The sequence below is a fragment of the Melopsittacus undulatus genome, chromosome 4 (assembly GCF_012275295.1).
Source record: "Melopsittacus undulatus isolate bMelUnd1 chromosome 4, bMelUnd1.mat.Z, whole genome shotgun sequence".
In the NCBI taxonomy this organism is placed as follows: domain Eukaryota; kingdom Metazoa; phylum Chordata; class Aves; order Psittaciformes; family Psittaculidae; genus Melopsittacus; species Melopsittacus undulatus.
In genome coordinates this window covers 83705076-83931073 of record NC_047530.1, presented here as the reverse complement: position 1 = coordinate 83931073, position 225998 = coordinate 83705076, and the positions used below count along the sequence as shown (strand labels likewise).

Sequence of the window (225998 nt, the reverse complement as noted above, 5' to 3'; positions counted from 1 at the left end):
TCTTAGTGGCCTGCTATTTTGTATTCAATGTCCGGGCTAATATCTAGGGAAAAGAATTAGTCTTGTTTGTGAATTGTCAGATTTTGCTAGGAAATAACTTTTCAGCCCCTGGAAAATGTATAGACCCCTTTCACACTGCTTCATGGAATACTGACATGTGTATGAGATATGTAAGAAGAGAAAAAGAAAGGTGAGGAGTGAGGTGTAGAAAAGAATGCAGCCTTCTTGAAGGAAATGTATGTGTGTGTTACTTGGATTGATTTTTAGCTATATCAAAGCTAGCAGAGAACTCAGTGATGATGGTTTCCTTTACAGGCATTGTGATTACTTAACATTCACTGTGGATTCCTTAATACATTGATAGTCTCTTTATCAAAGGATTGAGGAACATCTGTTTAGGGATATTACCTTTCAGCCTCCTCCCTTTCATTCCCCATTTCCCCTGCAGCTGCTATGGTATGACTGGTTTTTGCTTTCACGGTTTGTATTGAAAAAAAGCAGCCCGTCAACATTTGCAAAGACTAAACACATGCTATTTTGAATCAGCTTCTTGTCAGAATAAGTAGCATTCTAGATATGTTATAGCTTCCAGAAATCCACACATTCTGAATGTTGTTAGTGTAAAGGGATGTTTTACAGGAGAGGTCTTCCCACATGGGAGGTAAGTGGTAAGAAGGGTAGCAGCAGGGAGACTCCTTCAATGGCAGTTGCAGCCCTGTGTTGATGAGAGTCCAGCTGATCTCTCAACAGGGGTCAGAGGAACCCTGGAGAATCTGGCTACTTGTGCAGTTCTCATCAAAGCTGGTCTGATATTCCAGGTACTGTTTATTTTAGCAAGGTCAGATTGTCTCTCCGTGTCTATACCATCTTCTTTCACTTAACAGAATTGTGGTTCATCAGTTTTATCACTTAACAGAATTATGGTTCATCAGTTTTATTGATGAAATTGGTTGCTAATAAATTTGATGGAGCACTTTTGGCAATTGCTGCACCCACATTTTCTATCTTGACTTCACAGAGCTATCAAAAAGTTGTTCTGACTTCTTAGAGCATTTAAAGAGTCTGTTTTCCCAGATAACCTTTCTTCATCAGAGGCAAAGCCTCATGAGACAGGTAGATGGCAAGTACCTGTTCAGAAGGTTTTAAGATCTGCTTAGCAGGGGCTGCATAGGTGCTGTGCAGCTACCTGCCTCTGATACAGCATGGGTGTCCTGCTCAGGTTGCATCAGGGGCATGTGAGTGATGCTGTAGGATTATCCTGCTAACCTGTACACTGAGCAACATGCTCTAGTTACCAAGCACCACACAAAACTTGACAGCAAATGAGCATGTACTCCATCTCTTGTATTGGAGCTGCTCTAGAAATACCATGAGAAGGGAGGGCAAGGGAGAAGGACATTATCAGCTGTGTGTTTCTGTGCCTAGTCGGGAGCGTTGTGCCTGCTTTCCACATCAAACATGACATTAAATAATTCCAGACCCAGCTCTAATCTGTCTTCCTCTTGCCCTTTTCAGGACACAAACTGCATCTTTATAGTTCTACAGGCAACCTGAGGTGAGCCCCGTTTCCTAGCAAGAAAGATGTGTGTAGCAACAAGATGACACTCCATAGGTCTCCTGGTGTTCTCTCCCTGTTCCCCAGACATGGCTTTGCCAGGATGCTGTGCTGTGCCTCTTACTGAGCAGCTGAAAAGGAAAGGTAGGATGTCCATTAGCCTGTATTTCATTTCAGACTGAATTGCAGAGGTTAACTTGAAGGACAGGAGAGGTCCAAGCATACCTGAGTGGTGAAAGCAGGAGACTCCTGCTCTTAGCCCCTCAGTAAAGGCAGGAGTGGAAACTATTGCTCTTGATGGCACAGCAGGGTTGCTGATAATTGTTTTGTCTGGGCTTTGGTTGTTGTGAACTCAGGGTTGTGTGACCAGCACAAGATTGTTGTGAACTCAAGGTTCACAATGCCAGCTTTGGCCTTTATGGCTCCTGTTGGAACTTGGGCTTCAGCACACGAGAAGGGATTTGCCATTAGGTGGGGAGGCCTCATCTGGAGCCTTTTGGGGGCACCCTTGTAGCCAGGACCAGCAGCAGCAGCGTGTATGGTAGGGTCCTGTGTTGTTGCACTAACTGCTGTGCTGCTGGGGAGGGTGATGGGTGTTAGATGATGGCACACACAGCCTGGGTTGATTATTTTTTGCTTGTCTATAGTTGGATTTGATGGTTTGTGTATAATCAGTTACTTTGGAAGGAGTGGCTGCCCTTAGGCTGAGACATGCGCTCCCTTTCCCCTGTGATGGAAGGGGTTTTGTTGTCTCAGCCTGAGCCTGTGACACTGCTCAGCAATCATGGCAGCTGGGCTAAAACTGCACAAGTCTGTTCCAGTAGATGGCAATAATTATTTGCAGGTGAAATTCTGTGTTTAAAGAAAAGATCTCAGCCCAGCTGCTTACAGGGGAAGCTCACTCGCTCTGACTGTTCTCCTGTGGAGCTTTTTATTCCAATGGTACCTGTGCTGTGCCAGCATTGCCTCTGAGCTTGTCAACACTGGGTTCTCACCATGCTGTAATTCTCACCTAGCACCCACCACTTCCTTACCGCTTTTCTTGGCATCGGCTTTCAGTGGGAGCTGTGGAGTATGGGGTTGGCACCAGCAGTGCAGCCTTGTTGCCATCGCTGCAAGCCAAATGCTAGGGTGGAGCAGGGCGGGTGGGGACTGTGGACTGCTCCAGGGCAGAAATTGGAAAGTAGAGCCTTGCTTTATAGACAAGCTGCCTGTCTGTCACATGGCAGGAAAACGGTGCTGCTGCTGTCTCCCATCCCATCAGTGCTCTCAGTCCTGACCCAGCCTGCCCAGGTGCTCTGGCTTTGTCAACTGAAAATCGTGGGACCAAATGGATCAAGAGAGTGTCATCTGAGGGTCTTCAGCTTAAAACAGCTGATCTGCCCTTTTTCAGGCTGCATCCCAACATGTCTCTCCTAAACTTCAAACTTGAAGTGATGGTGCCCTGAGGAGCAGTCAGAAAGGTTAACAGAATGAATATACCTGCTCCATGGCATAGGTTTTGGCCAGATGTTGGTGCCCATGTGTGTTGTGTAAAGCACAGACAGCAAGACTGGGGATATTGGCAGTGCAGGGAACACATGTAAGAAATCTAGTGCATCCCAAATGTATCATTTTATTATGTGCAGGCAGATACGTGAAGCAGCCAGCTTTGTGTTGGAGAGAAGTGGCTGAACACCTTAAAATTCACCAGAATGCTTTCTGGACAGGAAAAATGCATTTAGGGAAAATCGTTCAGCCTATCAGTGTGTGCAGCAACTTAAATGGGAGAGCAGAGCATCGGAGGCTACTGGCTTCCTTCCCCTGGTAATACCCATCTCCAGATAGTTTCAAAAATTGCTTGTATCAGATAATGTCCTAAATTGCATGATTATATAAGATAATATATAAAGTATTAAATAGTTCTTCACCATCTTTCTTAGCCTGATACTTGAAGTATTTCATGGCTTTTTGTTAATGCAGCTATTTTCTCAGTACACTTACAAGCTCTTATCTGGCAGGAGGGGTTTTATAAGTAAGTAAGTAATTTGCTTCCTAGTTGCCTATGCAAAGTCTTCTCAACCAGATAAGTCAGTTGACAGCTGCAGCTTATTGTTTGTCAGTTATACTTCAGGCTTCTGTTAATAGATAGTATTACATGTAGCATTTACTTTTACCTATAAAGACTGGAAATGTTGCATGGCAAGCAGAGCCACCACCTTCCAGGTGTCCTTGAGAGAGCGAGTACTGAGGTACCTGGGGAATTTTTTGGCAAAGGTGGTGTATTTTTATAAACTACACACAATTTTTAATTATTTTTTTTTAAATAGGACATAGACACAGAATAATTTAAGCTGTTCAGTTGTACCAGTGCATTTACCCACAGTGCCATGAGGCTTTGTCAGCTCTGCTGAGGCTACCCTTTCAGGGCAAGTGGGTGGACAAGAGGGTACCCGGGGGATGCTCGGGGTGCAGCCAAGACCTTTCTGCTCTCTGTACTGGATACTACATAGCACCAGTGTGGTCAAACAGCCACCCGTTGATGCTGGTCAAGAAAGGGATGTTTCTCTTTGCAGATTCAGTATCATCTGCACACAGCTTACATATGATATCTTCACTAGCCCGGTGCAGCTAAAATAAAACAGAGACACTTTACCAGTGAAACAGTGTTTAATATAGTTAAATTACTTAAATAGATTTCAATTTCCATGGGAAATCATAACTGTATCCATTTTTGCAAGATCCAGAGTAAAGAGTGTGTGAATACCCCTTGAAATGATCATGACACACTGTCAACAATCACAGCTAGAGATACGGGGGACTTGAAATTTCATTGACAACACAACTTCATAAGATGAATCAAAAGTTAAGAAGACCGCAGACTTTCATAAAGCAGAAAGCAAACCTAAACCCAAGTTTATGGCATGAAGGTAATGAATCTGGGTGAGGGGGCAAAAAGGGATGGAAGGTGGAGAGGGGAAGAAAGGTATAACAGTGTGATGCAACATAAATATTTTGCAAACCAGGGAAGATGTAAAGGAGCAAAAGTATAGTACAAGGGCAGACTTGGCAGTTTTACAGAAGTCAATATACTATACTTTTCAGAGATGTTTCCTAGTGGAAGGGAGAAGGAAAGGGGCGATGCCATTTAAGCTCACGTTTAAATGGCTTAATGCTTAGGTTATGCTCAGCAATATAGCAAATTAATCAAGACAGGCCCATGGATTTTCACTTATTCTTGTCGAGTAGGAAAAAATAAATCACCACCACCATAGTGCAATCATTAAGCTGTTAGTACTACAGTAATTCTGCCCTGAGAAGAGTGGAAAAGAACTTTATTAAACGTCAAAAGATTGGAGTAATTTTTAGTGCTAGCCAAATTCAATATCAAAACTCTCCCATCATAGAATATAAAAAATATAGCATTTTTAAAATTCTTTTTTTTTAATAAAATATCAAGGGATTTTTCTTTAATAGTTAAAAAAGGTACATAAATGATAACAGTGAACTATTCATAAAGCCCCTACTAGTGATAAAGATGTCCAATACAATATCAATGGCACTGCATTTTAAGGTTGACCACCTCGTATGTATACACTTGCCATCATAACCTTTTTTGAAGATCACCTAATTCCTGAAAATTGAAAATCTGTGACTCAGTTTAAATAAGTGCCTACTACAAGAAAGTCAACTTGATGCTGCAGGACATGGTTCCTTGTAATGTCAAATGGCAGTTACAATATCAGACAACTCTCGTATCAGCAGGATTCTGTTAAGACCATCTATGAAAAATCATTTTTTTTAAACAAAAAGTTCAAATGAGCTAATTTTTCTTCTTATGAGAGCTCACGTTAGCAATAGTTAGAAGATTTGCTTAGAGCTCTTTCTGACATGTTTGACATGATACCGCCTCAGTAGCTAAAACTCAAAGGTCCTGTTTCCATTTGTTAAGATGCCGCCTTCTGCTTGAATGCTGCATGGAACAGCTGTGTGACTACCGTGTTTGGGTTTTTCCTCTTCTTTGGGGTTGTAGAGTTTTCTGGATTTTCATTTAAAAATGCATCTCATTCAGCCTGGAAACTCACCTGTTTGTTGTTGGTTGATTGTATAGTGATAATCTGAAAACTGCCAAGTCTGTGTTCAGAGTATTATGCAGAAGAAAATTACACAAAAGTCTACAGGTTATATACACCTCCCACCACACCTTGGTGTGGCCAGCCTGCCTGCTAATTTCTATATAATTTACAAAATATAGAATTTGGTATATCTGTTAGAGCTCCATGTTTTCAATATTACAAAATAAAAAATACAAAAAAACCCACAACAAATTTCAGGGGAGTTCCCCCCACAAAGTGTCTCTTGTTTACATCTAGTCTTTCCCATGTAAACTGATATATACCAAAGAAGAGCACAGAAGACTTTTTAATAAATATGGTTGTAGAGCCATCGTTCTTTATCTTGATCTTCCCCTTCATCAGATGTGCCAGGCTGACTCAGAAGAGCAGTCATTTAGCCATGTAAAAGAAGGGAAAAGAAGGGGCCAGGGCTAGGATATCTTTTCACACTAAACCATTACTGATGCCCTGTTAAAAGGCCTTTTTGTGTGCTGCAACAGTGGGTGTCAGTTTTGAAAGCCATTCAAAACAGCTAATAAAAGCACAGTGGTACACTTCAAATAGCTGGCAGTATGGGATGGAAACATTATGGGAGTGCAAATCCATTCCAGAATAATGCTTTGTAGTGAATCATACATTCCTTCAACCAAGTAAATGTTGTGTTGCATCAATAAATACTTAAATAGCTTCCTAGATCATTCTGTGGTAGCAGCCTTTTTAAAAAACTCCAAATTTATGTCTTATCTGTGAATTCTGTAGTACACATCTTTGGTCGACTTAGCACTCAGCCAGGAACAACTCCAAGGTGGTTTCTTTCAATTGCCATTTGTGATGGGTGTCCAAAGAGTTTGCTGATACCAGCTCTAGAGTCATGGTGTGAAATTTCAACTGTGGTGCGTTTTCAGCTTCACTGCCAAAAAGTGATTCTTCTCCAAATCACAATCTCATGTAATGCAAATTCCATCTTTGAGTGATGCTTCAATCAGTGCTAACTAATTGGAGGCCCTTCATTTAGAAAGTAGGTGGTCATTTCTCCTTTGCCTTTGACCTTAATGATGCCTCGATATTCCAGCTGATAGTTGTTGGCTACTAAAACCTGGTACATGTCTGTGGTTACCTGCAGAATAAACAAGAGTAAGCAGATGCTTGTCATGCCTTCCACACAGTGTTTTAATTTGCTTTTGGAGTAATCCATGCATAAAATTAAGTAGGATCAACTATTTTGTTTCTAAGTCAGTAGACTTTTCCAAATCAATCAGTAACTAAAAGGTTGGCACAAACTGCAGAACAAATGCAACCTTTGGAAACAGAAGCTACGTAAGTCACACATGATACACAACTGGGGAGGTAAAGGGGGAGGAATACATTTTTTGAGGCAGTCAAAGGATAAAAAGAAACGAATGAGTCACATTTTTAAAAACACAGCTGGCACTTCAGTCAGATGCATTCGTTATATCACTGGAGTGGTAGTAGGAAAACATTAAATGTATTAAAAATCATAAAAAAGTTACTTAGAAATTGCACAGTGGGTGTGCAGTTTAGAAGGGGTCATTCAGAGGGTTTTCTTTTTTATGAAAGAGAAGGAAGCAGGCAGTGAGAAAGACTGAACAAATGAGATACAGATAACCTAGCCAGCATCCAAATTCTGTCTGCGGGCACCACTCAAAAATAATCACTTATGCTGCAGCATAACAGAAGTTTGAAGACCAGATTGCCTAAGATTATTTATTTATTGCAGTGTATTTTCTCACCCCTTTTCAGCTGGCTTTAAGTATTTCCACGTCTGGCTTCCTGTGGCTGTAACATTGCCACTGGAACAAAAACTGTTCACAGACCATCTCAAAGGAAAGTTTAAAGAGTGTTGGATAAATATTGATCCAGTTAACTGACAGCTTAATTGAAAAGAAGCATGGCTTCTCCTCTTAGGTTTTACATCAGTTTAACTATTTTTATAACCCTTCAGTACTTTCCCAAGGAATGATAGTCTCTTACTGTGGACATTTGCTTAGCCAACGTGGAACAGTGGAATTGAATCACTGGAAAGGTCTCTGTCTGAAGGCCAAGGGTTACAAGATTACAAGATAGTGTCCATTAATCCCGAAACCATCCTCTTTCTCTAGTTACATATCCCCATCCCACTGATGCCTGGAGCCCTGCTAGCCTCAGAACACATACAGAATACAGAGAAGCGAATTACAGAAACACATATCTGAGTCATGTCCTTGAAAAATAAAGCAGCCTACGGCTGCATGCAACTGAACGGCAAAGGTGGCAGCATGAGTGAGTAAGCATCACAGCAGGACTGTTCTCATAGGGTCAATGAGGCATATGGGGAAGGCAGCTCAGCTCAACACTTCCACCCCAAAACTGCAAGTTTTCTACTAGAGGTTGCGAAGTTGGTCAAGATTAAAAGGCAAAACATGATGGTACCACTGGCATTCCTCAGCTGGCTTTTCCTTCAGTACTATGTATGTATGTTAACTGTATAACATGAAATAAAATGAAACCAAAATTCCAATTCAGATTATGTTTCAAAACCTGTAATGTAAGTAAGTGACACAGGGCTGGCAATGTAAGTAAGTTATCCAGTGAATTTCTTACCTGAATCCTGTCAGGCACACCTGTACTGTCCATTCGGCTGGCTACATTCACCGTGTTGCCCCATATGTCATACTGGGGTTTGCGTGCTCCTATCACCCCAGCTACAACAGGACCAATATTGAGGCCTGGAAGGAGAGGAGAAATCCCACAGCTCTCAGATCCACATGAAGCTTGAGGCAAGTAATTTTTCAGACACAATAACAACCTAAGGTTCATTTGTTCTAACTGTGCTTTATCTGACATCTAAAGCTATAGCCAGAATGTGTGGAAAGAAACTCCCAAGTTTCTTTAAGAAGCTTCTTTGATCCACTATGCCTGTCTGACTGGCAGAATGGGCTGATGTGCTCAATCCGAAGTTATTCTCCAGCACCAGATAACAGGGTAAGGTTTATTTGCTATCTGGCTGCCAAGCAAAGTGCAAACTTGGAAGTCAGCACACAGCTGCTGCGATGCTGGGTGCCTGTGACACAGCAGTCCAGCAGCTTTCTAGAACAAATACCACACTCAACATCATCACATTTCTTCTCATTCTCCTGTTCTGTCTCTTTTCATTCCCTGACTGAAAAGACAATTTAATGTCCAAGTTCAGATGCCATTTGAGACCATGCTGTGAATTTGTTCCCCAACTGCTCCTAATTCTCCAGGGAGCCTCAGTAATAATGCCGCTACCTTAACAAAGCTGCTCTGACGTTTCATAGAAGCCAGAGTGGTCACCAGACACAAGCCAATTAACATCACTGTACAGCTAAGGTAGCATCTATGGTTTTTACTCTCCATAAAATCCCCAGCTCAGAATACCTATACTGAATCCCTTAAACACGGTGACATTACCTATCTTCATCTGGAAGTTGTTGAATGAATGTTCATTAATGTATTTCATTTGGTCCATTAACCTCATGGCAAAATCAGCCAGGGCTTTGATATGTGTCTTCCCTTCCTTGTCATATGTGGAATCATTGAGGCCTGATGCAGCCATATATGTACTGCCGATAGTCTTGATCTTTTCCAGCTGCCGGAATTGGTCTTCACTTATTATCTGTTTCACAAGAGCAAAAGAAGTGAATAAACCTTGATAAACACATACATGCTGGTAATGTCCTTGCCGCGTGTCGTTCCTTGGTACAAGTACTACATAGTACTTGGCAGAGCCTCCAGTACTCAAAATATAGGAAGAAAAGGACTTACTTAGATATTCAAAGGAGCAACAAGGAAATGGAAGGGATTTTAATATGAAAAAAAGAGTAAAATTAAAGGACTTTTAGAGTGAGGAGAAATGAACTGTGGCATAAGGATTTCAATAAGCCACCTTCCTCCAGGAGCTCAGCAAAGCCCAACTAAACTCATTGATGCAGTTAGCTCTGTCCACCCAGATTTTCTGAGACTTACTTCATCAAAATCAGCAATGATCTCGTTGAGCAGTCTCAGACACTCCACTCCTTCGTTGTTGGCCTCCAGCTCCACGTAAAACTCTGAGAAGTTGCTTATGGAGGCGAACATGACAGCCACACACTCGCAGGACTGGTAGTACAGTTCATCATTTCGCCGCTCCTGAGCCAGGAAATGGGCTGCCACGTCCTTCGGCAAAATGTTGTGGAGGAGGCGTCTGTTATAGGCCTGCAGCTCCTCCATTTCTTCTTTCTCTTCAGTGGCCTAGTTTAAGAGGGAGAGACAGTGATGTGCTTACTCTTTTGGTAACTGCTCTGGGGAGGGAAAAGCTGGGAATGAATTTGCAGGGAGTGCAGAAACAGAAAAAAGGGGGAAACTGCAAAGGGGGGCAGAACCAGAGATACACAGAAACTTGTGTTTTGCAGTGGAAGAGTGTCCATCTCTCTGTGCACACATGTATGTAAAAGGAGGCACAGAATAACACCGAAATCCGATGTTATTGTATTTCTGGGCTCTGAATTGAGTAACCTCTACAAGGTCTGTTCCTTCTGGGGAGCTCCACTGCCATCCTGCCATTCAGAAAGACACACATTTGGCTTTCCCAGTCAAGCACAACAGGCTTCAGGAGGAGAAAGACCATTGCTAAAATCTGATTGCATGAGTGGCATTAAATTATAATCCTCTCCCTGCACCCCCTAAATGCTCATGTAGCTGTACTTTCCAGGCCTCATCTGATGAAGGAGAACAGATAACCCCACATCCCTTAAGTACATGTTGGCACAAGCAATAGTGACTTTGTGCTTGTGAATTTGCTTGTAGATGTTGGTTTCTGAAACAGGACATCTGAAACTGGAAATAAAGTTAAGCGGGAAAGGACCCTTTAGAAAGTGGTATGTCTGGACAGAAGAAGGAAAATGTTTGGCTCTGCCTAGGGACACAAATGCTTTGACCAGAAGAGCTCAAACCTGGATCAGGCAAGTCGGCTTATCCCTCCAATTGTAAATGAGGATAACAATGTTTATCTGCCTCCCAAGGAGCTTTAATTAATTGGTGTTTCCTCAATGCCTCCTACTCAAACCACTGAGGCCTGTTATTAGAATGATGTCCTGCCATCCAGAAGGTAAAATAATCTATATAAAACCTGCAGTCCTGCAGTCACCCAGCTATGAGTCCTGGGCAAAGCTGAGACCTGTCCTGCTTGCTTGGGAATAACATACAATGCCCCAGTATCACTTGTGGACACAAGCAGTGAGAACATTAACACTGCACCACAGGAGCACAGTGTGGCACTATCTGTAGTATGCTGGTTATCCAGTGCTGCTGCCTAGGGGCTAATGAAGGCTGGATATCAGGCCAGTTCCCACTGCTTAACAAGAAAGTGAATGAAAATGCAAATGTGAATCTTTCACAGCCCTGAACACAGCAAACTAAAGCTCGCTGAACTCTGGGAAACAATTCAGAAGTGAATATGAGCCTCTTACATTTATAGATTGTGTTCTTGCAACAGTGACAGGCTCAGTCACCTGTCGCCCAAAGTAATTACCCTCGATCTTCAGATCTATAACCCATTACTGTGGGGATCATTGAAAGTACATTTACAACAAACAAGGGGTTAAAGTAAATAACCAGGATAAGGAGCACTGAGTATGCAAAGGACCACAGAAGAGGAGAGCCCAGGTATCTGCGAGGTCCAGATTAAATTCAAAGGCATTTTATAATGCTCCTCAACTTGATAGTGAGTAGCTCAGTATTTTATATTAATGCCGATGTTTCCTCCAACACAGCAAACACCACTAACCTGGAGTTTCCAGAGAAAATCAAGCCTTGCAGTGGATTCCACTTGCTGAGCATGCAGGTACAGTGCCAGGACAAAGACAGTAATGACGACAGGGGTCACAATCTTCAGCGCGACTCGTGTCACTGCTGGAGAGCTGCAGCCAACAGAACAGCAGAATCTCCCAGTTAGTGTCAAGAGTGGAGGAGCACAGCTTAGGCACGCTCTGCAGTTCCCACTTCAAGGCTAACCAACCTCTGAAGAGATGTCTTTTTCTTTCCCCTCCGAGCATGTGTTTGGTAAAGAGACAAACAATACCTGCAAAAAGCTGAGGGCTTGGCTCATAGGTGCTGATTTCTAAAGGAGGGCTTTGAAACTGGAAATGTAATCCAACTTCTTTAGAAGGGCTAGCAGCAGTATAAAAGCCATTTTTTTAGAAAATGGCCACACATGCTCAGCCACCACCACGCTTGGCAAAACCAGAATGCTGACAGCTCTTCAGACTGTAGTCAATGTGTCTCCTGCACTGGCTGCCGGAGCCTCCTAAGTCTAGAACGGTTCTACACTTACTGTTTCTGTAATTAGTCACTTCTTAATGGCCTTTGTTTTGTAAGTGTTCTGTAAGTAAGTTCAAAAAACCATTAAGACACATTTCCATTTCTTCTGACAAGCAGGCAAATAAAACCTGTTAAATCTGAATTATGGTTCTACAGAATGAAAATACTGTTTTGATAAAACCTTTGACTTGTAATTACAAGTAAGCTGTATGAGGTTGTCTGTAGAGCAAGTTGACACAAGTCCCACAGGAAAGAGGAAGCTCTGAGAGTAATTATATGTGCAAAAGGGCAATACCCGGTCCACGCACGACATTTGCGCTGTTGCACCAGGTCACAGCCATGCATAGTGACATACCAGACACTGCTGGTGAGCCAGCATGCTGATATTGCACCTTGTGAACAGAAAATGCCTATCAACAAAATCCCGTAAAAATATTTCATGCCAAAGTGACTCACCACAACGTTCCGTTTGCAGATACGCTGAAAAAAACCACAAACACAAGGTTAGACGAGTGTTCGGCTCCCTCCATCACTCCTCCTGTAACAGCACCTTTGCAATGTGCCACCTCTAACACTATGTGGGGCTATAGCCCTTTACAAGCAGAAAACTGCAAAACTATGCGGGGGGGGGGGGGGGGGGGGGGGGGGGAAAGGAAGATCTGAGCTGCCCTCAAAAACCCAGAGTGGCAGTGCAACATGGTTAATGCGGTTAGAATATATGAGAAGTATCAAAAGTCAGAGAATCATTTGGGATTTTAATGTCAGTGTAGGATGTAGTAGCAGTTAGGAGGATGCTTGGTACCTGTCACAACTTCATCAGGTCAAGCTGGAAAATTTGACCTAAAGAAGGAAGCTTTGGGCTAATAGCTTATTGAGGGATAGCTCCTCTCTGTCCCATTTATTGTAGTGTGGAGATATGTTTAATTTCTTTAACTAGCACTACTCCCTTCTTCTGCAAGTTACTCATCTCCAGTTTTGTGCCTAGCTGTGGGTAGCAGACGAGTGCACTGAAGAAAACCCTTATGTGGCTTGCTATTACTACTTACAATACTGTAAAGTACTTGTATGAACCAGAGGTGCTGAAGAAGATGGAGGATGTGCTTTTCATACAGTGAGAGGATGGAAAGGAGCTTTCTGGTACATAATAGCTGTCTGAGTTCCTGACTGCTTAATGCTGCTGAGTTTCTTCTGAAGTGTGGGTGACTGAGAACCATGTACATGGATCTCATAAAATACTAGTCAAGTGGAAAGAAAGAAATCAGTTGTAAAATTACTGTAGTGTCATTGATGCAATTACAGCTTTGCAGGCTACTAACGTGATACATCTTTAGCCCAAGAATCTCACAGCTGTCTCGAGAGCTTCAGGCCGTAGTTCTCTGGGGCTGAAGGAACCTCTCGCTATAGAATCAGACATACAAATCATCAAAATTGAAACAGCTGAGGGAGCCTAACTGGGCATAAAATTAAAAAGTAAAAGCACAGTGACTCTCTGACCTTGTTTGTTCAGAGACATTTTCTACAGCTCCAAACATAGCATTTCTTCTGACATGGATTTTGCAACCCACCACTGTCTTGTATACAATCCCTTGCATGGTCTCTCCAGCACAAAGCATGTAAGTTTGGACATGGACCCAGTTTGGGAACCCTGGTGACAGTGACTCCCACACTAAAGGCTGGAACTAGTTGGAGATGCTTCCCATGTGCAGCATGATTCCCCTGCTCCCTTATATCCCTACCTGGCCAAGAACAGCTGACAGTGCCCCAAAATCACTCTGTGCCTTATGATGGGAGCCTGACAGACCTGACCCTCTGCACTGAGGCTGCTGCTTACTGTGGGTGTTACATGCTCTAAAATCTTCAGTAGAGATTATGGAGTGCATCAAGCACAGTATTTACAGTAATGCTTTGGTAAGTAAAAATGCCCAATGCAAGCAGTAATGGTGTTACATTGGTTGCTCCCCCATGGGACAGACATTTCCAGCAGCAGATGGCTCCTTAATTACTGGAAGGCAACACAGAGACAAGCTCAGCAAATACACTCCTGCTCATTAAGTGTACATTTTTAGCAGGAAAGGTGATTGATTCTGGGGACAGCTCCCATAGGACAGAGCATCTCCCTTCTTACAGCCACAATGCCAGGGGACAGCCCTCTAAATTACAAATCGCTGGGCAAAGCTCTTTGAGCTTTGGAGGAACTCAACTTGGAAGATCACATCAGTCCATCACATCTTTAAACCCAACTCATTAGTTTTATGTTCTGCATAGAGTAAAGGTAGTATGGTAGCTCTGTGCATCTAGTTATACTTCATGTGTCACCATGCTGCTGTGTAGCTGCAGTGAAGTCTAGCAATTCCCAACATACTATACTCAGCTTCTCCGTTGCTTGAATATTGGGTTGGTTTGTATATAGAAGTGTGAAGTGACATCTGCATTGCTTCTAATTAGTCAGTGTACCGTAATGGCTGCAGAGCAGACAGTAATTATGTAGCTGCAATAGGCACCAAATTGAAGTAGTATGAGGACATGTCAGTTTGTTTGTTTGGGTTTTTTTTAATATCAGCTGGACAATAAGGTACAACTTTGAACTATGTGCTACATGCTGAGCTTCCATTTCCCACAACACACAAATGGACTGCCAGACACTGGGACAAAAAATAGCTGTCCCTGGAGCTCTCCAGACAAAACAAACTGTCCTGCTTCAGACGGGATAGGGCTAACTTTCTTTCTAGAAGCTGATAGAGTGCTGTGTTTAGGATTTAGTGTGGGAATAATGTTGATAACACGCTGATGTTTTTAGTTATCATTTGTTGCTAAGTAGCATTTATAGGAAGTCAAGGACTTCTCAGCTTCTTGTGCCCTGCCAGTGAGAAGGCTGGAGGGGCACAAGGAGTTGGGAAGGGACACAGCCAGGACAGCTGAACCCAACTGACCAAAGGGGTATTCCATGCCATATGATGTCATGCTGTGGGGAAACCTGGCTGGGGGACACTGCTCAGGGACTGGCTGGGCATTGGTTGACGAGTGGTGAGCAATTGCATTGTGAGTCACTTGTTTTGTATGTTCTATTATTACTATTAACATTATCATTATTTTCTTTATTTTCTGCCCCATTACACTGTCTTTACCTCAACCCAGGAGTTTTCTCTCTTTTACTCTTCCAGTTCTCTCCCTCATCCCATTGGAGCTGGGGGAGTGAGCGAGAAGATGCGTGGGGCTTAGTTGCCGGCTGGGGTTAAACCATCACACAAATGTAATTTGTGAGAGATGATACAGTATCACAGAAAGCTATTTCTGGGAAAACATGCTAACCTTCTGCACTTTATTACTGACATTTGGATTGTGCAGTGACGTAAATTATACTTCTAAGTGCTGTAATTTCGCTTAGTGCTTGACTTACAAGAATGAAATTATATTTGGGATATAAAATGCTTTTATTTCACTAATTGTGTTAGAAAATGCTAAATAGCTTCTGCTGTTGGAATACATAACATCTACACATAAAAGTAAGGAAACCTCATTCTCTTCATACCTCCTCAGGAAGCTCCATGGGGTTGAGTTAATTCACTTGAGTTAACAAAATGATTCAGGTGATTACTGCCAGTAGCAATAAAAGCCACACCTCCATTAATTAGTAATGGGCGCACAGGAATGCTAACATCATGGAATACTTACGTGAAGGACAGAAGTGACCAGGTACATCTGGTTTGAATGTGTTAATGGCCATCAAAAAATTGAGCAACTACACAAGCTATTTCATAACATACAAGATAGCACTGGGAAGATCCATGGGAATCTTCTCAGCCACCCTCCTGTCTAAGATAGGAGCAACCACAGCTGTCATCCTTGACAAATTATTTAATCTAAATTGGTGCTTTCTAGATCTCTGGTGGTTCTTTGCTGCTCTGGACTTTCCATTATTGTGAACTGCCTTCTTGTTCTAAACTGGAAAATGTATTCCAGGTTAGGCCTTCCCACTCCCAAGTAAAACAATGGCCTACTTGTGCCTTACTGGCAACTCTCATTATATATCTTAGCACTATGCTCATCTTTAGACAGCACCGTGATTCTACTGACTCACGTTCAAGTACAAGTGTTACCTACAAGGGGAAATCATCAAAACAAGTACTTAGCACAACAATGCAACTCCCAGTGAGAAAGGAAACTTCTGGAAGAGGGCAGGTTTGTGGATGTGCCAACTTTCCCTCCCTAGCGTGACCTTCAGGAGAGAGGTAATCATGTCAGTGGAAGAAGGCTGCCAGCATGATTAATAAGTGATCTGGTGATGACAAACTACCTTTTGTAAGCAAAAGGACAACTGTCAATTCCCGGTTAGCCCAGGCCCTTCTGTTGGGAATTGTGCTGAGACCAGCTATGATACTGACTTTTCAAATGTGGACATGTGTCCAACAGCAAGTGTCAGGTGATTGCTAGCCAAACAACAAACACCACCATTCCATCACCCCATCTGGGTTTGCTATACCAGATGTCTGAACATCTCGGTGGTTCATTATCACATCCCTGAGCCAGCTCAGGTTTGTTAGAGGTTTGCTGGCTTTTGTCTTTTTTTTTTTTTTTTAATTTTATGAGAAATGTCTTTTCAATATTGGGAGTGTATTAGCAGGAGAATGACTAACTGCTTCCCATTTCTGGAAGAAAAAGAAATACAGATCCACTTGGATGCCAGTTATATTTTCTTATTAGTAGATAGCTCATTAGTCGAGTTCCACATTAAAGACACCTTAAAGGGAATGGTGTTTTACTACTCTTCAGGGGTGTAGAGCAGCACAAAGACTTTAGTTTACAGCCATGCCTTCTCTGGTATCATGCACTTCCCATTCTTGCACCACTGCCTCAGCATTCCTATCCACCTAATGGCACACTGAAATCATTGTGTTAAAGAAATGATGTGAAGATTTTGGAAGTGAAAGGCACTTACTAGGTGTTAGCTGTAACCAGGAGATCTGCATTGTCAAAAAGGTTGACCCCTGGCACTTCCACAATGAGAACATATATAAATTCAATGATTAACATAAGGATCAGTTTTCCAATACAGCTGATCTGAAGGAACACAGAGCAGGCCAGGAGACTCAATAAGACACTGTAGGTAAAGTACTGCATAAAGACAAAAAGGGGAAAAAAAAGAGAGATGAACATCAACTGGATAAATCAAACTGAAAACAAAGGAAACTAAACAGAGGGATAGAAAGGGATTGCGAGTTATGTAGTTGAGCTGACTGAACATGTAAATCTGGGGCTGCCTGTGGAATTCTCCCACATTACAAAAGACGTAAGTATTAAAACTGAACTGATGGAGAGGAAGACTTGCATTCTTCATCAGGTGCTATTTGTTTAAGAGGCATAGGGCTCACAAGGTATACCCAAGGGTGTGATATAGGTTTGTCCTTGACATAGATGCTGAATTAGCAGAAAGCATCATCCAGTGATGCTGGAATACTTTGTCCAGTTCTAGACATGAATTCAAACATCTGCACAATATAGAGGACTATGGCTATTAGCAATTCACACCACCAGAACAGATACCCGCTTGATGCCAGTTGGAATACTGACCCTGCTGATGTGACATCAGCAATTCATCGGCAGGACACAAGCTGGACAAACTTTTACCAATGCCCAACCCCATGACTATTTTTCTCCCAGCAGGTGCACATGCGGCAGTGGAGCTGTGGCAGCAGCTTCTGCCAATCTGAAAGCTGCATGCTTAGCATGACAGTTCTTTCAAATGAGACTGCATGTGCCATTTATGGCTCCTGCGAAACCTAGCATGGATGCAAAATGAGCAGAGCCACGTTATTCAGCTCATCACCTTCCTGCTGTCAAATTTGTGATGATTTAAGCTTGTACTCTGTCTGGACAGGCCTATTTCTGGCAAAAAAAAATGTATCAGGTGCCTGAGGCAATCCATCCTTTCAGTTAGAAGCAAGCCCCAGCTGAAGTAGAAATACGATTATGTTCTGAGCTCATTTATTAATAGTTCATCGCAGATATATTAAATCAGAGAAAATAACTTGCGCAGTTTGTAACTTGATTCTTTAGTTTCTAGAAAATGGGTGGGTGTTCCCTGTGTCTGAGGGGTAGCATCCCACCATTTGGGAACAACAGACAATGCCTGTACCAGGTCCAATATCTGCCCTGCAGAGCACACGGGAGGGACTCCTCACTTAACCCACTGACCAGCAGGACCTGGTTCAAGGCTGCCATAGCACCCTCATCATGCAAAATGGTTGTTCCTTATTTGCTTAAAATCCCTCTGCCCTGAACCAGCGTTCCTGGCAACCTCATGGTGGGCATAGACTGTTTCTAGCTCTCTATTGCACCAGGTTTTGGTCCTGGGTGTTTCTGCAGACATACTTCGTCTTTGCAGGATTGAAAGTCAAAGTAATGGTGTTCTCAGAAGTCTCACTGAATCAGATAGGGACCATATTCCTTTAGGTTAAATGGAAATGGGTTCAGTGGGATACCAGGACTTGAGGCAGCACCTTCAACACCTGGATAACAGATCAGCCATAAATCTGTCAGGTCCCCATAAACCCAGATGACCTTGACATAAGTTCTGATTCCAATCTAGGTGGACTTCTTAGTTTTTCAGTTTCCAGTAGACAACACATAGTGTCTATTCAGAGAAAAGTCTTGAATAGCTATGTAACAACTGTTTTTTTACGAACAATTTGCTCTGAAGAGGTAGGATTTGTATTTGTGAATTGAAGCAGACCACTATCAGGGCTGCTAACCTGCTGACAACAGAACCTACTATACCCATAGGAAAAACAAATGAAGCATTTAATCAGGATGTAAAACAATGGAGGGGAGGGTTAAATCTATGACTAGACATTGTTTTTTAGTGAAGTGGTTTTCAAGTAACACTAAGCACCCACAAACTCCATTGAAATGACTTGCAGTTCTGCATGCCATTAAGGACTTCATGGAGAAAGGCTATTTCTCTGGCTGCAGGCAGGATCTAGCAATTATAAAGCCTACTGATTATTCAGCCCTGAAGGAACTTAAACATTAATGTGGTCTCATGATAATAACTTCAAACACTTAAGTTTGTGCGCAGTAGCTTGTGTCATTCTATAACATCAGTCAGGAACAACCTTGCTTTCCTCTGACTCACTGAGATTCGTCACACAGGTTTTATAGCCCCTTCTCAGATCAAGCTCTACAATTCATTTTTTTCAAGCAGTACCTCTGGAAAGTTGCAGTTGGGCAAAGGACTGTCACAGAATCCCTGCAAGGTACCCAGGCTGTAATTGGAAGTCATGTTGCTGATAAGGCATATGTCCACCTGGTCCGGAGTGATGTTGTATTCCGCAGCCATGCAGCTGGTAAGATCCACAGTACTACACATGAACTGAAGAAAAAGATTGTATTAAACACAAAGGCACAGACAAAGAGAAGAAAACAAAATAGTTCACATCAACTTAAAAGCCCCTTGGAAAATGTCGGTAGCAAAGTGCAAAATATGCAAAATTTAATCACCAGCTTCTGTTTTACTGCATGTGCAATGGCAATGGATTTATGTGCCAAAATATTAATTAATGAAATCCAGGCAGAAAGCTAGTTTCGGGCTTGACTTTACGTACAACTTCACAGGCAGAGGTGCTGTAGATATTATACATACAAATATATCCTGCTGTGTGTGAAAGGGTCCTGGTGTTGCTCTATTTCTGATGATGGGAATTTCTGAGCTGATAACTTTCCCCTGCCATCACTGAAGCTTCTGCTGTGGGTCCTTCTATGGGGAAGACTTTTGCAGTAAGGCTGGAAGGCTGATGCGTTGTGTTATGCTGAGGAAGCAGCAGAGGCCCATTCTGATCTCCTCCACATGCTGTTCCATTTGTCCATTCTGCTAATTTTCACACTAAGTAGTTCATGACTGCAAATAATCACACATTACGCAGAAAAACAAAGCTCTAATTTCTGCGTGGTGCTCAGCAACCCACACCAGCTCTTTGCAGGTGACTATGGGGGAAGGTGGTGGGGTGTCAATGCTACTGAGCTAGTACCTCACATTCAAGTACTTCAGTTGTTTCCTAAATATTGACTATCTGTACAGGGAAGCTGAGGCAAGAGCAAGTTGTAGTCTGATTTGGAGCATTGTGTGCAATTCTGGTGTCCTCAACAGAAAAAGGACATGGAACTGTTGGAACAAGTCCAGAGGAGGGCCACGAGGATGACCAGGGGACTAGAGCACCTCCCATATGAAGACAGGCTGAGAAAGTTGGGGCTGTTCAGCCTGGAGAAGAGAAGGCTGCATGGAGACCTCATAGCAGCCTTCCAGTATCTGAAGGGGGGCTACAGGGATGCTGGAGAGGGACTCTTCATTAGGGAATGTAGTAATAGGACAAGGGGTAATGGGTTGAAACTTAAACAGCAGAGGTTTAGTTTGGATATAAGGAAGAAATTCTTTACTGTAAGGGTGGTGAGGTACTGGAATGGGTTGCCCAGGGAAGTTGTGAATGCTCCATGCCTGGCAGTGTTCAAGGCCAGGTTCAGTGAAGCCTTGGGTGATATGGTTTAGTGTGAGGTGTCCCTGCCCATGGCAGGGGGGTTGGAACTGGATGATCTTAAGGTCCTTTCCAACACTAACTATTCTATGATTCTATGATTTTTAGATGTTTAGGCCTCTCCGTGCTGGTGCAAGGCAGTGCTGCCTCAGCTGAGGCCATAGCCAAGGAGCAGAAGGCCATGTGAAGTCTTCGTAGTTACCTCCAAGCTCAGGGCTTTAACCCCAGGCCCATCTCTCCCCTTCCCCTCCCCTGCCCTTAAAAAAATCAAATAGATGTGTGCAGGGTAGAGACTATTGAAGTGGTTTCTTTAAAACACATTCTGCCTTCGAGCCATTGGTACAAGTCAGAAACCAGCAGCTGCAGGGTTTTAGAGAACAGCCCATCTCTCTCAAGTCTGAAATCAGCAGCACTGTTTGAATGCAAAGTCCTGAAAGTTCAATTCAAGGCAAAGTCTTCACGGTCCCTATTAGGTGATTACCGTGCTCAGAGCAGGACACAGCACTGTGCAGAAGGCTGGCACAAAGCCTGTGCAATACTAAAGTGCCACTCAATACCGTGGGTGTTAAATGACACATCAGCCTCATGCTGGCCCTTCATGCAGGGGTACACTTCAGGCTTGGCTTATGTACTCAGAGCAGAAGGATTTAAAAAAAAGAATATGGGCACAAGTTGGTGCCAGGCATATAATAAGCTACAGGGATGTGGCTTTTGGGCTCTGATTTCTTTTCTATGGCCAAAAAGCAAAAGGCAACTGATCTCAGATGCTGTAAGCATTAGGCAAGATTACATTAAACCCAGGGGTTGTAATGAGGAACCATGCTGCTGAGCACCAATAAGAAAACCATGCAGAACCCAAAAGAAATAATGCACATACCATGTTGACAAAGGCAGATAGAAAAACCAGGATAATGGCAAAGACTCCAACTAAGGTACTATTGGTCCTGGACTGTACAATCTTCTTAGAAAGAGTCTGGAGAGGAGCTGGGAAAAGCTGCATGTGAGATAAAAAAAAAAAAGGATTAAGTACATGTGAAGAATCATTGCTTGTTTTATAGATTACAACCTGCATTTGAGCTGCCCACATCCTTAGCACAGTGTCTGAGTGGATGCTCCACAACGGTTAGAGAATGATGATGGGGGATGGCAGCTCCGGGACAAGGGTGAGCAGGAACATGACCGCCTCATGGCAGCAGGCCCAGCTGGCTCACCAAGTCTGCTCAGTCCTTCCTAATGGGAATGATGGCTCCTGAGCCGAGATAGCATGTCTCGCAGGGCTGTGCTCATCCTGTCGTGAGAAACAAATCACAAGCCATCTGCAACTGAAACAGCCAGGAGCTTGAGCCTGTGAATTACTGGATCAAAAACTTAAAAAAGCAGCAATGAAATAATCCATGTCATATCCTTTTGATCACAGGAGTGTATCATAGCACTTTCTGGTGCCATTGCAGAAGCAGGCTGCTAAAAAGTCAGCTAGTCCTGTGATCTGTCAGACCCTCAGTAAAGGGGCTGGAGAAATCAACTGGCCTCGTCTGGTCTATGGCACTCAGCACCACAGACACATGAGACTAAAAATAACCACTGGTAAGCACAGTCACTGAGCTCCCTAGACAGACGGTCCCAGTGATTCACTACTACCAGAGCTAGTAGCCTTCTAATTGCTTTCTGACTGCAGGCCACCAGCGTGCTTTGCTTTAGGTGCTCCACTGTATTCTGGGTAGAAACAATCCCTGTTTCTGAGACTAATCAGGCGCCCCCTGTGACAAGGGTGACCCCTCAGCACCACATCAGGCCTCTTTCCATTATATTAGGTACAAGAGAAGTCCAGAAGACAATGAGCACATCACTGCTGCCCCAGCACAAGCTCAGGGCTGGAGCAACAGGGGATGGAAGCCAGGCAGCTCCTGTGCACCAACACATTTCCTCTGGAGAGCATTGGCCCCGCAGTGCCTCTCCCATCCACACCACCATGCCGGGGCAGAGGGGCTCTGCTGAACACGGGCAAAGTGTTTTTCAGAACCCAAGTCCCCTTTCCCTCCCACCATGTTGCACGAATAACTAAGCCACTAGAGGGTATTTTTAGACACAAAGAAGCTAGCAGTGCAGCGGCACCGCACTGCAATTTAACTATGACTAATGTTGCTATTAAAAGTCTTGCTTTTCCCTTTTATCCTTCACTCTTACATCTTCAGAGATGCAACATTTTGTCAGCGCATAGCTTCCCACACAGCAGTCCTACAGTGTAATTACAAAGTGTTTGAGCGGCCAAAGCACTGACTAGCTGGTGACTTTTATAAAAGGGAGAGAGAGGTTGTGGCAAGAGCTTTTAAAGAGCTGCTTTCACCTGCTACCAGAACACACACAAAAACCAGCTCATTCCAGGTGAGAGGAGAGGGCAAGGCTCTGTGGGGCACGGGAGGAAAGGAGAAATATATGGCGTATTTGTACTGAGGATTGATTGAAATTCAGTGGAAAGCCATGCAATCCTTCAGGCTCATGCAGCCACTGTAAAACAAATCAAAACACCTCTCTCAGAAACAAACCTTGCTAATGTAGAAATCCTTTGTTGATGAACCATTAACCGAGCTATCTCCTTGCCCTACCATGACCAGCTACATCCACATGGCCATCAGCTAGCAGATCCCTGTCAGCAGAGGGATGTGGGAAATGACCTTGAGCTTTCTTCTGCCCTAACCTTTACAGGATTTGGAGGGAGAAGGAGGATTTGTATTGCATGTAGACAGTTTTCTCACTAGATTAAGAGAATGACAAATTTTCCTGACATCCCTTTGTTTTAGCCTCAAGGCCAAGCTCCACAACGGTATGCATGGACCTAACCTCCTTCTGTAATCTCCAGAAAATCAGGCACCTAAATAAAATTTGGGAGTGCTTAGTTGTGGATCTTGGCTCAAGCTCCTCCTGCCAATGATCCCAAAAAAGCCTGACTTTGCATCAGGCCTGAGATATCAAGCAAAGCTATCAGTGAAAGACACTTTAATTCTAATGAAAACAGGTTTTCTTTGCATTAATCTAGGTTCTCATTACTTTGCAAACTCGGGAAAATTTTAGGTCAGTAAACAAGTACTACTGGAAAAAGTCCTGAAGAGGAAACAAATGCCGAAAAAACATCGGAGGTCAGGATTGCAATAGAGTGCAAGAGCACAGGCATGCCATTCTTCTGAGGAACCTCTGCCTTGTGAACGACATTCATGGAGGCTCTGTAACACCTAAGTAATGCTCTCCCCATACCACAGGGGCAGATAGGGGCCAGGAATACTTGCAGCTTGGAGGACCTTGATGCTAGAAATTGGTGACCTGTCTCAGCTCTGATAATTCAGCTCCACTCTAGCACCTCCATAAAAAAATATCCAGAAGTCGGGGATATAACAAAAAAGAAGGAAAAAGAAAAGCAGACCTTTCCCCCTCCTATTCTACAATAAAATAAAATCCCTTCAGTCCTAGGAAAAGGAGCAGAACACCAGGGCGTTATAGTACAGTGAAAAGCCATGCACTGTTGCTGGTTAGCCCATTGGTTTGTGCTGTCAAACACAAATTATCCCTCTTAATAGAACTAAAATCTTGCCTGAGTGAAGAACTGCACAAGGGAAGGTCTGATAAAGTGGCAACTATAAGCCTGCATGTGCACTACTGAGAGCAGAGCTGAAAGAAAGGAGGTGATCCATTTGGGCAGCTGAGATTCAATTTTGGATTGCCGCACAAGCTTGAGGTCACTCGTATAAAGAGAAATAACCACAATAGGGGAAGGGAAATTGGATTGTACAGTCAATTCCAGTTCATTCTGCATTGAAATGCAAAAATGCTCCTGGAAGACATTATCTCTCAGAACTGAGAGACTCTGAAAGCATGGAGGTACCAATGAATATTGAAGAGGAAGGTAGGGTGCTGTTGTACAGGTGAAAGTCCTAATTAAAAAAGTGATTCAACAAGTACTAATGTTACACTGAAAATAATGCACAACCTCCAGCCATTTGCATGACAAAAATACACTAAATAAAACCTCTGCTTTGCAATAAGAGCTGATCACAGACAGAAGAGTAATATTTCTCCTTTTTGGCTTCTTACCGTATATTATGGACATGGAAAATTGCTTAGATAATTGCTGTTGTCTTGTGAGATGAAAAAAACCTATGAGGTCTTAAAGTTCTGATTTTTCAATTTGTAATAAAAGCCTTTGTATCATTTTGAGGTACATTAAGATGCTTCTGAAGTAAAAGACAACATCTTCAGGCAACTTTATGTTGTGAGCCCATTTATGTAACATTTCAGTGATTTATTAGTCTATTAAAAAAGTACAGTTTCCAGAGGTAATTTTTCCTCCACTTGAGAAAAAACCCAAACACTTGGGAACATCTAGATCGGTTTTGAAGAAGGCTAGGAAACAGGTAAGCAAGCCGCACATATGTAGAGCTGCAGAAGAACTTCTTTTCTTTGTAAGAGTAACTTGAGATTTCTCTCATATGTTCTCTCAGGAACCTGCAAGACGTTGAATTCCACACAGCAGTGTAGATACCAGAAGTTAAGGATCTTAAGAAGAAACATAAACTTGGTAAGTTAGTAGAAAACAGATGTCTGTCAGTGGAGTACTTGCGACAGGACCCTGGTTCCCATGACCTTATATTCTATTGGGAAGGAACACCATCTCGCACTGGCCAAGTCTTCATGGAGCATCAAAGTGAAGAATTGGAACTCTTGTTTATTACAGCTGAAGAAACTTGGAAAGCCAAGCTGGCTGCATTGGCAGTTCCAGGATCAACTTCTAGTCCATGGAGAATTTTATTGTGGAAGATAATAATGACAGCAAAAGAAAATAAAACATGATCAAGCTGCTCAGAAAGAGCCTGCTGGCCACTGTCAAAGTCAGAGATGGAGAGGCCAAAACAGGGAAGGAAAATCTCACATGAAAAGAGGAAGAAAAAAGAGTCACTTATCATGTAACAGCACATCAAATGAGCAAAAGTCATGTTTATGCTGATATCCTGGGGTGAACACCTGCTTTCCAGCTTTGTGTGTAATGAACCACTGGTATGTAAAACATGTGCTCTCCTACCCCACATCCAAGTGGGAAACAAAATGAACAATGTTGACATCCCCGTGTCTTAAAATTTCATCTCAAGGATCTGCAAAAGCGCCCTGCTTGTGCGTAAGTGTAAAAGTGCTTCCTGGAGCGAAGTGTGTACAGAAATAAGGTAACAACCACTAACCACGGGCTGGGTAAACCCATTGCTTAAAAAACTCTGACTTGAAACACCAGAATCTTCAATGGCAGAAGTAGGCTGCAGCTACTGGGAGCTGCTGGCATCAAACAGGTAGCTGACAAGAAAGAAGTACTTGTCCCCTAACCAGCCCATCTCATAATTAGATGTTGTCAGCAGGAGCTAATTTGGAACATTAAAAAAGGGGTAATCAGAAAGGTACTGTCAGTATGTGGAAGCAACCTAAGCCTGTAAAAGCCAGTGGGTGACAAACAGCTGTGTGCCTTGAAATCTATCTGGTTGCAAGTCAGCCAGCTCAAACACTTCAGAGGTCTGGGTCTGCCATAGCTATGCCCCAGTATTTGCATAGTGCCAGCAGAGCTGGTGTGTTGGTGGCACTCTGCACAGCTGGCAGTGCGCTGAGATGTTGCTGCTGGTGCCCAGCAGCATAAACAGGCTCCAGCACAGCTCTTCACCTTGTTTCCAAGTCCTTTATGGCTATGACCAAAAGCTTTCACCATTTGTTGTTAATTAACTGCCAATCACATTAACTGCTGATACCAATTTACAAACTAATGACACTCAGAAGCATTCTCACATACAATGGGCTCACCAAGTATAACCAGGCATCTTTGGGTACCATTTCCCTGTTCAAGGAACCCAAGCCTTGCTATTACTACTGTTATTTCTGGCTTGTAATTCTCATTGCTGATAATCAGGCCAGACCAATGAGATGTTGTGCTTATGAACTAAGCTCCCTCTGAAATTGTCATAAGCTCAAGGGAAGCCCTGTGATTGAGTTGTTCAAATATAACCTCAAGCTTCTTTCACTGGGAACAGTTTGTCACTCTTATTAAAGCTTAATTCTCCAAGCTTAATTTTCAAAACTCAAAAAGACATGAAAGGTGCAAGTCTGTCAAGAGCACCCACATTCAACTGTTAAAAATGGTACAGAAAAGATCATTAAAGTGAGGCAAATCATCTGCCTGACATAATCCATTACCCCACTGTTTCTTCTGCAGGAAACATAGTGCTACTGAAGTATTTCATTCCAGGCTCTGAGGAACAAAGCTGGGTTTGGGCTCAGGAGCCTGAATCTGAACATATTCTACAATCAGACACTGCTAGACTGGAAGGATCCCCAAAACTACAAATACAATCAACTAACATCAACATTTTAATAGGAATACCTGTGAGTGAAAAAGATGAGCACATCACCTTTCCCAAAGTGCTGACTGCCAATTTACTGCAGACTGCCAAGAAGAATTAATGTCTTTGGGTTTCACACAATGTATTTCTTTGCTGATCAAAACCAGTTACAATAAAGAGCTCACCGAATGTTGGAAGCTCTGTACACTCATCTGAGAAAGGTACTGATAAAATTCTATATATTTATGGTTTTTACTTCCTCCCCAGGACATTTTGCCTCAGTGATATTCTGCTTCTGATTATCTGCCTACCCAAACATGCATATGCAGCAGGGGCCAGTACAGAGGCAACTCCACAGGAAGCTTACAGGGAGGAAACGAACGGTCAGTGTTTCATTCCACATTGGAAAATGTGTTCTTATTATATCAATATGAGAGTGCCTGCAGGGGACTTAATAGACATGCAGATCCACAGAATGATTACTTCTCACTGAGCTAAAGAGATGCCAATCCTAACATCTGTTTGCAGTTCATTCTGTCTTATCAAAGGTTTTTCTGTAACTCTTATCACATAGTGTGGAAAGGATGGATAACAAAACATGCTCTGTTAGTTGAAGCAACACGCTGCTGATAGAGTTATCTTAGGTGAAGAAGCCACAGTACTTACCTTTACACAGGAGTAAATGACTGAAACAAACACCACTGTGGTCAGGATCAGGAAACAGGTCAGGTAAAAACCCAGCATAAATGTAGAGCTGAAATCAAGGAGATTATTATTATATTTTTTAATAAATGCACATCACATAGAATAGCTACAGCTCTGCTCTCCAGAACATGACATTTGTACAAGACATGACACACTGTACGGGCTTTCCAATTAGGACAGCAGTAGGAGATGCGAGGTGCCTTGAATACCAACAGATACTCTGTCCTATTTAGAATTACTCACGCAGGCAGCAGAGCAGAGAATACTGCATCTTTTATAGCAATCAACTTCCTGCCGAGCTGACAGCAGAGGGACTGAGAAATATTTAATGTGCTCGAAGAGCTGATAGAACAACTTGTTATGGCAGGTCAGCCGCTGGCTGGCTGTGGGCAGACTATGGGCAGGAGACCCCTGGGAAGGAAAGTGTGCCAAGTGTAGCCAAGTGGGAATAGTCTGAATGGGAATAGCTCCCTGTCCTTGCCATGCACAGGAAATGTCTGTGCTGCCTCATCCTCCATTCTCTGTCTTGCATATGGGATAGGAGTAAGCATGGCATAAGGACAGTCAGGGAAAATAGACTTAGCATGGCCAGCTTGAGAGGCTTCTGTTCCTCCTGACTTTGAAGTACAAACAGGACCCTAGGGGCAACTTTGTACTATGCATTTTCATCTGTTTTGATCATGAAGATACTCAACAACAACTTCCCAGTGATTGGTCTCAGTGTGAGAGGACAGGCCCCCTCCCAGGCATTAGCCTTGTTCATAATTTAAAGGAAGTATTCCTGCAAGATGACAATGAAGCCAACCACACCAAAGCCAGCTGGTCTCTGTGTTCTCTCATGACTACTAAGGCAATTGTACTTGCTAATTCACTATTTGAGCCTTTGTGAAATTCATTGAAGCTATTCCTCTTTATCATCATAAATTATCACTGCCATTTTGTCTTTAGTTTCAGGTTCAATTTCCATGGTGTGTTTTTCATGAAGCTCTGATGGTGACACATATTCACCTGTGGTTTCAGTTGCTGCTTTACTGATACCTTCAATAAAAGACCCAACTGATGCAACTGAAATTTAATGAAAAACAAACCAAAAGGTGAAGGAAAGTATACCTGACCTGAAGTTAAAACACAGAATTTTATGTACTCTTGAACCAAATCATCTTTCAGATAGGCCAGGTCGCCTAAGGACACTTCAGAAGTTACCAAAACCCCACCCTTAATGGGTGGTGTGGAAAGAGACAGCAGCATGACATTTACACCACACTGCCTTAAGTGATTGACTCCTTCGTAATACAAAGGAGTCAGCCATATGGTTGCCAGAGATCAGAAATCGTCAAGTTGTCATTTAAATGTTAAACTGGGTTTTATACAGACAGCTTAGTGGCTGCTTAGGGAGTTTGATGAGCAACATAAAGGCTGGTAGAGGGCCTCTGCACATGCAAGGTCACAACAGCAGTATCCAGAGATCCAAAGTGTAAGCTCTTGCTAAATCAGTTACTCTTGGAGAACATTTTTGGATGCAATTAACAATACATTAATTGTTGTGACTGATCTAGTTTCAACTTTGAGCTTCAGTTAGTTTCCCAAAGTGGATCTGTCTGTTTACACAGTGCATTTGTACTAGTGTTATTTCATTGATTCAATCTTTCTGTGAGCAGAAGTGAATGACCTTTTACCTAGGACAGTGAATAACCTCAAACATCAGACTATGAGTAGTTTCTGTGACCTTCTGAATATCTCATTTGAACACTACAAATCAATCTCTATTCTGAAAAGATCTGTGGTGTGAACAGAAGTAGAAAGCAGTTGTAATGGCATAAAATAGTGTTGGAGCTCTTTTTAAACATTCTTTCTCTTCCTGTAATGAAGATGCATTTGGAGCATTTTCAGAGCTTCTGTGATCTTTTTCTCCAGATTTAAAATTACTAACTCTGTATTTATTTCCAGCACAGCAGTGCTTAGTGAATGATATATTATTGCTACTGAAGCAGAGCACAGGAAATACCAACATGCTTTAATTTTAAGGGATTTTTTATAAACTTTTTGAGAAGAAATACTACGTCTGCAGAGCTCACTGCTGGAAAAGATCTAGTGGGCTACTCCCTGTCTTCCAAACAAAGGGTTTCACTGGAGTGGTCCAAGAGTACTGTGCCTAACAGTCCTGAGGAGCTTACACTACTCTTGCCTGGGGAAAAAAATGATTGCAACCCTTAAACCTGGAGTGAGCTACTCAAAGCTTAGGCATGTGCAGCTTGATTCCCTCTCTACCTTTTTTCTTGCATTGCTGCTCTAAGTCCAGAAGAATGAATGTATGAATGGTTATGCCTCATTTGTTAAGCAGACTCTGAGACCTCAGTACTCTGAGCAGCAAGGCTGTGATGGAGTTTACACCTCCCTGTCCCACTGCATACAGATGAGAGGGCAGCCTAGCCTCATGTTGTGAACACCTACTATGCTTTAGTAGGCAATCCTTCCTACTTACGGATATTTGTTTTCCACAGGCTTATAAATGTGCTGAACTGAATTTCCTAAGATGGAGGTGAATGATAAGAGAAATCACACTGGGAAAAGAAAAATCCTCACATGCTAGTGAGGAGGTTTTAATCTGCACTAGAAACAAGTGAAAACAATAAGCACCATGCATCACTTGAGCATGAATTATTAAAGGATTTTTCTCTTCCCCTTGGTGCTCTAAATTCTCAAGAAAAAAAAACAACAAACAAAGAAAAGTAGGCCAGAATAGAGGAGGAGAGCAGATGGGAGAAAAGGGATGAAAAAGTACTCACTGTGGCACAATTATGATTTGAACAAAGCAGATGAAGAGGAAGACTAGGGAGGCACAAGCCACGTAGGCTCCAAACCTGTCATCCACCTGCTTGGAGTACTGCAAAAAATGCAAACAGGTTATGTTAGTGGGAAATTTGGCTGGCTGTCTTTTCTTCACAAAAACTTCTTGCTTGGCTTCTGTTTAGGTCCTTGGAAAGAGTGCTGGAAAGAAACAGCTAACAATACAAACTTCCCGTCTCCCTGGGTAGGTTATAATGGCTTGAACAGACCCAAAGACCAGGGAACAAACCCACACAGCTGGGTGGTGAGAGGAGTCACTATGTGCCCCTCGCACAAGAGGAATAGAAATGTATTAGCTGCCAACAGCATTCTAGGTCACCACTGTCAGACCTAAACTTCTTCCATGGGAAGTTTCCTCCAGCAGGAATGAATATTGCTAATGAGAAAACCTCGTATTTGTGCAGACAGCTTGGCTTGTTCTAATGATAGTGCGAGGATGCTGTGGTTTTCGCACAGTTACTGCTTCCAACTACTTGTCAACATATTGGTCACATGGGAGCTGCATCCGATTCCCAAAGATGCTTTATTTAGCCTGGAGCATGGTTCTCAGTACAGATGGTCTCAATGTTTGAACCACAAAATAAAAGGTGATTAGAACAGGTGAACCACTAATTTCCCTAGCAGTTTTCAGCTATAAAATTGAAGGGAAGGAGTGAGGGGAAATTATATTCTTCAGCTTTTATCCAGACCCGTTATTGCTTAAAATGGGCTCCCAAAAATGACCAGAGTACAGATTGCATCCTAATGAGCCCTAGCAGTACCTGGGAGACAAAGGGCTGGGAAAAGCCCCTCCAGAAGTGATTTGGAGCTCAGGAAAGCTGAAGCAGGCTTCTCCAGTGATTTGAGGAAAACAAGGGTTGACTGCAATCTCAATTTCAGATACCTCAAAGTCAGAGAAACAAATACAGCTTATTCTGGATTCTCTTTACAGCTCATCACTGCATATTCATGTGTGTCTGACAGAAACGGCTTGGGTTTCCTGCCCAGTGCTTCCTTCAGATGACTGTGACTTTCTAGGGACATGTACATTAAGGTTCCTGTGAAGATGCACAGATTTTCTAAGACCACAAGCCCACCTCTAACACTTAAAACCTAGCTTTACTTATAGATATATAAGCATGACCTTATGCAGGAGACTAAAAACTCATAACAAGACTGAATGAGTTTTAGACAGCGTTACCTTTTTCTCCAAGTCAGGCTCCCTGAATGTTAAGAGGAACTTGCGCACATGCTCAGAGCGTAACCGATCAATACTTCTGGCATCGATGGCACGGCCCAGAAACTCATCCACTTCATCTTCTGGGTTCATACTTTCCTGTGTATTCCTGAAGATGTCACAAAAAGGGAGCATAAGAGGACAAGATAATTTCCCCCTCTTCACCATATGTTATCATTTCACTGTATAACAAGCTGGAGGTTAGTGGCATTTTGCTCATGACAGCTTCAAGTTAGAAAACAGATTATGAGCTAAGGGGAAAATTACATCTGCTCTACAGCTCATTGCCAGTCCTGAGACCACTAGTGAAAGGATTTGATTTATTTCCCCTTCTTCTGTACTACATCCTTTTTCTTGCCTTGCAGTCTCTTTACTCTCAATTCTCTAAAACCATAGTCTCCTTCTATGAATCCTCTAACTTATTCTTCTCCACACCTGCTCTGCTGTTACAGCTGTTAGTACCTGATCTGGCAAAATGATTTACACAACCAGTCATATTTCTTGCTTCCCAATAGCATTTTCTGTGAAAATTTCTGAACTTTAGGAATGATCCATTTTTGAGAAAAAAATTTTACAGAACAAACCTGCAGGAAAAAACCGTGGCTTGACTCCCCACTGCCTCCCTTTCATGCAGTTATGCATGCGTATAAAGCATAAACCAGGCAAAATTTTCTGTTTACAAGATATTTATATTTACTTAAGGAAAGGCTGAAAAAGGTAGCAAAATGAAAAAAAAATACAAATTGGATCCTGCTTTCTGAAACTGTGGAACGAGATTTCTGTATTGCTTAACACCTTCAGCATCAGTGCATTTCTGATGCTCAGCTACAGCTTCAGGAGAATGAGGCTGTTTTTCAAAAACTGTTGAAAAAAAATGACACTGAAAACTTAATCACCCTGAGGTATTTTGCGCTGAGGATGAGGAAACCTGAAGCACCTCCCTAAACTCTTCAGCTATTTTAAATCTAGCAGGATTTTTGTGACATGATGCTGTTACTTCAATGGCCTGCCTTACAACTAGCTATAGGCAGAAATGAAAAGCTAATCTTGTCTGCTTTGCTTGTATGATTGCCAAGGTTATCCACAGGATATGCCAATAGTTATCCACTGGAATACAGCCCTCACTTGTGGCATATGCCAGTGAATAACTATTTCTATGCACTAACCTCATGATGGCAGAGCAACATATGGCTCATGCTGTGTGGCCTTCACTTTAGGCATTCTGGCGAAAAAATCCCAAGGTCTGACAAGCGGGATGAAAAGCTACACTGCTTTAGTTTCTCGGTTTTATCTGTACTGCGGAACAGTGCATAATGCACACTGTCTTGCAGCCAGTGGGCCCCTACAAGTATGACTGTGCTGCAAGCGAAGATTGCTTAATACAGCTTACAAACCAGAATGTGACTTTGTTTGAAAAGTTAAAGGTCCATTTCCAAAAGAAAGGCTCTTCCAAAGCTTTCTACAAAATTGCACCAGATTTTCAGGAGCCTTCTGTACCCCAGAGCTACCATGCACCTCTTGCCAAAGGAAAAATAAATCAGATCCACCTACTCATTTCCATTCCACCTCCCTTTGTCCCAGCCAGTGAGCTGAATGTGTCTATAATGTGTCTATACCTCAACTGGGTCATGATGGCACAGCAGCAGTACCTATTTAGTGACCCTATGGCAATGGCAAACCTAGTTTGTCTCAAGTTCTTATCTATATTTTAGCCAATCTTAATATTTCAGTGGGGTTGGGCAAAATATTTTTTTATTTGGGGGCTCTAGAATTATTTAATTTCTTCAACTTCAGTATTCTACTTTGAAATTGAAAGTCATTTTGTCCCTAAAAGGACAGGACATTCAAATCAGTTCTAGATGCTTTCTTAGAGGAAGCACATCTGCTTGAGCACTCAAGATGCTGCTGCTTATTTTCATTCAGTCCTCACAATGTTTTCTGGACTCATAAAAATGAGCAAGGAAATCATTAGGCTTCCTATTTACAGAATGCCTTCCAAGATCCTGTGAGTTATTTACACATTTGGGTCATTCACATTTATTTAGTCATTACATACCATGTACAAGAGATGCAATACATTTTCCAGTAGAACTGAAGCAAGAGTTGGCCCATCATCTTGGTGAACCTTAGTTAAATTTCAAGTTCCAGTCTAAAAGCGTCACCCAGGAAGCCACAGAGGAGACTGCCTGTTCAGGCTTTGATCTCAGCTGTCTCCAGTGTTATAATAGGTCATCATACTGCTGAGGGTATCTCTAATACTACAACAGCTTCTGTAATTGCAGATTATGTAGAAATACCTCTGCAGGTTTTAAATTGCTTTGCTGGGTATTTGCAGTGAGGCATCCACCTTCATGCAGACTGCACTAAAGCTTAGTCACCTTGCATATACCTAGCTGCTCAGGTGACTTTTGCAGTCTGTTGTACCCAATCTAAAGTACTGTAGTAATTTATTTTTGTAAGTTTAGGTATATTTGCATAAGTATGATTTTAAATTGAAATACAAAATTTCCCCATGCCTGTAAGTCAGAGCAAGGATTTCAGGCCACCCTGAAATTCCAAAACCACCTCTTAAATGCACTGCTGAGATTTCTCCAAATGCAGCCACACAAAATTGTTGTAAGGGACAGGAACATCGTGAAGAAAGCTTGGAGCAACTTTAGCACTCTGCCTGCAAATGTGAAAGCTAGCAGTTAACCCAGAGGTGCTGGCTTCAGAGTAATCCAAAAATGTTCTGCTGATTTAATTACTTTCTACAAATGAAGAGTGCGACCACTGCCAAAACTACATGCATGCCATAATTTTAAATGCTTTGTGCCTAGATTCGATAGCTAAATCTGCATTTAGGCATGGAAGTGTCAGGTCTTGTTTTCAGATGTGTGTGGTGCCTACATCTTCCTTTGAAAGAAGTATTGATGCTCTGTGTTTCTGCATGTGAAGGCACTGGGTTGAGCACTTGACATGGTTTAGGTATCTGATTTTAACCAATATCAACATGAACACTTTCTGCCAGAGACGTTTGACTTTTTTTTGCCAAATCTTTGTTCTTAAGTTAAACAGATTTCTGGATCGAGGGAGTCTGAGGCAATTAGCAGCTTCTTTTGGTGCTGAACAGATATCCAAAAATCCTGCAAACTGTTTAATATGATAGCATCACACTGAATCAGCACTGTAAATACACAGCTTTTAGCCAGAACAGCTCAAACGGCAGGACAGAGAAGAGACATTCAAACCTATACAAGGGAAGTTCAGATTAGATATAAGGAAGAAGTTCTTTACTGTAAGGGTGGTGAGGCACTGAAATGGGTTGCCCAAAGAAACTGTGAATGCTCCATCCTTGGCCGTGTTCAAGGCCAGGTTGGACAGAGCCTTGGGTGACATGGTTTAGTGTGAGGTGCCCTTGCTCACTGAAGGGGGGTTGGAACTGGATGAACTTAAGGTCCTTTGCAACCTAAACTATTCTATGATTCTATGATCACAGTCCTTGGAGCAATAGTGGAGATGCAGCTCCTTGACAGCTGGGTAACTGTTATGGACCTGTACTAAGGCAGTTGAAATTATGTTTTCTTCCACAGACAATGAGGAGGGATGCTATTTCATGAGGGATACCTACAATTTATGTATTTCTAAGAATTATTTTGCTGTAATCTGTTATCTCTCTTCTGTTCAAAGTATAACTAACATCAACTGAGTTCCCAGCAGCCATGGATGCAACAGGAAACCCTGGTGACTCTCCCTAGACACCTTGTTGCTCACAAGAAACATCCCAGGGTGCACAGAGCTAAATGTTAACAAAATGGAGTTTGCATTAAAGGGCAGGGGAAGAAGAGAAGGAGTCTTAATATAGCCATGTTCAAACTTATCATTTCCCTTTACTTTTAGGGAGTTCTTCTCAATGCGCAACCACCATAATGTGAATTTTCCCAAAGCTGGATACTTAGGGTTCACAGAAGCATTTAGCTGTCCCAGCTCACAGAAGTCCACTTTGTCCTGACCAACAGCCTGAGAAAGGAGCTGATAAGAAGCAATAGAAACTGAGTTTATGTGTCAGTCTCCTCTACTGTCACCTATCTTGTTTTAAGCAAGCTTACAATTAATGCCAGTCAGTAAGGCTGAATGTGAAATTATTCTAAACACCTTCAGTACAGGAAATGTTTTTGCTGTTTCCAGCAGTAGAAGTTAAAAAGTGAACAGGGTTTGGGCTTTTCCTCCAAAAGCAATTTTTCAAAATATCACTCTTGTTAAATTGTTAGACATTTTTTTAAGTGCTATATAAAAAAAATGAAAATGTTGTTTTAATGTGGCTGCATTTTAGAGTATGAAAGTTTGATCTGACATTTTCGAATGAGCTGTAATTTCTGAGTTCATTTTTATATATAGAAATTAGCAATATGTAACAATGATTAATATAAAATACATACAAATAAACTCAGAAACTCTATGTATTTGAATACATACTTATCAGAGATGTTCAAATCTTAGACATACTTTACAGGAAGATTTTGGTCTTGGGATATTTTCCAAGCAGCAAATAGCAAAGAATATTGGGGACAAGGGGAAGAGCAGCAAAAGTAAATTAGTTACGAAAGCAAGTTAGAACCACACAAATACAAGTTTTGAGGGCAGTGGCAGTTCTGAGCACACATCACTCAATCCCGTGCCCTCAACTGGCTGTCCCTCCTGAAGAAACCTCTGGGGAGCCCAGGCATTATTTTTGGCTGCTGGGCATTAATTTTTGTCTTTTTTTTAATATGAAAAAACCCTTCAAATGTGCAAACATAACAGTGTATGACAGAAGTAAATTTGCTTACTTGTCCTTGGGGTCCTCAAAGCCCTGAAAGAAAGGAAAAGGTACAAGGGTTAGGAAACAGGCTGACGTTGAGAATACAAGTATCCTGAGAATGGCATTTCACAGAGGACTTTTCAGGGCACTCATCTGTTAGGTGTGGATGCATAGCCTTATCCACCCACAGCAATGTTTTGTGCTGCCATGTCATCAGGCAGATGGAGCAGCTTTAGAAAAACACGTACTTTCAGATATAAATTTGTGGAAGTGAAGATAAGGGAGATAGTTCAGCTGACTGCTGGCACACTGTATTTCAGGTGCCTTCTTTCATGCAGTCTTCAATACAAATGATACAGTAGAAATTATGCTGATATAACTGAGGTTGTATTTTACTTGCAGTGAAACTCAGAATGATAACATAAGTCAATTAGTGTAGTCCCCAAGGTTGCACCTCTAAGTTGGGACTTGGCTAAAGAAGCTAGATGCATTTTGGTTTTCATCTTTTCAGGTGGAACCTCAAGGGGTCTCCTTTCTCCCTTCACTGCATGCACACAAAAAACATGTTTCCTTGAATAAAATTTCAGAAATTATTTATAATATTTGTAATACCCAAAATGTTTGCAATTCCTTCAGGGCCATTGAAGTGAGTAGTGTATGTATCCATGGCTCATCCATAGTTTAACGGCTAGAAGGCCTCAGAGAAAAATATGTACAGAGGCATATTTTATATGTTCAGCATTTACATACCTACTAGACCAAACTGCATCAAAATGGCCATTTTGCATGGGCTGAGACAAAATCTGCCCTCTGACATCTTGGCTTAAATTTAACTGTCAGGAAAAGTTGTACGTTTGACAAGCAGGGTCAAATACCCAAGCACAGAGTTTGTACCCTGTGTTCCAAAACATAAATGTAGCTGGCAGATAGGAAGAGTTCCTTTTGTTTTTCTCCCAGGGACCTCAGGCCAAAACTGCTCAGAGCAGTTTGAGGATATTCCAGCTGCTGGATCTGCAGCTGCTACCAGGCTGGGGGCAGTAAACTGAGATCTATCCTGACTGTAAGAAAGCAAAAATCTTTGGACAAACGTCTTCTACAGCTGCATTGTTCAACACCATCAGAAACAAGAATATTGACCAAATACTAAACAAGAACAGATTTTCCTCTTGCAGCTAGTTAGCAATGTGGTAATATGGTGAGAAGCAGAGGTAAAGCCAGCAAAGTCTCCCTGAACAGCATCAGCTTTGCAAGAGGGAAAAAGTGGGTTTTGTTACTCAGGCCAACAGCCAGGACTGTGACTCACTGACAGAGCAACTTCCATTCTTACATACTCTGTTTCAGACTAAAACCACAGTTCTAAATAGAAATTGCAAGTCCAACTTTACCCACCAGAAATACAGATCAAGGAAATCTCTCAGTCCCATGTAACAACCACCAGCAGATCCAGTGGGAAGAAGGAAATGCTAATGTTGTTTTCAAAGTTAGCATGCTCAGTTATCCAAGCCAAGAAACCCATGTACTTTTTGATTTCACATTAAGCAGTGATGAAGCGATCATTCAACTTTTGTTGTGTGGCTTTACTTCTTTTTTTTTTTTACCCTTAATCATTTTACAGTTGTCAGGAACATCGGATTGATTTATTTATTTATCCTCTAAGCAATCCTACAACACAGTGCCAAAACTGAACGCTCACTGACTAATCATGGAGACAAAATGCTCAGTAATTTGTCTGGTGTCATAGTCAGTTAGGCTGAGAAAAAAAAGATAATCAGCTGAACATAAATAGGTACCAGCCAAAAAATAAGGGGAAGGAATGGATGAGAAAACATCCAGTACTTACTTATTAGACATCAAGTTCACATTTTCAAGCATACTCACATGGGAATGGGATGGCTGACTGCAGAGGGAAAATCCCCTAAAATAGTCTGTTTTTCATGGACAACATTCATCCCACCAAAACCCTGTAACTAGACACATATCTCATACTCCTGCCGTCCAGGTGCACAAGTTTGAAGATAGATGTAAACCAGGTCAAGTTACCAAACCACCTTAGCAAGCATATCCTTAAACAAATTCCCCAATAATCAAATTTGGAAAAATACATAGGCTGCATATTTCACTGGTCATTTATATGGGCATCCCTGGATTAACATGGAATTTGATTCTCCCCTGCTTCTCTCCCCCAGCAAAACTGTTATAAGGAAAGTTTCTAAAATAATACAGAATTAATTGACCTAGCTGTTCAGTTTAAAAATCTAGTTTGTGCTCGAAGCCCTGGAAATAATTAATGCTTGTAGCTCGAATTAAATTGGTGTTTCAAAGCTAAAACACAAAAAAGGCACATTTCAGGTAAAGCAAAAAAAGGAAAAGATGATTAAATTTTCTTTCCTGGATCTTCATTTAACAAGGCTAAATATTTAAGAGTGACTTGAACTTTAATTAGAGAGAATCAGCTTAAAATTAAATGTAGTAGGAACCTGTTTAAGTTAAGCAAATTAAATGATTCACTTCAAACACTCCTATTTAATATAAAAGGTTCTTCAAGCAGAATAGCCAAAAATGGAGTTGTTATGGAGAAAGGTTTGCAGGATTATTTTAGGAAAAAAAAAAAACAAACCTCAAAAACAGCTTCTTAAATGCCGGTCATTTATTACAGGAGATCTTTCTTATTTGCACTGTCTTTGCCAGGATACAGAGGAAATATACCTCTAGGATCTGACTGTGATTGGAGATTTTCTTCCCTATCTACTAAATCATCCATGTTTCAATCACATACCAAGAAACCTTTTAAATGGAGGAGATGACCGCACACACAGGGCCATGTAGCCCACCCTATTTTGGGTTGGGAGGGAATTTTTCCCCTGGGTTTTAGTTAATATGTTTTCACCTCCTCCTACTTTGTGGACATGCTTGGTCCACTGAAAAATCCATGCTTCAATGATTTCCTTCCCCTTGCATGAGGCACTAAAGATACGTTGGTCTTTTTTTACCCCCACAGCTGGCAAACAGTTAAGTTCCTTTAGGACTCAGATGCTTTCCTCCAATTCAAGCCTTTTGGCTCAGCATAAGGCTGCTCTCATGAATTGCAATGGCCTGTGTTACACACAGGATAAACACTAAACACAATCAATCCTGCAGAAATGTGATCTACATGGATTTGCCTTCATTCCTAAAGGACTAACACACTCATGTTGTAACAGACATCCCAGCTCGAGCAGGAAAGTGAAATAGCGGGAACTGATGCTGTGACTGTGTCTATAAAGTCACTCTCCATCATCCCCAGGCAGCTGGGCTGGGGCTGTACCCAGCCTGTTTGGGTATAAAGAAGATTTAGAGCTGTACAAAGATATGTCAAGACTGGAATTTCTGCACACACATCTAAAGAAATGCCAGAAAAAAAACAGCTGATAAAAATGAGTTGACTGTTTTTTAGGAGAGCGGGATGAAGAAGGTAGGAAGAGAAACAGCCAGTTCCTGGAGTTAAGTATATAAATCCCTTTTGATTATTTATGGATTTGGGTCCATCAGACTGAAGCAGTACCAATGGCTTTCTAGGGTGCTAGGGTGTTATGAAGAAAAGGCTAGGAATTGTCATCAGGGATGAAAATGGCAAAAGTGGTGATGGCTTCCAGAATCATACAGATTCATAGGAGTTCAAGAATAGCTCCATAATCATGATGACAAAGCAGCTCTTGTTAAGGCCAAAATTCCTTTTCTGTAGAAGGGAACATAAAGCATGAGATAGGTCTTTTGGCAGTGCAGTTCTAATGGACTGCTGCATATGTGACCTCCTGCAATTTTTATTCAGTCTCATTTTAAATATCCCTGATACTGGAGTTTTCTCCCTTCCCCCAGGAGGCTGCATTATTCTGCCATCAGATTGCAAATGTAAAGGTAATAGCATTTAATAATTGCTCTGAGACTAAGACAGTTCCCTCTCTGATTTCAGGAGTATTAACCCAAACTTAGCTGAATCAACTCCCTTTATGGCACGAATGCCAAAGAACAGTCCTACTCTTTCTTCTTTTCTACATGAGATTCTTAAAACCCCATAATTTTTATGACAGGTCAGGTGGCTCTGAATTTACAAGCATTTACTTTTAATGACTATCCTCAGTGGGAGTAGACATGTGCAGGAGGAAAAAAGAGGGAATTTTATATTACTGCATCTGTCCCTAAGGCTTACTATTTTATGGGGGATATTTTATGAATATCTATTGTGCTAAAAGCTCATATGACTGCCATTTCTCTGCTTGACTTCTAAATTAACTAAGCTCTTTTCTTTGAAGATTAAAACTGATTCCTTAAATAGAATGATAAAGTGTTTGTCAAAGCCATGACAAGCTGACTGTTACACCATAATGCTTCAAATCAAGATCCATTAGAAATAATAATTCTAACTTTGAGAACATTAGCTGCAATTATTAACATATTGTAAATATGCAAAGAAAAGTGGAAAGTGGAATAAATTTTACATCCTTTTAACTTTTAATTTAGTTCCAAAAATAAGATAGTAGAGGAGCTGATGAGCTCTGTGACCTTCTTAATGGCAACGTGGCTGGAAGCATGGATTCCACCTGAAAAACTTCACTGATAACTCCAGTAAAGACTATAAGAGCAAAACTCATAGAGAAACTATTTTTCTTGCCCTTTTTCCATCTTCAGAAGAAGGCTGAAATCAGACTTACATCATGTTAAAGCAGAAATTGAGAGAACTTTAGACTTAGGGACGAAATGAGCTTTGTAAGAGGTCAGGCCAGCTTGAAAAGCAAAAGTGCTTCACAGAGACAGTGACCATGGGAAACAGAAAAGGAGAGTGACAGGCTGAGTGTGGATGTAGTTAAAAACCAACCTGGCTTGGCTTTACCACAAAACTAATTATTCACATCTGTTTTCAGCAGTGTTATACATTCTGCCTTTGTCCCTGTAGTCAATGAGACAAGGCTACAAAGATAGATACTGTCAGGTGTAAAAGCCGAAACAAAACTGCAGGACTTCAAAACACTCAAGCCAGAAATAATGTTATTTTTATACCACTGTCCAGAAAGAACTGGCACAGAAAATACTAAGCCTGATAGGAAGGATATTTAACAAGCATCTAAGTGCAGAACAACAAACTGGCAGAAAAACACTTTATGAAACAGATTATATGATGAGTGTGCCTTCTATAGCTGGAGCACAGACTAATAAGCTCCAAAAAGGAAAGCTGAAGTGCTTCCTTTCTGCAGCCCACCCCACTTGATAAATACACTTTCATTCCTCTGCACTGCTCACAGATGGTAAAACCCTCTACTTCGTTCTACTCAGAATGATTTTGTACACAGCCCCCAGCTGGTATACTGGACCTGGCCAAACATATTAATTTATTTGGCCCATCAGATTTATATCTATGGAACATAAGTGGTTGATTTTGAAATAGGTTTTCCCCTTTACTTTTCACTAACTTCTGGCCCTGAACTCACACCTCTGAGAAGTGCAGGTTGCTCACAGTTCCCTGTTTTCTGTTAACTCTGAATTCAAATTACTTCAGTTCAAATGTCATTTTTTCAAGTGAAATCATAAAATCATAGACTAATAGAATAGTTAGGGTTGGAAAGGACCTTAAGATCATCTAGTTACAACCCCCCTGCCATGGGCAGGGACACCTCACACTAAACCATATCACCCAAGGCTCCATCCAACCTAGCCTTGAACACTGCCAGGGATGGAGCATTCACAACTTCCCTGGGCAACCCATTCCAGTACCTCACCACCCTCACAGGAAAGAATTTCTTCCTTATATCCAAACTAAACCTCTGCTGTTTAAGTTTCAACCCATTACCCCTTGTCCTATTACTACATTCCCTAATGAAGAGTCCCTCTCCAGCATCCCTGTAGGCCCCCTTCAGATACTGGAAGGCTGCTATGAGGTCTCCATGCATCCTTCCCTTCTCCAGGCTGAACAGCCCCAACTTTCTCAGCCTGTCTTCATATGGGAGGTGCTCCAGTCCCCTGATCATCCTCGTGGCCCTCCTCTGGACTTGTTCTAACAGTTCCGTGTCCTTTTTCTGTTGAGGACACCAGAACTGCACACAATACTCCAGGTGAGGTCTCATGAGAGCAGAGTAGAGGGGCAGGATCACCTCCTTCGACCTGCTGGTCACGCTCCTTTTGATGCAGCCCAGGATACGGTTGGCTTTCTGGGCTGTTGAGTGCACACTGAAGCTGTCTCATGTTCATTTTCTCATCAACCAACACCCCCAAGTCCTTCTCCACAGGGATGCACTGAATTTCCTTTTTGCTCAACCTGTAGCTGTGCCTGGGATTGCTCCGATCCAGGTGTAGGACCTTGCACTTGGCATGGTTAAACTTCATGAGGTTGGCACCAGCCCAACTCACAAGCGTGTCAAGGTCCCTCTGAATGGCAATAGTTATCAGAATATACAAAACAGAAAAAGACATACAAATAAGTAGTACTAGAAATACTCAGATTTGGTTCCTGGCTCCCTAATCTCTGTCCTTTCATCTGTACACTCTGCATGATGATGTTCACAACAAACTTGTACAGAAACTACTGTCAAATAGCCTTCTAATAAGATGCAGGCAGATTGAATCCAAGCCTAACCAGCCTTAACTGAAATCATCCACTGGTGCTGACCAGAGCTACTCATCCTCCTGAAAGCCAGACCCAAACCTGCTGACTGCAATCTTTCGTCATTAAAGCTTTATGTCTTCTTTAGGAAGCTTTAGAAATTGTTCTGGTCAGTGGCACAACTCCACCAGTGCAACACTGCTATGAACATGAGAGGAAATGTTTCTGTGAATGAAGGGGAATTGGTATCTTTATTTCTTCAGGCTTAACTTTTTAATTTTTTTTTTTCAGTGGAAAAACAATCAGTGCAAGACTTCCAAGGAAGTATTAAACTCCACTTTAGTTTCACAAAAGCATCTGCAGATTAGCTGTTGTATCTTTCTGACTCTTATCCTTCTTTTAAAGAATTTAATCAAGAATGACTGCAAGCCCTGATCAACTAGAATAAAAGCGTGCACATGAGAATAAAAAACTGTCTGAAGCCTCTGACAATTTGAGCAATGCACAATGTTTTATATGGCTCCCACTCTCTTATATGAGATGACACGGAACATGTGAATCAGGCAAATCCTCTTTTCAGAAGCACCAAAGCAATTATATAGCATAACTGCAGGATAGGATTCCTCCCCTTGCTGTTTATGAGATATCTAAACCAAATTGGCGACATAAATCCCAGACTAGACTAACAATTTCCTCCCAGGTCTATAGAAATATGTCGAGTTTACAGCAGGAAAGATTGCTCGAAGGTTTCTCCCTGCATGATTATGAGTTCAGGACATTCTGCATGCTACAATAGCAGCAAAAAAAAAAAATAGTGGGACAAATTCTTCTCCATTGGGTGCCCCTGTCCAGCTCTGCTGACGTCAGTGTTGCCGTTACCAGATTTAGCAGATGATTGCTGGAAAAGAGGATAACAATGACCTTAAGTTAAATGAAACCTTTAGAAGGATGGCAAACCCTTGGTGTCTCATTCATGGCCTCAAATTCACTTCTCTCTGATAGGGCTGCACTATTGACTGACAAAAACCTGCTATACTGAGTTTAACTTTTTAATCACTTCTAATGTTTAAGCAGCAGAGTTGGCACAGAACCAGCTATAGTGTGCATTCCTCTGTTGCACCTGTTCCCTGACACTGATGTTAGAGTAACAAGAACATCTATTGTAAGGGCAGCTTGGAGACAAAGGGAGGAAATGAGCTGTATTTGCAATGCAACACGCAGAGAATGGTTTGATTTAGGACCTTCCAGTATCTGAAGGGGCCTACAGGGATGCTGGTGAGGGGCTATTCATTAGGGACTGTAGTGATAGGACAAGGGGTGACGAGTTGAAACTAAAACAGCAGAGGTTTAGATTGGATATAAGGAATAAATTCTTTCCTGTGAGGGTGGTGAGGTACTGGAATGGGTTGCCCAGGGAGGTTGTGAATGCTCCATCCCTGGCAGTGTTCAAGGCCAGGTTGGATGAAGCCTTGGGTGATATGGTTTAGTGTGAGGTGTCCCTGCCCATGGCAGGGGGGTTGGAACCAGATGATCTTAAGGTCCTTTCCAACCCTAACTATTCTATGATAAAGAATTATATTCTATGGTTGAATGATCAGACTTGTAGTTGAGTGTTTTTTCATTAGAAAGCAAACACCAAGCAATAAATATTATGTAGAAGACTGCAGAGCTCTGAGCAGCTCCACAAGGAATCAGGCAGTGCCTACCTGAAAGAAAAGCTTGTTCTTTATTGCAGTAGCCATATCCCAGATGCATTTTTTAAACCTTCTCTCACATATTTAACATCTGCATGCAGTCATATTTCCTACACATGTATAATCCTATTTGATTTTATTTTGGTTTTTACTTTGTAACTAATATGGACTTCATACACAATTTCATTGCAAATTAAAAGCTTCATTAGTTGTACTCAGACTCATGACAGAAGGAAGCATGGTCAGACTGAAATTGGTATTACAGATCTTCAGGGTTTCCTCTTTCTGTTCCTAAACTTCCTAATGCTAAACCTTTCCAGCAGCTGAAAAAATAAAAGGAAATCTGCCAGGCATCTACAACTGGGCTCAGCAGTTACATTAGCTGCTCTGCTCACATTTGATTATAAAGCCTCAGAAGTACCTGCTTCTGACCATCTAAACCTTCCCCCAAATATGTATCTCTGTAACAAGCAAAGCTGCTCAGTCCCACTAGCCAGTGTAAAATAAATATAGTGTATGACAGCCTTAAGATGCAACAGCAGGGCTTTCCACAGCTGAGCAGATCTCATGACACAACTAATGCTGTTTTTTTTCGCTGGGCAGCATTAGGCTGTGCCAACAAACATCTTCTGAGCAGCACTAATAAAGCCCCAGTAGGAGTTCTGGGTTTGGCGCAGGCACCAATGATGAAAGATAAGTTTTCATCATCTTACTGATGATATGTCAAGTGCTCAGAGGGGAACAAGAATAACCACCGGGCTTGAAAGCACCAGCTAGGGGACAAACTTGATGAGGGAATCAGACCTTTGCAGAGACATGATAATAGTCCCCAAATACAGAGAAGATAACTGTAAAGGAGAGAAAATTAAACTGTCCTCTATCTACTATGAATAGCTCATGCATCACTGTGTTTTAAAACTGAAGTGAGGGAATGTGAAATGAAACATCAACAAAAATAAACTGCTGAAAAGGATGTCCAGCAAGACTGTGGGATTTCCAGCCTTTGAGTTTTTTAAACAAGGGCAAATGCAGGTATAGCTGGCTCCCTTACAATGGGTGAGATCGAGGCTTCAAAGTTCTGTGCAACCCAGATTAGAAACTTCGCAAAATCTTCATCTATCTCATATTATTATATTCTTAATTTCCTATAAATTTTCCTAATACAGACTTTTTTATACATTACTGTTTCTATATTTGCAAAGGATTTTGTGATGTTTCTCCAGACTGTAAAGCTCTGAATAAAATAAATAAAATGTTTTCAGGAAAATTAGGAATTTCACAAGCTGCTTATACAGCCTATTCCTTGCATCTGAGCTTTTTCTTTACTTTAATCTTCTTTGCTGCAAATTAAGATGATTATTTTTAATCCTGCCATTTGCTGCCAGGGAGGATGATTTATTACTATTTCTTGTCCCTACAAGCCTTCATGTATTTGAAGACTTTTGTTTCTAACCAGTCATCTCCCTTCTAGACTAAATGAATCAATTATTTCAACACTTCTTCACAGGTCACACTATTGAAATTCTCCTAATTTGCAGTTTTCCCCACTGGACTATGTTCAATTCATCCACATTCTCCTGAAAGATTGTATTCACAAACTGTATGTGGTTTTCCAGCTATAACCTTAATAACGCTGAGCAGGGTGAAAGATGCAAGAGAATCATTTGTCATCTAGAACATACCTGTAACTTTCATAGAATCATAGAATAGTTAGGGTTGGAAAGGACCTTAAGATCATCTGGTTCCAACCCCCCTGCCATGGGCAGGGACACCTCACACTAAACCATATCACCCAAGGCTCCGTCCAACCTAGCCTTGAACACTGCCAGGGATGGAGCATTCACAACTTCCCTGGGCAACCCATTCCAGTATCTCACCACTCTAACAGTAAAGAATTTCTTCCTTATGTCCAATCTAAACTTCCCCTCTTTAAGTTTCAACTCATTACCCCTTGTCCTGTCACTACAGTCCCTAATGAAGAGTCCGTCCCCAGCATCCCTGTAGGCCCCCTTCAGATACTGGAAGGCTGCTATGAGGTCTCCCCGCAGCCTTCTCTTCTCCAGGCTGAACAGCCCCAACTTTCTCAGCCTGTCTTCATATGGGAGGTGCTCCAGTCCCCTGATCATCCTCATGGCCCTCCTCTGGACTTGTTCCAACAGTTTCATGTCCTTTTTCTATTGAGAACACCAGAACTGCACGTAATACTCCAGGTGAGGTCTCACAAGAGCTTGGATGGTATCAACATTTGCCTTTTTATCACTTTTTACAACAAACCTCTTTCAGTCTGCAGTCAATTACAAACCCAAAATTGTGTTTCTTAATAGTAGTTTGGTTTTGCAAATAAAAACTGGCACATGAGTATTATTTCCAGAAGTCTAAAATCCATCAATAATTATAAAAGCACTCTGAAATCTATACTGGGAAAAGCAAAGGAATTTTTAGTGGTGTATAAATATTTTTATAGCTATAAATATACCTGTACTCTCAAATGCTTTCAAGTCCATTTATTTTTGAATTCTTCAATTCTTGTTGCAATTAAAAACTGGACCAGAGAGACAGTGGGGAAGACAAGGTTGGCATACGGAGACTTGGTGGATGCTACTCCTTTGCATATATCATGAGCAGTACAAAAGTCTGCATTTCCAAAGAGATAAGTTAATGGTCCTAGACTGACAACTTTTGTTCGAGAAACAAGAAGACATGCTGTAAAAAGCAATGAAACCAGAAAGCATCTGTGCTGCTGCTCTGCCATTCTTTGGCTCTTTTCAGACCCTGTATACAGCTACAAACCTGATCCTATCTAGGATTCGCTGCTTGCCTTGGTTGGGCAAGGCAACCCTCCACTCGATTCCATGCTGGCAGCATCACCCAGCCCAACAAGGCTGGCTCCCAAGGTCAAGGCTCCAAGCAGAGCTGCCAGCTCACAGCAAGGCTCTTTGCTCTCCCAGTCCACTCGTACCTGAAAATGTACCACCTTTTTAGGGGCATCCACTGCATCCACTGCAGCCCAACTCAATACAGTCCCCAGGACTGGCTTTTTACAGGCAGCAGCTCCACCAGCTAATGGAGTTCAGGGTCAGCAATGCGCAACTTCAGTGTCTTCTGGTTGCTGCCTCCCTGTGGAGGCTGTGCAAGGCAAGAAAGGCTACTGCAAAGCAATGAGAGGGGAAAAAGAAGGATTAGGTATGGTCTGAAAAGCAGACTGGTGTATGAAGGAGATGGAGAGGCTGTTGGCACGATGGGATGAGCTGGCACAGTTGAAATCCCAGCTAGGGGACCCAGTTAACTAGGGTAGGAGTAGGAAAATAACTCCAATTTTCCAGGACATTTCAGATTACTGCTGCATGGACACATGTAAGTTCTGTCTTATTTATGTGTAAGTGCAAGTACTTGAAAAAAAACCTGTGTGCCCAGGGGACCAGCTTGGGCTAGTAGCATCATGGAAAGGTAGCTGGACCCAGCCCCAAGCCACAACGTAGAGAGAAGCAAGGACCAAAGACCTCTCTATGCTGCATGCCAGGCTGCCCTCCTACACAAATGCTGCCGAACACCCTGCTGACGTGCTCAGATACAGCAGCATGTTGAAATGCCATTAAAAAAGAGGCAGATGGGGGAAAAGACTATATGGCTACTTTTGATATTAATCCATGTCATCCAGGACTACTGCTCATATATCTAAGAACAGAGACAGCTACAAGAACCAGTGTTCAAAGGAAAGAGAAATGGACAAAAATTCTGTTTTCTATAACAGTTCCCTTCCAAAAATGCAATTCAGGGAACTTTTATATTCTCTTTGGGGGAAGCACCACAAAAAAAAAAAAGTCCTTCTTTTATTTTCTGGAAATATTGTTGTCTTCATAATGCAAAATGTTTTAAGTTTATGACAAAAACCTGTGTCCCTTATAAATATCCATATTACTCCCTGCCCACAAATGTTTTCATATCTACATATTAATATAATGTAACTGCACATCACTGCAACATTATCTGGTTCCTGCATGAGGGCTATCTCACAATTACCCTTGTTAACACTTGCTTTGAAATTATAAGGCTAAGTTGCTTCAGGTTTTAACAGGAAAGGCAATGTTGCAATGCCTGCCTTTGGCATCCTACTTTGACTAATCCAACCTTACATATTCAAAGTTTCCAAGAAAAAGGCTACATATAATTATGTGCAAAAGGTCTGGGGGAAAGGTAGGTGATGTGGAACAAAGAGTACATTATCAGGAGCTTTGAAAGCTAGTGCAGCTTACCAAGATCAATGACACGTTGTCCCAGAGGAGCACTGAAAAAAGCCTTTGTAGTTCTGCTCCCCTTCTGTGTTCTGTATCTCTAAGCAGGCAGTCTGCAGACAGTGTGCATGTGCATGCAGCCAACACACACTGTGTGCGTTTAAACATACACAGCATCCATGTAACACGTTAGAGATCACAGACAAATAAAGTACTGTGCAAAGCCAGGTGAACAAAGTAATTAATATTTAAATTAGAAGTTAACACAAAGAAAGAGTTGAGACAGGAGATGAAGGAATTGTTCTTATGATCTAATCAATAAAACGCCCCTCTAGGAGACGGTAAAATGGAGATGGAGGTCACGGAGAGCAGTGTGTTTTCATTTTGACTAATGCATCTCAAACATAAACCAGTGGGAAATACTGTATATATCAGATTTTAAAAAACAGTCACAAAAACAACAAAAAGTCTAGCTGAAAATAATACATCTGAATCAGGTTTAAATTGGCTTTCAAGGAACAGCCTGATGCATGCAACATCAGCCTCTCAAAAAAGAGCTTAATACAAGAGGCAGTACAGAAGACTATTGAGTGGAAAAGATTTTCCTGAGCTCCTGGATTTATAAAAGATAAATTCCATTACAAGAAAAGGTTCGAGATAAGGAGAGAAAAAAAAATAAAAGCCAGGAGAGAAGCTTTTCCTCCTACAAGTGAGGGGCAGTGAAGTTTTTAGGACTCAGCTTGGTATTTCAATAAATAATTATGTTTTTCCAACTGAACAACCAGCTAGACATGGCAAACTGTAATTAACACCAAGAAGCATAATATCATTTGGCATGCTTACACCTTGTTTCTGAACAGGAGGCTGCAAGAACCCCTTAAAAGCTATTCAAAGAAACTTATAATTATAATTATGTGCTAGTGTGATTAGGCTCTTCTAATAATGTCATGCCTATTGAGTGCACTCTATTGAAAAGCCTACATAAAAAATGCACAGTTCCACTGATCTGTACGCTTATGTCAGAAGCCCTCATTTGGAGATCTGAGAAATGAAAGAAACATTACTATGGAGATTAAGAAATTTGGTTTAGCACTGTGAAATAATATTATGATTGAATAATATTAGCACCAACTGTTAATAAATGTGCCAGCATTTCCCATTAGAAGGCACCATATGCAGTTGCTTATAGTTATGCCAAAATTTTTAAGCTGTGGGAGTGAATCTCATGTTAAAAAGTTTTTTGAATACTTTAAGGCTTTGGTGACCAGGAGTAGAGCTTTGACTATGGGCAACAAAGTGGGTAACAAATACACACTCTTACTGTGCACAAAGGGTCAAAAGAGCATTAGTAAGGTCATAAAGCAAACTAATTATGCACGCAGCTGTAGAGGTGCTAAATATTTTTATTATCACAAATACCCATTATAATAGAAACTCTCTCTGCTTCTTTATTGCATGATATCATATACAACTTCATGTAAAATAAGCCTCTTGGTCCAATTGCATTAGTAACTAGCTTTTGTTCATTTTAATTTAGGACTGAAAGGTATAGCAAGGAATTAAGGTGCTTGCTACCTTAGGCCAATTAATCCATGTACTTGAAAATGTATTCTCAAGAGTTAAACACAGTGGTGTGTTTCCTGGCAATCCATCAGTAGGTATAGGCACATAGCTCATGGAAGGGGAACAGCATCTGGCAAACTGTTCTTGCAAGCAAGAAACCTTTGCAGGTGCTGAAGTCTGTAATGATCTAGTACAAATGTATGTCAGCTGCTGTTTGAATGCTTGGGTTACTTAGCAATTTTTGCAGCTAATCACGTTTTCTCACACAGCCTGGACGAGTTTTCAGAACGTGGGACAAATCAGACAAAAGAGCCTTCTTTGTGCTATTCAGCCTCCCTTCTCCTCTCAAACAGCTCTGCACCTCATCTCATGATCACTCACCTCCAGATGTACCAATCATTATTATTTCTGAAGTCAAAGCAGAACTTACCACCCCCATTTGGAAAACGCCCTCAGGGCTGCAAAACCCATCAGACAAAATAGGAAGAGATATATAATGATATACCAAATAGAAAATAAATTAATGTCCATAAAGCAAGCCATTACCATTCTCTTCATCTCCTTGGAGACCTGGTGAGGTCCAAGGTGGTTATAAAAGGGCCGGTCAACACCCCAGTGTGGTGGGTTGTGGCTGATGGAATTAGCACGCTGACGGTTCATCTTGGCTATCGTGGCTTTCTCGTCTTTCTGAAATACAAACAAGAGAGAAATGCAGAATAAATTTGGAAGTGTTTACATGGCAGTCATTCTCCAACTATCTCTCACCTCTGTTCTCTCACTCCAGAAGTTGGCTCTGTGCCTTGAACTTTATGAAGTGGCTGCTGATCAGAAGCAGTCCCTATCAACCACTTCTTTTTCTTCCAGTTTTTAGAACACTTGCCCCTAAGCAGTGCCCACCATTTTACTTCTTTGCTTGTTCTGAAGAACTACCATAAGCTGTGCAAATACAAGGAGCATTCCAAAATGGAGACATCTGTTTTCTTTTTTAGTAAACTGAGTGAAACTGAATAATTTCAGATAGGAAACAACAGTTCCAAGCTGAGGTACTAACTAGAGGGTCCTCAAAAAAACAACACAGCAGGCTGGTGTGTCTGCAAGAGAAACGTCACATAGAGTGATCTGGTTGGAAAACAGGGGCCTTGGAGCTCCTTGAAGCTATGGGAATGAATGAAACCTTTCCCTGTGAGTACAGGCAAATGATTTTCAGCACTTGGAAGAGCACCTATCTAGGCATGCTAATGAAAGCACGCAAATCCTGCAAACAACTGAACTATGTGTTTGTAAAGGGTAGTGGTATTGCAGAGTGTGACAAAATGGTCTCCTGTACTCTAATGCTAGCTGCAAATTTTTATTGCCACTAACATTCCTGAAGTTTGGACAAAGTCTTTGGCTTTGCTATTAGAGCTGGTTTTGAATCTTGGTTGTAACTGGAGTGTACTGCAAAGTTTGCACAGGATCTGTTGGAAAGATTTAATTCAAACTCAATGCCAGTTACAAGAGCACAGAAATGCAGCATGTAGCTAGGTTAAACAACAGGCTGGTTAGTGCCTTATTTTGAATATATTCTCTAGCTTAAAAGACAGGCAGGTTCCCACGTGGAATGTGTTGTGTGGAAAGACAGGAGTTTATTGCACAAGATCAAACCCTATAAAATCTTCTTCAGCAAGGACTGCAAGTGGAGACATGCTCAGTGAGGACTGTGAGATTTATCTGTACTGACTGGGAAGACAGAGGGGTGGCAATTATTACATCCTTGCCTAGAAGAGAAACTGGCGAGGCTGGAAATTCAGACAGTAGGAATAGCTACAACTTGGCTGTTTATTACTTGAGATTAATTTTTTTTTCCAAAAAATTGCTGCTTACAGGAGATTACTAAAAAAAAATAGATGTAATAGTTAATTTTGCATTTCAGAAAGTATCCAGAGAACTGAATAATTTAAAAAGAAAGCACCAATTGTTTTAAACTCCAGAATTTTGGTTCAAATCTTTTATGACTACACAGGTAGGTCCGCATCTTTTATTGCCTGCAGTTTGTTTTCCCTACCTATTTATTTTGATTCCTCACTATTCATTGTAAGTTGTGCCTGTCAGGGGTTTGCACAATCGCTGGTGTTATTTCCATGGTAACCAGAGAGTTAAATGTCAAGTGCAATGCTGCCTTAAATTATTTTTTTTAAAGAATTTTTAAAAAGCTTGCTAAGATTCAGTGCTGGGAAAGCTGCCTGATTGACAAGCATGGGAAATCATCATCTCTTGTCTTGCAAAAAAGGAGACAGCTATGATGACAACATTTCCCATGAGACCATGAGCTTACCATGCAGGCACCAAACGTTGCTGGGTATGTAATGCTGCGGGCTGCATGGCCACTTTTTGGGGACACTTACAGTGCCACTTGCAACAGAAGCCCTGTGCTGGACACCTGACTGGCCCTGTGACAGTAAGTAGCAGTGGTCACCACAGCTCTGGGTTGCCAGCAAAGATCTTTCTCCACTCCACTGGGATGACAAGTATAGGATCTCAAGGAAACTCAGTGGGAGCAAACCTAAGGGAGCTGTCAGCTCCCCAGGATGTTTGCTGGGGAGAACAGTGTGTGCTCCCACATTGCACTCCTCCAGGACAGTAAATGCCTCCCACACTGCCTTTTCCCCGCACTGAACCCACCACCTTTCATCTGCAAGAGCTGAAAACTGCAACTTGGCACCAGTTGAATTTCACATGAGCAATCCTGACAGAGCCCCTGGATAACCTCCAGGGGAGCTGCATTTTAAATGTTTCTAAAAATACGTCAATGCGATGCAACACTGATGTCCACATTTGAGATGGTTTGAGATTTTGTTTTGTAAGTTGCTGCTCTTTATGGTCTCTGCCATCACTTGTAGAAATTTCTTGTGTTTTTTGGGCTTTTTTTTTTCAGTTATGCAATCTTTTTCATAGTTACACTTCTTTCTTTTATGATGTGATGCCAGAAAACTGGTAGGAAATACAGTTTCATCATCTCCAAGGAAATATATATTGTTTTCAATAATAGAAGTGACACTGTCAGTTTGTTTTATTACAACTTAGTGAAGGGTTTTCAACCAAAAGCAAAAAAACCCCAGATGCTGAAGCTAGTCTAGGGACCTATAAAGAAAAGCTATTTGATTACATTACAAATGCCTTTAACATTAACAGATGGCAAAAGATATATAGAACAGGTTTCCCGCCATGAGTTAGTAAATTTGGTTAGAATTTGAGAAAAGCCTTAATACCAAAATCCAAGCAGGCATACTAACTCCTTTTGGCCAGTGAGTGATTCTTCTACCTGCTGTTAGTGCTGGTGACTCTGAAGCATCACTTAATTAATTCCAAGGGAAGAAAAGACCTCATATGTGTTTACTGACACATCTGGGTCGAGGTAAGGGTGGGACAAATGGGTGAATAAGTACATACTTCTGAGATCATTTCTAACCATGATGTCAGGCACCATAAATTTTCATGGCTACAAGAATTCTGGCAGTATTTCCCCCCACTCCCTGTAGAACTTTTCCACTGGATTGTGAACAATGTTTCCGATCAGATTAAAACACATATACACAAAGCATAGTGGATTTTTGGTTTCCCACATTGCATACTGTGCTACCATATTACCTTGAACAATAGGGCTTTGCTGTTAACATCAATACTTATTCAAAAACATTGTTTTAAACCTGATATTTTAAAAAGTTGAGCTAATTTATTTTCTGGAAAATCACGTGTTCAGTAGGTAGTAATAATAACAAACCCTAAAAATGAAAAATTAGAATGATCACAGCTCCTCTGTGGAAATGTATGAGCATCCCTCCTCCGTTTCTTCTTGACTAAAAAACAACATGAAGAAAACTTGCACACAGGGCTACCTAAGGCATAACAAAACTGGAAAGAAGACTGAAGAAAAGCAGATGATAGTACCTTTCAGCCCTACTCCTTACAGGTACTACCAACAACAGGAGCAGGTGCAAAAGGTTCTGGCAGCACTGAGATTTTCAGATTTAAAGTGGTTAAACTCCAGAAAACTGTTGTGGGAACTTTTCAAATCTGAACTCACAAAGAGACTGTAAATCTTATTCCCAGGGGTTTAATAAAACACAATAGTGTTCCCACCACCAGTTCCCACACACTGAGCTAAAGCAATGCTACAGTGAAACTGCAGAAACTGTTGGGGTTTTCTTGTACTTATCAATTGTATCAAGAATGCTTGGTTGGTGTGCAATAGAATTTTCCAACATATTGATCACTATCAGTGCAAGAAATCAGGGAAATCTAGCATGGATCAGCCATTATGGATTTAGCTGCATATTATTCTTTAAATAGTCTTCCAGTCCTATTGACATGTGAATAATGTTTCTTGTAGTGTTACTTGCTCCAAACCATTGCCTTCATAAATCTACAGTAGTGGAACCCTGCTGAGCTGTTATTAGATTTGTTAAATTGAGGAATTGTCACATCAGACTGATTGTGTTTTAGGGTGATCACATGCACAACATTTGAAGGACCATTTTGTTTCTTCAGCTGGATGGAGTTCCAGGACACTATTTAGAAAAGAATGAGAATTGTTTTTCTAGGAGTTACAGCCAATGTTTTATTGTGCTGTTTTAAGGCCACTATCAACAATCCTTTCTGAAACAGTTGTGTACCTGCTATTGTTAAAAGAAACACCCATACTTATTGCAATTGAAAGATATTAGAAGAAAATATTAACATTTGCTCAGTTTGCTAACTTTCTGTGCTCTGCACTGTGTTCAGTCAGCACTATTGCTCATCTCTTGACAGTCACATTTTATTTCTACTTGTGTTCAAAGCAAAACATTTCCCCACACTTCTGACAATGCTGAGGACATTAAAATTAGCTGTAAACCTAATCCCTATAGGTTTATAGACATTTAGGTCTGTTTCCCACCCTTCCAAACACATACTTTTCTACCCTTCTCAGAGTGAGGCTTTTACCAACGATTAGAAATGGTGAGAAGAGTAGCTGTGATAGTTCTGCAAATTAGTGCAGCATCTGATCTCAAAGAAGAGCAAAAAGTTGCCAATAACCACCAAATGATATGCTCCCGTACAAACTCCAGAAACCTGATCAGCTCAAGAACTGGGTCTGTTAGACACTACAATAATTAAACTGAGTACTGTAAAAGTAGCAGGGATGTGATAGGACATCAGTAACAACCGGGACAGAGGTTTTGAATAAAATGCAGGAAGACAGATATAAAATCTGTGGAGGTGGAGGTATGGGGCTGTGTACAGACTGCAGGGTAAACAAACAAAAAGTATAACAAGAATAAAACAACACTGCAGAAGGATAGAGACATTGTACTGAGTAATGCTGGATAGTTCACTACAATGCTTCAGAGTTAAGTTTGAGAATCAGTAAGGATTTGAGTAATAGTATTAGTAATTCTAGCCAATAATTCACTGTTTATCTGGAAACACAGACTTTCAGATAATGAACGAAGATGCAAAACCACTAATGGAGGAAAGACAATGATCTCCTCAGAGAATTCCTGTATTTCACAGAATCACAGAATCATTAGGGTTGGAAGGGGTCTCTGGAGATCATCCAGTCCAACCCTGCAGCCAAGGCAGGGCCACCTAAAGCAGGTTACACAGGAAGATGTCCAGGTGGATTTTGAATGTCTCCAGAGAGGGAGATTCCACAACCTCCCTGGCAGCCTGTTCCAGTGCTCTGCCACCCTCAATGTAAAGATGTTCTTCCTCATGTTAAAGTGAAACTTCTTGTGTTTCAGTTTATGGCATTGCTCCCTGTCCTGTCACTGGGCACCACTGAAAAGAGGCTGGCACCATCCTCCTGGCACCTGCCTTTGAGATATTTATATGCACTAATGAGATCCCCTCTCAGTCACCTCTTCTCTAGACTAATACAGACTCACTTCTCTACACTAACACAGATTACTTTCTTTCATGCTAAGGTATTACGTCCATTAGAAACAACTGAATGAGAAAATTAGCCGATGAACACAGAAGTCACTGAGTGTAAGTCACCCTCTGTCATACAGGGATAATAAAACCTTAAAAATCTACATTACTCTAGAGGGAAATAGAAGGAATAACTGAAAGAACAGATTACTTCCCATCAGATAATCACTGCTGCCACAGTAGAGGCAAAAGGAAAGAGGGATCGTAAGCATAGGTTTATAAACGGAAAAAATGACTTAGCTGGAAGCAAAAATTAAGTGTGATATGCTGAAGTCAGAAGGACAACCTCCAACCCACATCAGTGCAAAACTGACAACTGCGATTTCAGTTCCGGTAACAGAAACTTTTAATAACTATATAGTCATGGATCATGACAGAACTTGTAGAGTAGCAAACGCTGGGCTTGGATTAAGAGCCTTGACAGTACCCACGTTATTCTAAACAACAACAAAAAAATACAGTAGCCCTCACTGTAGCTTGTTTGGGATTTTTTTTCCCCACAGAGCATATGACAGAGTACTGTGCTGGAGATCAATGTCTAAAACAGATGAGGAATATGAAGCTGGGCAAAGAGTTGGTTTCCAGTAAAATGGCAAGAAATGGTTTTGAAAGCAGAGGTGTTAGGCTGGGTGGAAGTTATTAGTGGAGTTACTCAATGATTAGTCTTGGGGTTGATTTTATTTTATTTTTTTCTTACCACAACTGGCACCAAGTGTAGCAATGACAGACTTTGATTATGAGAGAAGCAGAGGTAGTATTTGATAGGTAATTAAAAAGGGAGCATTAGCACCCAGCATTTGAGGACTAACATAGCAGCAATGGGACCTGAGACATCCAAGAGTACAAAATGCACGATGATCCACTTAAGAGATTAAAATCAGAAACATCACTTCATTATCGGGAATCACATTAGCTCATCACAGAATAAATATCAAACACCAAGATAATGCAACTGTGCCAAAAGTAAATGTTTCCTTTGGTGATCACAAAAATTAAAAGCTTGCTGTAAGAGCTTGCGCTTGTCTTTTCTTCATTGTGAGAAGACATTAGAAGAGTTTGTCTTAACAGAAAAAATGTTGAGAGGGAGAGAGGAGATACAATTGCTGACAGCAGACACCAGACATCCAGAGGAACCAGGCACCAGAGCAATCAAATTTTAGAGCAGCTCACTGTTAGCTCTAATGGGAGCAAACATACCACAGCAAAAGATTCAACAGACCTTCATGGCGGAGCATGGTCATTTTATGGCAAGGATTACTTTATATATGCATATATACTTACATATGTATGCGTACATAAGTATATATGTGTGTATACATATATAGACACATATCCACATTACAATGAAATGCATGGCACCCTTTGTATCTCACAGAGTTTAAACTGGTTTGTATTTTAATTATCAAAATCCTGGCTTAAGGAATTGAAAGCAAACACAAGGAAAACAAATTTGGGACTTTGGATCTATGCTTTAAAAAAACCCCATGAAAACCTTTATCTAGGGGAATGCAACACTGTGATAATAAAATCACTCCTCTGCTGCTCTGTGGGGTATCTGAGCACTGCTTTCTTTACAAGCAAATGCTCACCCACAAGAGCAGCAGCATCACAGGACAGAGCAAACAGAAAGGTAAAAGTGGATTTGGAGGTAAAGATGAGGAGAGAGAAACTTAAACAGACTGTATTTTAAGATCTCACAGTTTACTCTCCTTCAATAGAAAGCAACTCTTCTGTATGCCAGATAGAAAACTGAACTACATTTTCAGCTCTAGTGAAGTTATTTAAAGGCTGACTGATGAGAATATAGCTTTTTCCCCCCCCGAAACTCAACTAAATATATCCCAGTTAACAGCATCCTTAAGAAATTAAAAAACCCTATTTTCAAGGGAGAGCAAGTCGGAGTTCCTGGAACAAAACTACTATATAAATATTCCTCCCATTTACTCTGTGCCAAAGAAATGACATGAATACGTTGAAAAAGTCAAATAAACAAAAAAGGACAGGAAATTCAAAGTTATAGCTCCCCATGACAAAAGTAAGCAGAAAGGGTAGGGAACAGATGCCGTCACAATTCATGCATTCATCATAACTCCTGGTATTGTTTGGTTTTGATGGCTATGGGACTAATTGACCAGGTATTCAGATAATTCAAGTCTGCCTGTGTGTAACGAGGAATAACTCAGGCAAACAGCTACTTGGATCAACTATGCCTCTGGTCTCAGGTCAGTGCAAATCCTGTGCCTTGTGCGAGGGTAGCAGGAGCCCAGACACGACTCACAGGAACCCATTACTAAGTTAGGTGCACATTTTATGGCCTTTACTGGAATAGACTGAAGGGAAAACCTGGCTAAATAACTCACAAGAAGTAATTAAAATCAAGCAGAAATGGAAGGCAAAAGTGAAGTGCTAGAACTTTGCCTATCATCAGGCAGAATATTCAAGACTGACTGAGCTGACTAAGGGAGAAAACTTTTCTCACTTCTAATCTTCATATTAAGTGAAAATGATTTTTTAAAGAGGGACAGAACTTTATTCACAAAGGAATACAAATTTCTATGGGAGCAAGTAACTTACACAGTATGGGCAAAGCAGGAGCCCCTCAACTGTAAACACTAATATCCTTGACTTTGGCTAGCTGTATCTTTATATTTCAATTTAGCACAATAATTACATAGAGCAGGTGCATGTTCCAATTGTTAGCTACTCTGGGATGCAGCATTTTAGAGCAGCATTATAGCAGTGCCTGGAGACTTTGGCTTGGAGCTACACTGTGTAACAGAGCTACATTAAATACACATAAAGCAGTGAAAGAATGAGGAGGAAAAACACATTTTAGTTTACCATAGAAAATTAAAGCACAGAGATGCAAGTTCCTCAAACTCTATGTCTAGAATGGAATCCACATCTCTCCTGAGTCCATGACCAGTTTCCTAGTCAAAAGACAGGCTTGTGCTGAAAAGTTAAATCAAGTCCCAAGTGCTCTGTGTCTCTGGTTTTGAGTTTTTGTCTAAACCGGCAAGGATCAGAACCCTGATCTTAGTTTTGCTTCTTCACTCCAGTGAAACCTTCAGCTCTCCGTGCATACAGCTTGCTAAGTGCATGATTTAAGAAGCTGGTATAGCTTCTCTACCCCAGGAGATGGGGCCTGGCCATAACAGTATTTTGGTTTATGTCCTTAAATCTTCCCAGCAAAAAAGTGGTTTAGATATAACAACCAGCTGGCCCACTGACAGGCAGTGGTGGTTAGAAAACAATAAACTTGCACTGCAAACTCTAATCCTCATTTGAAGATTGACAATTGTTAATGAGATTTATCTTATGAGCAGATAGAAACCAAAACATTATCTTCTCTCTTTAGCAGATGATACAGGATTTTCCTTGAGATTTTTTACATAATATCCATTAAGGAGATTCAAGGCATCCATTCTCTCATGAAATGAGGCAACACTCCTCTGTATAAGTGTTAGTGTTATTTAAATCAACCATGCTACTGGAACATGTCACTAACACTAATTCATTTTATCTCACGGTAGTCATATTTACAGCTGTGGGAAGGTTTAGTTGGTCTTAGACTTTGAAATGAATTTCAATTAGATTTGAAATAATCTTCAATTTAGGCCATTCTTCATATGCTTGCCCATAGCAAAGTAGTGTCTATAGTACAGAAATTACTTAGAGAAATATTATTGGCTAGACTCAACTAGATGATCAAAAAGATAATTTTCTAATATTACAGTCTATCATTATTTAAAAGAATGCAAGCTAGTGATAATGCCAGCCTATTTTATGTTATTGGCAGTATCACATAAAGAAGATATATTGGCTGGAGTTCACTTGTGTTTGACTCGAGTTCAAGTCAGTAATGCCCTAATAGCCTTATTTTGTGCAGCCTGACCTGTGTCATAGCAGTAAGTATGATCTCATCACACTGATACATCCATCATTACAGTGGGCCAGATTTTCCCATCTTCAGAAACAGAAAAGTAGTGATAAGAACTGCTCTAATCTTTACGGTCATGGCAATAATGGTGAGCAGGTGGACAAAAACACCTCTGACTGTAATCTGACAGAAATCTTTGTGGCTTTAATATATTGCTTTAAGAACTTGTACAAGTATCAAATTTAATTGAAAAAATACACATTTATATTAAAAACATTCTTTAAAATTATTTGAAAACCCAGGAGAGTTTCTTTGATAAAATTAAAAAGTACTTGTTGCAGAAACGTTATGCAGAAGGTGTCTAAACTCCCTTCTATGCAATCAAAAGCTCAGGAAGCGGAGAGAGAAACAGGAATTTTTGTCATGCAGTCAACCCACCCATCTAAAAAGGCTGGTGTTCACTCTGCTTTGGTGAGTTGAAGACTATCTAGTTATTAAAAGAATCTAAAACTGCATTAGTCTGTTTGGTCTTACCCGTTTCTGGCTGCACCGTACAATCAAGAAGGTCTCAATACTGTGCTCTTTGAGATAAGCATTGCGTTCTCCTCCAAAGCCCAGCTCCACCTCATAGTCTCCATTGAGATAGTTCAGGGTTGCTTTTGTTATGTGGATGCGCCTTGAATGAGACAAAAGACAAGCCAGTTTTGTAGGCTCTGAAAAGTTATCACCTAAAAAGTCAGTTCCTCTCAGTGACAGGTTCAATGTACTGGAACAAACAAGCAATAAATCCCCATTTATTTAGCCATGCCATTTCTCTTACAAATGTAGTATGGGAGTTTCAGTTATTTCAAAGGAAGCAGGCCAGGAGCTATCTATCTTCTTAGAGAGGTGTTCACATTAAACATCTTACACATAGATTTGTAAGCACCTCCTTAGATATAAAGCACTCATTCTTTTATTCATTTTGCTCTAACATACAGCAGATACATATTTTGGCAAAGACAGGTCCTTCACCAAGGACTTGTCAACTCAGCAGACACATGCATATACTGAAGCATTTATCTTTTTTGTTGTATCACATTAATCACTGTATCACAAGAGTACCTTGTAAAGGTATCCCATCAAGTACCATAGTTCTATGTTTTTTTCCAAAGCAGAGAAAAGATGGAAAGGCACATAGAAATTATCTTACAGAGTCAACTTAGCAGCAACTCAGATGGTCCATACAGTGGTGAAACAAGGACCAGTTCTGCTCCCTGACATGAATGATTCAAAACAAAAAGCTGGTCTGAAACAACACTTCAGATAATACATATTCATACATATGGATACTCATACAATATGACTCTATTGTATTCTATGATTCTACTATCCATAGACAGCTGGGATGCTGTCCAGCAAACACTGCTAACATACAGTCACACCTCTTTGTAACCATGACCAGCTCTGTTAGTGTTTGCAAAGAAATGCTGATTTCTGTTGCATCTATCAACTTCATTTCCCAGAGAAGGAATTCAGTTCTTACCACAGAAAAATATTGCCATTTTGGGATTTTATAGACTTTCTGTAACTAGTGACATGTACACATGGAACAGAATAACCTTGGTAACATTTGTACATGCTTAAAACACTACATCTGCAGTTCATTTTACAACAGACTTTCTGAACCTCATTGTGACATGTCAGACACAAAACAACACTTGTATTAACAAGAAATCTTCGAAGAAGCAACTTACCCAGCTTTGCCCCCTGCTTCCATGTGGTTGGCTAGTGTAACATCATTGGACCACACATCAAACTGCCACTTCCTAAGGCCCAAGACCCCACAATGAACTCTCCCGCTGTGGATTCCAACCCTCATGTTAACATTTACTCCTGTCACTTCCCGGACTAGTCTGAAAAGAAATATATGAAAAAAAAGGACATCCCTAAGAACCATGGTTGTAGTCAGTGGCACAAACTTGCATCCAGAACACTAAAATCCATAATAACCCATAAATTATTCACGCATACACATGGTGCTGCTCATCCACATTAAGGATAACCAAACAAAACCAGACCAGGTGTACTACTCTTGGTTGGCCTGGCTGGTCAAGAAGAGACCCAATTAGAAAGGGGAGCCCTTGGAGTTAATCCATGTACTCTGAACTCACAGTCAAGTTAACTTATTAAAAAAAACCTCTTTCAGGCAGCACAGGGAATAAAGTGCTGGTCTCTGATTTCCATACCAAAGCTGGACATAACCTGCCAGCATTTAGCCTCATCAGGAGGTGCATGTTGCAAAGCAAAAAAGGAAATTATTTCAGAGATCTTAATTTATCTGTATGGCACCAAGCATCAGCTCTTCCACGGATGAAATATAATACGTATGTGAAATACCCCACTGCAGCTGGAAAGCTTGAATAAGGCTTACAGCTGCAGTCAGAGCAGCAAAAACAGAGAACCACATCTATTAGAGTCACTCCAAACAGGCAGCTACGAATACTCCCAGCTCTGACTTTAATGAGGTTTTGGATGCTTTGCTTACTCCCAAAATGACTGCTGAAATACTTTGTGGGTTTTGCCCTTTTAGGGCAAAAGTTAACTTCAAGAACTGTTCACATGAAAAATATATTTAGGAATGTGGGTAGGGGAAAGTCTTGATGAAGCCATTAGAACGACTCTGCTTCTCGTTACTGCTGATCACATCATTCCCAGAATGTCCATGTTTCACGGGCAAATTCACCTGCATCACGTAACACAGCCCTTTCCTTTATTAGTTCCTTGCAGTATGAAGTTGTACTTTATACCTATCAGATTTCAACCTCTTTGTTTTTCAGCTTCATCTGGTCCTTTCTAGATAACATCTTGTGGATGGGTAAGTCCTCCCAACTTCCTGACATGAACACAGATCTAATATTTATACTTTAGTTATTAATGAAAAAGAAAGATTAATGATAGAACAATTCTGGACTCTAGTTCACTCTTTACAGTGTAATAGGCCCTTTAAAAGACTGTTCAAGATGACACCTTCTGAAACAGCTCTTGCCCTCTTACAGTTCTTTTTCCTTACAATCCTTATCTTACATTTTATTACCTACTCACTGAAATGACATTCATCATTTTTATAAACAAGCAGCAGATTCTCTACCAGGGAAGGGAAGCCGCATACGGGTAAGATGCCACAGGCTTACAAGCTGAAAGAGTTCTAATCATGACACTTAGGAAAGTAATAAGAACTGGGATAATAAAAATGCAGCTGCAGCCATAAGCCTTGCAAGGGCAACAGCAGCTGCAGTGTGGGTATAACACTGGGGAGGAAAGAAAAACATGTTGCATGAGTGCTATAAACCCTACTGCATCCTCTGCCAAGCCACTGACAAGTTAGTGACACAAGACCAGGGAACTTCTCCCAGCAGAGTTGTTGATGAGAAGGTGACTTCCCTTAGAGTTTGCAGCAAACAAATGTGTTTCATTATCCTTTATAGACAAATGAAATATCCCTTGTTACCTTCCTTATTTTTTTTTTAGTTCGTTTATACCAGCAGTACAGTGAATATAATTCTATCTTTCTGATCTGGGGTAACATTCCCTGCTGTTATTGTACACAGATGAAATCAGCCTGCGGGGAGGATCCAGTGCTGGTGAAGCCTGCAATCAAATGTTCAGTAGCTATTGGGTACCTTAATTACGAAACCTCTTACCTTGATCCTTAGGGGAGGAAAAGGTAGGGGGGAAGCAGAGGTAGTGAGAACAGAGTCACCTTCCAGACTTATTAAGAGATAAGATTGTCAAATGCATTCATCATTCATCAAGTGGGAAACAAGTTTTAAAGACTGCTGAAGAGCTATTTGTACACAAACACTGAGTGCACTTCAACTCCATGCTAATTTCAAGGAAAGGTGGGTTGCAGTTAATCAATGAAGTCTAGACATCCTGGTGTTACTCAGCCTCGTGGGGGGTTACACAGCAATGTGTCAAGGTCTCCAGATTTCACCAGGCCCACTACCGCAGAAAGTGAAAACTTTCTGGGCAATGTACACCGTACATTTTTTGTAGGGATGGTGGCTAAGATTTGCTGCTTCATGTGTTTGACAAGACACCTTGTCACCTGCCACTTAATAGCATCCTTTCAAGGGCTACTGAAAACAAGTTACTTGAAACTCCTTTTGTTTTGCATTTTGCATACAATGCCCAAAAGGAGACTGTTGCAAAGTAACAGAGTTTAGAACCAGGAAAATAATGGTAGGAAGTCCTGACAGTGCACACTGTATACAAAGCAAGGGAATGCTGCTCAATGGGGTCTTCTGGGTGAAAACACTGGTTTTCAAACTATCTATGTTATGAAAATGGGGCTGAAAAGTGGGGGTGTGTATTCATTTACATTATGTATCAACCTCAGCAAATAGGCAGCTCTAGTTTTTATCACAAAGCAGTAGAAACTCCATCAAGTTACTGAATGGAATGAGAGAACTGCATAGACATCTACTTCTTTGTTGATACCACTGACACTTTAGAAGATGCTTTCACAAAACAAAAAAAAAAATAGAAGGGAAAAAGAAGCAGAGTCTCTGCACAGCAGGGATGATGTAGATATTAAGGTCAACCCACTTACCATCCAAAACTGACTTAATTTTGTGCTTAAGCTTGCCTACACTCAAGATGACCAAATAATTCTTTCCTCTCTGAATTCTGACAGAATTAGCCTGTGAGAGCTCATGTTTGATGCAAAAAATATTCAATATTGTCCACAATTCCCCAAGTAATATGAGTCTCATATTTGCTACTCTGTAACGACAGGTGTAGTCTGGACAAACACAGGATTGCTAACCTGACCTCAGGGGCAGGCAAAGCTTCAGAACAGATTTTAAAAGAAAAAAGTAAAGATGAGTAAGTAAGTGGAAATAAAGGAAAAAGCATCACTGATCTGTCCCAGTCTGTGCCAGACCAACTTCATGGGTTTATTCAATAATTCATTTAGCTAAAATAAGAAAGCCTTCAACCTGACCTTTTTGGCCTAGGGACACATGGGAAAGGATGTGGCAGATGTACCAGACAAGATTCTGAAACCAGACAAGACAGAGGAATTGTAGGGTGAGTAAAAAGCTGGTTTAAAGACAAGTAAGTGAAGAGTGACTGAAATTTAATGGAGTTATTATTAATCCTCTGATTTCATATTTCTGTAATTCACTGGAATCCTCATTTGGGAATGAGACTTCCAGTAATTACAATAACCTTTGCCTTTCTCATCAGGAGATTGAGCTCTTATATCCCTGTGGCTGTAATGGACCCAAATGTCTGTCCTTCTGCCATCAAACCTTTACTTATTTTGTTTTCTTGTTCCAGCTGGTCTCACTTTTTTGCTGGCATCAGTTCCATGGTTTGGCTACCTTGCTACTAATATAAGGAAGACCTAATGGGAAAGAGAATCTGTTTGCTATTTGTTCCAAAATTCTCCATGGGGAATATGGTACTTACGAGATAGCCTCTATCATATCCATTCCCATTTCAACACAGCAGTGTGCATGGTCAGCTCTTGCTTCTGGCAACCCAGACACACAGTAATAGCAATCACCCAGGATCTTGATACGTAAACAGTGGTTCTCCTAAAATATAAATAAATTAACAAAATAATAATAGTGAAGGACAGAGAATTATTCAGTCCATATTCATGCTTGCAATAGCTTGCCTTTTAGGGCAGTGAATATTTACAGAAACCCAGTGAACCAGAACAGTATGTCATTCTTGCAACAAGATAAAGAAAAAAATCAGAATTACAGTAGAAAACTTACAGCTGCTAGTTTATCAAATCTGGCAAAGAGCTCATTCAGCGTCATGACCAGCTCCTGAGCAGTGCACTGGGAGGCCAGACTTGTGAAACCCTCTATGTCTGCAAAGAGGATGCTTGGGAAAAAAGAGAGAGAGAAAAAAAAATGAAGAAAACATCACAAAATTTGTTGCTGATATTTCTGCAAGTTCTGGGGTATGTGGAGGCATGTAGGGGTGTCCCAGACCTAAGGAAGCAAGGAGATCAGCACCCCTAATGCCACCTTATGATACAACCTCTATCACATCTAAAGCCCTGAGGGGCACAATCTCATCTGCTCCAAAGATTAGAAAGGGCAAGAAAATCGAACAGTCCTTTCATCCCCCTATCCCTGCCCCATGTCCAAAAAATTTACAGAACACCAGGAGCTGTATAACTCCCATGATAATGCTATCAGCCATCGTAAACAACAAAGCAATCCTATACAATGACTGGATTAGTCCAGCTATAAAATCAACACTTACCCATTTTGTTCACATTCCTGAGCCTCTCGGCTCAATAACATTACCTGTGTCTTAACTCTACTGCAGAAAACCACACACCTCTGCTTGCTTCCCTTGCTGTCAAAGTACAGCCACAAAATAAAGCTCCTCTCTAGTGAATATCCTTAATTTGCTGACCTCAGCTTTGGTGTTCCGCTTCCATGCACATAGCTCAACCCCATGACTGGTAGCACCCTGCCTGGTAGCACGTGCCTGCAATGTTATAAATGCACAAAGCCAGGCACAATGGCACTGAGTGTTACCAGGGCGAAGGCTTTGGTGCAGCAGGGCTGGCTTGCCATGCCCTAACACACTCACTGTCCTGAGGAAGACTTACCATCAGGCTTTCATTCTCTGGAGAAGGATAACTACTCTGACTTACTCTATTCATGTACCTGCTTGTCACTCATTGCTTATTTTTTAATCCTTGGCTTCTAAAGAACTAGAGAAACTAAACCTTCCATTTGTACCACACCTTCCAGCTGGCTTAGCCCCTGAAACACTATAAAAATACACACCTATAGTGCTCAGGAGCTCCCCTCAGCAAGTCTGCAAGCAGGCATAACCCAACCTTCAGCCAAAAAATGAGTGCAGTCCTTGCCAGCAGAGGCAATCCCCTGCTATTGCAACAGAGATATGGAATCACTCTCATCCATCCAGGATGGACTGGGAAAGCCCTCTGAAGGCAGAATGGACTGTCTTGAAAGCACAATTATTTGAATCACAAGTATTAATAATGATTCTTTGATTTCAATTAATCAATTTTAATGTTGTTCTGCAAAGATTATTTCTTTTTTTTAACTAGAAAAAGATTCTGTCTCACTGATAATTAGAACATGGAAAACATTGATCTGAATTGCACACAGCCATTATGCTGAATTTAAAACTATTCAGTAAAACAAGCACCAGACTATGTCTATGTAGATTTAAGATAAAGTGTATATATGCACATACATTTTTATAAATATAAAATTCATAAGCTATACTTGTATATTGGAACGTTTATCAAGTAATTGATTTCTTCTTTGAAGTTGATTATTGCATCAAGATGTACTTGAATAGGAAGAGAAATTAGAAGTGTAAATAGCAAGCAGTTTGGATTAGTTTATTTATTTTTAAATAAAACTCCAACATATTTTAGCAACTTGCAGAGGCTGTTTCCAGTTGGAATCCCCTTCAATGTCTTCAGACAGAAAGCAAAGACAACAAAAATGTTTTCACAAGCATTTTTTTTTGTAGAAATCCTGAAACACATTTCGATTCTGGCATGCTTTTCTTATTTTCCTTCTGCATTTCAACTCCAATAAATCATCAACCAAACATATTGTATTAAATGTTTCTTTGTAAGCAAGACAGAAGCTAAAATGTGCAAGAAAAAAAGCAAGATAGGAATACAGTGATGCCTGAATCAAAATATACTTTCCCATTTTTTAAACACTTGAGACCATGCACAAAAAATAAATCAAAATTTTACCTATTTACAAATGAAAGTAAACCTTCAAAAGAAATACATTTGAAATAAACTAAAATCTTAAGAGATATCTGTATTGTTTGGTAAGCAACTTAAGTATGTGTTAATATGTGAAGTTCAAATAGGAAATGTCTCCAATTCTTGTGGCAGTAACAAAATTCCTGTTGCAAGAATGTTCCTCTACCAGCACAGGGCAAATTCCAAATTTCTCATAGCCATGTGTTCTAACAGGAGGAATAAAGAACAATTGCTGCTCTGACATTCACATAGTAATAGGTATATCTGAAAATACTACACAAGGATGCCCTAAACTTCCTCCTTATGCCTGGATCACAAAAATTAGTGTTAGCATAGCATCCTAATAAACATTCCCATTACTATCATGCTAGATAAATAGATCATACATTCCTAGAAGTTAAATCATGGCAGTATTTTCAACCAGGCAAATGAAATAATCAGCAAAAACCTATGGATCTATCCTACCCACAGATTTATGCCTTTTCAAATTGAAACTACTTGATTAAAACATTTTCTCAAACTTGTAACCTTCGATGGGTGGCCAGCACATTGCTCTTTGTTCAAATTCAGCAGCTGCCTCCTTCGTCTTGATCCTTGTTTTGCACTTCCAAGGACGGCACTATTATAAGCACTACAAAAGGGTTTATTATGAGAATAAAACTTGGAAAGGTTGCACGATGGAAATTGAAATGCATTGCACGTGAGCCAGTAGCAATACTGGGAAGTTAACACTGATACCCCTATTAGGAAGCCAACATTTACTACATGAGATGCTCCTCGGAATGAGCATTTTGTTTGAGGAAAGAGGAATGCATGAACCAATTTCAGCAAAGCCAGTTTGATAACTTTTCAGAGTGAAGTCAAGGAAAAAGAAGTTTGATTTTATCTAAAGCAAAGCAATAAACTGCAACTATATTCTTAAATGCTGCAAGTCTCTTCTCACTTTTGAGCACAGACATAACACTTGGCAATAAGGGGAAGAGCTTCATTTGGCATGCCTTTTCCTCTTTATATGAAGATCTACCTAGAATTGACAGCATGTTAGGTCCTTTGCATGACTCAGTTTTTGCACACTTTGTGATTAACATGAAGCTATCTACCTGCATGGTCCATTCCCTCACCCCTCTTCCATGTCAGCTAACCAAATAATACATGAACCTCTTGAAGCACCTAAGCATATTCCATTACAGGCTTCAGACAGCTGTGTGACCTGCTTTGCAGCCAGATAGCAACACTATTAAACAAGCTATTGGAAGACACTGCCTGGGACACATGGGCTGCAGGGAGTGGAAAACCTCATCAGAGTACAGAAAAGACCATGTGGGAGATGGCAGAGGACAGAGCAGTGATTTGGGAACTGAAGACAGTGAGGGGAAAAGACGCATGCATAGCGGGAGACTGGAGAAAGAATAGCACATGAGTGTCAGAGAAAAGGGCTCTTGTAAACAGGGGCTCAGCCTGAAGCCTCTCTCCTCTGCTCTCAGTAGAGAACTCTGAAGGCCACTAAATCATTTTACTCCTCCTGTCTAATCTGTTCCCTCCACACACTCCTGCTGGCATTACAGTTCCAGCAGCAGAGCCAACAACTAGGCTTATCATTGTTCCAAACTCTGCTAATGACCCACAAAGGAGAAATGGAGACTCGTGTACATGGTGTTGTGCTATGCCATTTCTGTTCCTTTTGTTATTAGCCCTAGTAACCCTTAAATTCACCCTTCTGCCTGCAAAATACCCAGCACCTCAGAAGCAACTAGGAAAATGTAGGTTTCTCATACCATAAACATCAGGGAATAGCACAAGATCCTCATCTTGTGTTTAGTCGGAGTTTTTCTTCAAAAATAAAGCCCCTATAACTCCTTACACACACAGCATGCATACAGTGAGGTTGCAGGAGCATCTCCCAGTCCTGCCTGTGCATATTGTCTAACCTAGGAGCCTTAGAGTTTAAACAAACATCTTCACCACTACCCTTAAGTCCTCACTCCACACTTCAGTCTTTCATGTCAGACTACCCTTAGCAATGAAAAGATTTCATTAAAGGATGATGGTGATGGATGATTGTGAGGAAAGGCACAACTCAGGCCAACTATCCATCAGTCTTCAGAGGGCAAGGCATTTCCTTGCTGGTGGGAGCACAATACCAGTAATAGGTCTTCCTTGTGCCAAAATGTGCAGTAAATGATAGTGGTCAACAAAAGGTCAAATGAAACAATTATTATAGCTATAAAATATCATAACTAAGGCAGTGGTTTAGAAGTACTGTTAGCTGAAGCTGACTGGAAAAGATTGACCACACAATCTGCAGCCTGGGCATCAGCAACTATTATCAGTCCTGGGCCCCAGTAACTTCATCTGGAAGGCTACTGCTTTGTGGAAAAACCAGTTTAGCATGTCATCAAAATGTTGTAATGGCTTCAGAGCTCTTGATATATTTTCCACTCTGTCATTGCCTTCAGATTTACCATCTGATTGGGTTTTGTCCAACAGTAACCAGGGTCTGACCTCAAAAAAGACAAAAAAATTGTTTCTGGGAAAGAGAGACAAGAAAAGGAGAGTTATTAATTTTATATGGTTTTTATTATTATTTCTGTTTATTTTTGGTTGAAAAGTAATACTGATTGTATTGTGCAGTAGAAGCCAATACTTTCCTAAGCTCCTATTTCAACTCCTATTTCCAGCAAGGTCTGGCTCAAGATTTCATATCTGTACAAGGGAAGTTCAGTTTTGTGGCTGTTGCCCTACATGTCTCATGACACTGACAGGGAAGAAAGGTGAAAGGGAGCTTTAATAGCTTCCAGATTCTGCCATCCTCCTCTCTGCTTTGGACCAGTCTGATACCTGCCTGCTCTTGCCCAAGCCCCACACAGACAAGCAGGAAAGGTGAATACACAGACTGGAGTATACCTATGCCACTTGCTCCTGCTGATTCCAAGACCCGGGGGCAGATGGGCATCAGAGGGCATTCTGGGCATACAGCTGTAGCTGCTGCTGCCACTGGGATGCCAGTTTCTGCCTGAGCTTGACCCTTAGCATGACCACCACCACAACTGTAGGCTGAGAGACCTCCACGAGACGGATGTCTGGATGCTTTTTGCACTGTGTTTCACGTAGTTGCAAAGGCAGAGTGAGGTGAAATGGAGAGAGGAGCAACTGAGATGCAGAGCTATGAAGCAGAAATTCCCAAAATGTTGAGCTCAGCCTTCCCATTTTTTTGGTCTGCAATGCATTCACAGAATAGTTCAGATACACATGGACAGGTACCTCAGGTACCAGTAGGAGCCTCAGTGCAACAACCCAGCTTTAGCCTGCCCAGCTTGGGCTTCTTTCACAGTCTCTGCTCAGGTCCATCCTGCTGTGAGTCACTTGAAACTAGCTCCTGTAATTCAGGTGATGTGACTACACTGCTAACATACCCTCCGGCAGAAGCATCACAGGATCTTTTGGACAGCAAAGGAGAAGGTTCTTAGCAAGAGTGCAGGAAGGGAAGACATCTCAGCAGAAAGCAAAGAACAATGTAAGGAGTAGGAAGAGCTAAGAACCAGGAGGGAAGCAGGAAACCCACATGAGACATCTGAAACCAAACACACTTACAGAAAATGATTGTGAAGTGCAGCCTTAAAAGTCTGAAGCTAATAGAGTTATCAAAGGAGTGACACGACACAGCCAGGTTTTCCTGCAAATGCAGGATTATTCAAAATGTTAAATTAATTGATAAGTGCTTCTAATGTAAAAGCAAAAAACCAGTCGTGTTCTATTTCGAGACATGTGCGTGCCATGCACGACAGCCACAACATAAATCAAGTAATTTCAAGAAACACAAACCCTATCACCATCACAACGGTAATGCCAGTCATGAATATAAACACCATGTGTTACTGGAAACTGAACACCACAGGCACTGCATGAGAAACAGAGCAAAACCCCAGACTCGGTGAGTTTTTAATGACTTATTAAAAACAGAAAGTGCATCTAACTGCATGCAAATCAAAGCATGGTATTTTACTGCAACAAATGCTACCTATAAGAGAAGAAGAAGTTAATGTACCATAATAAAATAATAATTGTTTACTAAATACAAGCATTTACAAGCAAAGGTGTAACAAGCAAAAGCCACTTGCTATAGACAGTTTGCCTTTGTGATTTCACTAGGCTAATCAGTAAAGACAGTGTCCCAGGGTGATACTGTTACTTTACAATACCATACCAATACTGCTATTGGTGTCGCATGTCATTAAGTCATGCTATGAACAAGGAAGAAGATAAAGGATAGATTGGAATGAAGATGACAAAATTCTCACTTGAAGGGCTGGGTTGAGCCCTTAACACCAAACTATGTTTTCACAGAATCATACAACGGTTGAGGTTGGAAGGGACCTCTGGATGTCATCTTGTCCAACCCCCTGCTCAAACAGGACCACCCAAACTATGTTCAGATGTTGTTTGAGTATATTTAGGGTGGAAGCTTCTCTCAAGCAGTTTGGTAGATTAATTAATTTTTGCACTTGGACATCTGTTCAGAAGTCAGTTCCCTGACAGCACTGAGAGTTCGAAAGTTACTTTCCAGCTCCAGTGGTATAAACATAGTACTAAGTTCATCTAGAAGCTCTTAAAATAGACATGGCATCAAGATACTCCCAGTCTCTCTTTCCCAGCTATAGGTACTTGGGGATGGGATGACAAGAAGGTCCTCTATGTGCTTTCTCATCTACTTGCCCTATGTATGCACAGGATTTCAGCTTCCAGAGGACATCTCACAATGCTCTTTCCCTCCTGAGTTTAATAACAGCAACAACAAAAGGACAAACCACAGCAAGGTGAGGACAAGTATGCAGCAGTGGCAGAGTGACCACAGTCAGGCAGCATGTCTAGGTAAAGCAGCACCAATGTGAGCAAGGGCAGCAAAGCCAACCTAAAGGAGGGTAAAGTGGCCCACACAGATCATTGTGTTGAGTGACAGCCCAGCGACTGGTCCAGCAATAGCTGCAAGCTGCTTCCAGACTAACTCAGGTCTCAACAGGACGTCACTCTTGCTCTCTGGGGATGACCATGGCAACAGGCTAAAGTCTTAGCCTTACCCATGCAAAAAATGTTCTCCAGAACAGCAGGGCATCAGACAGAGCAGAGGTTAAAATATTTCCTTTTCCTACAGTCATGGAAAAACCCCAACTCCAACAGTAAAATTATACACTCCATCCTAAACTTATATGGTCTTTTCAGAGATTCGTTTTGTATTGGAAATCACCTATTGTTTCAAATGAACCCTGGCACTTCTGTGACACATCAGCTGGCACAGCTCTCCCCTGGGAAATGGGACTCTGTTGTGCACCTTGATAGTGCTCTGTCTTAAGATCAGCCATGCTGGCTCCCACTTGCTCAAGAAAGTGAGAAGTCGTGTATGTACAAAAATGATGTGATAATAACAAACAAAAAAAAATCAAATTAAATGCACACAAAATCCCTATAAAACCAAAAGTCCAGAAAAAATGTGAGCTTTTTGTTTCTTTACAGCAAAAGGCAGAAGTCCTTCTGCCCCTCTTCCAAAGTAGCCAAAAATGTAAACCAAACCTGCATCAGTGTTTGAGAAGTTCACTCTGCAAGACCATACCAAGTGAAACTGGTAACAGTTAAAACCGAGAAAGAAGCAAGAGACCAGATGGCTCACAGAGCCACTGGTGTCAACGTGCAGGCTGCCATTTTCAGAGCCACTGCATGACAAGAGCAAGGCTCACTGCAAAGATATAAACTGCAGAACCCTGCCTTTACTTGATTTTCCCATGTTTGCTCTCAAATGAGTGTTACCAGAGGTTAGAACTGCCTGGGGGACTTAGCTGGGAGATGCACATCTCCATTACATACTCTCAACGTTTGTGGTTGCAACTTTGTCTGCATTAGCAGTGTGCTCCTAGGAATGCCCCACTGAGAGTGTGACCCTGCTTGCACTCAGGGTCTTCTGAGAAAAATGGCACCATACTTTCCATCATAGTCAGTGAGCTTCACATTGGTGCCTGTGATACCTTCTTCACTGTCAATGCAGGAAATGAGAAGAAATTAAGATCCTGAAATCACCAAGAGAAGTGGAAGACTGCACCAGTCATACAAGGAAAAGTTTTTTCCATGACCTTTCCAGATTTGCAGTTTACAAGCATGAGTTGCAATCTCAGTTATTGGAACTTAGCTGTAAGCTCAGTACTCTTTTATTTTAAACATGAAAAACTTGCTACCTTCTTCCTCTTAACATCCTGAGTTAAAAGATTTTCCTATTTCATCAGGCTGTATTTATTCAGATTAATTCTTCACTGGAAACAGGAGTAATAAATAGCTTTTTGGGAAGAAAAACTATTTGGGGAAAGCAAAATAAATATAGATATTCAGTGGCTACTAGCCAAACTATAGGTGGAGCATTATAGATGTGGTGGAACACATTACAGATGTCTTTCAGATAAGTGGAAGCAATTTTATTACTCCATCATTGCAAGCCAACTTAGATGCCTCTGGCTGTTGAGCATAAAAAAGAAATCCAAGTGGCCTAAATGAGATTTTGGGTTATTAAGGAGGAGGGACTTCTGACTTTTTTTATGTATCTAAGAAGGACTGGTGGGAATGTGAATTTTTTTCCAATCATTCTGGTCAGGGGGAAAACTATGTAAATGATAAATGCCAAATCCATTCCAACTCCAAGGAAGTTTAGGAAGTCAAACTGAAGGACATACATGGCTTTTTACAGAAAGACACAAAGGAACAATGCATACTGCTGACCCTGACCATGTGTCTTTGCTTTGGCTCCAAGCAAGCCCAGACTCACCCTTGTCTGCCTGACCAATGCAAAAGAGTTGGCAGGTCTGTCCAAACTGGAGCTAGATCCAGCCCACACCAAAATAAATCAAATTAATTTGTCCCACAAGAGAGCCCGAAATCCAGGCTGTCTGGATTTAAAACTACATATAAAACAAAAAACCCACCCCATAATATTTTCTGGCTTTCAAACTTTAAGCATGCTTTTTTGCTGTGAGCGTTCTTGCAGACTGTTTTCTGGCATTAGAGCAATCTCTGATGTCAAAATCTTGCCAAAAACAAAGAACTAAAATAAGGAGTTAAAAGAATTCTTTAAGAAGGGACTATTACCACTACAGGTGTAGGAGTCTGGCACTATTTCTCCCTGCCCCTTTTCCAGAGAGCAGCTTGCAGAAGTGACTGAAGCTATAAAAGCAGCAAAATAGGAAAGAGAAACAACAAAAAACTTGCATATTAAACCAAAAGACAACCTGCTGCATAGAGGCTGTGTGCCAGGAACCAATCAGTTATCAGTGAAGATAGCAGAGCATATAAATTTTGGCATAGACATATAACAGTTTCACATGTATATCCTGGGAAAGGCACATGCGATAGATATTGAGTAAATTGCATGTAGCCAGGTTTGGGATGCTTTCTGTTATATATTTCTCAGGAGTTTGTCTTTGATGACGAAACAATGAGCTCTGCATAGCTGTGCAAATTGCATTCAGCCTGTTCCTTTCTGGTATCATGGATATACAAACAACAATGCTTTTGTACTCCCTAACCAAAAAGCTGCAGTAATTGTGCATGCAGTGGTCATTTCCTAACCTTACTTCTTCCTTACTCTCTCAATTAGCTTATCCAGGGTCCTGTTCTTTTGTGATTTATTTACTCTGCAATTTTGGTAAGCCAGGGTCTTCCCTCTGGAAAGTCACTAGAGAATGAAAACATATTAGTGTATAAATGTCATATAAATAGTTTAAAAATTAAGGAACAACTACACATTTCTTGCGGTTATCTCATTTTCCCAAGGAAAGTAGGTACCAAAATATATAGACTTTCATGGGTAAGCTGAGAATGGACAAGTGATGTCCATCTGTATACACAATTACCATCCATGTTTGGGAGACTACTAGATCAATAATACTTAAAGTGGACATTTGCTGGGAAAACTGATTGCTGAGGAGTAGAAACATGAGTCTTATCATCCTTTCTGGAACAGCCAATGTGAGCTGACTCATTGCCTTCTCATTTCTATACTTTCAAACATAATCGAGCAATTGTGTTTTTAAAATTACACCGATGAAACTGTAAAGAGAAATAGACCCAAAGCATTCAGAGAAATGTAACTTTCAATGCTTACTTCATGATGGCCTCTTTGCTGAGAAACACCAATGTGACATCAGTGAAAGAGGACTTTAAAATGAAGACATAATCCTGCGTTAGTTATTCTGCAAGGTAAAGTGGCTGGTCAAAGAAAACAGAAGAGCTCATTAACTGAGGGACCAACTTGCTATTAATTAATAAACCTGATAATAAATGTCATAAGAAAACACACGATGCTCTCAGTGAGAAGGGAGATTGGCTGTGAAGTCAGAATTAAATGAAAAGGAAAAAATCCTGCAAGAAATTGAACTCATCTGGTTATTGTACACTACACTAATAATCCTTACCTGATAAGAACCAGTAATTTATAGATATCTTCAATTCATCAGTAAAGTTCTCCCACCTTCACGAGGGCTACAATTTAGGGGATTTGTTTCCTTTTTAAGATGTGATCTATAATCACATTGCAATTGATCAATGGCACTTGAATTGACACCTACTTTGATTGCCTTTGGTGACACAGAAAACTCCAGTGGCCATGGAGAAACAATGTAAATATAATGAAATTCTGTACAATCAATATCAACAGTAAAAACACTCCACCTTAGAAAGCAGTTTAGGTGAGCTCCCTAAATGAGCAGTTCTATGCAGAGATCATCCTTGAACAGGAAATATTAAATTCTATGCAACTGAGGTATGTCAGGGACTGACATACCTCATATTCCAAATACTTTACATATGTGTCATGGTTTGAGCATGTTTTGAGGGTGTTTTTTGTTCAAGGTTTTTTTCCAGCCAGGTGGAGGAGGGGAGTCCGGGAGGAAGGAGAGACAGGACACCTGACCCAGGCTAGGCAATGAGGTATTCCATACCATAGCACGTGATGCCCAGGATGCATACTGGGAAAGAGAAGGCTGGAGGGGTAGAGGCTGGAGCTGTGGAGGAAAATGGAGGAGGGAGCACATGGTGCTCGGCCAGGCAGGGTGGAGTGAGTTATGGGTCAGTGGCTGGTGGGGTGTTGTATTCTTTTCACTTGCTGTTTGCTGTATCATTATTATTTGTAGTAGTGAATGGCAGTAGGGGTTTTGTGTTATGCCTTAGCAATTAAACCGTTCTTATCTCAATCCGTGGGGGCTACATTCTTTGGATTCTCCTTCCTAACTCTCCGGGAGTTGGGGGACTTGGTTTAAACCACGACATATGTTCATTATTTTACAGACAGTAAGCAGTGTTAAATCTACCTTATGGCATTCAGATTATATATTATAAGACAATATTTACACCACTTTTGTTTTACTATGTTGGTCAAGATACTAGCTATCAAGATACCTCAGGTCTGATATTTGGAAGCCCATCATTTGATTCTGTGATCAGTTAAGTAGCTGGTTCTATCTCAAATTTATTTCTTTATAAAATAAAATGGACCACTGCATCTCTATGAATACAAAGTTTTCAAACTGGCATTAAGCAACTGTTGTAATGTTATAACTGGTGCTAGAAAAACAATGCCATTTTGCAAAGACAGCAGTATAGTATATAAAGAAATATATAAAGGAGCTCAAGGTCATGGGGGAAAGCTGTGGCAAAGCAAGACTGTGAATCCTGGCCTTATGAGTCCAGGGAAGATCCACATAAAACCTATTCCTGAGATGCGGGAGCAGGAAAGTGGTGAGACAGGTCTGCCCACTGCACATGTTAAGACTTTTTAACTTTCCACTGAAACTCTGATTTTTGCAATCAATGGTTTCTTCTCATAATGGAGCAGGCATAACATTTTAACTTGATTTCAAGAGAATTATTGTAATTGCTGCCACCAGAATAATAGATCTGCATTGAAAGAAATGGCTTCTCTCCTGCATTTTCAATTGGAAAATTTAATTTCTGTGTTAATGCATTAAGATATTTCACTAAGCCATTTGTTTGCTACTCTCAATATTCACAAAATGTAGTTCTTGTAAATAGTTATTAGTTTACCAATGAACTAATGCCAATAAAATCAATAGAGTCTGACCACGTCTTTTCTATAGCACAGAAAGGCACCTTAGAGACCATCTAAAATACATATTATGATAATGTGTCTCAGACCATAAAAATAAGAGGAAGGTTACTCTGCCAGACCTTTCTACAGCTATGCAAAACTAGTCTAGCTAATGTCTGTTTACCTTCTATGCCACTACAGTAGCAGCAATTTTGGCTTGAAGACTAAAAACAAGAAAATGAAATAAAATGCCTAGCATTTGAAAGGATGAGTTCAGTTCAGCTCAGAACAGTGGGTGTCCCAGCTTCAAAACATTTCTGCATATTTATCCATTATGTATACCATGAAACCACCACTTCCAGCAAGGACTGAAATGGGAGACACAGCTTGCTGGTGTCTCAGCATTATGGTGGCCTGTCAGGAAGCCCCATGAAATGCAATTAAAGTGCCATGGAAGCCATGTGCCAATCTGAAGGCTAACACAGCTGGCAACAAAATTGTGGCTAATGAGTCACAGAACAAACAGTTTGGGACTTTCCCTGTAGGGGATTTGGGGAAGCCAGAATTCAATTCACTTGCAGTTTGAAAAGTTTGAAAAAAACTGTCTCATGTGAAATGTTCTATAGAGTACGTACATTAACAGCAACACTGCTTCTGTCCCTAGAACAGATGCATTCAGGTTTATAAACAGATACCTTGAATTAAAATAATTTGCTCTTCCAGGTAGGAGTAGCCATGACTGTAGTAAAGTGTTTCTAAAACAACATATCTGTGCCCCCCCCCCTTAGGGGGCTGTACTGTAACTGCACAAATTAATGAGGTACAAGTTTCCAGCATGAACAGGGCCCAGGGCTGTCTGGCAGATCCAAAGTGATGGAGAGGGGAGCAACAAACAAAACACAAACCGTAAAGATCTTTGAACAAACTGGAATTTGCAAGATGTGCACTGAGGCAAATAGCAGCTGTGGTATTTGATGTTTGTATAGCTGGTTTTAATACTCCTATAGCTCAGATATGAAGAGATGATTCTCTGTTCTTAAGCACCAAGTCACTCTCCGGAAGTTTGAAAATGCTTAGCACAGCTACTCTATTTCTTATATACTACAACAAACAAACTTGCAAAGGAGCTGGATTCTAAAAGCCAGTGCAAAGAAAGGAAGGGAGGGAAAAACAGCAGCCCACACAGCATCAAATGCTGCTAGGCTCAGTGCTAAATAGCAGATGATTCTTACTGAATAACTGCCCCAGATTCTGCAAACAATACAGGGAACAAAAATAGAAACCCATTTACATATTGCTCTTAATAACTTTATTTATAGTGTCACAGCTAGAGCACAATAACTGCAGCCATGGCTTAACTTGAAAGCCATTCACTGGGGAAGAGTCAGACAGATACTGTTTTCTCAGTTCTTATGCAACTGAAAAAAAATCCTGCTGAGAGCACCCAGTCACCAGAATCCTCACAAACAGAACCAGAAAAAAAGTTAACAACAGACAAAGGAGAAAGCAAATCATCCCCAGGAACCCACTAGCCTCTGCCCCTTCTGGTTGCTTCAGACATGCTGTGGTTAATCAAGGATCACTGAGGCTAGAAAACTCAGCAGATGAATGTTCAGTTCAGTTTGAGCCTCATGGTAGCATCTTCCAGGAATGGTTGGCTGGGTTTGGGGAATTTGGGTTTAGTTTGTTTGTTTTGCTTGCCCACTTTCTTTTTTTTTCTTTTTTTTTTTCAATTAAGAAACACAGATGGGGCTCAGACTAAGTCAACAGCTACAGTAAGAAAGGATATGTGTCCAGCATTTAAGAATATCCCTACGATACCCATGCTGCCTACTTTATGACTGTAGCCAAATCTTTGCTGGGAACCTATAGTCCTGCCAGATAAAATACCACTGGCCTGTCACAACAGTCACATTGTTAAGGAACAGAAACCTACATAGAAATCTGTATCCTTGATTCCTTGGTGTTCTGCAAGTGCATGTTATAAAGTGAGAATGCAAGTGATGAAACTCTCTTAAGACTCTTAGCCTGAAAAGTGAGAAAACATGGATCTGATTTTATCTCTGCCTGAATCCAGCCTGAAGTGGACGACAGGCTATTTTGCTTTGGGAATGGGGGTGCCCTCAGGACCTCATGCTGCAGCTGCTCATTACATATAAAATACTCAAAAAAATTAGAGGCAGAGACAAGCACCCCTCTCTGCCCTGCTGATTACAGCGTGCTCCATGACACAGGACACTGGGATTCAAGCAGCTGCTCCAGGGTTTTATTCTTTCATACAAAAAAAATTAAACATAGTTAACAAAAGAGAATGAGGATGCCTTTGGTTAGGGCCTCTCCTAAAAGATGTGGCCTCAAATGCCCTCTAGCACACAGGAAAAACAAATCTGGATAACCTATACTGCATGTGGGCTGAGCCTCTATGCTCCCAGATGAGCATGGCATACTTCATCTCTGCTGTCTCTTCAGATCTTCACTACCTCTCTGTTTTATTCTCTGCTACCTAGAATGCCAACTGTATTAATTAATTTCTCTGGGCTTTCAGTTTAGTGAGGGACAGAAAGATGCCCATTTGGCGTGTCAGCCAGCTGAAATGTAGCACTAATTCCCCTGCAGACACAGCCAGCAGTCACGAGAAGTCCCCAGTACAAAGAGCAAGTGTGTTTATGCACAATCCCTGTTTGCTCCTTCTTCATAATTCCTTCGCAGCACAGGCAGGGCAGAGCCTTCAAAGTCTAGTCATTATAACATTTCTGTAACAGAAGCCAGGCATTTCTGAGCTCGGATCAGCCTCAGTACCAAGTACAATTAAAGAAATTGCTTCCAATCTCAGCTTGTCCATTCCCCAGTCCGTACCTTTTGTTGTGAGACCGACTGGTAGCAGGGGATACTTACACAAGAGTTTGAGTGTAAGGCACTAAAAACGTGAGGAGGTGTTTCTAGGCAGCACCCATTATCCAGCAAGATGACTTGTATTTGTTCAGTTATCAGTAATACAATAAATTCTGTATCTGATATATGTAATGTAAAAATAAGAAGCTGCAGGACATGACAGACCAACAAAATACAGCTTATTCTGGTCCTCAACCAGAAATCAATCTGCAGGAAAAATAATCTAAAAAAAATACAAAAAATGCATTTAAATAAGCCAGTATATGCACGTATTTAACTGAAATACACTGATCTAATAATTGTTAATGAAGTCCATATTGGACTTCTGCATTACGAAAGTGTAGTCCTGGATGAATCTCAGTAGGCATGCCATTTTATAGAGGATGAATACTCCTATGATGCTCTCAGAATCAGAAGTCCCCCAAAAGTCACATGTTTCATCCTCTCCCCCCCTCCCCTCTTACCCCCCCAAGTTGTTTTTAAGCTTTCAGGAGACATCTTATTTTCAATTTACTCCTTCCACCTTTACATACTTCCAAGGAAAACCTCAACAGGCAAGTCACATCTGCAATTCCAAGGTTTCTGGGTTTTGCAAGAAATTTGTAATCACTTCTGATTTCAATTACAAAACTTTATTCAGTTTGCAGCTGACAATGGCAAAGAGTACTAGATCTTAAAAGCAGTGTATCGCTTGCCATTTATCTTCTGTAACACTGCTTTGTCTCTACATTAGACCTGTCATCCTAAACAGACCTGCTGGACACTATTCTGCAGATTCTTTAGGAAGAAAGGGAAGGACAATGTAGGTATTTTCTCCTTTTTATTTAAATCAAAAGGTCTCTTTTTTTCTCTGCCCTGGAAAGAAAAAGAATCTCACAAAGGGGTTTATAGTAGTTCTGAATGCAATCCAGAACAAAAGGTTCCAAATGAAACAATAATAATATTTTTATGTATCAGCATTTGGCTTCTGTTGAAGCCTGATCTGTAACTACAATTGCTCAAGTTCCCCTGAGCAAAAGCCAAACTTTTGTTTGCTTTGTTCTACAAATTGATTCTTATTAGCTCATTCTTTGGAAACAGCCACAGCAAAAAGGAGCAGTGCATTGGTGTGCATGCTCCCAAGGTTGGAGGCTCTCTACCAGGACTGCTATGGCACATAGCTGTCCACTATCTAAAACTGCATGCATCTGTTTTCCAGTCTCTCATCTCCTTTCCTCCAGTCATTACTAGCAATTGCTAAATTTATTCCTTACTTTTGAAGGTTTTTTGGTTCTTCCCGTCTTTTTTGCCTACCTCCCCACCCCACAAGTATCTCATCAGCTACGCAACTTAGGTCTCTTGTCTCCTTCACAGTCCAGAATGTTACAAAGCATCTCCTCAAATTGCTGCTGCATTCAGCACTGATGTATGGGTTTGACAGGCCTTGGAGATAACAGAAATTAAGTAGCTGTCAAAAGAAGGGTTGTCCTAATAACCTCCTATTAGCAATACATTCCCCACAAGGAGTAGGAAACATAGCCATGTATTATCAGGCTCTGCAAAGAATCATGCTTAAAGCTAAAAAAATCCACCCAAACCACCACCACAACTATTCCAAACAAGTAAGCCAACATGGTAAATCAACAAACTGTCATTAGTATATCACTGCCTCACACATTCAACCTTCCTCTTCATATGAGAGGGCAAGTTGTGCTTTCAGATGCTCTGCACATCTACTGATAGGTACAAACAGGAATTTACAGATGACCTCCCAATTGAACAAATCCATGATCATCCAGCCTCCTGCATGCTACTTACTGGGAGATCTTTGCAAAGGGAGGGTAGGAGACAATATTTTGCTTATAGCCACAGAGATTCAAATTTCACAAGCAGTCACTACAGTAGGTTTTCGGGGTAGGGGATCAGCTCTGTAAAACTGGAGTTAAGGGAGCTGATTATAAACTCTGGTGACCTTCCTACATATTTAAGGGGTTGATTTTGGAGTTTGCCTCAAACAGGGACATAGTTACTGGTAAAAAACATCCTTAGAATACTCAGTGCCTTTGAGAACCTCTGATATTTGTGAAACACACATATAGCAACCACAAAGATCCCTACTGGCTGTGGCATCAGGGAAGATACGGAAGATAATATGTAAGCCCAACATGAGCTGGCAGTGTGCTCTTGCAGCCCAGCAAGCCAGCTGTATCCTAGGCTGCATCAAGAGTGTGACCAGCAGTTCAAGGAAGGTGATCCTGCCCCTCTACTCTACTCTCATGAGACCCTACCTGCAGTACTGCATTCTGAGGCCCTCAACATAAGAAGGACATGGAGCTGTTGGAACAAGTCCAGACGAGGCCCACAAAGATGACTGGGGGGCTGGAGCACCTCTTCTATGGATACAGGCTATGAGAGCCAAGGTTGTTCATCCTGGAAAATAAAAAGCTGCAGGGAGACCTTAGAGCAGCTTCCAGTAGCTGGAAAGAGACTTACAAGGGTTTGTAGTGACAGAACAAGGGGGAACGGCTTCAAGCTGAAATAAGGTAGATTTAGATTACATATTAGGAGGAAAATCTTCACTCTGAGTGTGGTGAGACAGTGGAACAGACTGCCCAGAAGTTTTGGATGCCCCATTTCTGGAAGTGTTTAAAGCCAGGCTGGATGGGGCTTTCAGTAGCCTGGTCTAGCGGAATGTGTCCCTGCCCATGGCAGGGGATTGGAACTAGATGATCTTTAACGTTTCTTCCAACCCAAACAACCTTATGATTCTATGCTAATCCTGTATTTTGTTCGCTTTTTAAAGTGTATCACACATACACTCTTTCCAGCTTCTGAAGAGTATTTGCAAACTCCCAAGTCCTCAGAACCTACATGGTCTTACAAATTCTAGTTCCCTCTATTTAAAAGCATGTGTATCTTTCTAGGACTGGGTAACAGAAACATAAATGGACATAGAAAAAGTTCCATTTTTTAAAAAGAGCACCTCTACCATTCCACAAGCCCAATGCCCTACCAATGGTGCATGTGTACTGACATTCATTTAATCTCTTTGGTCTTTTGCTTCCTTTACTGTTTTGTGCAGTCTTTTGCTTCTCATTTCTGTTAGCTCTTGTTTTTGAAACAATCTGTTCGTAGCCCATTTTCTTATAGAAACACCATTTAGGGAATTATGCAGTCTGCACAGCCAGCACCAGCCGTTTCCTAACTTTTTAACTTTCAAGTGAAAGTTTCAAGTGAAATTAATAAAAAAGGAGTTTAAAAAATATACTATGACTTTCAATTATTGGAGGACATAGACTTAAGTCAGCAATGCACCAACTTGACTTGCAGGATACCAGCCCACATAAGAGTTCTTCTCCAATAATTGGTTTCAGCTTTTGTCTCCTCTTTATCATTTATCCAGGGTCAAAATTATATATAAACCAGTGAGAACAGATGCAGAAATTAGCAACAGTTGTTGAGAGATATAAATATAGCATAAGACAAGAGAAGTTAATCCTTAACATCCAACACTGTGCATGTTTTACAGCTTCTGTAAAAAAGCCTTAAATAGTTTTGCAAAGTTCAGTGCGTTACAGAATAAAAAGTTTAATTGATTTTTGCTTTTCAGTCATTATAATCTAAGGAGGAAAAAAAAAAGGTGGGATGATTTTACAAAGAACCTCTTCAGCTGTTATATAAACTCAATGTTCTTAAAACCACTTTTCATGTTAACTACATGACAAAGTAGTTCATTACCTGAAATTTAACCAAGTCTTTACAAGAAGAAAGCAAGTCTGTACAAGCAAGTCTGTACAAAAGTGAAGTTTTGGTCAGGGAAGACTCATTTTTTCTTGTAAAGGTTACTCCAGAACAAAGAAGACTGGAGGTGGATTAGTTCAGTAAACAAAATTTGATGTATTTTTTTTTTTACTATAAGTTTGATACATTTGGTTTTACTATCAGACCAATCATCAGACTTACATTTATTAAAAAAAAGTTTATTTTTAGTACTATTGAAAAAAAAAGAGAATCCAAATAACCTTGATGAGTTAAAATACTGCTCTGCAAACTTCTGCAGGCACCTTCATTATTCTCTCCAAATTACTATTCACAGTATTTCATCATTAAAACATCTAACACTTCAATCCATCACCCTGTGAACTTCACAGACCCTTGTGTAAACTCAGAATAGCAGGGTGTGAATTATACATCACAGGCCCTTCTTAATTGCTGATGGCTTGCTGGTGGCTGCAGATCTGCTGTCACCTGGCATGCTGCACTTCTGGGATGTTAGCTTTATTACAACACACATTTTAAGCAATGCATCCAGCAGGGTGCCTTGCAGCCAGTTATTTAATATGTTTTGCTCTTCAGAGGCTACAAGACTCTCTCATGCCCCTGAAGACACCAGGAGCTCCCAGTAGGGACCAAGATCAAAATATACTCCCAGTTTAAAAAGAAAGATCTGCAGATAGATTAATATTGACACATGTTACAATGTATCTGTTATTTTTAAAGGGTGCTGTGCACATGCATAGAGAGGTAGATTTGATAAAATGTATAAACCTGCTCTATTCTTTGGCTTAAGAGTTTTCAAGACTGAACCACTGACACAAACGTATTGTAAAGAGGGAGTGCTCCTGGATTGAAACACCCCATTTAATATTAACGGCCAGACTTACTGCACAGCTTTGATGTCAAGTTCAGGAGTAGCCATGGCTGCAAAATAAAGCAAATTCTTTTACATGTGGATTTTAGCTTGAATGCCTTTCTCCAAAAGACACTGATTTTTCCTCTCAAAATTAACAAATTGGCTAAGAAGAATCAAGTGACTAGTGGTAGTAAAAGCAAAGTATGGGCTTCAGCCATGGGTGAAACCTACTTCCACACTTCTTAAAAAGTATTGCTAACCTAAAAAAAAAATAAAATGACATTTTCTGGAAAATTAAAAAGCCGAGATTTTACACCAGGAAGACATGGGTGAAGTTCCCAGCAGCTGGGTCTTCAGAGGGAAACAGAAAAGTTTCTATGTAGGTGAAATTCACTGCTGTCATTTGGGAAAAGGTGTAGGAGTGCTGATCGTTTCCCTCCTACTCACTTTTCCCAGCCTAAAGCCTCAATCAGAAGTTACAGCGATTAAATGCAGGAGGTCTCTGCACCCACATGAAACCCACGGTTTTCCCCACCTGAAAGCAGAAAAAGTAACTTTCTACTGCTTTTGGGCATGTGCCTCAAATGAATGAAAGTAGGTAGAGGTCTTGGTAAAACCTGATGCTGAGAAACAACCAACCGACCATGTTCACATTTTGGGAAGAGATCAAACTTCATGGACTGGGAGGGAGAGCAGTACCAGGTAGCAAGACATTAATAAAACCTGCTCTTGGGCTTCTTCCTGCTTAATGCTGCTTTTCCTCATCGTCAAACATAACCCATTGATTTTCTTTCTGCCTCCCCCCCCAAAAAGGGAACAAGTCAAGGAAGGAGATGAATTATACAGTAAATATTAAAAACAGTTACTGCTAGTGCCCTTTCCTGACAATGAGGCCTTCCAAGCTACATAAACTTCGGTTGAGAAATTTGGAGAATCTTTGAAAATGTCCATGGAAAAACTGTCAGAAATGTACACATGCCATACCATAGTTTTATTTATTAAAGATAGTAAAATTAAACTGGTTTCTTCTTCAATAATTTCTCATGAAAAAGCATGAAAATAGAATTGGGATGAGCTCCTGAACTGAACCATCTCACTGGCGTAACTACCTCCAAAGGCAAGCCGCTGTCTGACCTAGGTTTGGTAGGATACACCTCATTATAAACCCATTTAGCATTTCAAAAGCACTGTTAACAAGCCCCAAAAAACCCAGCCTCATGCCTGTACTCACCAACAAGAATATACTACTAAGAAGCACATCGCTTTTCAAACCACAGCACTTATATGTCCAGTTACAGCTGTATCCTGGGAACCCGCCTGGTAGCCATGATCAGAGCTCAGCTTTGTGCTACCGTTTGTATTGTTAAGTCCTCTAACACCAAGAAATATTAAGGCTAGATGTCCTGTGTATGAGGATGGTGGTAGGAGGGAAGAAAACAATGTTTGCTCAGCTGAAATTTTCACAAATTTCATAGCACAAAATTACATAGCACCTTGCAATCTAAGAATTTAAAACACTTCATAAACAACTAATGATAGGTATCACAATAGGTATCACAATGGCTATAAGACAAAGAACTTAAGTTAACATGGCTGGTCTGAATATCCTGATGCTCAGCCAAAATGCAACAATTTGGTAATTTTTAAGGGAAAAAATTTTGGTGCTAGAACATCACTAAATCAGAAAATTAGTTGAAAATTGTTTTTGTTTACAAAGTTGAAAGCAAATAGACTGTTTCACTTCCACAAATGGTTTAGTTCAAGTTGTCAAGATGTTTAAAAAACTCTGACATCAGGTTAGTGTTGTAGAGTACATGACTCATAAGAATTATGTGAAGGGGAGAAGAGAGGAAGCTCACTTTCACTGCACTTGGATGCCAGCCCTAAAATAAGCTTCTTGAAACAGTTCATCAAAGGAATTTCAGTGACAAAGCCAACCTTTATCCCTTCACAGAGGACTTCAAACCTCCTTTTATAGCACAGAGATTACTGTATTTGGCCAAACATAGATAAAGCCACTATCACTGCAGTGAGATACTATAAATAGAAAGAGTAATGTGAAACATTTAAAATTCTGCCTGGAAAGCATGATAGAAAAACAATATTATCTATGTGTATTTTAGGGTTTGTCTATCAGACATAATCTCATTCATGATAATGTGAACTGATTTAGTTACATAATTCACCTTGTTTACCCAAAATTACTTGCATAGTCTTGGGAACTCCTTTCCTGATTGCATTTGACAATAGGCTTTATATTTAACACACACATATGTGGGAAAGGTCAAATCACACTCTGAGGTTCTGGACTCATCAAAGTTAATTCTCATTCAGTAAATCAGGACAGAAACAGTTTCATTCTCTGTTAGAAGGTTCTGATCATTTGCATAAAAAGTGTATTAACCCCAAACTTCTTCATCTTACTTTTGTCATCACCCTAAATTCTTCAGAATATAATCCTGAAACAAATTTTGCTTCCAAAAATGACAGGAAATTATATTTTCACTGTGGATAAATTAGTCTCTGAACTTTACTTTCCATAACAATAAGCAGGAGATTATGAACTCATTCACAGGAAGTCCTGATAAGACTCAAAACTGATTTGCTTTACCCATTCAGGTCAGAAAGACCACTGCATTTTGCATAAAAATACAATTTTTCCCCAAAGAGGGAGATAGCCCACCCTCTAAGAGAAGTATAACACAGCAGGCAATACCATGGTAGAGCTGCCCCTTATTAAAGGATCATGTCTGTGTTTTATGGACCTACTACGGGCACCTGAGGATGTCTTTTCTACATAGGTTTTGAATGGACTTCTTTTTTTTCTTAAATAAGAAGTGTGTGACCTTTTTAAAAAGAAAAAAAGAAGCCTGTAAACTAGTGTCTAAACATAGGAGTATCACAGTAGAACTGGTCATTCAAAGACTCCTCATTTTAAAATAAAACAAAAAACCCAACCACAGAGTAACTTCACATAATTTTAGATTTACAATTTCTGCTGGCAGTGAGGTTTGGGTGGGTTTTTTTAATTAAAACTAGAGGTGGCCCCAAAAGCCCAAACCCAATCATCCCTAAAAATGTGAATATTTAATCTTGTCTGGAACAGAATTTAGTAAGCCACTTCTCCCATACAAAATGTCAAACCAAGCTAAGTGCATGAGGCTGTGCTACTTCATTTTCCAAGTTCAAGGGGCCAAAGTTAAACCCAGCTGAATGGAAAACTTCAGCTCATTATTTCCATGTTAACTGTGAAACCAGTAAGCAACCTCACCCTAAATACCCAGTAAAAAATTAAGATCTCAGGTTGCAGGCATTACGATGGCAATCAAACTTTTAAATCAATAGCTAATTAAAATTCTCATCCATTACACTTTTTTTTTACAATCTACCTTTTTAACTAATCTGGGAAAGTGAGAAAAGAGAATGGCTGGATTCAGCTGATGGAGAAGGGAAACCTGCACCACTGTGCAGACACACAGACCTTCCCGCTTCTATGAACTGTGGAGGAAATGCTTCTGCTCATAAATCATCAACAGGAAGTCAGACTCAATGGCTGGGTACAGCACTCTCACACAGACTTCACGTACTTCTCAATTGCCTTGACACAATAACCTTTAGCTCATACAAACTTGGATCTTATGACATTTTTGAATAGAGACAAAACTAAAGCAAAATTGCTTGGAGCGTTCTCATCTCAAAAGCCTCCCCTTGATCATTTTCCCATGAAAAGTAAAGAGCATGCTTGCTTTTATTCAGTCAGTTCATTAGTCCACATCATTGAGATGCTAACCCTCCTCACCAGTGTGTTCCTGTGTGCATGCAAATGCTTCAAAATCATCTGCAGTCATTCCCACTAGAGGTGGTTTCAGTGCACTGAGGCAAGAGCAAAGGCTCCATACTGAACTCCTAGTGTGAAATGAGTCATTTGTTCCAAATCATGTTTCCTTTTTTCAGTATTCATACTTAGTTATTCATTTCCCTGAAGTACATGAAGATGAGATGTTCCTAAGTTTCTGTTTGCTCTCAGTACATACACTATTTTATCCCTATTTCTTATCTGCCTTTTCCAGCCTTTTCCATGATCTCTGTGGGCTTTGACTTAGGAGCTCACAGGCACAAAATCCATTCTTTGAGGAAGATACCATTTAAGATCTTCCCCCTTGCAAGATATTTTGAGACCTTGGCCTCTTCTGCACTGGAGACAGTCAGCATGTGCAAGGGATTCCTAAACACTCATTAGCATAAGTGACAAAGTTAAAATTACTTTTAGGTTGCAGAATATAATCTATTACGGAAAGGTTTGTATTATTTGATAAACATGCAAGATGTGAAAATTACATGTTTGCACACTACCTGCTAGCTACCCATCAAGACAGTCCAAGTAAATGATTGGCGCATTTACCCATTTATGTACACATGTTTAACCTTTCGTTTTACTTAACAGCCATAACTGAAAGTCATAGCAAACTCTTTTCTTTTCCTAGACTCTAGGCTATATGTTACTTGTTATTTTTTGTTGTATCTCTTGAGGTCACCATTTCTCCACACCAGCATTATCTTTGGGCTATTTTCTCTGATCATAATCTTTTCATCAGATTCCCCTCTCCCTTTGAATTTAGTTTATTATTGTTTATTTAGTTTTTGTTTATTTAATGATACACTTAAAATTTCAAGTAAGTATCATCCTAAAGTGCTAATCATCTTTACCGAGATTTGATTGTACTAAACAACTTCTGAATCTGCAAATAATGACATATGCAAATTGATGTGAAAGACTATAATACTACACTGACTAGTCTCATGTCATATCTAACAAATTGCATTCAGTTTGAATGTCAGGTTGACCTTTGAGTAGTGGAACAAATTAATTCACAAATGGCACCTATGACAAGAAATTTACACACCTTCTCAAACAAACTCAGTGCCATTAAGGAAAAAAATTAATGTAAATACACAAAACTTAATCTAATCTACTGTGGCACATACTCTGCTGAGGGCACTCTGGATAGCATCTTCCCCTGTCCATCACCGTATATATATTCTTTATTTTTCATCACTGAACCATTTTTGTCTTTGATATCTGATAACATCTTTGTCTTCAGTATTGCTAGTGGATCTTTACCCATTTACTGAGTCATGACCAAAAAAATAAAAGCTGAATTGAAGTCCACCCATGCCAGCACATGGACTTGCCTGGTATCGGTGAGTTTTATATAAGATTCTGCATTCAATAATGAACAACCTGCTCCCAGTTTCTGCTTGTATATTACCTCTCTCCGTGACCTTTAATGCTAAGAAAATGTCTTCAAGTGCTTCAGAATTTCATGTGAATTTCCCTCATCAACTATTGGAGATTATGCAGGCTGCGATATATTAAAGAGGTAAGAAATCCACTTTGTTTTGCTGAGCAGCAACTACCAGAAAATATAATTCCCTAGCATACTTAAAGCTATATAAGGGAGAAGGCTACACAAGCAGTTTACCGATAAACCTCTTGTTGAAGAGACAATAGAGAGGGGAAGAAGGGAAGCTGTCTGTCCTCAGTCCTTGTGTCTCAGTAGAAGTATTTATAGACTGACAGAGCTGCTAGATAGCTCCTGGACATATCTTAACAGAGACATAATTGATCCCCAAAGAGGTCAGGTACAACAACAGAGATAAAATACATTGTTAGGATTAATTTTGTATATGTAGCCCATAAAGCTATCAAAAACAAATGCACTACTTTATTTTGCCTCTTCTCTAGGGGGTGGACAGTGGGAACCAGGTGATGTGCAGAATTTCATGGGGCAATGGGGCAACACAGACTGGGTTTGACTTTTCATGACTTGCCAGAGAGTGGATATTAATTTCTTCTGCTCATCCATGAAGACCAAAGAGCAACACATTGCTGGGTGACTGAGCAGGTACCAAGGGCTGCCTGTAATTTTAATGGACCCCCTGCTTATAATTCCAGGTGATCTTAACCTCAGCTGGGCTCTGCAATTCACCCCATGGAAAGTGCTCCCAGTCTTTAACTTGCTTATCAGAAGGGTGCTTGTATATTGTCAAAAAATAACTGAGTCCAAATGTACCACCTTATCAAAACCACTGAGACTCATTCCAAGAAATGAAGGAAACAAAGAAAACAAAAAAATCTAAGGAAAGAGATCGGTTAAAGTTGCTTCTCAGAGGAAGATGTTGCAGGAATGTGGCAATCCTCCTCCTGTCCTATAAATCAACTTTCAAAAGTCACGTGGTGACACTTTAGAGTCTTTACACTTACTTTGGATTACGTGTTGCTGTCATCTTTGTCCCTGGATGTTAAGTACCAAGCACTGGGAGGGTCCCTCCTCCCTAGGCAGCTGGGAGACAGGCTGCTCTTCTTACCTGACATTGTCATGCTTCTGGATGTAGATCTTATGAAACATCATATCTTCCTGTTTGGCATTAATGTCAGCTTTCATCTCCATGGCAACATGTCGAGGAAGTACAGAGAGCAGGAGACGCTCCTGTGGAGTCAGACAGATGAACCAATTAAAACACCTGCTGCCCAGTTAACAAACAGACTTTGTTCCTTACTGGGGAGAAATGAGTCATCAGGTTGGTGAGAGATGAGTACCACCAAGCAAAATGGTCTCCAGAAACCCAGGAGTTGATCCCCTAATAAGTTATATGCAATTCTGTTCCAACCCTACAATAAGAATTCAATGATTTTGGAAGAAAAAATACTATTTTCATCCTATCTGCACTGGGCTTGTGATTCATGGTTGCCAGTTCTTGCAAATAAAGAAGACATGCAACACAAAAAGTGCCCGTGCACCACTATCGGAAGGACTCTGATGCCTGACCTCCCACACAGCTTCTCCTCACCACCATGAAGTCCTCTTTCACGTAACACCAGAGGTCTGATACCCCAACGCCTTTGGGCATCATTTAAAATTCCTTCCTCTCCTATCTAATCATCTGAGCACATTCCCCCAGCAGGCACAAACCTGTTCGTAGCACCTTAAAAGTCAATAGGAATGCCCCAATAAAACTAGCATGAAAATATAGCCTAACTATACAATGCAGTATTATACTTCTACACGTAAAGTCACTATTAGGGCCCAATTGCATTAAGACCTGTAAACCCACCCACTCAACTACAAGAGTATTTTCAAGAACCATCTCTGCCATCAACAATTCATGGCTCTCTATCCTCATTTGGCACTTCTATTTACTGATAATAGCTTTAGTGTGACTTTCATAACATTATTTTTGAAGCTGTTCCACATATAGCTCTGCATGCTAAGCAAAATTTATTTACATGTCAAAATGATGACTTTCTGGTAATTTTCCTAAAAACTCACACAAAAGCCTATGCTTGCTATTATTCTAAACTTGGTGGTAATTTCATACAGAAGGTATAGAACTGAAATCTGCAGGTAATATGTGCCCTAGGTATGCATTAGTGTATTTCAGGAATCAGACATGAGAAATTCTTCCCAGACCTTCATTTTATTCCCTGTCACTCCCCTCACAGTTCAGAAGAAGTTTCTGCTGTGGCTGAAGAAGGTGGGGAGAATCTCCTCTGGGAGCAACTCCACTGTGGTTCAAGCTGCAGGCAGTGGTCTGAAATAGTTGAAGAATCCCAAAAACCTTATGCTGCTCTTGCCATTATTTTTCTTTAGCTACAGTGAGCAGAAGGAAGAAAAGGGCCTTCCTTCCTGACAACACAGACACAATGCAGCGTAAAGTAAGGTCCCTAACCTTATCTAACAGCTCGTTAATTCTCAACAAAACAGGGAACAACGGGGCTTAGGCACAGTCCTGACTCAGAGGGATCAGCAGTCCTGCACTAGACACTCATGTGACCAAATCTATTGCCTATACTACAGTTACAGGCACATTCCTGGTTTCTAATTTCTAGTCCTACTGAAACCACCATTTATTTCTTTAAGGAGACAGAGGAACTTTGGGGGAACCAGTGAAAGATGTATTCACTGGAAACATGCTTACTATGCACTGAGATCTTTTATAGTCTGTGACACTGCCCAGTATTTAATTTTTCACCCCTTCAATGTGTACCTTAAAGAGGTCCTTGCCACTAGTCACTGAAGAGGCAGTAGTAACACAGAATATGATGTGTTGGAGGGATTTACATCTTTTCTGCTCAAAACTACAGCAGTCCTGACAAGACTGTTTGTTTTTTAAAGTACTCTCACCTTCACTACCATACTGTAGGTGCTAACAGTTACATATCCACATTAAAAAACCCCCTATGAATCACGTACGTGTCCTCAGGCTTCTGTCATCTATTAGTGTACTCCCTGAGTGCAAAAGCACAACACATTTGTATGCTTTTCAGAGTAACTGGTGTATATGCTGTTGTCATTTGCATATTATAATAGGCAACCTCAAATGTGTGAAAGCTGCTATTTTATGTGTGATTTTACACATCCTTTAAATAACTTGGAGCTTTATGGGAGGTTCAGGGGCACCCACAGGTTTGGAACATTCCCTGTGGGTGCATGAGCATGGAGGGAGGCTTTTTTTACTTGCTTGCAAAACAAGGACACATTCAGAGGACCGAGATTCTCTTAGTAGTACGTACAAGAGATTTTCCCACACATTTCTGGGTGATATTTTCTTGAGAGGCCCCCACCCCTACTCTTCCTGCCTCCATAGGCACTTGCCAGATGAAATCAGCAATATTTTTAAGACACATGAGATCTCCAGGGCATGAACTAACACTGCTCTGAACTTTCACCAATCAGGGAATAAGATGGGCTTATCAAGCCAATCTTACCTCTAAACTGACAGACAGACCACTCAGTGGGTAAGGAATTGGTTGGATGATTACACTCAGAGCTGTGGCCAATAGCTTGATGTCCAAGTAAAGATCAGTGACAAGTGGCATTCCTCAGGAGTCAGTACTGGGACCGGTCTTGCTCAACATCTTTGTTGGTGACATGGACAGTGGGACTGAGTGCTCTCTCAACAAGTTTACTGATGACACAAGCTGTGTAATTTGGTTGACATCTTGGAGGGAAGGAATGCCATCCAGAGGGACCCTGACACATTTGAGATGTGGGCCTGTGAGAACCTCATTAAGTTCAACAAGGCCAAGGGCAAGGTCCTGCACCTGGGTCAGAGCAATCCCAAGCACAAATACAGGCTGGGCAGAGAATGGACTAAGAGCAGCACTGAGGAGAAGAACTTGGGGGTGTTGATTGATGAGTAGCTGAATGTGACCCAGGAATGTGCACTCACAGTGCAGAAAGCCAGTCATATCCTGGGCTGCATCAAAAGAAGCACGGCCAGCAGGTCAAGGGAGGTGATTCTCCCCCTCTACTCTGCTCTCATGAGATGCCACTTGCAGTACTTCATTCAGCTCTGGATCCCCAACATAAAAAGGATGAGGACCTGCTGGAGAGAGTCCAGAGCAGGCCACGAAGATGATCAGAGGGCTGGAGCACCTCTCCCATGGATACAGGTTGCTAAAGTTGGGGTTGTTCAGCCTGGAGAAGAGACGATTTAGGAAAGACCTTAGAGTAGTCTTCCAGTACCTAAAGGCGGCTTGTAAGAAAACTGGAGAGCAACGTTTTACAATGGCCTGTATTAACAGAACAAGAGGGAATGGCTTTGAACTGAAAGAGGGTAGATTTAGACTAGACATTAGGAAGACATACTTTACTATGAGTTTGGTGAGACACTGGCACAAGTTGCCCAGAGAAGTTGGTAGATGCCCCAACTCTGGAAATGTTTAAGGTCAGCTTGAGTAACCTGGTCTAGTGAATGATGTTCTTGACTATGGCAGGAATGTTCGAACTAGATGATCTTTAAGGTCTTTTCCAGCCCAAATCATTCTATGATTCTATGAAGTGAAACAAATGCATGTAGCACATCCCTTCATGCAGCAACTATTTGCGAAGTTGAGCCATGTTACAGTTGGGCATTATCTTTATTCTGTTGGGATCACCACAGTCACTGAAAATAATCTCTAAGCTAACAGTAGGAGCCAGTAGCAAGTGCCTTTGTAAAGCACAAGCCATGTTAAAAGACCTCCAAACAAACACAATTCCTATTTTTTATTTCAAATGAAACACATAAAGTCTGCACTAGAGTACAATTTTCATTTTGTTGAAATGACTAGAAAGTACTACAGCCCTCTTTGTAAAATCATTTACTATGCACTAGCGAGGTGACTAGCACTGCTGTTTTACAAGTATAACAAGGCAGCATTCTGACCTGATAAAAAAAGCAAAAGCAAATTCATATATAATTCTCACTTCAAAATAAGATGCAAATATAGTTCTACTGAATTATACATAAAAATGCATCCTGGGGAACACTAGCCTCTAGAATAGGCACAGATGAAAGAGTACGATACAGATTTACTCTGTTACATATACACACAGATACATGTACACGTGGGCACAAGCATCCCTATGATGACTCTGTACTAGATAGTAATTTCAATAATTTACATCATAACTTCCCAAGATGATCTCAAAGCACTACATTTAACATCTTATGACTGTTTATTTGTCCTCAGGTTTAATAACACTTATTTTTCACCAGAAGTTATGTGATACAGACATCAAAAAGAGAAGGAGAGAACAACTTTTCAGAGACAAAAGACAAGCAATGCTAGAAGTAAAACTTCAGAACCTATAACACATCTCTTCATAGAATCAAACTCAAAAGTTAAGTATTTCCACACTACAGATTGTGAAGAACTTCCGGCAACATTGATTTCAGTTATGGCTGTTGCCCAGGTTATCTTGAATAATGAAATCACAAGAAAACTCTCTTCTGCATTGGATATTCTGGAGTTTTATTAACTTTTGTGCTAATTTTGGGTGCTGATAGATGCTTAATAAAGGAAAGTACACATTCATTTGCCTGAGAGAATCTGCCTGTCATTAACAGAGAACAGCACACAGGAGCACCATCAGATCTCCAGGCACCCAGCAATAACACTGTTGGGCTGTGCAGTTGTGTTTCCCTCCACCCGTGTTTGAAGACTGGCTCTCCCAGATGCAGGCTGAGCTGCCCTTATTTGTGTCTGCTGTCACCTCAGGATTTTCTCAATACATTATGCATAAGGATACAACTGAACTGAACCTGGAGATCAAGGCCAGTGCAAGTTGTAGCAGCAAATCATCTTATTAGGAGTCCCCCTGCTGTGAGGGTCCACTGTTACTGCTGGAAGTACTGGAGGGTACTTTAAGTGACTGGCTTTGACCCCCATTTTTCTGATGTCCTGGTTTTCTTCTGTATGGTGTAGTACTTTCTGGAGAGGGGGAGAAGAAAAAGGCATAAAGCTAGGGCATTTGTCAGAGCTTTTTTCATTAACTACTTCTAACACAGAAGCACCTAAATCCAGAACAGCACATGCATTTGAGCCATGCTGCTAAGGCAGTCTCTCAGCAGGGAGGACAGAGCTGTAATCAGTGAGTAAAATGGGGTATTCTCTTGGCTCAATCCTTTCCTCCATTTCAAGGTGTGGAAAGAGGAGACAGCTGCTCATTTCATCTTTCTGAGACTACATTTGTTTTGAAGGAAAAAGCAGCCTTGAGCATGAATCTTTACATACTAGATACTACATACTACACATACTAGCAAAATAAAACATGTACAAGTTATTTCATAGTAAGGGTTGAAGTGCAAGTATGCCAACCAGAAGTACTTCATGAAACACTGCCAAAAGACAAAACCATAGATGCAGATGGGCAGAGACATGAGGAAAATTAAACTGTGTTGCCACAGAGATGCAAAGACACTACAGCTGATTCATTCCCTTGACCTCTTCTCCAAAGCCACAATAAGCTATTAAATACCTCCCAAGGGAAGAGTGGAAGCCCCATTTTATGATTAATTTCAAATTGGACTGGACAAACCACCATTAATTGTACTGCAGGGCAGAGATGTGTGTTAGCAAGGGAATAGTCAAGCTACCCCTAAAGGTCTTTTGTATCTAATTCTGAAGACACAAGAGATTCATTGCAAGAGAGCCCACAAATAAATTAGAGGAGTTGATATGCTTGGTACCCTTGATAAGTAGTCTGTATGCTTGCAACAACCAGTCTGTTTTTCAGCAAAAATTATTGAAGTTCGTAATGAATCTTACTTTTTTTACAAATACAATTCTCTTGAGGTTTACGAAGTATACAGAAGTGTGTAAGCAGGTAGGAACCTTTGGGAAAGGCAGGAAGAGGACCTTTTGGAAGCATCAAGAGACAGAATGTCCTATCAATGATTTTTTCCCTTTCACTTCTGAAACTTGTCTTACAGCTACCTGTATTCTGTGCAGTTCTAATCTGCAGAGCATAGATCACAGGATTTGTTGATGTCTGTGAAGTCCATCAGGGTATTGGGGAAGAAATACTCTCCTGAACTATCTTTCAAACCTTTAAAAATCCTACCCTCTACAATCATCATATTCTTACTTGAATTAGTCAAGAAACAAGAGGTCTGCAAATCCCATCCAATTTGCATGCTATTTTTGCTGCAACAACTTCATTTCTTATTTCTCACTGTTGCTCTTACCTGCTGCTGGTTTTCCCTTTGAGAATGCAGCCTCGCTTGTATGCATTCCCTGGTCTCCTGGAAAGCCTGTCTTTGGGACACCTCTGCTGGGTAGTGGGTACACACGCCTACAATGTTTGTACAGGAGAAGATGAGAACATTGGAGACCAGCTGAAACAAAAGAAACAAAAAAGAAAAATACTTGGTTACACTTTGGAAACCTGCCATCAGTAACAAAGCACCAGCCAGAACCCAGCCCCTTCCATGAATCCCTAATCCAAGCCATGTTTAAACTTAATTCCAGTGTATTTTACCTCTCTAGTCTTTAAAATATAAAATTTCCGCATTTGGTCTCAAATATATATTCTTAATATTGCATATTACTTTGTTGGTAAAAATACAGTTTCACTGGTAATCCTGTAATCTTGCTTTTGGTAATCCAGTATCTTGGAACTATTGTGACAGTTATCTAAAAATGCATCATTGCTCTGTCAGCTAAAAGTCAGCAAAAACTTGTGCAGACAGATCTGGCAGAAGAACATAAATATTTCCATGTTTGTGTACCTATATATCTGGCTTGAAAACATATCAAAGACACATTAAACCATCACTTTGGTAAATCTGAAGCATATTTATACTGGACAAACACAAAGGAAAAGCTGCATCACTCTTTTGCTCTCACTTGGGTTAGATCTTGTAATGAATCAATCACATAACTTCTGCTGAAAACTAGTGTCGCAATCTTCTGTTTCACAACTATTTTCCTTATTAAAAATGAATAAAAAATATCCATGCCCACTGGTGGCATTTGGTTCATGCAAAATGTTCAAATCCAATTCTGACAGTATCATGTAAACATTCCCCTTGATGGAGGTTAGTCACAGTATAATTTTTTGAGAGTTGCACAAGCTATGCTAGACTTCCCTTGAGGACAGACTTATCTGAAACCCATCTCATCTCTTCTGGAGGGAAAGACTGTCAGACCTAAAAGATTTTAAAACTAGGGATTTTTGGTGTATTCCCAATGAGTCCAAATATACCCTTTGCCTTTATGACTTTTTACTGCACAATAAAAAAAAAATAAAAGCTTTCCAGACTAATCCATTCTCTGAAAATAAGGGACAGGCTCTGAAGGGCAGGAGGGGTACAGGGCACCCCTCAGTCCCTGAGCTCACCATGGATGGTCAGGAGTCCCCTAGACAAACTTGGTCACTATGCAGGAGAGAGAAGCTACTCCCTCTTCTCCCTTCTCTCCCCACACCCTCCCCCCCCCCCCCCCCCCCCCCCCCCCCCACTGAATCCTGAAAGTAAAAACCTCTCTAAGAAATCCCACTAGGATTACTCTTAACTCTTTGCTTATATCCACATGCTAAGAACAGCAACAATTATTTTATTAACAACTGTGCCTTGAAACAGGATTTAGGCAGAAAAACCTCATCTTTCATCTCAAAACAAGTAACACCTTAAGCTACAGCCAGCTGCGGGACTTCTCTCTGTGGACAGCTGCCAGTAGATGGCAACGCTCCAATTTCCCAAGCTCCTGCACCTAAGTGTTGCATTTTGGGCTACGTCCCTGCAGTGAGTTCCCACACTTAAGTATCACACTACAGAACAATAACCTGCAGGTTACAGTTACCCACTGGTGATCATCATCACTGCCAGCTATATGCATTTGTAGATAACTGGTTTCTAATGAGGAAATGATTCTCATCCCCTACAGATTGCTCCCTCCTTCCAAAGTGTCCACCCTTCACATAAGAGGTAGGGTTATTGAAGGTGAAGGTTCATGCCTTCACATTAATTTCACATGAATATGTAATAAGCCCTAATCCTAAAATTACACATTTCCTTCACAATTATCGTCTCTCTCAGTTCTTTCTAAAGCTGGCTGGATTCTGCCAGATTTGAGGTCCTCCATCTTTACCTTGTCCTGATCATACACCAGCCAACTTCCTTCCAGATCCTTCCCAGTTACCCTAACCCAGTGCTTCATCCAATAGGCATTTGATGGTATTTTTTCTGCTGATAATGGTAATTTTTAAGGGTGAAAAAGTATCAATTATATTAAAACTATTAGTTCTTATATTGAAGAAACAGCTGAGAAATGGAGCTGCAATAGGTTTTTCTTTGGAGTCTTTTTGGAGTTACAGATGTGCTGATTGCAATTCGCAGCCTGTAAACAACACATCTACAAGTTCAACATGGATAATATAGGCTCAAAGGAGTTAACACTAAACAGCATCTTTCACATGACTGGATTAAAGCAAGACTCACAGATCCTCTCTGTTGGAGCTATTCAGTTGCACAGAAAGTGGAAAGTTTGGGCATATAAAACAGCACAAGCATGCATCATATATCTGGAGTGGATAAAACCGAGAGCACAGAAGATTGTAAGGAAATATGAAACTTTATGATTTAACCACAAGACTCTGAGACCTCATTTCACTTTCCATCAATAGCACAAACCCAAAATAAACTCCACAAAACAGCAACTAAACTTCTGCACCAAGAACAGGAGACAGTATGTGGTTTAGATAGCAGGGCAACTTAACTAAGCAGAGAAGAGGAACACCTCAGTCATGAAAACAACCTCCTTTTGGGTATATCTCAGCGCCAACAAAAGTTCCCCCCAGTGGGGCCCACCCATGAAGATACTGTTGTCATGATGATACCTTAAATAGACAAGCTAGACAGTTCCAGGCACACAACTCGTATGGTGCACAGAGACCGACATTGTCAAAGGGGAGTACAGAAAAACATCATCAGACTTGACATTACTGATAACATTTGTGGAACGCGAAGCAGTTCAACTTTTTGGCACTCACTGACGTCACCTGACACTCACTGACGTCACTTGACATAAACCCAAGGAACTTTGCAGACTGATTTACAAGACGGCACACATGACCATGCTTCATCAAGTAGGAACAAAAACCATATTGCTATGTAATCTCTAAGTAGCAGGGGAAAGACAACCATATTCATTCTGTTAAGCAGAAGCTCATTTAATACATGGTATGGCATCTTTGCAATACCCTGAAACATAACGGAAGAAATTACAGTGTAATATTGAAAGCATCAAAGATTTGCAGAGATTTAAAACTGAAGCTCCTATTATTTGCAGTAACACTTGTTAAGTGAGCATGTGAGCAAGAGCATTTTGTTCAATATTTGTTCCTTTTCATGCACTAAAAAATACAACTAAGCAAAAAAAAATAAGTTATTGTAATCTCGTTATTTTTTTTTCAGAGTCTTCTGTCTTAATAAAACAGAATTTCTTTCCTATTTACCAAATGGTACTCCTTGCTTATCAGCTTCCTTGCCATTTTGCTATGGTAACCAGCTTCAGTCCCATGAGGAAAGAGATGATGTAGGTATTAAAAACTGATTCCCTAAGCTCCATGGCCTGAAAGGTAAAAAACATACTATGGCAACTATTTCAGACAATCCATGCTTGAAGAACTGTTAATGGCAATGGGAAAATATAGTGTTTATTTTGTAGCTGATTTCCTTCCCCGGCCTACCTAGAGATTTAGCTAAGATCCCTACCCTTCTGATTTTGGAAAATAATAGCTTACAGAGAACTATTTCACTTACATGTAACTCCTAGATATGCTATTAAACCTGCCTGCAGTATTGCCATGTTTGACTATTTCATAAACTAACACATTTATTTTTACAGCATCTGCATTTGGCAGAGAACTACTATTATCCTGGTGTTACAAGGCAGAGTTCTTTAAATGTGATTCAGTACCTAAGGAAAGCTACGCACTATGAGCAGTTTCCAAAAAACAATTCATAGTCCTACTGAAATAGTAGATCACTTAATCTCACACAACAAAACAGACCAGACAGTTTCTAGTCACTTTGATTTCATCGCACCAACAGAGCCCTGCAATATTTCTGTTGAATCTCCTGCAGGAAACCGTTTTCAGTAGGGAATAAAGAGAGATATGGAAATAGTTCCACATGTTCTAGGAGTTATGAAAACCTGGTATTACAAAATCAAAATCAAGAGCTAAACTTGCTATTGTTACAAAATTGATGTTTTGGGCATTTCAGGCCAGGCCTAGGAAGAACTGGAATGGTACAGTGACCAGAGGCGAGCCTCCAGACCACCACAAGCAGGAGTCTCAGCTTGCACCAATATTGCCATGCTTCTCTCTGCTGTGTTTCTATTCAATTATTCTTCAAACAGCAGATGCTATTCAAAACGTAATTAAGAGACAACAACACGCTTAAGAGGGATAGTGTTGTGGTAAATTGTTAGTTCCCTGAGATAGCCAGAGCAAACAAGGCTGGCTACTGACATGGAAGGTAGGCCATATTCCTCAGAATATCATATATAAAAATCAAAGCTTCTGTTTTCTGCCAAGTTACTCTGCTTTGATCCACTTCACTTGCAGAGGTTCAGGATAATTTCTGCTTTGAGATCACAGCACTAGGCTATTGCATGATAGTTTCGAACACCACTAATCTATTTTGTTTTTCTATTTAGTTTTTATTTAAATCAAAATAATGATTTGATATTTTCAGAAAGTTCTGTTTTTGAAAGCTATTACATTTTAAGCTTTTACTGTAGGGCAGTAAAACTGTCACAAGGAGAAGGAAAACACATACATGGAGATTAAAAAGTCATACAAAACAATCTAGAGCAAACAACAAACTATGTATCCCTTCTTTCCAGAGTGTGACACTGCTCTGCCTCTCCTTTCCAGCTCTCATGATTCAGTGGTAATTTTTTGTTAAAGCGATCATCCATGCAACAGCGGGGTTAAAAGCAAGTAACAACTGAGACTACATTTGATAGTGGTTGTATACTGAATTGACAGGTTGGTCCAATTATTAAGTGCAATGACAAACACTGAAATTAGCTTTACTTTTGAGAGTTCCTTTTTTATCGGTGAAAAATAATTATAAAATCTTCAATACTTATCTGCAATGTAAGATCAAAAATGTGACCGACTACCAAGATATTTCTACAGCACCTATTCATGCAATCTTGAATTGCAAGTACAGATATATTCTAAAGATAAAATCACAAACATTATGAAAATAAAATAAAATAATTGATGTTATAAGGCATAGCTGGTGATGTTTTTTTAAACACCTTCCCTGAATAGCACTTAACCCTCTATTGACTCTTTATATACTATCTAATAAAAAAACTGGAACAGCTACAGAGCCAAAGGCAAAATGAAAATTAAAACAAAAGACAACATCAACTGGCTTGAAGATGAAATTACTCATGTATTTGTGCTGTATATACAATAACATCTTTCATTTCCCACAGCTACAACTAGCAGAGTACTAAGATAGAGAAAACTTCAGGATTATGAGAGAAAGGTAATTGAACAGTTAGAGTCATATGGTCTTCTCCCAGTATTTGGCCAGTAAAGAACAGAGTAAGTACTAGGGAAGAAACTAGAAGGTATATTTTATTTTAAATGTCACAAGTACTTTTACTGAGTATTGAGAAATAACTGCAGCAACAGAAGATTACATCAATACATCAGGGTCTAAGAACAAATTTTTGGAAGCTGCTATATGGTGCCTTTCCTCTCTGCTGCTTCTGTGCAGCAACCATTTACTTGGCTCTTGGACAGAACAGGAAACTTGTTACAGCCACTATATGCCAGGGAATTTGAAAGACTTCTCTAACTGCATACAAGCAGTGCTACAGAAGCCAGCTCTGAAAGTTTAAATGCTTCCCTAAGGCACAGTACAATTTAACTATCCCAAAGTAGCAGAATTTATTAGAGAGCAATGCTCTAGTTATGCAGTAGATCTCTTTCGCTGACATTCAGAACAAAAGACTTCTTTGCAAAAAAAATACTTCTGAAACTTTTTTGCATATTCCTTCTATTTGGGACACCTACAAGGAGCAAAAGCTATTTTAATCTTTCAACTAGATTATGTATTTGGCATAAAGTTACTTGCTGAGAGTGAAGGAGTGGTGTTTTTGCTGAAAACACTAAATACCCCTTATACCACTTGTGAATGTCCCTGTTCAAGAATAGTTCAAGAATTGATATCAATAAAAACATCACACAGAAGCTATCTATTCTGTGTATCTCAGTGACCATCCCACCTTTCCAGCCCTGGAATGCATTGATCTCCTAGACATGATGCTCTGTTCTGTCAGGGGAAAGCCAAACAAGTATTTTGCCCACTAAAGTTTGCCACAGCTCTCACAAGCAATACTGCACAGTGAGTTAGTTGGGGCTCAATTACACTGACTTCAGTAAAAATCCATGTTTATCATCACAGAATTAACCCCCTGGAAGTATATTTATTTCTGATCCATAGAGGTACCTCTGTGTCAAAGACTTCAGCAACCAAATACAACCTTACTGAAATAAAAGCTCTTCACACAGAACTTCAAACATTAGGTATATCTCTTTGAGGTCATGAAAGTGAATTGAAAGCTCCTAGACTTTCAGTGCATGACTCACAGCTGCCGACAGGTAAGCATATTCACACACAAAGTATGTCAAGAAAATTTTGAAAACTACAAAATTTGCCCAGTGCACGATAGCTTAGACAATTTAGACAGTGACTTTAGTGAAGAAAATTAAGTACAGATCTGACATCCCAGCAAAGTCAGTTATTCTACAAGCGACTGTAAGCACGTTTGAGTCAGAGTTTTCTTCATGCCAGTCCCACCTGCCCATGTGCTCACAAGACGGGAAGAGCTGTTCAGATAAGACACAATAGGTTTTAATTTAAAAGGTGTTAGTAGAAACCATTGTAATTGAATAGAAGTTGGATTAAGAAGCCTGGTTATGCTTTCCAGATATTCCACAATGCCTCTGAAACTAAAGGAAGCTGTAATCAATGAGGAGAAAGGTCAAGAAATTAGCTTAATTAATCTTTCTTATTCCGTTTCCTTCCCTATCTGGTGGAAGGGATGTGATGGAAGGAAGCCAAATGCTTAGCCTTTCTATCATGCCATTTTAGAACTAGTCCACTACACTGAAACACACATGAAATTCCATTTAATATATGCTGACTAACTCAACAAGCAGGTACATACGCTAATTTGACTCACGATGGGAGCTTTTCTGCATACTTTTTTTTTTGTTTGGATCCCATTGCGCCTAGCAGCCATACATCTAAGCAGAAGAGACCACTGTAACCCATCCTACAGGATCCCAGTTCATCACAGTCACCTCTATAGTTGCTACTACCTGTTCTCTCCATTCTCCTTGTCAAGGGGTCCTCTGCCTTTCCAAATAGCCTACATGCTGTCAGCAAACACACTTCACAGAGCAGTACATTGCGGTTGCTTTCAATGGCTAAGAGAAAAAATACCCATAATAAATAAGCAAAACTATGAAGATCAATGCCCCTCTGTCCCCCCCACCCCATCACAGCACACCCTGGTCCTTAGTGTTCCTGGGAATATTTCTAGGAGCCTTGGACTCAGATATTGGCAGTGCATCACCCCTTATCTCCCTTAGTCATTTAAGCACAGGCGTCACCTCCAGGTCACTGGGAAAACAAAAATATTTATCTAGTTACATGAAAGTCCTATTTATCTGGGAAAAAAAGAATGTTCTCCAATGGCTCAGCAGGCAGAAATGAGTGCCCTTAATATGGTCTGTGAGATATAAAAATCATTATTTCCCAAGCAGTAAGGATGTGTGTTTTTGGGGGGTGGTGAGTTAGGCTGGTTATGTTTATCTGTGTGGGAAGAAATGTAAAAATTGGAGAAAGAATGGAATACATACGGATATTTTGGTTTTGATTTAAAGAAGACTTTTTTTTTCTTCATTGCTGGATTTCAAATAAAGCTGGGCAGCTTGCCCACAAGCTATTCTCCTTCCTATTAACATCCCTATCCCAACATATATTTTTAATAAACAAAACTTGCCAAGAATCATCAGTAAGGTTTGAACTCTTGAACTAAAGCAGTGGCTTGTAACAGATGAGTTGAAGGAACAGTATTTGTAGCAGATAGCAAAGATTAGTTTAGTGTGAGGTGTCCCTGCCCATGGCAGGGGGGTTGGAACTAGATGATCTTAAGGTCCTTTCCAGCCCTAACTATTCTATGATTGCACACAGCCACCACTAATATACAAGTCAATCTAAAAGGGATCTGTCTGGATCACAACTGAATAAAAAAGCTGATGTGCAGTTTTGCCAGCTGTTACAGTAAACTAAGGTTACTTTTGAATGAAAAAGGTTGCAGAGAAATCCATGGTTTTGTATCTTATGGTCTGGCTGCTTGAGCAGTTAAGCATACTGATCTCTAAACAGATTTGGTTTCAACCACACAAAAACCATCAGAAGGTGAATTCCCAACCAAATTTTAGCTGAGCACAACGGACAGCTTGAAGGCACATTCCTTGGCCTTCATCTGTCATACTGAATTTCAGAGGTCTACAGCAATACAATAAAGATTTTATAGAGAAGCTCTAAAAGACTCTTCAGAATTGTTTACAAAGGCAAGCATAAGACAACCTAACAACAATGGTTACAACTGCCTTTGTTTATAATACAAATTACAAAACACAATTTAGCCTACCTTTATTTTGTTATACACAACCCATCTTCTCTCTGCCTTTGAAGTTGCACTACTTCAGTCTTCATGTGTCTTTCATTCTGCCTTCTTTATGCTCTTGTTTTTACCCAGCCTGGACTTTCTTATCAGCTTCCCAGTCCTGTCTTTCCCCCTAACACACACACAAACACAGCCTCACGATTTCAGGATCAGACCAAATTATTATTTTTAAATTAGCCAAGATGAACCTCACTCTTTTCCTATAGCTCCAACAATTTGGTTACACTGCTATTACATGAGCTTTTCACAGCATGTTACAGGGCACAGTATCTGAAGACACTGCTTTGCAGTATTTGAAGTAAAACATTTCAAGGTATACTTTTGAGGCATATGTATTGAAAACATTATCCAAATCCTGCATCATTAATTTCTGTAAGCATTATGAAATGGCAGGAAGCTGGATTCCTGAATCAAGTTATGCTATAGCTTAAGGTTATTTTTGCTAGGATCTTAAACCTGCTTTTTCTTGCTGTCAAATATGTAAGATGAATATACTGAAAATATTTGCATTATGATGCTGTAAAAATTCAAATGTTTAACAGAAACAATCAAATCAACCTCACTTTGCTGGAAATGCACAGTTTGGAGGAGTGTTTTATTTCTGACAATTGAAATAAGCAGGGTCTGCTGAGAATTGGGCAGCATGTAAAGAAAAGAAATCAAAACTTCTGTAGCTAGTGGAAAATTTTGAGCCTGTAATTGAGCATGTACTCTTATTCTCCCAAAGATTGTTACCAGAGATTATGCAGATGAATAGGTTTTCTGAGGTGAACTTAAAATAGACCTAATATCATACTAACCTCCCCAAGAGAATACTGTACACCACAGAACCAGACTTTGAAAAACAGTGAATTACAGATATTTAAAGTAACCTAATATGAAAAATACAGACAGAAGAAAATAGGGAGTACTTATTTTCAGAACTTTTTGTAATATGACAAGAAGACAGCAAAGGACCTGGGAGATCTCATGGCCTATGTAGTTCATTGCCCACTTGCCTCTTAAAAAACTGTTGTATCCAAAAATTGATATGACAATTCTGTTGATGTTTAAAGGGCATAGAATAGCAGCACTTGCTTTTGTTATATTTTATATAGTATTTAACATATCCCAAAGAGACACTTATGTTTCCTGGAGTGGACAATATTGATCATGAACGAATTAGCAATCTACTGTCCCTACCATCATCACCTGTTGCATCACTGCTAAATATTTAGTTGTGGCATTAGATGTTTCATTTCTAAGAATACCTACCTGTGCACTTGGCCTTGCCTAGTAAGTCCTTCACAAATCGGCACTTGTATTATGTGGAGATTTATTAGTATACTTCTAAACAAAATGCATTCATGAAAAATACTTCAAATGTGGAAGATGACTGCATAAATAATTGCTTAAAAAGGAAAAAAATAGCTGAGAGAGGTTTTGCTATCTACTGAAAACTAGGTAGAATTATTGCCTTTATGTCTGGGAAATGAGAGACACATAAAAACAATTTATCAAGGGATAATAGTAATAAAAAATGGTACAAAGTTGTTTAAAATCTTTCAGAATGAGATCAGATCCACAACTGTGGTTTGAAATCATAGATTGGTTCTTTGTCACGCTACTCTAATGTGATAGCATTTGTTGGTCTAAATCCAGTAGGGAGCTCCTAAGCCACTTTTGATATGATAAAGATATTGCATCCAGTTCTCTATTCTTATCAGTTTAACTATATCAACTTATGACAGACAGAACTAGAAAAAACAATTAATTGTATCTCTAAGATCTTATCTCATCAAACACTTCTTAGTGCTTTCTGATAATCAGTCATAAGCAAATATGAGATATCCCTTCAAAGGCAAAGCAGGTGGTCCTTGGCAGGTAGCAGTGGTAACTGATATATCATCTGGTGCACAGAAGGCCCAAGTGCTCTAATACACATCCTGCTTCAGAGCTGGTAAAAGAGCAATAAACAGAAGTGAAAGGATGGCAAAAGTTCAATTCCAGATAGGCAATGGAAAGCCAGGGGAATACAGGAACAGAACAGACGAGAATAAAAGACTTAAATGGGTCTTATCTGCCATTGAATTCCTTCATCCATTGAGGTCACCAAGACAGTCTTTAAAAGTAACCAACTTTTCTAAGAATGTCAAATACCTTTCCTACACAAAAATTAGAAAAGTTTCTGAAAATGGTTCAGTCAGAGCTTCCAGAAAATAACCAAACCACAGAATACACCGGCTCAGATATATCCTGTTTGCTTATGAATAAAACCCCTCCAAACCCTTTTCCTTTTTAAGAAATTATTTCAGAAATTTGTAGCAGAAATCAACTGACAAACCCAACTATTTCAACAATCTGATGCTAAGCCACTGACATAATGCCACACATAGGCATCACCAAGGGTACCAAATACAGCTAGGTTTGCCTAGCAAATCTGTTATGACCAGAACCTGGGCAGAAATTTCTCATGTGGTTATCTCTTAGTTTGTTTGCTACATTCATGTTTAACCAAAAAAGGGGGGGGGGAGAGAGAAGGATGAGTGTGGTGGAAGAGGCAGACTCCAAACCAAAAGGAACAGAAGAGCAAAATGGAGATGGAGAAGCAGAGATCAGAACAGAGGGCCAGGACTAGTAAGTTACGGACAGAGAAGCAGAAACATCTTCACTTTTCCTAGAATGATTACACCTTTCTTATAGAACCTGAAATCAAACCACAATTTTTTTCCCCTCCATTGTTTTCTTTTGCCTTCAAAAATATTCTGCTCAATAACAAACTACATGTACAGTCCCTTCAAATGGCAGGTCTGCAAAGAAACCAATGGTCCCTGTTGCTACACCTTGCTGTAAGTATTAAAGACTGTGTTTTTCCTAGGACTACCTTAAATATAGAAATGCTGAATAGTGCTCATCAGCTCACAGGCAAGTTTTTATCAGTTTCAAACAAGGCTCAGTAGGCAATGTGTCACATTCCTAGCATGAATGCCCAAATTCACAGATTCAATTTGCCTTTAAAATACTGCTTTCACAGTATAATATTGCTATATCTGATTATCAGCACTGAACAGATCAGGAAGAACTATCTTAAAAATGGCTGTTCAATTAGTTCAGAGCAAGCTGTGCTCCTTTCAAAGAGAAACAATTTAGGAAATCAACACCAAGTTTATTGGCCTTTCAGTAAGTATTTGATATAAGCGAGTACCCAGGACTCTGACTCCATGAAGCACATGTATCTTCCTCACCACTTCCTACCACTACAGATGGGTCAGATGCTAGGACCTAATCAAGATTTCATCCAGCTATGTACACATCAGGTCTAAACAACAGGAATTAAAATAGTAGAAGTTATCTATCTACAATAATTAAGGAAGAAAATTAGAGATCAAAAACAACTGTATCAAGAAAAAAGGTTGGGTTTCTTCCCATGCCTTTCTTTAGTTCAAGCAATGCAAGCAGGGTGATTTTTGAGGGGAAGCATAAAGAATGACCTAAAGAGTACATTGTCCTAAGTCTACTATCCTGCATACTATCATAAAAGCCAGTAGTAGTGGAAGTCACTGTAGCTGACACTGAATAATAAAGAAACTTAGTTGATCATGAGGAGCCTCTTTGCAAGCATGCCTTCTCAGCTCTGCTCCTGCTTCTCAATTTGAGTGCCTAACATCAGCTCCAGCATCAAAGGAACAAAAAAGGCACTTGGCAATAACAGCTTCCACTTCAACGAGAAAAAGGTCAGCCCTTGATCTGAATGCAGATAGAAATGTGCTCAAGTACACTGACTCCTGAAGAGTCTGGAAGCAGTCAAAGATCCCCGACATCGAAAATTGTCTTATTAACAGCAGGTGCAATTCCCTCAGGGGAGGTGAACAACCCTATGCCATGGCATCTCAATTTTTCTCCAGCTCTGCAGAACTGCCTCAGTCCAACTACAGTTAAATTTCACCCAGCAGGTGGTCGATCAAGCCTCTATTTAGCTACTCTGGCTGTAACAGCTGTATCAAACAGAAAACACACATTTCTTCAAGCTATCTTATGATTAAAGACAGGTAGCCTACATCTCTGCTCATCTAAGCATGAAAGGTTTCTATTTCTGTGCTCCAGTGTTTTTTGACACAGCTTAAATAGTAATCCATCACCAGTAGGCACTAGGCAATTAAATACCTTTGGTCCTTCTAAATTATTTCCAGTTTCATCATGCCAAAGACTTGATAGAGAACACAACACAGGAAGCAGAGCAAGAAGGACAAAATGGGAATTTACTCTGTTCATAAGAAAGGTGGCTTTCATAAAAAAGTTCATAAGACACTCATAGGCGAGCGGACAGTGGTCCCAGACCTTCACCTCTGTCCTTAATACGTACCATAGGCATGTCCATAGTATTTTTAAACAACCACACTTGACACCTGCAGTGTCACCTACTGATCAAAGGAACTAATGCTGTTTCTATACTGTGCTACCACGTGAAGCCAGGCCAGTCTGAAGAGATCCCAAGGATGCGAGCCATTGCCAGAGCTCCTCTGTTACCAGAAGAGGTAGATTGAAGAATTTACAGGAAAGTCCTTTCTTCTCCTTCAGGAAGGAGGTTGAATTCTCCAGCTCCAAGGTTGAACCCTTGCAACTGCCTACCCAAGGGAGGCTGAATGCCAGTCCTCCCATGCAGAATATTTCCTATTTCCAGAATCTCCCTGCTCAAACAACAGTCTTGTTTCAGCTCATTAATTATATCCTAAAACTATACCGACTTTTAAAAAAGGCTAAATTCTGCTACTGCTGAGTCTGCACAACTCAAATAAGTACAGTAAGGGAGCATACTCCCTTACTTAAGGGAAACCCTGTCTCTTGCTGTTCTTATTTGAGACACTGGTGAGGTCCACAAGACTATAATGTTCCCAAAACAGGGCAAAAGACTCTATCATTGAGCAGCTTATAATGAACAGATGTGTTGCCAGTACATGCTGGTTAAGGTATTAAGGCGTCAAAGCCACAAATGGATGCAAGTCTGTTACTTAAGATGGCTGTCTTAAGGATTTTAATGATTATTCACTTTTGTACTCTTCTCTGAAGTTCACAGAATCACAGACTAGTTGAGACTGAAAGTGAACTATGAAGGGTTGCCTAGTCCAACCTTCTCTCAAGCAAGTTAGAGCAAGTTGTCCAGGAGCTTGTCCAGTTGGATTTTGAGTATTTCCAGGGATGGAGAGTCTAGAACCTCTCTGGGCAATTTAATCCACTGTTCAGCCACTTAATAGTAAAAATGTGTTTTCTTATGCTCAGAAATTGCTATTGCTTGTTGCAAGAATGCCTTTCTAAGTGATTGTCAGATACATATTCTCAGCATCGTATTCTTTCAGGATTTTTGAAACTTCATTTCTAATACTTTCTTTAACCTGGAAATGATCTTAATGTTCTTTCTTTCCCTCCTCCAGAGTCCCATACTTCTGGGATAGAGGCTTCTTTACTGTCTCAACATCAAAAGGTGCAGACCTCATAGCAGCCTTCCAGTATCTGAAGGGGGCCTATAAAGATGCTGGGGAGGGACTCTTCATTAGGGACTGTAGTGACAGGACAAGGGGTAACGGGTTCAAACTTAAAGAGGGGAAGTTTAGATTGGATATAAGTAGGAGGTTCTTTACTGTAAGGGTGGTGAGGCACTGGAATGGGTTGCCCAGGGAAGTTGTGAATGCTCCATCCCTGGCAGTGTTCAAGGCCAGGTTGGATAGAACCTTGGGTGACATGGTTTAGTGTGAGGTGTCCCTGCCCATGACAGGGGGGTTGGAACTAGATGATCTTAAGGTCCTTTCCAACCCTAGTTATTCTATGATTCTATGATTTTCCCCTCAGTATGATTGCTATATGGGTCTTCAGAGAAACAAAAAATATTTGAGTAATTCTCTCTCTACATTTTACCTCAGGTAGTTAAGAAGTCTGTGGTAAGATTCATAAAATATTGACATCATCATAAGCACTTTATTCACACAGAACAGAATTTATTTAATCATTGAAGCTATCCCCACTAATTTTTACAACTATCACAGTTTCCTCTTTTTTTTTCTTCTTTTACAGATAACAGTATGTTTCTGAAAAAGAACCTTTTTTCATATATTCCCCCTTCCACCACAGCCTGCTCTAATCTGTAGGCCCAAACTACACATTTTTGCTGCCCACCTGAGCATAATTCTAGTTCTTATTTATTTGGACAAGGCATAAGAAAATGAAGTTACAGTCCAGACCTCTAGGATTAAGATCAACCATGATTTTAGTACTTCTAGGATACCTTATATTCACCAGATACTATTAGACAAGGTTCTCTTTGATTTATATTTTGGTAAATCAGTCCTTCCTGTCTGTCATTTGGCTGTTCTCTCCCTTTCTCACCATGATAACAAAACCTACTTTTAATTGCTCTATAGCACCTGATTTAAACCATTTTGTGCATTTTCAAGGTATACACATTGGAAATACTCTCCAGATCCTGTGCTGCAGGACTCAGTCATTAATCCATTTAAGCAGCATGAAGTGATAGGGAAGTCAAATTCAAATTCAAGCAGGAACTAAAAAAAAAAGTTGCTTTTTTCTCCTGGCCCCAGAGGGAAATAGATTTTTGGCATTTCTGCCCACACACTCAAAAGATTTTCAGGCTTATAACTGTCACCAGTTTATTCAGATGCTTAGATGAGATGGTTTTAGGAGCTGAAATTCTGTATCTGTATAAAAAGTTAAATTTTTCAAAGCACTTTAAACAAATGAGCTGCTCCTACAGTAAAGCTTAGTCTTTGAGCATCCAAAATCAAATGCAATTCGTGTACTTTTTTAAATCACAGAAAAACTTGCTTCTTGTTCCCCTGCATGATCTGGCCAAGCAATTATAACCTGAGTTTTGGTGGAGACAGACACAGAGAGGTATTAGCAAACACAGTGAGGGTCACTGTTCAGAAGTGAAGAGGCTGTTGATTTTATTTCCCACTGGAATCTACTGGGAATAAATGAACTACAGGATTCCAGAAGAACAGCTTGTTCTCCAGGTTTTGCTCTGTTCAAACAGGAAAACAGAAATTATTAAAATATATACACAGTACAAGGACTGAAAACAGGCTGTGAGGTGTTCTCAAAATCAGAAGCATAACTCTAGACCAGTGCGGGCCAAACCAAATGTCTTTACTCTTCTTACTGCTTTACAACTCCTTGGTATTATTCTTATTATTAGCAGTGGTATGTCAGTATTGCTGGCCATGCTGCTTCCCTCATCATACTATCACAGACTGCTCATATCTCAGATGTTTCCACTCAAACCTTCACAGTGGTTCCAACAAGGAAGCTAATGGCTGAGTAAATAAAGGGTGGCAGTTCACTTCAAACTGGGTCAGTCTTTCAAACCAGCACACAAACCATCATGTATTGCTACCTCTGCTAAACAGGCAAACCTCCAATCCTTAGACTACAGAGAAAGATACTTCAAGAAAACCTGCATTAGGCCAATCTATAACTAGAATAACTCAACATACCTCAAAAATCACATTACTTTGGTATTGATTCTTCAGTATGATGGTTTATGTTAATTAACCATCCTTTGCTGTAATAAATGCAACATGTAAGTAGGGGAGGAGGGAACACTGATCTTAGGCATTCTTCTTGGTACTCATTTGTTACAATCTTCTCCCTAGCTCCAAAATCTAGATTTAGTTTCTGCTTCTAGCAGTAGAAAGGATGGAGTTAATTTTCTATCATGAGAAACTGCACTAACAAGTGTTACATGATTTCCTACTTGATCATTAACGCGTCAAATTCAGCATAATAAACCCTTCACCAGTTTAAGAAGATACAAAAGACTTGTCACAGAGATAATTTTAAGAACACGACAATCACGTCTAAATTGAGAAAAAACTAGTGATGCTACTTTCTACAGCTGGATCTACAAGAATTAATTTTCCACCTTCACGCAGCTTCTTCAAGAAGTTTTTTCTTTTTTTTTTTTAATTTCTTGAAACTTTCTGAGCTTTCAGTCTTGCAAGGAACTTAGCTGAATCATAGAGTCACTCAAAGTGACAATTCGATGCTTTTCAGGAACCAGGCAATAGTCTGGTATACATTAAGTTATGACCTATATTTCTTTGTTTATCACAACCTAATAAAACTATATCAAGAAGTGGTAAGGAGGCAGAACTAGCACAGTAATTTTCCATCCACATTATGCCATCTCTTAAATGCCAAGCTTCTACTACCAATGTATCTGCAGAGTCTGAGTATATTGAGTATATTGCAGTCTAAACTGTAAGCAAGTTACTGCTGGCTGATTTTCTAATAGAGCATTCAAATGCAAGAGATAATGCCAGGATCTCTACAAGCAGTAGGAGGAGAGTATTCCAGGTGCAGTCTGCACTCCTGAGTTTGGAAATATTTGCACAACCAGATAAAGAGCCTTTTATAAGCAGTACGAAGTTAATGAATTTCTCCAAAGTGTAAAGAGAGCCACAGAGCAGAGATCCTTAAGAGGCAGCACACTGGCAAGTGAGGGCTATAATTTTGTGGGAGGAATTTCACTGTAACTGTTTTTCTTCACCCATTGTTCCTTCTGGTGGATAGCTCCACTAGCTACAGCTTTCCTAGAAAGAGGGCCAGGAGACCAGCCAGGGTTTGAAGGCTTCAGGGGCTGCTTGACCCTGCATTCAAACCAGGCAACCAGTGTATGTTCAATATAATCTTTCTCAAAAGAAAGACATCCATTACAAAAAAATGTCAGGGCTCAAGAAGAGAGTTTTCAAATATGTCTCAGAAGGCTTCCTTTTTTCCTTTCTGAAAGAAAGGATAAACTAAGCCCTTTGGGTGTTCATAGAAAGGAGGCCTTTTGGCAATGGACTGGGGATCACCACTAAATACATATTCATACAGCCAACAATTTCACTAGTGAAGTGAGCAGACTTGCTGGCCTTGTCTGATAGTGATGGACAACACTCTCCTATCTTGTTCACTCACGTCTTCACTTGTACACTACTTTATTTATTTGTAGTGGCAATACATTAACATCATCTGACAGCTACTATTAAAGTTCCACAAGCATGTGTATACAACTGCACAGAAGCTCCAGGGAATCTGCTGCAGGCCACTATCTTCTCAGACACAGAAACAAGAGGAGGGATGGGAAATACCTTACAAACCAGAAATCTTCTACTACCCCTTACTACTCTTAAAAGAAAACTGACAAACTGGACAAATACTAATAAGGCCAAACACATGCAGAAATCACAGCAACATTCCGATAAAATGAACACTGCGAGTTTTCCCACCTGCATACTGGCAACTAAAACAACCCAGCAAAACCAAAATTAAACCCAGCCATCAAAAGAGCACCATTCCACCCAGGTGCCCAGTACAAGAAGCTGGGCAAACAAATAGTGTTGCTGCATTTAGTAGATGGGTGATAATGGGCTTTCAGAATTCTATAAGACATTAAAAAAAAATAAACTTTTTCTCTTTACTTTCTTTACAGCAGTCAACAAGTGTGGTGATTAAATATCATACATTTGGCTGAAGACATTTCCTGCCTCCATGACTCCTCAAGTACTTATAAGTCTATTCTTATACCACCCACAAAAATGAGATGTTACCCTCAGGTCTCATATATACAGAGCAAGCAAAGAACTTGTCCAAGGTCACAGAATACAACAGAGGCAAATCCAAGATTTGCATACAGATTTCCCAAGCACTAGATTGCCCAACACTTTAACAAAAGCATTCACCAGCTTCTCTGTCTCTGTAAGAGCAGCTATACAGGAAGAACCAAGCAAAATATTCTTGCTACATCATGTGAAGTAAGTACGAAGTATGTATGTCAGTGTATGAACTTTGGGAAGGAAAAGTGATCCTAGGTCTATAACTCATAATGGGATGGAAACACTTGACAGCTGTAAAAAATCTCAGATAATGTGAAAAAAAGCCATTGTGATCTAAAGAAAAACAGCTTCATGAAAAGAACCAGACAATTATTTCTGTTCTGCATGAGACAGAGCTTTCATCTGAAAGTATAGGGAGGACATGCAGGAACCTCACTGGCCCTGTTTCAATCTCAATGCAACCATAAAGCAGTTTTTCCTTAGTATCCAAATGACTATGGGTCAGAATGATAGCCACTATATCTACTGGAATTCAGTGCATCATGTAACAGTATAATACTGTTATTTTTTCAAGGAAAGCTGAAAATAGCCTCCAGAAAGAGAATCTGAGCTGGGATGTTTATCAGCTGATCTGCCAAACAAGTCAAACCTCTTAAGACATCTGTTCTAGTAATAAAATTTTACCCCTTCTTTCCCTACTTTAAAAAGCTCTTACTGCAAACCACAGCTTTCTATCATATAAATAAAGAAATAAAATTTAACCTATTTTTTTTTGTCGCTTGAGTGAATTGACTTGAGTTGGCTGGTCTGGTCTGCTAATCACAAAACATAGCAACAGTGATAATCAGGCAGGGAGTACAAAAAAGGACAAAATAAGGTGCTGCTCAGTATTTATTGGTACCTGTGCCACCAGTGTGATGTGGTTTGCTATAGATTCCACCACACAGGGCCTATCAAAAGTACAACTGGAAAGACTACTACATTTTCACATCAAAGTACTCTTAAACCCATCCTAATGGGACGCAGGTGCAACAGTTTTCCACAACAGTAAGGCCAAGGCAAAAGGCTGATTCCAAACATTTACCGGGAGACTACCTGTGGCAGCAGCAGTTTCTGCAGAAACACAGCAGGGCAGGGACTAAATCCTCCTGGAAAAACCTGCAGCACAGTGCACTTTGCCTAGCCACTGCCATCACTGTCCTCCAAGTACCGTTTCCTCTGCCTGGCACCATCAGCAGAACAGCTGATACTCCAAGGATTAACAGGGAAACAAGCTGTAACCTATTAACTGCATAATTTACCTTCTCTCCTTCCAATGCCAATATGGTTAAAAAAAAAAGTGTGGGTCAGATTTGCACAAGTATTTAGGCCAGATATGCAGATAAGCAGCTAAACTATTTAGACATACATTAAATCACATTAAGTGCCTATCTGCACCTTTTTTAAACTGAGCTTCTTTCCCTTTATCAGATTCATAGTAATTTAATAGAAGTTGATTAGAAATGAAGGTCTGCAGGGCCAACACACAAAGTTTACTTCAGTTCACTCAAAGCCACAAAGCCAGCCATAAGCTACTTGTTGCTGTGTGAGCAGAGATCCAGTGCATGCACAGAGATGCCAGGCAAGTAAACCAGGAAGGTCAGGACACATGTGTCATGGGGGACGCAAATTATGAGTGCGAGGTCCACAGAGAAACAGGCAATGAGGCTGATGATGGCTATGTTAGCATGCTGCAGCCTGCTACATCTCAAGCTGTGTCTTGGCTTTGAGTCCTGCTAAGGGGTAAAAGTGTACTAAAAACAAAGGCCAAATAAAACATGCTTTAATTCACAGCCATTAAAACCCCAGCTGTAAATATAAATGAAGCATGTTTCTTTTTAAAGAAGCAACACAAGGCTTTCCCCCTCCAGCCCTGTTGACTTCAAAGGCTTCAAAAGTAACTTGATGCCACAATGAGAGGCAAAGCTGCCATTAAGTGCAGACTCCCACAGTCACAGAGCTTTTAAGGTCCCAAATTCTGTTTTGATTCTTTACTTTCAAATGAATTAAAACAATACAAAGAAATAAGAAAAATAAGATGGGATGTAGTTTCCAACATGGCTGTCTGAATGCCTGCAGGTATGACAAGAGCTGCTGTTTACAGGACATGATCTTACAAATACTTCTGATACCCCCCTGTGAGGACCATTTTTCCCCACCACTTGCAAGGCTTATCACATGCTATTTCTTTTGTACCTGTACCCTCTTTTATTAGTTTATGCTATCAGTCTTGATCAAATTCAGAACCCACAGAAACCCCTTGTACAGTAACTGCTCCAACATGCACATCACAGCCCAGTGAGCTTTGCACATCAACAGAAACTGAGTTTCTGCATCCACATCCCACACACAGACTTGGGGACTCTGAATTCAGCTACAGACACTGGATGGCTTGCCCTTATCCGTAATTTAGCCTCATGAAACCCCTTCTGTCGGTAAGCTGGTAAGTTTAGGTGATTAAAGGCAAGGGGGGACAAGGCACCCACCACATTGCACTGTGATGTGTCAATACTGCCAGCTCTTTTACCTTTGAAAATCAGCCAGAGCACAAGTACCTGCATTGTCAGTACTGCACCCAGCCTAGCCTAAGAGCTACTGCCACATCCACATTCTCAGCTACAGAAAACTAATAGCTAGAGGGAACAGGGAGGGAAGGAACAAAATAGTACCAAAAAAGGGACTGAGCCCTGTGGCTATCATGTACTTGGATGAAAGACTGATTTCTTGCTTATGCTGATGATGTTTTGGTACAGACTGCACATGAACAAGGCATTCCCAAGCTTTTAATTTATTATGGTGTTCCCAAAAAGCACAAACATAAAAGTTACTCTTCAGGCTTTCTTGTCCCTATGCATTTGAAAACAAAGAAGCCACACTGAACCTCCCTGGCCACAGCTGGGTATGTGGAGAGAAGGATCAATCCAGACACCAGCCCCTCCTTCCTTTCCAATTCCCTATCAAACAAATAGGAATGTAGGGACATGAAAGAATCTGAGGACCAAACAGCTGAGCATACTCATGCCTTCAAGGTGAGAATTTAAAATGACCAAGTAACTATTCTTTAGGTCAAACCAGACCAAATATAAGTCTGCATATAAAAGTAAATCTTGTAAAGGCAGATGCTAATCACAAAAGCTTAACTTCAAAAGAAACACTCAAGGATGCTTCCCAATCCTGCCAGTGCAATATTCAGACATCTTGCAATCTTTTAGTGATGATAACTGGGACAGTAGAGGACAGAGAGCAGACAATCTTGAGGAACAAGGCTGTAATCCAGCCACACTTGCACATGCATCTACACCATTCTCTGACCAAGAGCTGATGGAATATACTGAGCAGTTAAGTGAGAATAAAAATAATAAGATTGATTTATTTATTTTTTTAGCACATAATGACAGCACAGAATACTTCCGCCCAGTTTACAGTTTGTTACTATGTAACAAACTATATAACAACATCCAGCACAATGTAGCTCCAGTCTTAGCCTTAAGGAGAACAGCTTAACAATTCATTACAAACAGCATGGGCCACCAGTGATAGCATGGAAAGACTGGTGGAAGGCAGAGTATACATAGTGGAATTACTCTTCAGGACTTAACTCTGTGGTCCTTTTCCTTGGGCAAAGGCTATCTAGGTGCCTTCAGTGGCAGTTCGGTCAGAGTAAACCCTTAATTTTTAAGAAAAAAAAATGAATGCAATTGAAGCAGCATAAAGAAAGCTGTTTCCTATCATCTACCCCTAAGATTTCAAGCTGTTGAATCCACCCTACCACACCAAACTCCAACCAGCCTGATAAGTTTCAATATGCAGCCATGAAGACTACCTTCAAATAGCAACCTCAACTATTACTTCTTTCTTCGAGGCCAGCCTTGTCTTCCCCAGAGACACATTTTCCTATGACAATAAATAAACCTAGTTTGTGTTTGGTTTTAAAGCAATCTGTAAAATGGAAACAGTGAAAATAAATAACAAACAGACAATGCCTTTTCCCTTAAATCTTTCCAACATAAAATAGGAAAGCACGCGTTTCCAGGCCAGCAGAATTTTCTTGGTTTATTTGTTTATTTTAACAAAAGTAATTCAGAAAGCATGAGAGCAGGACGTACTGGTACCAACTATGTTATCGCAGCAATGCTGTAATTTCCCATAGCCTACACTATCTGCATGGCCTGTTTCTTTCTGGTCATGAATTCAGAAACAATGAAAAAGCTGAATAAAATCAGGCGCCTTGATGAATAGCAGAATGTAGAAAACCTGTATTTGACCAGGGCTTCCTGGCTGGTGCCTATACAGAAAAAGCTTGTCATGGGAGATGCCTTAAAAACGTAAGTACTTACAATTCAGAAGTCACACAAAAATTGTAATGCCCTGAACCCAACCTTATCACCAGTCTCAAATTTTCCTTACTACCCTTCATCTGCAAAGGGTGTGGACTATGTTGAGTATGTCTAGAGGGTACTAACAGGCAGAACAAGTGAACACCATGGATGATGCAGACAGGCAGAAAGCCAAGCAGGTGCCCCACTGACAATAGTGACTCTCCTAAATGGAGCTCAGGACCTTGTTAATGCAGCCACATGAATGCTAGCTGGCCTGGACAGGCTCACATCTGCCTGCAAAATATCTTTCAGATGTAGCCTAGTTCTCTCTGCTGAGGTCAGAGAGCCATTCCACTGCTGTCAGTTGACAGCTGGCCCTGAACAGGGCACCCTAAACAGCAGGAACAAGAAATGTCAGGGTATGAGCAGCTGAGCCTCACCTTTGTTGAATGTCAGTGCAATTTCACATTGACTAGCAGCCCTGGATGATGAGTGAATGGCACACCTGAGAACATCCCAAGTTGGACAGAGCCTAGGGTGACATAGTTTAGTGGGAAGTGTCCCTGCCCATGGCAGGAGCATTGGAACTAGATGATCTTAAAGTCCTTTCCAACTCTAGCTCTTCTATGATTCTATGGTGGGGAAAACCCCATAAGAGTTCATTTAATTTTAAGCTATAACAGAGAAATCTGCATTTCTCCAGATCAGGGAAGGGAAAATGTGAAGGGAGGAACCTACAGTACTCTGTCATTGCCCAAGTCTAGAAGACAGCAAGTTAGCAGCAGCACAGTAAAGAGCTCACAGCGTAAGTTCCCTCCAGACTACTCTAAACTTGGAATGGGTTTTTTTCCAGATTTATTGCTTCTCTGATTTCATAACAAATTATCTCCATGTACTATTACAAGAACTGCTTTGCTGTCAGCCCTGAAGGCTTAATTTGGGGTCTGGGAAGTAGAGGGCTCTTCCCTTCTCACACATTGTCAACAGCCATACAAGGTTTTGAACACTGAGTTCCACCCGTGTCTGTCCTTGTACAACCCCAGTGAAGCCTTTCACAAGGTTGGACAGGTGTAAAATGACAGGAATTGACCTAAAACAGCACTTAAAAGACAAAGCTGGGAAAAAAAAAAAAGAAAAAGCTGTTGCTCTGACAGTATATATCAGACTTGACCTGACTGAGAGATCTCGGGCTTTTTTTTTTTTAAAGAACATCAACCTATCAAATCAGAATGAATATAACTGAAGGAAAGGGGTAGGAGGAAAAAGAACTGCTGCCAACAGTCAATGCAATACTACTGTTTTTACGGAGCATGTGTTCCCTTTAAAAGTGGTCCGATAAGCTAGTGCGACAGCCACCCTGCTACTCAAGCACTGTGAGAATGTAAAATAGATGGTTAGAAACTGGGACCCTGGTATCACAGGCAATCTTTCACAGATCTATGTAGGTGACTCTTGAATCTAATTATCTTTTCTCATCTCTACTACGCAGATCTCTCACTGATCGTAAATACTATGCATCAAACTAGCAGAGAAACAGCTCTTATTGGATGTCTGTTCTAGCTGTTGTAATGCTCATATCAGCAGGCAAACAGGAGTAAAGGTTTTATATTAAAGTAATCCAAGTTACACTTGGATTTAGTTGCACGCACTAACTGAAGATTGTTCCAAAACTGCAAGAGCCCTAAATATGCTGGGTACACGTGCAAGCAAGCATGCTGTCATGATGCTGACAGATGATGCATTTGTACAGTGAATACATGCAAGTAAGAAGCAGCTGGAAACATATGGTAGCACGTGCTCTACACAAATCTAATCTCCACTAATATTCCTAGAATTCTAGCTGCAGGCTAGCTGGGTGTCACTGAGTGACAACTTTGATATAAATTTTTGTTTGTGACTAAAGGGCAGACATTTGAGGAGGGGCCAGCACAGGCTACCTTAAAATTACATTGTTCTGTAGAGGCAGAAACAATACTCAAATCTTCACTTCAAAATTACTCACAGCCAGGTTTTTTTATTTTGTTTGAACACTGCCCTCTGGTTTAACTTTGTCTTCTCCCTTTCTCAGCTGTCTCATTTATATATAAAACAGGGTACACAAATGTATTTTAAAATATTCAGCATTAGGTTTTTTGTAAATAAGAAGAGATACTTTTCTTTTAACTTCCCTTTATGAGAGAAGCCCTCCATTCCTCTACTAACCTCTTCTTCTTACACATCCAGTTTGGGTTAATTCCCGAGAGTGGCTAACCAGATCTATATGCAGTATTCCCATCACTGCAAAATCTTGCTTGCTGTCTGACAGAGCTACTAATCTCCTCTTGTATTGGGTGCACTTCACTGAATGCATCCCAGGGTCATACTTATCTTTCACAGCTGCATCACTATAGCAGCTTAGTCATTCTTGGTCTGACTCATGCACTGTGGTCTTTCTCCTCTTCTGTCATTTCCAGCTGATGAAGGCTGAGTGCAGAGCTGAAATGAAATCTAACATGATTTAACAACTATCAACTTGTAAGACCCTACTTCCAAGAAGAAAGAGTGCATGACCATAAAACAAGATTTAAGCCCAAGGTTTCTATCTGTCAACTGACATCACAACTAAAAATCACCCAGAAAAGCATCCTGACAGTTCACTTAGATTAATTTTTCTCAAATAGCCATCTATATTTCAATATTCTTCAGACCTATGGCATCCTCTCCAATATGATGCATTCATTAAAACTCCTTGCAGTTTAATGTACCACTGTTTGCCTGGTTTATGAGTTCTTTACCCATTTTCACCCCTCCCTCTATTTGAACATGCTTAAAACTTACATTTAGATGTGACAATTGCACCATCACTTCTCCATATCTCTTAGCAATGCTCCTTTCACCTTTGCTCTCCCTCTCCCATGCTGATCTGGAGTACTGTCCCCAGGCAAAAAAAATTATGCTCATTTAATCCATTCCTAGGTGGTCTTTAACTTCAATCCAACTTGGCAGCTGCTGCTGTTTCCTTGCTCTATTTTTATCTCTGTAAATATGTTCAGGCAGGCAAAATAAGAAGTGTTGCAATTAAGTGGGTAGTTAAATGACATGGTGTGATGAAGAAAGTCAGTTTGTAACACTTAAGAGCCTCATCTACTGTAAGCCAGCATAAAACTGAACAAGGGGCAGAAATGCTGAGCCAATGACAGCTGAGGTATTGCTCACAGTTCTGCACAAGTGTGGTATCATTCCTAGGAAATAATGAGACACAGGTAGTGTGCTTGTATCATGTGCAGTTGGAAATTACCAGCTTTCAGTTCACCTCATGTTTTTGATTATTGCTCAGATCCATTTTTTTTGCTTCAGTAAGGTCAGTTCTAAGAAACAACAAAAACTGATTCACACTAATGAACCGCGAAGCAATCACAGAGCATGGAATCTATTGGCAGCATCTTTGGAATTAAATATTTGCTGGACACATTTCTATTCCAGGGACTTCGCCAGAAGGAGACAGAAGGCATGTAAAGCCAGCCTTTTCCAAAGCAAGCATAAAACCTCACACATACAATGCCACACATCCCCCACTGAGAGATCACAGGAACCTGGCTGCTTCAGAGATCGTTCATCTGAAAGGAAAAACAAGAGTGGACTGGCAGGCTGGAAGGCACATCAGTCAGCCATCTCAGCTGTGGTGTGCCAAGGAATAGTTGATTTGACCCTGCCCCTTGCTCCTTTTTCTCAAGCAAACACTGCTTGCTCTGCTGAGGCAGAACTCCAGCAAATGTTTACAATACTGCATGATTAAGGTAAGGTTTAAAAATACCTTGTTGAAGATTTTACTCTACGTGTGATGAGAGCTTGTGATTGCCATCATGTTCTGAAACCAGCTGCTTACTTTTGTTATCACCTTCCTTCTCCCATAGCAGCCTTTTCCAATCAAGTAATGCTAACTGATCTTGGAAATCAATCAAACTCCCATTATGTTTACACACAATAGACCACCATGACTCACTTTCAGTTGCAGCCCTTGAGCTCCAAACACTGGTTTAAAATAGGCCACAGATTATTATAATCATGTTTACACATGAAATATAGTATGCCAACCCATCAAAATATTGTCAATATTTATTTCACATAAATCCATCCCCAAAACTGAAGGAAAAACTTAATGAAACATTAGAACTGAGGCAGGCTGGGAAAACAAGTAGAAACAAATATTTGAGTTAAACACAAATAATTAATGGATGAAGATTAAAAAAGCTGAGTATCAAAGTGAGAGAGTTGTCAAAAATAAATTGGGTTGCTTCACAAAGAAACAGTAAGGCACGTGAGGTGAAAATTTTCATGGGCCACAGAAGACAACAAGACCAAAGAGAAAGGATGGCAGACTGCCCTTAGTCAGGAGAGCATAGTGCAGTGCAAACCTGCATAATAAGAGGAAAAAAGTCTAGCTACATAGAAAACCAGCAAGTGAGTAACGTGCCTTGCTTTCAAAGGATAAAAAGTTAAAACTAGATGGCCAAGCACCACGGCAAGATGAAGTATATTTCTATGTAAGTGGAAGATGGACATGCCGTTTAACTACCATTCCTCAAGGAAAAAGTGTATGTATGTAGAAAGGGATTACTTTATGTTGAAGGACAGGAAAGAATCTTTACAAACAGACTAAGCTCATTAAGAAACTCCATGTTTCATCTCTCACTGAGGAATTATCTTTTTTTTCTGATAGAGATGGGGAGAAATTGAGCCAATTTCCACATCATTTAGTACCTTTTCTGAGAGATTGTGCTCTGTCCTATGCAATGCAAGGTTGGATGGATTTCAGTGGGAGTTAGCAAGTGAGGCTTGCAAACAAATGTCAGGAAGGAACTCCATGTTATTTTTACTTAATCTTATTTTTACACGTGAAGTCATCTGGGGCATTTTTGTTCCTGCTGAAACCCTGCAGTCAGTCCATGGCAGTTTCAGGTAAACCATATCTCAAGTTAAGCACTGCACAAAGAAAGGGGCTGACATATTTGAAAGTTAAAAGCCCTTACCTCCATGCCTAAGTTCCAATCTGTGTAACGTAGGATGCTACAAAATGAACCTGAAGTGTTCAGGAGCCAGTTCCTATTTCTATAGCTAACTTTTAACAGTAATAATTTGTACTTTCAGTTTTGAAGCACTTCTCTCAGTTCTGTGAGTTCCCACTAAAACTCACTAAATGTGAAAAATCTGACACTAAGATGAGTTCAGTAGCTCTCAAGGGCACGTTCAGAATGTGAGAACAAATAGATCATTAACATTACTTACTAGTCATCTCTTCTCTTCCTATGGGCTAGATAGCATCTTTGTTAGGAGTTTGCACAGCACTCACTACATTAAGGTCCTGATCCCTAACTGCATACTTATAGTGTAATAGAAAAATAAGGACTGTAGTGAACTAATTAGTAGTTATCTATCTCAGTCCCCACCTAACACAAACACACATTTTGTGGGCGTAAGACTATTTCACAATGTCAGTTATTCTTACAGTCAATCCCTGGTGTTAACTTTACAATTTATCTACAGAAATAATCTAAAAAACATTATCTTTTAATTACTAAGTTATTTTGACTTTTGATCTTGTTCCCAGTTTTTTTTTCTAAAATTCTTAGGGTCTTCAGTATTCTCACAGACGTAAGAATGCCTTTTATTGCCAAAAGAATTTGCAGCACTTACTAGTTTTTTCCTCTTGCTTAAAGGATACATGCAAAATAGCATCCATTTTTAATTGTTTCTTGTTTAGTTTCCTCCTTATTTTTCAAGTTTGTCTAAGTTGAGAGTTAAAGCCTATACAGAACTGATTACCAATGAAAGGCAGCTTGATTTTGTGTTCTATCAGATATGAAAGTACTTGTAATAGAAGCATACGTAATGAACACAAAAATCAATGCAAGTGTGATCAGTATTCAGTAATTTATCATGGATGGTAATAGATACAATAAAAGGTGCAAGAAACTCTTCAAAGTAAAATTAGGTGATAAACTACACACAGAAAGAAGCATCTTCCTAACCTCCACCACTCATCATAATTTATGGTCTAAAGCATAGAAGGTTTTCTCTATAAGTTAAAAATGGGGAACCTACCAGTGGACGTGTTCCAAAACTTAGGTAGGCAGTATTTTGCTCAGTTCTCATCACTTGTCTAAAAAGGGACGCAGCTGAAGTAAAACAGTATCTGTGACAGAACATGCCTGCTAATAATAATGAGAAGCATTATTTTCTATCCTTTTCCTTGTAATTCTGACATGTGTTCTATTAGATCACCACGACATACTGAGCAGACGTGCATTCAGCTTCCCACAGTGGAAGCTGTGGGAATAAATATTTTTATTCTCCAAAATATTTTTCCACCCACAAACAATGGTTGCTGATTTAAAATCCCTCAACACACACAAATCACTCTTGTTACTCTTTGTTCTGTGCCTAGCTTGTGACAAAAACACATTTCATGTGCCATCATATCCATTCACCTCATTTTGCCCTAGTCTTCTGTAATCTTCATAGACCTCTACAATTCTCTGTGATATTCAACTACTACCTCTCCTTTGTCACATTTTCCCAATTACATGCATAGTACCCATAGATCACAACATGAAACACTGTACTGAAATCCCAACTACTGACTTTGTACGAAAGTGAGTATTCCTAAACCTTTGTTTCTTGTTTCTTGGCAGGATGGTTGCCTAGAGAAGTTGCAGATACCCCATCCCTGGGAGTGTTCAACACCAGGTTGGGCAGGGATTTAAGCAACCTGGTCTAGCAGAAGGTGTCGCTGCCCATGGCAGGGGGGTTAGAACCAGGTGATCTTTCAGGTCCTTTCTAACTCAAACCATTCTATGATTCTATGGTCAAATTAATCCCAACATTTGGAACAGCAGCAACTCATAGGATAATAACAGTAGTGAGTAATTTCACAGGCTTTCTGGTCTTTCATCCTTTTTATTCCCAAGTGCTGGCTTTGGGTCAGCCAGCACTATGTGTGCCCAGTCACCTCCTGGTCACTTCATCAGCAAATACCACTAAATGGCAGCAGGGATGAAAGTGAACATCTCCTTAAAATTCTCATTGCAGTACAAATGACAGCTGCTATTCCTCCCTAAGATGAGACAAAGTTTTTAGCCTTGTTATTTCTCTCATCTCTTTTAAACTCACACACCAGTACGTTTGGTTTTTTTTTCCCAAATAAATCTTCATTTATACTCTGAAGCTTTTTATTCCAGAGCTGGATTCAACAATAAGGACAGCGGGTGCCTGTCTGCTTTTGCTTTGCTGCTTAAATGGTAACATAATTCAAATTACACTGGATTGATGGGTTTTAAAAGCCTTTTCCTTACAAACTGATGGTACGTTACATTACTTTGGCTTCTGAGCCTGGTTCTTAATCACAGTGTGTTCTGCACACATCCCAGAGCTTTACATCTCTTAAGAAACCATGACAGCCTTCAGTCCTGAATCTGTGCTTTATGAGTTTCAGATCTTGGTAAGTGTTTTGGTCTCAGATGAAAGATAATCTGAACAACCTTTTCTTTGACTTTTTTACCAGTACCCAGTTCAGATCATAATTTGGAAATAACTCTGAAACTAAGCAATTCTATGAAGTTTAAACACATGTCCAACTCTTTTCAAATTTTGGTTTTAATCTATAATTAACAATTAATCTAGTTATATCTATATAACCTGTCCTGTTTCAATACTCCTCCTGTTCCCTGTGATATGAAATGCACTATGAACAAGAGAAGAGAAAATGTTTTTCAGTTACTTTCAGTTTAGACCATGAGATCTACATGCTTATCAATGCATACTTCAATTTGCAGACTTTTTCATTAGGAAAAGAATATTAAATTAGATGTGCCAAAGTAGTTTTATTCAGAGGGATTTTGTATAGGAAAAGGAATTAATAAAAATTTAAAGGAATACCTTAATAGGAAATGTGAAGTTTGCTCTATTTTTAAAAACTATCTATAGCTATATATGTTTTCTTTCTCTTGAATTTTTTAGAACTGAGGGACATTTGCATTATGGTAATTTCTCAGTGAGAGCTAACATAGAAGCACAGATTGCAAATATTAGTCAGATAACATGCAAGAACTTCATTAATCTGAACTTTTAAATTTGTTTCTCTGTTTTATTATTAATCTATTTTTCTATGCAATTTTTCTACCTGAAACTGAAGCTGTCAGACAGTATGTCTGGAATGGCACAGTTCAAAGCTATGTAAATCTTAATAACTCTTATTTAAGGTACAGTAGGTAAGTGACATTCAACCTGACTGCAACCAGCCAGGTCAAGTGTCAACAGAAGTCAACAAAGTATGCTTGGGTAAGTTTGCAATTGCTGCTATTTAGTTTCATCTATGTAGCTAGACTGTCTGCTGGGATCTTCAGCTTCATCTCCATGTCAGGCTTAACAATTCTAATTTGGGCTCCCTGATGGCCAAAGAACTACTAGAGGTTATCACTAGTAATGGAGCAAAATGTTCACATTCACTACACAGCACGCAAAAAAAATCAGTTTCTCTGCCATGTCAGGCTTCTCCTGTTCCATCTGCACAAGCATCTCCTCGAGGTTACAATGTTCTTCAGTGCCTGAGTAAGAATTAAAAATCATCTGTTGATGCCCAGTTCAATTGTTCTACCAGAGCAACACTTTTCAGCTCTTCCACACTGACACCCTTTGGGCAGGAACAGTGAGAGGCATGAGGGAAATAATGAGGGAAATAAAGCTATGTGAGAATCTCCCTTCACCTTCCATAAAAAGATGATGAATACTATATCCCTTAAATTCTAGACCTCTGACTCTCTGACATCTATCATCACTTTAAAAAATGTAAAGACACATACACAGCTTACTAGGTGAGCATGCAATAGCAATTCATTAAACTTCTGTATTTTTCAGCTTTTTATGTCCACAACATGGAATACTTTGTTGGCATCACACATAGAGAAAATACCAGCTCTAGTTCTGTTTTCTGCACAAACAGTGCAACATTCCTATGCATCACCTAGAATTAACTAATTTCATCATGACAACGGTGACACTCAGGAGTTATCTTCAGCATCTTAAGCCATAAATCCATAAAAAGATCAGGACTATAACTGACATTCATATTTCTTAGTCATGTTATAAAAATAACTTACCTAAGACATTTCAATCACTCTGAACACATGGCAGATGTGAAATTAACTATTCCTTTCTGAAGTTTGGATCTTTGAACATCAGCTGAACTTAACTGTGTAAATCACAAGACTAAACAAAGGAATAAAACACTTGCCTATATGACAGTTCCTCCAACTAACAACGCCCTGATGTTCAGCAGAAGCAAACTGTGAAGTCTCTACATGTCCTGCTTGGACAGTGGTGTATGAGCAGAGCATCCAACAGTTTTCAGATTTCTGTAAAATTATATTAATAGCTTAAATTAAGCTCTGGAGTGGAATATGCTAGATGTTAGAAGCTAGCCACAAACAGAGAAAAGCAGGTTACAGGAAGGATGGAAATGATATTTCCTGATGTCTTCAGTGGCAGCAGTGATAGGCAGTTTTATAGTTGCTCTCTCTTCAGACTAAAAGGTCTTAAGCTTAGGTTTTTATAATTCAATGAAATCAACCAACTGAGGCTGTGGTGCGTGTGGTAGGTTTATATATTCCAGTTTAACATATCTCAGGAACATGAGAAACACTGAGATAGCATAATAGAATCATAGAATAGTTAGGGTTGGAAAGGACCTTAAGATCATCCAGTTCCAACTCTCCTGCCATGGGCAGGGGCACCTCACACTAAACCATATCACCCAAGGCTTCATCCAACCTGGTCTTGAACACTGCCAGGGATGGAGCATTCACAACTTCTCTGGGCAACCCATTCCAGTACCTCACCACCCTTACAGTAAAGAACTTCCTCCTTATGTCCAATCTAAACCTCTGCTGTTTAAGTTTTAACCCATTACCCCTTGTCCTATCACTATGGTCCCTAACGAAGAGTCCATCCCCAGAATCCTTATTGGCCCCCTTCAGATACTGGAAGGCTGCTATGAGGTCTCCATGCAGCCTTCTCTCCTCCAGGCTGAACAGCCCCAACTTTCTCAGCCTGTCTTCGTATAGGAGGTGCTCCAGTCCCCTGATCATCCTTGTGGCCTCCTCTGGACTTGTTCCAGCATTTTCATGTCTTTTTTATGTTGAAGACACCAGAACTGCACACAATACTGCAAGTGAGGTCTCACAAGAGCAGAGTAGAGGGGCAGGATCACCTCCTTTGACTTGCTGGTCACACTCCTTTTGATGCAGCCCAGGATACAGTTGGCTTTCTGGGCTGTGAGCACACACTGAAGCTGGCTCATGTTAAGTTTCTCATTGACCAACACTCCCAAGTCCTTCTCCACAGGGCTGCTCTGAATAATACTAAATGACATTGCAAAAATGTTCTGATTTTCAACAAAATCAAGGTATAGTTTTTTAGGCCGAGATTAAAAATGTGATGAAAATAATTCGGAGACCACTGTTGAAAGAATCACTTCATCTCATTAAGAATAAACAAAACCACAATACTATAAGACCTTGTGAGAAAGTCATTATAATTAGTAATAAATTCAGAACTAATAAAGCACAACATAAATGGTAAACAACACAGTTGCTACAACTTTTACTAGCTTTATTCTACCCCAGCTTTGTATTGTTTCATTGTTCAAGTCTACTTCCACCTTCATGTCATCTACTTTGAATGAGTTTGGCTAAGCCTTGTATTAAAGACTTTTTCCTGAAGACAACAAGGCAAATCAATCATTTGCAAAGTTGTGAGCAGTTTCTTTGATTTACCTTAGTGGCCACAAGCAACTATGATTTGAAGAAGAGAAGGCCAAAATGTTAAAAATGTATTTATCAATGTTCCCTATAAAACTACAGAAAAATTGTAATGTTAGAAATAGCATTTAAGTCAAAATAATACTCATTGCCCCTTTACATACCCAAACCAAATATTTCAATCTCTTTGTCTAAGCACAATATAATGTAGTTGATGTATGCTTCATCACATTAAAGGAGATTAAATGAAGTCACATATTAATAAAACCACAGAAAATCTGGCACTGGTATATAAAAAGGAATATGGTTTGCGTAACACATACAGCAGTGTTTTATTCTACCCAGTATTTGTTGTCCACTGCTCCAACAGAGAACAACAAGGATGATTACAGAGATAGAAAAAACATCCTATAAAAAGTACTAGAGTTGCCTGACTTAGGAAAGGGAGCAAGACTGACATGAAAATATATTCTTCAGTATATGAAACACTACTGTAAAAACTTTAGGTAAATCATCTGTTCTTCATGTTGCCGTTAGCCAGGACAAGAAGTTTATTGCTAAAAAAAAGTCGAGTAGATCATCATCATTGTCTTTTCTTTTTTCTTTTCCTTTATTTTCTTTTCCTTTCCTGCCTTGCCGTTTTTTTTTTCCTTTAAATAACCAACACAACTTTCTGAAGGTGAAAATAATTAAACAATGAAATACATTGCACAGGGAAGCTGGGAAATCTCAAACTGCAGAGACCTTACATAATCACTTAGGTAGGTCAAAAATTACACGAGCAGATACTTAATCCTCCCATCTTGCTTTTTTAATTATTATCTTATAAGCATGACTTTTAAATGGCACAGTAATAATGTGCACCAATTAACATGTTTCAGAATTGTACATTTCAGTTGGCTTATGCTGGGAGAAAGAAACATACAGAATAAATGCCCAAATTATTTATTAGAAACACTTATTTCCTAATTAAGAGGAAAACACACTCTTGCCTGCATAACTACAGGATTCAGCAGTGTTCCAAAAGAGGCCAAAATGCTCACCAATTTCAATGAGATAGCAGTAATTACAAACATCACCATCTCTATAAGGCTTTTTGAAACAAAATCAAAAGAAAAACCAAGCAGAACAATCTCTTGCTTAGGAAGAGAAAAAGCACCCTCATACTTTGCCAGCAGAGGCTGGCATAGATGATGAGTTCCTGCTCTGAGAGAGAGCAACGTTCTAGCTTCTTCCTACAATGTGCTTATTTTCTTATTACATTATTCAAAAGGAGTTTCATTCCATCTGCTTTACTGGTGACAATTTGCTTGTATGATGGAGTTTCTACAAAAGTCAATTACACAAACAGAACGGATGTGAAACAGTAAAACATACATGCAAAGAAGCACTCTATTAGTTTAAATGTTCAGGCTGTTTTTCATGTACTAGTTTCACATTATAGTGAAAAACATGCTCATCTTCCTAACCACATGATTTATAGCACTGGCTTTGTTCACTGCTACAATGTAATCTCTTCAGACACCAAAGCCTTGATAGGTCAGAAGTCATTTATCTGCTTAAAGCAATCTCAGTTCTGCCATTTATGTTCTGACCAGACTCTGCCTCACTGGGATCTTTGTTATTTAATCACAAAGCATCTAAAATGAGAATTTTATAGCAGCAGTTTTTAAGGGCTGCTACAGGGATAGGGAATGGATATCCCTATATGGATAGGAAAACCTGTTTACCTTCCAACTGATAAATACTCCTTTTCCGCAAAGTTATAGCAAAGACTTCTATAAATCTGTGTTTCGCTCTCATCAAGAAGATCGCATGCCAAAGTATTCCTTCCATTAAGAGACACTGAGGAACTGGAAAGGATTCAGAAACAAATGACAAGTTATCAAAGGCATGGAAGAAGGGTTTCTCACACAATGACATGGAAAGTCTGGAACTGCTTACCTGAAATAAAAAAGCTACCGTAGCTATAGTACTGTCAAAAATAATCAGCCTACTGGATATTAGAATCCTCTATTCCCTCTCATAAACCAAATTCAATGGGTTATTCAGAAGTTAACCAAGTCCTTAGTAAAACTTAAATAATTGTAAAATTTTAATGATGCTACTTAAACCAAAGGCTGATCAAGGTCCAAGGAAAAACTGGACCAATTAGTCCAGACAGAAGTCTAGAAACAGAGTTCAGTAGGGGTGAGTGGTGGAGGAGTTACACATTTAACACTTCAGAGTTTATGTTAACCTTCAAGATACTGGCTTTAAGAGAAGCAACTTCCTTAGGCAGATTAACAGCTTTCGTCTTGTGTTCTGTAAATTGACCTCTGAAGTACCTGGGACTGGTTACTGTCAAACCATCTGCAGATGTAGTAACATATGCTTCTTCCTACACATTGTTTCCACAAACAGTGCCTTGGAGTTGCCCTGAAAACGTCCACTCACTTGTATTTTTCCTCAAAGAAGAAAGTTTTTTATGCTAAGTTTCCTCAAAAAGAAAGCTGAATCATTACCATTTGAGTAAGCCTGTGGTTAAAAATCAATGCAACATTACAATAATCAAATGTTACTCATATTATTGAACTATTAAACAGAAAACTAAAAAGCTGAAGTTGGAATAACATCTGCATTGTAAGCAGAGTTCATGTGTCAAATGACTTCGTCCGTTCTACTCTGTGACTGCATACTAAGTGATGTTACAATGTTTGGCCACCAACCTCAAAATTATTAAAACCTCATCACTTATTTCAATGTGGATACTCAGCTGCATTCAAAACACACTCTTCCCATGAATTTCAAATTGACTTGTCCTGTATAATGCAAGCAAACTGCAGAAAGTTTTGTATTTTCAGTTGGTAAGGAGAAAAAGCTTTTTCCCTTCCTTGCTACCACACAGCACATTCCTACACTCCTTGATAGGAAGGGTCTTTGAAAGGCAAGCCTTCTGCTTCCATGCAAGAATTAAATGTTACCTTGCTGGAATCTGCGGTGAGCCCTTATTGACACCTAAGGCTATGTATGGGTGAATATTATTTTAACAGCCCTCATTAATTTAAAATGAGTTTTTCCATCCTGTGGAAATGAACAGATACAATGATAAATCGCCTTCTGGGTTGAGTGCTTAAAACCTCATTGGAATATGTTTCTCTGGCCGTCCTTCAACAGAAATTTTAGTTCTGCCTCACAATCACCTGTTCGTCAAAAGGAGATGCTACTTCCTTACTTTAAAGACAAAGGGAAGAATGGTCTTAATTTGTAATACTCCTAACACATGAAATGTTGTGCCCTCTTGGGTGCAATACTGCCACCAAAAAAGCAGTGCAAGATGTTATCACTGCAGTAATAAAACCAAGCAAGCATTTCACAACAGCCTAGTGCCTTTATCCCAAAGGATTTGCAGAGAAAGCAGTACAAGAATTGCTGCTCTCTGAAATGCAGTACACATACACTCAACCTCATGCTATTAGATGAACCTGCTGTAAAAGACTAGGGCAGCACAACCACACATGGGACAGCAGAGAGGAGAAACTGAAAAGTATCATCTAAGAGGGAAATTCCTGTGGAAATTAAGGTAGGTTGAATGCAAGCTGGCACTTAACGAGATCTAACATCTGCCATTATATAATTTTATTAATAAATAGACCTTTGCCTATTCCACATGCACCACAAATCCAATTTTCCAATGTTATGGAATATATTGCTCTCATGTTTAAACGGACTCAAAGAGGGAGGAACCCTACCCACTTTCAAGATTGGAAAATAGTTACCTGGGACCAAAAAACCCATACCATACAAACTTCTGTAAATGGCCTTTCAAAAGTACTGGTATGACTGACAATCTTTCAAACAGAAAAATGCTAGATGGAAAACTATCTGAGCATCAGTATTTCAAACGATATCAAACACTCTCTTCAGCTGTAAAATACATCCATCTAAAGCTTCTGTGTATGAATCATGACTTTTTTGTTTGGTTTACTCGTATTGTGATGATGAGCTGGAAGACAGAGGAAGGAGATGGAAAAGCACAAGGGGCTCCTGTCTTACCAGCAGGCCCCTATAAGAGCTTTTGATTCATTAGAAAAGCCCAGGAGAGTCCCTTTCCCTCAAGGCTTGTTTCTCTGCAGCCTGTCAGTCCAAGACCAACTGAATGATATTTACTTTGTGATCCTTTAATCTGTGCAAGCTAAATCGAACCATTGGGGGCTGGCTGAATCATTAAATTAATGAATCATTAAAGTTTGTGTTTTTGTGAGAAGCAAGTGTCTGAGCAGAAAAATAACAGTAAGAAAGGTAAGAGTTCTGAAGCATAGTGATCTTGTGCTGGCTGCACAATATCCATCACTGCAGGATTTAGAAATCCAATGCAGGTCTTCATATAATGTTTCATACCACTCTGCATAAGGCCGTGGATAGGTCCCACCTCACAAAGTCACAAAGGTCAAACTGTATTTATTACTAATTCAGGCTGAGCAGTGCAACAGTATTGACTTCAGCATGAAATACCACAAGCAGCAGATGTCCAGCAACAACTGTTTTCCTGCAAATAAACAAACTGGTGTGTTGAATTCTTGAGCAGCATCTAAAGGACACTAAACTTCACCCAAAGACCCAGCAGAGATCTAAAACAAAGCAAAGCATACTGCTGCGAGATGCTGAACTTCCTTATAGGGGCAAAAAATGTCTAAGAAAGTCAAGTGAAATCAAGCTTATGTCCTAGAAAGGAGGAGAAGGAGGAGGAAGAAGAAAATATCAATAGATTGAAATAGCTTATTTTATTGAACTCTGTGTAAACAAAGATAAGCTTACATAAGTATATCATTGTTCACAAAAATGTTCTCAGGGTCGGTTAAGTACAAACACTTCCATTACTGCTTTGAGTAGGCGCTTTTTACATATATTCATTTCAAGCACTATTCTCTAGAAGCAGAGGTATCAGCTTTACAAAAGGTGGGGACTAAAAGACTGAAGAATCAAATTATTTGCTTTGTGCTGTGCTGAACTGTGCTGTGCTGAACTTTGAGCAGTGTGCTGAACTTCCATCTTTCCTACCTGCCATACATAGCTTTCCCATAAAAGGAAACCACTTTGGCTAACTTGAGCTCAGAAGTAAAAAAAATCTTGTCAACCGGGACCCTAGTAGTACCTGCAGCAAAACTCTGAAACAGTGGAAGATACTACACAAATTTCAGGATGAGGCCTAAACTCTCCCAGTGATGGGACATTGGTACGGTGAGCTGAGCTGCAAAGGAGTTTTCAACCAACAGCACTCGAGTGAAAGCACAGCTCTTGCAAAACCTCTCTGGGATTAACACCACCCACACAGAGCCTTACTGAATCCAAGAGGTTCCAAGCCACAGAGCAGAGGGATTCACTGCAGCTTTAGCACCTCTCACAGAGTCAGGACTGATTAACCCTACCGGTATTCCGTACTCACGTGCCAGATGAGATCAGGTTTCTACATTGTGCCAGCTTAACCAGTTTGAAACAACATGAGCAGAAAGTTATTAGTGCTGAGCTACCATGCAAGACACTAAAGTGCTCCTTGATTTACTCTTGGAGGTGCAGGGGATGAAGGATGAGTTACTTATGTTCTTACCAACTTTGCTATATGCTCAGTTTGGACACTTCACTGTGCTAGAGTTTGTCATGATAATCAACAGAATGATCTTCACCTCCCATTGAGTAGGACACGTGCTTTGAGATGGTGAGAAGCACAGCACATACTAAGTGCTATTGGCAAAGCTCTCTACAGTCATTCCCTGCTGATACAGCATTTGGTACATTCATTGCTCAGTACTGAGATGCAGTACTATGATTAGTTACCATGTACAATCTAATGCCACTGGTTAACTGGTTTCATGTTTGTGCCTTCACAAAAGCAAATATTTTCTTAAATACAGTTCCTGTGTGTTCCACAGCTGTCTTGTGAGCAAAAAAAAACAATTGACAACTCAGGAGTCCTTTGCTTTGTCAGCAAAATCATACAGACTGCTATTGCTGCTACAAAGCCATCACACACTAACCACATACTTTTCCCCTTTCCTGCAAAAAATGGGGTGCTGCTCAAAGCATTAGCTGAACAAGCCAGATACTCCCCATGTCTCACTGACACACACTAGCCACAAACTATATGATTTGCCTGCAAATGCTTTCTAGAATCTATATCCAGCCACCAATTGTCTCAGAAACTGCATTGCAATATTTTAACTCAGGTTTAGAGGTAACACAAAAAAGGAGCATGCTCTATATCATTTAATACATGGGACTGCTGTTGAGTTAGACTTTTCCCTCAACATTCACAACAGCTGCTTGATTTCCTGAAACTCCTCTCTTTGAGGACTATGCCAAAGGCAAACTAGTTTGAAAAATAGCATGTATTTTATGCGTAATACGTCCAGGAAGAGAAAGAAAGGAACTAAGAGAGAATATCCTCAAGCTAAATGGTAAAGAAAAAACAATCCTATGCTTAGTTATTTACAATGAAGCCACTCAATTCAGAAAAGATAGATACCATCCATATTTACAGCCTTAAATATATATATATATAAATAAACAGTGCACCTGGCAGCTAAAGTTATTGAGTTTCTAATTCCTGTGGGACAATAAACCTAAATAAATTGAATAAGGTAATTTAAAAATACAGACTACTTTGTTCCTTTAAAATCAGCACAGGAAACAGAAATACAAGCTTTTGATTTCAATTTAATGTTGGTACAAATAGAAGAGAGATTTTATATCAAAAAAGTACAATGAGAGATGTATGTGCTGGAAAGCACTTCTAAAGGAAGAGATAGATCCTCTTAATTAAGGTTATCTTGTATGTGTCTCCCTAAAACAGACATGATCAATAGGCACAGAATAAAATTGATTGCTGCAGCTCATTTCATTAGGTGAAGCAAATGTCTCCATAGAGATTAAGCATATCTTTAATATCTCAAGGTGGTAACATCTGTCTGGTTGAAACTGTGAGCTTTCTGAAGCAAGGCTGAAAAAAGCCAACAAACCAAACTCAAGCAGATTAGTAGTAGCTGCATAATTCTTTCTGCTGTCTCCCCACTCCAAATCACCAAACCCCGTATTACAGAAATTATCCTTAGGGCTCTTATCTAATTGGCCCTCTGTACTAGCACTAAATGTCACTTCCTTCCCTAGCAACAGCAGCTAGGCTGAGCAAGGTCTTGTGTCATGCATATTTCTGCATAGCAGTCATTCGGGAGCTCCAGCAAGAAAGCAGCTGGGAGGACAGGAAAAATGGTGCTCCTATGCAACCAAGATAGGAAGGCAGGAAGAGAAGCTGCAAGCTGGAGGAGTGCTGGGAGAAGCATCTGCAGAGTAGCATTTGGCAGTGAAGGAACCCTGCCAGAGAAGACAAATGGTGAGGAAAGTTATCAAGTAAAAGGCTGAGCACAGACCTACCACAATCACTGCTATGTGTGTGCCCTCTGTGCTCTTCCTCTTGCCTTAGTTGTTTCCACATTGCCAAGCCCCATTTTAAAAATAATGCAGTCAAATGGTGAGTAACCAACCAGTGAGAGGGGATGAGGCAGGCAGGAATGGATGGATGGATGAATGGAGAGAACACAACCCAACACAGTTCCCACATTTCACCACATGTGGGAATCTGACTTGATGAGCTTTGTTGTTGGCTTCAGAAGTGGTTCCTGGTTACTCTTTCGTTTTCACCAATCACCTCCCCTGTGCAACCAAGAATGTAGAAGGCAGAAGACGTGTCTACAGTGTGGGAAGTGTTTTGCAGCAGTGTAGACAGCTAAATCCTAAGCCCTGAGAAACCAATCCCACCATTGTTTCATGTTTTCATTTGGGGAAGAGTAAATAAACATGCTTCTTGGAAGTAAAACAATAGGAAGGGATTAGAATGAAAAGCAGTCAATCCAGCATTACCCCTTCATTCTGCAGCTCCGCTGAGGTGAGAAACGTAATAGGATTCAAGCTAACCTGGAATGGCATAATGCAATTTTCTGCCAGCAAGAGTTCTCACCTGAGGGATTATTCTGAATCCAGGCACAGATCCTTCTAGAGCAGAGAGACGTAAAACTTTCCCCCACCCATGTTGAAGGAATTGTTTTCATTGTTACTACACTCGCACCATCTGTCTGAGTTGCCTAAACAGTACCATGTGTGCAGTTTGTGCTGCCCTCTCTGTACAGATATTTACATACTCTTGCACAATACATTTGCTAGAAGATTGATGAAAAAAAAGCATAATCCCACTATGGCAACTGCAGGGGAAAATTCGAGGGAGGCACTCAGACTTGGCATGGTTTGGGATGTTCAGCAAATCATTACAACATTCTCATCAGTGACACACAAACACATCCATATACACTGGGAAGGTAGGGGTCTGGGAAACAACATTCCTACTTCACCTGCTCCTCCTAAAATTTGTATCTATCACTGTCGACTAAAAGCTTAGGTCCTGTAAATGTTGGCTGAAAGGTGGTAGGCTCTTCATTACATGCAGACTTTGAACTGAGAAAATTTTAATTTTCTGATACTGAAAGAAACACCACTGTAAGGAACTGATGTCTTTATATAGTGCCCTTCAAAGTAAGGCTTGTGAGCAATTTATCCTTCATAAAGCTTCCATTTTCACATCATTTTGGGGGAGTATAAGGGAATAGAGCTGCTTGCAGTGATACAGTGGGCCATCAGCAAAACCAGAAACAAACCCCAGGTAAGCTGCATCACAATCTAGTCCTCTGCACATCAGGACACAATATAAGCAACACCTTACAGTTTCAACAGAATTTCATCTTAGGGCTTCAGGTTTACTTCAAATGAAAATCTTCATCAACAAGCTACAGGGAGGGATCCTCTACTCGCCCAGCCTGCTCTCTCTGGTAACATGCAGCTCTATCCAACACTCAACAAATGTTTAGCCAAAGTCCAGGAGTATGATACGTCTTACAAAACAGGACAGTTTTACAGGAGATGAGATTAAAAAAAAACAAAACACCAAAACTAACAACATACCACATAAAATGATTGTATACTTTGAGGAGGAAAGTCTCGAGTCGGTAGCCAAGGCTGTGCTGTCCATTTTTCAGAGTTAAAGAGTAAACTATTGCTGTTCTAAAAAAAGTATATTTGTTTTTGTATGAAACTTTGGAAAAGCAGGTAACTAGATAATTAGGTTGGTGGCAAAGTGGATTGAGAATAAGCCAAATCCTTGTACAAACCTCTCACACCAAAAAAGGTGGTAACCTTATAAAAATAATTAAGAAATATTACAAAATCAGCACTCTCCACATTCCTGGCTGGTTTTAAGCCAGTTTTCTTTATTTGCTTTCAAGTCAGAAAAAAAAAAGAAATTAAAATTAATCCCATGAACAATTCTGAAAAACTCCAGCTTTTAGGTGAGCATTTGAATGTGCAGTTCTGGGCCAGGTCTTAACGCATGCATATGTGGTCTGCCCATGTTCTCACAATGTTTCAACATGCCACATACCATTTTTCCTGTGCTCCAGTCTATGAAGTTATATAAACTTAAACAAAACAACCAACCTTTCAGCAAACAGTAAACTCTCTCTAAGTTATGCAGATGATAAGCAGAAGCTGGTTTACCTTAAAGTTTTCTGAGCCTGCTGTCAGATGTCCATACATTTAAGTTCTCTCTGAGAATGCTCTTTAACAGGTCAAATCATAGTGAGTGTCCTTGAGGAATGATCTAGGTGCAGGCAGACCAGCAATGAAAAACCACAATTTGCACTTAAGGAAACCCCAGACAGCTGGCATGAAAAAGCCAAGAGGGTAACTCTGAGCACCAGCTACTGCTCCCGGGGCTGAGGTTTGTGTCTCCACACTTTGAGACCTAAGAGTAATTCATGACAAACGTTTTCCTGGGTTGTGACTAATAATTTCCAAAGAAAGGAGATACTGGCCAGTCTTGTCTAAACAAACCAGATGAGGCACGTTTAGGAAAGGTGTTAGCTAACGTTTTAAACACCACTTAGCACCTACTTTAGGTAAATTTAGTGAAAGCAGTAGGTAAACACTTTCCTAGTCCGGACACTGGCTGAAGCAGCTGCTTTGTGCAGATTTTTACTCTGGCAGTTTATGCTAACAGCTATTTTTCTTTCAATAATTCCTCAAATTGAACAGGCATGTGCATGAGGAATTTTTTCCTCAGGTGTTGCAGGGTTACACTACAGCATCAGTGGGCACATCTCTGCCATCCCCCTTCCCACTATCTATCCAGAAGTAACACTATAGGTTGCTACAGAGGTGGGATAAAATAAATCCAGCCCCTAAGACAAAGCAAGGCTTGTAATTGAGGTAATATGTTTTATTAAACTGACAGCAGGCAAAGCAGCTTTCAGACAACTGTTTGAAAGTCCTTGTCTCTGCTCTTGGGCCATCCCACCTCCAGCAAAATTGCTTCCTCTAATGAGAGGAGATGAATTGTCCTTTTGGTACCTCTTTTTTACCATTGTCCAGATGACCACCCAGAACCACGGCCAAGACTGAACAAGCCTCTAGGTATCTAATTTTCAGCATGTACATTAAAATAAAATGAATCTCAAACTCTTGACAATTTATTCAAAGGAGACTCACAACAGGACTTTGGTCTCAAAAGAGCAGGGAATTACAATTGAGGTGATTGGTTTAGATGTAATTCTGATTTACAGAGAAGAATCCTCTGAGGGTTCAAGAAGGGGAAGGTGACTGATGTTATACTCTGAGTATGGGGGGAAACAATAACAGCAACAAAATGAGGATGATGGACTTAAAAAGGCTTTAGTAAATTCAGAGAACCAGCTGGCTGGGATCCTGGAACAGAAACTTCATCACGAAAATAATGAAAAGCTGCCAGAGAGAAAGGCTGGAAGCAGGACAGTAGACAAGAAAGAATGTATCAGCTGTTTAAAAATCAGAAATTTTGCAAATCCAACATAGAAGAAACTATTTTGCTAAGAATAAATATAAAACAACAGCAAAGCTCTCCTGTGACAAAATCAGAACTTACGTCAAAAGAGCAGCATCACAAATACTGAGGGAAAGGTGAAAAGAGAATATTGTACAAATATATCAGAAGGAAGGTACAGCCCTATTGCTCAATAAGGAAGGAGAGAAAATAATTAACGACTGAGACTAAAGTAATCCATGCTTTCACTGTTCCACATCTTCACAAAAAAAGGTTAGCCATGACCAGAAAGGTCACACTATTCTAAATCAAAACCACACAAACCTTTGAACCACTGCCAATCATCTTCAAGAATCTTTCCTGAACATTAAAGACTCAGCAAAGTGGGAAAGTAAAATGCTGCAATTCTCTCTAGAAAATCAATGTATTGGGGAATAATTGCTAGAAGTAGAGGGAGAAAGACCTGGATTAGTTTAGTTTAAGAGAAAGGAAAAAGAGTAGTGCAGTTACTTAATATATGTTAAAGATATATAAAGAAGACAGCAATTAGGTGTTCATCACATTTACAGAGTGAAAGACAAGTAGCTGGTTCCATTTGCACAAGAGGACATTTGTTAGGACAGACCCTAGGGAATTTTTCTCTATGTATGGGCAGTTAAGGATGGAAACCTCCTAGGAATACTTGTGGAACTGCCTTCACTGAAGATTCTCACTAATAAGAAAATACCTATACGGAATACCATAGGATACTCAGTTGTGTCACAGAAAAAAGCAAAGGAGTAATGAAAAGTTAAGCTACATAGTTTCTTGCAGTCCCTTCTAGGAGTACATTGCATTCCTGTGATTCCCTGGGGCTTCAGGAACAAACTTGAGGTGACATTGGGAGGCAAGGGAAAAATAAAGGAACAAACCACCAAAAAACAAAGCCCACCTCCGGGTTGCTGCTAGTCTCTCACTTCTATTCTTTTAGAAAAGCTGAAATTATTTTGCAAAATGATTCTGAAGAATATGCTTTTTTTGGACAATGATTCAAACCTGAAACTGTGCTGTAGGTGCTCTGAATTGCGCCCAGAAAAACCTCCCACTTGGCTCGGTAAGCTGAGAAAACAGCTTTCACAGTTAACTTAACCCTCCTGAATACTACTGTCTCTGCTCCTGATAACAAGTAGACATCTTAGACCAATATTAACTACTTCACTTGAAAAACAAGCAAAATCCTGCTTGCAATGCAAGATAATATATGCACCCATGTTAGACGTGGACGGCATACATGAAACTAAAGTTCTCTTTTCCTAAGTTGTCAGCAGCTTACAGACCCTTACATTTAATCAGCTACTGGAGCTGGGGAAAGGTTTCCTGAACATTGTTGGAGTAACATGCACTGGAGTGAAGAAGAAAATTTGCACAGTGACTGCTACCAACAGTTTCTATGCTGTGGCTGGGGTGGCCTTTAGAATAACTGAACAGAAATTCATTTTGCCACGGAGAGGAATGACTTGCTAGATATGCTCCAAGATAGCTTTTGATCATTCACCGAGTGCCTTTCCTCAGTGATTTTCATAGTCTGTCCTCCACTTGCAGAACAGCTCTTGTAGTTGGATAACCATGGAAGCAGGGACTGCCTTTTAACACTTGCACACTAGGGGCAGAGACAGGCAAAATTAACTGTGCAGCTTGTAAGGTGCAGTGCTAAAACGTGGTGATTTATCAGAGAATAAATCAACTGGTAGAGATATTTAAAAAAGGGAGAGAGAGGAACACGGATGCTTTGTTTGTTTGGATATAACTAGGGACAAACGGGATAGAAATCAGGCAAACAGCTACCAGGTCTAGATGTAACAACTTGACCTGCAGGAGTAAAGTACTATATATCAGATAACCATGAGCTTGCTTGTCACATTATTTGAAGTTTCTGCAGGCCTCTCAGCATATCCTTGCCCTGAGGTAATCTTGCACCCGTCTACAGAAATACGAGCTAGGAAACAGGGAAAGCCTATACCTAAATGCAGCTTTTAAAATTTAGAAGGCATGCTGTTGAGAAGCTAATGTCCTTTTAGCTTTTAACAGTATGACATTCCCAGAGGAGGCAGATGATGCAATGAAACAGGAAAGGCTATCTGGACAGAGATGTGCTGTTTATTATTATCAGCCAGACAACAAAATTTATTGACATACTCCTTGGTGGATGGACTCTAAAGTGAAACTTATTTTTCCTTTCCCAAAATAATATTGTCACCACAGTGAAGTTTTTTTTTTTTTCTTGGTTTCTATGTAATAAAGACAGACAAATGTTTTTGCAAGGGGCAGCTTCCTATAACAGGAGGAAGTGCATCTATGCAAGACAATGTACCTTATACTATTACAGTAAAATTACCTGCAACAAGCAAAGCTTCTTGTACATGAGTAAAGAAAAGCACTGCTAACACCACCACCTGCTGCCTGCATTACCTGTAGAAAGCAGGGATCATCTTTGCTCTGCTCAGGAGTAGTAAATGTTTCTAATAATAGCTAAAAAAAAAATCCCTCGTACAGGGGGAAGTCTTCATCTGCTCTAACATTTATACTAGTTATACACATCAAAATGTTGGAGAAACATGACTTAGCAATATGGTGAAACTGGCTCAGCAAGAACTGTTGCAGCAAGACTGTGAGCCTGATACAAAGGTATTTTTGAGTGAGCAATTGAAACCAGTACTCCAATAACTGGCTTGAGTGCTTATGAAATTAATAAGGCATAGAAACAAAAATCTTTCGGGAAATTTAACTTCAGGATTGCTAATGTGGAAAGAAGAACACATTCCAGATGGCTGAGGCTTTGGTAAATTTAATGTTAACCATGTATTGCAGATACTCTTTTATGAAGCCACACAGCTGCAACACAGTATAGCGAATACAGACTGTGTGCCAAGTTTAACATGTTTGGTTTGTATGCAGATAGAACATCAAGCTACAAGTAAATCTGCTTAGTGTTCCCTTTCTTCTGATTATTCTTATTGTGAAACACAATGAACTAAAAGCAAAACTGAATTACAGGCTGACTTGAGATCTCGAGATCTGTATCTCATTTTGGATCACTTAAGCTGCTCTACAGGTATCACAAATATAACACTTCAAACTATGGTTTCTTGAACTAGTAAATTTTCACAATTCTTACACAATGCACAAAACCCAACTGCAGATATTCTGGAAGAGGAACATGGGGGCACACAGTAGGCATTAAAGAAAGAAGCCCTACTCATGAAATGCAGTTCAATGCAATGAGAAATGACACCCTACAACCAACACACCTTCAGGCTGTTCTGTAGTTTAAAACCTGTGCTAAAAATCCCTCAGGAGGGTATGATGATAGATGTTTTCTTACACCTCAGGCTGGGACTCCAAAACCATCATTGTGGGATCTACTGAAGCCATTCCTCTCTGGCTAATAGAGTACGCAGCATAGCATTAGTGGACTATCTTCTTCCCTTAAGTTCAAAAAAGCTGATTTTACTAGCAGCACTGCTCACGGATGGCCCTCCATCGCTTTGTTCTCAAACAATTGCCAGGTCTTTGCAATTTGGAGAGAATTTGGTGGAAAACAGCTGCTAAAAGTTTCTGAAACTGGCAGTTAAAAAGCACCTCCTACAAACTTGGCTTCATCCTACTGAACCCTTTCTTGGAGGCCATGCCATTCATCCTCAGGCTAGCAGGGGGCTTCCCCATGGTGACAGCTGAGAAGTCACATGGCCCTCATGCAGAGCAAGGGAGTGATACTTCTGGAGAAAGAGCTGCAACAAAGCAGTTTTGCAGTGCTTAGAGGAAGCCACTGAGAGCCTTAGAGAAAACGGCGGTCCCAGCTCATAACATTACCCAGCATTTTCAGGACACAACCTTTCCCAGGGCTTGCATCTGCATGTAGGCCAGCAGAGACAAACTCTCACAGTACCAAGGGAGCCACAGGCAACACAACAAATGACAACTTTGCTTTCAGCTTTCCAGGAATGTGTGAGGAAGGTTTATGCTTGCTCTGCTCAAGCTGTGCTGCAAACAGGGCTTTCACATGACTGCCTCATGTCTCAGGGAAAAATACTTTACCTTCTTGTGGATGTCATGGGAACAGGTCAAGAGCAAGGATACCACTGTGTTCCTTCAACATTCAGCAGAAGTTAGCTGCAAAGAAGCCTCACGTACCTGTGTTATTGCAATACCCTTACCTACTGCCAGAGGGTAACTGGGTAGTGAGGTGACACAGGGACCTCATTACACCAGCTAGGATTTTTATCTTGTTAACCCGGGTTGGTTAGAGGCTGTCTGGTATCATCACTCTAACATATTTGCCCCCTCAAAGCTCTTGGTATGTGAATTAAACTGTGACTGGAGGGGTCTGCACTGGAAGGTCCTGAGCAGCACCCCAAAACCCATTTCTCACCATCTCCTTCCCCCATAAGGCCACACTTCCTGTTAGGCAGGAGCTAAAACCTGATTTTCAGTAAACTCAGCTTTTTGAAAGCTCTGTATAAAAGCAAAGCACAGACACTTACAATGTCAGCTGAAGAAAGGAGATAGTCAAACTTCAGTACACAAGTAAGGGCTGATTTACACACACATAACCCTGTCTCCTTCTCTTACCGTGGCACCCCCATTGCCCTGCCAAGGAAGGACCTGCAGGAGCTAGTTCACAGCAATAGCCACCACCCACCTTCAGGCTGGGCGACCAACTGCTGCCTCTGGTCCTGAGTTTTGCCTGCCTTATCCTCAGCAGGACACGAATTTGGGTCACCTTCCTCTACCCAGATGCTGCTTTATGCAACTTCTGGGAGCCTTGCAACCTTTGAGACCCCTTTTGCAGTGTCAAACACAGTTGAAAACCAGTGAGACAGTTTAAACCTATTCTGGTGAGGGAGCAGAGTGAATTCACAGACAGTGTGATCACACAGCCTCATTTCCTCGGAAAACCAGGCTGAAATTCCCAAATATAAACAGAAGAGCTTGTCAAAGTTTTCCCGGTTTTCTAAGATCTACTTCAAGGAGAGTAGTGGGTGTGAGGAGGAGCTCCAGGAGCTGGCCTGGTTCATTTCCCCATCCCACACACAGGGCTACAGCTGAAGGTAAATGCATCTCCTCCTGTCACCAGCAATACAGAGGCCTGGCCCAGAACAGATTGGTCTGTGGCCCAGAGGAGACTTTTTGTGTTAGAAAACGAGCAGACACAGGAAGGGAGAGTTGACAAGGTCCCTCCTGAAGTACAAACTCACATTCCTTCAGACACAAAACCCCCAGTGCTCTATGGGTTTTTTTGTTGTTTTCTTTGTTTGTTTGCTTGGTTTTTTTGTTTTGTTTTTCCTCTCCCCACCCCTCCCCATGAATAAATAATCAACTTTCCCTTTTTAAAAGTGAAATTCAGGCTGAAACCCAGCAGTTCCTCATGATCCAGCAGACTCAGATGGACTTTCCAGTTTTGCTTTCCCCAGCCCGCCAAGGCTCCCTCCCCCCCCCCCCCCCCCCCCCGCAAAGCTTCATCCTCCTTGCATGTGCCCGCTCTTGGCAGAAAAAGGGAAGAAGAAACCCCCAGAGGCCAGGTGAGTCCCCACCACCAGCATTGCTGCACCCACACTGCAGACGGCACTACCCACAAGGCACAATGCTGATTTGTTTCTAGTAAGTACACAGATGTATCAGAAAAAAATCAATGTAACACAGGGTGAAGCTTCAGGGATTCAAGGACTATTTACTAAAATACAGCCACGCTAAAGGGGTTTCACTTGCTGTTTAAGCATATTCAATCTACAATTCCCAAACTGCATGTGTTTTACTGGCATACAACTGACAAAACCACCCAGCCATTTCTGCAAATATTTCCAGTCCTCCCATGATGTTCCAGTTAGGTCTGCTACTAATAACTGTCAGCTTTGTGAATCTCACAGAATTCACCTGGGAAGAAATCTTCCCTACAAACCTGCAGCTCAAAGTAACCGACCATTACTTACTTTCATACTGTACTACTGTCACATTTAATCCCATTAACTTACACCTTCAGTGCCCAACAGTGACACTTTTCTGTCAGCAGCTGCCCTGGTGACACTATTCTGTGTGTTGAATTACAAAAATACACAGGAATATGTGTAAGTAGGTGGATTCAGGGCAGCAACTAATCATCTTTGGATACAATGCAACCTCTTTTGCAGCTGCAGGATTTTCTGAAGCCTTTCTTAAGGACCCTCTCCCATACTGTATTCGAGAGAGCATATCCATTTCTTAATTCTGATGTTATCAGAGGCTTTCTGCATTCTAATTTGGGGAAAATGATGAAGAGTTGTCAATCTTGCCTAGACCAAAAAAAAAAAAAAAATCATATTAAAGCATGTTCAGTGCTTCCATAAGCATGACCAGGAGCATATTTAATCTTACTTTTTGTAAGAGTAGCATTTTTCTCTACTTTCTAATTTACTTTGGCTCAGAGGAAATACGTGACGGTCAGTGCAGCATGCAAAATTAAATGTTGGCCTAGTAATCAGAGACAAAAGTAGTCAACAAAAGGTGAAGAATCCCTTTCATCTTTCAGGTTTTAAGAAATGCATATCTACTCTGACTTTTAGACTGGAAAGCTTTTGATCTTGCAGTGCAATGGAAAGGAAACCTCAACTTGAAATGTGCAGCTAATGCTCTGTTTGCAGAGAGCAAACTTTCCTTAACAGAGCAAGGGCAATACAAGAGGATCAGTCTTTGACAGTGGTTTGTAGCTGTAGCTTGTCATGTATACATATAAATATATATATCATTACCTGCCCTGAACTGTCTCACAGTGGTGCAATACGCTTCTAGTAAGTGGCCACACTCCTTTTCAGAGGTGGATGAAATGATTCATCTTCTAAATATAGACCTGTTGGAGTACAAAATGATGCTTATTTTTTCCTTGCATTTGTTCTCAACATACGCTTTTCCATTTCACATTATTGGGATTCTGAAGGGCTATGTTCAATATTTATCAGACTGAAACACAAGTTTGCTGTGCTATCCTTCATAAATTAAGATTTTAAAAGTTTCTGATATTTATTGTAAAAAATTGGTGATTCAAAAATAGTCTAACAAGAACCAAACAAATTCCTGCACAAATAATTTCTTCTGTTTGTCAAGTGCAGCTTAGTTGTTTCAAGGGGTACATGATTTTTTAAAAAAAATACATCCATCTATGTTTATATATAGTTAGAATATAATGGAATATAGTCAACAAGGTCAATCTCTTTTATGTGTTCTCCACTTGTCTGTAAGCCATCTCATTGTTAGAGGTCCATTAATGAGATCAATACAAAGTTATATCCACAAGGGATTAGGCAGCTCATATGCTATTGAAAGACTTTTGGGTTCAGCAAACTGCTCTGGTTCTCATGTGCAGTTATGCCTAACCATGCTCCTCCTTTCCTTCTTTAGCAACACAAAACTTGGAAATAAATGCATTCCCATTTTTCCCCAATATCAACTTTCACATTAAAAAAGTCATACAATAAATAGATTCAGAGATGCTAAATTTATCTTCAGTGTATGCTCTGGGAACTACAAGGGGTAGGTAAAAGGGAAGGCTCTCTGCCAGATATTTAATATCCTGTATTTATTAACTGACTTTTTTCCCTGCTTTCCTTTGTGTCTTGTCTCAAATTTAGTTAAGCATTCATGAGTTTTAGGTTTGGCTCCTGAGTAAGCCCAGCTGCAGTTGCTGTCACCTTTTATCAACAGCATTTAGGGACCCTCTTGGACTCTCTACTCCAACCCAAGAAGTCGTAACTTTTATTTCTGGATAATAGTGGGGCAGATGAAAAAAAAATTAATAGAAAAGGACAATAATTTTAAAGGCATTCTTTCAATTTTCATCCCCTGGTATAAAAAAGCAGAAGGACAAAAACCACAGAGCTGTGCGGCACAGGAGTCTTCTTGTTTTCCTGAGGAAAAGAAACACATCAAAACCATGTGTATTTGCCATGGAAGAAAGACTGTCTTTCTGGTTGTGTCTAATCTCCCATGACAGTTGCGAGTTCACGTAAGTCTGCAGTTATTTATCACACAGATGTTTAAAGATAGCTCTTAATAAAAAAATTATAATCAACACAGTACCACAAATCCACTAGACCATGAAAGCTAATATTTACTCAATACTAAATACCTAATGGCCATGCAAGCCTCTGAGGAACCAGATTTGGTTACTGCTTCACTACTTGGAAAATCAGTGCTTCAGAGAAAATATGTGACTTGGTTTTTTTTACCAAGCTTTTCAGCCTTTAGATTTTCCATCAAACAGTGACAGCATGTAAGTTTTGCATTTCCAGATATACTGCATTTTCAGCACTTCAAATGCCGGCAAAATGGATTCACCTTTGCATTTAGTTTTGCATTGGTTTAGCACTGATACAGAGAATGAAGAGAGAAAGGGAGGGAAGAACAATGTAAACCTTGGAGCAGACTCTTGTCTGCACACCAGGAGACAAGGAAGGACCTGAAGGAAAGAAGGGCTCCTTGTTGCACCTTTGTCCTGCTTCCAGCTTTCTTTTCCTGCCCTGGTGGCATTTCCTGCCTTGCCTTTGTGAGGGATAGCATGAAGAAGCCTCCACTGACTTTTCATCTGTTTAAGGAATTTACACGGCCATAAGCTTTAGTCATTATTATTTTTAATCTATTGTTAAATGTAATTTTTATCACTGAGATAGGAAAGCATTACTGAGAGAGAGCTTTCCTCTCTGACCAGTTTCTGTCCAGGTACAGACACACTAGCACAGTGCAGGGCTATGTAAGAAGTTCCAAGCTAGCTTAGGTACCAGGGAAAGTACAAACAGATCAGTGCCATTCTTTGCTTCAGCAAACGTCTCATTTTCCATTTACCAATTGGCTCTGCTTTGTACAGCAGTAGCAAAACCTGAATTTGGAGAATTTGCAATATTTTGAGGTAGGCAAAAACTGAGGCAAAAATCTTCGTATAAGTTACTTGCTCAATTTCACCCATTATGCAAGGATAAATGCTATAAACAGCAGAAAGGAAGAAAGCTGCTTTGGGATGCTGGGAAATACTGTGTCAATAAACATAACAGGCTGTGTACATGGATAAAACCCACAGAGTTTGTGCATAAACAGTTATGTGATCTAAATTACCTATTATTACTCAGGAAAGAGATCTTGAAATCATAACACGGTGTTCTCTGAAAGCACTAAATTGAATACTCAGGAATGGTAGAAGGGAAAAACAATGTCAGGGATGAATACAAAAGAAACAGAGAACATCTCTCTGCATATAAAGTGACGTTTTGCCCCCATCTTCAATACCACACAGTTCTAAAATGGATTTGAATAATTAGAGTAAGACAAGCAGAAGGAAAACTTAAATTGCAAAGATACAAACCAGCTTCTTTACAAGAAGAGATTATCCAGCAGAGGACTTTTCAACATGCATGACAGATCACTATGGAGAAGAATATGATTATGGTTTCGTATCATGAATAGCATAGAGATAGTGAGTGGGAATAACTGTTCTCATGATGCTAGAAATAGGGGTCAATAAATGAAATGATCAGACAGTTATCTTAAAACAAGAGGGAACAACTTTTTTTTTTATTATTATACTCTATATAATTAAGTTGAGGAACTTATTGCCACAGGATGTTTTGAAAGCCAAAAGTATAAATGGATTAAAAGAAAAGCAATTAGACAAATTCATGGAAGAAAGGTCTATCATGGGCTATTAAACACAATGATGCAGACACGACTTCTGGTTCAAGTAGTACCCAAAAGACTGACTGCCAGAAGCTGGGAAGGAATATTGCTGCTGTTCTGATGCTTATTAATCTCCAAATTTAATTCCTTCCCTAAAATATGAGGGGGTGACCAGAAATTACCAGAAATATTACAAACAACAATTTAAGAAATGTAATTATCCATGCTTCACACTTTTGCATTGTCTTTATCTGGAAATTACTACATGACTTAAAAGGCAGTCAGCTAAACCTATTGCTACTTGAAAGTTTGCGTGCAGGACAAAAGATTCATACAACACTACAATAATGCTTCTTTCTTTACATGTACAAGATAAGTATCTAGTTAAATGCACAACAGTTATTGTTTGGAGGGTGAGAGATCCATAAAAGTGATGAAAGGCCCCATCTTTTCTCAAATATATATATATAAAAAAAATCAACTGCACTGAATTTCCACAGATCAGCAGTGCCATAGAAGGGCAGGATCACCATGTAAAAGCCATTGAAGACATACTAGATTGTTTCAACAATACAAATTAACATCTTTATTCCTTCAGGTTTCTCTAAGGGCAGTGTCAAGTTGCAGAGAAATTAGCTATTGAAATAATACCTAATCAATAATTTAAGGCTATGCAGAAATTCATATGCACAGGGCTATACAAATCACTGTTAACTTCTGGAGTTCTTCTGTTTCTGCTTTAATACTCCCCTAGCATAGTTTTAGCATACTGAGCTATTCAGCTGGTTAAGGAACAAGATGAAGCAATTTCATTAAAGTGAGATTTGTTCCTCCTCTGCTTTTTCAAAGAACAGGAGAGATGAGATTCAGGTAGGTGGACAGATTTGAAGTGAGAGCATTTTGCTCTAAACGTTGTACAACTCTTACAGAGTTTTCAGTTTGTAAAAAGAGTCTGCTCAACTTCTTTCAGACACTCCTCCCAAAACAGGTTGGAGAGGGCCCAGTTCTGATGTATTCCACAAAACATTTGTGGGGGAAAAATACATGCAAAAAAAGCAAAATGTAGCATCGCCATGAAAGCACAGATCTTAAATTCAAGATTCACACTCAAAAGAATTAGCATGGCTGGTTTTAAAAGGAAGTCCCTAAAATAAACTGTAATATATGAGACAGCTTAATTTAAAACTAATTTTGACCAGTGTAATACTGAAAGTTCTCACTATATAAACATGCTCTAGCAAAGTGACGGAGGGAGACGAAGGTAGAAGGGAAATGGACACTACAATGAACATACCCAAGAGGGTAACATCTTCATTGTAAATATGCCAGAGGAGTCCTTATAGACTTGACCAAAGCTGCACTCCAGGAGTCTGCTTCTCACTGACGTCATCCCACTGGCCTACAGCTTTCACGGGGGAGGGTATTCAGCTTTACTCCCACATGCTAAATCACTGCACAGCAAACTGCAGCTCAGTACTCCTAAGTGACTGTCAGAAGCCACCACACAAAGCACAGTGTTTTGTTGGTGGAAAAGGAAAGATTTTGGGATGTATAATCAGCATGTTGCCTCCAATGAGAGGGAAAATGACAAATACTAGAAATGAACAACCATTTTAGCTGAAAATGTATAAGCCTGACAAAAGAGGTAAAAATCCTATGTTTCCCTGGGCTAAGTAAGTCCTTTCAACATTGTGTGACAGAATAATTCTCTTTTGGCCACTCCACATTTCATTCTCTTTTCTATGAAGTGACATGTTCCAGCAGAAAGATGGAAATGCTTCCTACCACCTTGTTTTATGCTTAGAGATTATTCCAACTCTACTGTGCCTGAGAAAGCCACTGCATGTAAAAGGGGCAGCTTAACCCCAACTCCAATTTTTCTGTTTTTTTCACCTGGAGTGTAGGGTCTGCGAAGGGAGGTTGCACACACCACTCCTACATAGCCCTTGAGAGGGCTTCAAGCTGCAGACTTTGGATGAGTGTTTGGGCAGCCAGTTCCTAGCCTCCAGAGGAAGGATGATACTATGGGCTACCACCCATAGATTTTTCTACAGGTAGGAGGTGGATGTCTCATACTCAGTATGACAGTGATGCAGAGCTCATTCTCTGAAGCCTTACCTCACAAAGTGATGTGCAAGGGAGACTAGGAGCCCAATATCTAAGTCTTAATTCCTCTGTGGGCTGAGGTTCTGAAACATTAGGTGCACATAGTGCAAAATATCTTATGGGACCTGTAAGCTAGTATCACGATTACCTTACTCATGAAAATATTGAAAGCACAGTACTAAAGTAGATAAAGGTCATGATGTAAAGTTCCCAAGCTTAAATGAGACATTGGTTGAGTTGTTGCTTCATAGTCTGAGCAAGTGATCAGAAACACATAAGCTGCATGCCCTGCAGCTGCAAGGTAGATGTGGTTCTATTGCTAAAATCCCCAGTGCCCACAAAGCACCATGTGGCTTCCTGCAGCATCTTCCCAGCTAAAAGAGACCAGATTATTCTTTCCCCTTTACTCCATGGTGAAAAACCCCTGCATCCATATCAATACGATTCAAACATAACGAACCCTTAATGTTGGATTAAAAAGCTGTAGTTAGGTACCATAGGAAAGGCACATCTTCAGCTTCCACTCTGGCTCTGGGTAAAATTGCTTTCAGTTACTGTGGGAACATATCTTCCCACAGTACCATGATCTCCCATCCACCATGGTAAATGTAACGCAGCATCCTGAAACAACTCCAGACTTGAACAGTTCACTCTCTCCTCTTGCAAGGGCACACAGAAGCCTGCATGCCCATGCAGGCAGAGACTGACAACAAATTGACTCTCCCTCTTTTGTCCAGGGTCGGACATGAGCAACATAGGCTGCTTTCTTCAACTTTCCCAGGCTTGAATCTTTTTCAGACTTGTGACAAATGAAGATAGATAAATCAATCTGATCTCTGGGGTAAGTGGGGCTGACTCCTTGCTTTGCCTGGTATTTCCCTTCTGGTGAGTTATTTCAGGCTGTCTGTGCCTCAGATGTGCAGGATGAAAACCCAGTGCTTTTCCCTTCCAAATGACATGGAGGGAAGCATAGGATCTCCTAGCCACAGATGAAAGTTGCCAAAGCCTATCATCCTGTTACATAAACTACTGCAGTATTTGGGGGTTGTGGGTTCTGGGGACTTTGCTTGTTTTGGCATCATTGACATACATATGCCTTCAGGTTCTGAGCCCCTGGCCATCCCCTGAAACAGCATAGCCAGGGAGCTGGGAACAATGCATGTAGAGACCTGACAGAGCTGATGAAGATAGCCTTGGAAAATAAGCAGCACTTTGAATTACTGGGTCTTTGCTGCTGCTGGCTGGAATGCACAAGTACAGTAGGACCAAAGCTGCACACAAAGTGAGTGAAAATCTCAGGGAAAGTGGTTTATATTTTAACCATCCAACTTCAGCTTAAGGACAACACAAACACAGATTCTCCAAAGGAAATCAAGAGGGTTAAAATGTTAGATAACATAGGCTCTTTTGTACACTCCAACCTTGTTCTTGCAAAGGAGCCTGTAACTTTCCCAAGTGATCTTCATCATAAGAATATGAATGATTTTTTTGAATCTCTAGACAACTAGGGCAAATGTATGCCATTTAGGAGTAGCAATCATCCTCTGACCATCACACATTATAGCAAGAATCAATGAAGTATTTAAATCAATACAACCTTCTGCTTTAAACACACATCTTATTTGAAAACAAGCATGGTTCACCTGGAAGCTTGGAAATGTGTGTTGCAGGTGGGGAGGACAGGTTATCCATAGCACACTGTATCCAGTTCATTTAGGACTGTACATCACACGTTTGACTAAGGCAATTGGTGAGAGACAAGAGATGGCACAAGCTTTCAGTTGTTAATCATGAAACCTTTTCATCACGCCAAACTGCAATTAAGTGCATGGACAATTCAAACTGAAAAAGAAGCAATTTCAGGGAAACCTTGCAGAAAAATAATATTAACTATCACTAATTGTAGTGATTTACAGCTGATGAGCTATCTCCAGACCTACAAACACTAAAATTATGAAGCAAGAAACAGTCTGATTCTAGACAGTAAGACAGGAGTACAATGACTGAGGGAAGTTACTTTATCAATAAACAGATGTCAGCATTTAGCACCAATAGTCTACAACCCCTTTTATCTCTGTGCCTCATAGTACTTTACCAGCATTAATTAGCCTTGTGAGATAGTTCTGATAACCATTTTATGGGCACAAAGCAATTATGCCTACTTTATGGGCATACAGCAGTTAAATGGCACTCACGAGTTCAAAGAAGAGTTCCAAGCCCAGCCACCAAATTTGCCCAGCAACTGACTCCATGAGTAATATATTTAATCCTTATTTATTAGATTAGTTCCCATGCCCAGGTGGACAATCTGACTGAAGTTTAGGGGACCTGGTATTTCCCACAGGTAGATAGCTAAGAACTGCAAAGCGTACCCCATAGTGTAAATCTAAATCCCACTGAATGGCAAGCCTCAGAACTAGTCTTGGAAGTCTTAGAAATCTGATTTTCTTTTTTAATTGCAGTCAACACCAGTATTTAATGGAGAACACCTAACACCATAGTGTATTCTTCCTCTTCCTAACCTTCAGCCACTAAATAACATTGAGAGACTATAACCAGCCAACAACACTACAAAACTCAGTTTTGCGTAAATGACTGCAATACACTATGGCTGAGAGGAGGTCAGAGAGTTATCATGGCATGAGAAATGAGTCTCACTACAACACTTCTAAATCATGGCATAGGCATGAAGACAAGTTCTGCTCAGTCTATCATCTATAGACAGGTGTTTCTATCTACTGCAGAGAGAGAGCGGTGATCCCGAGACACCAATGCATGACATTTTCATTTCTGTCAACAATTTGTGGTGTGACTTTTCATGTGCTGTTTTGCCTTTGTTTGTTGCTTCTTTAATAAACACTGAGAGAACAGCTCTTTTTCCAAATTCAGCCTTCTCTGCTTTTCAGTTTGGGAGATAAGCTCACTGGACATTTAGACACTCAATTATGTATTATGCATGAATCTAAGACTTTTTTTTTAAAAAAAAGCTATAATCATATAATAAAAACTTACCCAAAGATATTATTTTTCTCTTTTTGTTGATGTTCACAAAGTGACTGCTTTATTATTATCTTCAGATTTCCAGATCCCTTTTTAAGACTCAGTTTGATTTAAAGACACCACTTAAAAACAAAACAGAAAGTGCAATTTACATCTCCTCTCATGTTGTTTTTCTCCTTAGACAAATATGAACAAATTGTGGATGAGTCCAACAGCTCCTACTCAAAAGCTGCATTTTCATAATCCTTTTGAGCTTGAGAAATTCACTAACAGTTTCCACCCAAGTTTGTGTCTACTTACATAGAAAACAGAGCAGCAGTTAATTAGGTGCATGTGATGTAAGAGCTACTATGTAGTTGCACCAGGTGGAGGTTAAGGGTATTTTAATGCATCACAGCTGCCCAAACATTTTTCAGAAAGCTTTAGATCTAACATTCTGTAGTTGTAAATACATGATAGACCATAAAACCTCTTTCATCAACCTGCAAGCACTGGCTAAGCACAGGATCTTGGGCACATTTGCAGGTATACCAAGCATACAAAGTGCTCTTTAACTGACACATTGGAGGGAAGACCAGATACTATTATAAGAACAGAATTTTTTTTTTTTTGCTTGCCATTGCATCCCATGTTGCCTAAACCAACAGGGCCATGGGAAGAGAATCTGTTTATTTAACCTGCTTAAATTCTGCAAGTGAATATGTATTCTCTTCTTGTCTCCTCAATAACTGTATAAATGTATGGTCTAAGTACAAGCCAGGCTCTCCCAAAGAGGAAAGTCTCAGAAAGGAGCAAGGCTTGAACACAGTGTTTATATAGACATATGACAGCCCCTCTTGATGGAGAGAGACAGGAGCCACTGGAAGCCATTCAGCTTACCAATACCCAAGGAAGAGCAGCTCTGAGACCAAAGAGCTGAGGAAAGAAAGGTGAGAGAAAAACACATGACAATAAACAGATACCAGTTCCCTTAGGGATGCTCCACTCTGTCGTACCCTTTCTCACTCTCTTTGCATTTTATGCTCAATAGTGACAGTTCAGCTGAGCTGAACAGGACGGCCTGATGATACCATGTCGTGAAGTTCAAATGTCTTCCCACTGGGGCAAGACACCAAACGTGGGCTGCCATTTGCCTCATATTAGAGAAAGGCAGGGCAGGGAGCTATTGGATGGTGGCTGCTTCCAGGATTTTCCTGTAATCTGGTGGATGCAGGGATTTTAGCAGATGAAAGCCATTCTCTGCTCTGGGCTGTTATCTTCTACACAGATCATGCACAAACAAGGGAACAAAAGAGATGTGTTTGTCCTATTAGAAACACAAAGACATTGTTTCGATGGCTAATTTGTTTGCTCAGGAAAGCTCATCTCAATTGCAGAAGTAGCAACTGCTGTGAGGTCCTACAACTGATTTAAACAGATAAAGTTTAAAATCTCACACTGAAAATTATGTGGAGCAAGACACAAAGACCATAAGCCTTATTTTTAACATCACAGAGAAGTGACCCTAGTCCGAATGTGCATCTACTTGACTTTCCCATGTAAGATAATAGAAATTACAAGATAATGCTTCCCCTTAGATTAATTTGCACAGTCACTATGTTCATAAGCAGCTGCACGCACGATGGATACTCACCGTGCAGGGAAATGGGACCTGTACTAATTCTCCCAAAGTTTTGCTCATGTAAAAACAACATCTACTGTTTCTGCTTTGCCTGTCATGCGACTTAATCCTTAGACACAGTACATATGCATGTCTTACACTGTTTATTTATTTATATTCCAGACTTTCCAGATAAAAATGCATAAAATATAGAAAAACAAGCAGAAGCAAAATTTCAGAAGTTGTTAGAGCTGCAATTCAGTTATGGAGAAAAAGCAGTCACATCTGCACTACACAAGATGTGTTAGACCAAGATACAATTATCTCATTGGTGTTTTAAATATAGCTTTCACCAGAGAGAGTTCATCTTCACCCATGCTGTAAATTGGGTTAATTTTTCAGTATGCCAAGTGGCAATTTGTTTTCTGAACATTTTGTAATATCAGCTGCAGCTTCACAATATTAACATTTACCCTTTAGAAGAACTCTGAAAATGAATTATTCACCCTTACTTGAACTACTGCTTCTGTCTCAAATCATGCAAGCGATATTAACCCTAAATTATTCTGCATTACAGTAAACAAGAGCTGTCTGAAACAGGGATTAAGTTAGTATTGATTCCACTGAAAAATTAATCGTCTGTTTAGACATACAAGTCTATGACAGGCGTTACCTATGAAAGTGAGAAGTGCTGAGCTGTGAATGTGTAAAATTTTGCAAAGGGACTGCTCAGCTAAAAAAGCCTTGGCTCAGCCCACATACGATACAGCAAAGTATGCATTTATTTAAATGAGTTGCAAAACTAGTGGGGAGTAGTTGGCAGTTACGTCCATATACATAGCAGAAACTGTATGGAGAGTCTCCAGCCTGTATTACTTTGCAGGACAGCAGTTAAGTAGTTTACACAGAAAAGATCTTTCACATCAACACATCCCACTCGCTCCATTAATACTGCCAGATGCTTCATAGTCAGTAGACTGACCACAAAGAAAAATACACCAGATCTCTCCAAATTTTATATTTCTTTGAGGGAGACATGAGGGAGGGAAGTGGCAGAAACACTTGGCATACACTGGTGAAAAGGAGCTAGTCTGCATTTCTGACAAGGCAACTTTAAAACAAACTTTAATTGATTTCAGTGAAAGTTTCTGTTTTCTAATCCCCCCCCCCCTTCCCCTTTCCCCCTCCTCTCCCCTGTGGTAATTCAGATTCTAAAACACAGTTTTCTAATAGAAAAATATTTTCTTCATGTTTTCCTTGTAGTTGCCTTATTTGATTCTCTGGTATTTTATCTTGCTTTTTTAGAGCGTGTTCATATTTGACAGCTAGGCTATTTTTTTATGCGCAATGAGCTGAGACCACTTAATTCTACACAAAACAGATAATATCCTCCAAATATATGATGCCTTCAAAATATGTTTTCAAATATTTAAGAGCGACCTTTTCCTTCTCAACACCTCTAATGAAACTAGAGGTTGTTCTGGAGGCACTCTTTGGCATCTAAGGAGCATGAAAAGTGCCAGGTCCTCTTCCTCACATTTGCACCTCCAGACTTATACACAGACTTGTGCACCTGCATGGGTCTGTACAGGCATGGAGAGGCAGATCAAGTACACTTGCTCCTCAGAAATCAAAGTTGCAAAAGGGGCAATACATTATGGCACAAAGGCTTTCCCTTCCTATCCCCACTTGATACTTTGTATGTGATACAACTGTAAAAAATTCCACATCCCACAAATTCTTACATTTCATCTTCCTCAAGGAGCAGGGAGGAAATTAAGATCTTCTCCAAAGCATCTCTAAGTGTGCACTTAGACTTCTTCCCGATTCAAGTATTTCTGACATCTGAGAGAGGAAGACTCTTCCTCTGCAGGAGACAATTGAGGTATTCTAAACCACCTGTACATTTTACATTTTGTCCCATCTTTCCCATTTAACAACCCAATGTTTCCAGTATGACCAAGATCTACACAAATTGCAGGGAGCAGAGGTACTACCATCTCTCTGATAGAAGGACTGTCCTTTGAGACAGAAACAGATGCAGACCTGGTGCCAGTACACTGTGGTTGCCAGACTGGTTTGGAAAAATTAGGATTATCTTAGCTATTGTGTTAACAAAGCCACCTTCACCTGAGAAGAAGGGAAACTAATTATGCCAAAAGCTGACTAATGATGCGAGGTAACTCAGTGCAAAGTACCAATTCAAACAACCTTCAAGGATTACTATTATTGAAGTGAAACTCTTCTCTTTCAGAAGAGTCCCCTATAAGCCATACCTCCATAGACACAACACCTCACCCTTGTTCTGTTCTCTCCTGCCCATCTTTCTTTGATTATAGGTAAGTATATGTTTACACAAAGACTAGTGACAACAGGCCCTCACCATAATTCAATAAAAGATTTTTTATCTTTAGAGTCTGAGTAATTTCCAGAAACAAAATCTGGTTTAAGTACTATGGTTTAATCAGCATTTCACTTATTCAAAATTTAGAACTCTATTTACAAGCTAATTAGAAGGTTTTACAGTATTTAAAGAAAGGTCTATTCACACTAGCAAACCATCAACAAACAAGTCTTGTGCAGATCTCTAAGACATCCAACAGAAGTTGGCAGCATCAATCACCTGTCCTCATTGTCAGTATAGATAGTTTGTTATTACTAAATTACAGTATTCAAGCACAGAAGAACCAGGTTTAACCTAGGAAAAAAATCTAAACAAGCAATTTGAATAAACAACAATCATTCCCAGATCCCAGAATATGCATATATTTAACAAAAATCTCAAAGTACTACTTTTTAATCTTTTGTTGGTGTTGTTTGTGATAGAACAAGTTAGTGCAATATATTGACAGCTCTACAAAATAAAGCTGTCTTGTCCACCACAAGCAGTGGCAGTTTTAAAGTCTCTCCTAGGCTAGCTCAACCTTGCAACTGACATTGAATGCATTTTAAACATGTAATTCCTTCTAGGTCTTGGGAAAACAAGTTAATCTGTTGACCTTGGAAACCCATCAGGAACCTGAAACATATATGTGAGTGGAAAGCCCAATCTCTAACTTCTCTGTATGCATCTTTAGGTTTGATCCTCCCACCTGCAACCATCTGAGCATGTCACACGTAAAACCAGACTAGCTGCTGTGCATTCTCCAGCCTTTCTTACCATTCCTGTCTCTTCACTGAGGGTAAGAAACCATGGTTGCAGTCTGACAGTGGGGTTCTTACTATACAAGGTGAGTTACACTAACATAGGTGCAGCTGCTTGGGTACCATTCTGCCCTCTCACACTCTGGCTATGATGTTAAGAGTGTATCAGAGCAGGCACCAGGTCCACCCTTCCTTTGGGTTACATTGCTCAGCATGCACAGAGTCCCCACTGGCAGCAGAGGTGTGTCTAGCTGCTCCTTAATTAAAATCCCTCTGGCAACACACACTTACAGTAACTTGAAATGATAGACCACTGCACTGTAGCCACAAATCATCTGCACCATGCTGAACTGTAATTTTAGCCTATCTGTTTGCAATGCAATCTGTGTCTGTGTAACAGAACCATTTTGAATCTATGATTGCATGTGGGAGGAGGTGTGGGCAGATGGATGACAGGTGCAGTAAAATAAAGCCACAAACTAAGCACTGATGAGGCTGCCCATAAATAAAAAGGTCTTCAGGTAGCCATATTTCTCATGAGCAGAGGCAATCAACCAGCCATAAACAGATGACCTGCATTCCACTTGACATACACTTCTCCCACTATTTTTCTTACCCCATATTCAGTAAAAGAAAAGTTTAAATCCTTTATCCCAAGAAAATGAAGCTATTCAGTGAGCAAATAGAGCACAAATTCAAGAGATAGCATTGGTAATGTGCCCACAGGGACCTCAGCTAGTGAGATGTGTGAGTACACCTGAACACAAAGATGAAATTGCAGAGTTTCCTCTCACAGGCTGAGATACAACTGCACTATCGATTTTTATGGTTCTCCCTCCTCACTGTGTTAGAGGATGCTTGAAAGACTTTGTAGTGCAAACCAGTATGAGCATGAACAGTGGAACATAGTCCACAGAGTATTACATTAGGCCTTTCATGCCAGGGACTGTTGTCTCAGTCTGTTTTATTTGCTTTCCCAGCTTTCCTCTCAGTCATTTGGTTATTCCAATTTCAGTATTTTTAGGGTTATTCTCCCTCAGAAGGTTTATCTATGGAAAACCTTTTTTTCTGGAATGAGGCATACTTTTAAAGTGAAATATCTATTTCAGAATATGAAATAAAAAATATTATTGCAAAGTAGTTTATTTTGCAATAACTTCTTTGGTTATCTTCTCCTTGCAGGAAAACTTACTCTGGTTATACAGGAAAGAACAAGATGAAGGAAAGCATCTACTCCCTTCCCATGCTAGAATAGATTTCTTTGAAACTTAGTTCAAACTTAAGTGCCTCAAAACTTTGGCTGTGCAGAAACACTAACTCTTAGAATTTGCTTGTTTTAATGAAATTATCACAGTATATAGTCACTTGTCACCAGGCCCTTCCTAGGTAACTCAGAAGAAGAGCCTGTGGGAGCAGTAGGACAGTAGTGGCAGTGGGTATCCTTATCTTTCCTCCATCTGTGGGGAGCCTATACTGATGTTCTCCATACCCTCCATGGCAAAGGTGGCATGGCACACATATGGGAAAAAAACTGCATGCTGCCTTTAAATAACTTGCATGCTGCAAGCAGCATGCATAGCTCAGCTTGAGGAGTCCTAACTAGCAGTTTTAGAAAGCTTCAGGGACCACTGCTGTGTCTTTGCTGAGGACGTAGTCCTTAGTCCCAAGGCAGATGAACTGCCTGGGCATGACAGTGCTGTCCTCAAACTCCAGCCCTTTCTTCCCAACCTGCTGCAGCACTACAAGTACAGGCATTGCCATCAGGTATTACCCCAAGGCACTTTTCACTCACAGAGCATACTGCATGCATCCTGCCCTACAAAGCAGCATGAGAGAGCCTGCCCAGGATATCAAGTCAGTGGATGGAAGGAACAAAGATGACCCACGACTGAGTTTTTCTGTTTCTCACATGCTTCTCCACTGAACATTAACTCACGCTGTCTCCTTTATAAATCAATTTACCTTTCCTGCCATAACACAGTGGCTGCTCATTCCACCTTCATGGTAGTATTTTTGCCTTTTTCCCTCCAAACATTTACTGGAGCCTGATAAAATCCCACCCTCTCAATCACCTCCTCAGAAGAGAGACTGGGATGTCTGTCATGCTTGACCTTGGCCCTACACAAATATGCAGCTCTGTTTCGTTTCCCTTTTATGGTCTCTGGGCTTATTGCTGATGATGGTAATTTTAGTGTGTATCAAATCACAACTAGATTGGTATCCAGTACTGTTTACAGTCTTCTATAATGTATATTTTGGAAATGGTAATAAAAACAATTTTTGAAGGGGAGAAAGGAACAGCATTCAAATTGCTCACAGAGCGTGAAGAAAAGAAATACTATCTTGTCAAGATTAGCTGTATTAGCTGTCTCTAACATTATCCTTTAATTGCTATTGAACAGCATTGTCACAGGCTCTCACGGGGGAAAACCTTTCTTCTAAAATTAGCAGCCCACTTTTCAGATTTGAAGTTTAGATCTGTGGGCTTTGAACCTGTCCCTGATACCCAGCGTGAACACTGGTTGCACATGAAAAGATTGTTTTCATCAAAAACTGAAATGGTCTTTTTGAGAAGCAACATGTTGCACATTCAGCATGTGCACTGAATACAGAGGCATTTCCAGGGGATGTAACTGACACCTGAGAGGAAGGAAAAATACAGCTATGGACACAGAATAGCTGGATCCTATGGTCTGCTGCCTTTGAAAGGAATGCCCTGCACAGAGGCACAAGATTGATTACATTGTTGCTCTCTGTACAGAGCTCGAGACTCATTTTTCAGTCTAAATTAACAAATAGCTACAAAATCAGTGCTCTTAAAGGAAACTTATGAACTGTTCTACATTCGTCTTTCTCATTACAGATTTGTTACAGCTTATCACATAAATAATATTCCAGCTCTTAAGAGGAAAAAACCACCATGTGTCAGAGAAAAATACCTTATTTTTTCTCATACACTTAAACACTAATTTATTTAAATAGTCATACAAGTCACTTTAAAACTGCTAACACAAGATGAACTCCTGCCTTTTCTGTGTACAGGATTAACTTTTTTAGGTTATGTACTGTCTAGCCCCTATCACAGATAAGGCTTTTGCAACGGTTTTGGCAAGAAATTGATGTAATTTTGTAGCATTATGCATTATTCGGGGAATGAAATAAGGGCAAGATTTCACTCTGCATCCAGGAAGAGGAATGGTTCAGAATTCAAGGCCTAGAGGACAGGACAAATTAAAGGGACTTTGTATCACTTGTTGGTACCCCTGCCTGTGCTCCCCTTTGGATATTTTGACCTTTGAGCCTTTCTAAATTACTGTAATCTTGCAGAAATGTCCTATGGGCCACAGAGCTATTTGGAATCTGTACTGCATTATGGATTACAGATGTGTTTAATCACATCAGCCCTGCCTATAAATTCATTGCCCTCTGAAGCTTTTATACTGGAGGGATCCTGCTGCAGCCACAAAAGGAATTAGGGCTTTTACAGCTCTCAGTAGCAGCTCGAGATTGGAGGAGTGTCAAAGAGCAAGGATTTCATCCAGAAGAGCTAACAAAATGGCACTTACAAACATAATGCAAAGTGCTCAGATTGCCACTCAAAGAACAAAATGATGCTACAATTAAAAACTTGTAACTTTGCGTCAGCAAATACAGTCACACCTGTCCATGCAAATCTGACAACATATATGCAAGCTGCATATACAAAAGCATAGCCTTTCTGAGCTATGTACTTGGCAAAATTGATTGTTAATGTGGTTAAAAATAAAACAGTCACAGAAAATCCTGTCACCTGAGTTAGGCAGATGTTCTGTTCTTGTTCTGATTCAATATAGAATTTAGGCACCCTGAAATCAGCAGATTTCCAAGTCCACGAAGCCAAAACTGGTTATCACCAGAATGTGGAAGTTGCACCTTCAGCAAATAAGAAGAGACCAAAACTGTTATGGCTAAATGGAGACAGACATCCAGAACTAGCACACCTGGATGCATTTCACTGTCACTGAGGTTTTTGTTCTAACACTGGCTGCCATCTGTCTTCTGGAGAGAAGCAAACCCAAAACCTTCAAACAGCCCTACTCTCCTGTGTCAGCAATAAGCAGTTCTGATAAAGAAGGAATGGACTATAAAAATAGCTTTCAGAGGTCTACTAGGATTGAGGTGACTCTGGACCTTACAAGCACTACTGGATTAAAAAAATCCCCCTATAAAGAAGGCACTGGACACCTAATATTAAAAATAGCTTTGGTTGCACAATCACTTCACTCTCTGCCCATTATGCTCTCCTCTTTAAGTGTAAACATGACAGAACATACACAGCTTCTCTCAATGATTTTGCTGACAGTGAAGATACAAAACTCAGATTTCAGGATCTTGAGGCTCTCAAGTGACAATAGCATGATGTTTAGAAATCATCCTTTAAACACGACAGTGATAGTTTCTACCCTAGGGAGCCCATAAATAGGCTTTCTTATGCCCATAATTTACCTGTCCGAAGTTGCTACCATCCCTAAGATATTTAACATTCATAGACAGTTGACTATGTATCTTTGCTATCTTAACCAGCTGAAAGGTTTGATCTTAAAAAAAAATGGTATTAAGCATTTAATTGGAATTAGAAATTGATCTCAATAAGTCTACTCCAAATAGCTGAATCTTTTCTAAATAAAACTAATTAACACAAATTTTTTCTTATCTAGAGGTCATCTAGTAAAACAATTATTCATTAAAACTTCAAATATAGGTGATTCTTGATTATCAAACAATTTAAATTCTCTAGTTAAAGGATAAACATACATTTACATGCAACATAAATCACTGAGTTTTGCCCACTCTGGTACAAATATGCTTAACTAGATTACTAGAGCAGCAACTTTTTAAAAGTCAAACAAATTTCTCAAAGATATCAAACATCATTTCCAAAATAATAAAAAGACCACAGCTTTCATCTCCAAAAGTCACAAACATACTGGAAAGAGAAACTGACATTTATGAGAGAGATAAAGGGGTTTGTTAAGTGTTCAAAAGTTGATGATGTTTGACCTTAGCTGTGTGGATCAATCAAAAAATGAAGACATTTTAAAGGATTCTTTTAAAACCACAGGCTCATGAGAAACCATAAGAAATTTCAGCTGTAAGATGTTTCTGTTTGATGTCCAGAATGTGGTTAAGTTTGCATACTCAAAGTGACAAGTAGCTACAACATTCCTAATATCTGAATACATTAAGTCATAAATATAAAGATAAGATGTATAAAACTGATCAAGGTGCAAAAGGAATGAGGCTCCAATATATTTTTCTGAACAGCATTAATTTCTGAGAACTTTAAAATTTTTAGAACTTGTGACTTCCAGATTGTTTCAGTGTCTAAAAAATTCAGTCCCAAAAAATCATTTTAAGTATATGAATACAGCTCAGTTCAGCAAGCAATTAATCTCTTAAATATATTAATTCTTCTAGAGTCCCCATTCACATATTTTAAAAGTTCCAGCCAAACCTGTAGGCCACCAAACTGATATTGGTACTGTTTTTGCAGAAGTAAAAATTGCTTCAAGGTATTAGATATCAAAATTAAGATTATTCTGTGCTGAAATACATGGTAGGCTTACTAAAGACATATGAAATCTTGATTGGACTGTTAATTTTCATGCAGGATTTATCTTCTGTTAAAACAGGATTTTCAATGTTAAATTCCTGTTTGCTGGTTTGAGGTTTTAAAGGAGATATGTCAATTATTCTTTTATTTATTTAGAAAACACACCTCTGAATGTACTTAAGAGCTTGAAAGGCACTACTCTGTTTTATGAATTTGAATGAAGAGCACCACAATACAAGATTCATGCTAGGTACACTCAGGTGTGAGATTCTTCTCTTTACCTGGTGTTCAGATTACTCTCCCCTCCTCATGTTTTTTTCCTAGCTTTCCCATATCTCTGCACTAAGTTTAGTTTTTGCTTACCCCGTCTTCAAATGTTCTTTCTCAGTTGGCTCCCCTTGTCTCACAACTTTTTCTTGCTTTTTCCACCTTCCTGAGCCAGCAGTGCCAGTCCGTAACACCTTTACATGGCTTGAGAAGCACAGCTCACTGAAAACCTGCAAGAACCTGAGAACCTCACAGGAGCTGAAAACCACAGTATCATTATGTTTCTATACAGATGGTGTTTTGGACAACGGGCAGAGCAAAAGGCTGGGTGTAGATTCTAATCCACTATCTTTCTCTTGGAAAGGATGGAATAATAATAATGGTGGAGCTTTAACCCATTGTTAACCTTTGTCCTCCATTTTCATCCTTCTTTAAAATCACAGTAGTCACAACTACCATTGAGCACTGCTTTTAAATACAGCTATGAAGAGGGCTGCTTTAAGATAGTATCCTTCTTTGAGGCTAAACACTCTATTCTGGGCTCCTTGATTTTGACGTTCATTTTTTCTTAAGCATTTTCTGGAACTCATCATTTGGTAAAAATAGTAAAGCATTATTCTGAGGAGCATTTTTTTCTTGCCTGCTAATGTATTTTCTGATAACTCTGTCTTGTGAAGTTAAACATGTGCTTAGAAAGGAGCCTCTGCTAAAAAAGCTTCCAATAGCTCATCAGTTTGAAGCAAGACCTGGTATTCATTCCCTCTGACAAAGTATCATCCTTGCCTGGAGCAGTTAGGCAGTTTCTTTATCACATGGCATATTGCACAGCAAGGCCAAACTGCTCCTGCTGGGTTCATTATTTTGACAGCTTCCCAGGCAAAATTAACTGCTTTGTCACCATATTCATTTTGACCTCCTCACAGCTTCCAGCCAGCAGTAATTACTCCCCACCCATCCAGTGCTTCCATGGCAGTGGACTGTTTGTTCCCACACTTTGTGAGGTGCTGTTATGCCACTGCTGATGCAAACAGCTGGTCAGTTTTTACAATAGGTGAATTATCATCTGCTCTTACTGTGCAATCTGTAATGTAATACATTTGATTTCCTTCTCTCCTGCCATCAGCAGAGATCTACCCATCACACTGCCCACACACCTTCAATTAGAAACACTTCTGCAATAAGATGATAAAGCATCATGACATAAGACAGATTAAGTGGCAGGTCTTGGAACATGCAAGACCATATCTGAATAATGCATTTAGGCAGTTGTTATACAGTCCAATATTCAGGGGTCCTTAATACCACCTACAAGCGATAGGTGGATCAGTGTTTTGCAGACAAGCCATTAGCCAGGCCAGGATCTCACTATATGCTGCAGGATAATAAAATAACAAGTGTCTCAGTGAAGTAAGTTATAGTTTAATATATACGGTTATACAACTAACAGAGGAGAGGTATATGGGCAACAGGGATCAAAGTAATGACAGGAAGCTTCAGTACTTAGTAAGCTGAAGTTAAAGCTTGCTAAATTGTTTTTCATTTCAAATGACTACATTATTTTGCAGTCACTCATGGCAAAGCACAGAGAGCTTGCTCACACTGGGTGACAGTCCTGGGAGCTGGCTCCACTTCCCACCTGCAGTCACCACCCTGCACTATCCTAATACCGTACAGGAATGAAATTCAGGTGAAGCATTTGCCAAGTACAGGAAACTGAAGGCAGAGGAATGTGGGGAAGTACGGGATGAATTGTGCAGAGACCAGTCTCACTGTGTGGTGCATAGCTCATCAGGGCAGCCTAAAAGCTTTACTCAAAGTCAAGCTGGGTACCTTTTGTGCCATAGGAAGATTTGAACCAGCATTTCTGAGTCTACCCTGGGTTTCTCATGTTCTTAACACTGGGTCACCAGTTCACACTATGGTGGCTGAATCAACAAGCTGAGGACAATTACACCACATAATACCATTTTGTGGATCAATAACTCATTCAAGTAGTGGATGAAATAGCACAGCAGGACACTGGCTGACAGCCCCAGTGCAGGCCACAGAAAAGGATGCTTTTAGCACAGATTAACTAAACACATACGAAGGATGTGTTTGGCTGAACTCCACAGGCATGAGAAGAGCTCTATTAAATGGGAATCTGGGTTGAATATAGTGAACAGTTATTCACAGTGCACACTCGCAAATTAACAACTCAGAGAGCTTCAGAAGTTCCAATAATCCCCATTTTTAACTTTCCCCTCTTCCAATCTTGAAATTTCATAGGCAAAGGTCATAAAAATACCTTTTTAAATAGCAAATGTCTCTTGCATTTTGATATTTCCATTGAAATCTATAATACGCTGCAAAGCACAATGTTCTTTAAATGCCCTAAACTCATGAGAGACTGCACTTTGTCAAGAGACAGGCTTGTATTACTGCTGGCAACACACTTAATATAAACAATGTCTTGCACTTTCCTTCAAGTATGTTTATCCTATGTTTTCCTCTGGAAGAAAATGACTGTACAACATGGAAAAAGGTTACCAAATCCCAGCAAGTGGTTTACTGGCGCCTCATGCAGCAGAATTGCCCAGTGCAATTCTTCTGTGCAGACAAGCTGCACTACAACTCTGACTGCTGATCTCTGACATTGATCTGGTGGCCTAATTTCTCCCTTGCAATTTGTCCATAAAAAAAAACAAACCCTGGCATTCTAATTAGCAAGGCTGGCCAAGGCTTGAGTGGGTATGGTAACTGAAGTTGCAGGGCTCATTGTTCCAGGGCAAGGCAAGCACATGTCATGTCACAGATACCCAAGATGGTCTCCTCTCTGTGCCATTCGTGCTGTGTCAATAGTTAAACTTGACTTGCCAGGGAGGCTGGTCCAACACATGCCATAAACATTAAGAAAAAGTCATTAATATAAATTACAATCACAGCTGCCAAGTACTGGAAAAAGCTTTGTGGAGCTGTAACTGGTAATTGCGTAATGCTGTCAAAACAGTATCAGAAACTAAATTGTCACACACACCCAAAAAGGCATCCTGTTCCACCTCATTTTTGTCTTACATGGTGTGAAGAAATTGCGGTTTCCAAAGAAACACGTACTTCTTCCTGGTAATCTCTGTTGTGTTTAAACACACACACACACACACACATTCAGGAATACCCAGGATTGTTTGTTTTCGTATCATACCCACCAGACAGAAGATGCATGCTGTACTTACCTACAGTAAGTGGAAGTACCAGCTTGCAACATAAAAGATCAATAAAGGTAATAACTAGATCTTGCAACCAATTGAATACATTTAAGCAGCCTATTGTTTGCCACTGGTAGAAGAACATTCAAAACTGTCAGGAAAAATGGTTTTCATAGAAGTTATATTCTTAATGCAACTACTATTTGGGGAGGGGTGTAATTAGCATTTTAATAAAAGCATTAGCATTACTTCTTTAAAGCCCTATTTTTAGTAAGCTAGTGAATATTTCTCTGAGTTCTAGTTAGACAGGTGGGGAAGAAAAAGACATAAATTAAGGGGGAATAAAAAGGATGCCATCACATCACTAGATCAACACAGAGCTGTTTTCTAGGCATAAGGTGAACCATCAGGACTCTTCCCATCTTGAAGAAAGGCAACATTTTAAAATTCACTCCCCTTTAGCCTATTTCTGTTCATATTTAGGCAAAAGAGAAAGCTCCCATTGATTTCAAGTGAGAGCATATTAGGGACAAAACCAAGTGTTTCTGAAAAACATTTCCATAATTGTAAATCTAGCCTTGTTAATATCACTCTCCTGCAGTCACTTGTGGATCATTATGAAATATCAATATTATGTTTGCACCAAGAGACAGAACCAACATCAGGAACTTCTCTTATCTAACATATCACAATTAGCTCGTTCCTGGCCTGGGGAATTCACTATCTAAATAAGCAAAAGCAAAAAAGGTGAAGATTTTCAAGCAAATTATCCAAACTGGCAGGAGTCCATGGCAGAACTATGACCACAGATTCATCCAGGCCTGGAGAGCCGTGCTCAGTCCTGCTGTGTTCCACTTCCATCAATATTTTTTAAAATTACATTTCTACAAGGCTTTTTTTCTGTAGCAGCCTTACATGTCTCCTCCATCTTGTCTTATTTCACAAAGCTAAATTATGATTTTAAAAGTAATGGGATTATGTTGCTTAAAGTCTGAGCTGACATCAATGCAGAGCCACAATCCTGTGGATGCGAGATCCTTTATTTTCAGTCTTCTAAGCCAATTAGTCCCCCAGAAAAAAAATAGGAAATATGCTGTTAATACATCTTTTGCCAATTTTACACATTGTGTATGAAAAAAACCTAGCACTATCTTAGACACTGACTGGTGTCTCAGACAGGCAGGAATAATTGCCCTTTAGCAGTACCTCTTTCTGCACAGCACTACAGAGAACCGCAACTGAGCACTTTAAGAGCTGAGAGCAGTTCAACTGAGAAGGACCTAGGAGTATTGGTGGATGAAAAGTTGACTATAAGCTGGTAATGTGCTCTTGCGGCCAGGAGGGCCAATAGCATCTTGAGGTGCGTCGGGAGGAGTGTGGTCAGCAGGTCTTGGGGGGGTCATCCCCTCTACTCCACCCTGCTGAGGCCACATCTGGAGTACCATGTCCAGTTCCAGGCTCCTCAGTACAAGAAATACAATGAGCTACTAGAAAGAGTCCAATGGAGGGCCACAAAGATGTTTACAAGTCTGAAGCATCTCTCTTATGAGGAGAGACTGCAGTAGCAGGGCCTGTTTAGTTTGGAGAAGACTGAGAGGGGATATCATTAATGCATTTAACACCTCAAAGGCAGGTGCCAAGAGAATGATGCCAGACTCTTTTTAGTGGTGCCCACCAACAGGATGAGGAGCAATATCTATAAACTGAACACAAGAAGTTTCACCTCAACCTGAGAAAGAACTTCTTTACATTGAGGATAGCAGAGCACTGGAACAAGCTGCACTAGGAGATTGTAGAGCCTCCCTCTCTGGAGACATTCAAAACCCGCCTGGACATGCTCCTATGTAATCTGCTTTAGGTGGCCCTGCCTTTGGCAGAGGGGTTGAACTAGACAATCTCCAGAGGTCCCTTCCAACCCTAATGATTCTGTGATTCTGTAAAATCTTCATGCTCTCAGCATTGATAATAATTTCAACAAAAACTTCACACTTTTTCCCTGTAAAAATCAGGAAAGCTCATTTCAGAAAGGAGTTCTAGCACCAAAGCAGAAAAATGATCTGATAAAAGCTTGAGGAACCCTCTCTTCTCTACACAAACACACTTCATAAGCTATAAAGACTTCAAGCTGGGACAGTCAGGACTGTGAGCTTGTACTGGATTATGTCATGCTCTGTCTCACCCATGCAGCCTCAAGTAGCTGAGCTACATTCCCAAAACTACAGGTATAGATAATACCACACAAGGAAGTAAACAAGAAAAAAAATAATCCACTTAGCTTCTTTGGTGGTAAAAACAAGAGGCTCCTAATGAAAAAGTGGCAGCTGCAAAGGAAGTTGTTTTTTTTTTTTCCATTCAAAATCTTCAAAGGATAGCGCTGCAAGAGAGGACAGAGTTTAATAATCAAGTCCAGTACTGCAGTTTGGAACATAGAATCATAGAATAGTTAGGGTTGGAAAGGACCTTAAGATCATCTAGTTCCAACCCTCCTGCCAGGGGCAGGGACACCTCACACTAAACCTTATCACCCAAGGCTTCATCCAACCTGGCCATGAACACTGCCAGGGATGGAGCATTCACAACCTCCCTGGGCAACCCATTCCAGCGCTTCACCACCCTTACAGTAAAGAATTTCTTCCTTATGTCCAATCTAAACTTCCCCTGTTGAAGTTTTAACCTGTTATCCCTTGTCCTATCACTACAGTCCCTAATGAAGAGTCCATCCCCAGCATCCCTATAGTCCACTTCAGATACTGGAAGGCTGCTATGAGGTCTCCATGCAGCCTTCTCTTCTCCAGGCTGAACAGCCCCAACTTTCTCAGCCTGTCTTCATACAGGAGGTGCTCCAGTCCCCTGATCATCCTCGTGGCCCTCCTCTGGACTTGTTCCAACAGTTCCATGTCCTTTTTATGTTGAGGACACCAGAACTGCACACAATACTGCAAGTGAGGACTGACGAGAGCATAGTAGAGGGGCAGAATCACCTCCTTTGACCTGCTGGTCATGCTTCTTTTGATGCAGCCCAGGATGCAGTTGGCTTTCTGGGCTACATAAACCTACTGACTTTATACCCAAAAGACTTTGTGCCTTCCAATGCAATAATGTGCCAGTCCACTCCTTGGAAGCTTTCTCCTGTTCAGGATTCTTCTCTCTTAAGCGGACTCTCAGGTTTAGCACATTTCCAGGTACAGCTGTGTTTCTGGCTTGTTTTCCTGCTGCCAACATTCTTGTGCCTCCAAGGGAGCCTTTGTAAACATGATGTTAGGAATGGCTTGTGAGGCCGTTTCCCTAGGTAAAATGTGGCAGATCTAAACCCAGTGAGATGCTGGCAAAAACCCCACTAAAACAAAACAAGGACAAAAAGAGATAGTGCTGCATTGATTAAATTGTCAAGTGACAGTGGAGTCCATTGTAAGACTTCCTCCATATTATTACATTACTCTCAGATTTCTTTAGATAAGGTGAATTTTACATTGAAAGAAATACCAGTGGAGAAAGCAGAATATTTATTTTTGATCTTCTGAGTCTTACATCTTATGTATTCAAATGGAATAAGACGCAAATATCTATTTCTCTTATCATGCAGATACAAGGCATGTATCTCTAACATAGCAGCATAAAAGCTACCAAGTACAATGTCTTGTGGAATAGAGTATTCCTTTGCATTTTCACCTACCAAAGTATAATCAATGAATGTTCTGATCTCTCTGATAACAAGGTCCCTGTCTCAATTTGGTAAAAATAGTTCAACACACCTTTACACACTGGCATGTGTTTACACACTGTGATCAACTGGTCCAAGGAGGCTCCCAGGACTTATTCAGTCCTTTCAGATTCTCCATCAGTGCTTGGAAGGCACATTCAGTTTACAGTTGTACGTACACAGGAGAGGTTAATGGGAAATGCAATGCCTCCAGCTTTATTGAATTATGATTGTAGAAGTTAGTTAACTGATTCTTGAGGTAGAAGAGGACATTCACACAAAAATGACTGCCTTCTACTTTTCATCATTTCAGCTCCTTCCATCCTACTGCCTGATTTTGTTCCTGAAAGAAGTTACCAGCTAAGACTGACCATGCATGGAAGACAGTATATTTACTGAAAGAAAGATGACAAAAAATGTGCATTCTACCTTCCCTCTCTAGAAACATCCTTCAATTCTAACCCTGATAAAGACAGGAAAATCAATGGAAAAATAGCATACAAAGCATACAGCAGAATGAAACAGAGATCACTGCAGATTGTATTTGACAGTTTTCCGCATCACATATTTTGTCACCATACTGCTTGCTGCCTGTATGTGTGCTCCCAATAGTTCACAGCTACAGTTTACTAAACTAAAAAAATAGATATATTATCCACAGCATTGGCTCAATGACCAGAATTGCTGGCATTCTGAGGCTGTTGATGTTTGTAAAATAGTAACTGAATCTTAAGTCATTTCCAAGCAAATCCATTTGACTTCAACATCATTGGTAAGAGGAGCACTCAGACACACTCTCAGTCACAGTAGTTAAAGGTTTGATCTTGCAAACCTCTTTCCTGAGAAGTAAAACCTCCAGCAGAATATGCGGCTGATGAGCTCAGGGAAGTCTGCAGTACTTCTGAGCTGAGACTCATCCTGTGGAAATAACTCCTCTAGTATGCCAGAAATTCCATTTCACAGCATTCGATCACAACCAACGCAGTACCATCTAGGCTTTCTTGCAAAACCACTCAGTATTTCCAAGCTTTTGAAGAGAAATAATAGGAGCTAACAGCACCTTAGAAGATTCTTTACAAGCTACTCTGCTTAAGGCCACTCTGCAGAAAATTTAGAAGAGCAGCACATAATGGGACAACATAAAAGGTCTTAAACAAGATATACTTGTGGCAAAACCTATAGAATCAGACACATAATTCCATATTCTTTGATAACAGAGGGTGTTTTTCTTCCTACCCATCCTTCTCTATATTTGGAATTACAGTGAAACATATGTTCCCAGTACCATAACCACCACTGGACAGCTTTAAAGCTTTAACATATAAAAAGCATGAAATACACCAGCTACTTTCAAAATGACTACACCGAGTTATTCCCCAAACAAGACCAGTCCTGTTTTATGGCTTATGAGCAAATATATGGATAACTTGTTCACAAAAGTACATGAAACCTATGAAAATATGTTCATGGGTTTTCATACCATAATTTTGACCTTTTCTTTTTTCCAATTATTTCTCTCACTAACTGAAAAGACTTTTTTATGATACTCATAATTTAGGGGGCCTTGGCAAGTGTGTACAGTACCTTTCAGCATTGTTAGCTAACAACCTGAGTTAAAGAATTAAATCAAGCCATAACTGTCCTCTGCTGATAAGCATAATTACCAGTAACACATGCTTTATAGCTTAAGGATACTAGTTATTTGTGTAATTTAAGTTCTACTGTCATCTGAGAGAAATGCACACAAAATATAATCACAAAGCAGCAGTGATGCATTGCACAAACATGGCTAATAATTTTACCTTTATCACTGTCCTTCCCATTGTGATTTGGAAGAACTTTGCTAGTTAACAATTGCAAGCAGTGGCATACATCATTCAAAGAAAAACGAGGTAGAAGAACTGCTTTGTTATTCATCAGGATACAGCCTATTCCCTTCATACAATTTATCTTCATTTCAGCTGCCTGAACTTTGGAAAAGCAAATACTTTAATAAATTGACACAAGGGCATTGTAGTGTCCTTGACACCTCTGTAAGCTTCATGTTAAGGTCCAATCCTTCATTTGCTCTTCTCCCATGCAGCTGCATGTACTTCAAGTCATCAGCCCCTTTTTCAGAGTCACATTTTCATCTGAAGGGACAGCAAAAAAGATGGGGGAGAAATGCATCAGCAGCTATCTGTATACTACCATGACTGGATTTATTCTGTGTGCAGCCAGCACGCAAGGACTGGCATTGATTTGTACAGTATCATAGAATGGTAAGGCACGAAACAATATGCAGTATTGTGCAAATCCTTTGAGCTCTGCTGAGGCGAGCACAGCCAATCTGGAAGAGGCTGCTTTAGAAAAGCTTTACCAAAAGAAATGTAGTACTTGTCTTCAGTGCTTCAGAAGCCTGACTTGCTGCATTCCTTTGGCTAACTTGTCTCTGTGTTGCTAAGTTCCCCGGTCAAGAAACAGTTCTTCACCAAACTGGGACTGGCTCTCCTTAACAGATTTCTTCATCAGCTTTAACTATGTGGATTTGGTGACTTCCTGTGCCAGCCAGAAGACCCATGTAATGCAAATGGGAACAAAGCAGTGCTAGGTTGCATTTGCCCTGGCAGAGATGGGCAGCATGAGCTAACAGCAGGTAGAAAAGCAGCCTGTCCTGCATCCTGTCTCCCATCTCTATGTCAGAAGGTACAGGCTGGAGGCAGAGAATGGCAGTCTACCCATGTCAGGGCCTCAGGAGAATCTGTTTGCCAGTACAAGAGCTGCAACAGGGCACGCAGTGTAGCATAGGGACCTGCCAGGGAAGGCCAGCATGTCTCTCCTAGGAGTGGTTTCAGCTGAATTCTCCATTCCTGCTGACTGACTTTCTCTACTGTCTGGCCTCCTCACACACCTACATGTCAACCATGGCTCCAAGCGGCAGTCACATCCCCTATAACTTGTCTTCCCTCTTCGTTACTGGGGTGCAGCGTCAAGCGGGAAACTCAACAGATGGCAAGAGCTGACCAACCCTCATCAACGCTGAGAGCTGTAAGGTCACATCTGGAAAGGTTTATGTGTTTTGTTACAAGATGAGTAGAGACATTACCATAAAAGGAGTATTTTTATATCTAAAAAATGTTGCAAGAAGGGATCAGGTTTTTATTTGCCAATTATGAAGACATTTATTTCAATCTCTAAATTCAGAGCAGAAAGATTTTGCAGCGAAAGGCATGCTATTTCAGTGCCAGAAAGTTCATTTTTCTTCTTTCCAGTGGAACATGGTTTTTGTCTTGACACTTTCTGAATACAGAAATATGGATTAGAGAAAGCCTGGAGATCTAGCAAAATTCCATAGGACTGAAAGAGCCACAGCCTCCACCTGCTGTGAGGCTGCCCAATGAACTGGGGTACTCTTATCCAACTTCCCTGGAGCTTTCTCCCGTATTTTGCCACCAAAAAACTCCAACCATTGTAATAAATTGATTTCTAAGCAGCTCTTTTATCTGGAGAGAAGGGGAAAAGATTAACCTATTCATAGAAAGACTTGGGTTGAAAGAGTAGAAGCCAGGAAGTCCAACAGCACAGGACAGATATAGAATCTCAAACATAACCTTGATTTGCTGCAGGGCTTCATTTCTCCATGTCTCTGTCAACCCTCACCCATAAAACCAGGATTAAATCTTCTTTTGTAGAACTGTTAAAAATGTATTGCCATTGACCATATGTTCAACATTCTACTTACCTAGTCTTGACACAAAAAACCTTTCTCCTGGTTCTCAGAATAAGCAAAAGGGTTGCAAGAGTTTTTAAAGATTCTTCTTGACTATTACCATCCTCAAAAATTATATAAGCTCTTCAGGAAACTAATGACAATTAGTTGGAATGGAGTATAAACTTAGTTTAGGAGAAATATAGGCATCAGAGAGGAAGGTGATATTTTGCTTTTAAAAAATGCATCTCCATTGAAATCAGGGCAAGAAAGTATTTGTCTGGCACTTTCTTGCTGACTCGATGACAATTTCGTTGACTCAACTCTGAATTCTGATATCACCTTGTTACAAAAGAAGCATTTACAGCCACATGCTATTTTTCTACAACGATTTGACTCATTCTTCCAAACTTTAATTTAGAATCAATTGTTTGCTGTGTTATTTTCACACATAAAAGGCAGCACTGGCACTTATTACCCCACAGAGATCTTTAAAAGCCTAAAATACAGTTGTGGAATAAGTAGCTCCTTTATTTAGGGAGAGGAGAAACACAAAAACACCTTCAATTGCTCTAATCACTTACTTAGCCAAACATCCTAAAACCTTTCTTTTTCTTTCAAAAACCAATTCTCTTTGCCACTAACGCTTGCAAGTTCATGCAACTCAAACGCTACTAGAACCATCTGACTGTCATTTCTGAGTGGGTAGAAGCTCTCTTCTGAATCCATTTGGAAATTAAGTCACCCACACGTTTCCATACTTGATAAAGACCATAGGGCAAATGACCACCTGCCAGCAGTGAGTGGTGAAAGGAGGTGGCAGGGGGGAAGGAATAGAAAAGAACAAATCTAATACAAAGTTTCCCAAGCTGTATAATGTTGATTATATGCTAGAAGCCAACATTAAACTGCTTTTTATTCCTCAGTAAACCTACTGAGCTATGAACGAGTAGATTTTTCATAAAGATTTTTCTCCACCTCTCAAATAGGGCTCACAACTACAGGAAGACTTACTATAAAACAGTTCCAGAAACTCACCAAGGTCAGTACTGTGCCTTTAAGAGGTGTCTCAAGCATGGTTTTGATCTGGGAATCAGAATCTCACATGAAAAGGGCATGGAGATAATGCTGCTTAGCAAATCAAGCATTTTCTCCAAGTTGCAACAGTGCACACTGGTCAACTTTTTATCATGATGAAAAATGTACTGTCTGGAAAATCAGTCAGCTGATTACACACATTTGTATGCTGAACTGATAAGGCAGGTGATATCTTCCACAAGTGGGGTGCAGAAGATGCAATGAAATTCACTTAAAAAAAAAACCCAAACAAAGCAGATCAGTACAAAAAGGTATATAAATTTTCCTGGAAATGTAGTATTCTCCAGTCTGTGCTGAGGGTCTCAACAGTGACAAGTGTCCTGTGCATATCAATGCAGTGAACTCCAAATGCAGGCAAAATCTGTGAGAAGAGCTGGTGGAACTGGATGTATGGTTCTTCTTGCGTGGAGTTCTTGCTGCTCCTCCACTGCTATACCCAGAATAACACATAGTTCTCTTTCCCCGCAGTGGTACCCATAATTGCTCAATTTGATTTTATCAACACAAACTGATACAGGTTTCCAGACATTTCCCATTTTATACATAAACATACCTTTTTTTTCTTTTCCACAGTCACTTATTAAGCATGGCCAAGGCATCTAGCAGAAAGTCAAAGGGAGAAATCTCTTGTTTCTGAAGGTGAAGATTATGACCTCTATACTATCAACTAAAATTTATATCAGGGTGCAAAACAGAAAATGCCAATTTTATATGAACAGAAATCCCAGATTTGAAGACTCTGGGCTTTAGAACAAGGTTGGGGTTTTGCTTATGTTGTACAGCTGATTTCTTATAGTAACAAGATACAACAGAACTAGGGCAACCTAGCTTGCTCGAGAAGTAGTATCAAAAGCTGTAACATCACTAAATTATGCTCATTTCTAAATACTGGATAAACTGTACATATATCCATCCTATAAGCTAAACATGCCATAGTGGGGTGCGTATTCCTTTTATTAGCAATTATTTAGAACATGCCACACTGAAGTTACTTTGCTGCTGGCAAATAATTCAGTTCTCTTAAACTTTCTGCAGTAAAAGCTTTATACCACACTGTTATTAATTTATGTAATAAATTTTATTATCTTCAGGATGCTCTTCTTAATAACTCCTTTGAAACTGCAAAAGCTGGCTGAGAGCCAGCCATAGCAACACTGAAATTAAAGAAAAGATCCCTGAAAGTTGAAACACAGAGCAATACTCATCAAAAGCTAAAGCAAAATGCCAGTGTTTTTTAGATGTTGACATTTTAAGTAAACCATGACCTTCTGTCTCTGAAAACATCAATGTAATTGTTATATAGAACTGGTTCCCCATTAAAACTTCAAGAGACATAGTCATTAAAAACTCTAGAGAAAAAACAGCCAGCTCATTCAGCATCAGAACACTGCATCTGAAAATTTCTCATGCCTAAATAATATAATTTGGTGACCCCCCCACTACAGTAGACTACGCACTGTTTTCTGAGGCATATGCTTGTAACAGCTGGAGAATGATGCAAAGCCACAGGGAAAATAAATGCCTTCATGTGAAATAGGAGAGGACAGGAGTTACAAAGGAGTGACTAGGCAGTCAACAAGGTGAGACAAAGACCGCATTGCTCATAGGTCCTAATGTAAGGCTGTTCTCTAGGTATTATTACCAAAATGAAACTTCAAGCAAGCGCATGCAACTTGACAACATGTAGCAGAGCTCATCGCTAAACAAACAAGTGGAGAGAGATTCAGAAGACTTGGCCTTTCTTTCTCCTGCTTCTTGTTCTGTTACAGAAACAAAAGTCACAGGTTCTCTCCAAGTCCCAGCTTCTTGCTAATGGAAGTTAGAGAAAAAGCATCTCAAGAATGATTTTTTTCTTTTGTGGGACAGAAACAACTCATGCTTATACCAATGATGCAAGGCGGAGCAACTTACACAGCTTGCTGAGCATGTGCAAACACAGTTACATGTGCTTGGGCAGAAAAAGTAGTTCTTTCACTCTTGTTTCAGGACCTCTCTGCTTAGTTATGGTGAAGCACACAGAATAAGAATATAATTTGGGACAGAGAGAAAGTGACACTGAGTTTTGTTAGGAAGCTCATCAGGGAGGTCAAAGGAAGAAATCCATCTGTCCTCCTCTTAAGACTAAGAGCCCAGCATCACCATATGACTCACCTGAAACACAGTGATTCTCCATCAGCAGAGATCAGCATAGTCTTACAAAACAGGATGTGGATAAGGCTGTGCAAGGCTGGCGGTGTCCAAGCAGAGAGAATATACAGAATCTGGTCTCCCATTCATTGCTATGCAGGGATAACTTTTTAAAAGGTGAGGCTGAGGGAACTTCATCCGTCTTGAGCTCAGTAAAAGAATGATGTCTCACCATTTTTTCACCATTACTTAATTGGGGATTGAGAAATTTTCCTCTCTTCAATTATCAACTGGGAGGAGTGGAGACATAAATCACCCAAAACAAAGCACTTAACCAGTTGTCACTGATATTCTGAGTGCTTTCCTTCTCTTGATGGGAAAAGTAAAAATTAAGAGTGTCTTTTAACAACAGCACAACATGCTATGAAGAATCTCCCTGATGAGCAATCTCAGTAAACACCAGCCTTTTGCTAGCCTCAAATTTAAGACAACTCTGATATCCCACTTTTGTCTTTCAAAATTCACATTCCTACTACAGAGGCTTGCATTCTTACAGAACCTGTTAACCCTGTCACGGCTAGGGCATCCCAAGGCAGCTGTGTTGGTCACATAACTGGTACATTCAGAAACTGCAGTCAGAATGCAAAAATGGCTGAAAATTAATTTCATCAATGTGGACTGGGAGTGAGGATAAAGTAATTGTAAACAGAGATCCTAATCAAGTAACTGCGGTATCATGAACTGAAGGAAGACACTGTTTTCTCCTTACTACTCCAGAAGGACAGACTTTTCTCAGGCTGTCTGTGATCCACTCAAGGATGGGCTTAGATCTGTACAATTTTCAGGTGTCACAGTGGTAACAGTGAAACAAGCAAAAGGAAGGCAGGTTAAAGAAATAAATAGTCATAGTAAATATGAACAGCATCTCTAGTTAAAGCCCCATTTGATAGACACTAAACACTGCCTTACAGAGCTGCTCACACCAGCATCATGAGCTACCAATGCCGTTAAAACGGAAACCTCACCAGACACTGACTGAAATCAGCTTTTTCTTCACAAAGTCCTGTTTTACATAGCATTTTAGGCCTGAAGCACAATATAGTGAAAATGTTTCTCCAAGTACATATAATTCAGTAGATAGAAACTGGAGGTAAAACTGAAGAAAATACCCCATGGCTTTTTTTCTATCTTTGCTGTGAGGTTTGTTTTTTCAGGCAGATGCTTCACACTTGAAGACAGTGAGGCTGGATGAAAACCTGCAGTTCATAGGAATTATTTAAAATACAAAAAAAGGGAAGGGGGAAAAACAGGCCAAAACCCATCTTTTGAAGGCTATGCATCATGGAGATGAGTCTGTAAAGCCCAGGAGTATAACTAGGATTGCTACTGCTTTGAAAAATTGTCAGTTGTATTTCTCTTTTCCAAAGAATAAAGTTGTCATAACAAGAATTAGAGATTGTAAACAGTAAGAACAACTGAAGGAGGATTTACTTATTTGTTTATTTGAATAAGACAGAGACAGCACAAACTGACCCAGGAGGCCCTTCTGAGATCCCAGTCTTGGGGTAAGCTGGTTTCCAATCTAACCTTCAACAGGAGTCCCTCATCCTGCAGAGTACTGCATATAAATTTAATTCCAATGTGAGGCACAGCTATGGACACAGATATTGCTGCCTGTTGATATAAAATTTGTAATTCCGCAACTACTGGAATTAAAGAAGTAGTTTCTTGCAAATCCTCATTTCGGGGCTCAGTTATGTCTCACACCACAAGCTTTGAGTAAAACTTTTCCCAAAACTGGAACCACGTCAGGGGCTCTGCTCTGGGCAGATTTTCTATTGTTCATAGGAAGAAGTTCATCTGTAGAGACTTATATTAGTCTGTAAAATTTGGTTGGGATTGGCTAATGGGTTAAAAAAGGGAGGGAAAAATTAAGGAGGGAAAATGTATGCAGAACTAGCTTCATCTTGTATGCTTGTTTCCTATGGAAACAAAGCTAAACCCAACATATTACAAAATGAACACTCAGTTTAGAGCCAGTTCTGTTTCAGCGCTTAAGATGAGAAAATTAACATGAGCTGGCAGTGTGCATTCGCAGCCCAGAAAGCCAACCGTATCCTGGGCTGCATCAAAAGGAGTGTGACCAGCAGGTTGAAGGAGGTGACCCTGCCCCTCTACTCTGCTCTTGTGAGACCTCACCTGGAGTATTGTGTGCAGTTCTGGTGTCCTCAGCATAAAATGGACATGGAACTGTTGGAACAAGTCCAGAGGAGGGCCATGAGGATGATCAGGGGACTGGAGCACCTCCCATATGAAGACAGGCTGAGAAAGTTGGGGCTGTTCAGCCTGGAGAAGAGAAGGCTGCATGGAGACTTCATAGCAGCCTTCCAGTATCTGAACGGGGGCTATAGGGATGCTGGGGATGGACTCTTCATTAGGGACTGTAGTGATAGGACAAGGGGTAATGGATTAAAACTTAAACAGCAGAGGTTTAGATTGGATATAAGGAGGAAGTTCTTTACTGTAAGGGTGGTGAGGTACTGGAATGGGTTGCCCAGGGAGGTTGTGAATGCTCCATCTCTGGCAGTGTTCAAGGCCAGGTTGGACAGAGCCTTGGGTGACATGGTTTAGTGTGAGGTGTCCCTGCCCGTGGCAGGAGAGTTGGAACTAGATGATCTTAAGGTCCTTTCCAACCCTAACTATTCTATGATTCTACGACAGAGAAACCTCAAGCAGCAAAAAGTATTTGTCCTTCACTGTCTCAAGCAGGAATCTCTGTAATAATTGCTCATCCCTTTTCACATTGTATTGTATTATGGTAGTGTGGTGGGGAAGGGAGAAAGGTGAGAGGGCAGATGTCACTGGATTTTGAACACACCTTTAGCAGAGAGATACCCCATCACTAAGTACAGTTAAAGAGCCAGACAAGTTAATGATGTCTGACTGGATGGCCTAGATATTTTTCTTATCTCCTGTGCAGAAGTCATACAGCTTGCTCTTCACTGATGTGGTTACCATATATAAATAATGCATAGTACACAAAAGAAGAGAGTAAAAAGAAAATGCATGAAGATCTGTATTTTTAAACTTGCCAAGTGTTGCCATTTGCTACATGTACAGTTCTTGGAGCTAAAAAAGCACAGGAAAAGCTCAAAACACCCTTGCATTTCCAAGCATCCACCCTATTCTCTGTGGGGTGACTCCTCTTTTAATCTCAAAATGAACCAGCATCTCTTTAAGTAAGGTGGACACATTCTATGTGAGAAGAAAGAAATGACTTTCCAAGCCTCTCCCAAGTCACTTGCTCTTAGAGTCATTTTAAGCTCTGATTCATCCAACACATGTAACTAACTTTTAGGGAGACACTTTTGCACAATAACTTAATTTCTGTTCTTCAGAATCAGCAAGAAGCCATCTAAATTACCCACATACAGAAGTATGGTAACTTCAACAGGCAGATAACTAAGCTAAACACCAAGGACTTAAGGACCTTTTACATGAGCTGAAAGAAAAGTCTGTTAGGTGTAATCAACAGCAGATGACAGAAGGTATTTAAGAGGTCCTTGGTCTACTTCTAGTCAAGTCACTAGCTTAGCAACTGCCTTTTCCAGATCTATGACTTAGCTGCTCATCTACTCAAGACAGAGGCCAGAATCTACTGCCCATTTTCCTAGGGCCCAACACAAGGCAGCTTTGCTGGTGGGTCCCTTATACTACCAGAGAGCAGATTCTGGGATCTGCCACTAGATAGATAAAAACCCCTTCAGACTGCATGGAATTGCTTTGTTGCAAATGAAATTTTGTCCAAGAACAGCAGCCCTGCAGTGCTCTAGCAGGGCTGCAAAATCCTCTGAAAGAGGAATACACAGCAGCCCACAGAAAGAAAGGATGCTCACTGCTCTTCACACTGTGAGGAGGGAAATCATGACCTTCCTTCAGCAAGCTACTAGGCACTGCCACATCCTCCTCCTATATTCCAGAGCCTTCAACAAACCTTTCAGTTACAAGCATAATTATTTCCACTGGAAAACACTGATGCCTCCCTACATTCAAGTCTGGCACCACATTCCCAGAAGTATTCCTACTTCTTTATTATGGGCTTCATGGACAGGAGATGATCAATATTTGGTAATTGGTCAAAAACAACATTTCTTGATTTGTTTTGTTTGTTTTTTTTTAATAATTTCAGTTTCCTTTTTATTAGAGATTCCTTTTCATTAGAGATTATGTTGTATTTCAAAGAGAGATGTATTCTACCTACCCACATCCAAGATACTGTCTTAATCTTCCCCTTGGAAAGTTAAAGGACACCATTCTAACATACAAACACTGCCAATAAACTACACAGGGTCTTATTTTCCAATAGAAACAGTAATTCACATATTCACCTAACTACCCCTAAAGATTAAGCTTTTTTTTACAAGCAGCTACATTGTCAAAATGCGCAGACATTTGGCTATTTCCAATTTATTCTAGAATTTTACCAAGGAACTAAGTCATGGTTTTAGTCAATAAGTTTTCACCTAGTCAAACAAAACAACGATCTGCACAAACCTTACTTCTTTGCCCAGCAAAACACAGTTTTTAAGAGCAATTCATCAAGTCATCCAGTAACAGAAAAGTCATCTATAAATCAAGGCCATTCTCTCCATTGCAACCACTTAGTACTGATAATACAAAGGACAGTTTAGGAGACGAGTAGGACAGTTGTCCACTTAAAATATTTGGATGTAGAAGGCGAGCAAGTGCTGATTCCAGAGTGCATTTCTAGAGTGCATTTATCATAACAAAAGTAAACTAATTTTCTCCAGGGTGATTTTGAGACAAACAAGCCCCTAGCTGCAGCCCATTCTGAGACAAAGCCTTGGCTTCCATGTCATCTAACAGGAAGGTGTTGTCTTTTTATGGTGACACTTACTCACTAGCTCTCACCACCCACATCACTGCTTCAAAGGACTTTCAGCTCTGCAACAGAACAGGTTTTCCCCCAAGCATGGATGCAAACAAGCCAAGGTGCTAAAACATTCAGAAGGAGAGAACTGACAAAACCTCCATTCAGGCTGCATACTGCCAGTTGGGTCTGGAGTGCTCAAAGCCCACTTGCTCTCACTCACGTGCATACTCATACCTGGAAGCCTGAATATCCCCAAATGCCATGTCAGCCCATGCCACTTCTGATCCTCCCCTCCTAATACTGAGTTTTACATTATTTCAGACCACTTCCAATTCCCTCAGGATTCTGTCTATGAAGCAGGGAAGTCAGTCACCAGCTGGGATTTCCTTTATCTGTCCTCTTTGACAGTAAAGGAGACCTGTGTGTTTGATAAGCCCTTAGCATCAACCCAGCCAATTTAGGAAACAGAAACATATGTCTGGCTCCTGGCACTGTCACTTAGGGGAACCAGATATCTCAGAAAGGTGGCACTCCAACAGTGATTCCCCTATATCCCATTAAGAGGTGTTTTGTTCAAGAATGTCTCTATGTCCCCATTTGTCACTACCATGCAGATGTTGAATGAGCACTGGATGTCTTCATGCAGCTGGACATGGAACACAAGGCTCTTGCCAAAGAGATGCCTGACTGAGCAGGTTTCACTCTCAAGATTTTTTTGGCATGTATGTTGAATGAGAAGGAGGTCATGCTGTCCCTGTGCAGCTTTAATTAACAGTTTACAGTATTCAGCCAGGAAAATTAAAGATGCCCTACTCAGCTAAAGAACATTTAAATTTATTGTACCCACCTATCTGCACTATCAGGCTGATCTGGACAAAGGCACTCCCTAAGTGCAGCTGGAAAGCAAACACCATGGGAGAGGAGAACATCACAGTCCCATGGTAAAAATGCTATCATGAAGTGGGAAAGCTGAGTGCAAGGTTTCATTCCTAGAAATATAAAACATCTGAACTACATCAAGGATCACCCAGCTCTTCTTTCTCTGGCAATGTGGCTTTTGCAATAGCACAGGCTGTTAAAAAATCAAGACAGAAGCATGCAATTCTGATGAATGGTGGCAATAAACTAGCATGTGATGAATCTTCATCTTTTAAAGGCAGCTCTCTCCATTCTTCTGTAGTGCTACAGATCTTTACATTAATGAGATGCCAAGATAAAAAACACTCCAAAAGCACTACTGAATACTATTTTCTCCTCTCTCCAGAGCTTTAATTTATATTTCTCTCATTTTGCCAGTGCAAATCTTCTTATTTGATAATCTCTCTGAAACTATTTTAGAAACCTGAGTCAACTGGATGTTGAATTTTGACAAGCTTTTGAGAGAAAGAGTTATCTTTAAGAAGTGATCCAAAATTTGGTTGTCTCATATATTTTGATTTTGGCTTGTAAAAAACAACCTAGATTTTCTTCAGACTTTTTAGCACATCAGTCTTACCCCAGAGACAGCTGTTCCCTTGTTAATAGCAGCAGAAACGAAGAGACAAATAAGGCTTGGTGTAAGTCTTACGACTGATGATTTGCAATTTATCTTGCCACAGTTGTCCAGTGAAGTGAGTTTCTAAGTCCAAGTGTGTCATTAAAATCACCTTATAGCTCTGAGATTAGCACCTGTACATAAGGAGGAAGCATGGCTGAGAGACTAAGCAAGTATAAAATCACTCAGAGCATCTGGTAGAGCATCGGTAGTGCTGTGTGGCTATTTAGCATGGAAGCAGCATCTCAGTTGTGTTGCCCTGGCTGAGATACACAGGGAACTTTAGGAAATGTCATTTTCACTGAACGTTAAATTAACCAAAGCCAAACAGACAAATCCCAGAATCCATATGTAAGTAAAATCAATATATTTTACTAATGTATGTGCACGAAGAAAGGAAATTGTAAAGAATATCATGACTTCACCAAATGATAAGCTAAACATTCAGTGTGCCTTTCAGTGGACTGCTGAGAGTTGTCAGAGCATAGGAACTGCAGGCAGACTGATAAGAGCACCAAAGGAGTTTCTTAACATTTGCATTAATGTAACTGGCTGTAGCACAGGGATGTGGACAGAAGATAATGATGACCATAGTTATATTCGTTCATTGATCTTCCTTCTCCTCCCACAATTAGAGCAACTTTATATACCTAACACAGTGAAAAATTATAATCAACTGAATTTAGTTTACTAGCCCCAGCAGTGTCTGTTTAGTATGTTGTCTGTCAACATGCAGCACAATACAATATCAGAGGCTTAAGACAGATAGCAATAAACAGCATAGACTCATTACAAAGATTCATTACCATCAATGCCATTCCTCGATGGCATTATTCAACGCCATCAGCATTGTGCTCTGTTTTTTCCAAAATTAAACATTTATTTTCTAGCAAGGGAAACATGTCTATTTTTGTGGCAGGGTCCTATTAAAGTATCCTGCTTGTAAACAGCTCCAGAACATGCCAGGTCTCTTTAAATCCAGGATTGGATAAAGTCACTCAGGTTTAGCTGGAAGGACTCATGCTCCTGTTATCTGGGACAGCTCCTGCATTCTGTCAAGATGCAGGAGGGATGACAAAGTGGCTTGGCAACCATCTTGTCAGAAGCAAAACAACAAGGAAATAATAGCACAGCTTAGAAATAAGAGAACAAACACACACCATTTCCACCACTGTGACCTTTTCCTCACAAAGGCAGAGAAAGTGCTGTTATCAGGAAGATATTACAAGGGACCTTGGAAAAAGAATGCTGCTTAGTTGACTGGTGGAGGTTGCTCTGTCCTCATTTGAAGTGTTCAGAAAACTCTTAATTCTGAGAGTACAGTAAGTAATTCCTAAAAAAAAAAAAAAAGAAAAAAGCGGAATATCTGATAATCCCACAAGAGAATGAGGAAGGGTCTTTAGCTGAAGTCTTGCATTACAAACCTAATTCTAGAATTTTAAACAAAGTAAGCACAAAATATGTCTTTGTCTGCAACAGAACAAAGCAGCAAACCCTATTTAGAGTTGAGTGGTTTATAACTTGAGGACTGCTACTAATTCTCCATATGAGTGCCAGACATGTCCTTCATCTGCTTATATAACAAAAGAGTCATTATATAGGCAGAGTTTGCTGAAGCTACCATCAAACTTAAATAACAAATGGAAAAGCTGGGTGCACCTAAGGATAACAACATTCATCCCTTATACTTTTATTGACCATGCAGCAAAGACTAGAGCTGGTGCTTTTTCTGGATTTCAAAGGAAACTGTAAGTACCTGTGCATGTAAAAGCTATCTCACTTCATTGCAGCACAGGAAGAAGACCTCTGTCTGACAATGCTGGCAGCTCAGATGTTACATTTACTGCATTCCTTATCCTTACAAAATGACAGATTATTAGGAAATAAAACCCAATCATATACTGGAATTAAGAAAGCCAAAGAAATGACCTGCCCTAATTAAATCTTATGATCAGATCTGTTTCAAAAGTGAAGTTGTTTTTTTTTCCCCAACTTGCCTAACTCGTATTCTTCACCAGCCTCTTGTTTTGCCAGGCAAAACGCCTTGGATAAGATTTAGATAGAATCAATGCTATTTAGCAAGGTGGTGTCCAACAGTTATTCTTACCACAATCTGTGAGAAGATACAGGTCCTCAATAAGGTGCTTTCAGCCACTTTGTTTTCCCCTTCATATTACTTAATTCTGGATGCAAGACAGGGAGAAACAAAGAATTTCACAGTAACTAAACCCTCAAAAGCTAAATACATGTGTGCCTTAAAGACAAGGGGCTCACTGACCCTATCTAAATGAGTTATCAATCCAGAAATATCCCTCTCCACCTGGTGCAGTTTACACTCCAGCTTGAAAACCAGCTGTTTCTGCTTCAGAAAGGTTTTACATGGAGCTGAACTTTAATGATCAAAAATGTAAAGGCCCAGTTGTTATTTCTGTCAAAGGTGTTTGAAGGATCCCTATAAGAAGGTCCTGGGGTTCCTTATCTAGAGAAAACCAAGACTTAAACACAAATAAAAATGCAGCATCCTGGAAAAAGCAGCATTTGCTAACGAAATTTATTTCCAAAGTAAAATTCTAAGAGCTGGGAAGCTTTGTCCATGTGTGAGAAATCTGAATGCCTTGGTGATGGTAGTGGGAAACAGGTTCATCCTCTATTAAAGCCTTTCTGTTTGTCTAGTGGACTCACCTTGCACTCTCTTCAAATAGCCTGAATCCCCCTGGAAAAAAAAGGAGTCTGGGGACTTGAGGTGAAGAGGTAGACATTCAGGAAAACTTATTAAAGTAAACATATAAAAGCTCTAGCTTAACTGGTGTAGCTGGAACTCAGGGATGCTTTATCCAGACTCCACTAACACAACAGATAGAGAAATCTTAATAAGGGGAGCTAGCAGCCATTAATAGCTGCAGTACACAGCTGAATCCAGAAATTATGGACTATTTCCAGCTCTGCCACTGACTGGAAGCATATAAAAGTCTGAGTGTGAAGGCAGCATCGTTAAGACAGCATCAGTGTGTTACCCATTTTTGCTGCTTTAATACACAGTTAGGATCTCTTTGTGGATTAATACAAACAGTGCTAGCTTGTGTTCCTACTGGTCCTTTCTGGTACCCAGAAAGTGGCATATGGTTTTCCTTACTTCATACACAGAGCTTAAATTTTGCAATATGCATCCTTTCTGTATTACCAAGCAGGTGCATGAATACACCACATCCAGGATTAAGAGAATGACATATTCCAGACCCACCAAATACCTGGTTTTGTTCAAATGAAATGTACCCCTAACTTTAATAGCTAGGAAGGCAATGTAGCAAAATTTGGGGGAAATAGGGATAAAATTCATTTTCTTCACTCTCACTCAGTCACCACCTTCTTCATATGTAAATACAGATTTGTTTTAAACTCTCCTCTGGTTCAGTCACCATCCTAGTAAGTTCTTCCCTATACTTCACCAATGCTCTGCTTTCTCTTTCTATGACTTAAAGTCATGGTCCACCGTTTTTAGAACCTTCATATGAGCAATTTAGTTACATTATTGCCATTAGTCTTCAATGCAAATTGTTATCTGCTAAAAAGTTGTCTAAACCCACATGTGGCCATCAGAGGAAAAGAAACTTTCCTCTTTCTCAGCTGCAACAAATCTAGTTTGAACAACTACAGATAACAAAGTTGAAATCTAATTTTTCTTTCTAGGTAATTCCAACACATTCAATTGTCTAAAACTGCATGAAGAAAGATGTTCCTTTCTAGTTCCTTTCCTAACTAGAAAGCTTGTTCCTTTCCTCCTTTGCATAGTTCACCCCAGCCTTTCTCTAGGAGAAGTGAAGGCATCTTATAATTACATTGCACGTGCAAAACAGATCGTAAAAGTTCCTTGGATAGGCCAGCAGGAATGTAAGAGACACACCGCACACCCACTGTGCCCTTCTGCCCCTGTCTAGCAGTGCCTATTCCAGAGGCAAAACGTGGCGAACAAAATCTTTCAGCTAAAGCAGGAAAGCTTTGTGGGTTTGAGGACAGAGACCCTCAGCACAGAAAACCTAACAAACTTGTGCTCCAAGACCTGACCTGTGCCAGAATTTGACCTCTGTGAACACAGAGCCAAAATTCTCAGCTTTGTTAGCAACTGCTAGATGTCCTTAAGCTGCAGAGAGCCATGTTAAGCTCAGTGATGGTCAGAAGCAACAAAGGTGCATTACTTCATGTTTAACTGCTACCAGCTGTAGACTACTTCAACCAAGCTGAAATAGTTTACACTGCAACTCAGTACTGATTAGCAGTGTCCTGACTGAATGTATTACAGATTTTTTGAATATAACTGATTTTTGAGGTGCAGACAAAGCTATAGGACAAAAGGAATACCACTTTCCCCCTTCATACAAAAAAAAGAATTAGAAACAATTATAACCACAACAGTATATAGTATTGTACATTAAGGGCTCAAAGAAACACCTGTAAATTACCTACAGCAGCTGGTCCCCAAATTCTTATAGTCTGGGTAAAAAACAAAAAAAACCCAAAAAACCCAGATACAAGCACCAAAGGAACAAGGGGTCCAAGCAGAAATCCCTTCAATATCTTCATAGCAGCTTCTTCAAAGGTAATTTTATCACTGAAACACAGACATTATTAACAGAGAATGTCTCTAGTGATGCCACTCTGAGCTGACAGCAAGACTGGGAGCCTACTCACAGTTTATGGAATCACTGTACTGGACATTGAAGGAAACATAAAGAAATGAGCCTACATATAATCTTTAACACAGGAATTGAACTGCTCATGACCTATTGAATTTTCACCACTAACTTCAAGAGAAAAAAAACAAAGTATAATTAAAACCATTGAGAAATATAGCTACTGCTTAAGAATTCTTCACTGATGTCAACGCACTGGAGTCTGGTTAAAAACATCTAAACACAAAGATCAGCATTGCAGATGGAGTTTGCACTTCCTGCTCTTTTCTTCTATATGGCTAAAGAGGAGCAATGCCAGGTGATAAATGTGTTTCAGACGCTGGTTCTATGCAAATCTGCTGGAGCCACGAAACTACCTGCCAGGACCTTGGTTGCATTTGCCGTCAGTTTCTGGTTCTTGGGTAACCCGCCTGCTCTATAGAAACTAATCAGCAGCTACATGAACAGGGGAAGTAAACATGTTTTTCTATAGATACACAGTTTGGTTCTTTGAGATTTAATGAAGTTGTTGATTGAAATTTTTTTTCAGTTCTCTTTCTTCTGTGAGGATTCTTCAGAAATCACAAAGGTCAATCTTTCAGTATTATAGAATCATAGAATCACAGAATAACTAGGGTCAGAAAAGACCTTAAGATCATCTAGTTCCAACTCTCCTGCCAGGGGCAGGGACACCTCACACTAAGCCATGTCACCCAAGGCTTCATCCAACCTGGCCTTGAACACTGCCAGGGATGGAGCATTCACAACCTCCCTGGGCAACCCATTCCAGTACCTCACCACCCTTACAGTAAAGAACTTCCTCCTTATATCCAATCTAAACCTCTGCTGTTTAAGTTTCAACCCGTTACCCCTTGTCCTGTCACTACAGTCTCTAATGAAGAGTCCCTCCCCAGCATCCCTGTAGGCCCCTTCAGATACTGGAAGGCTGCTATGAGGTCTCCATGCAGCTTCTCCAGGCTGAACAGCCCCAACTTTCTCAGCCTGTCTTCATACGGGAGGTGCTCCAGTCCCCTGATCATCCTCATGGCCCTCCTCTGGACTTGTTCCAACAGTTCCATGTCCATTTTATGCTGAGGACACCAGAACTGCACACAATACTCCAGGTGAGGTCTCACAAGAGCAGAGTAGAGGGGCAGGGTCACCTCCTTCAACCTGCTGGTTACACTCCTTTTGATGCAGCTCAGGATACGGTTGGCTTTCTGGGCTGTGAGCACACACTGAAGCTGTCTCATGTTCATTTTCTCATCAACCAACACTCCCAAGTCCCTCTCCGCAGGGCTGCACTGAATCACTTCTCTGCCCAACCTGTAGCTGTGCCTGGGATTGCTCCGATCCAGGTGTAGTACCTTGCACTTGGCATGGTTTTCATTTGTCTCAATAGGGAAAAAAAGTGTGGAATGTCTTGTCCTGCACCTGCCTAAATTCATGAGACTTTATCTGAAATTGCTACTTTATCTTTGTCCTATTTGGTTGAAAATAATCCACAAGTTATGGTGAGGAAGGATGGAAGAGAAAAAGATCATTTAAGACTAATTTTCTTTGGAAGCCAGGCCCAAAATAGCACAAAACTATTCATATTAACATTTTATACTTCAGAACCCCTCCAGCTCTGTAAGCTGGTTCTCTGAATTCCAAGAGCATCCTTTAAGAATGCCCTAGAAATACAAGGCTTTTTTCAGCATCTTGTTTCAAATATGCTAATTAGAGTGGAAGCAATTAGAACAAAATTAATTTACCCATTTATATTTGTTGTTCAAGCTTTCCCCAAATGCCGAAAGAAAAAATTGACAAATACAAAGTCAGCATGCCAAGAAGCTATTTCTAGCTTGTCATACAAGGTGTGAAGAAATACATGGCATTTGACTGGTTTCTCCTTTCCCTATTGAATTTATGTCTGTAAGGATCAACCTACCAGAAAGGGTGACTGTCACTGACTGTAAGCAGTAATTGTTTCCAACAGTTCATGCAGTGATGCTCATATCACTTTAACTAAGGCATGCTGTCCAGACCAGCTGCAGACTGAAAGAAAACTCCAACTGTTTAACAAAACCGAACAACTAAAACCAAAAAATATAAAAATTTAAGGACCAAATCTGTGCCTGAAGTGTTTATAATGACTCTATTTCTGTGTCTACTGGGGTGGCTTGTTTGATGTGTTCTTTCTTACAAGGTGGGATGTCTGCTTGGTCAGCCAGACACTAGCTTAGTGGGGAGACATGGGGAAGGATCAGGGTGACCAAAGAGCTCTGTAACCTCCAGGCCACCTCAATTCCTGACAGAAAGCAGGCCTGGCTAACATAGTCTTCAAGTTTCTAATTCTCTCCTGGGACAAGATCAACAGATATTCATCAGTAACTACAACCAGTTAGGATTTTATTTCTAGCCTTAGAGATAGAAGCCAGAGGAAATGTTCAGGTTCAAGGACAGGCTTGCTGTTTCACTGCTGTATCATAGCTAGTACTGATGGGTTTACATTTCTTGCCAGGGATTTGTCATCACACATTTGATAGGTCTCTCTCTGTTAAATGCTGAGCAGAAGCAGAGACAGGAAAAAAATAATATATATATACAAAATATATTCCCAACGTGTTGTTTCATTTGACAGTGAATCCTTTAGAACTGCACTAGGATGTACAACCATTTCACTCCATCCTGCTTGACCCCATATTGGGAAAACACACTTTGGATGCTGTTTGCTTCTGAGATTGTTGTATGAAAGAGAGTCAAAAGCCAACCTTCCAGATGCAGGACATTATTATTATTATTATTACTGTTATTATCATATCTCTTACTGAGGTTGCAGAGGAAATGTGACTGGTTGGATGCCGTTTGTTTTCAGCAAAGCCACTTTGGGTATTACCCATCTCCATGTTACATCCCAGATGCTTGCACACAGTGCTATTATTTCTTTTGGGTTTTTCCAGGAACTGAAGTGAAGCTTGATGGATCTATATCGTGGTTTAAAACCAAACTGCACAGCTCGTCAACTCACTCCCCCCTCGCTCCCCCAGCTCCCGGAGAGTTAGGAAGGAGAATCCAAAGAATGTAGCCCCCACGGGTTGAGATAAGAACAGTTTAATAATTAAGGTATAACACAAATCACTACCGCTACTACTACTACAAATAATAATGATAAAGGAAATAACAAGTGAAGAGAATACAACATCTCACCAGCCACTGACCCATAACTCACCTCACGCTGCCCGACCGAGCACCGATACCTCCTCCATCCCCCCCAGAGCTCCAGCCCTTCCAGGTTTCTCCCAGTTACATCCTGGGTAAGACGTGCTATGGTATGGAATACCTCTTTGGCTAGCCTGGGTCAGGTGTCCTGTCTCTCCTTCCTCCCGGCCTCCCTCCTTCCCTGGCAGAGCATGAGCTCAGAAAAGGCCTTGGACAAACCAAACATTTGAGCAGTAACTCAAAACATGCTTGCTATCAGCAACCGTTCTCAGCCTGAAAGTCAAAACACAGCACTGCACCAGCTACCAAGAAGGAGAAAAATGACTGCTACTGCTCAAACCAGGACAACCTACAATTCCTTAACACTTCTCCCTGCCTCTCCTTTTTTAAAAGGTAGACATTATGTTAGATACTTTCAGTTCTTCCGCTACCTCAATAACCTCTCAAATATAACCAGTACATTAACAAGTGGGTTTCAGCCACTTCTTTAAGTGTTCTAGTAGGCCTTCTCCTGACAGCAAATTGAGCTTTTAAGAAAATGACTCCTACCAACACTGAGAGAATCCCCAGTGCTCCAATGCCTGATGCACAGATTGTCAACTTGAGGATATGTCGAACAGTTTTCTGTATCATGCAAGTTTCATCAAGCTCTTCTGTCATCATATGAGAGAGTCACCAAAGGTTTGAATGTAACACAGGGTCACATGTTGCTCTTGGAGCAAAAACTCTGAAAATCCAATAGCCTGTAACAAAAGCCTTGTTAACATCCTCATGCAGTGTATATAGTTCCACCACTCTCACGCAAAGCAGTGCAACCTCCCTAGCATGGATGAAACTATGTTACTGTGAGTATACTTCAAGAATTTTATTTATGTACAAAACCACAAGCCTCTCTGTAAAAGGTCCTGCATACTGTCACACAACTGAATACAACCTAAGAGCCATGTTGATATAAACCATCATCATACTTCAAAATAAACACTCAGCTGCTAGAAATCCAGGTATAAGCCAAGACTATCAAAGCCTCACAGCCAAAAGCAACATTTAAATTATTTGTTTAGGTGGATTACTTTTTCTTTTAACTGTGACCATAGACTCCCACAATTTTCTTAACATTTCCATTTAAAATAGATATACACATTCTGTGTTCAGGTTCATATCTATAGAAGAACAAAATAAAACTTCTCAAACTGATCACAGTGCGGTACCTGTAGAAAATTCACACCTAATCTTGATGTTAGAAGAACAGTAATTTGCCAACTATAATATTTAGGAAATCCTCCTCCTTCAGCAGAGGAAGTTTAAAAATATTTATCTCATAGGGTTCATGAAGTTCTGTACATCCATTTGTGAGTTATTCCTAGGGAGTAAAATTAGGAGAAGATGAAAATATGAGTTGTTTTGTACACACGTTATCCTGGGCTCATACAGAAACCCTTAGGAAACTGGCTGGTTTTCCTGGTAACTAGAAATACCTAAACACAACCACAGCTGAGGAACAGTGCCTCCTACAAAACCATTTGCACAAACACGAAATTATTTTGAAAGACTTGTGAGAAGTCACTGGAAAAGAGATTTCTTTATTTTAAGGAATTTGATGTTGCTCCGGCTCTTAGCAATCTACCTTGATGAGCTATGGAAAAGACACCTAGGAAATACAAGCCTGCTCTTAGTAGGTTTAAAATCCCTCCACAGCTCCCTTGGAAGCACGGAATTTTCTCAAAGCCCTGAGAAAAATGGAGGACCACTGCCTCAAACTATTACCTTCTCCTTGACTATGCTTTAAAGAGTACATATAGGTGCCCATTCAGGAGTATTTCTGTGCTCTGGGGCAAACACATCCCCTTAATTAGGAATTTAAACATAGAAGACCATGCAAGCTTCTTCTCAGCATGTTATTTCTTGTCTGTATCTTCCTCCAACTTTCCTTGTACAAGCAGTCCATGCCACCTCATGGCTTCATCGTCATCATGGCTTGACTTCACCAACGAAGATTTGGGAAGGGTTTTACCCACACTTGCCACAAGCGCACTGATGGCTAAAAAGGCCAATGTGGGATAGGCAAATCCGGTTAAAAAGCACAATTAAAGGTCTCCTTGGGTGGTATAGGTGGGGCGCGATTCTTTCTACGATTCCTTTTCTCCTCGAGACTAGTTCTGCATGTGTTCTCAAAGGAGACAACGGCATTATGTATAGTGACTGCTTTCTGGGGAGCAAATACGTAAGTCCCCAAGACTTTCCTCCAATTGAATCTTGAGGCATTAGACCAGCTTTCTCCTTTGCATTTTTTTTTTCCTGAAAAAAATGCAACTTTATTAAAATACTCTGCTATTAGGTCAGATTCTGCTACTTAAGTAATTAACATAAAGAGTACCTCTGTTATTCCAGTATTTCCTCATTTATTTTACAGACTTTGGGTTTAAAATACTCCTATTTATGGTCTTATGAACTACAGTAATTAAAATGTCACAATTCACAACAACAGCATTTGTCAGTTATACCACAAAAGCAACCAAATACACTAGACCTTATCCAAAGCCTGTTAATTCAGTTGTACAGACAGTCTTTTGCTCCTGATAGAAGATCCTCTGTTCTTCTGAAAAAGCCCTTATTATATAGGTAGTTTTAGGTGAAGGTCCCAGAGCTCAACCTACTTTGGCAGAGATTATTATAGAGGGACAATTAAGGTAGACTTACATTCATGTGCAACCATTAAGAGAGAGTGCCAAACCCATGAGCTCTAAATTGGGAAATGGCACCTATGCTATTTAGCACAGTTCCAAATTTCCATCTCCGTTCCAGCATACTGCTCCTTGGGGTAAACTAATGAACCTCAGAAATAGTAAAGGGTGGGAACTGTTAACGGGAACTATTCTGCTTTGCAGGCTAGACCAAGTTCCAACAAAGGCTATGGAAAGATTCCTAATGGTTTCAAAAGGGAACTAGATCACATTTGCATGATGCATCTGTGGAAATCTGGAATAACTTCGTGGATGTTTACTTCCTCAGCCTATGCAAGATGCACACTGGCTTAGGAGACGTTGCACAGCACCTTCAAATGCCCTTTCTGTGTAAGGCTTTCTGCAAGTTTATCAGGTTCAGATAACTGTAACAAAGCTCACTGAGCCACACAACAATGCTGATAAAGATAAATTTATTTTTTTGACACAGGAAATAGGGAATGTTAAAAAGAGACTCTGACCAGTACAGTCTTTACTAATTAGCTTTTACCTCAAAGCTAGGAGTGAACAAGCCATTTTATAAACCAGAAACAATCATAGGTACTTCCCTATGTCTCCACTGACAGCAGTGAAGTGCTGCCAGCCAAAATTCAGTTCTCAGGCCTTTGGAACATCGTTGCCTCCTGATCATTAGATGCAATGATGCTGTTGGTGGTGATACACAAACACCTGATAGCAGAATGGTAATGAAACTGAGTACAGAAGCCACCAATGGTAAAGATATTAAATGGAAATGATATTCAGAAATTCTAGAGAAACCTGCCACTCCACCTCTTATCAGAGGATCTGAGAACACTTTTCAATTAAATTATACATTGACATAAATAACAGTGTCTCAGTCAATATTGTTCTTTGATTCCAAACATAGAAAAAGAAATTGGAAAATAAAGTGGACTTAGCAACTTGGAGCATGGACTTAGCAACTTCTTCCAGAATAAAAGATTAATTGAAGAAGGAAATATTTAACAGAGAAAAAAATAAGGGAGGACAAAAATTTTGGAGTAAAAGCAGCCAAGTCTAACACAAAACAAAAGCAAATCTGACACACAGAGAAAGCAGCAACAGATGACAAGAACATTTTTTGTTTACCTCAACATAAATATTTTTAAAAGCTACTTTATTTTTTAAACACTCAAATATTACCCCATCTCTAAAAGTATTGCCCTCCAGACAGTTTCATGTTTCACATGACTTATAAAAGCTAAACAAGTTACTGAAAGGTAAACAGTTTCAATTGCAGCTTTCAAACACATGTTCAGAGACTCTCATTGAATCCCTGATATTTCATTAGTACAATGTCATTAACTGAAGAATCCAGTGCTAGTATCTAGCACCAGCTGCTGCAGCAGTCTAGCTGCCTTCCACACAAAATCAAAGTTTTATATTCTTCAAACTTCATACTTTTCTAAGCTCAACAGGACCATTACCACCACTGCCAGTGTACAGTAAGATAAAATACTCTTTTCCCAAATATAGTAGGCCTCAGTAGGAAAAAAGTGTTTGCAATTTTCCTCATTTTACAGACAGGGCAATGAGCAATGATACACCCAATCTAAATCAGTGGCTTAGTGACATCCAGCAGAAGAAACATGGTCTCGTCCCACATCCCCGTCCACTGTAAGCCACAGTTCCTCCCTCCAGGTCTGTCAACCACAACTATTTAAATAAAACTTCCAGTACCTCCCCTACTCCTACGGACTCTATCTACCTTCTAATTGTCAAGAGAGGTGAATCCATTAACACAAAAAAAAGATGGTGGCTAAAGGTATCAGGAAGAGGCAATAGGGCAGGAATGACAGAACCAGGGAAAACTGACAATAGAAAAGGTGATGATTACTAAATAAAAACATCTAGTTACAGGGAATGAGTCAGAGCTGCTGGAAGCAACAACAAGTAATAGCCATGGGACACAGCAAAGACAGCCTCTCCTGTATGCAGCAACAGCTTGGAGAAGAGACAGAAACTGAAAGAGCAGACCAGTCTCTTAGATGGAGGGGTGGTTAAAACAGCAGAGAAATAAGGCAAAAACTTAACTGAATCAACAGAGAAAGTGGTGGCAACTCTGTCAAGAAAACAACATGGGATCTGTCAGCAGAAATGTAGACAGTCATTGTTGGTTGCAGTTGAAAAGCTTTTGCCAAAGGCTATGAAGTTTATTTCTCTGCTGTGATGACCCAGCTTGGTGAAGATGGCAGCTCAAGAGGCTGACCACCATTGTTCTTTAAACAGCAAGGGACTCCAGAATGTGACACTGGTTTTGATGGGGTTATCCCACGGGTTAACTGGCCCTCTGTCATTGCTGTGAGCTGCAGGCTGTGCCTCCCTGAGCTGGTCAGAACATGTTGTTGTGGTTTTGTCTACTTGCAAATGTCTCCTGGTAAAGAGATAACTCAAGTGGCGGCTGCACTGCAGGAATCTCCAAGAAGAGCCATCCAAGAGGGCTGGGAAACATGGCACAGGGAAGGGTGCTCAGCCAGCTAATACCCTTTCTTTCCTAATTAGACTTTTTTGCCAAGATGTAATTTGTTTGCCTGCTTCAGCTTCTGCTTGACAGCCTGCTGACCTCACAGTTACCACCCTGCATGCTGACCTGGCAGGAGCTCCTCTCCGTCCCTTCCTGGCATAGGGGTATTTTTAAAGCCCTCATAGATTAGATACAAGTAGCTTTGCTGATTCAGTGAAGCCTATGATTCCTTCTTCTATAACTACCTTATATTTGGATATAAAATCCACTCAGCCCTTCTTCCCACACCTACACAAAGGATTTTGTTCCAGCTAGGCAGGGAATAGAAACTGTAAGTACATATTATTAGCATTATCCCAGACCCTCGGAAGTCAAAAAACTATTAAAGTTAAGCAGTCACTGCAGCAGTACCCAAGTACTTAACTATTAACTAACTGAAATGCACCAACTCTTTTAATGCAGGGTTGCTCTGTGTCCATGTTAATACCAGGGGAGCTGATGCAGCTCACAGAGTAAGAGCCCCTTACACAAAGTACTTTAGTCTTCTGATAATTTGCATTTAACTATTTCCTCTATGATAGCTGCTGAACCAAAGGGAATCCTTTACCTTCCAGGTTATGTAGGGTCATAACCAGAATTGTCCAACTTAATGTATTTCCACAGTAGGTCAGATAAATCAGTCCAATAATACTGCAGGCCAAGGAGGAACTTTTACTGTGGACAAAGACTCCCTGAGATGAGACCCACTCAAAGCTCTGTGCAAAATGGATTTGTTCCAGCTAGAAGGCAGTCCTTGCAATTTACTCATCCCCATCATTACCCCACTGAAGATCTGAAAGAAGTCTCACTTCTTCACTCATGTAGTATGTGCCAAGGGTGCCAAGGGAAAAGAGTGTATTGCCCTGCCCTGCCACTTCAGCTTTGTAATAGAAACTAAGGACTCTCACTGGGAGAACATTTACAAAGTGTTGAAAATTAACACTTGGTTTTTTGTCACCCTGAAAAGGGTATGGAGATTCCAAGAGGCTCCAGGGATGCAGCTAAGGCCATTGATTTTCCCTCTACATTAGCCCTTCGAAGGAGTGGTGCTAGTTTGCTCCTGCCAGAATAAATTCCCTCACTAAATTTGGTAGCTGAGACCAGAGATGCCCTTATTGGCTTCCCCCACACATCTGAGATTGATGATTCTTTAAGGCTGCTTTAGGCTGATTCATTTGCCTCAGAAAGATTAAGCACTAAAGTTTCACCCAGAGTTCACTTTAGTCTCATCCATGGATTGTGAGGCTTTTATAAAAACAGTGTACAAATTGATGAAAGAGGACGTGGTGGGCTTCTAAATGCATGGTTAAGGGAAAAAAAAAACAGATAAAGAGAACTGTAATTCTAGTCTGTGCCAAATCGCAGGTCTTCCTTGGATGTTCTCAGCACCCTTCCTCTAAAGGTTCTTTGGCCTACTGTAGGCAATGGAAGGTTGCATCCTGCATTCCTGCAGCCAGAGTGTGTTGGTATTAGGGTGTAGCTCCCAGTTCACCACCCTGCCTCCTTCAGAAACAATGTACATTCCCAGATGGCCTGAAATGGGGCAGACATCTTGGACATTCAAGGGGATTTCCTCTCCCTCATTACTCTGTACCACCTGAGACTGTCCCTGGAGTTGGGGACATAAGTACTTGAGGTAACTCCTCTTCCTGAGCTTGCCAGCCAACTGCCCCCCAGCTGTGAACAGCTTATTTTACAGTCTCAGCACCAGGTGAGACTACTGACAGAGACAGCCCCAGGGACTGGTTTGCATGGTAGGAAATCTGAAAAGTGCATTTCTTTGTTACCTTGCCAGTTCTCTAGGCCATGCGCTACTAACACAGACGATAAAGCTAAATGGGGGAAAAGAGACACCATGCCCAGCCTTGCCAGTGAAACAAAGGTACCATGCCCCAAACCAGTCTTTGCTGGAATTTCCATGCCTGCACCAGTGCAGCAGGTGTGTACCTATCTGGGAATGTTTGATTATCCCATGCTAAAGATTTTTAAAGCCTGTGGGAGCTAGAGTTAAACCCAGTTACCACTAGTTCCCATGTGAGCATCTTTTAGGAACATATCTACAGAAAAGCAAGTCTGACCATTTTGGTGGGTTTAAAATAGCTACCGACCAACTTGAGCAAAGCAGGGCTTGTTTGTGGAGTGTTCCTGGTAGGGCTGGGTGAGAAAGTATGGGTCTCCATTTGTACTTTTGACTTCTCAGCAGGAACCAGGCTGATCTTTGTGTGTGGGTAAGTCCAGACAGCTTCGTTCTTATGGGTCCCTTTGATTCTCCGACAAGGGGAAATCTCAACTCTTTTACTCTAACCCTTCCCACCTGCTGGCAGGCTGTTTCTACCAGAGGGCATATATTTTCTTGGATACGTAATTTTCCAGATATTCTTGATAGTGGTAGCTGCCTGCCTAGGATTCAGATGGATTTCCTTCAGCTCCTAGAACCATATGCTGTAAATACACGGCATGACAGGAAATGAGAATATGAAAGCATAGAATTGTAGAATGTGGTGTGTCAGCTCCTACCCAGAGATATAACTTGGGAGAGTGGGGTGGGACGTCACACAATGAGAAAGTCACCCCAGGGATAAAATTGGAACCCATGTAGCATTGGCAGAAAAATTGGACAGAACAGACCATGCAGCTAGCACTGCAAATGCCAGGACTCACTGGTTTCCTCCACCCTTGCATCTTGTGGCCAGCCCACTTGCTCCAGCTGAAGCTTTTCTGTGGTTTTGGCACTTACAGAATTTTTGCTTGAGCTGATGCCCCCACCTTCACTGAGGGGATCATTGACACTGCAGCCTTTTGCTTCTGACTGGCTGCTCACACACAGTGCTGGGGTGAGAGTCCCCTGTGCCCACGGAAGCCCTGGAGCACACACGAGAGGGTGGCAGGCAAAGGGCACCCTCTGAGGTGGGGAAGGGAAAGGCACTTTTCAAAGAAATAATCTGAACAGGACGATATGAGCGCCATAGCCTGAGTTAACTTTAGATTTCAAGTGGAAGAGCTGCTGGCGACTTGCCCAGATTCCCTGGCCTGCTGCCTGCCAAGTCCTCAGAGACTATTTTTATCATTATTTATTTATTAAAATTAACTGTCTTGGGGCTGGACCGCAGACAGACGGAATCTAAAAACGCAGACACTCAACGGAAAGCTTGCTGGGAGGTAGGGGGAGAGGTTAATTATAATATCTGGTCCTGTCCCACTGAAGAGCAAAAAAAACCCCAACTTCTAAGAGAGTTTGTGGCTTAACAGGCTTAAATTCTTGCAATTCTTCTAGGCACCACATTGCCTAGAAAGGTGCTGGCTCACCTGGCAGGTACGCATGCCATTCCCTTACAGACTGGCAGACCAGACAACAGCTTCTGAATTCGGAGAAAGGTCATTGAGTAGCAAGAGCAAGCAAACAATGCCATGAAAGCTGACAATCCACTGTACCAATACCAAGCAGGAGTGACCACTTATAAGGAACATCCTCAACCAGTAACTGATTTTCCACAATAAACCAACTTTATCTGTCAGGTTCCTCTACAAGAAAAAGGTACTTTGCATTTTGTTTTGGCTGCTTTAGACCACCAAATTATACCACACAGGTGGCCGGTAACTATTCAGTGTAGCTTCTGCTGCTAGATACCTACTATTTTGCTAGTGTCTTACAGATCTAGAGAATTCCTTCCAGCCCTTCCCAAACTGTGCTGGAACCAAGGCAAAGAGGTCATATATCCCATATTAAGCCCAAACCACACTCTGCTACTTGGAGAATGTAAATCCAGCCAAAGCCACAAACAAAACTGATTGTTCCAAAATGCATTTCCAGATGGATCACGATGAATGAAATACAGAACACCTACAAAGAGATTTCCATCTTCAAAAGGATCCAGTGCATCTGATCTCCCCGAAAACCAGGTCTGGGAATGGGAAACTATGGCAAGTGAAACTAATCCTTCTACAGCAGAAATACTTCACACTCAGATGAATGCTTTCCACCCACAGACTGTAAAGCACTTTTTCTAAAAGCAAGCACTATTCTGGTTTCACTCAGAATAGCAGGAGCAAGGCATGTAAACCACTTGCTCAGGGTCACGCAATACAATATGCTATTGTCAGCTCTTTGACCTTGCTTTTCCAGTGCTTACCTTGCCCTATTGTGCTGCCTGGACAATGTGTTGATAGACAACAGGCTTTCCAACGGAGCCCTGTAAATCACAGCTACCAGTCTGCCCACATCATCCCTGGGTTAAACTGAATCAGGAGCTGGTGGCTGTTGCTAGCAAAGCACTGATGCAGGAAACCTCAACGTATTTGCACGTTAACAGCATGAGCCCTGCAAGCATGACACAGCACACTGCTGCGAGTGCCACACAGAAATTGGAGATTCACATTTGATGCTACTGGACAGCCAGTGTTCCACAAGACTAGAGCATGGGTCTCTATAGTCCAAATGGCTCACACAACTCTGCATAACCCCTTGGTTTCAGTGGGATTTCTGGATGCGAAAAAGATTCATAGGTATAATGATGATTCAGCACACTCGGAAAAAGCCAGGATGTGTGTGGATTATCTATCAAATTTGAGGTCTCTCCTTTTTGCACCAGGCCTGGAGTTTGGGTGCTCTTGTTAGGCAGGCTGAAATCACAGACCAAACCTCTGTGATGCTATCTATAACTACAAGATTTAACAGCACCTTGAAGACTATATACAAGTATCGCGCTGAAGAAAGCTTCATTTGTAGTTCAAGCTTCACAGCCTATCAAACATAAATCACGAAATCTTCCCATCTCCCCATATAGAAGAACACTTTAGCTAGGAAGACCATTGCCATGAGATATGCATGTTTCAAAATGTAAATATAGCAGGGCAGGAAAAGAAAAAGGACTGTTTGACTGGTAATGAATCAGCCTTGTTGAATGTTTCCTTAGGGGCATTATGCAATCTGAGTCACATTGCTCTGTGTGCTTTTTAGCTTGGCTTTCTCCTGTCTTCATTCACCTGACATGCATCTCTCTTTAGCTTGCAGGGATATACACCTCTGCTTTTGCAATTCTGTATATTAGCTGGACAATGGGTGAATATAAGGCTACATTTTAATCATAGCTCTTGCTGTAAGCTTAAGTGGACAAAAGCATTCTTTAAAATGGCATTTTCCTTTCAAGAGTAAACTTGATACAGTCAGAACAGCATTTGTATACCACTCCTCATCTTCAGGAGAACTTTGCTAAACATTAACTAGTTGCTCCTCATATCACTTGTGGCGTGGTCTCTATAAACATTCATTAATTTCCTCCTCGGTTTATCAAAGATGAGACTGATAAATTAAAACGAGTTGCTAGAGACCAGAGATTAAATTAAAGACATGCTTCAGGACTTGGGCCCTCCCAAGCCCTATAATCTGGCCTGTTTGTTAACAGTGGAAGCGTTAACTGCTCTCTCTTTCAATTAGCTGATGCAGTTCAGGTCAGATCCCATGTGCTAGATGTATTAAACCAGAAATAACTAACCCCAAGAACTGTGTTCTGGCCAGTTTCACTCATACTGAACCCATTCACAATTTCACCTACACAAGCACTAACAAGCCTGTTGTATGTCCTGCCTTCCCCGTACTATACACAACTGTCCTCCTCCATGTTCCCCAGGTAATTTCAGATCCAGACAGTTCCCAGATTGGGTCTCTGCATGCCACAAAAATACTTGTGCTGCCACAGCAAACACTTCTTTTGGTGGCTGTGTCAGGTTATGCAGGTTCATAGCGAGCATTAAGCCAAGCCAGATTTCGTTTTTGCTGAGGAGAAATCACACCTGTACATCTCCTATCAGTGCTTCCTCCAACAAACTCCCTCAGAGTTTCCCATCTTCAGGAACTAAGTTGTCACTCTTTCCTCCTCAGCATCTCTCTCTCTCACTCCACAGAGCCCTGGCAGCCTCCACCTTCCTTCTGGAAGAAGCCTCAATAGGTAAAACACAACTTCAACAAAAGCATGAGAAGAAAGATGTGTGAAACATGCCCTATGCAAAGTCACAAGACCCCACAAATCAGGATTTGCTTATAGCACAAGATCCCATCCCCTCCAAGTAAGAGTTCTTCACTTAACTGCTGACCTATGCCACCAGACAAGGAATGCAGAAGCAAAAAGGATTCTGCAGAGTGCTTTCTCTGGTTTGCTGCTGAAGGTTTCCTGACAGGACTAGACACTGTAAAGCATCCTGGAAAGAGAAGCCAAAATGCACCTGATCAGCTGATGAGCCTGGCTCACTCACAGAGCCACACTAACATCCAACATGGCTGTGGCTGGAGATAAGCCAGTTTTGTATATTCATGGTCTGCCTGCTCCTGGCAATTCTGCATGGACAAGAGAGTACATCTTCACCACACTGTGGTTAGCTTGGGGTCTGCAAATCTAACTTTGCCCAATTCCACAAGCTCACAGCCTGGAAGAAGAGGTGGTGACAGCAACACAAACACAGGGCACAGAAGCCTGCCAGCAGTTTGCATTAGATAGAAACTGACCCTGGGATGATAAACCTTGCTAGCAGTCTGCTGTGTTTACAGTTATACAGCAGATGGTTCCTTTAAAACAGAAAAGCTCAAGAGCAAAACAGGAGGTAGCCCTACCACCGACTTGTTTGGTGAAAGTTTCCTACAATTTTTCCATTGTCAGTCCCAGCTGAGAGATGTTTGTTATGGAGAAGTCACACGTCCAAAAGAGGACAAGCACAGGCATGCCAGGAAACTTCAATAAGTGTTATTCCCAGCATAAGATCCATGGCAAGACATCTTGGGTCTGTCTTTGTTTCTTACATTCAGACCCCTGTTTTCTCCCCCCTTCACCTTCTTCTTTGAAGCCTCCTTCAGACAATTTTGAGCAGTCTTTACCTGCTAGCCTGTTACTATATACTCACTGCCACCTTCCAAGGCAGCTGCAGGGCTTTGGGCATAGTTGGCCCATTTTGGTGCCCCATCCCTTTGCCACAACCAAAGCTCTGTGCTTCACTGCATCCTACACAGCATGCTATTAAACTGCTAAATCAGCCAGCTCATGAGAATTTTCTCAGCAGGCACTAAGTAAAACTTCACAATTCATTTTAGTTGCAACTGATTTGTAATGTTTTCTTCTGTTTGAGGGAGAGAAGAAAATTGAGGAATTGGTTGTTCTGGTCTATTATAATACTAGTGCAGAGCTAAAGCAACTCTTGCTTTCAAAAGAACAGAAACAAGTTTACTCTGAAAAATAACAACCCCAAGTGATGTCTCACAGCTGCCTCTCCTCAGCTCCATATACCATCCTACTCATCTTCCTCATTCTTCTTCCAGTCTGCTGCCCTTACCACGTGCTTACTGTCCCCTCGTACACATGCTGTCCTTCACAGCCCATTTCCAGTTTGAACCTCCCAGGGCTCCCCAGCCATTAGCAGCCTTGGGTGCTTGCCCTTCATCTGTATCTGTGAGTAGCTGCATAGTTCTGAGCTACCAGCTGGGCTTAAACCACGACAACAGCACAGACCCTGACCTTCCTCTTCAGGCCAACACACAAAGTATTTCCCATAGTAACCTATCATCTTTTGCCCTCCCAGCATTCAAATTCAAGGCTGTATTCCCACTGAAAATGTTTCTGTGCTTTAAGAAGACCCAACAGACAGGCTCGTCTCTGAGCCTTGTCAGAGTTTAGTCAAAGGCATTGTGCGACTCCTTTCTGATCTACCACACTAATTTCCATTGCCAGTGACATAAGTAATCAGGGTGCCGTAGCATGCACCTCATGCCTATTCAAGTGTAGCTACATCCAGAAGCTTGACTGAACAGCAGGAAATACAAAAGCCCACAAGCTTATTATTTATTCTGTAGAAGTGATTAGAGGCAAGAGGAGGTAGTCACACTGTTTAGTTAATGAAATATGCACTTCAGGAAGATTTCACATGCTTAAATTCAGAAGACCCACTTGGGAGCTTTCAAATGCCTAAGGTGTCCAATGTTGAATGCTTAGACACTACAGGTAAAGGGGGCTTTGGAAACTGTTTCACAGGTTAACCAACCCAAGATGATCCAAGAAGAAGGTCTTACTCCTTCAGACGTCTCCTCCCCTCCCTTGTTACTGGGCTGGAAAGCCAAGGACTTCAGGAATACAAAACCATTCCGCTTGTCCTGTGAGGTAGACGGGTCAAACCATTTATTCCATAGGTTCACTGTGACAAATACAGGATAGAATCACAGAATCATTTAGGTTGGAAGAGACATTTAGGATTATCGAGTTTACCCATTAACCTAGCACTGCCAAGTCCACCACTAAACCATGTCCCTAAGTGACACATCTGCAAGTGTTTTAAACACCTCCAAAGATGGTAAGACAACCACTTCCCTGGCAGCTTGTTCCAATGCCTGACAACCCTTTAGCTGAAGAAATTTTTCCTAATATCCAGTCTAAACCTCCTCAGATGCTGCACAGCATACCAAAACCCACTTTCATCTGGCACTGTGTCTCCTACATGATCAAGACAGACACACCGCATGCTCATCCAGGAGGATCAGATCACTCCTCAAACACCTCAGCACAGAGAGGGACTCCACCAGCTTAATGGACTGATTAAACGAACAAAACCTTGGATCAGACACATGATCACTGCAATGGGCTAAAATACAGTCTCCCAGACTCATAGCAAGGGAATGCTCATGAGCACAGCTGTTGAGGGAAAAACATATCTCACTGTTCCATATGCTTTTACATTTGGACAAGTTATTCCAGTTGGGGGTGGGGGGAAGAGATGAAAAATAATATTAAAAATGTTGGGTTTTGAAAAAGTTCAAACAAAGCCCAGCCACTGCTTTCTATACCATAGTTTCATAAAAGCCTTTAAGGCAGATGCTAACATACAGCTGTGCATTCAATAGCCACAGAAATGCTGCGAACAAGAACCAGTTAGTTCAGAGCACAGTTATGGCAAAAGGTGCTGGCGCAGCTTCCTCAGCCGCTGCTGACAATGCTGTTTTGTTCTTCCATAAAGCTGTTTTGTTTAGGGCCCTCTTTGAAAATTCCATGACGACACACGTGCAAAGTGCCAGCATGGACACATGCACTCCTGCAGGATTGTTTTCACCACAGTTAATATTCCACCCCTCAAGACCTCCTCAACCACAGTCTGTTCCATATGCTCATTACTTCATGAGCAGGGATATACAGTCCTGTCCACACACAGTTTCTGTCTGCCTGTTCCCACTCCTCCCAAAAGTCATGAAGTGCTTCCGTAGCAGCTGCTTTTCATGAATTTTGGAGCTGGCTTTGAAGGCAGCTGCAATGATGGGGCTCACACAACCTTTGTAACCTCTATCCACCTCTCTAAATCAAACAAGCTAGAGGTCCTGATGACACAAAATCACAGCTCAATGCACACTACTATTACAAAAGCATTTAGTGGCATAATAATGCAGAACCTCAGCACATAAGAAAAAAGGAACACTTGAGTATTAATGACAGCTAAGTAAAAACTTCCCCTTTTCCTCAGCAAAACAGCACTCGACCCACATTATCTAGAAACCAACAGCTTGCTTGTTGCTCTGTCAAACGCTACTTAAAAATTAAGAAAAAATGACCCACAGCTGAAATGTCTCAATAACGAGTAGTGCATAAGAAAAAGGCTTGCAAAGTAACACCATTAAACCAGTGTATCACCTTCTGTGGGGGGTTTCTCTTAAGGCAATTTTTCTTTTGCATGGACTAATGCTGAACTTTTTCTTCTTGCCTACAGCATCCACTCAGAGTAAAGCTGGTTATTCGATTCTCCCACCCAGAGCAATCCTCCCCCATGAAAAAAAAAAAACAAAACCCCACAACTTCCAGCTCAAAAATACGTATCATAAACTATCAGTTTCCTATTGACAAACATATTAGGAGACACTGTAAAGGTATTGTCAGGCATTCAAAAACCAAAACTAGACGTGTGGTCCACGGTGCAAGGTGCTCTGCTGTAATAAAGAAAGCCATACAAGGAAACCTGCACCAAAACTTCATGACCAAATCAACAAGCTCCACCTACACATCCATGCCTGCCTCCTGCTGTCAGTGATTTAAAAGGTCTCTTCTAGTATTTTAACCCCTTACTTTTACTACAATCATTGAGTATTCAATTGCAGTTTCATTTTGCTATCCAGTCTGATTTAAAAAAATCTTCCAGAACAGTTAATAGTTTGGTTAAGAATCACATCATATAACTCCATACAGATGGAGCTTATATACACACCATATCTATACCAGCACACATATACACACATATACCTATACCAGCATATACACACCAGAGAGTCATCATTGGTCACAAATTAGAACTGGCTATCACAGATATTTTAAGGCCCCCATTACCATGCTACCTAAATCAAAAAGATAGATAGCACAAGTATTGCTCTGCAATTTCCCACAAGCATACTCCTTTATCTGGCAATGCCAATTGCAACACAGTTCATCAGAAACCAGCACAGTGCTCTGCTGAAAACAGGTCAGAAACAAGTGATGAAGTATGTCAGGGAGAGATGGTGCTGGAGGTCTGCAAGGCCAAACTGCAGCATGTTGGACAAGTAATGACCTGATTTGTTAGAAATGGGTATAGTTTCCTCTGTAGCATTAACAGGCAGGTGGGCCAGGCTAGGCAGAAGAAGAAAGAGGCAGAAAGCCAAGGTAAGCCTGAAGCAAATTGAGTATCAGAAGGCAGCAGGTTCCTTTGAGACTGCTTGGTTGCTCTTTTGGCAGGGAAAGCAAGCCATTAAAGAGGCAGAATACACCCGTGTGGACTTCATTTGCAGCACTAATTGCCATGCACGTGCGCTAATTGCCCTCACATGAAGTGCAAGGGAGCAGGCACTACTTGAATCCCATGCAGCAGGTGAGGCTTCCAAAGTAATACTTGTTGGATCATGCTCTCACCATAGCCTCCACTTGTACCAAAGCAAAATGCAGAGAATCGGGGCAGTGTCCTTTATTAAAAAAGTTATCCATCACAGTTTATTTAGACACCAAAGAAGAAACTTTCAACCAGACAGCTAGAGACACTCCAGTCTTTAACAAAGTTTGGAGCCTCTTACCAAGATAAGAGGAGGTAACAGCCACTAAAACAAACTGTTCTCTGGTGTCACTTTGGAGCAATGGAAATCTCTGCAGCTCCAGGTAACTTATGCACTATTCTCTCCTTTTGTCAGTAGGTGCACCAGAAAAAATAAGCACCAGCAGGCAGCAGGAACACAGAGGTGCACTGCTTGGGGCCTTCTCCTGTGGCTGTTCATATCATTGAGGAGGAGAAAACAAGGAAACAAGAGAGGAAAGGTGGGCTACAGCAGGCAGAAAGACTTGGCCATCCTCTCTCCTGTTATATTAGGCGTTTCCTGGAAAAACAGCTTTATGCCCTTCCCTCCCACGAAGTCTGAAAGCAGCATATGTCCCTATCAGGATGGTGTCCTTAACATCCTTCAGTTGAATCTGTGTTTGCTCCTAGCTTTTTGACATCTACTTGGATGACACCCACCCCTCTGATCTGCCAGCTCAGGTGTATATGTGCACCTCCTAGACTATTTTGGTCCACACAAACGGGCTAACTTTGCTGAAACTGAGCAAAATAAATTTCAGTTACTGAGTTTGAGTCTCTTTGGCAGGTATTGCTGCTAGAGAACACAACCAAAACTCTGGAAAACCAAAGCCTCAATGATCCATTATCACGTAAGAGGAGGAAAATACACCTCTTACTAATCATTTTTTGCAGTATTTCTTCTGAAGGGTTTGTTGTTTTTTTCCCCAGGACTACAGAGGAGTTGTGCTGGGCAGAGAGATGGGAGACACTGCAGACATCTTCCCCCAGCATCTCTCTGAAAAATGTGCACTGCAGGGTGCCTAGTACAAGACAGATGCCTTTCAGTAAAGTGAGGATTGATCAGTGCAAATAAGTCACTATTATTCTACACCAGCTGTCCCTTCATACAGAAAAGCCCTGAGGGAAGTTAAAGGCACCTTGCAAGCAGCCATAGGGAAAAAGTTATTTTTGGTGATAGGCAGAACACATTTAGATTCCAACTCATTTGTTGTGGTGCCAAATAAAAACTAGACAAGGCAGCAAGGAATGAACAGAGGTAAAATTCCTGTTAGATCTGGATAGGACAAGGAATAGCAGAGGGAGAAAGAGGCATCCTGGCCACTAGGAGTCAAAAGTTAACTCAGACTATGAAATTGCAGCTCTGCTTAAGGCCACTGTTAGTGCAGAAGGCACCTTTCAGGTTCTTTAACTCCTTACCGAGAGGAAATCAACTCTTCTGCTTACTCTGCCCAGTTGCAAACACTAAGTTTCTACCAGCAAACCAATGTTACAATGCCACCCATTTGAATGGAGCATAGTATTTCTCCAATAACCTTCAGCAAGCGGTTTGGTGAGTGGGAAGCTGTGAGCACTTTTCTCCATTAAGTTTTACATATAGTGTATATACTTATGTTGCAGAAATGCACTGGCTAAATAGCACACGCAGCATTGCAAACAGAACAAGAGCTGATGGAAACCAAAGGAGCTTCTCCCAAGGAAAACACAGAAGATAATCACCTGCCACTTCTGCATTTAACAATCTGGGATCCAAGATTGGGATCTACATCTTCTTACAATATATTGTCTCAGTCACAGCTGCTAAGGAATTGACAATGAAAAAAATTACTCTCGGGCCCAAACTAGAGGCCAGGCTCTGAAAGCATATCACTGATCTTCAAAGGATGGGTCATGAGCCACTGCAGCAGTCCCCAGCACAGAAGCAGTGCTTCTCTGTAAAAGGAGACACTTGTGACCAGGCTCCAGAGAAACAGCTTTGGTAACAGTGCCAAGGGCTGGTTAAATGTGACAGATAAGCTCCTCTCTTGTCTCTGTTCCTATCACAACCAGCCCAAGCCCTTGCTAAGCGGGTAAGCACATAGCACAGAAGGTGACACTACTTCTTCTAATAAAAAATGGCATATGTAGGCAATGCACTAATAATATAAAGTACTCCTAACTTACACAAGCTACAATCTTACCCTGGAGATACTACAGTAAAGATTCATTTGCTCAGAAAAGTTAATAAAAATAAATTGAAGTAAATTATTTAGTTTTTTTCAGTTGTGTGAACTTCAAGTGTGTGAACAAGCATGACTTTATTTAGTTTGCATTCCCTCTGGAAGTGAATTAAATGAACCATGTCTATTTGTATCTAAAATAAAAGAGTAATGTGATTTCAGCAATGGACTAGTCTTCACTTAGTGGGCTCTATATTATGGTTTGACTAATCATCCGAGGGTTACCTCTCTTAGATAACATTATTTGGACAAATCTTTATAGCCATGACTACAGCCAGATACTCATTATCTACCTTATGGAAGAAGGAAAACAACAAAAAAAAAAGTGCAGTCTCCTAACTTTCTCTAATGAGAGATGAAAATATTTTCAGGAATTTGGACCACAGCTGCAAGAAACAAACTTTAAAGAGCCTCCAGAGCAGCTGTGGAGTGCTAACAAATTCATTCAGTACACCTATCCTAGCAGTTGAAAAAGACTAGACACTGAAAGGGAAGTCACCTGAGAAAGGACACAACCTCCAAGTCTATTGCTTGTACTGCAGCACTTTCAAGAAGGCCTCATTCACGTTTGCGACCCAGCTGCCGCACAAATTTACTGTTTGTGACAAATAGAGAACTGTAGGCTGTGGGTGAGAACTAAAGATAGGTGAGAGACGGAAACTAGGAGCCAGTTTCAGCTAAGAGAGCTGTAGTCATGAACATCACATTTTTACTATCTTATGTACACCTAGGGCTCTACTTGCTTGTTTGGTTAAAAAAAAAACAAAACAAAACAACAAACAAACAACAAAACAAGAAAGCACATCAGTATCTTTGTCACCCCAAAGAGCACATATACAAAGGAGGGTGTTTTTCAGATGGGTCTGTGATTAGTACCTGTCACACACTGTTTAGGCTGACATGGTCTTGTCTTGGTTTGGTGGGATGGTATAGCTGACCTCTGGAAGTATCCTTCAGCTGTACCATCTCTGATTGTATAGTTTTCAAAAGTTATCAGCGTATCTATTATATCAAAGGCGTGATGCTTGCTCCAGCACACCAACACAATTAAGAAGGTACAAGCCTGAGCTGTATTCCCTCATTCTTCTGACTTGTCAACAGCCTTGCAAATTTCTCAGATATGATAGTAAACCCCACATATACACAGCAGTTATTTGGTGGTGTATTGCTAAAAAGTTCAAAATAGAAATGGAGCAAAGAAAAATGCCATATTCAACAGCAATTATAAACGAAAAAACATAATTACCCAGTCAGAAATCTGGGCATGATGTCAGAGCCCCTTCACAACCTAACAGGACCATTTGTGTTATGTTTTAAGTAGATGTGGTCACCTTGAGCAGGAAATGCTCCCACCATCTTCCATCACAGGGTGTTATAATTCTGTCTTATAACTAAGAGGGGAAACAACTAAAAGTGTTGGCTCAGTCCACCTTCAGTTCAGAAATCACTGCAGATTGCTTTTTCAACTGACAAATACTGTACAATTCAGCATTTAAACTTTCCTGTTCCTCCATACCCTGAGAAGAGAAGAAATCAAGAGAAGAATTGTTGAACGAGTAGCGCTAAACAAGCTCAATCGTCCTTCCTGGCCTCAAGACCCAGAGTTCACCACACAACAGCAGTTCCCACACTAGTAACCTACTTCATGTTTAACGGTTTGAAAGCCTGCAGTTAGCTTTTAGCATGAGTGAGACTGACATTTTAATTACACAGTCACACACCGCATTGTAGAGTACCCTCCTTTCTTAGTACCACAGAGCATTTCTTCCTGTCTTCTATGAGATTACTAGTAACAACCTGCCCAAGAAGAAAAAAAAAATCCCATTCAGTTGGAAACATCTTCATCAATAACATACCCCATGGCCAAGCATCTGTACAATTCTGTGCATAAATGCCCACACATTAAGCAAGAATACATACAAAACTGCCGTTGGGTACCTCCCAGCAAATGGAAAGAGTTCATCACTCAGCAAGCATGTCTAAGTAGCTCTGTCATCCGTGGGCTGACCAGCAAACTACTGTTTTTAGAAATACCGATTTGAGTAGTCCCTTACCACATTGCTAGCTCTAAGAATTCAGTTTTCAGAGTCTGAAGGACGCAGAGATCAGTGTTTGTAGCATTTAGTCTAGAGCAGGGAATAAAGGGAAGAAGTCATGGCTTTATCTGGGAGGGAAAATACAGCCAGGGAACTGTCTGCATTAGCAATGTTTTGTGACAGATTCTTGCAAGCAATGTCATAGCCTTTTCTTTTGACTGTGAAGCGAAACAGTGTTTTATAAAAGCTGCAAACACACTTAAGGAATAAACAGTTTGCACAAGTTGATGCTTTGAGAGATCAATTTCTAACAGGGGATGGCGAACAGAGAGAGAAAAAAAGAGAAAACACAAACCTTTCTTCATTTATATTCTCCCTCTGTTGCATCAGCACAGTCCTTTTTTTACTGTCTGCAGAGATGTACTCTGATACTAGTGGAACATGTATGAGCAGCTTTAGTCGCAAGCTCAACCTCCCAAAAGCAAAGTTTCCCCAGAAAAGGGAAGATGATAGCCAAGCACAGCAGTACCACAAGGGCCCAATTCACAGCAAAAGTTTTATGGGTCTTGCATGGATGTGTAAAACTCTTCATGAAAAGTAAAGGAAGTTTAATACTTAATCTGAAAACTCAACACTCAAACTGCAAAAGAAGCAGTTTAGCTAGGGGAGTTAAAAACAAAATCAGGGTAAGATTGAGGGTACTCCTCATTATTGTACTCATATTTGTGCTGCTATGAAGCAGGAGAAGCCACAAATTATGACCATGCAGTGCACACTGGATTTGCTCAACACTGTTACTACAGACAGTCTAGATAACATCTTAAACACATAAATATGATTTGTGTTCATGATATCTGAAGAAGAGAGTAAGGATACATCACAAGTGCATTAGTGACTTATAAATATGAAGAAAAAAGTACATAAAGATATATTATTTGCAGAACAAAGCCTGACAATACAATGAAACTTTTTGTAATGCATGCTGTAACAAAAATCCTACTCAGTATCAGTGAGGCCAGCCTGGCACCAGAAGCAATACTGCTGGCAATGCCAACTCTGTCCATGAATTCTTAAACTGTGGGGTCTGTTACCACATGTAAATTCATCATCACTGTGGTGCAAAAATGACCATCTCTGGCTGAAGCATTTCACAAGCTTGTCTAGCTACCAGGCTTCTGCTGGGATAAGGACTTTCTGCATGTTTAAATGCAAGGTTAAAAGCAGAAGGCAAGAGCTTTAAATTGTGTTCAGTCTGTTTCTCCAGGTGTCAGAAGATGACTATTGCATGCTAAATTCTTCTGCAGATCTGTTAAACGATGCCATTCCTGTACCTCCCAGCAGTGAACTTGGAGGACTTTTCACCATCATAAACTACCAAGTTTACCTTAGTTGCAAGTCCTAAAAAGCATTTTGACTCTTGCCTCGGCCTCACAGCCATTTTATGTGTGATCTTATTAAGTATTAGAAACTTCAAACTTTCCTATGATAAGGTGAGAACGTTCTGGAGCTCAGGAGACAAACATTAAAATTCTTGTCTTTTTCTCACACCCCTTCATAGCTAAATTATCCTTTTTAATATCTTTGGGGTTGTGTTTTTTCATTCACATGAGATTTCCCCTTGGTTTTTTTATGTAGCCTGAGGACTCCATAATAATGAATCAAATTAAGTTTCTGGCAGCAGCAGAATACATCTCAGGTAAAGACAAAAAAAAATTTAAAGTATCATCACTGTCAAAACAAAACAAAAAGAAGAAAGAGCATCCTTTGGATGCAAGATATCACAAGTTCAGATCACCAGGCTAGACTTCACAAGGAGGGAAGGAGCTAACACCAAGTATATCCCACATCAAAACACAGGACTCGCAGGAGATGAAAAAGTCACACAGCAGTTACACAAGAACCCACTCACTTCCCAGAAGCCATTCCCTGCGCACACTTTGCCAGGGTCCTACCCCTCTGGGCTGTATAAAAAAACAAACTGTAGCACATTTTGAAATCATGTAGCAGCTGGAAGGTTAGGGAGAGACTCTGGTGCATTCCAGCTCCCTTTGCGCTGCATTTTCTGGGTACCTGAGCAAGGTGCCATGTAAATCCTATAGTATAAGACAGATGGGAAGATAAAGCCTGCCCAAGGCTAGTGAAGCCTGGAGCCCCGTCTTCTACCTCCCCAAACAAAAGTGAGTATTTTCTCTGAACCGCACCCACCTGCACAAGAAAGAAAAAAGAAAATAAAAAGATAATAAATAAATAATAATAAAAAAGACACAAACTTTTCAAAGCACAGGTTCTCAGAAGCTACCACCAGTTACAGGGTGAACCACTTTACCACACACATGGAAGCTGCTGTCAAAAACATTTCAGTTTTTACCTCTCAGTGTTTCAGCTGCTGCTGGAGATTTCTCATTACCTCTTCTACCAAGACAGAAGGAAAGTTCTTTTAGTTTGATTAGAAAAGGAGAGTAATATTCACTAAGTACTAAAATATGAAGACAAAACCAGCTATTCCCAGAAGACTGTAACTATTCCAACTACCGCAATGGCTAAAAAGTTAGCAATTGTTCCAGTTTTCTTAAAAGACAGAGAGGGGAGTGTGGTGCATGACTGAAAGATTAGCTAATCAAACACAAGCTGAATGCATTTGGAGAACAGTCTGGTGCCCAAAGTTCACATTCCAGCTGGGCAGAGTCCCAGTCCTCTTCTACCCCGGACCTTGGCAGCACTGCTCGAGCAACAGCAAACTTGGAGGAAAAGGGCATTCAGCAAGTGCTGAGCCAATTCAGTCTCTGAGAGGGCACGACCAGTTCCATTCAGGTTTATAAATCATCTGAGTGCTGTTAGTCATAGAAGACTATATAATATGAGATGTCCTGCCTTGGACAGGTCTTTGAGAGAGGACTGGGGTCACAGTGATGTCAAACCAAGTAATTTAGTCCAGGACATTGAAGGACAAGTCACAAGTGCTTTGTAAGATTAGGGCATGGAAAGCTATCCTTCTGCCTCATGCATCTCAATGAATCCCAACTTTTGCTGAAATACCTGCCCCTCTCCAGAAATAAGCAGAACTAACATACCCTACCTTTTCAAGTGTGTCATAAAAAATGCATAGAAGGACAAACCTTTTGCTAGAATTAGTGCATCTGGCAGAGTAATGCACTTAAATCATCCCCATTAGGTTTCATCTTCAATTCACTGATTTCCAAGCCAGGTATATGACTGTAATTGCTACCACAAGGCTGAGAGAAATTAGTCAAATGGGTCAGTTTACCAAGACAATGAACTTATTAAGAATCCAGGAATGCAAAGAAATCAGATGCACAGCACTTAAACACTATTACACTAACCTTTTTTTCTACCAGGAAATATTACAGTGAAATATCAAACTAATGAAGGGTGGTGGGAAGGAGGATAAAGCAAGGGAAGGAGGTCAGAAGGTGGCCAGATCACAGAATAATTTAGGAGATAAGAAAAACAGATGCACCTTTCTAAACCTCAAGCAACACATGCATGCTCAAGAGATAGACAATATTCCTACTAAGGACTAACTGATATACAATACCTCAGGGATTTAATTAATTATCTCTTTTACAGAATTATACAAGATAGGCAACGATCAGTGCAACAGTTACTGAATATTTCAGGTTGGCTATTGCCCCCCAACCCCCAGACACAAGACTGCAAATCATCAATTTTCACTAACTTCAGTCAAACTGCTACTCGGGCAGATTCCTCAGCTGTTAGCAGTGCTGGAGCACATATTACTACACAAGAGCTCTACTGATATCAATGTTTATGCAGAAAAGAACATTAAGTGCTATCTGAGGCACACAGTATCTGGTCTCATGTCGCTGAGTGCCCCAAAACCACATCCTAAATGAACATTACTTGAATTTATTTTCCAGGTGGACAAAAGCAAGATAGGCAACAAACAACCCTGAAAAAAGTGATGCACAGAGCTATCTGCATTTCAGGTGAAACCTTTATTTCTAACATCATCTTTATTTTGTTATGAATAAAGACAATGAAAGTGCAATACAGTGACTTGAATAACACACCTCTGAAAACCTGTTAGTCTCAAAATCAGTTCATCACCTACGTATCTTAAGCACTGAAGCTGAGACAGAACATACAATACTACTCCTGCTATATGACTAGCTTCTCATTGAATGCCATTTAAATTGCATCTAAAAAGCATCTTTAAAAGCTGCTAAATCGACATCCTATTGCAGTAATAAGTTGGTTTTAGCCCTGCTGAAGTGACAGTGTATTTAGGGAAAGCAAAAAGAGACTGCCCAGGTTCTCATACCAACATCTTCCAAGAAACAGTTAAACTGAAATGCCACACTTCTGGGAGTGTTACCATGCGGCTGCAGATCAATCATGTACCATTAATGTGGACTGACAGGGAGAAAAGCTAGTTTTCACACAGTTCTCAGATGTGAAGGATGAAGGGTACTAATGTAATGTTATGATGGAGCCATATAGAAAGAGAGCAAGCAAGGAGCTCAACATCAGGAGCCTTCAATCATAAAAAACAGCCATGTGCTGGGATAGCTGTTCAGAACTGTGCTATCACAGATCCTTTGCAGAAGGTTTGCAGAAGTATTTGGGGAGGAAAGAGATCACAGCATTTCAGTTTCTCTTTCAATAAGGTTATTAACACAAGGGGGGGGAAAAAATAAAGTATTTTCCCCAATTTTTTATTTTCGTGGGACCTTAACAGTCACCCACTCACACCAAGTTAATAAACTATAAAGGCTTAACTGTATCCTTGAACAAGGAACTTCAGAAAATTAGAATAAAACAGGGTTGGATGGGAAATCAGGAGTAGATCTAACCTCAGTCCAGGGTTTTGTTTGATGTTTGTATATGGCATTCTTATCCCTTACCCCTGGTCCTCCACCTACTCCCACACACAGTCCCCATCCCTTTTTAAGGCTGATTCAGAGACCAGTAACTCTGTTGTGAAACTCCCTGTCCCTTAGCCCCTAGTCTTACAAAAATGCCAGTGCTTACTCAAGACTATCTGCACTTAGGGCAGCCAGTCTACTCACATGACTTCAGTTAAGCATCTGCAACCCACTGGAAGTTCTTGCCATGTGTTCGTACAAGTTAGTGGGTTAGCTAGGTAGTTTGTTTCATCTTAGTAACATCTTTATTGTGAATGCAAGACAGTTTATTGATAAATGGTATATGTGTTTCTAAGTATTAGATAGTCTAATTCATGCATAAAATGCTTCTTATATGCATCCTGGAGCTGAACGTATTTTCAGAGCCAGAAAGTATATCAAAACCAACACATAGAAAAGGCTGGCCTAAAAAGAGACATACACACAAAGAGTGAAAAACATAGACTTGCGTGCATTGAAACATAATAGCAATCCAAACTGTCCCAGAATAACACAAAGACACAAACCTGAAGACAAATGCATCCATCTTCTACCTAATAAACCCAAAATCAGTCCCTCTAGGATTAACTGATCATAGGTAAACAAAACAACCCTTCAAGAAATCAAGATTTGTAGTTGGTAGAGTGTCATACGTTAAATGTGCTCTGTTTCCAACAGCGAGCTTTAGATGTGAGGCAATTCTCAAACAAATTATTTCTTTTTTCTTCCCTCCCTCATAACTGGATAACTTGCAACTATAATGCAATGATTTGTGTTAATTACCATTTTTGTTCCAATCAAAAATCAATTCAAGAAGCCAAGGTCATTGCCTCTACCTGATCAGATTTGCAGAAGTATCAAATATACCTGCTGCTTTTGCTAGGGGTGCTGAGGGCACTCTTTCAAAAGACAGACTCCAGACTGCTCCAGGTAGCAAACACCTAGTTAAGACTGAAAATCATAGCTACCTTTACTTCTGTCACCTTACTGATTCAGAAATAGCAGACTGTCTTAACCCTTTCATGAAGCCTTTCACCCCAAAGAGACCTACAACTAAGAATTTCAGTCTCTTGAGAAAGAGAAGCAGCAAAGTTTTTAACAGGCTTCTGAGCCTCATAAAAGTACTCAGAAGTCTACACAAGAGTCACCCAGCTTTGAATGTTAATGTATCATAACAAGAGTATATGATTTTTCCTGACTTAGAAACTACTGGGTGAAGATTAAAAGAAAAAAGCCCGCACAAAGAACTACCTGTGTAAGTATTATGGTTAAAAAGATCATTAAAATTGAGAAAAGGGTATACACATCCTAACCAGCCTTTCTTCTGTGACTGTGATGGATAACGAACCATCTGCTCACATAGTCACAAATACATTCACATCTACTCCTGCTCCACAAAACCCAGGCTGATGTGACTGCCAGTGTGAAGTCACTGAAAACAACTTAACCCCTCTTCTCAATTTATCTGGTTTTCATCTGCCTTTACCCTTAGTAGTTTAAGGGGGGGAAACAGGACTTGATTGCATCAGTGGGATAGAGCTGAACGCAACAGATTTCCACGGCAACGAGATACAGTCCCAGTGAGGAAGGCCTGTGAATAGCTGTGAGGCGATGTGCTCAGCAGACATAGATCTTTCTATCAGGCAGCCAGAGATAGCAGCTCATGTTCATACGCAAATGTGCAAGGAATCTCATTCTTGGCCTTGTACAACCCCACTGAATTCATCAAGAGCTACGCCAGTGTAGACCACAGCAAGATAGAGATCAGAATTTGGTGTTAGCAGGAAAAATAAATGGCAATATGGAGAGATACTTAGCCTTTGAAAAAATAGGAGAGAATACTCTTAAGATATTCCTCATTAACTGAACATTTGTTGTCAAATTACAGCAAAACCCAGTGCTACCATGAAAGGGAAAGCAACTGTATAATGCACAGATTTGTGCATACTGTGTCATTACCTACTGCCCGTGCATTTACCTTTGATAAGCGCACATTTATACACAAGTCCAATCTCTTACAAATAACCCTGCTGCGTTTGGAAAGAGAGGGAACTGTGACTATTCCAAATTCTTTACCAAGTCAATCATTTGGCCTTTGGGATTTAGGCTCCTTCTCATTACAGTACAGTTACCACACTTTCCAGCATAACAATATTTTATGCACTTGCTAGCATCCTCCAACTTTGCTTGTAACAAATTGATAAGTCTTCTGGGCACAATCATTATGAGCTTTGCTTTCATACATAAGAAAACACCCTCAAGTACACTGAATTCAATAGGACAAGTCACAGTTTGTATAGTTAAGAGTACGCATAAGGCTTTGCAGGACAAGGAGGAGCTAAGGCTATTAGCAAACTTTTCCAAGTCAGGCAGAAAAATAGCAACTGTCCTGCTCACAGCGTATGCTCGGCTGGAAGTGCACAAAAAGCCATTTATATCAAGCCTAAGAAAAATATGCCATGTATTGTTTATAAAAAATATCTGTAACAAACTAAGAACAAAGCCAGAAACTATCCAAGCAGGCTTAACTGGGCAGGGGCAAGAAAAGAGTAATTTCATGAGCTATTTTGTAGAGCAGACCAATGACAGCCCCATCCCACTGAAGTTTTATTTAAGCCCTGCAGCTTTTCCTGATCCTGCATTAGGTAAAGCATAAACCAACTCAGAAGACTCAAGGCAGGCACTGTAAGCACAAGACTTTATTTTGTATTAGTGATAGGACTGATTTTAATAAACCACCCCAGTTACAGACAAGCATCAGGGCTGACTTTGGAGCAGGCTCATAATTGTTCCAAGTCCTGTTCAACAGAAGGATGATGATTAACACATAGCTATAACATTTTAAGTCAATGGTTTCCTGATTCCCAAGGTGTCTGGTAAGCTTAAAGCACATAAGCCCCAAGGCTGCTTGCTTCGCTTGACGAGTGGCACCTTGTATTGCTGCTGTTTATACAGATATGGTAATTAAAAATTGCACTGTAATGCATTCAATAATAGTCTTATTGTTCCTGTGAACTGAACTGCTCCAGTTAAATACGATATCACAGCTAAATAATAATCTGCATTTACACTTTTTTTAAGCTGTTTTTTGTGGCTGTATATGAACTCTGTGTTTCTTCACTATAGATATTTTCAGCAAAGCACCTTCCTGCTAAACCAAAAGCTTACTGCACATTCCCATGGAGTATGCTCTCTGGCACCCAAGCAAGCAATGTGCTGACACCAAACCCAGACTCAGAAGCAGCACACAAGGATAACCTCTAGCTAATAAAAGTAGCAAGACTTTCCTCACATTTCTCAGTAACATGGCAGCACACACGGATACCATTCCACAGGTGTGCTTAGTGTAGAGCTGTTTATATTAAATAAAACTGAAGGGCATTAGCAGGGCTAGCTGACAGCACTGGAGCAGCAGTCACGGGAAACCAGTGAGGCACATTTCTTAAACATGTAGAGCCTTAATGGAAAGCAGCAATGAAGAAACAACACAGCTGTTTAAAAAAGGCAAGATTACAGGCTAGCTACCGCTTTGTACAACATCCCAACAACATCCTGTAGCAGGTAACCTAGGGGTTCAACTGAAAGCTCTGACAGCCTTCCATCACAAGGCAGGCCTGTGGAAGCCAAGACAGACCCACTTTCCTCATCCTTTAACGTGCCAACAGATGGGCGCTGCTAAGTGCACACCCGGACCGCTTGGGGTTCACATACCTGCTTCAGGAGGAATTTATCCTCTGCGTTGATCTTGAGGGAAATGGCCAGGTGGATAGCAGAGAGAACCACCCCACTGATGACTGCAGCCCTCATCCGCACCGGCAGCAGTGTGTAGATGCTGTAGATAAAGAAGACAGTCCACCAGATGCCCTCTGAGGCACTCCTGGGCCACACCAGCAGAACCCCTACCACTTGCACTGCCAGGATCACCAGGATAACAGAGTAACACGCCAACCACATATGGTCCTGGTGGAAGTTGTTGCGGTTGCACACCATGCACAGCACCACCATCAGCAGGATGGCCAGAGAGAGCACCACGACGTAGGATACCTCATAATGGCCATGTGCTGCATGGAAGATCAGCATGACCATACAGACCAGCACTAGCACGGCCATGAGCATGGTGAGGCTGCTCTGGTTCAGTCGGAAGAAGTATCGCTGATAGAGACGTTCCAGTTTCTCTGACTGGAACTTCTTAGACCTGAAGATTTCCAACAGGATGCTGCAACAACTGCCCATGGAGAAGGCCGCCTCGGAGTCCCCCTCGTCTCCGTCCTCCTCCTCCAACTCTTCAATCTTGGCCTTGATGCGTCTCTCCTCCAGCCCCAGCTCCACAGATCGGGGCCGTACCTCCCCTTGCTCCCCCAGCTGTCGGGGGCTGGCATTGTTGGGGGCAGAGGGGGAATCACCACCAGGCGTGTGGCGGGAACGGTGACGTCGGCTGTCGTCACCATGCTCCTGCCAGGCAGATTTGGACCTAAAGCTCATCATCCTGCAGCCGCTCTCCCCGCGGCTCCGGCTTGCCTGGGGCTCGTAGTCTTCCTCGCTCCTCCACCTGCCCGACATGCGGGAGGCCTTCTTGCCAGAGGACCTGTTGGGAGGCGGAGGGTAGGAGTAGCCATTGGCCCGGGCGTCTGCTTCGCCCCAGGCTGACCGGTGCTGCTCGGTCCCTGCCCAGGGCGCGGGGCCGCCGAAGCCCGGGGGGCTGATGCTGTTGGACCGGGACATGCCCTGAGGGAAGGGGCAGCAAGAGAGGACAACCGCCGGGCAGACACAAGGGACTAGCAGCTGGGGAAAAAGCCCGAGAGACAGCAAAGAGAGGAGAAAAGAGAGAAAAAGGAAAAAAATAAAAAGAAAATAAGGCAAAACCCGAAAACGCCCCCAAAGCCTCCGGAGCGGCGGCGCCCCAAGGAGCCGGGGCCCCCCGGCGGGACCCTCACGGCAGCACGGCGGTAACAGACGCCATCGTCGGCCCC

General features: G+C 40.6%; 1 protein-coding gene across 1 annotated transcript; it reads right to left on the bottom strand.

Moving 5' to 3' along the window:
* Nucleotides 1-4185: 4185 nt before the first annotated feature.
* ADCY5 (adenylate cyclase 5) lies at nucleotides 4186-225750 on the bottom strand. Its single transcript, XM_005153796.4, has 21 exons — nucleotides 224740-225750; nucleotides 98170-98319; nucleotides 92023-92144; nucleotides 66066-66177; nucleotides 65752-65879; nucleotides 62031-62189; nucleotides 60829-60970; nucleotides 51009-51149; nucleotides 36431-36453; nucleotides 31587-31731; nucleotides 30346-30443; nucleotides 27521-27608; nucleotides 21370-21486; nucleotides 19172-19336; nucleotides 16904-17079; nucleotides 12424-12447; nucleotides 11435-11567; nucleotides 9637-9900; nucleotides 9082-9286; nucleotides 8251-8375; nucleotides 4186-6766 (listed from the first exon to the last, which is right to left on the bottom strand). The coding sequence occupies exons 1-21, from the start codon at nucleotides 225748-225750 to the stop codon at nucleotides 6638-6640; spliced, it is 3657 nt and encodes a 1218-aa protein (XP_005153853.3). The 3' UTR covers nucleotides 4186-6637.
* Between the last annotated feature and the right edge of the window lie 248 nt (nucleotides 225751-225998).

Bases quoted from the DNA above. Each gene is read 5' to 3' on its own strand.
- ADCY5 (XM_005153796.4), bottom strand. From the start codon at position 225,750: ATGTCCCGGTCCAACAGCATCAGCCCCCCGGGCTTCGGCGGCCCCGCG. The intron at 98,320-224,739 runs GTATGTGAACCC...CTTTTGTTTCAG, and splicing joins ATAAATTCCTCCTGAAGCAG to CTGGTCTCCAATGTTCTCAT. The intron at 66,178-92,022 runs GTAAGAAGAGCA...TTTTTTCCCAAG, and splicing joins CAGAAGCATGACAATGTCAG to CATCCTCTTTGCAGACATAG.